This window comes from Rhinopithecus roxellana, chromosome 4, assembly GCF_007565055.1.
Source record: "Rhinopithecus roxellana isolate Shanxi Qingling chromosome 4, ASM756505v1, whole genome shotgun sequence".
Taxonomy (NCBI): domain Eukaryota; kingdom Metazoa; phylum Chordata; class Mammalia; order Primates; family Cercopithecidae; genus Rhinopithecus; species Rhinopithecus roxellana.
The window spans coordinates 1,684,159-1,956,255 of NC_044552.1; the positions used below are offsets into that span (position 1 = coordinate 1,684,159).

The 272,097-nt window shown below is 41.8% G+C and overlaps 1 protein-coding gene across 8 annotated transcripts; it reads left to right on the plus strand.

The window, feature by feature from the left end:
* Positions 1-1,826: 1,826 nt before the first annotated feature.
* On the plus strand, positions 1,827-236,513 carry KIF13A (kinesin family member 13A). Of its 8 annotated transcripts, XM_030928767.1 has the most exons (40): positions 1,999-2,053; positions 2,310-2,400; positions 91,604-91,616; positions 116,534-116,594; positions 135,944-136,036; positions 136,449-136,629; positions 140,335-140,422; positions 141,907-142,041; positions 142,863-142,975; positions 155,425-155,536; positions 155,918-156,130; positions 159,037-159,147; positions 161,859-161,993; positions 164,749-164,879; positions 166,975-167,061; positions 167,165-167,331; positions 175,296-175,509; positions 182,811-182,973; positions 186,118-186,258; positions 187,181-187,330; positions 191,235-191,396; positions 192,046-192,219; positions 194,633-194,784; positions 196,698-196,830; positions 197,007-197,153; positions 202,310-202,348; positions 204,344-204,443; positions 206,577-206,703; positions 208,801-208,856; positions 211,819-211,943; positions 212,216-212,392; positions 213,132-213,224; positions 214,024-214,176; positions 216,714-216,791; positions 218,896-218,943; positions 220,703-220,814; positions 222,508-222,659; positions 223,349-223,453; positions 229,381-230,172; positions 234,085-236,513. In XM_030928767.1, the coding sequence occupies exons 1-40, from the start codon at positions 1,999-2,001 to the stop codon at positions 234,103-234,105; spliced, it is 5,400 nt and encodes a 1,799-aa protein (XP_030784627.1). In that variant the 3' UTR covers positions 234,106-236,513. The 8 variants fall into 8 exon arrangements, with proteins under 8 accessions (XP_010351022.1, XP_010351017.1, XP_010351025.1 ...); XM_010352715.2 differs by lacking the exon at positions 234,085-236,513 and having other exon boundaries at positions 1,907-2,053; positions 229,381-230,635; XM_030928768.1 differs by lacking the exon at positions 223,349-223,453.
* The last annotated feature ends 35,584 nt before the right edge of the window (positions 236,514-272,097 follow it).

Below are 272,097 nucleotides of genomic sequence, written 5' to 3' on the forward strand. Positions count from 1 at the left end.
GTGTTTGTAACATAGTAGGGCGCTCAGAACACATTTGTTGAACAAGTGAATGGACAGGCAAAGTGAGATTGCAGCAGTAGGAATGGAGAGGAGGAAAGATGAAACAGGCCCTTCAGAGGTGGACTGAGATGGCTGGCTCTACAATAAGGTGGGGCTGAAGTAGTTATCCTCCAGTGTACACAGGGGACTGGTTCCAGGATCATCCAAAACCATTCACACTCAAATCTGACGATCAGCTCTGCAGAACCCACAAATAGGAAAAGTTGGATCTCCCATTTGTAACCTGCCAAATACTGTCTTTTCTTGTTTCTTTTTCTTTTTTTTTTTTTTGAGACAGGGTCTTGCTTTCTTGCCTAGGCTGGAGTGCAGTGGTGTGAATATGGCTCACGGCAGCCTCAAACTTCCAGGCTCAAGTGATCCTCCCACCTCAGCCGCTCCAGTAACTGAGACTACAGGCACGTGCCGCCATGCCCGGCTATTTTATAAAAATTTTTTTTGGCGAGATGGGGTTTCTTTACATTGCCCAGGCTGGTCTTGAACTCCTGGCCTCAAGCTGGCCTCAAGTGATCCTCCCGCCTCAGCCTCCCAAAGTGTTGGGATTACAGGTGTAAGCCACTGTGCCAGAGCACGAATATTGTATTTTCAATTAGACTTTGGTTGAAAAAAAGCCACGTGTAAATGGACTCGTGCAGTTCAAACCCGTGTTGTTTGAGAGTCAAGGGTAGCGTCTTAACATCAGGCCCATAGCTTGGCACCTGGTGGAGGCGGACGAGGCCTCTCCTAGCACTTGCCCCACACTTTCTAGCATAATAGGTCTCCACGCCCTCTCTTCCACCTTAACGTGTGCTTCTGCATCATGCTATGCATGTTTCTGTGTGTCCTCAACAGCACCCTGCACACAGTAAAACCTCAGTACATCTTCCAGTAAGTGGATTTCTAGATTTAAGCAAAATCGAAAGATTCCTGGATCTAAACTCTGGATTTTTGACTTCTGTACGCTTCAAAATGCCTGGCACTCGGTGAGTGCATCTTAAGCACTTGTTGAACCAAACAGAATAAATCAGATTCGCCCAGTTCCGCCCTGGCAGCGCGGTCTGCATTTGGCAGGATGACAGAAACCATTGCTATTAAATTCTTATGTAAGAGTTAATGACCCTTCCAGCCCACTTGACATCCCTCCCACGACAAGAGAGGCCGGGAAGGGAAAAGAGCACTATTTACAAACATACAGTTTCGGTGGTGGATTCACAGATTCATTTCTAGTCTCGGTTCACCACAGAGATCTTAAAATACCGCTGCAGGCTCCGTGTGGGACAGAGGGGGCGGCGTGCCGGGGCTCGTAGGGGAAGGCCTGCCCACCCAGCGCGGCGGGCCGTGGTCCTGGCTGCCGTCCTGGGGCTCCGGGTGGCAGCGGCCCCAGAAGGCGGCTCGAGTTCACGGTGTCCGGGGGGGCCCCGCGGGCGCCGGTGCAGGCTTGGCCTGGGAGGTCCCCTGGGGAAACAATGCGTTCCGCCCCGGACTGCAGCCTCCCCTAAGCGCCGCGCCGCTCGCCGCTCCCCTCACTGCCGTCCCGCCGCTCCAGGGGGCGCCGCGCGTGGCCGTGTCCGGCCTCTCCCGAGCCCCGGCGGGTGGCGGGAGCGGAACATGGCGGCGCGGGGCCCCGTGCAGCCGCGAGGGGCCGCGGCACTGCGGTCTGCGCCGGGGCGGCGCGGCTAGAGCTGCGCCTGGGCCCGGCGGTGAGGCCTCCTCCCCGCCCGCCGCCGCCGCCGCCGCGCCCCGCCCCGCCCCGCGCGCCTGCCCCTCCCCGGGCCGCGGCCGTGCCCCGCGTCGCGCTCCCCCGGGATGGCCCGCGCGCCTCGGCGCTGCCTCTCGGAGCTCAAGGCGGAGCGGCGGCAGCCGCGCTCGGGGGGCGCGCGGCTGCAGCGGCGGCGGCGCCGCGCGTGAGGGGCCTCCTCAGGCCGAGCGGGCGCGGCTAGCGGCCGGGCTAGCACAGCCAACATGTCGGATACCAAGGTAAAAGTTGCCGTCCGGGTCCGGCCCATGAACCGACGAGGTGAGGAGCTTTTCGCTGTTTTTTATTTCTGCTCGGGCTGAGGGCGGGGGCAACTTTGGAAACTGCGGGGCCGGGACTGCGAGAGCGCGGCCGGGGCGGAGGCGGCGTCCGCGCTGGCGGTGGTGCCCGGGGCGCCGTCTTCAGGCTCGGCAGCCTCCAGGGACCGAGCCCCGCGCGGCGCGGCTGGAGGGCGGGCGGGCGGGCTGGAGGCGCGGATGCTGGACTTTGCAACGTCCCTTTCTCTCTGTGCTTTCAGAACTGGAACTGAACACCAAGTGCGTGGTGGAGATGGAAGGGAATCAAACGGTCCTGCACCCTCCTCCTGCTAACACCAAACAGGGAGAAAGGTAAAGCGGGTTCCGAGAGGGCGGCTGGGAGGATCCAGCCTCGCGGGGTCCTGCAAGTTTGAGCCAGGAAAATGGGAGTGCTCTTTCCTATTGTTAGGAGGACGGCTTCAAGTTTGTCGCCCGCTCCTGTTTGAAGCTGTTGCAAGTCCAAGTTCCTCTCCTCCCTCGCCCCCCTTCCCCTCCATCTAGAGCGGCGGCAGGCAGGGCACCCTGGCCACAGCCAGCACCAGTCAGCTGAGTCCGGGAGGGCTGCGAGGCACCCGGGAGGGAGAGGGCCGGATGGGACCCTATAGGTGAATCGCCCAGCCGCCACATTTTACAGACAGGAAAACTGAGGCCCGAGGCCGGCAGGTGACCAGCCCACGTCCTCATTGTTCGTGGAACCCAGTGCCCGGGATTCTTTTCGTCACTGCAGCGTTTGTTTCCTTTGGCAGAATTGTTTAGGGATAGTGTGTGTAAAATGGGAGGAAAAAATAGAGCAAGAGTCTTGTACGATGCAGACTCAGGCTGGGCTAGTTAACACCTATTTTAGTAGTTGTTGCTGAGTTGAGATAATCCCTCAATGTAATGCGCGAATTTTGATTTTCAAAGAAACAAAAGTAGGGCCCTGAACTGTATAGACACTGAGGGATGTTTAAAAAGGGGCTGTATTTACTAGATGGCAACATATTTGCATTTGAAAAGTGGTAACTGTTGGATCCTTATTATGTTCCATGCAGCAGTATGGGATAATGCCCCAAAATAATTTGAATATTTGGCATTTTTCTAGTAAGCCTCTGAGAAGAAATCGGTTGGAATTCATTCAATATAATAATGCAGTAGGTTGTGAATATATACGTGTGAAAAAACGGGATAGTTTACAAAATTAATTTTCATTGGAAATGAATATGAGTTTTTGTTTCCAAGAATCACCTGTTGATCAATGGAATACAATTTAGTGAATTTCGTTCTTCAGAGATTTTCACTGAAGAGAGACTCTGAAGCAGGGTTTGTTACATTATTGCTTAGAGAAGCGATGCCTCCATTCTATAATGTGTGGTGTTCAAGCTCAGTTTTGCCGAATTTGGGGAAAGAAATCATGAGGAGATAAGATTGGAGCTTCTTTGCTTTTCGTGTTGAGCATAGCAGTTTTTACTCAGTTTGCAAACATTCTGCTACCTTTAGCAGATTCTGGTGGTGATACTAAATAGCTAAGCTATATTTAAAATGTTGTGTTTAACACTGGATGTAGTGTTTATTGTACATTGTACTGAATGTTGTTTAGTAATGGATGTATTTTTAGATGCATTTATAGCAGTGTAGAGAGTATAGTATATTTCATGGTGATAGTAAGTCAACTCATTGAGTACATTAAATATTTACGGATTAAATTAGATGCCCAAATCACCAACGAATGTACCGTCCCAGCCCCCCGCAAACTGGATATCGTTATATTGTTTTGGGAAAAAATTCTATTGGGTCAGATTCCTGAAAGCAGTCTGGGGGAACAGGTAGAATATTTTTTAGCTCCTGTTGTGTAGCTGCTGCTTGTTTTCCTTGCTGGCTTGGCACCTGCTCCTTGTCACTCTTAACCATAAGGAGTGCGACTGTTAGCTACTGTTTAATGACATGAAGTGTTGTCATTTGTGAAGAGAAACAGATTTGATTTTGTGGAATTTGGATACAATCTGTAACTGTGGACAGTTGGTTCCAAATGCTAAGTAATCAGTTGATCATTTTTCGGGCTGAACCACGTTAGTTACTAATCAGGATCTTTTAGGTAAAGATTTGAGGGGTGATTTTGGGATCTATTCATCTGCTTACTTACTGTGATAGTCCCTTATCTGGAGTTATAAAAATAGCATTGAAATATGGGTACTCTCGTGTTTTGTCCTTCTGACAGATCTAATTCTTTGAGTAGCAGATGAGCTTTCCATGGGATTCTGTCTGAGTACCGGTCATTTTGTTTACAGACAAACTGAGGAGTCAACACAACAGTGCTCCTTGTACATTAGGATTACTGTCTTTGCACAGATGAAGACACCAAATGCATTTTTATTTTCATTATGCAGCTTGGTTTCATATTTCTCCACAGACTTTTCCCTTAAATTAACAGTGCATTTAAAAATAGAAACAGTTCCTCCCTTGGGTTCTGCGTTGATTAATTGCAGCAATGCTTCATGCTATGTTTGCAATTCATTTCTGTCATTGGTTTTTAGATAGTGCTCAGGGCCGGGCAAAGGTGAAGAGTAGAATACTGAGAATGTTATTATTTTTCATACCTATAAGTCCAAGGTTTGAAGTGTAAGAGGTCTTTAAATGCATATTGGCAAACCTGTGTGAAATTGAGAAGTACTGTTTTTCTGAAAGTTGCAAGAAATTACCAATGAATTAACCATGGATAGAAATTCAAGGTTAGTGGGTGAAAGTTTTCAGTCTTACCAGTAAAAGCAAGTGAGAGTGCACTGATGTCCAGGGAAAACAAACAAACAAACAAACAAACAGGTGGGGTCAACTTTCATGATTTCCCCATTTACAGAACCAAAGCCAACACTGTGTAGCTAGGACTAAAAGATCAGAGGATCTCTGAGGTTAAAGATGTTTGTTTTGTTGCTGAAATTCTAGTATTGTAATACATTGCATAGGTCCAGGTTAGTAGTTGCTATGTATACTGATCACCATTCTGAAACATTAAGACATACGGATTTGTTTCTTAAAATACCATTGCATTGCTCTCCAGGAGACATGAAGTTCAGATCATTTCAATACCATGCTCAGCGTAGGGGATTCTAAGATACTTGTGGATCTAGTACCTACACCAGAGTCACTCACCTTGGCAAGATAGGTGAGAGAGAGGAAAAAAATAGTTAAAATACAACGTGGTAAATTACACTGGTGTATACTTTTGCCATTTCCTGAACCACATAATTTCGAAATTCTCTGTTTCCTCTTCTTTCTCTCCCTTGAGGCTGTGAACTCCCTGAAGGCAGGTACCTTGCCCTACTTCTCTTTATGCCTCATGCTCTCGCATACTTAGCAAGGGCTTAGCAAATGTGGTGGGAACATTGAAGAGGGGCTGTGGATGCTACCCAAGGTCCTGGCAACTTGCCAAGACAGGTGGTGTTTGTGTGGTCTTAATGGATGCTGAGAGTACAGGTTCACTTTTACAAGATGAAGAGAGAGTCCTTTGCCAAGGAAAGTGAAAGCATACAGCATACCTGCCACACGTTGCTTCTGGGTGATTGTACGTGTGTGAGTGAGGGTGTGGAGTACGATTCAGAAGCAAGGCAGTTCTGGACTGGGTGAGGTGGCTCACACCTGTAATCCCAGCACTTTGGGAGGCTAGGGTGGGTGGATCACTTGAGGCCAGGAGTTTGAGACGACCCTGGCCAACATGGTGAAACCCCGTCTCTCCTAAAAATATGAAAATTAGCCGAGTGTGATGGAGCATACCTGTAATCCCAGCTGCCTGGGAGCCTAAGGCGGGAGAATTGCCTGAACCTTGGAGGTGGAGGTTGCCATGAGCCGAGATCGTGCTACTGCACTCTCACCTGGGCAACTGAGTGAGACTGCATCTCAAAAAACAAAACAAAACAAAATAGCAAGACAGTTCTGGGGGTGGGGTGGGTGTGGGTGAAGGGATGGAGTAGGATGAAGGGAACAATGGAATGAGAATCCCTAACTTGCTATAAAGGGTGACATACACAGTGAAACTTCTTCCTCTTCACCCCTGCTGTCATCCCTACTTTGCCCATTTCTTCACCTCTCTGAAAATGGGTAGCCACTGTCATTTAGTTCTCATGCCTTTTTTCCAGATATATATGTGCCTTTTTAATACACACAACTATGTACACAAATAAGTATCTTATTTATATATATTTTAAGCAGTATCTTTGGTATCTTTCTTTTTTTTTTTTTAAGACGGAGTCTTGCACTGTTGTCTGGACTGGAGTGCAGTGGTGCAATCTCAGCTCACTGCAACCTCTGCCTCCCAGGTTCAAGCGATTCTCCTGCCTCAGCCTCCCAAGCAGCTGGGATTACAGGTGTGTACCACCAGACCCAGCCAATTTTTTTTGTATTTTTAGTAGAGACGGGGTTTCACTATGTTGGCCAGGTTGGTCTCAAACTCCTGACCTCGTGATCCGCCTGCCTGGGCCTCCCAAAGTGCTGGGATTATAGGCGTGAACCACTGCACCTGGCCCCCTTTGGAATCTTTCAATACCGGCATATTAAGACTTACTCATTCTTTTTTACATTCAGTGTGAATGGTAGTGGTGGTTTTTTAAAATATAGGTGGTTGGCTTATGGGTCTGATCCCCGTGACTTTTAGGAAGTGATGCTATGCTGTGAAAAGAATATAGTGGAACTTGCTTTCTACAGAAGTTTTGTTCTTAATTATTTTATGTAAGTGAATTGTAAGGTGAGACTCCAAAATAAAGTATGTAATAACCTACTGCGTAAAAATAAAATATTGGGCTAAATATGGGCTCTCAGTAGAAGAGCATGAAAGTTTTTAGCTTCCTGTTCATATTTTCTGTATGGCAGGATGAACAATACACCTTGCAGATCGTGTGAGGGAGGGTCAGTGGAAGAAAGCTTCCTCTTAATCAACTTTGTATGTATTTTCTAGTTTATTCACCAGTGGTATCCCTATCTGAACATCTGAAATCCAAAATGCTCCAGATACCTGGGGGCCAGGCGCAGTGGCTCACACCTGTAATCCCAGCACTTTGGGAGGCCAAGGCAGGCAGATCCCCTGAGGTCAGGAGTTTGAGACCAGCCTGGCCAACATGGTGAAACCCTGTCTCTACTAAAAAAACAGAAAAGTTAGCTGGGTGTGGTGGTACACACCTGTAATCCCAGCTACTTGGGAGGCTAAGGCAGGAGAACTGCTTGAACCCGGGAGGTGGAGGTTGCGGTGAGCCGAGATCGAGCTGTTGCACTCCAGCCTGAGCAGCAACAGGAGCAAAACTCTGTCTCAAAAAAAAGAAAAAAAAGAAAAAAAGAAAAAAAAAAAGCTCAATTGGTAGGTATATAATGCATATATTCCAATTTCAAGAAAAATTCAAAATCCAAAACACTTCTGGTCCCAAGCATTTTGGATAAGGGCTATTCAGTCTGTAAATGTTGCAAGTTTTTATTTCTAAGCTGGCTTTCTCTGCCATTCTGAAGGCTTCTAGGGTGGTTCCTTGGCTCCTGTGTCTTTGTAGACCAGAAATTTAAATATTAGTGAAAGTCATACATAATTAGAAAGATAAGTCACCTAAGAAGCAGTAATACTCCACATTATCAAATCACCTGTGGTACTTCGAATTATGTTTTCTGTGTTGTTATTCTTATCTCTGTCCATATTACAGAGTTAATTGTAAGAAAGCAAAGAATAAGGCCGGTGCGATGACTCACCACTGTAATCCCAGCACTTTGGGGGGCTGAGGAAGGCAGATCACAAGGTCAGGAGATGGAGATCATCCTGGCCAACATAGTGAAACCCCATCTCTACTAAAATACAAAAAATTAGCCTGGTGTGTTGGCATGTGCCTGTAGTCCCAGCTACTTGGGAGGCTGAAGCAGGGGAATGCTTGAACCTGGGAGGCGGAGGTTGCAGTGAGCCAAGATTGCGCCAGTGCACTCCAGCCTGGTGACAGAGCAAGACTCCGTATCAAAAAAAATAAAAATTAAAAAAAATTTAGGTTTCACTAATATAGGAGTGACCATTCTTCAGGCATGACATGAGTGGGAGTTTAAGGAGTGTTATAATGGACTATTTTCGTTAGCTATTAACATTTTCAATTTGTTTTAAAATAAAGGTACATGAAATCTTACTTTAAAAAACAAGACATTAGAGCTGGGCATAGTGGCTCATGCCTATAATCCCAGCACTTTGGGAGTCCAAAGTGGGCAAGTTGTCTGAGCTCAGGAGTCCAAGACCAGCCTGGGCAACATGGTGAAGCCCTGTCTGTACAAAAAAAATACAAAAAGTAGCTGGGCATGCACCTGTAGTCCCAGCTACTTGGGAGGCTGACGTGGGAGTATCGCTTGAGCCTGTGAGGTCGAGGCTGCAGGGAGCTGAGATCACACCACTGCGCTCTAGCCTGGGTTACAAAGTAAGACCCTGACTCAAAAAAACAAAAACAGAAACCAAAACAAAACAAAAATGAAAGTGTTGGGAATGATAGTAAGAAGTGTTAAGAAAAATAAACAGGCCAGGTGCGGTGGTGGCTCACGCCTGTAATCCCAGCACCTTGGGAGGCCGAAGCGGGTGGATCACTAGGTCAAGAGATTGAGACCATCCTGGCCAACATGGTGAAACCTTGTCTCTACTGAAAATACAAAAGTTAACGGGGCGTGGTGGTGGGCGCCTGTAGTCCCAGCTATTCCGGAGGCTGAGGCAGGAGTATCACTTGAACCCGGGAGGCATAGGTGGCAGTGAGCCGAGATCATGTCACTGCACTCCAGCCTGGCGACATAGGGAGACTCCGTCTCAAAAAAATAAAAAAAAAAAAGAAAAAGAAAAGAAAAAAGAAAAAGAAACAAAACTAAAAGTAATTATAATGCAGTATAGTTTAGAGTTGTTAGTTAATATTATTTTGTTGACAGTCAATAGTTAAAAATACATTTTAAATTATGAACCTGTATATATTTCAAAGTTTCATGAAAAAATACTCTTAACTGTATGTTATGTTTTTCCGTCCCCTTCTGTTAGAATTCATTAAAAAAATGATGGCTATGTCTTACTGAATTATTTCTCAACTAACTAATGAGTCACAAACTTATATTTTGAAAACCATAGGTTTAGTGAGTAAGAACTTGGGCCCTGGGTTTTGGTTTTTTTTTTTTAAACCTGTGTACACAGGTTTAAAGTGTGAAGTAGTTATATAATTTATAAAGGCTGTGTTTAAACAAAAAAAAGGTCCCCCTCTTCATTTCTTTCCCCAGAGGCAACCGCTTTTAGTGGTTTTAGTTCATTGTTTTGGAATTTCCCGCCATATTTCTGAATAACATTCTGGTAGTGCTAGTTTTTTATTTGCTCTCTTTGTTCTCTTTCTCTGCTTTATTCTCACCTCACCCCCAAATTCTTCCCACCTGCTCCCTGTTTTCCCAAAATAGTAATTTTGGTTGGATCAATATTTAGTGTTGACATTATTTATATGACTATACCGAACATTGCTGACATTGAGCTATGAGTTGTTCAATGAACTCTTGTTCATTGAACTCTTGTTATACAAAACTTTTTGTTTTGCCTGGCGTTAATAATTGTTGCTTTTTTCCCTCTTTTTTTCTTTATTTTGCTTCTTTTTCTATGTACTTATTACGTCAACATCAAAACGCTCTGCTGCTTGCCTAAATCTTTTTTCAAGACTTTCAAATATATCAGGTACTCTTGGGAGTTCCTCCTCTTAGAGACATTTCTCCTTGGCCCTTCTTATGTGTTCTATTATGATCTGGTAGCCTTCTCAGCTTGGAGCAGTTGCCTCCCTGGGGTTTCCCGCACCATCGTTCAGGGGATTCCCTTGACCTTTCTTCTGTGTGGAATCTCCTATTTTTCTATTTTCTTTCCCTTCTTGGTTTCCTGCTTCCATTTTGTAGAGCACATTCTTCAGTAGTTTCCTAAGAAAGCATGATTGGAAGGTGAAGTTTTTTGAAACTGAAAAGTATCTTAATTCCACCTACTCACCTTATTGATAGTGTGGCTGTGTATCATATTCTACTTTAAAGACATTATTCCACTGTCTTTTTATCTTTCATTGCTTCTGTTGAGAAGTTATTTGGGTTTCTAATCCTTTGGGTGTGACCTAGTTTGTTCCCCTCTGGAATCTGTTAGAATTTTTTTTCCCTGTTTTTGTTAAATCACAATAGTGGGCCTTTTTGACCTGGAAACTCATATCTTTCAGTTCTGAAAAAAATATTATTGAATTAGTTCATTAATAAGACTTTCTCTTTGTATTCTCTGTTTTTTTCTGGAACACCTAATAGGACATGGGGTTTCCTGAACTGGTCTTCTGATGGTTTTATTTTTTCTTTTTACTTTTCACCTCTTGTCTTTTTGTCCTACCTTTTGAGAGATTTCCTACACTATATCTTACAAGCCTTATGTTAAATCCTTATGATTAATTTTTCTTTTCTGCTATCACATTTTTAATTTTCAAGAGCTCTTTTTTTGGCCTCCTTTTTTTTTTTAAGCATTTTATTCTTGTTTCTTTTGTGGTGTCTTCTCTGTCTATCTGAGGATGTTAATGATAATTTTCTCCATATAGTTTGCTTTTTCTTTTCTCCCTAAAGCACATGGTTTTGTTTGTTTGTTTTCGTGTATTTTATGTTAAGGACATTTCTCAGATATAACTGTATCTCAGCTAAACTCTGGGGTTTCTCCAGAGCAAGAACTAGACATGATTTATCGTTGTGTTCTCAGTGCTTAGATTCAAGAATGCCCCACACCGAAAGCATTTTGTAAATTCTCTTTGCAGTTACTATTATTATTAAAAGTTTTTGTCAAATCCCTTTTCTGTTGAACTTCTTTTTTTTTTTTTTTTTTCTTTGAGACGGAGTCTCGCTCTGTCACCCAAGCTGGAGTGCACTGGCCAGATCTCAGCTCACTGCAAGCTCCGCCTCCCGGGTTCACGCCATTCTCCTGCCTCAGCCTCCCGAGTAGCTGGGACTACAGGCGCCCGCCACCTCGCCCGGCTAGTTTTTTGTATTTTTTAGTAGAGACGGGGTTTCACCGTGTTAGCCAGGATGGTCTCGATCTCCTGACCTTGTGATCTGCCCGCCTCGGCCTCCCAAAGTGCTGGGATTACAGGCTTGAGCCACCGCGCCCGGCCGAACTTCTAACAATAAAAGCAATAATTTTCTTTTTCTTAAGAACTTCGATAAATGCTAGAATTGAAGGTAGTAGCTACTGTAGACAACTCAGTTACCCACATTCATAAAGATAGTTTGTTAGTACAAAAAGCTGGAATTTTTTTTTTTTTAGATGGAGTCTCGTTCTATCACCTAGGCTGGAGTCCAGTGGCACAATCTTGGCTCACTACAACCTCTGCCCCTCAGGTTCAATCGATTCTTGTGCCTCAGCCTCCCGAGTAGGTGGGACTATAGGTGTACACCACCATGCCTGGCTGAAGTTTTGTATTTTTAGTAGATGTGGGGTTTCGCTGCATTGGTCAGGCTGTTTTCGAACTCCTGGCCTCAAGTGGCCTCCTGGTCCGCCCTCCTTGGCCTCCCAAAGTGCTGGGATTACAGGCGTGAGCCACCATACCCGGCTGGAAAATTTTTAAAAATCATACTTTTTGCATCACTGTTGCAAAAATTTTAGTTAAGAAATTGTTTTGTCCTTTTAAAAAAGGTGTATGCCTATTGGGCTGGAGAAAAATGCCATATTATATCTTTTGTCTTACATCTTTTCAGAATAGTACCAAAATGGCTAGTTTATCATCCCACTACTTAACTCAGCTTCCTGTGGTGAAATCCAGCTAGAAATAGTGGAAAACTTGAACTGTCTTCAATTTTCAATAAAATTGCACATGCCATGTACTCATATTTTTAAGAAAATTTACAGGAATAAGTTTCCCTCAAATAGTAAACATTCTCCAGATATCAGTTTATTGGAGTAATCCAACTAAAGTTACCCTTTCTCAAATCTTCCCTGGAACAAGAGCAGAGAAGATGTTTATATGTTTAGAATTTAAAGAAATTTTCAGAATATTACCTGCAAAGGAAACAGAATAGCAGAGAAATAAGACATTCAGAAGCACTTAGTGAGATTACTTTGTGCCTTGGCATATGAGAAATTTTTATTAATGTCAGAGCTATCAACAAAGGATGTAATGGAAATGCTAAAATTTAGATGAAAACATGTATTAAAACAACAATTGATTTCTGTGAGATCCAGTAGCTATTTTTTCAAAAAAGACCACTCTACAAAATATTTCTGGATATTTAGACATGCAAATGTAAGAAGAAATTCCTCCTTGGAAATTAGTTTATTTGATATTTTACCACTGAGCAACTAGGTGAAAACTAAATAAAAACAAAATAAAGTTTTCACAGCTCTCTGTAAAATTTTATTTGCGAAAAATGTGTAATTCTTATATTCGATTATAGATCTAAGGTTAAACTCTGTAAAATTTTATTTGTGAAAAATGTGTAATTCTTATATTCAATTGTAGATCTAAGGTTAAAAAGGAAAAGTAGGGAGGAGAATCCTCCTAGACTCACAGGACTAGAAAGACATGATAGTTCACCAGTCCAAGCCCCCTCATTTGATTGAATCCAGTGTTAATTTCATGTTACTGTGAGATTAACAATTCGGTGAGTCATTGATCAGGTAGGACTATTTTATCAAATTATCCTTGCAATGTACTTTTCATGTCAAAGCACAATCGTATCTTTTTTAAAAGTTGCATTGTTAGACACTCTAAAATGTTTCTGCATAGGTGACTTTATAAGAAGCATGACAGAAACAAAAAAGGGATATGAGAATCGTTGTCCTACCAAGCTTAACAAATCAGTTATTTTTCCTCAACCTTTATTTTGTCCTTGCCCATGTAATACAAATATGTGCTGTTATAATTTTGTGTTTTGCTTTTCTTCCGCTTATATTTTGTCATGCTACATATAGTCATAGTCATAGTTTTCGCATTTATAATTTTAATAATCGAATATATTCTCTTGAATTTTTAACCATTTCTATATTTTTAGGCCTTACAATTGTTTCTATTAGAGATTACAAATAAGGGCATCTTCATGAAACATTTTAGTGTCCTTTGCTTGCTAGTTGAAAGGCATTTCTTCTCATGATTGCCAGCACAAAAATACATCTTTGCAATTGTGTGATAACATGAACTATTCTTTTACATTATAGTGAAGCTAAAAGTTGATAATTTCCATATTTAAGTACGAGAGACGACATGGCAAAAATGATTTTGTATGGGCAGTAGTAACAAGATAGGTGGTATTCAAACCTGAATGTACATCGGAATCACCTGGAGGGCCCCACCCTGACAGGTTCTGATTTGGTAGGTCTAGGGTGGAGCCTGGGAATGGTCATTTCTTTTTTTTTTTTTTTGAGGTGGAGTCTCACTCTGTTGCCCAGGCTGGAGTGCAGTGGCACCATCTCAGCTCACTGCAAGCTCTGCCTCCTGGGTTCACGCCATTCTCCTGCCTCAGCCTCCCGAGTAGCTGGGACTACAGGTGCCTGCTACCGCGCCCGGCTAATTTTTTTTATTTTTAGTAGAGACAGAGTTTCACCATGTTAGCCAGGATGATCTCTATCTCCTGACCTCATGATCCACCCACCTTAGCCTCCCAAAGTGCTGGGATTACAGGTGTGAGCCACTGCACCTGGCCTTTTTTTTTTTTTTTTTTTTTTTTTTTTTGCTGTTTTTTGAGCTGGAGTCTTGCTCTGTTGCCAAGGCTGAAGTGCAGCTCACTGCAACCTCCACCTCCCAGATTCAAGCAATTCTTCTGCCTCAGCCTCCTGAGTAGCTGGGATTACAGGTACCCGCCACCACACCTGCTAATTTTTTTTTTTTTTTTTTTTTTTTTGTATTTTTAGTAGAGACAGGGTTTCACCGTGTTGGCCAGGCTGGTCTCAAACTCCTGACCTCAAGTGATCTGCCCACCTCTTCCTCCCAAAGTGCTGGGATTACAGGTGTGAACCACTGCGCCCAGCTGGGAATGTGCTTTCTAACAAGTTCCCACGTGATGGCTGATGCTGGTAGCTCAGGACCAAGCTTTGAGAACTGCTAGTCTAGACCAGCACTGTCCGGTAGAATTTTCTGAGATGATGGAAATGTTCTATACCTTCACTGTCCAGTATGACAACCACTAGCCATATATGATCACTGAATGCTTGAAATGTAACTATGATCAAGGAATTTAAACTTAAATTTTATTTTCATTAATTTAAATTTAAGCAGCTACATGTGGCCAGTGTATTGAACAGCATGGATCTGGACTTTGGTTCTCAACCTTGGCTGTACCACAGAATTTCCTGGGATGCTTTAAAAATAGATGCCTGGGTCCCAGCCCCAGAGAGTCTCACTTAATTGGGCTATAGTGCACCTTGGACACTAGGATTTTTTTTTTTTTTAAAAGCTGGGAGGGTGTCTCGGTTACTATTGTTGCTTAACAAACTACTCTAAAACTTAGTGGTCTAAAAAAACCCCAATTTGCTATACTCATGAATTCTGTAGGTTAGGAATCTGAACAGGGCAAAGTAGATATGACTTGTCTTTGCTGCACAGTTCCTGGGGATATAGTCATGCAAAAGTTTGACCTGGTTGAATGCCCAAGACTGTTAACGCACATGGTTGGCTGTTGATTCTCGAGAATGTGTGGCCAAGGTTGAAAACCATTGGTCTAGTATAATAAATTAGGTTCCCGCCAGGTGCAGTGACTCAACCTGTAATCCTAGCACTTTGGGAGGCTGAGGTGGGCAGATCATGAGGTCAGGAGTTTGAGACCAGCCTGGCCAACATGGTGAAACCCCATCTATACTAAAAATACAAAAAAATTAGCCGGACGTGTTGGCGCGTGCCTGTAATCCCAGCTACTTAGGAGGCTGAGGCAGGAGAATCGCTTGAACCCAGGAGGTGGAGGTTGCAGTGAGCTGAGATCACGCCACTGCACTCCAGCCTGGGTGACAGAGCGAGACTCCATCTCAAAAAATAAAAATAAAAAACCAGGTTCCTAACATAAGGACTGTCTAAACAGACGTATTTAATTAAAGTGCATCTTGCTATTTGTTTTTACTTGAATTACAGTAGAGGGGAAAGAATTACCTGTTATCTAATTGCAGAGTACTTGCCTGTCCTTCACCTGATACTGACTTGTTAGAAGACACAGGTTGCTTCTCAGCTTTCTGGTTGGAGAGTTGTGGGCTCCAGTTCTCGGTTTCCAGTCCTGTAATGATGTGGCAATTCCAGCAAAGCCATGGGGACCCCATCCATGCAGAGGCTCTGTTCTGGGCTATGGAGAAGCAGCATGGCACAGTGAACTGTGAGAAGTCTGGGTGCCATCTGGTTCTGCCACCGACTTGGTCTGCTTCTTTGAGATAGCTGTTGATCCTTTTGCAGCTAAGTTTCTGCATCTGTAAAATTGAGGGCTGGACTAGATAGTCTGTAAGGGTTTATTTTCTTTAAGTTGTAATGTTCGCATTGATCCCAACTGTACTTAAATACAGAGTTGAGTTAAATAGAGTAAGTAGGTAACATTTATAGGAGCTGAAATACATTGCATTTTAATTTACTTCTTGGCCAGGGTGTTAGGTAAACTGAAGAGGACAGGGTCACCATTCTTGGGAGGCTTGGTTTGCACGCAGTAGCTGATAGAGAATGGAAGGTGTCAAATGAAATAAAGCAGCAGCATGAAGTCGTTATCAGCTAGCTGAGAATCCTGGATTCCTTACAGACATTCTACATGCCTCCTTCATTGGCTTGGGTAGTAAGTAGCCTTTGCCTGTGTCTACAGAGCATTATAAGAATATCATCTGATTTGAATCTTTTAATTAGTCTTCATCTTATACAGTTGTGTTATTTGTGGGACCCAGTGATTTTTAAGCTGTTCTTAAAGGTATACAGCTGTTTTATGCAACAAGTTTATATGTGTGGGAGTGGAGAAATGACATTTATTGTTGGTTTAGAACTTCCTTGGGCATTGTGTTTTGTTTCTGAGGATTCTGTTGCAACCCTACCAAACTCCAGTTCATCTCCAATATTTCCTGTCTTCCACTGTGGGATAAACTCAGGTTAGTGTGTCTGTGTCTCTGGTTTATGCCCGTTTCCCCTTTCTTTCAAAAGCAGAGTGGTTATTGATTCTGTGGGGCTCTTCAGGATCTGGTCTGTAGGTTTGTTGAACTGGCTGCTGTTGGAAGAGGCTTGAGGGAAACCTCTGTTTGTAGTTCCCTTAGGGGAAAAAGTTTGGAGCCTTGTTTTTTTCTCTCTCTCTCTCAAAGACAAGGAACAGGAAGGAAGCCTTTGAGGAAAGGGAAGCTTTGCTCTTTGCTGTTGGCCCTTTGTATTGTCTTAGGGAGACACTCCCTAGACTGCACACCCACCACAAATGACCATAAATATTTCTGTATCTCAAGCTGGAGCCTCAGGAAAACCAGAAAGTGTAAACGATGAACTGCATAGGCATCCGTTGCGAGTGCTGAAAAGATCTGTCCCGGATTTTGGAAGGGCCACATACAATAAACCGACATGTAGTTTGTTGGACAGATTAACAAGCCTTTAAACATGCTTACGTTCTGTTCTAGGGTTTAATAAAACAAGTCCTCAGAATTGATGCCTTTGGTGCCCACCTATTTTCCCAGCTAAAGAGAGAATGTGTAAAGATTTATAGCTGAACTTGCAGTTGTAATTGGACCTTTGTAATTGTAAGGTTTTTAAATGAAATACCGTTTTTGGTTTTGTTTTGCCTTTTTGCTCTCTACTTCTAATCATACAGTTAATTAAAGTCTAGTATTCACTATACAAATTGTAACAGGGAATGGTTACATTATGACATTGAGAGAGATCCTTAAAATTACTTATTTCAAGGATAATGTGTTGAGTAAAGAGGAAGGAGGATAGTAGTGGGGAAGGTTTATCAAGATAACGGTATTAAATTTGAGCAGCCTTATCCACTTTTAAGCATCTGCTTTTTGAATCTAGACTTACAAAGAGTTACAGTACAGATAGGTAACATTAGCATGGTAATGTCATTTTAAGTTTTTTGGAGCCTTGAAGTATTGTTGGCTTTGATGGAATAGTATTCCTCTTTCTAGGATTACAGCCTAGTCTACATTTTTATGATGAATTATGCATTGGAAATAGTTTTCAAAAATTGCTGGTCTACTGTAATCCTAAAGGACTTTTTTAAAAGTTCTATAGCTAGATTATTATCTAACTAGTTTTTTTCTTTTTTTCCCCCAAGAGTGAATGTTAACTACCCTTGCTCATTGGTTCTCAGACTTAAGGATTTTTTAAAAAACAGTAGAAATAAAAATGTGGATAAACAGAGAGTTCCCAACCTCTTTTAAATATGCCAAGTAATCACACTGAAACAAGAGCAAGCCAGGCATGGTGACTCACTCCTGTAGTCCCAACTCTTTGGGAGGCAGAGGTGGGAGAATCGCTTGGGCCCAGGAGCTTGAGACCAGCCTGGGCAACGTGACAAAACCCCATCTCTACAAAAAATAAAAACATTAGCTGGGTGTGGTAGTGCACACCTGTAGTCCCAGCTACTTGCAGGGCTGAAATGGGAGGATCACTTGAACGCAGAAGGTCTAGGCTGCAGTGAGCCATGATTATGCCATTGCACTTTAGCCTGGGCCACAGAGTGAGACCCTGTCTCAAAAAAAGAAAAAAGAAAAAGAAAAGCACTACTAAATCTTAATATTTTATTGTAAAATAAAGGTCAGCTTAACACCAGAATAGGAGAAGGGACATAATTAAACCTTGGATACATTTAATTTTGTGAAGTCATCACATTCATTATCTCTTTTCCTGGAAATTGATAGAAATACCACCATAGCTTCGTGACCCCTGAACTGTGAAGTGCAGTTAAATGTCCCTGGTGCATGCGATGTCTAACAGAACGTCAGCTACTGGAGTTCTCAGAATCTTGGGTCCTTCAGGCCAGATCATACTATGAATCATTAAAGGATATTTTCCTTTAAAAATTGACCAGTCTCTGTTATTTGTATGTAGACTGAATTTTTTTAGTGGTAGGCTACATCTTTGCTTTTGTATTTTGATGTATTGAAATAACCTCACCAATCTTTTTCAAAGTTAGCCAAAATAAAATTGAAATTTGTAAAAGTGTTGTAAATTATTTTGTCTCTGAGCTGCAACTTTTCCCCTGGGAATCTCTTATTTGCCTTTTGCACTGTTTTGATAGATCCCTGTTGAGTATAAATAAGTAGTTTTGTAAAGCACTATCAAGTGTTGTGGCCAAGAGTGTGCTCTTTGGAGACAAACTGCTCAGGTAAATAGATACAAGGCTTTTAAGTGATTATAACCTATGTCTGTTCAGTACTCCTATCTGAGCCTATCACTAACATCCTTAGAAAGAATTCAGTAAGAGGATTAGGGAAAAGGAGGTGCCTGTCATTAACACTCATGGCCAGGCCTTTCCAGGATGCAGATATTTAAGTCAAATATTGCATTAAGATTAATAAAGAAAGAAGGGGGTGGGGGAGAAGAGAAAAGGAAAGATAAAAGAAAACTACCTGGTAATTGAAGCAGGCAAAGTGCTGGAAGCATGTAACCGATCTGAAATCTATTTACTTTCACACTGTCATTGGATCTCCTCTCTCAGCATACTGATATATATATAATTTTTGTATTTTTAGTAGAGACAGGGTTTCACCACGTTGACCAGGCTAGTCTCAAACTCCTGGCCTCAAGTAATCTGCCACCTTGGCCTCCCAAAGTGTTGGGATTATAGGTTTGAGTCACCATGCTCGGCCTGCTTTTATGTATTTCTATACCAGAAACTTAAATTGAATAAATGGATCGAAAACTGTTCTAAGAAAGCATGCATCAATCCCTTATTTAAGAAAACACAAATACATATACAGGCGTTCAGGTTTGTATGGCATATTTTAAAACTTTTTAAAAGAAAATAATAAATTCAAAGGAAATTAGAATGTTTCTGTTAAATATCCTAAATATAGTCTCTAAATTTTAGTGGATCCGTAAATGAATGCCAAAAACCAAAAGATTTCCAAAGTACACATTTCTGGGGTAAAATATATTCATGTAAGGGATGCCAGGGGACCAGATATGCAAGTAAAAATATATCTCTATTCTGAATTTTAACAGAGAGGCCCTCAAGTTCATCCTTTCCAGGATGGTAAACCCTGAAACAAGAGTCCTCAGCATCAGTATGGGGATAATAAAGTCAGTTGCCTCAGGAAGAAAAATAAAAGTATAGAAACCTAATATTATTGAACACAGTATGTCACTTTCCTCAGAAATCATTTATGACTAAGTAGTATTGGCAGTCTATAAATCCCCTATGCTAACTACAGCCTAGTAACCTTATATCCAATTAATATAAATATAGTTACGTAGTACAACAAACATTTGGTGAGTATATACTGGGTCTAAGATGGCAAAGGACCAGCCCCCAATAACTAGAGTACAAAGCAGAAGATATCACGATTGAAGGTACAGCCTCCAGCCATGTGGTCAAAACCTATTGCTCTGAATAAAGACAGTGACCAATTCCATGTCCACGAATAATCTATACAAATGGCTTATCATACCCTGTAGACTATCAACTCCTTGTGAGCAGAGCCCCTTGTCTTATTTGTCTTTTGTTTCTTCCCTCTTTCTTGGAGCAGCTAGCATATGCCTTGTGCATAGTAAGTGCGTTGTAGATATTTTATAGTTGAATACAATGAAAGATGTGGATATAGACTTTATAAGAGCTGTGCCTAGGTAGATGAGTCTGTGGGTGGAGAGTCCTCACGTTGTGTCTGTCACATCACTGGTGGTTATAGTGCTTCTAGTCTGGTCCCTCTGAGACCTCTAATTTCTGCATTAAATTGTTACATAATGATAGCCTTTGTGCTGTCATGTGGCTTCTGGGGGTAATGGGAGTACAAATGTAGCTCTGGACCCTTCCAACTTTGGCTGCCACTGCCTTTGGCTGACAGGCAGAGGCTGTAGCTGCTTAGGACTGCATGAGATAAATAACGGTTGATCCAGCCAGGAGGTCACCAGTCTTTGACAAAGTTCACATTTTTAACATTCACTGCACAACCTATATAGCAGCATTAGCTGCAGATTCTATGCAGGTAACTAGTGGAAGAGAATTCCATCCTAGGCAAAGTTGTGAGGTCAGAATGTTTCATTTCCTATACTGCCAGAGCTGTACACCCAAAGGTGGTGTGTGGTCCCAGACTAGATAGGTGGACCCTACACCAACCTGATGTAGTTGGCATTCCTGTGAGTCAGCATGAGAAGTTGTTCCTCCTGTTGTCATAGGGAGAGAGGGCTGGAGTGAAATAATTGAGAGAAAGGAGAGATACTGGTAGATTGCCAGCGTACCTTCCTCCAGCTCCACCTGGAGTCCATTGCCTGTGAATCTGGGAGTGGCAGGGGCTGCTGGCCTGCTTACTCTTCTTTCTCCCGGTGAGTAAGGAGGGATCTCTGGTTGCTTCTCAGTCTCTGGTTCCTAATTGGCCATTGGGTTGGTGCTGCATCTTCCACTTACCCTTGTGGCAGTTTTCAACATTTTTTTGTTCCCCACTGCAGCACACGTGTCAAATAATACGCCTAAGTTTGCCAGTCCCCTAGGGTTTCTCAGCATTGTGGGCAACTCTCAGCATGCTGTCCAAAAATGTACATTGGAATGGAGGTCATGTGAAAATGGCAGTCTACAGGGGATAGCTTTGAACCTGTTTTTATTTATATTTTTAAATAAGCCATTTGCAGTCTTTGTTAAGCATTTATCAAGACCTTTACAGACTTTATTAAGCTTTTACCGACTTATTTAATGAGCACCTTATTAACAAGTTACTTGTGATACGTCTCACAGTGATTGTCAGACATCAGCGGGTCCTGGTCCCATGGTTGAGGTTTCTTGGTTCAGAAATAAGAGCAGGAAGGCAGACGGCTCAGTGGCTGGGCAGCTGAGAGCAGGAGGAAACCTAACACTGCAGGTCTTTCCTTTGGGGAGTAAAAGATGGGGAGCAGCTTATACAAAGTTGTTGCTGATAGCAGTCTGTGTATGGGGGCAACTCATGGCTATGGAGATGAATAACCAAGCATCTCTGCTCCTGACACCTGCAGTCTTCCAGAAAGGCTTCAGATAGTTTTCTCTGCCTTAGAGGAGTTTAGTTTTCCATCCTTGAGTGATTGAGCATAAGATGAGTTCTCTCTTTCTTTATTCATATCATAAGAACTTTGTTTTTAATATAACTTTTTTTCTAATTATAAATGTGATGCCCATTCACTGTTGAACACTTTGAAAATATAAGATATTAGAGATAAAATACAGTTTACTCATTCTTTTAACATCGTGATGCATTTTGCTTTTTCTGTGCTTGGTAGTTTATACCATAGTGAATAACTACTGAGTTTTTACGATTATGAAAACACAGCAATTGCATATTGCCTCGAGGCACTAGCACTATCTAAAAATTTACAGCACTAGGTTCAGCTGAGTGTTTAGTCCAAGTCAAAGTTCTGTCCGGTTGAAATTTTCTGTTTTGCTTTATCTTTAACATTTTCCTTCACCAAAGTTTTTCTCTCCTCAAATTACTTTTCCCCTGAGAAAGTGCTTAATACCAAAAGGGAACAGAGTGTCTACTAAATCAAGTTAGGTGTTGCTGGAATATTTGGAATTTTCTTTCCTTAATTAAGGAAGCAGCATTAGGAGCATGAGCTCTGGAGTCCAGACTCCCTCAGCCAGTCTTGGCACCTGCACTTCCCAGCTGGGTGATTTTGGGCGTGCTGCTTAACCTCACTGTGCTTTAATTTCCAACTTCAGGTAAAATAGGTAATGCACTTGGAGTATTTATAGCAAATACTCAAAAAGTGTTAGATATTTTTCTTAGTGTGTGTTATTATTGTTCATGCAGTGGTAAGAATCATAAGACAGAAGGATGAAGCTGAAGTAGTGAGACACATAATGATGTTAAGAATAAAAACACTTTTTGATACATTTCTCAAAATTATCTGATGGGAAGGATGTGGTCAAGTGAATCCATACTGATCCATGTTGAAACCATCAAGCACTGTATTGTGTTGGGATTAGATCTGGGAGACGCTCTATATTTATTCACCCCTCCTTTCTTGTTAATGCTCAGATTGTCATACTTGACCAGTAAAAGTTTTCTGAATAGTGGGTTTTTTTTTTTTTTTCATTATTCTTCAGAACTTTTGAAAGAATCCTGCCTACTCACTGTCAAAAAAAAAAAAGGCCAGAATCTTGAAAACTTACTGTTTCAAGATATGAAATCCCTTTAGGGGAAAAGGACATTAGAGACAAATTCTAATGGGTATACTAGGGTATTCTCATGGGTACTAAGGTTGCTATGTTAAACCACTTTAGAGATGAAAATAAAAAATGACACATACATACATATGCACATACTTTTTATGAGTTGACTTTGACAGTTTTCATTTTAGCCTTACTTTTGGTTTGTTTGTTTTGAGACAGAGTCTCTGTCACTGAGGCTGGAGTGCAGTGGCACAATCTTTGCTCACTGCAACCTTTGCCTCCTGGGTTCGAGCAATTCTCATGCCTCAACCTCCCCAGTAGCTGGAATTACAGGCACAGACCATCACGCCCAGCTAATTTTTGTATTTTTAGTAGAGATGGGATTTGGCCATGTTGGCCAGGCTGGTCTCAAATTCCTGACCTCAAGTGAACTTCTGTCCTCAAGTGATCCGCCTGCCTCAGCCTCCCAGAGTGCTGGGATTACAGGCGTGAACCACCGCGCTCGACCCCATTTTAGCCTTACTGTTATCCAACCACCTACCTATTTGAGAAATAAGATTGTACATCTTTTTAATTTTACAAGCAAATAATTTGATGAGCTTGTGGTTATTCCTTAATCTAAAATTATGTCTAAAGGTAATATGTTATCTATCATCAAGAAGACAAACATAAAATAACAAAGTCAAGATCAACCCTGTTAATAAAGCTACTGGATAAGTAATGAGATTTAACATGACACATATCTTTATTGCTATGCTCTGGAAACATCTCACTAATGAAGCACAGTTAAATTGCTGTGTTTTGAGTCACTTGTAATAATTTATTTTCCTTCCTGCTGCTAAAAAGAGAATGGAACTTTTGACTCATTAAAAGCTATGTGAAATTTTGTAAGGATTAGAGAACCATTTCTGTGTGTGAACTCTGACTTTCTCTCAATCATTTTTGAAATATTTTTTATTAAAATGGTCTGTAGAGGATTTGAATCATATACAACAAAAGCCTTATTCATCTCTACCTATGATATTTCATATTTGAATACTATTCTTAGTAAAGTTTTAGATGGTTTGTATGGCTAGTCTTGGTGGAAACAACCCTTATTTATCACCTAAGTAAATTTGCAGACAGAACATAGCTAAAGATTACACATGATTAGAATAGCTAAACATGATACCAAGAACAGTTAGAGAAAATTAATCCAGACTTCTTGGAAAGCTTGTAACCTTTTCATTTGGGACACATGTGTTTCCTTTGATTTTTAAAATCCTGGCCTGGCGCAGTCACTCATGCCTTAATCTCAGCATTTTGGGAGGCCAAGGTAGGCAGATCACTTGAGGCCAGGAGTTTGAGACTACCCTGGCCAACATGGTGAAACCCCATCTCTACTTTAAAAAAATAAAATAAAAAAGGCCGGGCACGGTGGCTCACGCCTGTAATCGCAGCACTTTGGGAGGCTGAGGCGGGCGGATCATGACGTCAGGAGTTCGAAACCATCCTGGGTAACACGGTGAAACCCCGTCTCTACTAAAGATACAAAAAAATTAGCCAGGCATGGAGAATGGCAGGAACCTGGGAGGCGGAGCTTGCAGTGAGCCGAGATCACGCCAGTGCACTCCAATCTGGGCAATAGAGCGAGACTCCGTCTAAAAAAAAAAAAAGCTGGGTGGCAGGTGCCTGTAATCCTGCTACTTGGGAGGCTGAGGCAGGAGAATCACTTGAACCCAGGAGGCAGAGGTTGCAGTGAGCCGAGATCACATCACTACGCTCCAACCTGGCGACAGAGCAAGACTCAGTCTCAAAAAAAGCAAGCCAAAACAACAAAAAACCCACAAAACTTTTAGAATTCTAACACCATTGACCTGAGTTTTCTGGGATAAAATCAAGACAACTGTGAAGCTCTACTGACCTAAGCCCATGAAAACTTTGCCAGACTAGTATCATTTCTGTCCAATTTTATCTGTTATTTAAAAAAAAAAAACCCTTTAAGCTTCTGTCTTTCTGTTCGAGAAAGCAGCATTGGTACATGCTCATTTTGATAGGATTCCACCTACACTTTCTTCCTCACTGACATTTTCTGCTGTTTTTATAAAGTAGATAACACTGACTTTTCTACTGATTTTGATAAATTTGATTTACTTACATTTTATCCAATGATTGGGTTTAGTATTTAGTTTTTGCTTTTTTAATATATATATTTGAAGGCAGTAGAGAATAAAGAACAGTTACTTGATGTCAACCTTTGAGAACCACAGACAAGATTTATTACAACATCCTTTTAGGCCAGTGAATGTTCACAGCTTGTAAAAAGTAGAAACTTGGGCTTTTCTGATTATCATTTGCATTTTTCAAGGGTGTTTTATAAGAATTAGGGCAATAGCTATGATATGAGCTGCTAAAAAAGAAGGAAGAGAGTTAATGGAGCTGATTTACTCTAAACTGAAGAATTAGTTCTTGGATAATATACTTTAAAATTAACCTTATAGAAGGGTGTGGGTGTATATGGGTGTGGATGTTCAGAGACAGGGTCTCACTTTGTCACCCAGGCTGGAGTGCAGTGGCGTGATCACAGCTCACTGTAACCATGAACCTCCTGCAATCAAGCTGTCCTCCTGCCTGAGACTTCCAAAGTGCTGGGATTACAAGCATGAGACACTGTGCCTGGCTGAGGTATACATTTATCTACATTAAAATGCACCCATTTTAAGGGTATACTTTCTTGAGTTTTTACAATTGCATATGCCTGATCCACCATCACCATTAAGATATAGAACGTATTGGCCAGGCATGGTGGCTCACGTCTATAATCCCAACACTTTGGGAGGCTGAGGCGGGCAGATCACGAGGTCAGGAGTTTGAAACCAGGTTGGCCAACGTGGTGAAACCCCGTCTCTACTAAAAATGCAAAAATTAGCCGGGCGTGATGGCTCGTGCCTGTAATCCCAGCTACTCGGTAGCCTGAGGCAGGTGAATCGTTGGAACCTGGGAGGCGGAGGTTGTAAGTGAGCTGAGATCACACATTGCACTCTAGCCTGGGCAACAGAGCAAGACTCTGTCTCAAAAAGAAAACAAAAGATATAGAACATATCTATCCTACAAATCTCTTGGGGCCCTTTTGTGGTCATCAGTAATGTATTTTTTCATATTGTAAGACCTTATCTATCCATGTTACTTCACATGACACTCTTTTTTTTTTGAGATGGAGTTTTGCTCTTGTTGCCCAGGCTAGAGTGCAGTGGCATGGTCTTGGCTCACTGTAGCCTCTCCCTCCCGGGTTCAAACGATTCTCCTGCCTCAGCCTCCCGAATAGCTGGAATTATAGGTGCCCACCACCATGCCCAGCTAATTTTTATATTTTTAGTAAAGACGGAGCTTCGCCATGTTGGCCAGGCGGTCTCGAACTCCTGATTTCAGGTGATCCGCCCACCTCGGCCTCCCAAAGTGCTGGGATTACAGGCATGAGCCACCGCACCCAGCCTTTCACGTGACATCTTGCTCCCTCACCTCACTTCCATTGGTCACAACATTTAAAGGGAGGCAAAATTATTTGATGACTAGAGCTGCTGGTTATGTAATTATAATCATATGGGATAAACAGTTATTTTTATGCACTTTGAGTTTACAGTGTAGTGGGAGAGGGGACAGACAGATCTGCAGTCTGAAGGGCTGAATCAGATGCATCTGAGTAAGAAACTTTAGGGCTGGAGTCAAGCATGAGGAAGATTCCAATTAAATGGAAAGGTGTAGATTGGCTGTGTTACACTTCCAGTGTATGGAAGCTCAGAGGAAAGAGAGAGAGAGAGAGGACCGCAGGAATTTGTCTGGCCGGAGTAGATATAACAGAAGTACTCTGTGGCTGAGCTGCCTCTGGGTGCCTGTAGATGTTGTCCAGACTCAGCCCTACTTGCACACAGCCCCCACACCAGCATCAGCTGTTCCTGAGGGCAGGGCCGGTACAGAGGGTTGTATCCTGCCCCACCCTCTTTCTAGTGGAGCCTCTCTGGCTGCTGCCTCTTCCTGGCTGTGCTCATCTCTGTGGTCCGTGTCCTCTGCTCCCTCCGTTGCCACTTGCCTGCACAAATTTTCTCCTCACTTTACTTTTTTAACAGTCTCCCTTATGACTTATTGCTGCTTCTCCTCAGCCTTTGCAGCAAAAGCTTGACCTTTTATGGACGTTTCAAGCCTGTTCTTTAATTTATTACCATATATTTTTTTTCTTTATATTTTGAGACGGAGTCTCTGTTGTCCAGGCTGGAGTGCAGTGGCACAATCTCAGCTCACTGCAACCTCCACCTCCTGGGTTCAAGTAGTTCTCTTGCCTCAGCCTCCAGAGTAGCTGGGATTACAGGCACATCCCACCACACCCATCTAATTTTTGTATTTTTAGTAGAGATGGGGTTTCACCATGTTGGCCAGATTGGTCTCAAACTCCTGACCTCACGTGATCCACCCGCCTTGGCCTCCTGAAGTACTGGGATTACAGGCATGAACCACCACTCCCAGCCTATTACCATATTTTCAATGCACCTAAAGTACCCTCAATTATAAGACACATTGGTATGTAGGTGCCACATAAAAGAAAGAAAAACCATTGCCAGTTGAACTGTTAAACCTTGATTGTCAAATGTATCCCAATTCTGAAATATTAAGATGTGGAAAATAGACAATATTGCCAACCAGACACGAAGCACCCCAGAACAGAGGAACACGGGGCTTAGAGGAGAATAAGAGAAGAATTTGAAACTAGAGATAAGACCTCTAGTGTGCGCTGTAGTCTATGTAGTTGCTGGAGGGGGACGTCGTATTTGGCTGGAGGATCCTGGAAGCCCATGCAAACAGGAAAATAACTGTTGTACAATTGTATATAAGAAGAAAGCAAGCTAGTTGCTCAAAAAGAACATAACTATTCTATTTACTAAGCCCTGGGTGAAGTATCTTTCTGTCCTTTTAGTGTTATTTAGAGAACAGTATCTTCTCTACCAGTCACTGAGCTGTTTTGTTTAATGCCGAATTTATGGTGGTCAGTTGGTAAAATATTAAAAGTGCAGTTTGACTCTACGTGGTTCAGCCTAATTCGGGGAGAATATAAAGGGCTTAAAATATGCTTGGTGCCTGTTGGGCCAATTTTTTGGTGGTTTCAGGTCCCTTTCATGCTGGGACATGATTTATCGCATATCTTAATAACTTACTTATTATATTATCCCACATCAGTTGCTACCTTCCACCTTTGTAATCCCAGCTTGTTTCCAGATCCCCTTACCAACCCACACTAGCGAAGTCCACCTCCTTGCCAAGTTCAGATCTCATTAAGCTGCGCATCCCAGTTTCCACTTCCATATTTTTTCCAGTCCGAAATGCTCTTTTAGCCTCCTCTCTGCAAACTCATGTTCATTGGTTCATTTTGGATGTTTCAGCATACATCTTCCTTTAAGAATCTTTCTCTGACCCTTGGCTTAACATTAAGCCCCTGTAACATTATGTAGATAATTTTAACCGTATTTTTATGAACTTGTTAATCTGCTGTTTAATACTTTTTTAAACTGAAAGATGCTACGCTTCTTGAAAGGAGGCTTAGTTTCTCCTGCTTTGGATCTTGAAAGGTGTCTAGTGCAGTGTTCGGTACTCAATTCATACTGAAAAACAGTGAAAGAATGAATGATATGTTATACTGTGAATTCACTCCTTGATGATGAAGTCAGTAGGGGCTTCTTCCCAGCTCATTTCACTTTTACTTTGCTGTTTCTCCTGCACTACTGTATGATAGACACTACAATTCTTTACATTCCTTTATTCTGCTGGGAATACACCTCTGAGGAATGACATACAAAAGTATTTCTCAAACATTTAAAACCCATGGTCCCTTTGGATCACCTTAAAAATCTCCCCTCCTCCTGAAAGATGATGCTCTCGATATATTCCCTGGGTAAAGGAAGGAGCTGCCCTGTACCCCCACCCCAACTATAATTGATATAAGATGATTCTCTTTGGGCAGTAGTATTGAAGGTTATTACTCCAAAATGGTCGATTTGTTAGCCAGGCTGATCACATTCATAAATGCATAGTTAACATATAGAAAGAAATACCTATTTGTGGGGAGAGTTTACTTAGCAAAAACATCTTGGTTTTAAAGTTTAGCACTGTTATTTTTAGTTAAAGTTCATTTGTTAAGTTCAGTCAACAAACATTGGTGCCCAGAGGCTGGTCCATTAGTGTTTCCAGTTAAAGCAAAATCCAAAATTATTTTTTATACTCTCTCTCTTTTTCCTGCTCTTAAAGAATGTTTACTTTTTTTTAGTTACTAAAGACTGATTTTCCCATTGACTCATACCCTTTTTTTATGACTTTACCTTGTTGGCAGGTTTTAACTCCTAAAATTTCTCCATGGGTTGAGGAATCACAAATGCCATTCAAAATGAATGCATGTTAAACCTTTTCTAGACTTCAGCCACCGTTTGGGAGGACATGTTAATTGGTGAGAACTGAGATTTTTTTTTTTTTTTTTTGAGATGGCGTTTCACTCTTGTTGCCCAGGCTGGAGTGGAATGGCCCGATCTCGGCTCACTGCAGACTTTGCCTCCTGGGTTCAAGCGATTCTACTGCCAGCCTCCTGAGTAGCTAGCATTACAGGCATGCGCCAGCATGCCTGGCTAATTTTGTATTTTTAGTAAAGACAGGGTTTCTCCATGTGGGTCAGTCTGGTCTCAAACTCTTGACTTCAGGTGATCCGCCGGCCTTGGCCTCCCAAAGTGCTGGGATTACAGGTGTGAGCCACCACGCCCAGCCAAACTAAGAGCTTTTAATTGAATAAGGAAAACTACCATTAGATGTCCCTGACTTTCATGTTTATTTTGGGTTAATGTGGAGGTTTAAGAAATATAATTAAATAATCCTGCCTCAAGAGGAGTACTCTCTACTTGTTGATACAGAAGGTGTTGAGATCATTTTATTTTAGAGCTGTTTACACTGACTGACTGTTTCTATCCAGTTTATTTTTCTAAGAATACATTCTTTCCTCTGCTGCTTTCCAGCCCTTGACTCTTATGTGTTCCTACAGAGAAACATCTGGTATTCTGAGAACTTTATTTTTGGTGGCAATGGAATATTTTATAAAACTCTTTTTTTTGTTGTTTTTTGCATTGCATCTCCGAAACATAATGTGGTATAAGTAATAAAGAGTAATTTGCAAATGTACTTAAAATACATGGCTTTGTATGGGCGTGGCTGTTTTTCATGCAGGCTCTATAACATAGCTGAGGCTGTCTCTAGAAGCTCTTATGAAACTTCAGGCATGATGTCAGTTTTGCTTGTCGTTGTATACCTAGCACTGAGTAAACAATGAATGAATGATAAGATGTGTGTAGCTCCTTAAACAGTGACCTGTATATGACTTACAGTAATTTTTTTTTTATTTAGAGATAAACAACACAGCCTGGGCAAGATAGTGAGACCCCATCTCTACAAAATATAAATTAAAAAAAAAAATTAGCCTGGCATGGTGGCTACTTGGGAGGCTACTTGGGAGACTGAGGCAGGAGGATTGCTTGAGCCTGGGAGATAGAGGTGGCAGTGAGCTGTGATTGTACTACTGCACTCTAGCCTGGGCACAGAGTGAGACCCTGTCTCAAAAAAAAAAAGATAAAAAAAAGAAAAAGACATACAAATGTTAGCATTGTCAACATGGTTTTATAATTGGATTTTTATGTGTTGAATAAGTAGTAGATGAAAATCAGTTTTGCATTTAGATGAATAAAACACCTTGACAATGGATTAGATGGAGTAAATGGAATTAAAGTATAAGAATAAATCATATAGTTGAAATATCACATTGTATATTCAAGGTGAAGATGAAGAAATGGAATAAAACTGTCAAATTTGAAACATGAGGATCGTTGATAAAAGAAGTAAACTGCTGTTAGAATACCTATCGTTGTAGTCTTTGCGCCTCAAAATTCAAATAACAGCTGTACTACATCTATAGAGAACAGTTTTTACTATATATAGCTTCTAACGAATGTTATAAACCACAGACTGTGTATTTGCCTATTTATAGATATTTTACTTAGCAATTTCAGTTACTCAGAAGTTTGATGTATCTAACTAGATGTAGTCAGATGTGTGCTGTCCAGAACACCATATGCAAATACAAGTATTCTTAAAAAGCAATTGGGAGGAACGTTTCTGCTGGGAGGAATGGAGAGCCAGAGAATATTTTTTAGGGAAGAGTTTTTGCAAACCCCTTCAGTATCTTTTGGGGAATGTAGGTTGATTTGATGATCATCTAGAGATAGTAGATGAAATTAATGCCACCAAAGACAAATTGCAGTTGATTAGAATGGCTGGTGAGTATTCTTTGGTTAAATCCCTCATTGTGCCTGAGGTGTAATTGTAACTGTGAGTGGCAGCTTAGCAGCTTGTAGAGGCAGGTGTCTATTATATAATAAGCTTTTTATTTCTGTGTCAGGTTATCAGACTGAAGCTACTTCAAAAGCAGGGTTTGGTGAGAGGTTTTAGAGACGTTTCACCATTGAGAATGTTTCCTGTGACTGTTTCCTAGAGGAAGGCTGGTCTAAGACCTCAGGCTGTTCTTTTAAAGTGTTTTGAAAAAGTGTGTGAAGTCATTGTCATGTTAAGCTTCATGACAATTTGAAGAGGAAAAACACCAAACAACTCTATCTGGCTATTAGACACATCATGTCTTTAAATATTGTAATAAGCCTGTGTTTTGGAAAAAACTCAAATTGTGTTTTCCCTCTGCTCTCACACCACAACAATCAACATAGAAGACTTCTGTGGCCAAATGTTTGGGGGTTTCCCCACCAACAAGCAGTGAACACCAGCTGGGTGTCCTCTGATTCAGTTCTGACAGTGTCTACTCAGAGATAGTGTCGGATCCCACAGGTTGAGGGCTCAGTCCCACAAGACTGCCACCCCTATTTTAAACATCAGTCACAAGTCTGGGCTTCTGGAACTTCTGACCGACCAGCTTCAAGTTGGGGTTTCTAGGACCCCCTCTTTGTGTTTGATTAATTTGCTGGAGGGGCTTACAGAACTCAGGGGAGCACTTATATTTACCAGTTTATTATGAAGCTTATCTTAAAGGATACAAATAAACAGCCAGATGAAGAGATACATAGGGCGAGGTCTGCAAGGGTCCCTAGCACAGGAGCTTCTGTCCCTGTGGAGATGGGGTACACCACCCTCCCAGCATGTGGATGAGTTCTTTTTCACTGTCCTGTCTGCTGCCTCCACGTGCTTAGTGATCTGGAAACTCTCCAAACCTTGTCCTTGTGGGTTTTTATGGAGGCCTTGTTATATAGGCATGATTGAATATGGATGGTATAAAAAAGTGATTGAGGCCTGGTGCGATGGCTCACACCTGTAATGCCTGCACTTTGGGAGGCCAGGGCGGGCAGATCACTTGAGGTCAGGAGTTTGAGACCAGCGTGGCCAACATGGTGAATGAATTGGTAGAATAGAGTTTGTTACTGTTATGTTTAAATCAAACAGGTAGAAACCCAGGTTCTTGGTTCTAGTCCTGGCTTTGCTACTAACAGAAGGATCTGGAGTAACTTTAACACCTGTGGAAACTAGTCTCGGTTTGTACATCAAGGGGATTAGACCGGATCAGCTCTCATATTCAGTGATTCTGAATGTAAAGACTTGTATAATAATACTTGTAGGTCAGGTGCCGTGGCTCACATCTGTAATCTCAGCACTTCAGGAGGCGGAGGCAGGAGGATCACTTGAACCCGTGAATTCAAGACCAGCCTGCGCACCAGCATTTTTTGTAGAGAGATATTCCATCTCTACAAAAAAAAATTTTTTTAAATGAGCCTGGTGTGGTGGCACACACCTGTAATGCCACTGCTTTAGGAGGCCAAGGTGGACGAGTTACTTGAGGCCAGGAGTTTGAGACCAGCTTGGACAACATAGCAAGACCCCGTCTCTTAAAAAACGTTTTTTAAAAATTAGCCAGGTGTGATGCTGTGTGCCTGTGGTCCCAGTTACTCAGGAGTCTAAGGAGGGAGAATCCCTTGAGTCCATGAGTTTGAGGCTGCAGTGAGCTATGGTCGCACCACTGTACTCCAGCCTGGGCAAGAAGAGTGAGAGCCTGTCTCTAGTAACAATATAAACAATAACAAAAAATCCTCGTAAAAATGCATGTAATAGACAATTTAGCTTTGGTTTGTGAAAATTTCTTATAAAGGTAGATATAATATTGAAAAGAATGTAAAATCAGGTTATTAATATGAAAACTAAGAAAAATTTTTCCAGAGAAACCTAATATTATATTTTAAATTACGGTGTGTATTATACTTAAAATGTAACACTGCTAGCTTAGTCAGCTGTATTTATTGAGCAGCTATTCTAAGGGTTGAGGGGATTTGTGAAAACCTTCAATCATCTACCCCCTAAAAAGGGGAAGATGTGGTCCTTGAGCTATACGAGTTTAGATGCTGGAAAAATGCTGATCTGATTTTTTTTTTTTTTTGAGACAGAGTCTCGCTCTGTCGCCCGGGCTGGAGTGCAGTGGCGTGATCTCGGCTCACCGCAAGCTCCGCTTCCTGGGTTCACGCCATTCTCCTGCCTCAGCCTCTGGAGTAGCTGGGACTACAGGTGCCTGCCACCACGCCCGGCTAATTTTTTTTTTTTATTTTTAGTAGAGACGGGGCTTCACCATGTTAGCCAGGATGGTCTCGACCTCCTGACCTCGTGATCCGCCCTCCTCAGCCTCTCAAAGTGAGCCACTGTGCCCAGCCGATTTGGTTGTTTTAAATCCATTTCCAAGAAAAAAAAATTTTTTTTGAGGAATGTGAGCTAAATTTTTTATTTGTTCATTTCTTGCGTTTGAAGTACTCTTCAGTGACATCCGTGGCCTGAGATTCTTTGCCATAGTCCTACTGTACAACTGCACAATTGCAACTAGCCACTTTACGGGGTTTTTCCTTTGTCAGTTTTACAGAAGCCTACCTATTTCCCCTAGTCTCCTGTTGTCATCAGCCTTAATTAGGTTGATTTGGTATTCTGCACGAAGGGCCTGCACCAACTTGATATACACAGGCTCATCATAGTTGGGTGCAAACACACAAAGATGGGCTTGGCGCTTGTCTAAAGCTTTGCCAGCTTTGTGAATTCCAAGTGCTAGGCCATCCTCATGTAAAGCAGTGTTAACATCCATGACACCAGCAGTAGCAGTGCCTTCTTCGGCCATGCCGGTGGTTTACTGGTGATAGAGAATCTTCAACACACCCAAGCCTCTGCCTCTGAATTTGATGGAGGCAGAGAAGGAACCCAAGGAATTTTTGTAATTTCCATTACGTGACATCTAAGGCTTCAAAGATATTTTTTTTTCCCCTGCTTTTCTCCCTGGTTAAGAGAGGAGAAATAATAAATGGAAAATCTCCTTTCTTCCCTTTTACTGTCTAAGTAATCATTTCTAAAAGTTTGGAGTGTATTCTTTGAGAAAGAGAGAATATGGTGTGTGTTCAGGCTCTCGTGTATATGTATGGATGCATATGTTTTACATAAATAATATCTATATGAACTGTTCTCTAACCTGCTTTTTTAACTTAAGAGAATAACGCCTTCCTTTCCATGTGAATAGATATGTGTCTACCTCATTCTTTTTAATTGCTATATTGTATTTTATTATATGGATGAATGATAATTTCTTTGCTTAATCCCCTATTGATGGACATTTAGACAGTTTCCAGTTTTTCACTATAAACAGTGCTCCAGAAAGCATCATTGATATATTCTTGTCATATCCCTCTTAACCAACTCTCCCCTCCCCTCGTCTTCTCTTCTTCTCCTCTTCCCCTCTTCTCTTCTCTTCTCTTTTCTTTTCTTTTTTTTCTGGAGACGGAGTCTCGCTCTGTCACCCAGGCTGGAGTGCAGTGGCAGGATCTCTGCTCACTGCAAGCTCCGCCTCCCAGGTTCATGACATTCTCCTGCCTCAGCCTCCTGAGTAGCTGGGACTATAGGCGCCTGCCACCGTGCCTGGCTAATTTTCACCAGGGTTTCACCATGTTGGCCAGGATAGTCTCGATCTCCTGACTTTGTGATCCACCCGCCTTGGCCTCCCAAAGTGCTGGGATTACAGGCAGGCATGAGCCCCCATGCCCAGCTTTTCTTTTCTTACAGAGTCTCTCCCTGTCACTCAGACTGGAGTGCAGTGAGTGGTGTGGTCATAGCTCACTGTAGCCTCAAACTCCTGGGCCCAAGGGATCCTCTGACCTCAGCCTCCTGAATAGCTAAGACTACAGGTGCAAGCACACCGCTAAGCCTTGCTAATTTTTAAATTTTTTATAGTGGCAGAATCTTGCCATGTTGCCCAGCCTGGTCTCAAACTCCTGGCCTCAAGCGATCCCCCGGCCTTGACCACCCACAGTGTTCGGTTTACAGGCATGAGCCATCACGCTTGGCCAGTTATTTTCTTAATATAAATTAGTTGAAGTGGAAACCTAGGAAAAGACTATGAGCATTTAAATTATAAATATAAATTGCCAAATTGCTTCTACAAAAGTTGTAAATAAAGATATTTTTGGAAGGCTAAAAAAATTCTTTTAAGAAAAAAGATTTTTGTAATGAGGTACCAAATGTCCATCAACTGATGAATGGATAAAGAATATGTGATATATTCATACAGTGGAATTTGTAAAATGGAATAAAGTGGTGACATGCCATGTATAACATTGATGAACTTTTTGTAAACATAATACTAAATGAAAGAAGCCAGTCATAAAGACCATGTATTGTATGATTCCATTGATGTGAAATGTCCAGAGCAGGCATATTCGTGGAGACAGAAAGTAGATTGATGGTTGCCTAGGCTTGGGGGAATTGAGGGAAATGGAGAGTGACTGCTAAGGGGTATGGCATTTTTGGGGGGCGTATTGAAAATGTTCTAAAATTAATTGTGGTGGTGGCCACATAACTCTGTGAATATGCTAAAAATCACTGAATTGTACGCTTTAAGTGAGTAAATTGTATGGTATATAAATTATATCTTAAAGCTGTTTTTAAAAAATTGAGGCTGGTCACAGTGGCTCACATCTTTAATGCCAACACTTTGGGAAGCCAAGGCAAGAGGATCACTTGAGCCCAGGATTTCAAGACCAGCCTTTGCAACATGGCAAAACCCCATCTCTACAAAAAAATTTGTTTACAATTAGCTGGGCGTGGTGGCGCATACCTGTGGTCCCCAGCTACTCAGGAGACTGAGGCAGGAGGCTCCAGTGAGCTGTTTGAGCTACTGCACGCCAGCCTGGGTGACAGAGCCAGACCCTGTCTCCAAAAAAATAAAAAATAAAAGTGGCGTGAGGTGAGTTGCATCAGACCCCACATATGAATAAATGGATGGTTGGCAAAGTGTTATAAGTACAATTCCTTAGGTGTCCTTAGGTGTACTACTAAAGTGGGTTTGTGATAGCCCATATATTTAGTCATTTATGTTCAATAGCGTTATATTCATTTGAGAAATTATTTTAAGAAATTTAAAATTAAGAAAGGTTTAAAAGTCCTTTAGTAATTAGAGATTTTTCTAGGTGGGTGGATACGGTTGTTTCTAAGTATCCCACATATTTAGTCATTTATGTTCAATAGTGTTGTATTCTTTTGAGAAATTATTTTAAGACATTTAAAATAAAGAAAGATTTAAAAAGTTCTTTAGTATTTAGAGATTTTTCTAGTTGGGTGGATAAGGGTTATTTCTAAGTGTCTGAGTATTTTTTGTCATATATTTCATTTTTTAGGCATGATTAAAAGTGTATTTGAGGACTCTTAGACACATAAAGATGAATTCCTCAGATTGAGAGATAGTTACTGCTTTTTAATTTTAAGATGCTCAGCTGTTGGATAAATAATGCTTTTGTTAAAATCCTGTGGGGCATTCATCTAACAAATGGGGTATAAGAAAGGAATGTGTGTTTGTGTACATGTTCTTCTCTCTGTTGGTCCTAAAAAGTGTAAGAAGGTAAATTTGACCAGTGAAATTCATAATTACAGAGTTTTATTTGGTAATCCATTAATAAATCATTTTCTGAAAGCACATGTCTGTGAGTCATTATATTTTTAATCTTCTGTTCCTCTAACCAAATATATAAAGTTTGCGCTTAGATTTGTGTAAATCCCTTCTGGTTTGTTTGAACTGAATCAGCTTGTTCTCAGCTCTTCTTTTACTTATATATGAGGAAGCAGAGATTTGTAATTTTGTATTTATGGAGATCAACAGGAAAAATCAGATACACTCTGAGACTCTGCCAGATGTAATTTACATTTGAACAAGGATTTACAAAAGAACATGGATTAAATTAAACAATTAGAGCAGTATGCCACAGACTATATCCTAGGAAAACTATTTGGGTCAGTAGTTTTTGTTTTCAACAGACTCTTGCATTGTGAGTGCCCAGTAAATTGGTTGTAATTAATAATTGTCTCAGTACAAGTCTTTGTTCAGGAATAAGGGAGCTAGCTAAAGTAAGTTTGTGACTGCATTTTGTAGGAAAGATATGTTAGTTAATCAGTGTGTTTTATGAATGTAAAAATCTTTATAATTATTACTTTTAAAACCACCAGTAGTGCATATGTTATCTCTTAACTCTGTTTAGATGACCTATTATTAGTTTGTCATTCTTTAGGCGTAAAAACTCTAGTTGGCGTTCGTTTTCTTATTACTGTATATGCAGTATAATGACTGTGTAGTGCAGGACATTTAAACTGAAGGCAGTGAACCCCCGACATTAAAAGTAAAATCGTGTGTTTGTGTGTGCATATACAGTTTCTAAGAGTGAGACTTCATGTCTTTGATCAAAATTTCAAAGGCTTCTGAAACTCTAGAAAATTAAGAACTGGTGACAGGTGTATTTTGTGATGGTGTTTAGAAGTTTGTTTTTCTTTTCCTTTCCTGTCTCCTCCCCTTTACCCTTAAGAGACCTGCACTAACAACTAAATACATTTAGAGACCCCATATGCAGTTAAGGTCTCCAGACAGTCACAGTTGTTTATATTAAAGTGCTGAAATATATCAGCAGCTACTTATTATTTCTCTAATCACTCAGTAGCCAGAATTAAAATGTTGATGGTGGCTTTAAATCATAGCAGGAAGGCCTTTGTGGTTACTGTAATAAATATTAAACAGAGCCTTCTCCAAAGCCATTGGTCACATGCTTTGTCCCACTAGTAATTAACTTATCAATGAGCTATGGTACACTCTGGTGACTTTTTCCTAAAAGATTTATACTTATGACAAACCAGGGCACGATAAATTTTTCTATGAAAAGTGCCTTTTTGACCCAGAGGAGACTAATGCAAATTCATAATGAGCTATGATGTATAGTGGTTGGTGAGATGGTGTACATTCCCCTCTCATCTGGTCTTATTTTTCTTTAGGTCATGTTGTATACTGTACATTTGACATGTGTATTCATATTGAATATAATGTACGAAAGGCAAAAGGCTGTTTAGTGTTAGTTGAAGAGTATTTATTAGAGTGTGGATTTTGCTTTCAGAGGGCTTATGCTCACTCGCTATTGCATAACGTATTTATACTATTAATATAAACGAGGAAAAAAGATATTTAGGCCAGGTGCTGTGGCACACGCCTGTAATCTTAGAACTTTGGGAGGCCGAGACGGGTGGATCATTTGAGGTTAGGAGTTTGAGACCAGCCCAGCCAACATAGTGAAACCTGTTTCTACAAAAAAGAGAAAAACTAGCCAGCCATGGTGGTGGGCACCTGTAATTCCAGCTACTCACGAGGCTGACTCACGAGGATCTCTGCCTCCAGGTTCAAGAGTATCGCTTGAACCTGGAGGCAGAGATCCCAGTGAGCCGAGATCACGCTGCTGCAGTCCAGCCTAGTCAACAGAGTGTGACTTGTCTTAAAAAAAAAAAAAAAAAAAAGGTAAATGGATGATATATGGTGGATACTGTGTCAAGTTTGGGAGCCAAAATGTTTCTTTTCAATGTTCATGCAGCCTAACTTACTCTGCTTTAGAAAAGCTACAGTGTTAAGAGAGTGAGTTGAATTCTTTCATTTTTTCTGAAGTTGGGAGTAATTTGACTGTGTATTTTATTTTCCAAAGAGAACTATACTCTCTTAGAATAGAAATTTGCTAACCTACAGGGTCTTCTCCCAGAATGCCACCACTTTTGGTGCCATATAAAACCCTTGACTACTTAGTGACAGTTAACTTTAGCCTAGGACACTTTGGTAATGAATCTCTTCAAATGAAGCCTGTTCTGGCTATTTCAGCATCTTTTAGCCTGAGACCAGTCGAGGGAGAGCAAGTAACTCGGTTATGTGATTCATTAAAATAAAAACAAAATAGAATAGAAAAAAGTAGGATAGAGACATTAAAAGTATATTCTCAGTATCAAATGATGTTTCCTGTGCTGAGTTTTTAGTGTCTCCTTGGACAACACAGTTTTAATTTTGAAAGAATGACAAGTTGCAAGAATAGCAGACTTGCACATTTTAAAGCTTTGCTGCATTTGCCTTATATTTTTGTGGAAAAATACATAATTTATTTTTTGAACTCTTTGAGAGTAGGTTAAATACACCATATACCCCTTTAGCCCTTAATACTTGGTGTACTTTTTTTTTTTTTCTTTGAGACGGAGTTTTGCTCTTGTCACACAGGCTGGAGTGCAATGACGCAATCTCGGCTCACTGCAACCTCCACTTCTCAGGTTCAAGTGATTCTCCTGCCTCAGCTTCCTGAGTAGCTGGGATTACAGGCACCCACCACCATGCCTGGCTAATTTTTTTTTTGTATTTTTAGTAGAGACAGGGTTTCACCGTGTTGGCCAGGCTGGTCTCGAACTCCTGACCTCAGGTGATCCACCCACCTCAGCCTCCCAGAGTGCTGGGATTATAGGAGTGATCTACTGTGCCCAGCTCTTGGTGTATTTTCTAAGACTATTACCAAATTCAGAAAATTTGACAGGCAATGAAGTTTTGAACTTTTGAAGTTAAGAAGGAATCTGAAAGAAAAACAAAGTAGCTATCCTTAATTATTATGTATTATCTAATTTTGCTAAAATAAGTTTATTCTCCTTAAGTTGATATTTTTAAAATAGAACTATTTAGATTTGCTTTATTTAAAAAATTCAAAGCATTGCATGTATAATAAAGAAGTATATAACTTATATATTAGGTTTCAACAGTTAAGAAAAAAATGTAAGTACCTTGTATCACCACCCAGCTTGTACTTTTTTGTCTCTTATATCACATTCCCATTTCCACTCCTTCCCATTGTACCTGTGAAAGGTAATGACTATCCTGAATTTTATATTTATTTTCCTTAATTTTCTTTATAATTTAACAACTTTAATATTATATTTGCTTGGTTTTGATCTTTTTGTAAATGGAATGATACTTTTTGAACTTTTCTTCCCACTATATTTGTTCATCTGTTTTTGGAATAGCTTTATTGAGGTATAATTTATATATAATAAAAATTTACCCATTTTAAGTGTACAGTTTTGATGAGCTTTGATAAATGTATATCGAGTTGTGCAACCACCTGCACAGTCAACTTTGTTCTTGAGATTCATTTGTCCATGTTGATGCACGTAGCTGAATTCACTTTTGCTGTTGCATGGTATTCCATTGTATGAATATACTACAGTTTATCCTTTCATTGTTGATGGACATTTGGGTAGTTTCCAATTTGGGGCTTTTATGAACAGTGCTGCTATGAACATTTGGATTGCTGGATCATAGCATATGTGCATGTTAAACTTTACTATGTGCATGTAAAACTGATTTCCTAAGTAGTTAATATCATCAGTAGTATATGATAATGACAGTACTTAATATTATCAGAGTTAAAAATTTTTACTGATGTGAAGCATGTGAAATGATATTGTGGTTTTAATTTGCATTTCCTGCATAACAATGCAATGGAACATCTTTTCATATATTTATCGGCCATTCATTTGTTTTCTTTTGAAAAGTACCTGCTCTGTTTTTACTCATGTTCTCAATTTTTTTTGGCCTTTCAAAATTGATTCATTGGAGTTATTTATATATTGTGTATATTAATCTTCTGTTATATGCAAAATCTTTTTCCAGTTTGTGGATTCTCTTTTTGCTTGGTTTTATTTATTTTCTGATTATTAGAAGTTCTGATTTTTTAAATAGTGAAGTTTACCCTGTTAAGATGAATGCTTTATCGGCCAGATGTGGTGGCTCATACCTATAATCCCAGCATTTGGGGAGGCTGAGGTAGGAGGATCGCTTTGAGCCCGAGGGTTCAAGATCAGCCTTGGCAACATAGCAAGCCTTCATCTCTGTTTTTTTTTTTTTTTTATGCCGTATGTGTCATGTTTTAAAAAGTTCTTCTCTAAGCTCATACAAATACTCTCTTATACCTTCTAAAAGTCTTAAACTTTACAGTTCACATTTAAATCCTTGAAATTGATTTTTTTTAGATGGTATGAAGTAGAGATTAATTTCACCCCATCAAGATAACCTATTATCCTAGCACTATTTGTTGAATAGTCTAGCCTTTCTCACTGATCTGTGATACTGGTTCTATCAGACCAGGTTTCCAGATAACTGAGGATCATTTTCAGGGCTGTCTCTTCAGTTTCGATGTTCTGTTTGTCTGTCTCTGAGGCAGTACCACACTGCAGTACTGATAACTGTAGGACCAGTTTCTTCATTGTGTTCTGCTATAGGGGTGGCTTGGTCATTCTTTCAGATGCCATGAAAAACTATTTTGGGATTGCACTGGACACATAGTTCAATGTGAAAAGAACTGGCATCTTTACAGTGTTGGATTTTCTAATTTGAAAACATAGTATATCCATTTATTTTGTTCTTTAGCAATAAAAATTTTATATAAAAAAGTCCTTATAAGGTTTTTGCATCTTTTTTGTTAGATTTGTATCTGGATACTTAAATTTTTTTTTCTATCGCAAGTGGTATTTTTATTTTTTTGATTGAAGTATAATATGATACATGCTTTTTTTCTGTATGAATACTGAATTTTCAAGTTAAACTCCGGACCTAGATCAAAAAATAACATTAGCAGCTCCCTAGAAACCCTCCTCTTGTTTCTTTGCTGTTACTAACATCCCCAAGGGCTGCCACTGTCCTGACTTTTAAAATCATGAGTCAGTTTAGCCTATTTTGGCACCTTACATAAACAGAATCATACAGTATATGCCCTTCTGTATCTAGCTGCTTTTGCTCAGTGTTATTTTTGTGATCATCTAGTTGTAGTTCTAGATTGTTCATTTTTATTGCTGTAAGGTATTCAATTGCATAAATATACCAAAAGTTGTCATTTTTAAGAATTTTTAAAATTTTTGGTTTTTTAAATAGAGACAGGATCTTGCCATGTTGCCCAGACTGGTCTCAAACTGCTGGGCTCAGATGATCCTTCTACCTTGGCCTCCCAAAGTGCTGGAATTATGGATGTGAACCACCGTACCCAACCTACAAGTGGTCATTTTAAGTTGCATTCTCTTTTTTCTTGTAGCTTAGAAACGCTGTTGACTTTAGTATATACTTATAGGCAGTAACTTTGCTAGATTCTCATTAATTCTGGTATCTTTTTTTGTCTTGGCTTTTCTTTATAGATTATAGACAATAATTTTGTTTGCTAATGATAGTTTTTTTCCCCCAATTGATGTTTATATCTTTCATTTCTTTTGATCAAGAAGAGAAGCAAGCATAGAATAATCAGATGCAAAAATCATGGGTTATATATTTTATAAATAAATAGAAAGATTTTCTTTAGATTTCGGAAGTGAAATTGAGCTGGAATTTCTGCGTGTTTTGTGTTTCTGTTTTGTTTTACACCCTGGGCTTCTGCTGCCTCTCAGTGCCTGTGTGGTTTAGACAGGGGAGTTAATTTGGGAGGAGTGGGACAAGATGGGCCAACTACTTTGTCTTTGGCCTCCTGTTCATGTGTGTGCAATTGGAGGTGAATCTTTTTCTTGAGGTCTTGATAAGCTGTCACATTCTTGGTTTATTAGTGCAGCTAGATAACCAAGAGACGGGGAGTGGTAACTTGTGTTCTACCATATATGCTTGTTATTTACTGGAGTGAAAATGGATTCGGGGCATACTGAACTCAGGAGGGCACTCAGAAATATGTTCCACTGTCCTGAGTTTTCATCTATAAGAACTTGTGTGTGTATGGATCAGTCAATTAACCAGAACTCCTCAGAAAACAGAGTGAAGTTTTGAAAGAAAGTTAAAGTTACATAAAGCATTGAATCACAAATTACTTTATGATTTCTCAGAGGACGTCAGTGGTAAAGGCGGTAAGGCTAACATGTTAAGTCTCCACGGGGAAGTTTTATACCTAGAAATTAAAGTCAAATTGATTACCCTGTATAGATAGTAACGTAGAGTTGGAGATGCCAAATAAAGAGAAAAATCTTCAACAAGTGTATAATTATTAGAAAACCATATATTTCTAGCTCATGATTATTTTCTGCTTTGTGTTGGGTGGATGCAGAAAAGTTATAAGCATCAACTTAATGTGGTTGAGGCTTTTTGAACTGATCTGCATTTAACCAGTTCGCTGCATTGACTGGTGCTCTAAATTCCTTCTGTGACATAAGTCGATTGATGCTCATGCTATGTAGGTTCGCTGGCCATGGGCATCCCAGTTGCGTGCCACGCACTTCCACACCTCTGTGTTGAGTTGTAAATTACCAAAACCAGTAGTATTTGGCTTTAAATTATAGAGTTTAATTAAGTATTATGTAAATTGATATAATATGAACAGAAAAAATGTGCTTTCTGTGGAAGACAAAATAAGTGAAGGTGAGTTCTCAAAATGTGCTTCCTGGATCAGCAGCATAAGAGTCCTCTGGAAACCTGTTAAAAATGCAAATTCTCGGTCTCCATTCCAGACCTATTATATCTGAAACTTGGCTGGGTGCAGTGGTTCACACCTATAATCCAAGCACTTTGGGAGGCCAAGGCAAGTGGATCACCTGAGGTCAGGAGTTCGAGACCAGGCTGGCCAACATAGTGAAACCCTATCTCTACTAAAAATACGAAAAACAAAAAAAAAAAAAAAAGAAAAAAGAAAGAAACCCTGGAGTTGGGGGTAAGGCTAAAAAAATCTGTGTTTTACCCAACTTTCCAGGTGATTCTGAAGCTTACTAACATTGGAGAATCACTTTCTAAAAAATACTGCCTTCGAATTAAATACAGGAGAGAGGGGGATTATAAAAATAGAAGAGGTTTCTGTACTCACATTGTTTTTCAGTGACCAGTTCTTTATTCTCCTTAAAGAAACAGACATGGAAAATCCATAATGCATCATGGTGTAGTTTACATAGAAGAACAACCAGAACTCCATTTAGCAGACCATTCTTAAGGAAATGTACTTTGTGTCAGTCTAAAGATTGCTGAAAGAATGAACTTTTAAATACTTTAAGTTAATGTAAAAACGTTTAAAGGTATAAGTACCTGTTTTTATGATTCTCTGCTTTAATCTACTCTTCTTTTTTTTTTTTTTTTTTAAACAGAGTCTCACTCTGTTGGCCAGGCTGGAGTATAGTGTCACAATCTTGGCTCACTGCAACCTCCATCTCCCAGGCTCAAGGAGTTCTCCTGCCTCAGCCTCCCGAGTAGCTGGGGTTACAGGCATGTGCCACCATGCCCAGCTAATTTTTGTATTTTTACTAGAGACGAAGTTTCACCATATTGGCCAGGCTGGTCTCAAAATCCTGACCTCAGGTGATCCACCTGCCTCGGCCTCCTAAAGTGCACGGATAACAGGCATGAGCCACTGTGCCTGGCCTAATCTATTCTTTAAACTTACTGTCCAGCTAGCCAAGCCTCTTTATAGGAGAGGAGGACTTTGACTATATTTGATAAATATGATAGCCAAGACTGATAGGCACCCAGATATGCTGGAAGAGCTGTCAGCCAATGTCTGTTATGAAATGTATTATCTCATTTAATACTTGCCACAACTTCACGAGGTAGGTACCCATTTTACAGATGGGAGGGGGTAAAATTTGGAGCTTATACAGCTAATTCAATGACAACACCAGAATTTAAACCTAGATGGGCTTCAGATTGTTCTGATGTGGCAGTCTAAATTGCAATGGACAGAAATATATATGTGTATGTGTGTGTGTATATATATATAGAGAGAGAGTTGTTTTTCTTGTTGTGTTTTGTTTCTTCAAGACAGGGTCTCACTGTGTTTCCCAGGTTAGAGTGCAGTGGCATGATCATGGTTCATTGCAATCTGGACCTCCTGAGTTCAAGTAATCCTCCTACCTCAGCCTCTGAGTAGCTGGGACTATAGGTGTATGCCACCACGCCCAGCTAATTTTTCTGTTTTTTTATAGAGATGAGATTTTGCCATGTTGTCCAGGCTGGTCTTGAACTCTTGGGGCTGAAGCAGTCCCTCCACCTCAGCCTCCCAACATGCTGGGATTAGAGGTGTGAGCCACCACACCCAGCAGAAATACATGTGTTGATATAGAATATCTTGCATTGGGTATTCAGAGAACAAGTTAATTTGACAGCTAGGGTGAGGCCTTCTAACACTCACCGTAAACTTTCCCATGTCCCAAAGTATCTCTAATAATAACATTAATGATTAATAGTATATACAACCCATCCTTTTCTGAAGGAAAGTTCAGAACTTTCTTTAGAACATCTATGAATTGGGAACCCCCCCCCCCAAAAAAAAAGAGCAAATGTATTGGTATTGCTAGGGTTACCATAGCATAGTACCACAGAATGCCTTCAACATGGGCTCCCATGGTGAAGGGTTGAGTATTTTCTCACTACCCTGGAGGCTGGAAGTCCGAGATCAAGGCGTGGGCAGGGTTGGTTTCCTCTGAGACTTCTCTCCTTGGCTTGTAGATGACCATCTTCTCCCTGTGTCTTCCCACTGTCTTCCTTCTCTGTGTGTCTCTGTCCGGATTTCCTTGCTTGTAAAGACAGCAGTCGTAACGGATTAGGTCCCACTGTAATCACATCATTTTAACTTTAACCTTTTTCAGGCTCCTGTCTCCAAATGTCACATTCTGAGGTACTGAGGGTTAGGACTTCAATATGGAAATTTAGGGTGTGGGGACATGATTCCATTCATAACAATAGCTAGGATGCTTTTAGATATTTAGAGCTTCTCCCAAAGGTTGAGATCTTTGATTTTGATTTGAGGTTTGAAAGACCTTGACTTTACTCTTTGATATAATTAGGCCAGAGTTCATAGCACCAGGCTATTTTAAATCCAGGTGACAGCAGCTTCTCAGTGGGTTTTAGGAGGGTGCCCAGGAGGCACAGGTTGTGGTGAGCCGAGATCGAGCCATTGCACTCCAGCCTGGGCAACAAGAGTGAAACTCTGTCTCAAAAAAAAAAAAAAAAAAAATTACGTATGTTAAGTCCTAACTAATTAAAAAGTCTGTCATAAAAAATGCTAACTACAGGAATTCTTGTTATGGGGGAAAATGTGTAACACTTGAAATGCAAATAATCTTCTTTTATATCAAGCTAATTATGCAGCCATTAGTTCAAGCCCTGCCTTCTGCTGTCTTTTACATATAGCTCTCTTGTGAGGTCTCTTCCTGAAAACCCTTCACTGGTCTGGTGGGGGAACAGGGAATTCTCTCTTAACTCTGCTGCTGCCTCTTGAAAGAAGGAAACAATGACTGGAAAGATAAAATATGCTGTATCTATGGTTGATTTTTGACCCCTAATTAGATTTCATCTGTAGGTTCAATAACAGCGTTTTCCTGCCATATGTAAGATTAAACAGTAATGCTTTCTCCATAACTTAATTTGCATGCTCGAATCCCTTGTGGATCAGCAGCATCAGCACACCCTGGGAGCTCATTGGAAATGCAGAAGCTCAGGACCCACCCCGAAGTTACAGAATCGAAAAATCTGCTTTTAACAATGATCCTGAAGCATCTGTATACATATTGAAGTTTAAGAAGCATTTTGCTGATGTACCTTCAAAATAGTGTTCCCAAAGAAGAAGAAGAGGAAGAGGAGGAAGAAGAGGAAGGAGGAGAAGGAGGATGACAAGAGAGGAGGAGAAGGAGGAGGAGAAGAAGAAGGAGGAGAAGGAGGAAGAGAAGGAGAAGAAACAACAGCATTACTCTGGATGGTGATAGTAGCAGGACATTAATTGATCTTTTTATGAAAAATATTCTACAATGGATTTTAACTATGTTTTCTGTTGTAGTGTTATATTTCATTGTCCTAGGGAGGACTTTCTTTGACACTAGTTTCCATGAGGAAACTGAAAGAAATACCTTACTGTTGAGAGAGTAAAGGAGAAATATATACAGTTGTTAGAACAGTGATAGGCATAGTACATATTCAGTCATGTTGTTTGTTATTATTATTACCACCACCATCGCTGCTACTACTACTGTAACCAAACTAAAGCACAGGTAGACTAAGAAAATGCCTACTATATAAGTAAGTATTAAATGTAGCAAATGCTTTATGATGAGCCGTTTTCACCATGAATACAGATAGCATACCAACGCACCAGATAATTCATCCAAACTTTTCAACTCCTCTCTGAAACAAAAAACTGTAACAAAAATATTTAGAAATGTGGTGTACGGACCGTGTTTTTTCCCAGTGAACACACTCAAGATCATTGTTGTAGTCAGAACTTCTTTGTTTAACAGAGATCATTGCAGCCTTACCAGGAGATCTCTGGTAATACCAACTGTGAACATGGTTACATGTGTTAGTTACAACTGGCAATCCAGAAACCTGGACTCTGCCCCTGTCTGCCAGTGTCTAGCTCTGCTCACTTGGGTATGTTACATATATATGAAGTGAGATTTGTTTCATGCGCATCCGTGTGAAGAGACCACCAAACAGCCTTTGTGTGAGCAACAAGCCTGTTTATTTCACCTGCGTGCAGGTGGGCTGAGTCTGAAAAGACAGCAAAGGGAGATAGGGGTGGGGCCGTTTTACAAGATTTGGGTAGGTAAAGGAAAATTACAGTCTAAGGGGGTTGTTTTCTGGTGGGCAGGGGTGGGGGGGGCGGTCACAAGGTGCTCAGTGGGGGAGCTTTTGAGCCAGGATGAGCGAGGAAAAGGAATTTCACAAGGTAATGTCATCAGTTAAGGCAGGAACAGGCCATTTTAACCTCTTTTGTGGTAGAATGTCATCTGTTAAGGTAGGAACCGGCCGTCTGGATGTGTACGTGCAGGTCACAGGGGATATGATAGCTTAGCTTTGGCTCAGAGGCCTGACAATTTGACTTGATAATTGATGGTATTCTCTGATCCTCTGAGTATATGTAGCATTCCAATACAGCCATGATGAGACTTCATTTCCATGTTAAGATGTTACTGGAAAGGGGTCCTGATCCGGACCCTAAACGAGAGTTCTTGGATCTCACACAAGAAAGAATTTGGGCAAGTCCATAAAACGAAGGCAAATTTAGTAAGAAGGTAAAAGAGGCTGGGCGTGGTAGCTCACACCTGTAATTCCAGGACTTTGGGAGGCCGAGGGAGGCAGATTACTTGAGGTCAGGAGTTCAAGACCAGCCTGGCCAACATGGTGAAACCCTGTTGCTACTAAAAATACAAAAATTAGCCTGGCATGTTAGTGCGCACCTGTAGTCCCAGTGACTGAGGAGGCTGAGGCAGGAGAATCGCCTGAACCTGGGAGATGGAGGTTGCAGTGAGCTGAGATCTACCCCTGTACTCTAGCCTGGGCGACAGTGCCAGACCCTGTCTCAACAGAAAGTAATGGAATAAAGAGAATGGCTACCCCCTAGGCAGAGCAGCCCCAGGGCTGCTTGTTCCCCATTTTTATGGTTATTTCTTGATTATATGTTAAACAAGGATGGATCGTTCATGAGTTTTCCCACAAAGGGACAATTCCCAGAACTGAGGGTTCCTCCCTTTTTAGACCATATAAACTGTCATGGTGGGTGAGAGTATCTTTTAACATGCTACTGCATTATAATTAGCATATAATGAGCAGTGAAGATGACCAGGGGTCACTTTCCTTGCCATCTTGGTTTTGGTAGGTTTTAGCCAGCTTCTTCACCTCATGCTGTTTTACCAGCAAGGTATGTATGATCTGTACCTTGTGCAGACCTCCTACCTCCTCCTGTGACTTAGAATGCCTAACCTCCTGGGAATGCAGACCAGTAGGTCTCAGTCTTATTTTACCCAGCCCTTGGCTACATTCAAGAAGGAATCACTCTGGTTCTAACGCCTCCGACAAAATGGTTAGATTCTCAGACTCTAAAGCAAAGAAGACTATGTTCAGTGACAGCAAAACTGTTGAAGAAGAATAAACTCGAATGGCCTTGAGGAGCTATTATAAATAAAAACAAAGTATAACTTATAATTCTCTGTTGTGTTACAACGAAGTGTATCATCACTGCTTTATTGAATATTGGATTTCAGATGTAGCACTGAAACATCTGTTACTGAGATATGCAACAGAACGTCTTAGATATTCCTTGCAGGCACTGTTGTTTATAGAGGTCTTCTGTTGTTTTAGTGTTGTTAACATGTAGCAGATGCACAGGGCAGGGGGGAGGAAAGAGGACTGGGAAAGCACCCTAAAGCACCTTAGAGTTTTCTTAGATTTAAATTTCTTTCTCTTTATACTTTTACTCAATTGGAGAAAATAATGGAGGTCTTAAAGAAGGAATTTGTGCCAATTTGCTTACATAACTATTGCATATGTATTAGAATTCAGTGACTCTCTGCTCATGGCAACTTCCACCTCCCAGGCTCAAGTGATCGATCCTCTCACCTCAGCCTCCGGAGTAGTTGGAACTACAGACATGCACCACCACGCCCGGCTAATTCTGTAATTTTAGTGGACACAGGGTTTCACCATGTTGCCCAGGCTGGCCTCGAACTCCTGAGCTCAAGGGATTTGCCCGCCTCAGCCTCCAAATCCGGTAGGGATTACATATGTGTAATCCCAGCTACTCGGGAGGCTGAGGTGGGAGGATCACTTGAATCTGGGAGGTGGAGGTTGCGGTGAACCAAGATCCCATCATTGTACTCCCAGCTTGGGTGAAAGAGTAAGACTCTGTCTCAAAAAATAAAGATAAAAATAAAGTTATGGGCAATGAAGAGAGGCTCAGTCCTCTCCCTGGATGAATTGTTCTGATAGTGTCAAATGAACACGGGCTTTGACCTAAGGAATATGAAGTTACTTTTAATCATTCATATGTGTTTGAGTTGGTGGTCAGTGTGGGCTTTTTTCTGATTAGCAAAAATGTCCATCTTTTCATTAAGAAAAAAAACCTCTGTGCACGGTCAGCATAAGATGAAAGGAGCTATAGTTTAAAGAGAGGAAATATGACTTTAAGCTCTCTTTAAAGCCAATCAAACCGTCAGATTTTATCTTAACTCAAGAATCTGGTTGGAAATGAATAATTTATCTTTTTAAGAGCTTCATTTGTACTAATCAATGTAGTATACGTCAGCTTTTGAATTTTGAAAGTAACGAGCTTTTTGTTATATACTTGTAAAAATTGAAGTGGATAAACATTTTTGTTTACAAGGTACAGTTTTATGAGACTGTCAAGGGTAGTTCCTCCTTTTCAGATATGGAGAGAGAGCTACATTTTGAGGGAATTAAAATTCCCCCTCCTTTTTATGGGAAATTGGTGCTTAGAGGTTCATGAATCTGTTGGGGCAGTGGTTTTCAACACTGGCTACATGTTAGAGTCGCTTGGTTGCTTGTAGAAAAATACTTTGCACAGTCCCAGCCCCAGAGCTGAGCTTCTGATCACTTGGCACAGACAGGAGAGCGCAGGATGTGTCATTTTTCTCTGAACTGAGCCACTCCAACAGGTGGGGGCCAGGTAGGGACCATAGTGAGGACCCAGCTGCCTGCTGAGCTGAGCTAGGCCTCTATGGTGCTGAATTTCCCTCTCTGACCCCATGGGGGCTCAGCAGAAATGGCTCAGGGATTGAGCCTTAAACTGACTATCCTTAGTAGGAATTATTCTTTGCCAAGGACAGTGTTTCTTCCAAGTCTGATTGTGACATTTATTCAGGACAGCTATAGAAAGCACAGATAAGAAAAGAAAAAAATATTTCCAATTCCACTCACGAGAGAAAGAAAGAAGCATTTTGGCCTTTTAGTACTCCTCCCCCTCCCCAGGTAAATGGTGAAAATAACACAACTAGCCAAAAATAAGCTTTTGTTATTAAATATTTATTTTGGGCCAACAAGTGAAGTTGCTGTTGCCCTTAGAATGGTGGGAAGCCTGGAGCACAGGTGTAAAGGAACTTGCTTCAGGTATTGCAGTAATAAGTCAATACAGGATCTGCCTCACTGCTGGGTAAGGGCCCTTGTGAAACTGATATGTTTGGTTATTACTAATGAAAATTGAGTCACTTTTTTTTTTTTTTTTTTGAGATGGAGTCTCGCTCTGTTGCCCAGGCTGGAGTGCAGTGCCGCAGTCTTGGCTCACTGCAAGCTCTGCCTCCCGGGTTCACACCGTTCTCCTGCCTCAGCCTCCCGAGTAGCTGGGACTACAGGCACCTGCCACCACGCCCAGCTAATTTTTTGTATTTTTAGTAGAGATGGGGTTTCACCGTGTTAGCCAGGATGGTCTTGATCTCCTGACCTCGTGATCTGCCTGCCTCGGCCTCCCAAAGTGCTGGGATTACAGGCATGAGCCACTGCGCCTGGCCTGAAAATTGAGTCACATTTTACATTAGACAGTGGCCATATATATGACAAACAGCACAAGAGTATTATTTTTAAATGTCTTTTTTTTTTTTTTGGAGACAGGGTATTGCTTGCTTGCCCAGGCTGGAGTCAGTGGCTCAGTCATGGCTCACCACAGCCTCTACCTCCTGGGCTCAAGCGATCCTCCCACCTCAGCCTCCCAAGTAGCTGAGACCACAGGGATGTGCCACCATGCCCTGCTAATTTTTAATATTTTTGTAGAGACAGGGTTTCGCTATGTTGCCCAGGCTGGTCTCGAATTTCTGGGCTCAAGTGATATGCCTGCCTCTGTCTCCCAAAGTTTTGGGATTACAGGCATGACCCATGGTGCCTGGCCTTGGGTGTCTTTTTATTATTATATTATTGGGGATTCTGTGTTTATGATTTTAGAATACTACCTGCTGGAATATTGCATTTGGCTTTTTAGCTTTGGGAGCATGTAGCATAGGGAGAATTGAAAGTTCCTAATTAGGAATGGGATGGTGTTCAGCCGCTCTTGTCTGCACTTAAGCAACTGGTGTAGGTTTCTTTCTTGCCTACCTGCAAGTGCATGCTACAAGCCTAGGCCCTCTGCTCTGACCTCACAAAGGTCACTTCAGAATTTGAAGAAGGCCAGTGTCCTCTGGCCATTAGACAGTAGTGTGAGAGATGGAAAGATGGTGCCTTTTGTAATTACGAAGAAACTGTGTCCTGGATTTTATAAAATGCTTGTCTTCTTTTTATTCTTTTCAACTTAAATGTTTACTTTTTCCCATTCTTCAAAAAAAAAAAAAAAGTTGACCCTAATGACACAATTTAGATTGAATTGAGTTACAAAAGGCAGCTCTCTTTATTTGTAAGAGAAAATATAACTCGAAATCCTATGTTTCCATAGTTACATTGCATTATAATAAGATAAAAGCAGGACTAAGGGATATGTTTGAAAGGCGCTCTAGGAGCTGGCTGAGATAAATGTGATTATTAAGCCACTGTGCCAGGCTTTGGTGGGGAGCTAGGCAGGCAGGTCCAACTAGTTGAAATTTCCCATTAGAAGAAAGGCATTTCTAATGCTTTGTGTTGAAGGTAAAAGTGAACCACAGAAACACACTATTGCTTCTGCATTGGAGTTTATATTTCACTCACACTTAGAATCAGAACTTGTTAAAGTAGTTGCTTTCGGAACTGTACACAGTATTTTTCCCCTATGTCAGGAAATCAATAAACTTAAAATCTAAACTGTTGGTTTGATCATTCTGATTTCTACTCCTTCTTGCGTCCCATTTAGTTAATTATTTTCTTTATTCAAAGAATACTGGAAGGCCAAAAGATTGTGGCCCACACCTGTACTCCCAGCACTTTGGGAGGCCAAGGCAGAAGATCGCTTGAGTCCAGGAGTTTGAGACCAGCCTGGACTAGTGAGACCTCATCTGTACAAAAAAAAAAAAAAAATTAGCTGGGTGTGGTGGTGTGTGTCAGCTACTTGGGAGGCTGAGGCGGGAGTATCACTTGAGCTCAGGAGGTTGAGGCTACAGTGAGCTGTGATCGGGCCACTGCACTCCAGCCTGGATGACAGAGTGAGACCCTGTCTCAAAAAAAAAAAAAAAAAAAAGAATACTGGAGACTTTAGACCGAATATGTATTTCACTTGGTCTAAACACTTGGTTCGAGTAAAAGTACTTAAATAAGTGTCCTTAAATTGCGTTAGTTGTTTTTTAAAAAATGAACATCAGGCTGGGTGCAGTGGCTTACACCTGTAATCCCAGCACTTTGGAGGCTGAGGCAGGCAAATCCCTTGAGCTCAGGAGTTCGAGGCCAGCCTGGGCAACATGGTGAAACCCTGTGTCCACTAAAATTACAGAATTAGCCGGGCATGGTGGTGCATGTCTGTAGCTCCAACTACTCCGGAGGCTGAGGTGAGAGGATCGATCACTTGAGCCTGGGAGGTGGAAGTTGCCATGAGCAGAGATGACGCCACTGTACTCCAGCCTGGGTGACAGAGTGAGACCTGGTCTCAAAAAAGAAGATCCATTTTTAAAAATATGCTTTTTTTTTTTTTTTTGAGACGGAGTCTCGCTCTGTCGCCCAGGCTGGAGTGCAGTGGCCGGATCTCAGCTCACTGCAAGCTCCGCCGCCCGGGTTCACGCCATTCTCCTGCCTCAGCCTCCCGAGTAGCTGGGACTACAGGCGCTCGCCACCTCGCCCGGCTAGTTTTTTGTATTTTTTTTAGTAGAGACGGGGTTTCACCATGTTAGCCAGGATGGTCTCGATCTCCTGACCTCGTGATCCGCCCGTCTCGGCCTCCCAAAGTGCTGGGATTACAGGCTTGAGCCACCGCGCCCGGCCTAAAAAATATGCTTTTTTGATTATTTGAAATATGAAAACCAAAGTGGGGAGAGGGAGAGGGAAGTAATATATGATGGAAAATATCCAGCAGTGTTTTCTGTTTGAAGAGTTTATTGTTGGTTTTTGGAAATGGTGTCTCACTCTGTCACCCAGGCTGGAGTGCAGTGGTGTGATCATGGCTCCTTGAAGGCTCAAACTCCTAGGCTCAAGTGATCCTCCCACCTTAGCCTCCTGAGTAGCTGGAATTACAGATCTGTGCCACCATGCCTGGACTTTTTTGGTGAAGATGAGATCTCTCTATTTTGCCCAGGCTGGTTTCAAACCCCTGGCCTCAAGTGATCCTCCCACCTTGTCCTCCCAAAGTGCTGGGATGACAGGCGTGAGCCACCACACCCAGCCTGTTGTGCTTAGCTGTAAAACCAGATGGTCTATGTGAGGCTGTCCAAATTGTGTGGTTTTTTTTTTTCTTTCTAAATTTAATCTGGATAAAAGAGGGCAGAATCAAGATTTGGTATAAAAACTTCAAATCGTGATTAAAAGTCTCTGGTGTTGCAAATAAGAGGATATCAACTAGTGTTTATTACCTTCCACCCGCACCTTATTGAAATAGTGTAGATGTTCAACTCTTTCAGCTGGCAAATGACGCTTGTTTGTGTGGCTCTCAATGAAGTTGGGAGATGAGTTTATGTTGCTTTCTCGGGATGGACTGAAAGCTTCATAGCCTCTTCCTTTTAGACTGCATCACAATTCCTCCTGCTGTGCCTTATATGTGATATATGAGAGCAATACTAAAGACATTTATTGAACTTGAAGCAGGATTTTTGGCAGGCTATTCGTGAGGTTTTACTATTCTTGAAATTATTGATCTCACTGATTATGCTTTCCTTAAAAATCTGCTTTACAGGAGAATAGTTATTCTAATTCACAAGAAAGCTGAAAGTGCTTTCTGTTGTTTTTATTTTTTACCCCCCATTACCCACAGGGACAGGATACCATTTGTTATCTATGTCATCAAATTAAAAGGGCATATTAATAAGATAAAATGTCAAAGTAAAAAAGGAAGTTGGAAAACCAGACTTAATTTTTTTTTTTTTTTTTTTGAGACGGAGTCTTGCTCTGTCGCCCACGCTGGAGCACAGGGGCATGATCTCGGCTCACTGCAACCTCCGCCTCCCAGGTTCAGGTGATTCTCCTGCCTCAGCCTTCTGAGGCTTATTACAGATGCCCACCAACACGCCCTGCTAATTTTTGCGTTTTTAGCAGAGATGGTGTTTCACCATGTTGGCCAGGCTGATCTTGAACTCATGGCCTCAAGTGATCTACCCACCTTGGCCTCCCAAAGTGCTGGGATTACAGGCGTGAGCTACCGTAGCTGGCTACCTGATAAAATTTTAAGAAAAGTAAAACTTTTCTTCTATTCCCTTATTTTTGTAAGTAATTCCAGGAAGTATCTGCACTGAGTCAAAACCAAAACTCTTCATCTTTTTCACATAAAATATATTATAAACATGGTTTTCTTTTCAGAGCAGTGGCCTAATTAATATAGTTTCATTCCCTCTTTCAACTTACTTTCGTTTTTTTGAAAAAGGCCTCTCTGGCCAGTCCTCATTGGTTTGCCCATATTGTGCTCATATTACCAGGGTTTCCTATTGGAGGTTGTTTTCAGGAGTCCTCCTCCTCTTAATTGTAAGTAATTGCGTATGTGTCTGTACAGGAAAAACAGCCATAATAAATGAGATTTTTTTTTTTTACAGAATCAAATAACATGACAATCTATGAGTGAAACTCTTAATTATGTCACATTACTTCATAGTAAGAAGGGCGACTAAATTGTGTGTGGGGAAAGCCTTCATGAGAAAAGGTAGATTCTGTATTATATTTTCTAGTTGTTAAAGGTAGGGATAGCTTCATTAATTTTGATCTCTGCGTATGGATTCTGGTATTATTAAATTGCTATTATTAATACAGGTGAATGGTCACTTTAAAAGGAACAGACAGGCCTGACTGTGTATAGTGCCTTCAGGTATTCAGAGGGCTGAGGCTGGAGGGTCCCTTGAGGCAAGGAGTTAGAGGCCACAGTGCACTACGATCATGCCTGTGTATAGCCACTGCACTCCAGTCTTGGCAACATAATAAAACCCCATATTAAAAAAAAAGTCTGTAATTAGAAAAAAACCCTCCAACTTTAAAACAGAATAAACAAAGCAATTTTTGCAACCCAAAGACAAAAAATATTTCATTGCACAGCTTTTGTTTAGAAGGAGGATAGCGCCGGAGCAAAGCCATGAATTCTGTGTTTTGACCTTGGTTCAGTCAGTACCTCTAGCCATCGTGTGGGTCATTTCTCCCTAAAATAGGCTGCTCTTTCCCTCCAGGTACCTCTCCATCTGTACATGACCTCCCCTTCTTGTAACAAAATAGAAAAAGGTTAGATGATGGGCTATTTGTCCTCTTTTTTAGCAGCCATTGCACTTTAACTGGAACTCTTTTATTTGAAATGTTACCTTCCCTTTAAGACTGATCTGTTATAATGCACATTTATGGATTGTTTGTTCTCGTGCCAGGTTTGTAAGTCTTGTAGGGTAGGGGAGAGTGTTTTATGAAATCCAGGCCATAAATCTCAGAGAGTTTAAGTAACTGACAGAAGTCACATAGCTCAGACGCAGAGGTGCTAGGATTTGAATCCAGGTCCTCTTCTGACATTTAAACCTTGAGTCTTTCCTCTGAGCTACTTTGACTTTGATGTCTGGTTGAGAGTTGAAAGGTCGCGCTTTGAAGGATACATCTGTAATACACAGCATGGTTGGTAGTCTCTGCTTGGATTTGGGAGTAGCATGCTTACTTAACTCTGACTCTATTGTCTGCCCTTTTGATGGTCCCATGTCATGTTTTATAGGTACAGATTTCTTGTTTTCTGGCACATACGTTACATTTCAATTATGTTTCCAAACCTTCACCACCTCTCACTTTCTATCTTTTGAGTAGGATCTTCAGTATTCCTAATAATGTTATTGATAATAACAATAGCTAATACTTATACAGATGAGAAATTATTTTAAGTGCTTTATATAATCATTTAATCCTTACAAAGCCCGATTAAGCCCATTGCCTTAATGAGGAAACCAAGGCCCAGTGGGGTTAAGTGATTTGCTCAAGTCACCTCGCTAGTAAATAGTGAAACTGGTATTCAGGCCCAGGCATTCTGGCTCCAGTCTGTGGGTAAACCGCTCCTCTGCAGTGCCCTTCGTGTGCCCGGTATGCTGTGTCTACCTCTGCTCAGGAGGTTTCTAATAAAGAAAGATGCAGTTGGAATGCACTCTTCATTGGTTGAGAGGAGAGACTGCCAACCAGTACATCTTTTATAGGTGCTGTAAAATCATATTATACTTGCACTTTCTTGGCTTTCCTTTGTTCCCATCACTTGACAACTCTTAAATTCATGTTCTCCAGCCATTCTTGTCATTCTTAATAGAAGAGAAACTGGGGCCCCGGAAGGTTCAAGGACATGGTCAAGGTCACAGGGCCTTTCTTTTCTTGTGAAGAAACAATGATACACTTTAGATATTCTTATCTTACTGTGAATTAAATTTTTTTTTTTCTAATTAAGCTTTTTGGGTGACCTTGAGCAAATGAAAAGCTTGACTTTTTCCTCCGCTTTACTCTATTGTGATTTCCTTGGGGTTGGCAAAGATTTGGAAAGGGATGTATTCCAGAACTGGAAAAATAATTTGGCCAAATTAAGCAAAGTCTCTATGGGATGTTGGTGCCACTTACCCAGTTTTTTAGTTTTTTTTTTTCTTTCCTTTCTCACAGACTTCCTCCTTGCTTCAACCCTCTCTCTGCTATCTGAGTTAAGGCCTCTGGCCTGCATACAAGCTGCGTGAGCTTGCATTAGCTTTTCTGGAATCTGTGCAGTAGTGCTCTGCTGTGGTGGGGTGGAGAAGACAAATACAAGGGTGTTGAGGTGACAGTTCCGGTGTGTCAGATTGGTGGGTCAGGGAACTGTTTGCTCAGTGCCAGAAAGTTGGAAAACAAAAGCGAGTTTCTAAGTAACCCCAAAATAGATTCACAGACAGGATCAAGAAGCTAATGCAGATGTTCCTTATTTTTTAAAAAGAAGATCTAAAAACCTTATGCAACTATGCAGAATTTTAAAAATGGATTTCATAAGGTCGCAACATTACTAAATGACTTATTTATTCAGCCAGCAGTGTTTTAGTCTGGCTGACTCTTGGTGTTTAATTGCATTTGTTCTATGAAGCATTTTGTGATGTTGTTCACCCATGTACAAGGCATTCAGGCATACAATACAGTATTTATGCAATATTTAGGTGATTTTCAAAATATAAGCCTGGTGTCGAATATGGATGTAAAATTTTAAACAGTAGGTCTACCATAACCCCATTGGGGAGGGGAAAAGTGATGTGTGTATATCTGTGTGTGTCTAGCATGTGTCGGTGGTTCTCAAACGTCGACATACATCGGAGTCACCTTGAGGGCTTATTAAAACACAAATTGCTATGTCTTCCCCTAGAGTTTCTTATTCAGTACGTCTGCAGTGGGGCTCAAGCATTTGCTTTTCCAATGAGTTTCCAGGTGATGCTGATGCTGTTAGTCTGGTCACTGTAGTTTGGGAACCATTGTGGGGAACAAAGCATAGAAACAAGTCTAGAAGGAAAATTTACCATTATTGCTTCACAATAGTTATCTTGTCTCTGGATAATGGGATTACTGGGGCTCTTTATTTTTCTTTTATACTTTCTACATTTTTTTTCCCATTATCATCAGAAGAAATAGCATTTAAAAGTTTTTCTGAGGCTCTAGTACCTACGCTGTCATGAACACACAGTTTTTACTGTCTTCTGTTATTCAGTCTTACAATATTGTCATTTATGACAACAGTGTTTCATGGAACCAGGTGAGGTGGTACATGCCTGGAGTCCCGCTTACCAGGCAGGCTGAGGTAGGAAGATCACTTGAGTCCAGGAGTTTGAGACCAGCCTAGGCAACATAGCAGGATCCTGTTTCTAAAAAAAAGTTTAAAAATAAGTAAGAACAAAGCATCAAGAATGCAATATTTTGTGTCCCTGCTTTTTATTTTGCCTTCCCAAGATGTGAGCTTTTAGGGTACATTTGTCACTTCTTATTTTAGTACATGGTGCTAAACACATGGTAAGTGTTCAGTAGGTACTCAATAGCCCCGTTAGTTAGAATTGATTTTTTTTATGCCACATCACTTCTCTTAAGACTTAATGGAATACTATTTCATGAGTCCAAATTGTATTTGATAGCCATTTGAAAGAGGAAGATCTTATCAAAATCTGAAAGAACAGTAAAGAATTTGTGTAAGGTAGCGAAATAAGACAAGGCTAAAATGATAATCCAGCTCTTGTGACCTTAGAATAAACTGGTCAACCAACAATAAAACTGTGGCGCTAGAAACAGCACTTTATTATGTGAAAGCTCTCACAGTTGGGCCTTTAACATTTTAGGAATAATAAGTGTGTAACATCACACATGAAAAACAAAGCCTTAAGAATGTGGTGTTTTCCCATGAAAGAACAGCAAGGATATTATGCATATATGTGTGTTTCATTGATATTTTAGGAAGGCCCTTTGTTAATCAAAAATGAGCCTGCTGGATATTGATTAGTGGAGAAAACACTTAGAATCCAGAGAATAATTTTTAAGCCTGAGTCTATCAAATTCTAGGCAAGCTCCTTAACCCCTTGGGTAAAGCCTGTTCTGTAAATGGGAACGTTGGTTCTGTAAACACTTTGGATTATCACAATGATCAAGTGAACTAATGCTCGAGAAAGCCTGTTAGAAGCGTGTTAAAACCCTCTGAACTCCGGGGCAGTGGTAGTGAGATGACCACTGTCCCTTTTCTTTTCCCAGCCCTGTAGTCTGCTGTGGAAACTTACTTAACTCCCTGGATTTTCTGTCCCAGGGGAGGTTATGGCAACGTTTGGCAAATCCAGGTTCTTCTAGTCTACCTTCCATCCTGCCCAGCTAATTTGGCAGTACCACTCAGCCTGTGTATGAACTCTGAGGTCAGGCAACTTCAGCAAATGCAAGATAGCTCCTGAACGGTGTTTTTCCTGATAACGTAAGTTCCTTTCCTATTACCCTGTTTCCAGGAAATTAAAATAATTATTGTCTCTATGGAAATGCATGAATCCGTTATTTTAAAAAATGATTTATCACCTGAGGAATTTGTTTGTTACTTCTTGTTCACTGCCTGTATTAGGAAGCTGAGGAATTAGGCATTTGTGAACTGTCCCTTATACATTCTCATGGTACTTCACAGTGCCAGCTAAGCTGATACTTCTTTCATTTCCTTCCTAAGTAAATACTCCCAAATGGTTTAATGTCTAGTGATGAAAGTTTCAAAATAAATTGTGCTTTTTTTTTTTCCAGGAAAGAGGTAATTTTGTTCTCCTTTCTAGTTTCCGTAGCACTTGGCCAAGTTTTGTCACCTGTTAAGTCCTTTTATCCTTCAGAGACCAAAAGGATAGTACACTTCACAGATGATATATTTGTAAGCATTGCAGGCAGACTGTAGCCCCATTTTTAGTCCTGTTTGTTTGACTTAAGGTTCGGTGAGTCTTGTGTAACAGTTGCCCTTCTTGTCAGCTGTCTCTCAACTGTGCCGTTGACTGTTGTCTGGTTGTGGGCTTAGTGCCATCATGGAGGCTGGCTAATGTATTTGCCTGTAGTGCCCCATTCCTGCTAGAGGAGGAGGTCAACAAGGTAAAACTAGGCCAGGTGTGGTGGCTCATGCCTATAACCCCAACACTTTGGGAGGCTGAGGCAGGAGAATCACTTGAGGTCGGGTTTGAGATCAGCCTGGGCAACATAGTGAGACCTTGTCTTTCCCCACCCTGCAAAAATAGTCGAGAGTGGTGCACACACCTGTAGTCCTAGGTGCTTGGGAGACCGAGGCTAGAGCATCGTTTGAGCCCAGGAATTCAAAGCTGCAGTGAGCTATGAAGGCGCCACTGCATTCTAGCCTAGCCTGGGTGACAGAGTGAGACCCTGTCTTCCCTCACGCCCCCCACCCTGTCCCTCTGTCTCTCTCTTATACACACACACACAAATAGGTAAAACCAGGTGATAAGAATTTCGTTTTTAGCCTAAAATATGCTTTACAAAGCAGGTAATGATTTCACAAATTGTGAGAATCCTGTACCTTTTTCTTAAAGAGCTCCTTCGTTTTTTTTTTTTTTTTTTTTTTTTTTTGAGAAATTCTTTTCTTTTGAGTTATTGCTGTGACATGAGCTCATTCTGGAATGCTCACACGATCAAATTGTTTGTAATCTTGTGTTCAGCTTTTAGGTTATTTATAGTGTCTGTGATCCTACATTAAATTCTTTCCATTATATAATGGAAATATACATTTCCATTGTGTACTAGTCTTTCTAAGTTCACGTGTAAATGATTCACGTGACCCAAGGTATTCTGAAGTTGAAGTTTAGGACTTGATGTGACCTCTGTTATGTGTTTTTTGTGAACATCATTTTAACCATCATAATTTTTTGGATGGTTATATTCTGATGACATTTAACACGTGACCTTACTTGAAGCAGGGAAATAGTTTCTTACTTTGTGGTGTTCTAATGGTAAGCTATCTTGGACAGCATGATACAGAGCAGCAAAGTGAAGGTATTTATAGTGAGGCATTTGACTGCTTTGTAGTCTCCTTGTAGCATAGTAGATACAGCAGAATAAAGTGAACTCCGGATTTCCTTTTCCCTTGATCCCTAAGTAGCACTTTGGTCCATGAAGTAGAACCCGTTGTGGCTCCTCTGCCCTTTGGTGGTGGCCTCTGATGTGGCTAGCAGCTGGTGTTCCCAGGTTCTGTAGCTGTCTGGATCCACTGACACCACCACCTTAGGGCTCTGAGAGTGTCTTGATTCTCTCATGTTACTGATTCCAACTGATGTGGAAAGATTTCCTTGAACTTTATCTGAGACAGGTTTGGAGTATTTTGAACATTTTAGAAAATAAACCCCAAAAATATGTTCATACAAAATACCTTCACGATAGAGAAGCATGTACATGAGGGGTAGTCATTTTGGTTCATGAAACTGTACTGTGCAAAGTCTGGTGAAGATGAGATGAGTTGACCCAGATGACTAGCTCACAGACGTCAGTTTATGTTTCCAGACCTAAACCAGCCTGAGAAATAGATACCTAAACTTCTGCAGGAGGTCTTCAGCTTTCATATATTGTATTTTCTCACAGCCTGTGTGATTTTGCGCAGTATACAGGACAGAAAGATTCTAGACTACCTTTCTCTTGCTGAAGCCTGTCTTTCACGTATCAGCTGGCTGATGACTGTGAGTGGTCAGGATGTTGTCACTGTCTGCTGGTGTCAGCCTCTGGAGCGTAGGGGGTGCTGCTCTGGTGCTGCAGGGGCTCACACCAAGAGGCCTGCCAGGTGGAAGTTGCTTGTTTATTCTAAGAGTCTTCTTGCCTGGACCAGCTTCCCATATCCTCACCATCCTTTGCCTCTGAGAGAAATCTCACTCTCTTACTCTTTCTCAGTACCTAGCAATTATGGAGGTGGGAAATTAATTGTACTCTGATTCATATTTCTATTGTGGCAAAATATACATAATATAAAATTGATCATTTCAGCCGTTTAAAAGTGTACAATTCAGTGGTATCAAATACATTCACAGTGTTATACAGCCATCACCACTATTCATTTTCAGAACTTCTTCATCATCCCAAACAGAAAGTCTATACCCATTAAATAACTCCTTATTAACCACCCCCCACCCCCTTCTACTTTCTGTCTCTATGAATTTAAGTACTCTGGGTACCTCATGTAAGGATAAACACTCATACAGTGTTTATCCTTTTGTGTCTGCCTTTTTTCACTTAGCATGATGTTCATCCATGTTGTAGCATGTATCAGACTTCCCTTCCTATTTATGGCTGAGTAATATTCCATTGTAGTATATACCCATGTTGTTTATTCATTGTCCACTGATGGACACTTGGGTTGTTTCTACCTTTTGACTGTTGTCAGTAATCCTGCTATGAACGTTGGTATGCAAGTATCTGTTCAAGTTCCTGCATTCAATTTTTTTTTTTTTTTTTTTTTTTTTTTGAGACAGATCTTGCTCTGTTGCCCAGGCTGGAGGGCATGGCGTGATCTCAGCTCGCTGCAACCCCTGCCTCCTGGGTTCAAGCAATTCTTGCACCTCAGCCTCCCTAGTAGCTGGGACTACAGTCACATGTGCCATCACACCTGGCTAATTTTTGTATTTTTAGTAGAGATGAGGTTTCACCATGTTGGCCTGGCTGGTCTCGAACTCCTGACCTACAGTGATCCACCTGCCTTGGCCTTCCAAAGTGCCGAGATTACAGGTGTGAACCACCATACCCAGTCCCTGCTTTCACTTCTTTTGGGTATATTCCCAGAAGTGAAATTGTTGGATTCTGATTACATTTTAAGGAACTACTTTCAAATACTATCTACAAGTTGTTTATCATCTGAATATATCCTAATATACTTAAACATTCTCCGCTTATTACACTCTGAGATTATAAGTAATTTTTACTTCAAAGAAAATTTCAATCTCCTTATTAGTCCAGTGCTTTTCCAGTGAGTGTATAATTGGGGATGCCTTCTAGCCGAGAAGCAGCTAGTGAAACTTTGTTCTAAATATCAGAAAAACCTCCTACATGTGTTTTAAAGAAATGTACCAGGGGCCAGGCGTGGTGGCTCACACCTGTAATCCCAGCACTTTGGGAGGCCGAGGCAGGCAGATCACTTGAGGCCAGGAGTTGAAGACCAGCCTGGCCAACATGGCGAAACCCCATCTCTACTAAAAATACAAAAATTAGCTAGGCGTGGTGGTGCAAGCCTGTTATCCCAGCTACTCGGGAGGCTGAGGCATGGGAATCACTTGAGCCCCGGAAGCAGAAGGTTGCAGTGAGCCAAGATTGTGCCACTGCATTCCAGCCTGGGTATCAGAGTGAGACTCTGTCTCAAAAAGTCACCAGGAGATAGGTAAATTTAGGAATTCATGGAAGTTTACAAGAAATGAATGTTGGTCACTCTATATATTAACACAAGATAAGCAATGCATTTCTTTTCAGAATTAGTAGGACCGTGGACATGATGACTACTTTAATTATATGTCTGGTTCTGACATCTTCATTATAAGATGACCATTTTACATAAGAGTATCATAGGCCAGGCGCGGTGGCTCAAGCCTGTAATCCCAGCACTTTGGGAGGCCGAGATGGGCGGATCACAAGGTCAGGAGATCGAGACCATTCTGGCTAACACGGTGAAACCCCGTCTCTACTAAAAATACAAAAAACTAGCCAGGCGAGGTGGCGGGCGCCTGTAGTCCCAGCTACTCGGGAGGCTGAGGCAGGAGAATGGCGTAAACCCGGGAGGCGGAGCTTGCAGTGAGCTGAGATCCGGCCACTGCACTCCAGCCTGGGTGACAGAGCGAGACTCCATCTCAACAACAACAAAAAAAGAGTATCATAAATACAGCTGCCTCTTCTGGTGCTGTGGGCACAGCAGGTTCTCTTAAGAGTTGGGTTGGGGGAGGTCAGTAGTGACTGACATATTTAGTAATTGTAGCTATTTGTACTGCTAACGAAATTTTCCTTCTAATTTGCTGCTCCCCTAGCCAAGTATCCTCTTCATTAATGACTAATTTCCAGAGCTAACTACATTTTAGTGTCCTTACTCCTGAAAAACCCTTCCAACAGATAACACGGTTGGCCTTCGTCATTACTCTGGTAGCCCCCCAGTTCTCACGGGATGACTGCTGCTAATTAGACATATTTCTTATGAAGTGTTGACGTGATGAACTTTGTTTAAATGCAGTGCACATACACTGAAGCACATACTGTCGATTATCAGCTCCTACCCACGGACTGTTGTTTATGTTCTCTCCTAGTAAAGTGTCCAGGAAATTTTTTGCTTTCTCTTGTGAGTTGTCTACTAGATTTGTGCCTTCAAAGTGATAATGGAGAAACCATGTGTATTTACTCCACACAAGACAGTGAATAATCTCACTCAGGTCCATAGCTTGAAGTGTCATCTTTATTTTGACCTCATGTTGCCTTCCTCGCTTAGATGTCTAATTAGCATCTCAAAGTTAGCATGTTTGAAACCAAATTCCTCATTTCTTCCACCAAATCAGCTCTTCCCACAGCCTCTCATTTCAGTAAAAGGCAACCCTATTCTTCCTCCTGCTCAAGTGAAAAACTTTGTTCTCAGTGATTCCTCTGTGACCTGCACACCTCGAATCAACTCATCAGCAAATCTCTTCACTCTAACTTCAGAATACATCCCAAAGAAGACTGCTTCCTAACATCTTCGCCTCCAAGCATGCGCTTGCCTCAGTGTTTCTGCACTTGTCTGCCCCTCCGCTTGGATATTATTCTCCCAGATATCTGATGGATACATCGGAAGCATTTGTTGATTTTTTTTTTCTTTTTGGGGGGAGCGTGTTTAGAGGAAGGAGGGAATTTAATTTGATTCAGATATGAAGCTTGTATATAAAGACACTAAATTTTCTTAGGACTATATCCATCTATTTCCTGTCTTTTTAGATATTACCCATCATATGGTGTGGGGAAATCAGTTAACCTAAGTGTTGTAGAAATTTGTTGCTGTCACTTCTGAATCAGCTAAGTTTTCATTCCAGACCCAGCTATGATCACTAATAAAAGAAAATGTTGTACATGGAATGTAAAAATAATTATCTCAGTATGTTCCCCATCCACATCTGGAAGACTTTGCTTCTTAGCAGCCACGTTTTAAGTTTTTGTTTTTCTCTGTCTTGCTCCTTCTCATCCACTTCTCGGCTTATCATGCCGTCCTTCCTATAACTCTTTGTCCTTGTTCTCTTGCATTTGTAAGGAAGAATTGGGCAAAAACAAGAATATTTAGTGTAACATAAATGTAAGCTTTAAGAGGTGCTTCCCCCCGTAGAAGTTTTGGTTTTTGCTTATAGACATTTCATTTCTCCTGCGAGTCCATTTAGTTGAGTGACTAAAAAAATCTGCAATTTACTTATGGAAGTATTTTTATTGATTAATTCAAAGAGAAGCTTTTAAATCAGAGAAAAAGGGACATTAAACACACTAATCCATTGAACTTTTAATTAACAACATTGAAAGTATCATTGGGCCCATAACAATTTAACTTATTTCAAGTCCATGACTAGAGATTGTTCGGAAAATCCCCAAAATGTCTATTGTCACCAGCTCTAACTAGTATTGTAATTAGTGTTAGGAAAATGTTCCAGATCAAGTATGGGTCCTGCTGGAACCTGTGTAAGTGGCTTTTCTGAGCACGTGAGCAAATAGTTTCTGAAATACATGCTTAGAAATATCATCTCTGCTCAGATATCTCACGGTTTTAACATACATTTATTCAGTGATCCTGATAATTTTTTTAAAGTTTTAAAAATAGTTTTAAAATTCTGGAGTCATGTACATATGTATTTTTAACCAGTGAACATGTTATATGAGAGTCGTATCTTAAAGTAAAAGATTTTTCAGCTCTTCCGTGTGTCGGATATTGAAGTGGGTGCTGAAGATACAACAGGATTGAGGACTGGGCCTGACCTGAGAGGGCTTATCGTGTAAATACTGGCTGTCATTCTCCTGGGCTGCTAAGCTGATTGAATCTTAGGGAAAGGTTTTTGAGAGTTGTGCCCTCACTGACATCAGAGATAAGAAATGAAGATGTCTAGTGTATTCTTAACTCAGACATTGGTGAAAAGGTGATTGAAGACTTAGAGGAAATTGAGAAAGGGCTAAAAAGCTTTTATGTGATTCTTGATGCAGCTTGTGAAAGATTTTGGTCTGCTCCCTTTTTACTGGCCCTTTTCATTTATCTTAAGTGCCATTTGAAAATTTGTGTTTCTTAGTGCAGTAATTGTGAAGAGGGTCACCCCAATAACCATATATTATCTTCCCACAAACATGAAAAAACCTAAACTACCGACCAGCAAAAAAGAAAAAAAAAACCAAACCCAGGGATTCATGCCTGGCAGCCTCCAGGTCTTTGGAACAGGGAAGATGTAATGGAATTTCCTGTTTTAATTGTGAAGACTTACTGAATTCCAGGGGCATTCTTGACCTTCCCGTAGTTGATTAATCTCTCCTAACTGAAGTCTCCTGAGTCATCTACTTTATTTTTAAATTTTAAATTTTTATATTTGGAGAGAATCACTGCTTACTTTTTATTTTTATTGTTATTTATTTATTTAGAGACAGTGTTTCAATCCCATCGCCTAGGCTGGAGTACAGTGGTGCAATCTTGGCTCACTGCAGTCTCCACCTCTGTGACTCAAGCAATTCTGCTGCCTCAGCCTCCTGAGTAACTGGGATTACAGGCACCTGCGACCATGCCTGGCTAATTTTTGTAATTTTTTATAGAGACAGGATTTCACTATGTTGCCCAGGCTGGTCTTGAACTTCTGAGCTCAAGTGATCCACCTGCCTCAGCCTCCCAAAGTGCTGTGATCACAGGCGTGAACCACCATACCTGGCCTTGCTTACTTCTTAAAATTGTGAAATATATACGAAGGTGATAAAACGTATGTGCAGCCGGGCGCGGTGGCTCAAGCCTGTAATCCCAGCACTTTGGGAGGCCGAGATGGGCGGATCACGAGGTCAGGAGATCGAGACCATCCTGGCTAACACGGTGAAACCCCGTCTCTACTAAAAAATAAAAAAACTAGCTGGGCGAGGTGGTGGGCGCCTGTAGTCCCAGCTACTCGGGAGGCTGAGGCAGGAGAATGGCGTAAACCCGGGAGGCGGAGCTTGCAATGAGCCGAGATCCGGCCACTGCACTCCAGCCCAGCCTGGGCGACAGAGCGAGACTCCGTCTCAAAAAAAAAAAAAAAAAAAAAAAGGATGTGCAGGCTGGGTGTGGTGGCTCACGCCTATAATCCCAGCACTTTGGGAGGCTGAGGCAGGAGGATTGCTTGAGCTCAGGAGTCTGAGACCAGCCTGGGCAACATAGTGAGACCCATCTCTATTTTTTTAATTTAAGAAAAGAAGAAGTATGTGCAATTAAAGAATAATAATAGAAATGAATACTCACGTACCCTCCATCTTGCTGAAAAAACAGATAACCCATGCTTTAGAAGAGTGGACCCAAAGGAGTGTCCTTCTAAATAACCTCACTTTCCTGATTTTTTTGGTTATCATTTCTTTTTTTTTTTTTAAGTTTTGCATTTAACGGTATATCCCCAAGCAATATATTTTAGTTTTGCCCTTTTGGGTGAATTTATGTAATAGAATCATGTTGAATATATTATTCACGGATTTGCTTTCTTCTTTCAACATTATTTTTTTGAGATTCATCCACATTGATGTGTGGAACTGTGGTTAATGTCCTTACATTGCTGTAAACTATTGCATTGTATGGAGTACCATGGTTTATTTTTCCATCCTCCAGGTTTGTTTCTTCACTGGTATTTGGAAAACAACATGGACTCCAAACTCTGCAGGTCACCTTGCTGCAGATCCCTTGAGTTGGGGGTTAGGAATTTCCAAATGGTTTGCTTTTCTTAGTGGAAATACTGGATGTTCTCATTTCTGGAGACCTTCTAGAGAGTGAAATGTGATGGACTTTTGCAGGGACCATTAGCTGTTGAGCTGAGTCTCCTAGGTCTGGAGTTAAAGCCCTGTGTCTGCAGGATCTTGTGGACGGCCCTTGCCTGGGGTCACTCCTGTGACTTGAAATAAGTTAAATTGGACTTGAAGTGAGTTAAATTGCTGTGGGCCCAATGATGCTTCCAGTGTTGTTAATTAAAAGTTCAGTGTATTGTGTTTGATGCCCCTTTTTTCCTGATTTAAAAGCTTAAGTTTCTCTTCGGATTAATCAATAAAAGTACTTCTATAAGTAAACTTGGCAGATTTTTTAGTCACTCAACTAATAGGACTTGCAGGAAAAGTGAAATGTCTATAAGCAAAGAACCAAAACTTCTACTGGGGAGGCTTTAGAGCTTTAGGTAGATTGGGGCCAGCCAGGAGCCCAAATGGTTTAAGCAGAAGCAGGCTAGTCTTCAGAGCACAGGAGACACCAAGAGTTTTTGTTCTTCCCGCACTTGGCTTTCCAAGGGCATTCTTCTCCCTTCCTCTCCCCACCTTGATTCTCATCAGTTACTGGCAGATGTTCTGTTCCATTGTGTCCTCACTGAGCGAGTCAGTGAAGGGGCACACCCATTGTCTCATTTTAAAATACCCCAGTGGAAATGACCAAAGTGCAAATAAAAAAACTCAGCTGTTTGCATTTATTTCAAATTTAGAAAAACTTTCTGGAAAGATTGTACTAAGGGGCTACTGGCATCATTGTTACGGTCCTCTGACATTTTTAAAAGTAGATCTCTGAGTATGTTTTTCCTCCTTCATAAAGTGGAGACTGTGAGTGTATTTTTCTGTATTAACTGGTTATTGTTACTTGAGATTTGTTCAGCTTTCCTTGAAGTGTGGTCCCTTGAACTGGATGCTAATGTTTGCCATTCAGGGAAGAATGTCTCTGCAGTAAAACAAAGTTAAATCAGTTTATTTACTGCACAGCTTCTCGGTGCACTCGATATGCTATCATGCTTTGAGAATTTTTAAGTTGGGGGCTTATAGAGGCAGGAGTTAAAAAAAATGTTTGATTATGGGACCCCCTACTCTGAACTACCATTAATATTAGTGTGCCTTGCTGCAGTAATCTTTCTCTGAATACTGTTTGGGAAGGTGTCATTTATGTATTTTTCATTGTTTACATTGGTTCCATTTACCTAGGCCTCAGGATTGCAGTGGAGTTTTTCCAGTACCTTAGGACAGCAGTTATCTTGAAGGAGGATGTAACCCTGTAAGGGCAAACTTATTTACAGTTCACTTTCAATTTACAACATTTATTCTAAGCAATACATATTACTGGTTTGATAGAGTCCTGCCCTGTCGCCCAGGCTGGTGTTGCAGTGGTGCGATCTTGGCTCACTGAAGGCTCTGCTTCCCTGGTTCCAATGATTCTCCTACCTCAGCCTCCTGGGTAGCTGGGATTACAGGTGCACGCCCCCATGCCCAGCTAATTTTTGTATTTTTAGTAGTGATGGGGTTTCACCATGTTGGCCAGGCTGGTCTCGAACTCCTGACCTCAGGTGATCCACCCACCTCAGCCTCCCAAAGTGCTGGGATTGCAGGCATGAACCACCGCACCCAGCCACATATTACTTTTACATGAAAATAGAGTGAATAAGTAATTTTGTAAATGGATGAAAAGAATAACGTCTCAGCTTTGAAAGGATAGTCATTGTCCTTGGAATGGTATTCCAGAAAAGTAGGAAGCTAACCAAAAGGGCCCAGACCAAAATTTTCTTTTTAATATCTCAAGCAGAGAAAGATTTTGTGTATAAAAACACTAATGAAAATGATTGTTCTCCTTGATGATTGTAAAAGAAAAAAGTGTTCTTCCTATCCTCTCTTCTTCCCTTCTTTCTTTTTTGGTAAGTGGGGGAGAAGTGAAGGTAAAGATGCTATGGATGCTAGTTTATCTTTTATTTTTTTTAGACATGTTTCATGACAGGTTTGAGGCCTGCTGATTTGGCCATACCCAGTTGCACCTTTTCATTTCGTGCCTCGTTGGAGTATGTTTTCTTCTGTTGGTCACTCCTGTTTTCTTGACCTTGACCACGTAATAGAGACTGGAACGAAAACTACATGTAATTACACCCTTTTGATCAAAATACTAAAACAGAAACCAAGCAAGCTGAATCCTAAATCATTGAAATTGTCTAGAATCTTTATCTAAAATCCTCATCCAACAAAAAAATTTTTTCTAACTCAATCTGCTGCTTATGTCTTCCCTCCCATGAGTATTTTAATCAAAGTTAATTTTTCAGATCACTGGAGCTTATTCCTTCAAGCACTAGCCCTTCACTGTTTTACTGTATTTCTCCACTGTCGTAGCAGAGCCAGAGGCTGCTGGATGTCATCATGAGCATCCATACTTTCCACATGGTGAAAGGGACTTGGGTTGCCCTCAGCTTTCATCTCTTGTCACAGCATTGGGCTGCCAGGAGACACCGTTTGGCTGCCACCCTCTCTCACAGCCCTGCTTGTTAGCTGTCGTATCTGCTGTGTGTGCTGGAAAACTAGATAATAGAACAGGTCAAATCAGGGTGGGTAAAGCAGCCACTGAGTGTATTAGGAGTGGAGACATGGCTGACCCCTTGGGGCTGTAGAACATCTATTTTTGGTACTCTTAGCTTTCTTACTTCTGGATACGGGAGGGTTGAAATCTCTGGGAAAAGAAATGATTACTATTCTCAGCACCATGTGAAACTTAGAGGAGCCCTTTGGAAATTTATAATCTGCTAGTTTGTTTCCCTGAATTGAATATGAATCCACCTTGGATCGTACATTAATATAACTTCTGAAATTCTCTTAATGGTCTTATTTCAGCAGCATTGAGTACATAGTACTTTACCTGCACAAGACTGGCCATGTGTTGGTAATTGTTTTTTTGTTTGTTTGTTTGTTTGTTTGTTTGTTTGTTTGTTTTTTGAGACAGAGTCTCGCTCCGTCACCCTGGCTGGAGTGCAGTGGCAGGATCTCGGCTCACTGCAAGCTCCACCTCCTGGGTTCAGGCCATTCTCCTGCCTCAGCCTCCTGAGTAGCTGGTACTACAGGCACCCACCACCATGCTTAGCTCATTTCCTGTATTTTTAGTAGAGATAGGGTTTCACCAAGTTAGCCAGGATGGTCTCGATCTCCTGACCTCGTGATCTGCCTGCCTTGGCCTCCCAAAGTGCTGGGAGTACAGGTGTGAGCCACCGTGCCGGCCTGGTAATTGTTGAAGAGGGATACTTTCTACTGTTATGTGATGTGGTGTGATGTTTTGTGATGTTATGTGATGCTGTTCACATTCCATTCGTATGTGTTCACAATTTTCACTATTAAAGCATTTGTAAAAACACAGCACTATATGTATGTTTGCTTGGTCTTCAATCCAAAGAATGGAGTTATTCAGGGAAACATCACCACTGTCTCAAATGTTACTAGTGATCCGCTGATGTGAGCCAAGGACTGCATCCGTCTGTTCATTTAAGAGATACTTACTGAGTGACTATTTCATGCCTGACAATGCTGTAGGCACTGGGAATGTATCAGGGAACAAGATAGACAAAGCTTCTCTTTCCATGGATCTTATAACTATCAGATCCAGGGGGAGATCTGTGGATAATAAGCAAATAAATAATGAAATGGTTTAACGTGGTGAAAGGTGCTGAGAATAAAACAAAGCCGAGTAATAGGAGACTGAGGGACAGAGCCAAGCAGGATGGAGGTGGGATGGAGGTGGGATGCAGGTGGGATGGAGGTGGGATGGAGGTGGTGCAGGCAGCGGCAGCACCACCCTGGGGAGGGTATTTCAGGCAGAGGGAGCTTCTTGTGCAGATGCCTGGGGATGGGAGTGCTTTCAACTCCAAGTGATACCTCTCTTACCTGTAGGAAGGCAGCCCCAAGAAAATACAAGGTCCATTTAGATAACTCGGCACACATACCTGCTGAGACCCAGAAGTGGGAATTAGCTTCCCCACTTGATACCTGCCACTTTAAGAGCTACTGAGTAATCCAGTAAATAAGCCAGCAACACATTCCTGTGAGAAGGACTCCAAATTAGTAGTTAACAGACATAAAATAATCACTTTTCTGTAGTAGTAAAATAAATGTAACTGTTATTTATATAAAAATAGGCTGCCATTTAAGTACAGCTTGACATAAACGGCAGTGTGGGACATTTACATTCTTTTGGTCTACAGTTCTGAGACTATTCTTATGCATGTATGTATTTATTCAATAAACATTTGTCCTCTACTGCATGTCAAGCACTATGCCAGACCTGATAGGAGAGAACCCAGGGTGAGTGTGACCCGGCCTCTGCCTGGAAGGAGATGGGTGTGTCTAGCCAGGCTGGGTGCTTACCATGTGCCTGATGTGGGGTCCATGACACCAAGCATGGCAGACCTAGGCATCCCATTGGTGCAACTTTGTAAAGGGGACAAGACAGACAATAAACCATGACTCAAAGAAAGTGCGACAGGTGCCACGAGGAAATGGAAGTCCAAGACAGGAAGGTCAGGGAAGGCCTCTCCGGACCAAGGGGGAAAAAGAACCAGCAGGGGAGGGTATTCCTGGCAGAGGGGGCAGGAGCATGAAGCCTTCAAAGTGGAAGTGTTATGAATTCTTGGAGGGTGGAAAGGATGGGAGCTGGGAAGGGTGGGCAGCATTTACCATATCCTACAGACGACAATCAGGAACTTGGTATTTGTTTATTCCAAGTGTATTAAGGCATTGTTGCAGGATTTTAGGCCAGGGGAATGATAGGAAATGTATTTGGAAAAGATAATTCTGGTTGCAAAGTTAGCTGTGGTGTTAAGGGGATATATTAAAGGTCCTGAACTTGGTTTTAATCCTGGTTTGCCATTTACTTAGTCTTGTGAGCAGTTTACTCATCTGAGAAATGGGGCTAATGAGTCCACCTCAGTAGTGGTAAGGATTGATGAATAAGATAAGGTGTCAAGAACCATGTGTAAGGCCAGGTGCGGTGGCTCACGCCTGTGATCCCAATACTTTGGGGCCGAGTCGGGTGGATCACCTGAGGCCCGGGGTTTGAAACCAGCCTGGACAACATAGCGAAACCCCGTCTCTACTAAAAATACAAAAATTAGCCGGGCGTGATGGCGGGTGCCTGTAATCCCAGCTTCTCGAGAGGCTGAGGCAGGAGAATCACTTGAACTCAGGAGGCAGAGGTTGCAGTGAGCCGAGGTCGTGCCACTCTACTCCAGCCTGGGCAACAGAGCGAGACTCTGTCTCCAAAAAAAAAAAAAAAAAAAAAAAAAAGAATCATATGTAAAATGTAGAATATGCTCAATAATGTTAGTTCCCCCTCCGTTTTCCTCCTTCCCATGGAGTGGAGTATGTGAGTAAAGTGTTCTGGCGTCACGGAGATGCAGCACAGTCTCTATTGACCTTGGGGACAGCAACACCAAGCCCAGTGGCAGCTCCGTGAGGGTTATGGGCACAGTGTCTAGTGGGGAACTTTTTTTTTTCCCCCTAAAGTTGACCTGGTCCATTCAAGTATTGCAGTAGTAATGGTGGCTTTATTTATAGCTTTTGTAATTGAGATTTTGAGTTTAGAATATTTGACAGATTCTTCCCTTCTTCTTCATGCCTTTTGCAAGAGAGAACGAAGTTGCTAATGCAGTATTACACGACTGTTAACCTTCACAAATGATACTCAGGGTTACATTAATAGGAGGAGAATCTGCAAAGTTCATACCTGGGGCTCTCCTCTAAACTAAATAAATTTTCTTTACCTGTCCATTCATTTGTATTTTCCTGTTGTTGTGAATCTCTAAATATCTTGCACAAATAATGAGTTTCCTATACAATTTGAGGAGACTGTGTTATTCTGAAGAATTCCATCATCATAATGGTATTGGGTCTAGGTTGTGAGTTTGTCTAATGGATAAAAGATTTGTTTCTTTTTAACTACATAAATAGTACATTCAAATAAAATGCTCTTAGTGGAATGGGGGTAATAAAAACCGATTCAGAGATGGCAGCTAGCCTGATGGGGTTTGTAGCATAACAGGGAAACTTGCATCCTTATTTTAGCAATCCTTAGATTGGTCTCAGGTTTGCCTCATAGTGAATTCTGCTCTGGGAAGGTAACAGACATTATAGGGAGGTCATATACACAGTGAGGTTTCACATGAGGGCAAGCTCCTTATTACCTACCCATTTATTTATTCTGTAGTGTGGTTGGATGTAATTTAAAATGGGTCCATGGATCCCCCTTTGACTGCTTTTAGGTTTATGTAGGTCTAGAATCAAAATCCTTGTATTCCTAGTTTGCTGTCAACAATGAAGATTTTTAATCTCATATTTCCTAACCTAGAGAATAATACTGCCATGAACGCTTGCCACTAGTGTGACTTTTGTCACAGACATGTCATTGGCAGAGACTCATTTGTAGCTCCCAGGTCTGTATTGGGAATGAGGATGAGAAATGCCATCCTGCCCAGTTAGCATGCCTCCTAAAATCTCATTCGTAATAGACATGGGATTCATTTGAACTGTAATATTTTATTTTATTTTTTGAGACAGGCTCTCACTCTGTCACCCAGGCTGGAGTGCAGTGGTGCCATCTTGGCTTACTGCAATGATCCTACCACCTCAGCCTCTTGGGTAGCTGGGACTATAGGCTCTTGCCACCACGCCTGGCTAATTTTTGTCTTTTTAGTAGAGACGGTGTTTTGTCATGTTGCCCAGGCTGGTCTCAAGCTCCTGGACTCAAGCGGTCCACCTGCCTCAGCCTCCCAGAGTTCTGGGATTACAGGCGTGAGCCACTGTGGCTGGCCTGAACTGTAATTTTCCTGTCCTGGTGATTCAACTCTATGTGACATTGAAACTACATGGTTCTGCACAGATGTCCTACAGAATCAGTAGGCTGCTGAGTCAGGGGTTCTCTTGCTCCCAGAGTCCTCAAGGTGGCAGGTCCTGCATGCTGTCAAACTGTAAGCATCTGGCATCAGCAATGATAGGTGCTTCTGTGGAAGATGGACAAAAGAAGTTTATAGGTAAAATAAATGGCCAAAAATGAGAGGGCTTTGCATCATGTGTGTTACTCTGCCGCCTTTAAAAGCTTTATAATATGTTAATTCACTTAACCCCACAACAGCTCTATTTGACAGGTGAGGTAACTGAGGCACTGAGAGCTTAAGCACCAGGTCCAAGGTCCCTACAAAGTGGTAGAGGCAAGAATGGAACCTGGGCAGTCTGGCTTCTGCATCCCTGCTCACAGCCACCATCCTGGACTGACTCTCATAAAAGACCATTTGTGTGGCTCAGCTATAACCCGAGGAATTATTCAGCTAATAACTCTGAAGCTGTTACATGGAGCATGAAGTTTGGTTGTGACTCCCCCTAAAGTAGAAAAGTCAAATATATTATCTCTTATTCTACCATAGATAGATGCTCTCAAGGTACAAGCTCTCACATAAATGGAAAACCAATCTTGGAAATAAAACCAAAATCAGGTAATTAAATGTTTGAGTCCATCAAAGGATGTATTAATTGAAGTCAAGTCTTTAATAGTGGCAGATAGGCCAGTGTGTGTTTTATCCTGAGAATGACCTCGCAGGGGTGCTTAATTCTTGATTTTTAAATCAAGAATTGGTGCTTCATGCTGCATTTTTGGAAAGCCTCACTGTGTGATACCTTTGAAGACATGACAAGAGAATTGCACAAGAGCCATGTTTTCTCTGCTTAATTTTGTTTTGGTTAACGCAGGGTGAGTTTCTTACTAGGCTTGCCCAAACTGGGAATTGCAGCCATGGTCATTAGCAGCAGAAGCTCTGTGAGGTGGCCTGGAGAACCCTTTACAGAGACCCTGCCACACGCTTTACCTGATGTCTGTGACCCGTGGCTGGAGTCGTCTGTGTGTTGTCTTTCAGAAGGATATTTCAGGTGTTACTTTCCTTGACAACATTTGCAAAAATGGCTGAGGATCCGTTATTAGTGGATAGTGATTACATAAAATAACATCATATTTCTTATAAAATTTCCCATTTGCATGTGTATGATTTAAAATTTGGAAATACACATATAGACCATGTAAGCATTATTGTTTTAAATTAATAGTTATTGTGGATATACTCGTATTCATCTCAAGTTTTGCATTTTATTATAATCTTTTTTATTATATTAACTGGTTGATTGCATAGAAATGAAAATCTATTCTAAATTAATTATACTCAACTTCCAGGCAGCATATTTTAAAAACTTTCAGAAGGGACAGCATCACTTTTTTAGTGAAAAACAAAGGTCACTATAAATAATGTAGTTTAAAAGCAATAAAAATTTAAAATGTTTCACTTATTCTGGCATTTAGTACTTGAGATTTGCCTTCTAACCTGAACATTCTTTAGACTAAGAAATGGCCTTGGACTATGTGCTTCTGGAAATATCTGTGATAAAGGACCATTTCTTTTTCCTTTTTAATTCCATCAGGGACTGATACTTTTGTAAGTGTTGAGGGGAGGGAGGTATCATGGCATCTGACCTCTAAAGGAAGGTGAGACTGTGGCCCATACCTTGGAAGACATTGTTATCTCTCCTCTGGGGCCCAGCAAGTTTACAAACAGGCTGGCACTGAGCCTCAGCCTGTGCTTTGATGAGCTCAGGGATGGGTGGTGTTTCCAGATTTCAACCAGGTAATAACCACTTTCCTGAAAGTTGGTTTCCTCTGCTCTCCTTTCTGTCCCATTTTGTGTCTCCATCAATCCCGGTCCCTTTGGATTTTCCTTCAGTTTCAGGAGATTGTCAATGAATGACTTACTTAGTCAGTCTCCCCTCATTGGATTGACACCAGATCCTTTCTTCCTTGATGTTCCTGACAAACACCCTGCATCTTCCAGGGCTCAGCTGAGTTGACCATCCCCTCCTTATGCATCCTTTGAGTTGAAAACATGGATGAAATAAACACAGGCAGCTCTTTGTCCTCACCTGCCTCTCGGTGTAACATTTCTTCTAAATCTAGTTTCTCCTGCTGGAACAGCAGAGGTGGAACTTTTTAATAATGGTGAAGTTTTTCCATTTTGCACTTTTCAGAACAGGCTCCAGCTCCATGTGGCTAAATCGCTGTAAGAGCAAGGAATGTTTGAAGTACCCATGCAAGATTATTTTAAGAATAAGAAGTTGATTCATTGAAAAGAAAAATACTCGACTAATTATTGAGTGCCCACTGTGTATAAAATATTAGTATACACTAATTCTGAAAATTCTATGAGTTTTCCAAACTCATAGAATGTTTCAGAATCTGTCCTGGGAACAGCTGCATTCTAGCTCCCTGCTCCTCTGCTGATCCTGTCCTGCCTGCCCTTTGCTGTTCTGAGTTCAGAGTATTCTCTTAGTAAAAGGGACCAGTCTCAGTTTATTCAGAAGCTACAAGATGCTTAAAAATATATATATGTGGCCGGGCGCGGTGGCTCAAGCCTGTAATCCCAGCACTTTGGGAGGCCGAGGTGGGTGGATCACGAGGTCAGGAGATCGAGACCCTCCTGGCTAACACGGTGAAACCCCGTCTCTACTAAAAATACAAAAAACTAGCCGGGCGCGGTGGCGGGCGCCTGTAGTCCCAGCTACTCGGAGGCTGAGGCGAGAGAATGGCGGGAACCCGGGAGGCGGAGCTTGCAGTGAGCCGAGATCGCGCCACTGCACTCCAGCCTGGGCAACACAGCGAGACTCCGTCTCAAAAAAAAAAAAAAAAAAAATATATATATATATATATATATGTATGTATTTGGCTGAGCACTGTGGCTCACACCTGTAACCCTAGCACTGTGGGAGGCCAAGGCAGGAGGATCACTTGAACCCAGGAGTTCAAGACCAGGCTGAGCAATATAGTGAGACCCTATCTCATGTAAAAAGTAAAAATAATTTAAAAATAAAAAAGATTAGTTATAAGGAAGTCTGAAGTTTCAGAAGAGTTCTGAAAAGGAGAAATTATAGAAATGTGTTCTCAACAAATTCTCCTTTTACCATCAGTGTCTGTTTGGAGTTTCTCTGTTCAGACGCCAGTACCTGGACAGGGAGGATACCATGAGAAACAAGTAACCTTTTCTCAGTGTTTCCAAACCATTACTGGGAGGATGTTTATTTTCATGTGATCCCTTCTTCCAGCCGTCAATAGACTTACTGTAAGATAGTTTTAAAAACAAACATGAAGTTAGAGACTGAAAAAAAGAGTTGAAGATGCATGATAAAACTCAACAAGGGTGGCATGTCCCAGATAAAGAAATAGGAAGTGGGGGTTCCATTGGTTTATTCAGTACAATTTAATAAGCATCATCTATGTGCTAATAAGTGCTTAGGATGAGAACAGTCGCCAGCCAGGGAAGTCCAGGCTCCAAGTGCAGGGAGCTTGAAGTATAGGTGTCTGATTCAAATCTGCATCCTCTGGAATGTCGGGCAGGCTGATGCTGTTGTCAAGATCACTCCCAGTTTGGGTGATAGAACTGAACCTGGCTTTCTTTTTCAGAAGGGGAAATTTTGGTTTCTGAATGTTCTCCTGTCACTCTATCAAGTGATGGTACCTCAGTTGCAAAAGAAAGCTTGCATTTTTTTTAGCTTTTAATTTTTCTGGGTATGTTGTAGGTGTATATATTTATAGGGTACATGAGATATTTTGATGCAGGCATGCAATGCATAATAATCACATCATGGAGTATGGGGTATCCATCCCCTCAAGCATTTATCCTTTATATTACAAACAATCCAATTATACTTTTTTAGTTATTTTTAAATGTATAGTTAAATTACTATTGCTGGCGAGGCACGGTGCCTCATGCCTGTAATCCCAGCACTTTGGGAGCCCAAGGTGGGCTGATCATCCGAGCTCAGGAGTTCGAGACCACCTGGGCAACATGGTGAAACCCTATCTCTACTAAAATACAAAAAATTAGCTGGGCATGGTGGCGCATTCCTGTAGCCCCAGGTACTTGGGATGCTGACTCACGAGAATCGCTTAAGCCTGGGAGGTGGAGATTGGAGTGAGTCAAGATCACGTTACTGCACTCCAGCTTGGACTACAGAGTGAGGATCTGTCTCAAAAAAAAAATTATTATTGACTATAATCACCTTGCTGTGCTATGAAATAGTAGGTCTTATTAATTTTTTTTTTAACCCTTTAACCTCCCCCCCCCGCTCCCCTCCAACCCCAGCTCATGACCCTTCCCAGCCTCTGGTAACCATCCTTCTACACTCTGAGTCTATGAGTTTAATTGTTTTGATTTTTAGATCCCACAAATAAGTGAGAACATGTGATGTTTGTAAAGAAAGCTTGTATTTTAGATTTTAAGCTCAACCTGAGTAACATTAAATTTCTTTTATTTAAAAAAAATATTTTTATCCAACAAAGTTTTTATTAGAAGTGTGTTTATAGTTACTCTTGTCATAGTGGAGAGGAACCTGATATCAGGAGAGGTTGGTAACTCACTGATAGGTTGACTGAGTCCTTTCACAAGAATTGTTTGAATACAAATTATTTGCAAGGCATTTGATGCATACCCAAAGGGCTGCGGTCAGTGGTGGAGGGTCACTACTCTGGGTTTCACCCCTCAGTCAGTGGACGTGGATGGCCTATATGTCAAAACTTGAGTCTTGCTGAGTGCCAGATAGTGTGCACAGTACAGAAAGAAAAATACTGATTGAAAACATTAGAATTTCATTGTATTATATTTATGAACTATTATACCTCTAAAAGAGTTTTTGGGATCATCAGAGTTTTAAAATAATGAAATTAACTTATAAAACTTGAATTTAGGCCGGGCGTGGTGGGTCAAGCCTGTAATCCCAGCACTTTGGCAGGCCAAGACAGGCGGATCACAAGGTCAGGAGATCGAGACCATCCTGGCTAACACAGTGAAACCCCGTCTCTACTAAAAATACAAAAAAATTAGCTGGGCGTGGTGGCAGGCACCTGTAGTCCCAGCTACTTGGGAGGCTGAGGCAGGAGAATGGCGTGAACCCGGGAGGCAGAGCTTACAGTGAGCTGAGATCCGGCCACTGCACTCCAGCCTGGGCGACATAGCGAAACTCCGTCTCAAAACAACAACAACGACAACCAAAAAAAACCTTTGAATTTATTAGAAACCCCGTGGTGAGAATTTTAAGACTTTGCTGTTACTGACTTTATTTCAGAAGTTTATTGCTTCTCTTATACAGTTGACACGTCTTTATTGCAGGAAACATTTTTGACAAAAACCAACAGTTAATTAAAAAAAAAAATCTTGTCTCCCTATTCATTTCAGAAGTCAAACTATTAAACTATAAATGCTTGATTCTGGCCTGTAGGATACCTCTTACATTGGTAATAATATCCTACTTTTTGGTACTCAGTTGAAAATTCAAGTTGTTTTGGGAAAGGAAACTGAAAGCTGTTTGCTCCCTTGGTTTCTGTTTCTAATTTTGGAAATACACATATAGACCATGTGTTTGCTTCACCTTTTATTGCCAGCTTTTCAGGTCATGAGACAGTGCTTGTAGGTTCTCTAGCTTTTCAGGTCATGAGACAGTACTGCCAGGTTCTCTAGCTAGCGATATGGGTAATACCCACTACTTACCAAATTGGGAAGTAAATGCAAATTTTATAATATTGGATCTATTTTTAAATACGGACTATTGTTAAATTTTAGACTATTATTCCTATGTCCATTTTGTCAGCTACCTTGGCCTCAGTTTCACTGTCATGGAGCTGTATTGTACCTTACATGTAGGTGTGGCTGTATGTGAGACCAGATGTCAGGGGTGGTTGTCCTGAAGTGTTTGTAGCATACTGCTCTTGGCTCTTTTCTAAAGAAATTCATATCATAATTTACTTCTTATAAATATGTCCAACTTTATACATATTTATGTAATTCTTTCCAGAGTTTTTTTTTTCCCCACTCTCACTTTCTCTTTTTTTCTTTTGAGACAGAGTCTCACTCTGTCACCCAGGCTAGAGTGCAGTGGTGCAATCTCGGCTTACTGTGACCTCCGCCTCCCAGATTCAAGCAATTCTTCTGCCTCAAGACCTCCCAAGTAGCTGGAACTACAGGCACACACCACCACACCTGGCTAATTTTTGTATTTTTAATAGAGACGGGATTTCGCCATGTTGGCCAGGCTGGTCTCAAACTCCTCACCTCAGGTGGTCCACCCACCTCGGCCTCCCAAGGTGCTGGAATTATAGGCGTGAGCCACCGCGCCCAGCCAAAAGCCTTTTTTTCTTAAGGGAAAGAACCCTGTTTTAGAAATTCTGTCATTCTTCAGCTCCCAGTACCCTTTTCCTAGATGAAATTTCGTTTGAGCGACGGTGACATTTTGCATGTATGATTCAGGAGGAATATTTGTTGTAACAACAGCAATGGCATCTAACATTTATTGAGCAGTAACTCTGCATGCTAATGGTGTACAGCATTACCCACGTCACCTCATGCCATCCCTCAACAGTGCTGTAGGAGTGCTCTTCTACTCCCATTTTAGAGGCTGAGACTCAGGGGTTGAGTAAACTCGTCCAAGGTCAACATGGCTAGATCATGGCAGAGCTAGGATTGTTTGACCCCCAGTCCTGAATTCCTCATCACTGTGCTTCATTATAGCTTGAAGAACTTTAAGCCAAATATAGTTATGCCAGAAGGAAGTAGTTCAAATATACCAAAGTAGTCCAAAAACAAACCACAAGTCTATCTACTTCAGTACAAAATTAGTTGTTTTTCTTTTTGAGTTTTATTGAAAATGAAAATAGATTAACTGGTAATTTTTTAAAAGGAAGCAGGTTTTTTTTTTTTTTTAAAGAAGGCATATCAGCATTAGCATTTTAAAAAATTGCAAGTGTATTTTGAGTTCATTTTAATTTTATTTCTTTAAGACAGAGTCTCGCTGTGTCGCCTAGGCTGGAGTGCGGTGGCATAACCATGGCTCATTGCAGCCTCAATCTCCCGGGCTCAAGCGATCCTCCCACCTCAGCCTCCTGAATAGCTGGGACTACAGGCACGCACCATCACACCTGGCTGATTTTTAAAAACAATTTTAGTAGAGACAAGGTCTTACTGTGTTGCTCAGGCTGGTCTTGAACTCCTGGGCTCAAGCAGTCCTCCCATCGTGACCTCCCAAAGTGCTGGTATTATAGTCATGAGCCACCGTGCCCGGCCTCAATTAATTTTTAAAACTGTCAACAATATAATAAGTATCAAACGAATTGAAACCATTTTTTCTTCATCCATTCCATCAGGTCTGCTTCGAGGTCTGCTACTGAAGTCCCATGCGGAAAGTCCCTTCATGCTGTGGGGCAGTGGTTCAATCTTTGTAGACGTGGTGGACTGGCTAGGTGGAGGGGGGACAGCACTCAACACGTCTTACAGATTTTTCCTTCAAGTTGTCTTTGTGTTCTGTCTTTCCGCCCTACTTTGTGTCTTGTCCTTGCGGTAGTGTCTTAACTTAACACACCGTGAGGGCTGCAGTTGGTACCAGGCAGAGGCTCACCAGTGCGTGCCTCACTGCTGACTCTAGATGGTGTGGCCTCTTAATTCACGCTTGAGTCTCACCCTCCTAAAACAGATCTAGCCATGTCATTCCCATTGCGCAAACCATCTGTGGCAATTTCTTCTGAGAAAAGGCTGAGTCATCATGGCAGTCAGTGCTGTCTGCGATTTGGTTCTTGTCTATTCTTCCAGCTGTATGGCTCTCAATTACATTCTGTCTACCTGCTGTTCTCTGAACATATCCTGTGCACTCTGGCTTTGTTCCAGCTGTCCTTCTGCCTAGGATTTGCTCCCAACACATCTGCGTCTACATTTTTGTGGCTTTTTTTATACCCCTCTTCAGTGGCCCTCAGTTTCCTACTACCTCAGCAGGAAGTAGTCGTTTGCAGCCTTCTAACTCCATGTTGTCATACCAGTTCCTTTTTTTTTCCATAAATGCCTTTCCTTCTTGGAGGTTCACTCTGTGTAGGTTTCTCCTACACATTCATGAAGGACACAGAAGTGCTAATTCATGCTATTAACCACATGGATAACCCTTGTAAGCATGGATGATCCACATCATTGAACATCCACATGGATTGCTATCCAATCAATACCTAGCCTAAGCTGAAAGAGCTCTCAACCAAATTCTTTGATGCCAGAGAGACAATATACAATAGCAGTTACGTGTACAGTGTGCTCCAGCCAGAGACTGCCTGGATTTGAATCATGGTGATGCCATTAACTGTGATCTTGTGAAAGTCATATAATCTCTATACCTTGTACCTCAGTATTTTTTATTTGAAAAATGATAATAAAGAGAGTTTTTATGTATAGGGTCATTAAATATGTTAAGTGAGTTGAAGCAAATAGTAACAGAAACCTATCTGGCACATAATTAGAACTCAGTAAGTGTTAGCTATTAATTAAAGTAATGATCATCCATTCCAATTCACAGATATACTATATGACCAGGTTAGAGTTTACTACCCTGAAATGTGCTACCTCGGAAATGTTAGGTTCCACTTATCGACTGTAGCATCTTATCTCACCCAGCACCTCTGCATCTTTACTCTTAAATTATATCCAGACCATGAGTTTCTTACCTCTGCTGTTTTCTCCCAGTCTGTCATCCTCCTGACTTGACTTCCTTCTCTACTCAATTCTTGCCCTACCAGGTCTTCTCATGGAACCATAGCTTCCCCTTGCCAGCTGCAAGAATTGTGTTCTTGAAAAGCACTGCAGCACCCAGGAATAGTAACTAATGCCTGTAATCTAAGCCTTACTTTGAGAGGCTGAGGCAGGAGGATTGCTTGAGCCCAGAAGTTCAAGACCAGCCTGGACAATATGCCAAGACCCTGTCTTGACAAAAAAATACAAAAATTAGCTGGGTGTGGTAGTGCACACCTGTAGACCCAGCTACTCAGGAGGCTGAGATGGGAGGCTCTCTTGAGCCCAGGAGGCTGAGGCTACAATGAGCTGATACCACATCATTGCACTCCAGCCTAGGCAGCAGAGCGAGGCCTCCTCCAAAAAAAAAAAAAAAAAAAAAAAAAAGGAAGAAAGGGAAGGAAGGAAGGAGAAAGCGAAACAAAGCATCACAGGCAGTGAGATCAAAGTCTTAGAGGAAATAAGGGGTTAGGAGAAAAAAAATTAGAAAATGACATTAAGCGTATATCCTGAATTTAGTAGATTCTGAATGATCTATCCAGTATTCTTCCAAAACAAACTTGGTGGCATGTCTCTTGAATGAATCAGCCTCTTCACATATTCAGAAAATGTTGCTGTAGTGATTGTAGGTTTGATCATCTGATGGCTCTCTTTTTTAAAATTTTCAAACCAGCCTTTGTCTTGGAACTTAAAGTTTTTGACATTTGCATTCTTCTTGTGATAGGTTTCAAAGGCTCTTCCAGATGCATATGTAACCCCTTCTACTTATTATAATTCATAGAAGCTTTTGTTATATGTTTTCAATGTAGGTAATGTTTGATTATTGATACACAAGTATATAAACTTATCTCCAAACTACACTTAATAAATCTTGATTGAAAATGGTACCTACTGTCCTACAAAACCTCATCCCTATACCATCATCCCAGGTCTCACCTTCTCTGCTAACTGTAGTCTAACTGCTGAGCTTGGCAACAGAACAATCTGTGGCCCTCAAATGAGCTGTGTTCTCTGGTGCTTTTTGCACAGATGATTCTCCCTATTGAGATAACATTTCTTTGGCTTGTCAGCTTGGTGAATTCCTATTAAGTCCTCCTAAATTCTGCTCCAGGCGTTTCTCCTCCAAGAAAATTCCCCCTTTGCCCAGTGAATCCCCTGCTTTTTTGGAGAGCTGCTATGCACTTTATATTGTATTGTGATATGTGTATAAAAAAATCAGTTTCTTGTTTGAAAGGCAAAAAGACTAATTTATTTTTGTATCCCAATAGAGTGGCAGAAAGTGCGTGAGAAATATTTGTTGACTGAACATAGCTCTTCATTCCTGTCTCTGTTGTCACACTTATTACTGTCCACTTAATATTAGTTATACATGTATATGTCAGTCTCTCTTGCATGGTTTTAAGCTTCCGGATGTCAGAGACCATGCCTAATTCCCCTAAATATTCCCTCAAAGCACTCATAATATGCATTGTGGGAGCTGGTATTCAATAAATACTTGCTGATTAGGAGAATACTTAGAACAGGGTTGTCTCATCTTTTGACTTCCCTGGGCCACATTGGAAGAAGAAGAATTGTCTTGGGCCACACACAAAATACACTAATACTAATGATAGCTAATGAGCTAAAAAATAAAAAATAAACCACAAAAGAATCTCATAATGTTTTAATAAAGTTTGCAAATTTGTGTTGGGCTGCATTGAAAGCCGTCCTGGGCCCCTTGAGGCCCGTGGGCCATGGGTTGGGCAAGTTTGACTTAGAAGATTTTGATGACCTGTTTAGTTCTCCAAGTTGGAATTGACAGTCACAGACTTCATAATAAAGAATATGTCCTTAAACTAATTTCCAGGAGGCAAATGCCATGTAACTGTGTATCTTTCAGATCTAGGTTGCAGCCATTTCCAACAATTAATAAAATATTTTAATACATGAAAGAGAAATTTCTGGTTCAGAAGATACTTCTCTGATCACACACATCTCTCAAAGTACTGACTGGTGTAGGCCATTGTACATCAGAGCCTTTGGCTGCCAAACTTCTAAGTAGCTAATTATAGTCAATAAGCTGTAAACAGTGGTCAGAGGACTCCTTGACCCAGTCATCTTTCAGAATGAAGTGTGGGGAAAGAACTTAAGCTGTTTAGGATTTTTACTGTTGTTGTTGCGATAGGCTATTCTCCTTTATTTTAGTCCTCCTTATTGAACTTTCCAGGTCTGTACTACCTACTAAATTAAATACAGACTTCTCCTTTCAAGATCTGTCCCACTATAGGTCCAATTTATCTTTACCATTTTCTTTTTTCTTTTTAAGTCATAGTCTCACTCTCACCCAGGCTGGAATACAGTGGTGCAGTCTCGGCTCACTGCAGCCTCTGCCTCCCAGGTTCAAGTGATTCTCCTGCCTCAGCCTCCTGAGTAGATGGAATTACAGGCATGTACCGCAACACCCGGCTAATTTTTGTATTTTTAGCAGAGATGGGGTTTCACCATCTTGGCCAGGCGGGTCTTGAACTCCTGACCTCAAGTGATCCACCCACCTCAGCCTTCCAAAATGCTGGGATTATAGGCATGAGCCACCACACCTACTACTTTTTTTTTATTTTTAGTAAAGATGGGGGTCTTAGTGTGTTGCCTAGGGTGGTCTTGAACTCCTGGACTCAAGTGATCCTCCCACCTTGGCCTCCCAAATTACTGGGATTACAGGCGTGAGCCACGCCGCCTGGCAACTGTACTGTTTTCTAGTGTTCTCCCTACCCATCCCCGCCAATATACTCTCTGTTCTCATCAAACTGAACCCTTGCCAAGACACCTAGAATATTTTCATTCAAGTACTTTTGCTAACACAATCACTTCTATTAGAAGTAGCCCACATCCCTGTTAGAGTCTTCCCTGTCTTTGAAGACCCTTTCCAGATCCTCTCTCTTCTTGACCACCACATCCTCATGCCTGCATTCAGCTTTGATCCCTCTGTTCTGTGAGTTCTTGTGCCATTTTGTTTATACCTCTTAAAGCACTTACATAAGTATACATTTCAAAAGTCATTTAAAATTTACTTTTCTCTGATAATTGTGTATATTTTTAATAGCAATTTTTTTGTTCATCTCAAATTTTAGCCATACTATGTCAATACCTGAGATTATTGAGCTGCTAGATTTGTTGCAATATGGAAATCCCATTGCATCCTTCAAAATACTTTTTTGTTTATCAAAATCATTGATATGTTTTCCCCAAAATATGTTCCTCCAAGAAAATTCTATGATCAAATAAGTTTGGGGAATGCTGCTGTTGAAATGTTGCATTGAATATGCAAAGAGAGTAACAACATATATTAGCATGTCAAAGTCTCTAAAAAGTACTGCCTTAAAGAAACCCGTATTTAACTGTGTTCAGCAGCATTTCTCAATTTAGTTGATGTCAGAAGCTTTTTAAGGGCTTGACCTTTGTTAACATCCCATTCAATTTCTATGCTTGTGAAATGCTGGTCTAGAGAAATAATTATTTTTAAGTAAGTCATCACAAATATTCTGCATTTTCTGACAGTCTCTGAAGTCTTCACTGCTGTTAAATGCAGGTAGTCTTGCCCCAAAATTGCAGGATTGTGGTGGTGATTTAAGTAAATCCTCACAACTGGATTATATTTAACTCACTAATGTAAAAGAATTATTTCTGAGTTCTTATACTGTACTCAGCCCTACATGAATAGATGGGATTGGGGACAGGGATTATATACCATGTGACCTGGCTTCTGTTTTCAAGGGGTTTAAATCTTAAAGATATATGAGACTCAAATGCAGACAAAGTTACTGAAGGCAACAGAACTTTATGTGTGCCAATAAGTGCTAAGCTGTTTTGTCGACCCTAGGAGTCTTGGGATATTAGAAGTAGTGAAGGCCAAGGTAGTCTCCAAGGCTGGTGAGGAATTGAGAGAGCTGAGCCTTGAACTGTGTCTTCAAGAGTGGGCAGGTATGATCAGGCAGAGTGGAAAGACAAAGTGGGATAAAGGCATGTAAACTGCATGAGTTGTGTGGTAAAATCTCATGGTGTGGGTGACCTGAAAGAGATCAACCTGCTTGTCCTGGGAGAGAAGAGGAGCTTCAGTGTTTTGCAAAAATAGAACTACTATCAATGTAGAAAATAAGAACTGCCCCTCCTTATTTTCTCTCCAAATCCTGGAACCTAGAATGTCTTCTAAAATGTCAAATTGTATTTAGTTTATTTCTTTGGAATATACAAAAGTACTAATACTTGACTACTTAGAGAAGTTCACATGATGAAAAACAAGGATGTTTTGGAGAATGAAGGGGAGGATGGGCATTGGAGAGTAGTCAGAAATAAACACACCTTTAGGCAAGTGTCAATGAAATGCTGTTTTCTAAGGAGTCAGCAACCAAACCTATGTGTCGGGGTCAGTTAGGTCTGTTTCAAGGGATGTTCTTTTTTTAGTTCACTAGATATTTACTGAGCAAAATGATTGCCTCTTTCTGTAATGAAGCCACATAGGTATCTCAACAGTAGTCTGTACTTGACTAACAGTCATGGCTTTGACTGATACAGTCAACAAAAGGCCTTTTTTTTTTTTTTTTTTTTTTGAGACGGAGTCTTGCTCTGTCACCCAGGCAGGAGTGCAGTGTGACCTGATCTTGGCTAACTGCAACCTCTGCCTCCTGGGTTCAAGCAGTTCTCATGCCTCAGCCTCCCTAGTGGCTGGGATTACAGGTGCATGCCACTGTGCCCAGCCCATAATTTTTAAAATACGTGTTTGTATAGTTTGTGTTGAATCTGATAGATGTTTATATTATTCATTCTCATTTCATTTGTTTTTCAACTTGTTAACAGATGAACTTGGTGCATTAAAATGTTAAAGAATTTATTTGTGCGGATAGTGATTCATGAATTGGGCAGCTCCAAACTGGAAGGGGTTTGGGGCTCCACTGAAGGGTCATGAAGGGAAAACTTTTGTAGGGTGAGCTCAGAAGGAAAGCAAAGAAATTATTTGATTGGTTAAAGTTGGAGCAGTTGTTTCATTTGTATTGTCCCAGTGGAAAATTCTTGATTATGTGCCTAATGCTCAGTTGGCTGCTGGTGATTGGAGGTGATTGGCTGAATTTAAGTTTTGTTTTGTTTATATAGAAACCCAGGACCTTGAAGCCATCTCAGCCTGTTAAGTTTATTTTAGTACTTTATATATATGAAAGGGATGAAGATTAAGATTTCATATGTATATGAAATTTTTTATTTTTACATTGTAATATCACATGAGTTTTTTTTTTCCCCTAAAGGATAGCATACTGTATTCGATTATAGTGTCAGTATTACTGATACTGAAAACATTTTTTTTCACAACTGCCCAAGAAGGACATATAGCCTCTAGAGTTTGGGGCAGTAACCTTGAATCTGAATTAGGATGAGTGAGCAGCCCATCACCTCATTCAAACCTTAATAAGGTGTATCAGTGAATGAAGTAGAGGGTGTATCAGTGAATGAAGTACAGTGTATATCAATGAATGAAGTACAGGGTGTATCAATGAATGAAGTACAGTGTATATCAATGAATGAAGTACAGGGTGTATCAATGAATGAAGTACAGTTATGATGTGCTACAGGGTTTACTTTTCCTTCTTTAGCAAGGATCCTTATTCTAAACTGAATATTGAGTAAGTCTGGGTAGCAGCAGATGAGCTTTGTGGCTTCCCTTTTTTCTTTTCTGCCCAGTCTCCATTTATTCTTAACAAGCAGTCTTTACTCAGAAACACAAAAGAAGGTAGCAGAATTATGTTGGTATTCCCATGTTATGGGCTATCTTCTAAGTGATAAAGACTTTTAAAGTGCTTAAAATGCTGAAATAGAATTGGTTTTCTAAGAAGAATGAAGAAAACCTTCTTGGAATGTCAGTGAAGAAAGGATAATTTTGTTGCTGACGGCTAAGAAGGTGAATGCACTACTGGCTACAAACCAGCACTGGTTCATTGCTGCTGGTGGTGGTTATGATTGTGCTGTGGCTGTGGCATAAAGGGCACATATGAGAATTCCAGAGAGCTCACTGGGATTCCCTAGTCTGTCGCAGCCCCGTTGGTTACTGGGTTCATCATAACGTAAATGGGAAACCTACATTTAATTACCTTTGGTCCGTGCTGTTTCATATAATGGCCTTATTGTAACCCAAGTGACTTTTCTTTCCTTTGTTAAATAAAGCAGTGATTTACATGGCTTTTAAAGAATAAAGCAAGCAAAATGAGAAGGTGTAGTCAAAAATGTGGTTCATAAAGTTTTATTATTGTTCTACCTACTTAGAACTGAGGCCTTTCTGAATAGTCTTCCACTTAAGGACATTTTCATGGCAGAAATCTCAAGTTTTTTAACAGTATGGAAATCCATGACTTGCTTAGAATTAAAAACACTTGTGCATTTTTATGTATAACCTCTATAAATATTTATCTTGTTTTAAAGGGTAGACATACAAATATGTTGAGACTTGCTTAATGGCAGCCAGAGATACCAGTTATTCTAGTTCCCCTCTAAAACCTGAAGACAAACATCACATTCCCATTGTGTCTGTCTGAGGGAATGACATAAGGCAATAAGGGGTCATTCTCTTTCAGCTAATTTGTGGAATTTCAAGAAAATGATGTTTCAACTTCATCATTATAGGAATGGGATGATTTTTCTTCCCTGCACTCGGAAGTATAGAATTATGCATGTGATTGGACATTTTTTTCCCCTGCTACTGAGCTCTCAGTTTTGTTCGAGTCCCTCAGAGCTCTGTAAGGAGTGTCACACCCAGTGATGGAGAAAAGGCATCCTGCTGTTTTTGCGTGTACCTTTCTGTGTCCTCTGCCCTGGAAAATCTATTTTCTGAGCCCCATGATTCTATTTCCTAAGAAGGATTAAAGCCATAGGATAAATGCCCCCATTTCTTTTTCATAGTAATTTTACAGTTTATGAATTGAGGATATCAGAGGTTGATCAAGAGTGACTATCAGGAAGGCCAATTCTTGTCTTAGGGTTGCATAACTTAGAAATCATAATTGAGCTCCTTAATTTTGTACATGAAGAAAATATTTACAAAGCAAGTCAACCTAACATTTTACTGCCTTGAAAACTGTTTCCTAGCCAAATGCAGTGGTTCACACCTGTAATCCCAGCACTTTGGGAGGCTGAGGTGGGGGGATTGCTTGAGGTCCGGAGTTTGAGACCAGCCTGGGCAACATAGTGTCTCTTAAGAAAGTAAAAAATTACCCAGGTGTGGTGGCACACACTTGTAGTCCTAGTTATTTGGGAGGCTGAGGTAGGAGGATCAGTTGAGCCCAGGAGTTCAAGGTTGCAGTGAGCCATGATCGCATCACTGCACTCCATCCTGAACAACAAAGTGAGACCCCATCTCTGGAGAAGAAAAGAAAGAAAACTATTTCCTTTTCAGAGTTTTTTCCAGGTGCAGTTTCAGTCATTTCTGAGTTATTAACGTGTAAAAACAGACCTTTTAGCAAGTGCATGTGTGGCTGATGGTGGGGAAAACATGGAAACTTGCTTTTAAATGTCTATTCAGTGTTAAAGTATATGAGTTATTTAAAACCATGGTTTTTAAATGAGAAAAACTCCCACATATATTATGTTAGAGTATATGTATTTATCAAAGGAAAATATGCATATATTTTAACAAAAATATAAGAAAAATTTAAATATAAAAATTGATTTAAAAATATTTAATCACATGCAGTAAGGATTGTGGCATCTTTCTTTATCTTGATGCTCTGCCATTGGCATTTCTTAAAAATCGTTAAAAATATCTGAATGATTGTCTGATTTCATTCTGTGGAACCAAGAGAGAAATCATTATGTCCATGCCATGTTTTTGAGCAAATATTAAGAGTTTATCGCTTCAGTCAGTAATGTGTTTGAATTTGGCTTCTGATCTTCATGAAGAAGAATATCTTTCAGATCATGTTATCAAGGTGCTGAATTTACCTTATGTTTTTTCTCTTTCATTGTTTCCCTCTGATGTGACTGCTGTGTTGACAACCCTCTGTATCCCTGCTGCTGAATTTTTTTTTCCATCATTAAGGAAACCTCCCAAGGTAAGCACTAATATGAAATTTGGCATGTATACTGCTTTAGTTTGCAAAAATCCAGGATTTAATTTATCACTGTAACCCATGTAGAAAATCTGTCTCACTGAGAACTAAAAACAGCATCCTAATTTAAAACTCACACCATGAACAAACAATTAATGTCAGTATTAACGTAAAGTTAGAATGTCAGTCTACATTGACAGAGCACTTTCACACATTATTTCATTCTCGGAATGAATGCTGTAATCTTCAAAGCAAACCTGTCAGATTATTGTTTCTGTTTTCTTGATGATGAAATGAGACTCAGAGAGATGAAATAGCATGTCCAAACTCACAGATTGAGTGAATGGAAGAACTGGAACTGCACAGTATCAACACCCTAGAATATGGAGGAACAACTATGGTAATATCATAGGATGGTAGTTGGTAACCATGATTACTGATTGGACAAACTATCTTTTCCTGGCCCCACTGAGATTAGTTGTTATCATTGGAAAAGTTCTTCACACTTTTAAATAGAGATTCAACGTTCTACCAACTTTATATGCCTCATTGGAGTTCCTAGCCCATCACAATGGCCACTAGTTAGTTTTTTCCCCACCTGCTCTGGCCAACCTTTGATGGCATCTTTACCAGTGAGAAGCCTAGAAGTTAGAGAATAGTTAGAGGAGGGAAGTGGGGGAATATGAGAAGTAAGGAATCTGAATGACCAGCCCCTGAATAACTGAAGATTGATTTTGTTACCAGTGGGCATTTTGTTGAGTATCAGAGGGACACTTAGCACCAAAAGGAATGAGAAATTTGACCAGCCCCTGGCCAGTAATGCTGATTATAGCTGTGTTTCTTGAGATAGGATTAGAACAGGCTTACCTACACAAACTATATGGTTGGAATCTAAGACAAGTTGGGTGATGGTATGGAATCCAGAAAAGACAAAGCTTACTTTCCCCTGGGGTTATGAAGAACAAACCATCTCGGATTATGGAAACCCACTAAAATGCTGCTGTATGCCTTCTCCTCATTTAAGACATTGTCCTTGGCACTAAGAGTTTCAGCTTTAGCAAGGAAGGCATGCATTGAACAAATGATAATGAGATCTGTTAAGAAAGTAGAAATATATAACATATTAGAAAAGTATTGGCAGTGGCATTCTGGCCAAATCTAGGGAATCAGGAGATTCTCCCCGAGCAATTGTCAGTGTAGACATAATCCCTAAAATTGGTCTCTACTAGAATGTGTAAGTGCTGTTTATCTAGTTTTTATATCCCTTGCTGTTGGTTCCCCAAAGTTTCAGAACAGTCAGTCCTGTAGTACAAAGTATTCCCCCACAGCAAAATATCAATGAAATACTGCACAACTCCACATATGCCTGCTTAGTGAAGGAAAAGCACTGAAATGAAAAAGAGACACAAAAACATTTTTAAAAATCACTATTGCTTTGTACACAGGAATGTTCTTGTCACTTTCTAGTGAGCATATATAGCCTAGTGGTTCCCAGCCTTATTTTTGCTGGATATCCTGTTGATTGTTCCTAAGAAGTGTCATGAAATTTTCAAAATAAAATTAAAGCTGAATCACGATGTTAAACAATGCCTATATGCGTGCCATAAGGCACATCTGGAAAGCATAAAGATCATCTTGAAATCAAATAAATGACTCAATAGAATCAAATAAAGATGGACACAAAGTAGATACAGGCCTTGCCTCCTAGAAACCATGTAAATGTTGAAAGAAGGTGGGAAAGAGCAAGGTGCTTTTAATGATGATTATGTAAGAATAAAATTTTATTTAAGACGATGAGATTTGGGCATAAGTAATCAAAAGCATCAGAGAAGCCTGGTTGTTTCGATTTAACAAATAATTATTCTGGGCAGGGGACAGCTGCTGCATGAGTCAGACAGAGTCCTAGCATTCTAATGGGCGTGGGGGGAGGGGAATACTGTTGAACCCTGAACGACACAGGTTTGAACTGCCTAGGTCCACTTATATGCAAATTTTTTTCAACTAAACGCAGATAGAAAATACAGTATTCGTGGGACATGAAACCCATGTATACAGAGGGCCAACTTTTCCTATAGGTGGGTTCCAGGGGACCAACAGAGTAGGACTGGAGTCTGTGTGGACTTCGGTATACATGGGAGTTCCCGAACCAATTTCCCACATATACCAAAAGATGATTGGTATGTGTACAATATAATGTAAAATTGATTATATTAAAGACGAGGTAAAATATTTGTGAAATTCATAGAAAGTTCCTGTTCAGACTTCTGCTGTCAGAAATGACAAACTAAGTAGTTAGCATTACCTTTTCCACTGAGGACAACTAGGACTGGACAAAATATTAAACACTTATGCCTGAAGGCACTGGAGATAAGCCAGGTTAGTGAGGAATTACTAGACCAAGATCTAGAAAGAGGTAAAAATTTAGAGAGATGAACCTAGCGTTTAGATATATGCCATTCAGGAAGGAGCGGCTTAAAGATGGAGCAAATACATATTGCTGACCGCTTTGTGGGGCTGAGGAGGACAAAGTATTAGAGTTCAGGTCCTTCCAGAGGTGGAGTCCTTGCTAATCTCCTTATACTTTGGGTTGGTAAAGTTGATTGAGATGCTGCCAAGGGTAGGGTATGAAGGTGAAACAGAGGTAAACCAGCCATCACATGGATTCTTGTGTGGTTCCAAGTCATTTGTATGATCCAGGAAATCTCAAGCACAAAAATTGGAACAAAGTGATACCAGAATGCAGGTGCCCATAGGCACCTGGCAGAAGTGAATGAAATCCTAAGTCTTTAGTGATTCCACAAACTGTTTTAAAAATACAATGTCCAATACACCGTCAAAGTTAAGGAGGTACATGACAAGATGTGACATGAACAAGAGCCAGCAGAAATAATAAAAATTAGAAATAGACCCATAGATGCTTCAGATGGTCAAATTATTAGACACGAACTCCAAAATAAATATATTTGTTATCTTCAAAGACATAAAATATAAGATTGAAAATGTTGGAGAGAACTAGAAATTATAGAAAGTGGCATAACTGATTTGGAAAATAACCCAATAGAAATAAATCCTCAATCTGAAAAACCCAAAACCGAAATTAATAATTTAGTACAAGGGGTTAGCAGCAGATAGATCCAGCTGCTTTGAATCCATTCTTAAGAAGATCCAAATGCCTAGCTGGTCCAGTTGAGTTAATGATAACTCAGCCATGGTTGAGTTACCATTATTCTTACCCAACTGCTATGCAGGAAAGGTCTCACATCCTTTCTATCAATCCCTGGGACGGTACTCTTTGAATACTATTATTAGTAGTAACAGCTTTCTTTAATTGAGAGGGAGTTGGGATAGGGATGAATAAGTAAAGCATAGGGGAAGCTGTACTGTGTGATACTGTAATGGCAGATATATGACATTATGCATTTGTCAAAATTCATAGAACCATACGGCTCAAAGAGTGGACCCTAATATAAACTGTGGAGTTTAGTTACGAATAATGTATCAATATTGGTTCATCAGTTATAACAAATGTACCACACTAATAAAGATGTTAATAATTGGGGAAACAATTCTTAACAGTAGGGAGTGGGGACAAGCAAGACTATATAGGAACTCTGTACTATCTGCCCAATTTTTCTGTAATCCTAAAACTGCTGTAAAAAACAAAAAGTCGTGATTGTGAAAAAATCACTATAATTCTTATTAACAGAATGAAAAAGAAAAACTATGTGATCATATCCGTAAGATGCAGAAAAAGACCAGGTGCAGTGACTCATGCCTGTAATCTCAGACCTTTGGAAGCCAAGGCAGGAGAATTGTTTGAGACTAGCCTGAGCAACATAGCAAGACCTTGTCTCTACTAAATATAGAAAACAAAAAAAGTTAGCAGGGCATGATGACGTGTGCTTGTAGTCCCAGCTACTTAGGAGGCTGACGTGGGATGATCACTTGGTTACAGTAAGTTGAGGCTGTAGTGAGCTTGATCATGGAACTGCACTCCAGCCTGGGCGACAGACCCCCCAGTCTCAAAAAAAAAAAAAAAAAGGGATGGGACGTGGTGGCTCATGCCTGTAATCCCAGCACTTTGGGAAGCTGAGGTGGGCGGATCACGAGGTCAGGTGATCAAGACCAGCCTGGCTAACACAGTGAAACCCCAACTCAAAAATAGAAAAATTAGCTGGGCATGGTGGCGCGCACCTATAGTCCCAGCTACTTGGGAGGCTGAGGCAGGAGAATCACTTGAACCTGGGAAGCAGAGGTTGCAGTGAGCTGAGATTGCACCACTGCACTCCAGGCTGGGCAACAGAGCAAGACTCCATCTCAAAAAAAAAAAAAGATGCAGGGAAAAAAGCATTTGACAGAATTCATTATTTATTTATGAATTTATGATACAAACTTGCAGCAAGCTAACAGTAGACAGAAACCTCAATATGATAAAAGACCCATGAGAAATCTACATCTGACATCCTATGTAGTAGTAAAAGGCTGAATACTTTCTGCCTAAAATGGGGAATAAGGCAAGGATATTGACCTAACAACTTATATTGTGCATTGACAGGAGGTCCTAGGCAGTGCAGTTAAGCAAGAAAAATAAGTAAAAGAAATTCAAGATGGAAAGGAAGTAGCAAAAGTATATTTACAATAAGGTACCATAAGGTTGTATACTTGGAAAACCTTAAGAAATCTGCAAACAAGCTCCTGCAAGGTGGCAGAAGAAAGGTCAAAATACATTTCTTTATACTGTCAATATACAATACAAAAATAAAATTTTTAACCATCAAAACATCAAAAACATTAAATACTTGGGATACATTGAATGAAAAACATGCAGAGCTTCTGAAAGCCCACATTGGTTATTTGATTGTAGACAGATGTGCCAAGAGATTGAACTAGGAGAGTGTCAACTGTGCTCAGGTAAGGGCAAGGTGTAGAGTTGGACTAAAGGTACATGAAGAGGAATCCTGGGTGACTGAACTGTATTTACCCAGAACACTCCAGACACCAAATATATGGTGTTTTCCCCAGCACCAGTAAACTCTCCAGTTCTCCAAAATCAGCTGAGTGCCTTACTATCTGGTTCAATTCTGGCATGTTACCTGGAGTTAGCACAGACCTACAGGTTAAGGGCTCAGTCCCACAAGGCTGCCTCCACTTTAGATGCCATTCACAAGTCTCAGGTTGCCACCTATACTTCTGACCTACTGGCTATAAATCAAGAGTTCCCATGTCCCCCTCCTCAGGTTCCATAATTTGCTAGAATGACTCACAGAATTCAGGAATGCCCTTTACATAATATCACCAGCTTATGATAAAGGATAAGACTCAGAAAGAGTCAGATGGCAGCAATGCATAGGGCAAGGTATATAGGGCAGCATGAAGCTTCTTTGCCCTTTCTGTGTGTTCTGCCATTCCAGCATCTTCTTGTGTTCAGCAACCCAGATGCTCTCCTATCCTTGTAGTTTAGGGATGTTTATGGAGGCTCCATCACATAGGGCTTAACTGATTGAATCCATTGAACTCAGTCTCTAGCATCTCTCCCCTCCCGGAAGTCAGGAATGGGGCTAAATGTCCCAACCCTCTAATCCTGCCTTGGTCTTCCTGGTAACCCACCCTATCTTGAAGCCACCTAGGGACCCCAGCCACCAGTCATCTCATTAGCATACAAAAGACATTCTTACCACTGCAAAGTATCACCCAGCTGTGACAGGTCTTGATGTCAGGGTTGGACCTTGATACGTTCAATGTCTCTATTGCCTGTTTTGAACAAAGCTTGATCAGTAGGGAAGCTAGCAGTGGTATTCAGTAAAATACATCAGAAAAAAAAGGTAATAAGAGTTTGCACAGGAGTAGTGCCCGTGAGAGTAGGAAAGAGGAAGGGAAGAGTTATGAAAACATTACAGAAATAAAGTAACCAGGACTTTGATGCTAACAGCATATAGGAAAAGACAGTACAGCAAGAGTCAGAGATGTGTCTGGGGTTTGAAACTGAGTGAATGAAAAATCAGCAGAAACTAAAGAAGGAAGAGCTAGTTTGGTTCAGTGGGAAGTTGATGGGTTCCAACTCAGATGGCTGAGTTGGAAATGATGGCAGCCGTCTGATAGAATGCTTAGCAGGTGATACGAATTTGCAGACCCTGCCTTACAAAGATCAGGTAAATTATTGGGGTGAAGAGAGTAGGAAGTGGCGGAAGAGGGATGTCTTGAAAACAGGATTAAGTGGAATAGAAGATATGAGAGAATAGAGGATAGCACCTTGGGACTCCGCTTTGGAGAATGAAAAGAGGAGGAAGAACCAATGAAAATTAAGAAAAGCCGCAGATTTATAAATGGTGCTGCTGGTGGTGGTGGGGTTGAGAATTCATACACTTGTTCTCCCTAAATTGGGTTTCTTTCTTTTTTTAAGAGACAGGGTCTCACCCAGCTTGGAATACAGTGGCACAATCATAGCCCACTGCATCTTTGAACTGCAGCCTCAAACTCCTGGGCTTAAGCGATCCTCCTGCCTCAGCCTCCCAAGTAGCTGAGACTAAAGACATGAGCCACCACACTTGGCTAAGTTTTTAATTCTTTGTAAAGATGAGGTCTCACTCTGTTGCTCAGTCTGGTCTCAAATTCCTGGCTTCAAGCTATCCTCCTTCCTCGGCCTCCCGAATTGGGTTTCTTTTGTTCCTAACTCCTAAAAGTTATTTTTTCTAAGTGTTGTGTTAGGGCAAGGAGAAGATGAAGATAACTCTTCCAGCTGAGTTTTAAAAGTTAGATTTAAAATTCTTTTATATAGCATGTGTAATGTAGCATGTCAGAATACAAGGGAAATGTATATAAGTTTCTGTCTTTATAAATTGCTTTGTACCGTGTCTTTGGATTTTTCTCTTTGATAAATGTTACATTTTCTAAATTTGCACTCTTGAGTGGAGAAACATTTATTTCAGCATAAGCCTCATGCATACCCTTTAGTTGTGTATTATGGTGTAGTATTTATGGAAGTGTGTTTTGTTTCTTTTAGACAGAAAAGCAGAAAAGCAAGCTTTTGGGCACACATGAGACATCTGCTTCTTACCTCTCCGTAGTTTACAGGGGAAAAGAGAGGCTTTGTCTTATAATTTGTAGGGTTGGAGTATCTTTCCTTCTCAGTGTGGCTGTAGTTTTGAGTCTGAAGTTTTTGTCTGAGAAGTATTGCAGATAGATGTAAATGAGGGAAATTCGACTGGGTGTGGTAGCTCATGCCTGTAATCACAGCACTTTCGGAGGCTGAGGCAGGAGTATTGCTTGAGGCCAGGAGTCTGAGGCCAGCCTGGGCAACATAAGGAGACCTTGTCTTTAAAATAACAATAATAACATTATTATTATTATTATTATTATTATTATTATTATTATCACTAGCTGGGCATAGTAGCATGTCCTTGTAGTCCCAGCTGCTTGGGAGGCTGAGGTGGGAAGATCGCTTGAGCCCAGGAGTCTGAGGCTTCAGTGAGATATGATCATGCCACTGCACTCTAGCCTGGGTGACAGCAAGACCTTGTCTCTTTGAAAACAAAAAAAGAAGAAGAAAGGGGAAAGTGCTTGTTTGTTTAGCCACCTTCTGATTAACTTTGGATTTTGGCAAGAGGTGGTGCAGAGGAAGAAGACACTTGTGTGGAGAATCACTACCTAATTATGCCATTACACGTACTCTATTGTTAGGTACAGGGAAGTGTCCTCAGTCAAAGCAGCTCTGCCTGCAGAAGCCCAGTTTCTGCATTCCCAGGTGGCCCCCAGAATGTCTGGCATGTTCCAAGACCCCTCGCTTGTCATGGTTTTGTCTTATCTAGGACAAGTATCTTTCCTTCCTGAGGAGCCACACTGAAACACACAGGAATAAAAAAAGAATTCTTCCTCCTTTTTTTCATGTTCTTCTTCTATCCCTCAATATTTATTGAGCACCATCTATGTCTCAAGTTAGCACTACAGAGCTAGAAGAGATTTTTTTTTTCCCCTGAGACGGAGTTTCGCTCTTGTTGCCCAGACTGGAATGCAATGTGCGATCTCGGCTCACTGCAGCCTTCACCTCCCAGGTTCAAACAGTTCTCCTGCCTCAGCCTCCCAAGTAGCTGGGATTACAGGCATGTGTCACCACGCCTGTAGTTTTGTGTTTTTAGTAAAGACAGTTTTTCCATGTTGGTCAGGCTGGTCTCAAACTCTTGACCTCAGGTGATCTGCCTGCCTCGGTCTCCCAAAGTGCTGGGATTACAGGCGTGAGCCACCACGCCCGGCTAGAAGAGATTTTTAAACTCTGACCATTCAAACCTTTTTATTCAAGACCAAAGAGACTGATGCTTAATTGGCTAAAACCATTCAGGGGGAGAGCTTGGCTCCAGTCTAGGCCTCCTGATTGCCAGTCAGGTACAGTCCAGGGTGATTTCAGCATCTGCGGATTTTGTTATCCTCGGGAGCTCCTGGAACCAGTCTCCAAGGATACAGAGGGACAACTGTATTTTCTATGACACCACATGATTGTAAATGAGTTTTTCTATGTGTTGGATTTTATGTGCCAAGATACAAGGGAAAGCGTAAGAAGGAAGAATCTGGGGGGGAAACGTATAAATCACTGAAAAATCAGTTTGTGTAGGATCATATTCTTTTTTACTCCGTTTGCTCATTTTAAACTCACGATTGTTTTGTTGAGTATCTTATAATTTCATGTGTGATTTATTTGAGTAGCTAGAGCTTGCGAATTAAATTCACTTTCAATGTTTTTTGTTTTATTTATGAGTTAGGTTAGGCTACTGAACTTCAAGGTGTTTGATTTCACTTCTATGTTTATAAATTTTTGGCAAAATTTTAAGCTGAAGACATTGACTACATTATAACAAAACAAAATTGTTGTTTTTTGAAACTGAATCATTTGAAGAAGCACACAGATACATACCAAACACCTGCCCTTATAAAAGTTGCTCAGAAAAAGTGAGGGGGAAACCTTATTAGGTACAGTTTATGCCATCTGAAATGCAACTTTATTTAGTCTGGCTTCACAATCTGTGATTGCCTTCATTTTCTCTTGCCTCTGCTGTTTTGCTACTAAAGCATTTGGCCTCAATGGGGTAAGTTCTAGACCTGTACTATTCAGTACAGTAGCCATTTAGCCACAAGTGGTTTATGAACGTGTGATATGTGGCTAGTGTTCCTTGAGATGTAAGTGCAAAATATATGCTAGATTTAGAAGACTTGGTACAAGAAAGAAAAAGAATGTAGGATTTTTTTTATATATTTGGTTAAATATATTATTTTTATATTAAATTATTTCATCTCTTTTTACTTTTTTTGTCTTTGTTTTTTTGAGACAGACTCTCACTCTGTCACCCAGGCTGGAGTGCAGTGGCACAATCTCAGCTCACTGCACCCCCTATCTCCTGGGTTCAAGCAATTCTCTCACCTCAGCCTTCCAGGTAACTGGGACTACAGGCATGTGCCACCACGCCCAGGTCATTTTTGTATTTTTCGGTAGAGACAGGGTTTCACCATGTTGACCAAGCTGGTCTCGAACTCCTGGCCTCAAGTATCTGCCCACTTTGGTCTCCCAAAGTGCTGGGATTACAGGCATAAGCCACCATGGCTGGCCTCTTTTTACTTTTCAGCGTGCCTACAAAAACATTTTAAATTATTTATATGGCTAGCATTATATTTCTATTGGACAGCTCTGTTTCAGGTCAAACACATGGCTTACTACTGAACACCAGTATGCTTCCTAAGGCTTTTGCTTGTTTCATTACACAATCAAATGCAGCAGACCTACCTTGATCTTTTACATTTTTACTTTTATATCTGGGTCCAAGAGTGTTGCAGCTGCATGAACTCAATGACAGCATAACCTTCTCGCTACGCATTTTTCCTAGGAATTGTTTTTATCCATTCAAAATGTATTAATTCAGCAAACATTAAATGAAAACTTTCTGTGAAAAGTATTGTGCAAGGAGTTTGTGGGGCTCAAGAGTGATTAAACTAGTAGTTCTTGTTTTCTAGAATTCGTAACATGATGAGGAAGATTAGATATACTGTAATCTAAGTAATGGAAAATAGATGATGGTAACATCATCATTCACTACCTCAGTACTTTGTGTCTTATGTCTTCTGAGGAAGGCGGCTCCACAGCTCAACATGGAGTTTCAGTAGGCCTTCCAAGTATGGATAAGATGTCAAGATGCAGAAATTTAGGATAAGAATCAAGATGTAGGGACCAGTCCCAGTGGCTCACAACTGTAATCCCAACACTTTGGGAGGCTGAGGCGGATGGATCACCTGAGATCAGGAGTTCGAGACCAGCCTGGCCAACACGGCAAAACCCCGTCTCTACTAAAAATACAAAAAAAAAAAAAAAAAAAAAAAATAGCCAGGCATGGTGGTGGATGCCTGTAATCCCGGCTACTCGGGAGGCTGAGGCAGGAGAATAGCTTGACCCGGGAGGCAGAGGTTGCAGTGAGCCGAGATCCTTCCATCGCACTCTAGCCTGGGCAACAAGAGTAAGACTCTGTCTCAACGAAAAAAAAAAAAAAAGAATCAAGTGGTTTGTAAAAGAAGACAAGAAAGTAATTGATGTATTAGGAAATAAGTTGCACACTCAGGTTAAAGTGTAGAGTACGTGAAAGGAAGATCGTATTTTTAAAAAAAACTGGGAGAGGGTAGTTTATAGAGCTTTGGGAGTCTGGACTTAATCTGGTAGGCTATGAAGATCATTTAGGATCTTTATATAGAAAAGCTACATGATCAGAACTGTACTTGCAAGAAATTCATACGGCTGCAAGACAGAAGATAATTGATAAGTATAGAATGTAGGGTGGATAATGATCTAGGTTCACTTTAAAGGAACTGCTTTGTGTGTGAGTCTGCTTATGCTCCGTGATGCAGCAGTAACAACCTTAAATGTTCAGTGCCTAGAAACAACAAAAATATTTTTCTCTGATGTTACATGTCAGCCGAGGTTCCCTGTGGCCATGTACCATATGACTTCAATCTGGGCTCCAGATTGAAGGAACAACCGCTACCTGGGACTTGCTAATACTGTGACAGAGGGGAACAAAAGAAAGAGAACTGTGCACTGGCTTCTTAAAGCTGTTGGCCAGACTGGCATATGTCACTTTGTTCATACTTAATTGGCCAAAGCAAGTCACACAGCCAAGCCTGATGTCAGTAGGGTCAGGAATTATATTCTTTCCTACTACAGGCACTGCATGGCATGTAGCAATAGGCAAGGTTGTGTAATTCCCTTACCAGGAGGGCCAGGAGTCATTTGGAACAGTAATACAATATACCACACTTTGTCATTATAAATCATATTTCTAAATGCTTTTTTTTTCTCTTTTTAACAACAACAACAAAACAATCCTCGGAAACATAGGGTGGTCGTGGTGGTGGTGGTGGTTGTTAGGTGGTGGTGTTGTTTTTGTTGTTTTGAGATGGAGTTGCGCCCTTGTTGCCCAGGCTGGAGTGCAATGGCATGATCTTGGCTCACTGCAACCTCCACCTCCCGGGTTCAAGTGAAGTGCTGTGTGTTTCTGTCTTGAAATTCCTACAGGTTCTACTCTTCCCTTTCTTTCTTCCTGGCTTCGTTCAGAACCAGATGTTCTCACTGTAACTCTGTGCCTTTAGATGTCTACAGTGCCACGGACAGAGTAGCAGGTCACATGGAGTATAGGCCCCAGGAAGAAAAGATATCCATCTCCGTTGTCTCTTTGTTGATCCATCTCCCTGTCTAGAACAGTGAAAGCCTTCTGGACGAGGGAGTCTCTTGGCTCCCACTTGGCCCGAGTCAGCCCCAGCAGCGTGAACTCTTCATCAGTCCTTTCCAGCGTGACTTAACTGGGAGTAAATGTTTGCAATCCCTGGACTGCCTCGGGTCCTTTAGCTTTGGTCACCTGGGGCCATAGAGTCAGCCTAGCATTCTCCTCTGTGGCTGGATGCACCTGGCATGGTGCAGTGAGGCAGAGGGGACTAGAGAGATATGCACATGAAATGAGGTCTTGGTCCAGAAGTTCTGAGCCAGACCCAGAGATTGCTCATGGTGGTGATGTTAGCATGACTCAGAGTTAATCTATGTTTTATTTTTCGTCTCATTTTTATGAGTAAGAATAATCATTTATCAGAGATAGCAGATAAGATCTGATAGCAGATGCTTAGACATTTGCAACTTATCTTCTGGACTGTTTTTATTGAAGAAGAAGTATTCTGTGTTTGAAAATATCCACATCACCTTTGAGTGTGCTGTTGGAGAAGTTATTTGGGTGGCTAGGTTTTTTGAGAAATGATCAGGATATGAAAGAACTGGAGATACCACAGATTGTGCCTTTGTGACACTCCCACCCCCACCCCTCAGCAACCAGTAAAGCGGATTTTGAAAATGAACGATAAAGGATTAGATATGAAATGAGTAGAGTATTTGAAAGAGTTAGAATTGAATTAGTGCTTCACTGCTTATGCACCACTAGTTTATGTGTACAGTGTTAAATGGGAGCTCTGTGCTGTTAAAATATTGGTCTGGGTTTTGAGAGGATGATTTCCTGTTTTCAGATTTATTCATTAAATGAATGAAAGCATGAATTAGGTCTTTGTAGAGATACCGTCTCCATGCATCCACAGAAATTTGAACTGCAATGCAGAGTAGTATTTTCCAAAGATAGTAGTTTCCTAGAACAGACTGTGCATTCCCTGAGATCAGGGACAATGCCTTGTAGATGTGCAGCAAATGCTGCTGGCTTTGAATCTTTAAGAGGCTTTCACATCTTCACAATCAGTCAGTGCCAACTGTGTAATGTAAGACATTATTTGGTATGTATATATAGGCATATGTAAAGGAAATGATTAATTACATTACCAAAAAGCAGCAGTTACTTGACAGATGTTTAAATGGGAAGGTAGGTCTGTCAGTAAAACTCACCAGTAATAAGGGTGATGACTCTAGTGTTCCTTAGGAGATATGTTGAGATACAGGCTGGAGTTCCTGCTGGCAGAGCTGCTTTTAGAAAAGCAGTAGTGAAGGCAGTTTTGTGATCACACAGACTCTCGGTGCTGGGTTTTCCTTTCAATTTCAGTCCAGTTCCTCTGAGATGAATGAAGTTTAACTCTTCCTTTTTTTTTTTTTTTTAATGAATCTTCACATCTTTGATATTAGGAGAAAGATGAAAAAGAGAAAAGCGTTGAAACTTGGCATTCAAAGAAAAATTTGAACGTGAAACTAGAACTTTACTTGGTATGACTCAGTATTCATAACATGGTGTGGTGAAATGTGAACAAATTCGAAGTGTCACTTTCATATTAATTGTAGTCTTTCAAATTGACAAAGTTGAAACGTAATCACAAAACAGGACATTGGCAAGCTAGTGTTCCTACAACTGGAGAAATGGGGCTTTTCAGAGAGCTCTGAGGCTCAGTTTTCAAAGTAGGTAGTGGCAGAACAGGCTGTTAATGGCAGCTGGGTCTGCAGATGTGAACAGCGGATTAATTGTACAAAGAGAGGAAGAAGGCAGTGTAAAGGAGAGGACACACTCCTTCATACAAAGCAAAGCAAATCCACAGAGAGCAGACTTTCTTCCCGAAGGGAAGCCGTTTTGATTTTAGATTTGGGTGCTAGGAAGTAGTGTGTTTTGCATTGAAATTTTTGACACAGAACCAAATAGTCTGTAGCAACTCCCACACACATGGCCTTTTTTTGCCTTTTCACGTCTCTTTCTATTTAATTCAGCAAATACTGAGTACCTATCTACACTATCCTATACCTAGAGGGAATAAAGATAAGTTAGCACAGTCCCTTGCTCAGAAAACCTCCCTGCTTGGTGAGAATATAAAGTATTTAGGTTGGTGCCTGGTACACAACAAATGCTCTACAGCAGTAGCGGTGCTATTAATGGGGGAGAAAAGTCCATCAGTACGTAATGATAATATTGATAACAGTAGCTGCCATAAACTGAGTTACACTGTGTGCCAAGTATTACCTTAGTAGGTATTCCGTTTATGTTACCACAATCCTAAATTAATGTAAAATGTGCAGTTATTTAGGTAGATGAGCGTGTGTTAGAGAGGGAGAGCTGCTGGCTAAGACAGCACAGAGGAGGCAAAAATTACAGGGAGGAAGTTGAGAAAACATTGGAGGAGGGGACATTTGAACAGGTCTTCAGTAGTGTGAGTTGTACTTCACTAGGCAGGGAAGCAAGGTGAGGAAAGGGAGAGAATTACAGGAAGGAGAAATTCCCTTATAGTTCTACATTCTCTTCTCTTTTTTTGTTATTATTATTATTTCCTTTTAGCAATGGAATCTCACTAGGTTGCCCAGGCTGGAGTGCAGTGGCTGTTCACAGGTGTGATCATAGTTTGCAACCTCAAACTCCCGGGCTCAAGTGATCCTCCCACCTCAGCCTCCCAAGCAGCTGGGACTGCAGGTGCATACGACTGTACCTAGCTCTCCCCTTCTTTCTTTTTTTCCCTAGACATCTTACTGTGTTCAGTATACCCAAAGGATTTCTTAGTCATTGGTGGAATCTCTCAGAGCTGAGAAGGTGACTGACCATTGACATAATATACAGATGTATAGGGTCATTGCTTGTGTCTTTTTGGGAAAGGAGTGCACAAACACAAACACAAAAATAATGCCTGTAAGGTGACAGCAGTCTGTTACTGTGGCAGTTGAAGTAAAAATGGAGACTTTGGCAAAGTACTGTTGGGGTGCTGCTATCCTGGCTATGCCACTGAAGGATTTACACTGACTCGGTTGTGCTATTTTAAGCAGACGTCACATGTGAAAACAAAGATTTACATGATTGTTTAAGAGGTAATTCACCAGGAAGTTGCCTTAATTTTTGTAAATTATTTTTATTTTATTTTTTAGAGACAGCCTTGCTCTGTTATACAAACTGGAGTGCAGTGACATGATCACAGCTCATTGCATCCTTAAACTTCTGGGCTCAAGCAGTCCTCTTGCTTCAGCCTCCTGAGTATCTGGGACTACAGGCACATGCCACTGCACCTGGCTGATGTTATTTTTTGTAGAGACTCTGTTGCCCAGGCTGGTCTTGAACTCTTGGCTTCAAGTGATCCTTCAGTCTCAGCCTCTCAAAACACTAGTATTATAGCCACTATGCCCAGCAAAAGTTGCTTTAAAATGTAAATTCGCAGAGTATTTTTGTTTGGTAATGAAAAGATTAGGGAAACCAAGGCTTTATCCACTAAGAATTAATATTGCAGCAGAACAAAGGGAATTGTATATAAATAGATATATACATATATACACACATACAGAATCTGATTAGACAGATATGGAAATTCAGGATAATGAGAAATAGTATCCTTAAAAGTTTTATAAGGAGGCTGGGTGAGGTAACCCATGCCTTTAATCCCAGCGCTTTGGGAGGCTGAGGCGGGCAGATCACTTGAGGTCAGAAGTTCAAGACCAGCATGGCCAACATGATGAAACCCCATCTCTACTAAAAATGCAAAAATTAGCCAGGCGTGGTAGTGGGCGCCTGTAGTCCCAGCTACTCAGGAGGCTGAGGCAAGGGAATAGCTCAAACCTGGGAGGCAGAGGTTGCACTGAGCTGATACCATGCCACTATACTCCAGCCTGGGCGACAGAGCAAGACTCCATCTAAAAAAAAAAAAAAAAAAAAAAAAAAAAAAAAAAAAAAAATTATAAAGGAGTGACATTTGAGATGACATTAAAAGGAAACAAAAGGTAGGTTTTGGCTCACCTTGCAAAAATCTGATGTATATGTCCAGAAATATTTCTTTATGTAAAATTAAATTATCTTGACATAGTAAGTATTAGATTAATCACTTTGTGTCTGAGGAGGGTTTCTGAGAGGTATTAAAATGATTTTAGGGAAAAAATTACTTTTCTTAGAAAAAGAATACTTGTTTTATGTTTTACCTTTTTAACTAGATTGTAAGCAAGAGGATACAAACAGGCCTAGTACATACTTGAGTTCCCTACAGCCCCTAAAAGTGAAAAAGGTAACAAGTGGGTGTTAGTTTATTGCTTTCTAAATTGACCGTTTTGCAGTCGGAGAACGTATTAGTGAAAGCACACAACTCGAAAGCACAAATGAAAGGATACAGAGGTAATGAGGTAATGCAGTTGAAAGCGCCTTCACATCTCATTTTCATGGATCAGAAAAATGGTTACAGATTACATATCTTAAAACGCGAATGCCTTCTGGTTCTCCAAGGAACATAGAAGATCTTGCTTCTTTATTTTTTTGAGACGGAGTCTTGCTCTGTTGCCCAGGCTGGAATGCAGTGGCACAATCTCGGCTCGCTGCAACCTCCGTCTCCCAGGTTCAAGCAGTTCTCATGCCTCAGCCTCCCTAGTAGCTGGGATTACAGGTGCATGCCACCATGCCAGGCTAATTTTTGTATTTTTAGTAGAAACAAGGTTTCACCATGTTGGCCAGGCTGGTCTCAAACTCCTGACCTCAAGTAATCCGCCTGCCTCCACCTCCCAAAGTGCTAGGATTACAACCGTGAGCCACTGCGCCTGGCCATTGCTGCTGCTTTTTTTTTTTTTTTTTGAGACGCAGTCTAGCTCTGTTTCTGGGCTGGAGTGAAGTGGCGCGATCTCAACTCACTGCAACCTTCTCCTCCCGAGTTCAAGCGATTCTTCTGCCTCAGCTTCCCGAGTAGCTGGGATTACAGGCATGTGCTGCCACGCCCAGCTAATTTTTGTTTCGATCTCCTGACCTTGTGAGCCACTGTGCCCGGCCTTTTTTTTTTTTTTTTTTTTAACTGTAAATTGAATTTTGCTGAAATGCCATCAGAGATGACTTTTAGATAAGAGTGGAGTTTAACTGTGCTACATCCTATTCGTAAGTCATGGAACTTCATTACCTCAGATTATATATATCATTCAACACATTTGCCTTATTAAAAACAGCTTTAGTAACTTTATTAGATATTCAGTGGTTGACAAAAATGCAAAGCTAACATTTTTAAGAGCCTGATAAAGGTGGAGCAGATGTATCGCAAGCTGCAGGGAATTAAATGCTGGTATGAGTTTTATAAGTTGCAAACTAAGAAGAAGGAGTGGGATTTTGAGAAGGTGGAGTCAAATGTTGAAAACAGTGAAGGCAATAGCTTTCAGATTTCAAAAACAACTAGAAAACCTCTGTGCTTTTGGCTCTTTTTTTAGTTGAAAAGGTATGAATGCCTTTACAAAAAAAATGTTTTCACAATGTTGGTTCTTATTAATAAAATGTAAAATTTATACTTGGTTTGAATTTTGTTGTTTTACTCAGCTGTATGCATTAAGAAGTCTGCTGGGCCAGGCACAGTGGCTCAGCACTTAGGGAGGTCGAGGTGGGAGAATTGCTTGGGGTCAGGAGTTCGATACTAACTTGGGCAACATTGCAAGACCCCATCTTTGCAACAGCAACAGCAAAATTAGACAAGTATGGTGGCTCGTGCCCGTAGTCCTAGTAGTCCTAGCTACTTGGGAGGCTGCTTGATCCCAGGAATATGATTGCCCCAAGCCCCACTGAACTCTGGCCTGGACAACAGAGCCTTTTTTTTTTTTTTTTTTTTTGAGACAGAGTCCTGCCCTGTCGCCTAGGCTGGAGTGCAATGGTGCAATCTTGGCTCACTGCAACCTCTGCCTCCTGGGTTCAAACTATTCTCCTGCCTCAGCCTCCTGAGTAGCTGGGATTACAGGTGCGTGCCACCACGCCTGGCTAATTTTTTGTATCTTTAGTAGAGATGGGGTTTCACCATGTTGGTCAGACTGGTCTTTAACTCCTAACCTCAGGTGATCCGCCCACCTTGGCCTCCCAAAGTGCTGGGATTACAGGTATGAGCCATCGAGCCTGGCCCGATTAGAAGTCCTTTTTTTTTTTTTTTTTTTAATTTATTTATTTATTTATTTTTATTTTTTTTTTTTTTGAGACGGAGTCTCACTCTGTCGCCCGGGCTGGAGTGCAGTGGCGCGATCTCGGCTCACTGCAAGCTCCGCCTCCCGGGTTCACACCATTCTCCTGCCCCAGCCTCCCGAGTAGCTGGGACTACAGGCGCCCGCCACCAAGCCCAGCTAATTTTTTTGTATTTTAATAGAGACGGGTTTCACCGTGTTAGCCAGGATGGTCTTGATCTCCTGACCTCGTGATCGCCCGTCTCGGCCTCCCAAAGTGCTGGGATTACAGGCGTGAGCCACCGCGCCCAGCCTAGAAGTCTTAAATAACATTTTTCTAGTATAATATGGTGGGTTTGCAAAAAATAAGACTTTATTTTTCTTCAGAGTCATCAGTTTCTGGCCAGCCATGGTGGTTCATAACTGTAATCCCAACACTTTGGGAAGCCAAAGCAGGAAGATCACTTGAGGCCAGGGGAATTCGAGACTAGCTTGGGGCAACACAGCGAGCCCCCATCCCTACAAAAAAAAAAAATAACAATTAGCTGGGCATGGTGGCATGCACCCGTAGTCCCAGCTACTTTTGGGAGGATTGCTTGAGCTGGAAGGTTGAGGCTGCAGTGAGCTATGACCATGCCACTGCATTCCAGCCTGGGTGACAGAACAAGACCCTCTCTCTAAAATAAAGTTTTTTAAAAATTAGAAAAAAACAAAGTCGTCAATTTCCAAGAAATAAGTCTTGAGAAATTGGTTTTCTCCCTTTTGAAATGTCAATGTAGTTTGTATGGGAAAATCAAAACTACTGTAAAGTCCTAAGAAAAGCATGTCTCGTTTTGTAACAAACGTTGTGTTATTCAATTATAATTACATTTTGGCATGAAAAGAAGGGTAATAGTTTGTAAATAGTTCATGGAACTAACAAGAGATTGCAAGGGAAATGTCAAGGACATGACAAAGGAATTATTTTAAACATCTTTAAAACTGTGTTAGTGACGGCCATAATTTTTCTAGTGACAGTCAAACAAATAAATGTTCTAATTTCTGTGCAGACTACAAATTGTGCATGATATACCCTTGCTTGTTTATCCACCTGTACCATGGAATAGTGATGCTGAAGGGGACCCCAGCGCTCATCTAGTGACCGAATCCTTATTTGACCATTGCAGGAACCAAGTTCCCCCAAACCATGCATGTGAAAGTAATGAAACATCTAAAAATATATCCTCCAGCTTGAACCTCTGCTTATTCATAATAGTTCTTACATCCACTCCATGCTCTTGTCTGTGTTCCAACTCCTTCTGGTAATATGTTTATTAATTGAAAAAATATTACATACAGTTGCTGCCCTGTATGAGATGCTGAAACAGGCACTATGGGGTGCATGGAACATAGTCCCTGCTGTCATGGAGCTCACCATTTAGATTTGGAAGTAAGATCCACACAGAAGAACCAAGGCATAAAACAGGACTGTATGTGAATCAGTGTCTTGGGAGCTACAAACTGCTGTAAAATTTTATAGGAGGGAAAGGGGATGGGGAGATCACTTCCAGCTGAGAAAAAAAAAAATAACAAGAATTTTTCTATTCACTTGCTTTGAGTTTTAGGGAAATCATGTAGATTTCTGGACTTCGGCTTTCTTCCTAGTAAATGTTTAGTAAAATAACAACGTATACTCCATGACTGGTTTGAGGTATCATCATTCTAAAATGCCTGTGATCAAAGATTTTGAAATTCAAGGCATAATGTAGTTCAAAGGGCGCTGCTATTTGGCAACAGTTGTATCTATCAGTATCATCAGGACTCTTTTTTCATCTGCAGGGTTTTAATATTTGTCTGAATTCTAGGGGGCAAATGCTTAAAATGAAAATTTTGTCATGTGCCCTTTTATTAGCAAAAACAACTTTAAATGATTAACTTTGTTAGAAATTTTCACAGACTTTGGAATAATTCTTACTGACAGGTAGACCCTCAAAATTTGGGGTAGCTCTCATTTTATTTTAAGTAGTATTACTATGAATGTCAATCTCTAGCTTGCTGACCTTATTTGAAGAATAGCAAATCGTTAAATTAAGTTTGACCTGGGTGCAGTGGCTCATGCCTGTGGGAAGCCAAGACAGGAGGATCGCTTGAGCCCAGAAGTTAAGACCAGCCTGGGCAACACAACATGACCCTGTCTCTATAAAGAAAAAAAAAAAAGAAAATAAATTATTATTCCACTACATGTAGCAATAACTGAAGAAGTGAAAAAATGATGATTCCACTATATATAACAATAACTGTGTTCAAAACACAGCCCTTGAACACACAGGTGCTCTCTGCCCCAGTGCCTTTGCACCTGCTGTTCCCTCTGGCTATCTGTACTTTTCCACAAGCTTTCATAGGACCTGCTCCAGTTTTCTCCAGTACCCCCATGCTGTTACATTTTTGTGTCACTGATTACCTCCTGGCGCCATATGTGTTTATTGTTTGCTTGCATATTGCTTCTCTCCCTTCACCCCACTGGGAGCTTCATAAGGGACATGAATAATGTAAGTATTACTACAGATAATGCAAGTAATAGGATACTCATGAGCTCCACGAGTCTTTGCATGTTTATTCACTGCTATAATTCTAGCGCTTAGCACACAATAGGTACTCAATAAATATTTGTGAATGGATAAGTGAATTAATGAATTAGATGACTACTGCTAGGCCTGGTTTGTAGGTCATGCTCAATAAATACTGACTGCAAATTTTTTTAGTACAGAAACCAGAAGTTATTGAAAGCAGCACAGAATGAGGTTCTTGGTGAGCGGATTTTTTTTTTCTTAATATTTAGGGTGATACATGTCACTGAAATTCACCATGGATCAAGCTTGGGCACAGTGCCTGGGATATAAGAAGGAGAGCAGTAAATATACTTAAAAAAAAAAAAAAAAAAAAAAAAAGGAAAGGAAAATAGCCTCTATTGGCTGTTTAAAGTAAGGAGAGTTGACTTAGGTCAAAAGAAAAGCAAAATGTCCTGGGAATAAAAGTTAAGTATTATAAGATGCCATTAAAGGGAGTTTGTGGAATCTCCTTTTCTGGAAATGTTTAAAAACAAGATAGATCTTCATTTCTTAGAAGTGTTGAAGTTCAGTCCTGCCCAGAGGCAGGAAGATTAACTGGATTACGCCTGTGTGGTTGGTCTCTAGAGTCATTGGAAGAGCCCTTGAATGCAGTAAATATTCCACATTCTCTTGGCTGAAACTATTGTTTCATAACTGTTCATTTGAAACTTGGTTGTTATAAAACCAGAGTGAATGTTTAACAAAATTGAATTTGGATCTGGGGTTGATGATGTAAGTTGAGTACCTAAATCAATTTTAAAAGCATTAAAATAAAGTATATATAGTGCCAAAACTATTCAGAACATAACCTAGTCTTTTTTTTTTTTTTTGGCAAGAGAGAGCATTGCGTACAACTTATTAGTCTTTTATAATATAAAAAAGTGCCTGCTTCCCTGCAAGATCTTAATGCCATTAATCATTCAGTAAGTCATTATAAAGTGACTACTATAAACATTGCAGGCTTCAAAGCTGAATTCAATATGGATGCTGCTTTCAGGGAACTTAGTCTATAAGTGGACATAAAACATATATACAGGCCGGGCACAGTGGCTCATGCCTGTAATCCCAGCACTTTGGGAAGCCAAGGTGGGAGGATTGCCTGAACCCAGGAGTTTGATACCAGCCAGGGCAACATGGCGAAGCCCCATCTCTACAAAAAACACAAAAATTAGTTGGGCGTGGTGGCATGTGCCTGTAGTCCCAGCTACTCAGGAGGCTGAGGTGGTAGGATCAATCGAGCTGATTGAGGCTACAGTGAGCCATGATAGTGCCAGTGCACTCCAGTCTGGGCAACAGAGGGAGACCCTGTCTCTGAATGAGTGAATGAATGAATGAATGAATGAATGCTGTCTCTCACACACAGAGATCATATACATGATAAATGAAAAATAAAATAATTGAGATAGGAGCCATAAAAAAGAACTAAACAGTGTTGTAAGGTTTCAGAGAAAAAAAGATAATTCCTTTGGATTTAAACAAGAATGCTTCTGGGAGGAAAAAATGTATCGAACTGGGCCTTAAAGGGTATGATGTATTTTGAAGGGTGGAAAAGAAGGAGAGAACAAGGACAGAGATGAAATTATAGTTAGTAATTCTGAGGTAAAGACAGGTTCCACTGGAGCAAGAGGAAGCTGGGGTTAATAGGCTGGGAGGGCCTTTTGTGGCTAGTCTCAAATGCCAGGCCAGAGACCGTGGGTTCTGTATGCTCAGTGCTTAAGATCTCTTGGAAGTGATTAAGCATTAAAGGATCCGGCCCATGGGAGGTTTGTAATTTACTATTTGCACTGCAAGAGATAAAAGGCAATAGCAGGGAGCCCAGGAAGGCAGCTACTGAGTCACCTGGGCTGCGTTTGCTAAGGGATGTGCTGAGAAATAGTAGTTTCAAGGCATGTTAATAGATGTTACTCCAAAAAGAGTCTCCTCACCAAAATGAATTGGGGAAATAAAACGTTAAACAATCAAATAGACTTCTTTACCAGACTTCTTTTCTGAAAAGTCTCTGAAAGACTTTTCAGAGCCTTGAGAATTAGCATTGAGAATCTCAAATAGGATAAAACATGCACCGCTTCCAACATGATTTGATCTTTTTTCATGGATTAGCTCATGAACCTCTGGTTCCTTAGAACACACTTTGGGGAACATTGCTCTACACATTTGATAATAACAGCTGGAACACAAGTGATGGTAATGGGCATGAAAAACAGCAGTTAGGGCCGGGCACGGTGGCTCGCGCCTGTCATCTCAGCACTTTGGGAGACTGAGGCAGGCAGATCATTTGAAATCAGGAGTTTGAGACCACCCTGGCCAACATGGAAGACCCTGTCTCTACTAAAAATACAAAAAGTAGCTGGGCATAGTGGCGCATGCCTGTAGTTCCAGCTACTTGGGAGGCTGAGGCAGGAGAATCACTTGAACCCAGGAGGCGGAGGTTGCAGTGAGCTGAGATTGTGCCGCTGCACTGCAGCCTGGACAATAGAGTGAGACTCTGTCTCAAAAAAAAAAAAAAAGAAAAGAAAAAACAGCAGTTCAATGGGAGTCCTTACAGAGGAAGCACCAAGAAGCACCAGCCATTCCTGGTATATAGGAGACATTCAGTAGCTATACAGAAAGTTAATTCACGTAAGAGTGAATTGATGATTTAATACCAGTAGATGTTGGTGTGGATGCGGTGAACAGGGAACACTTTTACATTGCCGGTGGAAATGTAAACTAGTACAACCACTATGGAAAACAGTGTAGAGATTCCTTAAAGAACTAAAAGGAGAACTACCATTTGATCCAGCAATCCCACTCTTGGGTATCTACCCAGAGGAAAATAAGTATCTTATATGAAAAAGATACTTGCACATGCATGTTTATAGTGGCACAATTCACAATTGTAAAATCGTGCAACCAACCCAAATGGCCATCAGTCAACAAGTCGATAAAGGAACTGTGGTGTGTGTGGGGGGTGTGTGTGTGTGTGATGGAATACTACTTAGCCATAAAAAGGAATGAATTAACAGCATTTGCAGCGACCTGGATGAGACTGGAGACTATTGTTCTAAGTGAAGTAACTCAGGAATGGAAAAATCAAACATCGTATGTTCTCACTGATAAGTGGGAGCTAAGCTATGAGGATGGAAAGGCATAAGAATGATACAGTGGACTTTGGAGATTTGAGGGGAAGAGTGGGAGAGGGGTGAGGGATAAAAGACTACAAATATGGTACAGTGTATACTGCTTAGGTGATGGGTGCACCAAAGTCTCACAAATCACCACTAAAGAACTAATTCATGTAACCAAATACCACCTGTACCCCAATAACTTATGGAAAAAGAAAAAAAGAAAAAACATGAAATTAGCCAGGCATGGTGGCAAGCACCTGTAGTCCCAGCTATCCAGGAGGCTGAAGCAGGAGAATTACTTGAGCCCGGGAGACGGAGGTTGCAGTGAGCCAAGATTGCACCACTGCACTCCAACCTGGGCGACAAAGCGAGACTCCAACTCAAAAAAAATTAAAAATTTAAAAAATATGAAGAGATACTTTTACATATAAAAGACATACCAAATACTAAACATGTAAAATTGTTTCACATCTTTACTTTTCTAGGCAATGCATATTAAAAATACAGTAAGAACCTCCCCACACACACACCAAAAAAAAACAAACAAACCATGCTTTGCTGGAGATTGCATGCTGAGACAGAAGGGGAAAGGAGTGCAGGATGGGAATATGGAGAGTTTTGAGCTCCAGTATGCATGGAAGGCTAGGAGAAGGAACTGCTTTATATGAAAGTTGAGTATTACTTGAGAAGCTGAGGGAGATGGACCTGGAAGGGTCAGTGGATGCTGAAACCATGGATCTGCGAGAGAAGACGTTGTTTTTGCTTTTTGTTTTTTCTCATCAGATGTATTGTGGAAAAAAATATCTGGTTAAAGTGTCTGGTTATTTGAATTCTAGATAAATAGTAATTTTTATATACAACTTATTCTAATACAGAAAGCTAACCATATATTTAGTCTAAAAGAAGTATCATAGGGCCAGGCGCGATGGCTCACACCTGTAATCCCAGTACATTTTGGGAGGCAGAAGAGAGAGGATCAGTTCAGGCCAGGAGTTTGAGACCAGCCTGAGCAATAGGGCAAGACCTCCTGTCTGCAACAATTTTTTTTTTAATTGCTCGGTATGGTGGCGTGCACCAGTCGTCCTAGCTACTCAGGAGGCTGAGGCAGGAGGATCCCTTGAGCCCAGGAGTTTGAGGCTGCAGTGAGCTGTGATAGTTGCAGCTGCACTCCAGCCTGGGTGACCCTGTCCCCCAAAAAGGAGGAAAATATGAAATTTTATGGTTAACGAAAGCACCAAACCTGTAGTGATTTTTTTCAATCAGGCAATAGTGGCCATCCTTCTCATCTTCACCAGTAATTTTTTTTTTTTCAGTCTGATTTACTCATAAGAAGTTAATTAATCTTTAAGCTTAATATTTTGTTCTTTCATTCAGGTATTTGCCTTTGATTATTGCTTTTGGTCCATGGATGAATCTAACACTACAAAATATGCTGGTAAGTTTTCTCCCTCCACACCTGACAGTTGGGCTTCTGGCCTCTTCTTGCATTGAGTTGATTGTCTTTAATTCCTCTGAAGTTTTACTTTTTGTATGTAATTCACACCTGTGCTTTCCAATTATAGCACATGGGTTTTGAAGTCAATAAGCTTTAGTTTCACAATCTGTGTCTGCCACTTACTTGCAAAATCCTTGAACAGATTTTTATTAAGCTTCAAATTATTCACTTGTAATGGGGGGTATTGGTGTCTTCAAAGATTTTCTAAAGATTTGAGATAATGGGGGAACCACCTCAAGCCATAAATGGTAGCTGTTGTGAGGGTCATGTAAAAAAAGGTTTCATTTGCCATGCCTTTCCTTATCACTAACTTTTAGGGCATCACCTGCTCTGTTTTTGTGTGTGTGTGTGTGTGTGTGTTTGTTTTTGTTTTTGTTTTGAGCTGGAGTTTCACTCTTGTTGCCCAGGCTGGAGTGCAATGGCACAATCTTGGTGCACTGAAACCTCCGCCTCCTGGGTTCAAGCAGTTCTCCTGCCTCAGATTCCCAAGTAGCTGAGTTTACAGGCATGTGCCACCATGTCCGTCTAATTTTTTGTATATTTATTAGAGACATGGTTTCACCATATTACCCAGGATGGTCTCGATCTCCCGACCTCAGGTGATCTGCCCGCCTAGGCCTCCCACAGTGCTGGGATTACAGGTGTGAGTCACTGCGCCTCGCCCCCTGCTCTGTTTATATAAGGAGAGCACAGGTGATGTGGTTTCCAAACCTTACTCAGGTCCTGAGCGTCCTCAGCTATCAGTGGTCCTATGAATGAATACTACATGCTCCTCGGGGAAGTGCTGCCTCTCAGCCCCACATTTTGCTAGGGTTCTCTCCTTGTGGGTTTGTTTGTTTGTTTGTTTTTCAAAAAAGATGGAGTCTTGCTCTTGTTGCCCGGGCTAGAGTCAGTGGCACGATCCCGGCTCCCTGCAACCTCTGCCTCCTGGGTTCAAGCAATTCTCCTGCCTCAGCCTCCCAAATAGCTGGGATTACAGGCACATGCCTCCACACCCAGCTAATTTTTGTATTTTTAGTAGAAACGGGGTTTCACCATGTTGGCCAGGGTGGTCTCGAACTCCTGACCTCAGGTGATCCACCCGCCTCGGCCTCCCAAAGTGCTGGGATTACAGGCATGAGCCACCGCACCCAGCCTCCTTGTGGTATTTTATCCTCATTCCATCCAACATAAACGACTGCTGTTTTGTTATTTATGACCATAGGCTTTCCTAGGAGTTAGTCACAATTGCTTTAGTTCCAGAGGGAAGCATTTGGTTTGGTGGAGGAAGTTGTTGATTCTTTTGCTTCTGATTATGCCCCCTTTTTCTTAGATGTTTCATCTTTTTAAAAATTTATTTTTCGGCCAGGCATGGTGGCTCACATCTGTAATCCCAGCACTTTGGGAGGCCAAGGTGGGCAGATCACTTGAGGTCAGGAGTTCAAGACCAGCTTGAATAACATAGCAAAACCCCATCTCTACTAAACATACAAAACTTATCCAGGTGTGGTGCAGGGTGCCTGTAATCCCAGCCACTTGGGAGGCTGAGGCAGGAGAATGGCTTGAGCCCGGGAGGCAGAGGTTGCAGTGTGCTGTCTCACCATAGCCTAGGTGACAGAGTGAGACTCTGTCTCCAAAAAAAAAAAAAAAAAATTACTTTTGTAACTGGCAAATGAAAGTTGCATATATTTATCATATACAGCGTGATGTTTTGAAATATGTATATATTGTGGAATGGCTAAATTGAGCTAATGAACACGTGCTTTACGTCATGAACTTACCCTTTTTTGTGGTGAGAACACTTAAAGTCTACTCTGTTAGCAATTTTCAGGAATACAATACGTTGTTATTAACTATAGTCACCATGTTGTACAATAGATCTCGTGCACTAAATATTTCATCCTAATGACGGTTTTCTCCTTATTTCTACTTATAAGAGCATCAGCTGAATGACATTCTCGTTTAGTTAAAAACAAAAAAATGAAGGGAGGGTATTGGCCTTAAAAGATTTGGAGGTAAAAGCACGTGACTGATTTAAAGAGAATTAATGTTTTGTTTGTTGATAGGTTTTTCCTTGCCATAAAAAGCAAACTTGAGAAATTATTTGATGACATAATTTTTTCAAGAGTTCACAATTTTGAACTAGGAAAATTCCTTCAGTTGCTCACACTGGGTAAATTAGCCTTTCCAAATACCATTCCTGCAACTTGAGCAATATATTTTATTAAAGTGAATAAGTAGTTCATAATGTTGGTTGTAATTAATTTGTCTTTTTGTCAGTCCTTTGGTACTTTATGTGGTAAGTTTTGCAGAGTCTGGAACAGTCTTGACTTGTTAGCACTCTGTATTTTTCTGCCGGGCGTGTACTTTTAGATTTAAATCAACAACAAAAGTAAAACATTTCCTACAGATGCAGAGACAAATGGGGATAAAAGCTATGGTTTTACAAACCCGTCATTAACCGTGTTCAGTTTATATTATTCAAGATGCAGCCATATATATCTTCCTGAACTGGAGGTCTTCTCATGTACTTCTCAGATACTTTCCAGGACTCGTCATCACAGGCTAGAAAAAAATCTGTACCCCTTCTACTACATTTGAGGTCCTTTATCATATAGCCCCATTCTACCTTCTCCACCGTCTCTTCTGGGACTCCTCTCACCACTCATTCGGTACCTCAGCTCAGTGTCTAGTGTTGGTTCCTCTCATGTAACTCAGGAATCCAGAAAGTCTCACAATAATTTTTTAAGTATTCGTGACCCCCCCCCCACTACTATGTGTGTGCAGCCCAGGAAGCCCTTGAGAAATCCAAAAATGAGTTAGAAAGCAAAAGAAGTGCATACCAAATAATATTTTGAGATAATATTTAAACTCTAAATTTTATAGATTTTAAGTGTTACATAAAATCCAAGGAGAGAGAAAATCTGGAAAGGCACCAGATTTTAAAGAGAGAGAAAAGAGACACCAGATTTCAAAGAGATAAAATCTGGAAAGGCACCAGTTGTCTGGGAAGGCACCGTAGAGGAGATGGAACATAGAGGAGATAAATATTTGAGAAAACACACATATTAAATAGCCTGATTCAGCCATTCCACAAGGGATACATGTATCAGAACATCATGTTGCATACCATAAATACATATGATTATTACTTGTCAACATATGAGTTGTTTAGAGTTTAGTCAAAGGAAAGCCTAGAAGACATCCAGACAAGAGGAAGCGACATGTATCAAGGAGAACACATGGACTTTGATGTGAGACCTGGGTTTGAATCTCAGGACCTCTGTCTTGGTTCTCTTGGACAATTTATTTAATTTCTCTGAGATACAATTTGTTTTCTATGGAAGAAAGTAAAAATGGCAATACCTATGCTATGTGGTTGCTATAAGGGTTAAATAGGTCACTTTATGTGGTGATTAATGGAAGATTCCCGTAAATGATACTTTCATTTAACCTTTCCATAAAGGAAGATGCAGTACCATGGTGGTAATGCTGGTGTGAGCAGTAGGTATATCTTGGCGGGGGGGTGGGGGTGGGTGGGGGAGCAGGGGAAACAGCTGCGAAGTTAAGATTAAAAAAGAAAGAAAGAAAAATAAGAAGGTGCATCTTGTGGGGGATGGGGGATGCTATGGGAGACCTGTTTGTACATGTTGAGTGAGGCCAGATAATAGGAAATTCTAAGAACTTTAGACTAATATGGTGAAAAGTAGGGGCTATTGGAGTGATGTGGTTAAAATAATGCTTAAGGAAGATTGTTTTTCTCTTTCTTTTCCATATCTTCTGGAATCGCATCCTCTATTACTGCCTACAGAGAACACTATAGCCTTCTGCAATATACCACTCATGTGCCTGGATATACAACAAACTTTTTTTTTTCCCAAACCAGAAATGACTTTATTACATACAGATGATAAAATTTAGTTGTGAAACTCAAGATTTCTGTAGCTCTTCATTACAAATAGTTCAGATATATTTTAAAAGATCAAAATGATTTTTAAACATATTGATATTTTGCATGATCACATTGAGTACCATGTTCCAGTTAGCCCTGAAATTGGGTTCTGCCAGCTCATAGAGCACTGTCTACTTACAAAGTTTGGGAGGATATTTTCGTATTCTTCAGATATTCCCATTATCATACAAATACTATGACATTCCTCCTCCTTAGCAAAAGGTAAAATTCATGCTTACTATTCTCTCAAGTTTATATCCATTGTAAATAATCTGCCTAGTAAATACGTTACATGTAGATTAGTTGATGGTTTCCATACTAATTTATTTTCTCTTCATTAAAAAATAACAATTCCTTCTTAATTGTGAATAAAAACATTAAGATAGAAGCATTCATTGTCTGGTGGAAAACAGGGGAAGTGGAGAAGGGGAAGCACATATTTCCTGAAACCGACCTATTTGTCAGGCTCGATAAATAATGGCATCATTGATACTGAATCAGGACTCTCAAAGCTGCTCTCAAAACTGGGGAGTAGCAAGGACAGAGAGAGAGAGAGAGAAAGATAAGTGCATGGATTGAGAAGGCAAAGAGAAGCAAGGGCTCTTAAGTTCTGTGTGGTGTGTCAAAATGGTAAATTCTCAATCATGTCTTGCTATTTATAAAGCTATAGGAAGAGCTTCCATGCTCCCACTTTCTGATTTAGAAACATGTAATTCTCTAGTAGGTATAATGGCATTGCAGTGGGTTGGTTGGAACAGTTGAAGAATATGAGCTCTTAGGCCGGGCGCGGTGGCTTAAGCCTGTAATCCCAGCACTTTGGGAGGCCGAGTCGGGCGGATCACGAGGTCAGGAGATCGAGACCATCCTGGCTAACCCAGTGAAACCCCGTCTCTACTAAAAAATACAAAAAAAAAAAACTAGCCAGGCGAGGTGGCGGGTGCCTGTAGTCCCAGCTACTTGGGAGTCTGAGGCAGGAGAATGGCGTAAACCCGGGAGACGGAGCTTGCAGTGAGCTGAGATCCAGCCACTGCACTCCAGCCTGGGCGACAGAGCCAGACTCCATCTCAAAAAAAAAAAAAAAAAAAGAATATGAGCTCTTAAGTCAGACTTGGTTCAAATCCTGGCTGTAACACCTTCTATCTCTGTAAGGCCGGGTGAGTTACTGAATCTCACGATCCTTCTGTTTCCTCATATGGTAAATAAGGATACTAATAGTTCTGATCTCATAGGGTTGATTTGAGAACTAAATGATGTATTCATTTAAAGTGCTTAATCCAGTAAGTACCTGGCTACTTAGGGAGTAGGAAGCACTCCCTTAATATTTGTCGTCGTCTTTATTATTGTCTCATTGTGACAGGAGTCAGTATTGGAAAGAAAATGCAATGTACTGAGATTTGTGACAACTGGTTTTGCCACAAACTGCTAGACCTTGGGCAGGATAATTTCTGTGGGTCTCTGTTCATCTGTGAAAGGAGGAGATACAGCCTGGAATGATCTCAGATCCCCTCCAGCTCTCTGATAAAACATGAATCAGCCATTTTATGTTGGCCACACAGCTGTTCCAGTGGACTTTTCAAAGGCAAATTAAAGGCTTATTTGTTAAGCCATTCACATTGCATTGAATCATGCTTTGAGGTATTTTACATTTTATTTATTTATTTATTTATTTATTTATTGAGAGGGAGTCTCGCTGTGTCACCCAGGCTGGAGTGCAGTGGCACAATCTCGGCTCATTGCAACGTCCCGCCTCCTGGGTTCAAGTGATTCTCCTGCCTCAACCTCCAGAGTAGCTGGGATTACAGGCATGTGCCACCACATCTGGCTAATTTTTGTATTTTTTGGTAGAGACAGGGTTTCTCCATGTTGGCCAAGCTGGCCTTGAACCCCTGACCTCAGGTGATCTACCCGCCAAGTGATCAGCCTCCCAAAGTGCTGGGATTACAGGCGTGAGCCACTGCGCCCAACCAGGAATTATTTTACATTTGAAATATATTGTCTCTTCCTCCTATTACCTTTTGGCTAGGTAGTTGTAATAATGTTTGTCTGGCAGTTAACTCTAAGTTTGAAGCAAAAACCCTGTGTAAGGGCTAATGAAGAAAACAGAAATAACCTGCAGAATTAGATACCTGGAGCATGGCATTTCTGCATAAACTCATGTGTTCTCCCAAACTTCATATATACATGCGGATATACACAGATCCACATTTAAGATTATAAAGTTAGTATATTATAGTCAATACTGATAAACTTGAAAGCAGTCTTTGTAAATGTTTGAGTCACTGCTGATTGCAATTAAAGCATTCTTGACAATGAATCAATGCATATTTTAACATTTCTAAAATGTGCCATGTTACTAGATAACAGTGACTTCCAGTAACTTTGGTTTTTATTTTCTTCCCAGATCTATAGAAATCTTCATACCCCCCCCCCCAAAAAAAAACAAAAAACAGACTGGTAGTGACATATCTGGGGTCAGTGTGGATGTGAACATTCCCTGGCCTGAGAGATTCTAAACTGTTGACTCAGAAATTATATAACAGTTCTTGCCATATGGCATGTTGCTCAAATGTGCTGAAGCCATGTGTTTTCGAGCATTGTTGATGCTGTGCAACTCAGGAGAAAGGTCGTACATCTGCCTCTTATTCTGCTAGCATTGCTTTATACTGTGAGGGGAGAGAAGAGCACCTCCAATCTGTGGACTGATGCTGTGGGAACAGCAGCCATGTTTGATTCTGTTCCCATGATGGGGGATTTTCTGTGCTTAGAGCCAGAAATGATTTCTGCTTCATATTGCTTAACCAAAGCAGAATCGTAATGAGACACAACATTTGTGCAGCAAAATTTACATTCTAAAAGCCAACAGTAGCCAAAATAGAACCAATTTCTTAGCAGAGTTCTACAATATTAATTTATTCTAGCATATTGTATTGGTTCGTTATTTTACTATTCAGTTGGTCTGTTTGAATGAAGGCTTTTTTCTAGTAGTTAAAAGCACAAGGTCTGGAGTCACACTTCTTGGGCTCAAATTCTGCCTCTGCCACTTCCCAACTATGTGGCTGTAGGCAATAATAACAGCACCTCCTTATTATAAATCTTGTGGGTTGAAATGAGATTATGTATATGAAGCACTCAGTAAGTGCCTTGCATGGAGGAAGCACTCAATAATTGTTAGCTATTGGGTTTAAACCATAAAAGTTTTCCCTATAGTTGGCCGGGGGCGGTGGCTCATACCTGTAATCCCAGCACTTTGGGAGGCCGAGGTGGGCGGATCACGAGGTCAGGAGATTGGGACCATCCTGGCTAACACGGTGAAACCCCGTCTCTACTAAAAATAGAAAAAATTAACCGGGCGTGGTAGCGGGCGCCTGTAGTCCCAGCTACTCGGGAGGCTGAGGCAGGAGAATGGCATGAACCTGGGAAGTGGAGTTTGCAGTGAGCCAAGATCGCGCCACTGCACTACAGCCTGGGCGACAGAGCAAAATTACGTCTCAGAAAAAAAAAAAGTTTTCCCTATAGTTATGAGCAGCACTAGTAGTTCCTACTTGAATAGTTTGTTAAGGTAGGGATTCATTATAAATGATACATGCCATTTTAAAAGACATTTATGAAAAAATCTAAATGCCAAATCCTCGTAGATTTTTGTTTTTCTTTTGTGGTCTTTTATAAATTATCTCACCTCATACTTGATTTGTCATTTCTTTTGGTGACTCACCTTTATCAAGTTGTTCCTAAGCATTGCATTTAGAGTTTTCTTAGAATCAGCAACCCTCTTTTTTGCATTTGTTAATTAAATTATGTAATTACAGAGAAGTACAACTGACATAGAACAGTTTAGGAGCAAATACAACTGACCCTTTGTACAAGCATAACTCAGCTGGTGAGAGTCCAGAGAGTTGCCTCCCAGCTGGAGTGATTTAGCATGCAGGGGGCATTTCATAGATGGAAGAGAGAATGTTGCTTAATCCAGATAACTGGACAAGAAGATCAGTTAAGAAAAATTTTTCTTGTAAAGGATGTTAAAAAATAAATGAGCTTTGCTAATCTTGTTAATTTTTTTAAAGTGTATATATATGTGTAAATAAATAAATATATATATATAATATATATGCTGCTTTTTTGTTCTCCCCTTTACTCGCCTATTTTTTATCCTATCAAATCCCCATTTCTTCAATACCTGCCTTTCTTTGTCCACATTTATTCCTTAGGGTACTTGTTGGCACCCAGAAAGATCCTTTAACTTGTGTTTAGAGGGGTGAATAACAATAGCAATAGACAGTACAACCCTGAGCATTGAATCGCAAGCACTGTGCCGATCCCTCTACATGCACTAGGTGATAAAATTGTCAAAGCACCCAATCAGATAGAAACTATTACTGCCCCCATTTTACAGATAACAAAACTGAGGTTTAGCAAGACCCTGCTCCCTGTGAGAGCACTGAAAGCATTGGTAAATGTGGACGTTAGTTAATGACATGTATGCTGGTGAAAATTTTATGGATTCTACTCCAGCCTGTGGTGCTCCTCTCCTCTCTCATCCTGAAGAGTCATTCAGTGACTCCTAAGGAAGTCATATTGAAGTGCTCTGGCTTAGAACCTAGCCAGGAATACTACTAAGCGTACCCTCACTCCTGTCAGAAGTTCTCTAGGATCCTTATATTTGGTTTGGGCTTTGTTTTAACCTCCCCTCAAATACTATAAATATTGTGCAGCCCACAATCCAGAAGAGATGTTGAGTTGGGTCTGCTTCTTTATCAGAGAGAGCGGGTGTAAAACACCATCAAATCAGATAGAAATGAAGGTTTACTTTGTTAGCAATTGTTTTGTGGGAACCACCCTCCTGTATGACTCCAACACACATTCTCTGTAAGACATTCTTCACAGGTGAGTGGCTTTATATTCTTTCTTCATTCTCGGGACCAGTGCCGAGGGCAGTGGTTGCATGACCTCCTCCTTGGTGAATCACCCACTTTGTCCAGCAACAAAAAAAGACCATGCTCATGGCCAGCCCCAGTGCTGTTGCTGTGGTGGAAACATCCATCTGGGTGAGTCACCCATGCCAAGCTGCAAGCCAGACTTCCAAGGACTGTAACACTGATAGCTCTTGGATGCTACCAAGGAAAATGTCTGTGGTCTACCTTTACCCTCATGGCCTGGTTTCTTGGGATCCTCTTACCAGGCACCTCAATGGCAAACATTTCTGTAGTTGATTAAAACTTAAATCTAGCAATACCAAGTCAAGCCTTACAGCTTCAGTTTCTTTATCTGACCTCTGTAGTTTTTGGTTATTTAACTTAAACCAGGTTTGAAGTAACTACATATGAGAATTTTTGAAGGCTGCACTTCCATACACCAAAGATTTTTGAGAAGGGGATTTATTTAAAACTCATCCAAGCTGGGCATTCTTCACCCCTTCAGGTATGTGAGAAGAACCTGTCTGGTCTTGTGCTGTCCAGGTGCTCTGATTTGGAGCTGGGCCACCTGCCAAGTCCAGACTCATCAAAATCGCTGTGCCTGTCAGCCCTGTTTAGAAGTGGAAAAACACCGTCACAAATGAGTAGGCCCAGGAATTCCAAGTCATAAATCGTGAGCCCAGCCTTTATTTTTATTTTTTCTCTCCCTACTTTGATTCCAAAGAGAAGAGATAGGGAAAAGAAAGAAAACTGGGGATTCAGTTTAAACTGGTGAAATTATTGATCGTGTTCAAATCTTGGATGCTTTTCTGTTTAGTCACTTTAGAAAAACAATAAATACTCTGTGCATATGCCAGGTCTGATCTGTGCATCACCATGCTTAGTGTTTTATTCAGCCATGGGCCATAGGTGTCTGCCTTGTTTAATGCAGATTTTAAACAAGACAGGGCTTATATCCTCCCATTTCATTCTCTCACTTTCTAGAACACAGCCCACTGTGACTCTTTTATCCTATGCCTCTTCAGTCATCAGATGTTGGGCATAGGAATGATAGCTGCATTTTTCCTTCCATCCCTGGTTTCTTTCATGCTTTGCTATCAGGATATTGCCATAAAAAGAGATTTCCTTGGTTACCCATCTCCCAGTACACACACATGGTAGCTTTGAGCCTATTGCTGCTGTTCTAAGTAGGGACAGATTATGCACAAGTGTGGATACCCAAGGGTGTTAGCTTTTCAAAGATCTGTATCAGGCTGGGTACAAATGACTCTAATTTCAGCACTTTGTGAGGCCAAGGTGGGAGGCTCACTTGAGGCTAGGAGCTCAAGATCAGCTCAGACAACATAGCAAGATCTTATCTCTACTAAAAAAATAAGAATAAAAAATTAGCCATGTATGGTGGGACACGTCTATAGTCCCAGCTACTCAGGAGGCTGAAACAGGAGGATTCCTTGGATCTCGAGGAGTTAGAGACTGTAGTGAGCTATGATCATACCACTACACTCTAGCCTGGTGGAAGAGCAAGACCCTGTCTCTTTCAAAAAAGAAAAAGATTCGTATTGTATGTGACTCAGGTTTGGGTGACTCAGGTCTGTGACTTTGCTTGCAGAAATTCCATGTAGCAGCTCTCTTTGCTGTTCTGACATTGTGTTATGGGTTACTTTGGGCATGCCTGTGTTTTAAGACTTGTTCACATGATTATAGAAGGTCTAATCATAAACCCCAGAGGAAATTGGCATTGTGGTCATGGTTATTAACAAGTGAGGTCAGGCTTGCCCTGTGAATTTGCCGCACCAGGCATGTGGAGCTAACATCTGCAGAGTGGCCGCCGCCTTTTTGGCATTGGTTCCGCTGAAAAGTCACAGGCCTCTTGGATTTGACAATGTTACGGCTTTGCTCGGATTGTCTGTGATAGAAACAAATACTCATAGATCCTCCTGCTTCCCACGGGACTTACGAACCTTCCCTTATGAGCTGGTGTGCTTTCCCCTAGACAAATAGCACTTCATTCTATTTGAGTGTAAACTGTAGTTGGAAAACGTTTAGGGTGGAGATATTGCGTCTTTTATGGGATCCACCCATGCACTGTTTGAATTCCCTGATTCCCACCACTCAGCATAAATGGTTCCTTTTTTTATGAACTGAGGTTCAAAAAGCAGTTGGCAAGTCATTTTTTCCTATGTTGAGAAAAGGGACCGTTGTGTTTAAAAAATAGAAGTGAACAAAGCAAAAACAAACCAAACCAAAACAAAACAAAAAAAAAAACAAAAACCCTTCAGTCTTTTGGATAAATTAGGGTCTCTTTAAGAGACCGTATGAGGGTTCTTCATACAATATTTCATATTTTGTATTGCAGAGTGAAGTGTAGCCGTCATCTGTTTTTCACCAAGAGCTGATTGCTAGAGAGGACAGAGACTATATCAAGAGTCATGGTGCCTTTTAGGCTTTGGTTGACAGTTTGGCCTTTTTTGTAGTTGTTTTTACTATACCAGTGGTGCCCTGAAGGTCACCGAACCAAAGAATTGGTTAAGTATAACTCCAAGGCCGGGTGCGGTGGCTCAAGCCTGTAATCCCAGCACTTTGGGAGGCCGAGACGGGCGGATCACGAGGTCAGGAGATCGAGACCATCCTGGCTAACACTGTGAAACCCCATCTCTACTAAAAAAATACAAAAAACTAGCCGGGCGAGGTGGCGGGCGCCTGTAGTCCCAGCTACTGGGGAGGCTGAGGCAGGAGAATGGCGTAAACCCGGGAGGCGGAGCTTGCAGTGAGCTGAGATCCAGCCACTGCACTCCAGCCCGGGCGACAGAGCGAGACTCCGTCTCAAAAAAAAAAAAAAAAAAGTATAACTCCAGCCAGGGGTTCACACAGCTGAAAAGGCACCAGAAGGGCAGAATAAGGGGAACTCCAGAACCTGTCCCACTTACAGCTTTGCTGATACAGTTTATTATATATTTTTCCCCCTGTACCCTTCTCTCCCAATGTTAAAAAAAAAAAAAGGAAGAATTTTTCTTATCATAGACAATATGGGTTAGCATACCCTGGCCCAAATAATGATACTGTTCCTTCTTCTCATCATGTCCGTGCACACATGAACACACACTCCACCCTTTCTGTTCCCCCCACCCTTGCAGGTGAGAGTCACCACCATTATATCTGGTCAGTAATATGTTTTAAATGGGACCTCTGTGGGAGCTAGAAAAATACCAATGATTGGTTCCTTTCAGAAATCTTTCTAAGAACAAGTATCTTTTCTTTTTAATGTCTTAAGAGATAGGGTCTTACTCTGTCGTTCAGGCTGGAGTGCAGTGGCACGATCATGGCTCACTCTAGCCTCAACCTCTGAGGCTCAAACAATCCTCCACCACCATGCCTGGCTAATTTTTTATTTTTTTATTTTTTTTTTGAGACTGGGTCTTGCTTTCGCCCAGGCTGGAGTGCAGTGGCTCACTGCAGCCTCCACCTCCTGGGTTCACGCCATTCTCCTGCCTCAGCCTCCCGAGTAGCTGGGACTACAGGCACCTGCCACCATGCCTGGCTAATTTTTTATATTTTTAGTAGAGACGGGGTTTCACCGTGTTAGCCAGGATGGTCTCAATCTCCTGACCTCGTGATCCGCCCACCTCGGCCTCCCAAAGTGCTGGGATTACAGACGTGAGCCACCGCGCCCAGCCCATCCATGCCTGGCTAGTTTTTTATTTTTTGTAGAAATGGGAGTCTCTCTGTTTTGCTCAGACTGGTCTTGAGCTCCTGTCCTCAAGAGGTCCTCCCACCTCAGCCTCCCAAAGAGTTGGGATTACAGGCATGAGCCACCACACCTGACCTTTTTTCTTTTATCTTTGAAATTGGATTATGCCACAAAATTGTTGCAAAAATGAAGGAGCCATCTGAAGGAAAAATAACTAGATAATTACGTTTTATTTGCAGTAAAATGAATTATAATTGATTAAAGACTTAAGAGATAATAATAACTAAAATATATTCTAGATTTTTACTGGCCACATACTGTGGTAAGTGCTTTATCTATATTGGTTTATTAAACCATCCCAGTAGCCACTTAGGTAGCAACTATTAGTCTTATTTTATCGATAAACTGGGAACCTTCCCAGTGTCACATAGCTGATAAAGAGTAAAACTCAGGTTTGAAAGTCAAATTGTAAAAAGCTAGTGGTGCGCATCTATGATCCCAGTTGCTTGGGAGGCTGATGCAGGAGGATTACCTGAGCCCAGTCATTTGAGGCTGCCATGAGCTATGATCCTGCACCACACTCCAGCCTGGACACAAAGCGAGATCCTGTCTCCAAAATAAATCAAATAAATAATAACAAAAATAAAACTAGAAGAAAATATGGGTGAGTTCTATATAATTTGGGGGTGGAAAAGGATTTGTGAAGCATAACACATATCATAGGCAAAAATCATGAAGGAAAAGAGAAAAGATGTGAATATGAAAGACCAGAAGACTTTGTATGACCAAGAATAACGTAAGACCAATAGACAAATGACAGACTGGGAAAAAATACTTGTAACCTATAAGATAGACCAATGATTAATATCCTCAATATATAATGAGGATTTTAAAATTAATGAGAAGAAAAGCAATGGCTAGCCCAAGGACTTAAATAGTCAACTTACTAAAGTGTTAGTACAAATGAACAATAAATAGAAGAAAAATTATCCAAACAAGAGGCTTTTTTTTCCTACTGACTTCGTCAGAACTAAGAAGAATAATCATAGGGATTGTTGTTGAGGGTGTTGAAAGTAGAGACTCATGCATTTTTAGAGAACTTGGACATTTGATTTTTTGAAGTTTTGCCTAGTAAAGTCAATAGGAAACTGCACAGAGGTAGACATATGAGAATAAATATTGCAGAAAAATAAAAGGAAATAATCTAAATATCCATAGTAGGGAACTGGTTGCATCCGTTATTCATACAATGGAAAGCTGAGCTCCTATTTAAAATGCTAATATTGATGTATATTTGTAGAGATGGGAAAATGTTCATTGTTTCTTGTCTTAAAAGAGAATGCATTGTCTTTGAGACACAAAGCCATAGTAATAAAATGTATTCCAGTGTCTCTAGACTCCAATCTTGTGTAAATTTGTAAAAATACATGGAGAATGAAAAATTTTTTCAGAAACGTAGTGTAATTGTTTTCAATTTTTTATGTTGTTTTTCTCAGATTTTTTTCTTTTCCAATTATGAATAAAGCTTTACTAAATATGACAAATTTGAATTATATTCTATCTGCCAGACATAACTGTAACTAAAAGAAGCTGACTATATTTGAAATCACATGTATATATTTAGTGGAAATCAGAGAGACTAGTTTTTATTTTTTGTCATATATTTTGTTGTCATGTCCAGGAGGTACTGTGTGTATTAGTAAAAATGTGATCGGTAATTTTATCAAAATTACCTCATCAGTACCTACATAGTATGTTGACACATCTATTCATACCTCATTGGCTTATTTAACAAAGACCTACTGTAGTCTTATGGGATTCATTAGAATTTCAAAAACAGTCATACTTTGACCAAAGTGTAAAGTAATTAAACATTTATTTTTAAGTTCAAAGAACAATTTTTTTTTTTTTTTGAGACAGAGTCTCACTCTGTCACCCAGGCTAGAGTACAAAAGTACAGTCTTCTGATAACTTTTTGTCACTGATGAGGGAAGAGGCTCCCACCCAATTAAAAATACATTTTTCTGAGAACAACAATATCAACACAGGAATAATTCAGTGAATACAAATGCCTATTGCGTGCCAGGCACTCTACTAAGATGCAGCAACTACTGTTTTCACAATCTGGCAGTAAAGGTGAACACGAAAAAAAAATTGTGCCAGCCAGGGGCAGTGGCTCACGCCTGTAATCCCAGCACTTTGGGAAGCCAAGACAGGCAGATCACCTCAGGTCACAACATGGTGAAACCCCGTCTCTACTAAAAATACGAAAATTAGCCAGGCTTGGTGGCGGGTCCCTATAATCCCAGCTACTTAGGAGGCTGAGGCAGGAGAATCGCTTGAACCCAGATGGCAGAGGTTGCAGTGAGCCGAGATTGCACTGCACTCCAGCCTGGGCGACAGAATGAGACTCCATCTCAGAAAGAAAGAAAAAAAAAGTTGTGCAGTGTGATGAGGTCTGAGAGTCTGTTAAAATTATCCTGGAGACTAGAGGTGAGAGCAACTGATTCCCAGTGTCATGCAGCATGAGTTACTGATGATGAATGAAATCAGCCTTGACAGTAGGGAGTCACTATAAGCTGACCCAAACCCTGCCATTCACTGATAATGAGATCTTGGGCAAATGACTTAACCATTTCAAGCCCCAGTCACCTTATCAGTCATAATTCCTACCTACTCTACTTGAGTATTGTGAGGATTCAATGATATAGAACATGTAATCCCAGCACTTTGGGAGGCCAAGGCGGGTGGATCAGGAGTTTGAGACTAGCCTGGCCAATATGGTGAAACCTCATCTCTACTAAAGATAGTAAAAATTAACCAGGCGTAGTGGTGCATGCCTGTAATCCCAGCTACTCAGGAGGCAGAGGCAGGAGAATCACTTGAACATGGGAGGCGGAGGTTGCTGTGAGCCGAGATCGCGCCATTGCATTCCAACCTGGGTGACAGGGCAAGACTCGTCTCAAAAAAACAAAAACAGGCCGGGCGCGGTGGCTCAAGCCTGTAATCCCAGCACTTTGGGAGGCCGAGACGGGCGGATCACGAGGTCAGGAGATCGAGACCATCCTGGCTAACACGGTGAAACCCAGTCTCTACTAAAAAATACAAAAAACTAGCCGGGCGAGGTGGCGGGCGCCTGTAGTCCCAGCTACTCGGGAGGCTGAGGCAGGAGAATGGCGCAAACCCGGGAGGCGGAGCTTGCAGTGAGCTGAGATCCGGCCACTGCACTCCAGCCCCGGCGACAGAGCGAGACGCCGTCTCAAAAAACAAAAACAAAAACAAAAACAAAAAACAAAACACAAAAACAAATAAAATATATAAAGTACATTGCCAACAGGGCAGTTGATAAAAATTATCTTTGCTTTTCCTTAGTAGCGTAAATAGTAAATTTAGAATACAAGTTTAATAGGTTAAATCATGTCCTGTTTAGTATTTGCAACAATTTGGTCATACACTAAACTGAAATTTACTCTTGTAATTTTTTTTTTACAATTTTTGTAGAGACAGGGTCTCACTTTGTTGGCCAGGCTGGTCTTGAACTCCTCTCCTCAAGCCACCCTCCCACCTCGGCCTCCCAGAGTGCTGAGATTACAAGCATGAGCCACCATGCTCAGCCTACTCTTGTGTTTTTATATGCTGGGGAGTTCTTCGATCATTTCATTTATTTTTCATGCAATTTTAGTATACACATCCTGGTGGTTTGTTTCATTTACATCATAAACCTATTTCATACAGCTATATAGCAGTCATCCTTGTTTTTCCAACTAACAATCTTCAGTTTAAAAGGCCATTCCTACCAAGGAAAAAGACACATTGTTACTTATTCTTAAAAGAACCTAGGAAAATAATTCCTCCTAATTCCAGCATATTCAGCATCAGAAGCAGAAACCAGAAGTACCACATTTCACTACTTAATATAGGAATAGATATAATAGATATTAACTTTAGGCTGTAAAACGCCATAATAAAATCTCTTTGACCACAGTGCTTCTCTGCAATTGAGTCCTTTCACCAACTCAAGCTGTGGGTTTTTTTTTTTTTTTCTCAAGTTACTGAATATGAATTGAAATCATGAATTATGGTCAGGATGCTTGACTTAGCCAACTCTTGAAGTCTCTTGTCCCCACCCTCACCCCACTCCCTTCCTGGGGGCTGGTTAACCAGTGTGGAAAATCAAACAGGATTGCTCCATTCAGCTGCTTGTGCCAAGAATGTATTGCTTTTAGAATGCCTTCAAATGGCACTTGGGTCTGGCTGAGGACCACAAGCAATTCTAATAAGCCTGGGTAGAGGCTGAATTTAATTCTGGGTCTTCTCTGATATAGGGCTTGGCTCCAGATTTAAGGCCTGCCTTTTAGCACGGGGCTTGGGAACATCTGTGGAATAAGGAAGGTCCTTTGAGAAAACATATGAGAAATAAATATTAATGTATATGAAAGATCACACACCAGAGTGGTCAGGTATTTTCTTCGTGAGCACAAGGCTATCATACTTGACTATAACATAAAAGCAATTTGTGAAGCCGATAATAATTTTGATTATACCTTATTCTTCTCTGAATATATACGTATTTGCATACGGATCTTAAGGTACTCTTCACAACAGACCTGGGTGTTTAGACAAGATTCTTCTGATTACACCCATTTTAAAAAATCCGCATATTCCATCAACGAAGTTACCAAACATCTATGCTAGATGGTAGAAGTTAGCAATAGAGAAATAAAGTTATATAAATTTGGTATATTTTTTCAATCGATTTTTTACACTTTAGCATTCGTAGATCTCTCTCTTGCACACACACCAGCGTGCGCACACACCCACTATTTGACATAAGGTTTTACATTTTACGTAGAGTTCTGAACATGGCTTTTTTTTCACTCAACAGTGTTCTTTAATTCGAGCATTATTTACACATAGATGTGAATGTTGGGGATTTATTGTTTTTAAAAAAATGTTATGTAGTATATTCCATCATATAAAACAGTCACACTTTACTTACTTTCATACTTACGGGCATTTAACTTGATTCCCATTTACAGTATTATGAATAACACCGCCATGAACATCCTTCACAGGGCCCTTTTCAGGAATGTATCTCTAGAATAGACGCTTCACAGTGGGTCAGACAGTGTAGGCATATTCCCTTTTACAGATGCTGTCAAGTTTTCCTTCAGAATGTCTGTATTCATTCATTCTCCCACCATATGCAGCAATATCTCATGTTGTCAGAATTTTATTTTTTGCCAGCCTAATGGTTGCAAATTGTATTAGTCTGTTTTCACACTGCTACAAAGAACTACATAGGCAGGGTAACTTGTAAAGAAAGGAGGTTTAATTGACTCACAGTTCCACATGACTGGGGAGGCCTCGGGAAACTTAGAATCATGGTGGAAGGTGAAGGGGAAGCAAGGCACATCAAGGAAGGCGTGTCTTAAATGGCAGCGAGAGACAGAGAGAGAGAAAAGAACTCAGAGGAAGCCACACACTTTTAAACCATCAGATCTTGTGAGAACTCATTATCATGAGAACAGCATAGGAGAAACCGCCCCCATGATCCAATCACCTCCCACCAGGTCCCAACCTTGACACGTGGGGATTACAATTCGAGATGAGATTTGGGTGGGGACACTGAACTAAACCATATCACAAATACTATCTCGTTTTGTGTCGAAACACTTTTAAGAGTCTCATCCTGCAATCATCATATATCATAGTATAGTAACAGACTCCTAAAATCAGATCTGAATTTCCATAAAAGAAAAACATAAAACCAAAAGCTTATGTTGTGTTACATTATTTTCAAATGTAAAAGGAACTATCATGTAAGATAAAAACGTTAAATTGACTCATTATTTCAACATTTATTAAGCATTTTGTACTAGGCTCTAGGATTATGAAGATAAGCAGGTTACAGTTTTGGGCATCAGGGAGCTCTCATTCCAGTGGAGGAAACAGGTGCTTAAACTAGTAGTTTTTGCAAATGCTACAGAGTGAGTATTCTAAGGACTGTAAGAGGACAGGAAGGAGAATATAAGTCTCATTGTCTTAGTGATGCAGAATGAATATTAGAAAATCATCAAATTCAAAGGGTAGCAAATGCTGTCCTTTTATGTGTTTAAAACAGATTGTCACACATTTACTCTTCAGCCCCGCTCTGCCATAATGTAGTACATGACACAGTCCCCCCAGGAGATACAGAGAGATTCACGAAAGAGATCTTGTCCCCCACTCCCCCTGTGAGGACACAGGTGACGGGTGCTGTGAATCTACAAACAGCAGCTGAACCTGTCAATCCATCCTCAGCAACTAACGGTTTTTCAGCACTTGGCATTTACAAAACACTAAGCTAGGTGTTGAGGGGGATACTGAGGTGAGTATAACATGGTCTTGTTCAGTGGCAGTTCAGAATCTAGCTGGGGAGATAAGGCAATTCATATTTAATGACATTGTAGATGCTCAGTCATAAGAAAAAACCACCAAATTTGAATGATGCTTCCATATGGTCCACTCACAATGGAAAGAAAACTTTAATATTTAGAGAAATGTCTTAGAGGGAAACAGTGTATCCAGGGTACTGGCCTGTAGTTTAGAAGTGTGGATGAAATTGCATGTATCAAACTTTAATACACAGCCCTGTACTTAGTAGGCATTCTGTACACTTTTAACATTTTTTTGAATTGACATAATATTGTTATTAATACAAATAGGTCAAGAAAAATTATTCTTTTTATTAGTTTTTAATTTTTGGCTTGTTTTTTAGGTCAAGAAGTGGTTTTCAAGTGCCTTGGGGAAGGAATTCTTGAAAAAGCCTTTCAGGGGTATAATGCGTGTATTTTTGCATATGGACAGACAGGTAAGAAGTTGCTTTTATAGTCCAGATGTGATGGATCATGCCTAGAATCCCAGCACTTGGTGAGGCTGGGGTGGGAGGATTTCTTGAGCCCAGGAGTTTGAGACCAGCCTGCGCATCTTAGTAAGACCCGTCTTTACAAAAACTAACAACATTAGCCCAGCATGGTGGCACACCTTTAGCCCCAGGTTCTCGGGAGACTGAAGTGGAAGGATGGCTTGAGCCCAGGAGTTTGAGACTGTAGTGAGCCATGATCACACCACTGCACTCCAGCCTGAGCAACAGGGTTTGAGGCTAAGTTGGCCACTTTTCTGCTCTGTTACCTTGGCCAGTATATGGGGAAACCTTTTATGGCTGAAGCATTGCATTTTGCTTACTCCTTTATCTGTTCTCTTTTTGCTTGCTTCTTCTTCAGGTTCGGGAAAATCCTTTTCCATGATGGGCCATGCTGAGCAGCTGGGCCTTATTCCAAGGCTCTGCTGTGCTTTATTTAAAAGGATCTCTTTGGAGCAAAATGAGTCACAGACCTTTAAAGTCGAAGTGTCCTATATGGAAATTTATAATGAGAAAGTTCGAGATCTTTTAGACCCCAAAGGGTAAGTTAGTGGTCAAGATTAAGTGTGTTAATAGGGGGAGATAATTTTAAATGATTCTAAAGTTAAAACTGGAAGTGAATATACATATTTAAGCTCTTGGTGACTACACTGGTTTTCATTCATTTACAGAGAAATCATCAGCTTCTCAAAGCCTGTTGGTATACCCAGTGTTTATCCTACATTAATGTACTAAGTTGCCTATGTATGCCCTTTGAAAAGATATTTTTACTATTGGTATTATTTTTTTGCCACCATGAACCATTCATAAAAATTGAGTTAGGAATAACTCATTAGTTCTTCCATTTACATTGGAAAGCAGCACTTCTGTGTTAAAGGTAAAAGGGTTGAAGGATTGAAACATTCCAGCCAAGGCAAGCAATTCCTTTACCTGGCTGGGCGTTGGAATCATGTGGGGAACGTTTTAAGCATCCACTTACCTGATTCCCACCCATAGAGACTAGATTCAGTAAACCTAGGGTGAAACCCAGGGATCTGAATTTTTTTAACTAGGTGATTAAAAAATGTATTTATTTGGCCGGGCGCGGTGGCTCAAGCCTGTAATCCCAGCACTTTGGGAGGCCGAGACGGGCGGATCACGAGGTCAGGAGATCGAGACCATCCTGGCTAACCCGGTGAAACCCCGTCTCTACTAAAAAATAAAAAAAATTAGCCGGGCGAGGTGGCGGGCGCCTGTAGTCCCAGCTACTCTGGAGGCTGAGGCAGGAGAATGGTGTAAACCTGGGAGGCGGAGCTTGCAGTGAGCTGAGATCCGGCCACTGCACTCCAGCCTGGGCTACAGAGCGAGACTCCGTCTCAAAAAAAAAAAAAATAATAATAATAATAATGTATTTATTTGATTCATAGAGTCAGGGGGACCATTTACTTTTTTTCAATTAAAAAATTTAGAGCCGGGTACAGTGGCTTATGCCTGTAATCCCAGCACTTTGGGAGGCCAAGGTAGGCGGATCATGTGAGGTCAGGAGATTGAGACCAGTCTGACCAACAGAAACCGCATCTCCACTAAAAATACAAAAATTACCTGGGTGTGGTGATGGACGTCTGTAATCCCAGCTTCTTGGGAGGCTGAGGCGGGAGAATCACTTGAACCCAGGAGGCGGAGGTTGCAATGATTTAAGATCATGCCACCGCACTCTGGCCTGGAGAACAGAGGGAGACTCAATCTCAAAAAAAATTTTTTTTAAAAACTGTACTGATTTAAAAATAGTGTCTATTTATGGAAAATTTCAAAAATAGGTAAAGTGTAAGAAGTAAAAATGACCTATAATCTCACCATTCAAAAATAATCACTAAGGCCAGGCGTGGTGGCTCATGCCTGTAATCCCAACATTTTGGGAGGCTGAGATGGGTGGATCACTTGAGGTCAGGAGTTCGAGACCAGCCTGGTCAACATGGTGAAACACTGTCTCTACTAAAAGTACAAAAATGAGCTGGGCGTGGTGCTGGGCACCTGTAATCCCAGCTACTCAGGTGGCTGAAGCAGGAGAATTGCTTGAACCCAGGAGATAGAGGTTGCAGTGAGCCAAGATCGTACCATTGCATTCCAGCCTGGGCAATAGAGTGAGACTGCATCTCAAAAAAATAATAATATTAATAACCACTATTACTACTTTGGTGCATTTTGACCAAAATTATGAGTGACGAGGAAGTGACCTAATCAAAGAAAATGTTTATATTTAATCTTAAGAAGCTGTTAACTATTTAATGCATACAAAAGAACATTTATAATACCTGTAAGGCGTAAAGAGTAATAAAAACAACTGCCTATCTACATTGACTTAATAAATGGAACATCTGACTTAGCCAAAAGTACTCTAGCTAAAATAAAATAAATAAATAAATGGAACATGACCAATAATTGTGAAGCTCACTATATGTTCCTCTTGGATCCATTTTCTGTCCCTCCCCAAGGTAACTACTATTGTGAATTTTGTGTTTAGCATTCTCTTCCTCTTCTTTAGCATTTGGAAATAATTTGGCACAATTTTTAACTTTGTATGACATCACAATATGTGTTCTTTGGTGATTTTTCCTTCCACCATGATTCATTTATTCTTATATATGAAGTGCTAATGCGTTTTTACTGTTGTCTAGCATTTCATTGTGTGATTATATCAATAATTCATCACTTTCTCTGTCTTTTGTATGGTTCCTGCTTTTATCAATACAGTGCTGTTCTGAAAACATTGTTTTGCAGGTCTCCTGGTGTATGGGGTGCAGGAGTTTCTACGTAACACATCTAGGGGTGGAATTGTAACTCACAAAACATTGAATCTCCAATTTTATTCAGTAGCACAAACTGTTATCCAAAGTGGTTGTACCAATTTCCATTCCCACCAGCAGTGTACAAGAATTTCCGATATTGGACACCATCACAGGCACTTGATACAATGCTGGGTTTGCTTTTTCTTGCTGCTGAATAGCATTATAGAATCTCTGGCAAGCAGAGTAAGCTGTGTACTGGATCGTGTGCATCTAAGTAGCTCATTGTCACATTGAATTCGTCATCTTTAAAATAAAGGTGGTAAAGCCTACTTTGTAGGGATATTATGAAATTAAGCGGTATAACTGAAAAGCGCTTCAGAGAACAATGCCAGGACTTTGGGATGCATTCAGTGATGCTTCTTAGCTTCTTCTTCCCATATATTGCTGATGCTAAGCAATGACTCTTAATTTGAAAGATGATGAATATGCGATGCCCTGAATAAGATGGCATACACAATATGGTCAGTATATACATAGCTTTGCTTTTAATCTCCATTGTCTTTTGATAAACTGTTCAAATGGGTTCCAAATCAGGTTTATCATTTAAAAATTCAAAAGAGCTTTAAAACTGTCATTAGCAGAACCAATTCTAAATATAGGACAACATCAATAATTACAAACAAACTCTGTACTATAATCTCACTTTCTGTGTAAAAAAGTGTAAGCATAGAAGTAGCATAAACCAATGCAGACTTGAAGTAAACTTTAAACATTTTAATATTGCTTACTACTAATTCGAAAATTTTGACCAGGCTGTGGTGGCTCACATCTGCAATCCCAGCATTTTGGGAGGCTGGGGGTGGAGGATTGCTTGAGCCTAGAAGTTTAGGACCAGCTTGGGCAGAATAGTGAAGCTCACATCTCTACAAAAAATATAAAAATTAGCCAAGCATAGTGGCATGGGCCTGTAGTCCCAGCTGCATGGTTGGCTGAGGTGGGAGAATCACCTGGGTGGGAGGTTGAGGCTATAGTAAGCCCGGGTCATACTACTGCACTCTAGCCTGGGCGACAGAGTGAGACCCTGTCTCAAAAACTAAATATAATTTTAAGACATTATCCACTGAGAAGATGCTTATTTATGAAATAGCCTAAAGGTTAATTTGATCTGGCATGTTTTTTGGTTCACTTTTCCCCCAACCCTCCCTAAAGTATAACTGACAGCCTGACCCAGTAAGGTTTGTGACTAGAGATAGAATGTTTAAAATAGTAACATACTTTAAATAGAAATCAGAGCATAATACACATTTCTCATGTGAAACATTGTTTTGCTAATCCAAATAAAGTAGCTTTTAGATTTGTTGGGGGGAGGAGTCCTTAAAAAATTATTTTGAAATTGTTATCTTAGTTACTGTGTACTTAAAAAGAAAGAAAAGCTTCCAGCTTTGGTCTGATTCATTTATTCCTTTTTCCTCCCTCCCACAGGAATAGACAGTCTCTTAAAGTTCGAGAACATAAAGTTTTGGGACCATATGTAGATGGTTTATCTCAACTAGCTGTCACTAGTTTTGAGGTAAGTCATTTTTTAAAAAATGTGATTAAAAGCTGACTATAAATCCAAGTATGTAAGTGATACTGAGTATATTTTATGTGGATGCTTTATAGCCCAATGATACTACTCAGGGCCTCAGAAACTCAGTATCAGCACACTGCAAACAGAGAGGAAAAAGGCTTTTAATCACACTCTTCAAGCTGCTTTGTTGTGAAGGTTTTACAGTATGGCCAGAAAGCCCAATGTTTTCAGGTTGCTGCATATTTTCACTAATACTACTCTGTTAAAACTGTGCTCCCAATGATGCCAGTGACATCCTTCTAGGCATGTGATAGTCTGAACAGTATTTGGCAGTTAGTACAGCCCTTTCTTTTTGGCAGGGTCTCCTGCCTTGGTTTCTGTCACTTCTTGCTCTCCTGTTTTTCTGAATCACTCCTCTTGCCATTGACTTTACTTTATTTACTCTTTGACTTACATGCCTTGTTAAGATCTAACTCAGGATTCTGCTTCTATTTCTATAGTGATTGCTTTGGAAATCTCGTAACGCAAACTGCTGTCTCTGTTGCTAAAGAATGTGAATGAATGTGTGAATGCATGAAGGAACAAGCAAATCCCTGCACTTACTTTGTGCTGTTTGTGGGATGTGGCTGGCCCATTATCACCCCAGATTTAGTACGGCTAAAACTAATCTGTGCAGTGACTCTCCAGCCATTTAAATCAAGATATATATAGAATTGCTCTAATCAGAAATAAGAGCACAGTGATCATTTTAAAAACATTTAGATTCTGACATGAATGGATACCTTTTTGGTCTAAAGGTGCTAACTCAGCCCCTCCGCTGAGGTCCCTGGTTCTTAGGTCAGTGTGGTTGAGGTATGTGTTGATGTTATCCTGTCACTTACTAGTAGGAGCCAGGGTGCTCTTGATTTGCATCCCAGTTCTACCGCTTACTGGATGTGGGGAAAGTTGCTTCACCTCCATGAACTTCAGTGTCCTTGTATGCAAAACCAAGAAAATAAAGTTCATTCAGCAAATATTTCATAAGATCCCGTAGGCTCTAGGCATTCTAGAAGCAAGTGTACAAAGTGGAATAAGGAAAAAACCCTGCCATCAGGGAGCCACAGTGTTGGAGGAGGGAGGCAGACAGGCAGGCATCAGCGGGTTGGTAAGCACAGGAGAGTTAAATCAAGTCACTGCTATTATTGATTATCGGAGTGCTCAGTAAATATTAGCTACCCCAGGAACCCAAAAAGGAGAAAATAGGGACTCAACTGAGAAAGAAGACAGTTGGGAAATGGAAAGAATAAGGGGAAACGTTTCATACATTAGAAAGCCCTGGGTGAGGTAGAAGCTCAAACCAGGCTCAGTGTAGGAGCAGCAGGGAGGTTTTTATGGAAGGGTGGTGACAAAGGCATCAGAGGAATCATCATTAATACATATACCTGGTGTGCAGGACTGCATTCTTGTGTTTTTGCTTATGGTCTTTCCTTATGCTTTGCCCCTAGGATATTGAGTCATTGATGTCTGAGGGAAATAAGTCTCGAACGGTAGCTGCTACCAACATGAACGAAGAAAGCAGCCGCTCCCATGCTGTGTTCAACATCATAATCACACAGACACTTTATGACCTGCAGTCTGGGGTGAGGGATTAGGCAGAACCTTTGAAGGGGGTGGAAGAACTGAAAGTGTCCATATAGGTAAAGCCTTTCACGGTTGGGTTCAGTGGCTGAGAATTTTATGTTGGCTCTTCTGCTTACTAGGTGAGCTACTTTGCTTACATCATTTAATTTGTTAGGTCTTCCTTTATATTTGACTTTTTAAAAAATTGGATTTTGGCCTGGTGCGGTGGCTCATGCCTGTCATTCCAGCATTTTGGGAGGCTGAGGCGGGAGGATTGCTTGAGGCCAGAAATTCAAGACCATCTGATACAATATAGCAACACCCGGACTCTACAAAAACAAAAAAGAAAAATAATTGTATTTCTTGTGCAAAGTCCCTAACAAGTGTGATGGCATCACCGTACAGCTTTTAATATATATCCTTCCATGCTGAAATTCCCATGGAAACAAGTCAGCTTCATAGTCCTTGAGGGATATTAAAGAGGACACCACAACCTTTAGCCTAAACTTTTTTTCAAAAGAAGAAGGATTTGACCTGAATGTGCAGAAATCATCATGTCCTTCTATTTCCTCATAGGCATTTAAAATCTCCAGCTTTCTGACTGTATTCCAGAAAGCTGGGTGTACTTTCTGCAAAACAAAAATGCTACATTTCCATGCCAACTTAAATTTTAACTATGAAATTAGTTGCTAGTGCAAATAACTCTTCTGACCGTTTAAAAACTTAAGAAATTTGCCATGTGAGTGGGATAGATTGCTCAATTATAGTGCTAACGTGTATGTAGATATCCATGTGGTTTTTATTGATAAGTTTTTTTCTCTCTCTTGTTTCCTGTAACTAGAACTCCGGGGAGAAAGTCAGTAAGGTCAGCTTGGTAGACCTGGCGGGTAGCGAAAGAGTATCTAAAACAGGAGCTGCAGGAGAGCGACTGAAAGAAGGCAGCAACATTAACAAGTAAGGTGGTCCCGGAACAGCCTGGGTGATTTCCTTCTGGGGGGATTTCTTGCATTATGAGGGTCAGATGGTTCTGATGCACAGGTTGTTTAAAGTCTGTATCGCTTTAGTAAACTGGTTTGAAGAACAACAACAACAACCTGTGTCTATTAAGATGTATGAGGTTTTTGGCCAGGCATGGTGGCTCATGCCTATAATCCCAGCACTTTGGGAAGCCAAGGCGGGAAGATCATCTGAGGTCAGGAGTTTGAGACCAGCCTGGCCAGCATGGCAAAACGCCATCTCTACTAAAAAGGCACAGTCATGCACACCTGTAACCCCAGCTACTCAGGAGACTAATGTAGGAGAATTGCTTGAATCTGGGAGGTGGAGGTTGCAGTGAGCCAAGATTGCACCACTGCACTCCAGCCTGGGCAACAGAGTGAGACTTTATCTCAAAGAAAAAAAAAAAGATGTATAAGGTTTGTGTTTGGATATGGTGGCTCACGACTGTAATCCCAGCATTTTGGGAAGTCAACATGGGTGGATCAGTTGAGGCTAGGAGTTAAAGACTAGCCTAGGCAACGTGATGAAACCCCTTCTCGGCCGGGCGCGGTGGCTCAAGCCTGTAATCCCAGCACTTTGGGAGGCCGAGACGGGCGGATCACGAGGTCAGGAGATCGAGACCATCCTGGCTAACACGGTGAAACCCCATCTCTACTAAAAATACAAAAACTAGCCGGGCGAAGTGGCGGGCGCCTATAGTCCCAGCTACTCAGGAGGCTGAGGCAGGAGAATGGCGTAAACCCGGGAGGCGGAGCTTGCAGTGAGCTGAGATCCGGCCACTGCACTCCAGTCCAGGCGACAGAGCGAGACTCCGCCTCAAAAAAAAAAAAAAAAAAAGAAACCCCTTCTCTACTCAGTCTCTACCCTGTTTCTACCCATCTCTACCCTGTCTCTACTAAAAAACAAAAATTAGCTGGTAATGGTGGCACACCTCTGTAATCCCAGCTGCTTGGGAGGCCGAGGGATGAGAATTACTTGAATCTGGGAGGCAAAGTTTGCAGTGAGCCAAGATTGCTCCACACTGCACTCCAGCCTGGGCAACAGAGCAAGACTCTGTCTCAAAAAACAAAAAAAATGACAAGGTTTAATTAAATAAAACTACAGAGTGCTCAAAAATGGCACAAATACCATATTCTGACGTATGTGGAAGCTAAAAAATGTTGATATCATAGAAGTAGAAAGTAGAATGGTGGTTACTAGGGCCTGGAAAGGGGAGGACAGGGGGAATAACGAGAGGTTGATTAGTGGATACAAAATTACAGCTAAATTGGAGAAATAAGTTCTAGTGTTCCCTAGCACTGTACGTTGACTATAATTGACAATTTGTTGTGTATTTTCAAATAGCTAGGAAAGTGGATTTTCAGTGTTCCCAACACACACAAAAAATAAGTGTTTAAGGTGATGGATACACTAATTACCCTAAATTGATCATTATACATTGTATACATGTATCAAAATATCACACTGTTCCTCATAAATATGCACAATTGTGTGTCAATTAAAAATAAAAGCAGGTTGGGGGCAGTGGCTCACGCCTGTAATCCTAACATTTTGGGAGGCCGAGGTGGGTGGATCACCTGAGGTCAGGAATTCAAGACCAGCCTGGATAATATGATGAAACCCCTTCTGTACTAAAAATGTAAAAAATTAGCTGGGCATGGTGGCAGGCACCTGTAATCCCAGCTACTCGGGAGGCTGAGGCAGGAGAATCACTTGAACCCTGAGACAGGTTGCAGTGAGCCAAGATCGCGCCACTGCATTCCAGCCTGGGCAACACGAGTGAAACTCCATCTCAAAATAATAATAATAATAATAATAGTACCTACTTCACAGATTTGTTAGGGATAAAATGACCATAATGTGCTTAGAGAAATGCCTGGCACTTAGTATGCAGTGAATAAATATTAATTGTTATAGCTGTTGTTTTTTATAATCAGGATAACCATTATCATGATTCCAAGTTTGCAGAAAGTAGTGTATACTTGTAATCTTTTTCTGTTGAGCTGTAATAACTTAGGGTTTCGTTTAGGACAGAACGTGACAAGAGGAAATATAGTCAGGAATGTGTTTGCACAGCTTGCATTTAAGATGATGTTAACACGTTATTATTTTAGTATACAAAAGTTTAAAAATTAGAAGTAAAATAGTGGCCCCTCTATCAGATGGACACAGCCGTACTCACTGGGAAAGACCGCTACTATAGGAAGTTAATCATCCAGTCATTCTGTCTCCTGCTCTGATAACAAAGGATTTTGCTGTATTAACTGACAAGGCATTGCAAGATTCCAGACTGGCCCTGCAGCCCTGCATTCCAAAATGAGTTCAGAAACCAGGATGGGGAGGCAGAAATGGGAGTGTGAAGGAGCAGGTATCAAAGAAAAGATTGCCATACCTCCTGGAGATTCATTTGCAAGTGCTGGGCCATGCCTGCCGGTGGGGCTTGTGGGATCACACTGGAAAGTCTGTAGACTGATTGGAATTTAGAGAGAGAGAGAGAGAGAGTGTGTGTGTGTGTGTGTGTGTGTGTGTGTGTGTGTGTGTGTGTGTATGTGTATGACTGGCCTAGATGTGGAATGACCACTAACTTTATTGAGCTCTTGCTACTGCCAGGCACGATTCTGAATGTTCCATACGCAATGTCACATCAACATCAAGGCATGGGTCCGTTATCCCCATTTTACAGATGAGAAAACCAAGACAGAGCGCAGTTTAATGATGTCTCCCAGGTCACCAAGTTCTAAGTGTGGATTTTGGGAATGGTTGCAGTCAGCTGGTCTCTGAGCCCAGGCTCAGCCACTGTGGCTACACTTGTGGGGGTGGCTGTGCATTCTGTTTGCCAGGCAGCATCTGGATGATACTTTTGTCCCAGAGTAAATGTAAATAATGCCCCCTTAATTTTGGACATGAATTTATGTAGTGGCCCTTACTGGATTACCCCAAGCCTTGGTGATTACGTGATTTAGATCATTTAGTAACTGGCTCTTTTTTCATAATGACTTGTTGAATTGAATAGAATTCTCTCAACATCTTACTCTCTTTTCTTTTCTTCCTTTTTTTTTTTTTTAAGAGATGGGGTCTCACTATGTTGGCCAGGCTGGTCTTAAACTCTTGGCCTCAAGCGATTTTCCCATCTTGGCCTCCCAAAGTGCTAGGGTTATAGGTGTGAGCCAGCGATTCTGGCCTCATCTTATTTATATATGGTCTCTTTCACAAATTGATTTGTATATTCCTTACTAGTTTATGAGATATGATCTTCCTTTTTAAGGGTTCTTTATACTTTTCAGAGCATTTTCATACACTCTGGGAGGCTCATAACATGTATTTTTAATCTTATTTTAAAGATGAGGAAACTGATGCTTAGAGACATTGAGTAACATAAGTAAAATCCCAGCAAACATTTTGTATGCCTTGGCTGGGTGCAGTGGCTCACCCCTGTAGTCCCAGCATTTTGGGAGGCTGAGGCAGGTGGATCGCTGGAGGTCAGGAGTTGAAGACCAGCCTGACTAACACGGTGAAACCTTGTCTCTACTAAAAATACAAAAATCAGCTGGGCGTGGTAGTGGGTGACTGTAATCCCGGCTACTCAGGAGGCTGTCTCAGAAAAAAAAAAAGTTGAGTTCCAAAACTAAAGAAATCTCTGACATGTTCTTACGCTTTCCTCTCGGCCTCCCACTTACGTTTCTTTGGATGGAGCATTAATAATCCTCTTAAGCAGTCCTGTCAGGGACTTCACACAAACATCAGTGTCTGTTTAATGGGCTGTGGATTTAGGAACTTCGTGTCTCCTGAAGCTCTAAGACCTTTAAGCACATGTTACTCCTTTCATTAAAGCATTAAGACACTATGTGGCCTGCTGCCAGGGAGTGTTCGGAGCTTAGGAGGTATAGGTCATCTGTGGACCATCTTTGCAGGGGGATACATTTGAAAAGCCAGTCTACTGTTCCACCTGTCTGGTGAAGGTGGAATGAGGAAGCCTTTTCCTTGTCACTGCAGTCTGCTGAGAACACAGTTAGATCATAGAGCCCTCTCTAATCCCCCCAGACACTGAACATGGGATGGTTCCATTTTATTCAGTAATGGCCAGTCACTAAATGCAAACAATGTTTATCTAGTTCCCAGTCTCATTTCTATTTCAGTTCCTGTGGTTAATAAGCTAACATCTTATCAATAAGCTAACATCTCCAAAAGTGGGTTCTCTTGAGCACTTGTTCTAGAGAAATTCATATATGTTACTTCTAGGATTGTATCAGTATAATTTGTTATAATAGAATAACTTATAAGCATGATATTTCTAGTATTTCACCTGACTCGGTGATATGGTATGGCTGTATCCCCACCAAAATCTCATCTTGAATTGTAGCTCTCATAAATACCACGTGTTGTGGGAGGGACCCAGTGGAAGTTAATTGAATCATGGGAGCGGTTTCCCTCATACTGTTCTCGTGGTCATGAATAAGTCTCACAAGATCCGATGGTTTTTTTGTTGTTGTTGTTGTTGTTTTTGAGATGGAGTCTCACTCTGTCGCCCAGGCTGGAGTGCAGTGGCCGGATCTCAAGCTCACTGCAAGCTCCGCCTCCTGGGTTTACGCCATTCTCCTGCCTCAGCCTCCCAAGTAGCTGGGACCACAGGCGCCCGCCACCTCGCCCGGCTAGTTTTTTTTTTTTTGTATTTTTTAGTAGAGACGGGGTTTCACCGTGTTAGCCAGGGTGGTCTCGATCTCCTGACCTCGTGATCCGCCCGTCTCGGCCTCCCAAAGTGCTGGGATTACAGGCTTGAGCCACCACGCCCGGCCTATAAGGGGAAATCCCTTTTCCTTGGTTCCCATTCTCTCTCTTGCCTGCCGCCGACGTGCCTTTTGCCTTCTGCCATGATTGTGAGGCTTCCTCAGCCACATGGAACTGTGAGTCCATTAAACCTCTTTTACTTTAAAAATTACCCAGTCTTGGGTATGTCTTTATCAGCAGCATGAAAATGGACTAATACACTCAGTCTTCCTTTTTTTCTTCTTGAGTACTTTCCATGATTCTTGTTCATTTTCTTACAGAAGCCCCACCCTAAAGAGGTATTGCCTGAATAACAAAACATGAATTTGTATCGAGGGAGAAAAATAAAATGGCTTACTTCTGTCCGTTACTCAAGGGTGGGTGTCCTTCTTAATTTATGACTTTTATATTACAGAGTCCATACATGTGAATTAAAAACCTGGATAGACATATTTGCATTTAAAATGAGAGACCCATAAAGGACAGCAAAACTCTTACTCCTTGGGACACAGTAGCCGCATCGTTGGAAGAATTTGATAGGGTTACCCAAGGTTTCCTAAAGCATTTTTGTCAAACACTAGTTCCTCAGATGGCTTGGAAAGAAACGAATCCTTGGACAAGTTATTTTGAGAAAGAATAATTATAAAACCTTTCTTTGGAGATTCACAGTGCTAAAAGCTCAGAGACATCCTGCAATAATAAATTGGATAGAACTTTGGCTTGTCATTCCCCAAACTTATTTGATGACAGAATTCTAGGTTTAACATATATTAAGATCTTTAGAACAATAAAGTATGCAGTAACATTTTAAAGTATACACTAACATTTTCAGAAATGTCAGGGTGTACTCTATTGTTCTACCACAATGGTTGAAATGGAAATGAGATTGGGAATGATATGCGTTAGATGAACATTGAGTTTAATGATTGGCATTAACCACTGGAAAACAATTTGAAAGGGAATGAGGCTGATACTGTGGCTATCACCATTTTCTCTGCTCACCTGTCATGTGATGGCATTGTCCTTTCCTCATAATTTGCCATCCATATTCTTTTCCATTTCTCCTTTACTGTTACGAGTGAGGACTTACTGGGGAGAACGCTAAACTCAAATCCACTTATTTCATCAATCTTTCAACTAATTATTTCCTTTTTTTTTTTTTTTTTTTTTTTGAGGTGGAGTCTCACTCTGTCACCCAGGCTGTAGTGTAGTGGCACGATCTCGGCTCACTTCCAACCTCTATCTCCTGGGTTCAAAGTGATTCTCCTGCCTCAGCCTCCCAAGTAGCTGGGATTATAGGTGTGCACCACCACGCTCAGCTAATTTTTGTGTTTTTAGTAGAGACAGGGTTTTACCATGTTGGTCAGGCTGGTCTCAAACTCCTGACCTCAGGTGATCTGCCTACCTCAACCTCCAAAGGTGCTGGGATTACAGGTGTGAGCCACTGCGCCCAGCCTCAACTAATTATTTCAAAGCCAGGGATTGCATTCTGCTCTAGGCAACAGAAACCAGCTACAGTGACAATGACGTGAGTTAATTTTTCTCATTTAACAAGAAGTCCAGAGGCTGGTACAGCACCTTAGAAATGCACACAGCTGTACTAACTTTAATGTGTGTTCATGTCATCCTCATGATCTCAAGATGGCTATACCATTCCAAACATTGTATCCGTATCTGTGGTACAAACTGGAAGAGGGAAAAAGGAGGAAGGGCAAAAAACCACAGGCTTCTGTCAGCTGAATTTGTACCTTCTTTTATCAGGAGAACAACAGTTTTCTTGGAAGCCCCACCCAGTAATGTTTACCTACATCTCCTTGGCCAGAACTGTGTTTAATGGCTACCCAAAGCAGCAGAGGCATTTGGAAAATAGAGTTTTTAGCCCAGCACATTGCTTCCAGGAAAACCAGTGTTCTGTTAGCAAATAGCACTCGATGTGTTTTCCAAAACCATCATTGAATTAGTCCTTTTTAAACAGAGGTCCATGTTTTGGTCTTCACTGGATCTAGATTCAGATTAACTCTGCAGATAGTTACTGAGTGCTTTTAGTCATAAACCAAGCACAGTAATTGCATGGAGGAATGTGTATGGCAAATTACACTGTCTGCCTTCAAGGTAATCATAATCTAAATAGAAAGGCAGAGAAATAGCTACACAAATAACTCCAGTAAAGTTTAATAAGTATTATATGTATGATCTTAGACCTGGTTATTGGACTAATAAGTAAAATAATATTTGAAATCCGTGCTATACAATACAGATAACACATACATCATATCCACTCCCAAGGAAAGAAATCTAATGGTCAGAGTTTCAGGGGAAATGGTGCAGGTTAGGGGAAGGTGCAGAAAAGAAAAAAAAAAAAAGTTGAATTATAACTCAGTTTTTTCTCACTGATTATATTTATTGGAGTGGCTTTTATTTTGCTTTTGACCCTCCCAACTTTCTTTTACTTTTTCTATCCTGAGTTCTTCATTATGTTAGTTTTTTTTTTTTAATTCTATCTTAAAACATGACTGTCCTTTTATAAATGTCATCTCCTAGCTTAAGACTTACTTCCTCTCCAGTCAGGCCCTTCTCACCCCTGCCTAAGAACTTTTGGTGAGAGATTTAAAGATTGGAATCTTCCTTATTATATCCAACTTCAGGAGCTGTGCTTTAGTAGAATCAGAAAGATTCCTGGAATAACTTATTTTTCCACTAAAATTGGCAAACAACTGTTCCCTTGGTCTGTATATCTGTGAGGCCAACAGGCTGCCTGCTGGCCTCCAGCTTGAGAAGACAGTATTAGCAGGACCAATTCTTAGTGGTTTTATTATATTTTTAAGTTCCCTGAGAATAAAATAATTCATAAAAATATGTAACCCTGGCCAGGCTCAGTGGCTCATGCCTATAATCCCAACACTTTGGGAGGCTGAGGTGGGAGGATCACTTAAGCCCAGGTGTTTGAGATCAGCCTGGGCAACATAGCCAGACCCCATCTCTACAAAAAATTTAAAAAATTATCCAGGTGTGGTGGCGCACACCTGTGGTCTCGGCTACTTGAGGGGGCTGAGGTGGGAGGATCACTTGATCGTGGGAGGTCAAGGCTTCAGTGAGGCAGGATTGTACCACTGCTCTCCAGCCTGGGTGACAGAGCAAGACCCTATCTCAAAGAAAAAAAAATTATATATGTATAAGTGTATATATATACACACACACATATGCTTACCTGTGTGTATATATATATAAACACACATACATGTACTTACACACACATACATGTACTTACATATATGTGTGTGTATAGACACAAACAGACATATAAGCCTGTGATTCACCTTTCAGACGTTGAACTTTCTAACAGGTTTTGGGATTCCAGAAGCCCCTGCATCATTGCTTCTGAGTAGAACATAGATGACAAGGATAGCATGGGCTCCTCATCCCCGAGTGACCTGATTATCTCTCACTTGCTATTGAGTCCCACTCACCCTGCAGTTATTTTCTTTCTGTTCCAAGGGGACGGTAATAGATTTATATAGAGTTCTTGTTTTGAATGTGTGCATACTGTTAGATAAAAGGGGCAGCTTCTACTAATGATATACTTCTCTAACTGGATGAGTTACAGAGCAAAATATACATGGGAATTGGAGTCATATAACCCCTTCCATACAGCTCCACCCCTCTGATGCTGCTGCTTACATGCTATACTGATGTAGGGGAGAAAAAATACTTTTTCTCTATTTGCCGTGTAAATTAGACTGGCCAAAGACAGATTCACAAGAGAAAAGCAACTAGATTTTTATTAGCATATGTGTCTTGCTTACACCTGGGAGCACCCAGAGATGAATAACCCAAAGTGGTGATTATAACTTGGGCATATGACTGGGCATGGTGGCTCACACCTGTAATCCCAGCACTTTGGGAGGCCAAGGCAGGAGGATCCCTTGAGCCCAGTAGTTCAAGACCAGCCTGGGCAACAAAGTGAGGCTCCATCTCTACAAAACGTTAGCCAGGTGTGGTGGCATGCGCCTGTAGTTCCAGCTACTCAGGAGAATGAGGTGGGAGGATCGCTTGAGCCTGGGAGGTTGAGGCTGCAGTGAGCCATGATCATGCCAGTGCCTGGGCAACAAAGTGAGACTTGTGTTTAAAAAAAAAAAAAAAAAAAAAAAAGGAAAAGGGGTTTTGGGCCTCTGGATGGGGGAGGCAGATTATGGGAAGGTGACCAGGAAAAGTATGGTGAACAAGAGTTGTCTAGAGAGGTTTGTTACACAGGTTTCTGTCACTTCCCCACCTTGAAGAGTTGTTAACAGTACTCCCCTTCTTGGTGCTAGAGAGGGAGACACCTCTACAAATGGAAATGTCCTTTACAAAAGGAAAATTAATGCCCTGATTTTAGAGCTTTTCCTGAGTCTGCTGGTTCTCAATGGCCTCTAGCTTAAAATAATCCATATTCTGGCTCCCTTCAGTCAGCTTGCAGACAAGACGTACGATGGACGTTGATGACACTGTATCATTTCCTTTTTTCTCTAAAAGTGCTATTCAGATTTCATGTTTCTACATTTAGGAGTACCAGAAACTTTCTGTGTTTCCCCCTTACACTGTCAAAGTAGAAATTGTAAGTAGTTGCGACAAGGCAGAGGAAAGTCTTCTCTCGGTGATGGATAAGTCCATGTCATCTCCAAAATGTATTTTCACGTGAAAGGCCACTGTCAACCATAAAGTTACCAATATTGACGTTTAAGTCACTGAACTCTTTAGAGCTTGTGTAAATTAAAATAATATCTGCCATACATAGATAGTAAAATATCTGGGATAGTTGAAAGAATTGTTTCCAATCAAAAATAACAGTAGTTGCAAAATGCCCTATATTCTATATTAAAGCAGAAATGTGTTTTTACCTTATATTGAACTCCTACTTGACTCTAGTATCACATAATTTTTTTCAAAAAATTGTTCCTTTGGAGGAGTGATTGAACGTATTTGATTTTTTAAAACAGCTGTATTAAGAAGTAACTCACATACAGTATAGTTCGCCATTTTAAAGTGTTCAATTCAGTAGCGTTAATATATTCAGAGTTGTACTGCCATCACTACAATCTCATTTTAAAACATTTTCATCATACCCAAAAGAAACCTTGTACCGAAATCATTCCCTTTTACCCCCACCCACAGCCCTAGTCAACCACTACATCCATCTCTATAGATTTGCCTATTCTAGATATTTCATATAAATGGAATCATACAGTGTATGGCTGTGTTAGCTTCCTATTGCTACTGTAACAGATTACCACAAACTGAGTAGCTTAAAACAACAGAAATTTATTTCTCACAGTTCTGCAGGCCAGAAGTCTGAAATCAAGGGGTCAGCTGGGTTTGTTCCTTCTTCGGGGGTCAGAGGGAGAATCTGTCCCGTGCCTCTCCCCTTGTTTCTGTAGGGCCAGCAATCCTCGGCGTTCCCTGGCTTATAGGTGCATCACTCCAGTCTCTGCCTGCATCTTCACGTGACCATCTCCCCTGGGTATCTTTATATGACCTTCTTATAAGGACATCACTCATTAGATTAGGGCCTTCCCTAATCCCGTATGATCTCATCTTCACTGATTACATCTGCAAGGACCCTTTTTCCAAATAGGGTCCCATTCTGAGGGTCTGCTGGACATGAATACCGTTTAACCCAGGACAATGGCCTTTTGTGTTTGGCTTCTTTCACGTAAAATAATTTGCCAAGGTTCATCCGTGTTGTAGTTGTTGTAATACATGTATCTGAACTTAATTCTCTTTTATGGTCAAATAATATTCCATTGTGTGTGTATACCAGATTTTATTCATCACTTCAGCATTCAATGGGCGTGGGGTCATTTCCACATTTTGACTTTTGTGGATAAAGCTGCTTTGAATATTCATGTACAAGTTTTTGTGTAGACTTATGTTTTCATTTCTCTCGGGTTAAATTTGTTTAACCTTTAAATCTGTCAAATATGATACACTTTTTTGTATAAATGTATGGGGTACAAGTGCAATTTTGTTACATGCACAGATTGTGCAGTGGTCAAGTCAAGGCTTTTAAGGTATCCATCACCTGAATAACATACATTGTACTCATTAAGTATTAATTAAGCTTCTTGGCTGTGCACAGTGGCTCACACCTGTAATCCTGACACTTTGGGACTCCACGGTCACCTGAGATCAGGAGTTCAAGACCAGCCTGGGCAACATTGTGAAACTCCATCTCTACTAAAAATACAAAAATCAGCCAGATGTGGTGGTAGGTGCCTGTAATCCCAGCTACTCGGGAGGCTGAGGCAGGAGAATCACTTGAACCCGGGAGGTGTAGGTTGCATTGAGCCAAAATCATGCCTCTGAACTCTAGCCTGGGTGAGAGAGAGAGACTCTGTCTCAAAAAAAAAAAAAAATTAAGGTTCTTGTCATCCTCTCCCCTTCCACTCCCTCACCCTCCAGGTCCCCATTGTCCATTTCAGTCTCTGTGTCCATGAGTACACATTATTTAGCTTCCACTTACGAGTAAGAACATGCAGCATTTGTTTTTCTGCGTCTGACTTGTTCCTTTAATTTTAATTTTATTTTTAATTTTTTTGACTTATTTCACTTAAGAAGATGTACGTATTTATGCCACTCTGTGGTAATGGCTGTTATTAAAATTCTAACAGCCATTCTGATCAAATGAATTCTTGCTCATTTTCTGAATCTTGAGTTAGCCTTGTATTTCGGGGACTTTTCAGTGACTTGTCTTTGGGGAATTATGTTTTGTGGGAAATAGGCTTCTTTCCTTTCAGCTTGTTTGATGGAAATCTATTGTTAACAGTAAAGAAAGCTGTCTAGTCTTTCACTTGCTATTTTGTGTCCTTCTTTGTTATTTGCAGTAGCATTTAACTATTTTTTTGAGATAGAGTCTTGCTCTGTCGCCCAGGCTGGAATACAGTGGCGCAATCTTGACTCACTGCAGCCTCCGCCTCCCGGGTTCAAGCAATTTTCCTGCCTAAGCCTCCCAAATAGCTGGGACTATAGGCGCACGCCACCGTGCCTGGCTAACTTTTGTATTTTTAGTAGAGATGGGGTTTCACCATGTTGGCTGGGATGGTCTTGATCTCCTGACCCCTGACCTCATGATCCGCCTGCCTCGGCCTCCCAAAGTGCTGGGATTACAGGCGTGAGCCACCATGCCTGGCTGCATTTAACTTTTTAAACCATTTACAAAGCACTTTCTCTTTGTGATATTTTGGTTTTTGTGGGGTTTCTTTGTTTTTGTTTTTTTGAAAGTGTCTCACTCTGTCGCCCAGACTGCAGTGCAGTGGTGTAATCTCGGCTCACTAAAACCTCTAACTCCTGGGTTCAAGCGATTCTCCTGTCTCAGCCTCCCAAGTAGCTGGGATTGCAGGCACCTGCCACCACACCCAGCTAGTTTTTGTATTTTTAGTAGAGATAGAGTTTCACCATGTTGGCCAGGCTGGTGTCAAACCCCTGGCCTCCCAAAGTGCTGGGATTACGGGTGTGAACCACCAACACCTGGCCTCCTCCCCCAGCTTCTTGACAGATTAGTAGAGACTTGATTATATTAACTCTGTAGCTTTATTGTTCTGCATATTTTATACTTAAACCAAATAAACATTCCATAAAACCAATTTTTCATTTTTTCTTGACAGATCTCTTACAACCTTGGGGTTGGTTATATCATCACTGGCTGACCAGGCAGCTGGCAAGGGTAAAAACAAATTTGTGCCTTACCGAGATTCAGTCCTCACTTGGCTGCTTAAGGTAATACATTGCTCTGGTGTTCTTTTCCAACTAAAAGTTGGCTATTCCAGATGTGACAGAGTAAAGGTGTGTACAAAGCTTACCAAATACCTAAAGAACTCTCCTGATGACAGTTATTCTAATTCCTAGGAACACAGAATGAAAACTATTTTCTACTCCTTTTTATTCCATTTGAATGCCGTTTGACAGGCATTATTCATTGCTTGAATATGGAGAGGACACATTTCATCTTGTCTTGACATTATTTGTGAAATGCAAGTCCATTTCCACATAATGTTTCCTTCATAGAGAATAATGTCATACATAACACATTTAGTGCTTTTATCGTATGTGTTGTCCATGGAATGGGCTTCCTAAGATGCTGTTTGAAATACTTGGCAGGACAATTTGGGGGGCAACAGCCAAACCTCTATGATAGCCACAATCAGCCCAGCCGCAGACAACTATGAAGAGACCCTCTCCACATTAAGATATGCAGACCGAGCAAAAAGGATTGTGAACCATGCTGTTGTGAATGAGGACCCCAACGCAAAAGTGATCCGAGAACTGCGGGAGGAAGTCGAGAAACTGAGAGAGCAGCTCTCTCAGGCAGAGGTAAAAGCAGCCTGGTGCTCCCTGCTGGTAAAGTTCCCTGGCTTGCGGGATTGACTGGCAAAGGTGTGCTCATTTGCAGTTGTAGGTCATCTGATACGGTTTGGATTTGTGTCCCCACCCGAATCTCATGTCGAATTGTAATCACCAGTGTTGGAAGAGGGGCCTGGTAGGAGGTGATTGGATCATGGGGGTGAACTTCCCCCGTGCTGTTCTCGTGATAGTGAGTTCTCACCAGATCTGGCTGTTTAAAAGTGTGTGCCACCTCCTCTTTCACTCCCTTCCTCCTGCTCGTCATGTAGGATGTGCCTGCTTCCCCTTCCACCATGACTGTAAGTTTCCTGAGGCCTCTTCCCAGCCATGCTTTTCATACAGCCTGTGGAACCATGAGCCAATTAAACCCCTTTTCTTTATAAATTACCCAGTCTCAGGTATTTCTTTATAGCAATGTGAGAACGGACTAATATATCATCTCAATGTGGTTCAGCACTTCATTGTTTGTTGGCATCTGCCAAATGCTAAGCATTGTGAAGACCAGCATGAGTAATACAAGACTTCTGTCCTAGGAACTTATAGTCATGGAAACAAACAAATAAGAGATAATTCCTGCTACTACCTGATCATTTACTTCAGTAAATCAGTTGGCCTTTGAACTTTCAGTGGGAAAGTATGTTGTTTATATTAACATTATAAAGTATTATTTCCACAGGGCCTTGCAGTTTTCAGAGAATTTAGTTAGGTATCATCTCCTTGTTAAGCCATGGAAACAGCGTGATCAAAGATAATTAAACATTAGGAATAATTCAGAAATCTTTGACTTTTCCATTTATATCAGGCCCTGACAAGAAACAAAATCTTTTTACATTGTTATCTTCTTTCTTTGGCTTTACTCAAACTTTAATAATGATATTCTTCCAAATAGGTGTTGCTTTTTACAAATTATTGGGCAAGGCAGTGTCTTATTTGAAATATGTAAGAGGACAGCTTTGGAGGCCAAGTGCCTTAGTTTAAGTCACAGGGTTCCACATGCCAGGACTTGGGAGTGTATCTGACACTTCTAAGTTCACATTCCTTCACCACTCTCTTCTGACCCCACTGTAGTTGGGAGGGTATTAAGTTGTAAGAAAAAAAGAAAGAAAAACACAGTTAATGGCCATTATTTATGGAACATTTACATGTCAAGCACTATGTAAATACTTTTATCCATCAGCATATTTCATCAAAAAGTATTCAATAGAAGACTGAAAAAACAAACAAAAAGGTGAAGCCAGGAGTCTGAATACTCTATTAATTGGTGATCTTGGCATTGCTTTGTAATTGTTTGTTTATATATCTTTCTCTTCTTCCAGGCTGTGGCTCTTAAAGTACAAGATGCTGCGTTTTATTAATTTTTTTATCCCCAATCCCTAGCCTAACATTGATACTAGAAAGCACTTACCACAATACCTTGCACATAGTAATGCTCAATAAATGTTGCTGATTTTTATTATTATTTATAATCATTCAGTACATTAAGTATAAATTTTAGATAGATGGCAAGAAGGGTAGCAAAACATCAGAAAAATAAAAATGCTGATAAATCTTGAAAATAGTCATGACGCTAGGGGGAAAGTATAATGGTTCTGCAATGTATTTATAGGTGGATTATCTACTTATTTGCATTTCTACTGTGACCATATAATCTCGGCCAGATGGCTCAAGCAATACCTGGCCAAAGGAAACAAAAGAAGAGCCACATAGCTCCACCTAGAATTTTCTTTTTCTGTTTCTTTATTTTTCTGGGCAGGGGATGGGTGTGGACAGAGTCTCACTCTGTTGCTCAGGCCGGAGTGCAGCGGTGCCATCTTGGCTCACTGCAACCTCCACCTCCTGGGTTCAAGTGATTCTTTTGCCCCAGCCTCCCAGGTAGCTAGGATTATAGACAGGTATGCGCCATTACACCCAACAAATTTTTTTTGTATTTTTAATAGAGACAGTGTTTCGCCATGTTAGCCAGGCTGGTCTCAAGTGATCCACCCACCTCAGCCTCCCAAAGCGTTGGGGTTACAGGCAGGAGCCATTGGCCTGGCCTATAATTTTCATATATGTCCAACTGTACTCAGCACTAAATGCCACTGTCAGGCTCTGTTAATACCATGAGCCTCAGGCATACTCAGCTAGCTTTCACATCATCACATCCCAGCTTCTTGTCCAAGCTCTGCCATCTTTCTTGTTCATAGAATTTTACTCTTTAGAGGCTCATGTTACTTTAAGGTGTCAAAGCACATTATTGACAAGTAAAGGCCTCTCCCCTCAAAATTTTGTTAAGCTGCAAATATCTGTATTGAAACCTCTTAGTTACTCTCCCTGAACAAACTAGAAGGGAAACCACTGCCCTTTTAGCCAGCTGTGCTGCTTCTGTGTGAATGATAATGATAAATAAGCAAAACGTATGACCATCAGTGGAGAAAGGTAGTCTAAAGGCCCAGATTCAAAATTTAAAATACACGAGAAGTCTTTACCTTTTCTTGCAGATTAATTTAACTGGAATTCATTTATTGATGATGAGTATTAACCTCTGTCTTACTGAAAAAGAAATCTGCTTAAGTAATATTTTTCCTGCTTATCTATTTCAAAGTTGAACGTTAGCATCTTTTAGGGCTTTAAATGTGAAATTTAAGTATGATGGATAAAATGACTCTAATGATTTGTTTCATTTTCATTCAGAACACTGGTGTTTCTTTTTCAGGGAGCCAGCCATGTTCTCTTACATTTGTTTGATTAATAAAGGTTAAAAACCCACCCCAACAGCATATAACTTAATTTTTTCCAACAGACTATTGATAACTGCTTAAGAGGGACAGTAACTGATTGTCTTGTACATAATGGAAAAATTTTGAACATCAGATATCTCTGGTTTCACTTTAAAGGCCATGAAGGCCCCAGAACTGAAGGAGAAGCTCGAAGAGTCTGAAAAGCTGATAAAAGAACTAACAGTGACTTGGGAAGAGAAGCTGAGGAAAACAGAGGAGATCGCACAGGTAGCTTGATAATTTAGCCCTAAAATATTGGGATTCTTTTTCATTTATTGTCTTTTCTGTGTAGTTTCCTGTCATCTTCAGAAAGTCTTTTTTTTTTTTTGGCAGAGTCTCACTCTGTCGCCCAGGCTGGGGTGCAGTGGCATGATCTTGACTCACTGCAACCTTCGCCTCCTGGGCTCAAGCAGTTCACATGCCTTAGCCTCCCCAGTAGCTGGGATTACAGGTGCCTACTACCATGCCCGGCTCATTTTTATATTTTTAGTAGAGATGCGGTTTCACCATGTTGGCCAGGCTGGTCTCAAACTCCTGACCTCAGGTGATCTGCCCACCTCAGCCTCCCAAAGTGCTGGGATTACAGGCATGAGCCACTGCGCCCGGCCTCGGAAGGTCTTCTAAGGGCCCTTTTCTGCTGAACCAGAGATTGCAAAGATCACTTTTTGTTGTTGTTGTTGTTGAGACAGGGTCTCCGTCTGTCACCCAGGCTGGAGTACAGCAGCTCAATCACAGCTCTTTTGCAGCCTCAACATCCTGGGCTCAAGTGATTCTCCTGCCTCAGCCCCCAAAGTAGCTGGGACCACAGGCATGTGCTACCATGCCCAGCTAATTTTATCTATTTTTTTGTAGAGCTGGGGTCTTATTTTGTTGCCTGGTCTGGTCTCAAACTCCTGAGCTCAACTGGTCTCATACACTCTGGTCTCAGCCTCCCAGAGTGGTGGGGTTACAGGCGTGAGCCACTGTGCCTGGCCCAGCAAAGATCACTTTGAGACACTGACGTCATGTCTTTTTATCAGCGTACAATTTGGCCCATGTGTTTGCTAGACGTGTTAGATAGCACTAAAATTGAACAAGCATGGTTACAGAAAATGTCATTCATATTTCCTGCTCGTCACATTTAAGCGAAAGTCTGTTTTGTGAATTTTTTTTTTTTTTCTGCAGACAGAGTCTCACTCTGTCACCCAGGCTGGAGTGCAGTGGCGCAATCTCGGTTCACTGCAACCTCCACCTCCTGGGTACAAGTAATTCTTCTGCCTCAGCCTCCTGAGTAACTGTGACTAGAGGCTTGCACCACCACTCCTGGCTAATTATTTTTGTACTTGAGTAGAGATGGGGTTTCACTGTGTTGCCCAGGCTGACCTCAAACCCCTGAGCTCACCTTGGCCTCCCAAAGTGCTAGGATTACAGGTGTGAGCCACTGTGCCCAACCTTGTTTTGTGATTTTTAGATCACCTGGCAAAGCATGAGGCTACCTGATTTTTATTTTATTTTATTTTATTTTGTTTTATTTATTTATTGAGATGGAGCCTTGCTTTGTCACCCAGGCTGGAATGTAGTGGCGCAATCTTGGCTCACTGCAACCTCCGCCTCTCAGGTTCAAGCTATTCTCCTGCCTCAGCCTCCCAAGTAGCTAGGACTATAGGTGTGTGCTACCACACCTGGCTAATTTTTGTATTTTTTTAGTAGAGACAGGGATTCGCCACATTGGCCAGGCTGGTCTTGAACTCCTGACCTCGGGATCCACCCGCCTTGGCTTCCCAAGAGGCTACCTAATTGACAGAGAATTTGTAACATATAGCATATCATAATTTTTTCAATATATTTGATTATTTGGGCTTGTTAGAAAATGCTGTATGTTTATATTTTAACCTTTACTTAAGTTAAAATATAAAGGAAGTACTATTTCTCGGAGTTGTGTGCATTATGAATTTCTCTACATTATGTATTTCACGAACATTTTTAATCTTATTGATCATTTGGAAATATTGGACCGTCCCGATCACGTAGCTTAACAGCAGTTACTGGAACCCAGTCCAGCCTTCTGCTAATATATTTCTTATAGATATCATTCACACCCACACATACCCCTACTCCTCACTCACTACCTCACTACCCCGCTTAACATTGCTTTATGTTTCTCCATAGTACTTAACACCACTGGAAATTCTGTGTACTATATTGACTTAACTGTTTTCTTATGGCCTGTCTCCTCCCACCAGAATATAACTTGTCATGAAAGATGGGACTTTATTGGGTTCAGTGCTGTACTCCCAGCCCAAGATCAATACCTACTACGTTGTAGACTCTAATAAATATATCTTGAATGAATGAATGAATGAATGAATGAATGAATACAAGGCTTTCCGCAGTAGAGACCCAACCTTCTCTTCCAGCCTCAACTCCCACTGCTTTCCCATATTTGCCAGGGGTTCTTGGCCCCTGAAATCGTCTAGTATGTCCAGAACCTTTCATTACTGTGCTTCCGTATGCCCTGCCCCAAGAACACCCTATCCTTATATTTCTGTTGAAATTCTTCTTATGCTTCAAGAACTATCTCAAATATATTCTCTTTCTCCAGCCTTTCTTGGTCTCTTAACCCATCATGATCTCTCTTCTTGGAAGCCCCTGGCATTTTGTACCCTTCCAGTAGCACAACACTCTCCTCTTTTGTGCTCTAGTTATGTGGTCTTGTCTCCTCTACTAGACTCTAAGCTCCTTAAGAGCCAAAATGGTGTCTGGTTCATCCTTGGTGCCCCTATCATGCCTGCCACAAGATGTCGTGCACTGTAGGCTCTCTGTTAATGTGGTTGAGCAGAGCAGCATGTGTAATCCCATTGGCACTGTCCCCAGAAACAGTGACTTACTCTTTCCGTGGATACATCTTATGAATAGAACAACAAATAGAGTTTCCTTCTTTTGTCTGTTCTTGTGCACAGGAAAGACAACGACAACTTGAAAGCATGGGGATTTCCCTGGAGATGTCTGGTATCAAGGTGGGGGATGACAAATGCTACTTAGTCAATCTGAATGCAGACCCTGCTCTTAATGAACTTCTGGTTTATTATCTAAAGGTAGGAGAACATATAAATACATAGTTGCAATCAAGATTCATTCCTGTATAGTTCCTAGTTGAATCTGGAAGCCTGTCTCTGTGATGTTGCTTTTTGTATCCAGCTTAGCCCTCAATAAAACTAAGATGGATAGTACCCTCAGATCCCCACTAAGAAGGAAAAACAGCTATTTTGTATCATCTGGGGCTGTGCAGTTGGGGCTGATCTCCTGTGAGTCCAGTCTCAGAGGGGCACAAGTGGGCAACACTAGGTGTGGAGGTGATGCCTAGCTATATGAGAAGGCTCTAGGTGTGAGATGGTGAGGATTCTGGGAATATCTGTGTTCTTCCACAAAGCTCCCGAGAAGCTCTAGAGGTTCTTAGTTATGCTTCTGAGTAATTCCAAGATCTCAAGATCAACACAAGCCTAAAGCAGACCCTCGTCCTAGATTAAATGGACAACAGTGTTCTTCTAGGTCTATCCCTTGTAAACCTACATCCTCAGGAAATAACTTTTGGTCCCATAATCACCCTTCAAGTGTAGAGGTGGGATGGGGCCGCCCTGTTGCCACTGTGGTTGCAGGACATGCTATGTTGGATAGCTTTTACTGTAGCAGTTCTCAAATTTTCTGACTTCAGAACCCATTTACACTCTTAAAAACTATTAAGGACTCCAAAGAACTTTCATATATCTGGGTTATATCTGTGTTTACTGTATTGGATGCTAAGACTGAGAACATTTTAAACTACAAACATAAAGGTACAACCCTTAGCCCTCAAGGCTGTAACATCATTACATGTCTCAGAGACTCTGGAAAACCCCACCAATTACATGCATGATAAAATGAGAGAGCAAAGGCAAACAACATGTTCATGTTTCTATTAAAGTAGTTTTGACCTCATAGACCTCCTGAAAGGTTCTCAGAGACCCCAGGGGTTCTCAGATCACATTTTTAGAACTGCTTGCTTACTCTGCAAAGTGAGAAATTAAGATATCTGATTGACATGGATTTAGGACACCGTGACTGACATAAGGCATTCAGCCAACCATCAGGGCATTTTTAATCTCACACATACATACACTTTCTGAGTTATAGAAACAAACTTTCAAGGACTGGGGACCTGGGGACTTGAAGGCAGCTTACATATGCAGTCCACACACCTAAATCTCTAAATGCAGAGGTATTGCCCACTCGTGAACAGTGAGGCACCTTGTTAAGGATTCTGATCTGCCTAGTAAATATATAAAATGCAATGGAGAATAAGCCAAAACTGAAGCAAGGAGCCTCAGTCTTCTGTGATCCTTTCCCTTCTACTTTTCCTAGAGACATAAATATGGTACAAATAGCCCCTGAGTTATTGAGAATCCCCCAACAAACTTAGGATTTGTTCATTTAGACAATGAGTAGGGGTAAGGAATTGTCTCTGAAATCTTAATTTTGAAAGACCAATCCTTATACTTTCTCTGTCAAATAGGGAAGTAGTATTATAGTTATTAAACTATTTTAAGAGCAATAGTAAAAAAAAAATGGGACAAGCAGTGACTGAATCACCAATAGTCACAGTCCTCATATGTCTGAGGTTCGGGTACTTAAAATCACATGAGGCCAGGTGTGGTGTATTTACTGTATTGGATGCTATCCGTGTCAATCAGATGTCCTGTTTCTCACTTTGCAGTGTAAGCAAGCGGTTCTAAAAGTGTGATCTGGGGTCTCTGAGAACCTTTCAGGAGGCCTATGAAGTCAAAACCACTTTAATAGAAACGTGAACACGTCGTTTGCCTTTGCTCTCTCATTTTATCACACATGTATTGGTCGAGTTTTCCGGAGTCTATGAGACATGTAATGATATCATAGCCCTGAGGGCTAAGGGTTTATGTTTATATTTGTAGTTTAAAATGTTGTCAGTCTCACGCCAGTAATCCCAGAACTTTGGGAGGCCAAGGTGGGAGGATCACTTGAAGTCAGGAGTTCAAGACCAGGCTGGCAAACGTGGTGAAACCCCTGTCTGTACTAAAAATAAAAATTAGCCGGACCTGGTGGCGCATACCTGTAATCCCAGCTACTCGGGAGGCTGAGGCAAGAGAATCACTTGAACCCAGGAGGCGGAGGTTGCAATGAGCTGAGATCGCACCACTGCTCTCCAGCCTGGGTGACAGAGTGAGACAGCATGTCAAAACAAAACAAAACAAAACAAAAAAAACCACAAGTTTATTCATGGTGTGCCCCACAGGCAGCCATGCTGTATGTCATATCAGTATTAGAAATCCAACATTTTTAGCATTTTCAAAGTTGGATATTTTAAAATATGACTCTCAATGAAATGCTTTTTAATGGTTCTTAAATTTATGTAACTGTTTTCAAAACACTTTCACTGTTAACTCAGATGATCCTAAAAGAAATGTAAGTAGGTGAAATGGATAATATTATCCTGGTTTTGCCAACAAAGAAATTGAGGCTCAGAGAGTGAAATGGCTTGCCCGTGGTCAAGTCAAAACTGAAACTCAAAGTATTCTACTGTCAAGTCCAATTTCCTATGTTAAAAACAACAACTAATCATTGTCAATTGGGGATTTTTTTTTGGTAGTGTTTAAACATTTTTTAATTTGGCATATTAAGGGTAAGCTTTTTACTTTTAATGCTTAAGATATTTAACATCTCTGGCAGGATTCGTTTAATATTTTTGTGCATAAGTTGATGAGTTATTCAAACTGACTGTGATAAATTTTTGCTGAGTTACTCATAAGTGTGAGTTTTTCTTTAATAATCTTTTACTAGGATCACACCAGAGTGGGTGCAGATACTTCTCAAGATATCCAGCTTTTTGGCATAGGAATTCAGCCTGAGCACTGTGAGATTGACATTGCGTCTGATGGAGATGTCACTCTTACTCCAAAAGAAAATGCAAGGTAAGAAAAGTAACTTCACGTGTCTTGTGTGCCTTATTTTCAGAAGGAGAAGGCTGCGTCTTTCTGTTTGCTTTCAGCTATATTAAAGTTAAGGATACACTGGGTCCTCCACGGGTCCTGGCCTTCTGATTGTAGAGAGTGATTACTGTGAAGGAGTGACTATTTTTGTATGGGAGTTCTAGTTCCACGTATTCCATAACAGAGCTTTAGAATCCTGTAAAGATCAGGAGTCCAATAATGAGAGTAAGTGAAAAGAGTAACTTATTGGAAAATTAAAACTCAAAATGACACTTCTTTTCTTTCATCAAACTTTACCTGACAGTCCTTTGGCAAATTAACCTTCAATTAACTAGTTATCTCGTCCACCTCCAATGTTTTGCTTTGTTTTTAAATACCAGAAAATTGGCTAGGCAGGGTGACTCACACCTGTAATCCCAGCACTTTCAGAGGCTGAAGCAGGAGTATTGCTTGAGCCCAGGAGTTCAAGACCAACCTGGGCATTATAGTGAGACACCATCGCTACAGAAAATAAATTAAAAAATTAGCCGAGCATGGTGTTCAATTCCTGTAGTCCCAGCTACTTACAAGGCTGAGGTGGGAGGATCACTCAAGCTCAGGATGTCGAGGCTACAGTGAGCCATGGTCATGGCACTGCACTCTAGCCTAACCTAGGTTACAGATCGAGACCCTGTCTCAAAAAAAAAAAATTGAGAGAATAATATAATGAACCCCCATGGACCCATCCTCCAGTTTTAAAAATGAGCACCTCATAGATGATTTTGTTACTTATATGCCTTTCTTATCTCCTCCCCCTTCCTAAAGCAGGCCAGGAAGAGTGGCTCACACCTGTAATCCCAGCACTTTGGGAGGCCGAGGTGGGCATATTGCCTGAGTCCAGGAGTTCAAGATCAGCCTGAGCAACATGGCAAAACCCCCTACTCTACAAAAAAATACAAAAAATTAACTGGTGTAGTGGTACACACCTGTAGTCTCTGCTACTCGGGAGGCTGAGGTGGGAGGATCACTTGAGCCCAGGAGGTTGAGGCTGCAGTGAGTCATAATTGCGCCATTGCACTCCATCCTGGACAACTAGAGTGAGACCGTGTCTCAAAAAGAAAACAAAATTATTTATTTGTTTGTTTGTTTGTTTGTTTGTTTGTTTATTTCGAGACAGAGTCTCACTCTGTTGCCCAGGCTGGAGTGCAGTGGCAAGATCTTGGCTTACTGCAACCTCCGCCTTCTGGGTTCAAGCAAACCTCCTGCCTCAGCCTCCCGAGTAGTTGGGATTATAGGTGCCCACCACCACGCCCAGAAAAAAAAATTATTTTAAAGTAGATTCCAGATTTTATAACATTATATCCATAAATATCTCAGTATGTCTCTCTAAAAGATGAAGATTCTTATAGTTTCAATATCATCATACCTAAAATAATTAATAATATTTCCTTACTAATCATATAGCCAGTCAGTGCTGAGATTTCCCCAGTTCTTTCATCAGTGTTCTTTTTCAGATGTTTCTTGAAATTAAGATCCAGATAAGATCCTACCATTGTTTTATAGTATTCCTCTTAGATCTCTTTTAACAAATGGGTTTCCTCTTCCTCTCTTCTCTCTGTGTGTGTGTCTGTTTATCCCTGTCCCTCTCTGCCTTTCTCTCTTCTTCCTTGCATTTTATTTGTTGAAGTCACCTCATTGTTGATCCTAGAGGTTCCCACAGTCAGGATTTTGCTCACTGCATCCCGTGGCATCATTTCACATCCTTCATTGTTCTCTGTATTTCCTAAATTGGCATTTAAATGTGGAAGCTTGATCAGGTTCAGCTCAAATTTTGACAAGAATAGCCATGGGTGGTGCTTTCTGTCTCCAGGAGTGCATCATGTCAGGTTGTCATTCTCTGAGGGGTGTTGGCAGCCCTTGGTCCTCATGGCTTAGATCATGTGTTTTCATAGTGGTTACACATTCTGCTCTTCCTTCTTTAAGCATTAGTTGGAATGCATTTATTAAGAGAAAGCTCCCCTAGTTATCTCTTTAGCTACCAGGGCAGGGTCTTGTGCTCCTTCCCATTCACCTGGTATTTTCCCTCGTGTTCTCCCAGGTCCTGTGTGAACGGCACCCTTGTGTGCAGTACCACCCAGCTGTGGCATGGTGACCGAATCCTATGGGGAAATAATCACTTTTTTAGGTAACATCTTTGTGTTCTGTAATATATTTTCGTGTACGTTTTTTCTGTTATCTATTTAAGTGTAAAGCAAGTTGATTTTCTCTAATGGTGAAAAACCCCACAGAATAAACTTACCTAAGAGGAAACGTCGAGATTGGTTGAAAGACTTTGAAAAAGAAACGGGTCCGCCGGAGCATGACGTGGATGCAGCCAGTGAGGCTTCCTCTGAACCAGACTATAACTATGAATTTGCACAGATGGAAGTTATCATGAAAACTCTGAATAGTAATGGTAAGACCCTCACGCTGTATTCCAGCGCCTTGGACATTTCCTCACCTCACACCACTGAGTGAGGGATAAGCATGCATCAAGTGTCATTCCGCATTCCACATTTTAAACACATAACACTGCTCATTTCTTTAAAAGGCCATCAGTGAATAACTGATGACAAGATATGGGGGAGATGGTCTTCTCCCTCAGTTACAACCAGGATATGGATGGTCCTGTTATTGAGACCTCTTATTCTCAAGACAATGATGGTAACATTTCCACGGGCCTGGAATACTGAATGATTTTGACAGAATTCCTTACCAAATTTCTCATCATCGAGCCTGTCATATCTGAATCCTTGAGAATGTAAAAACCCCCAAGAGAATATCAATTCAGGAATTTCAAATATAATCTAATGGAAAGATAAAAGTCACAGCATTTTAGTATAAACTCAATTGGAAATTTTACCCCAAAGATACTTATTTAATAAGCCCAGATCACTTTTACAAAAATGATAGTGAAAATGAAATGCTTTATAGCCTCTTTGTTTGACTTATACTCCAAGTTTCACATCTAAAAGTCTGTGTTCCTTCACCTTTTCTTTCTTCTTCTGTGCCTATACACACCTGCCTGCATTAAATAAAATAGACACCAAATTCTTTCCTTTTTTGCTGTTTTATAAATGTGCCCTTTCTTATCCCATCACCCAGTCTCTAATTACTAGACTTGATGACTGGGACTTAGAAGCCAGACAGCAGTTTTCTCCTGTTACCAACCAGAAGATGACATTTCTGGGACTAGAACGATTTTATGAGGATAAAACTGAGGCTGTTTAGGGGCACCCGAGAAAGGTAGTTTGTAGGCTCAGTCCAACCTCCCCTTCCCATTCACTTGATTTGGGGCACCTGAGGTTCCCTAACTTGAACCAGGGTGGACCTCCAGGGTCCTGATGGCCACAGGCCGCCTCTACCTGACAGGGGGCTTGAAGAGCATTTTGTTTTTCACAGTTGAGCTCTTCCCTTAAACAGTGGCTTTCTCACTTTACTCTTTGAGCCTATCTGGGAAGAATTTGAGCATAGAGAATTTTGGCGTATGTGCTGCCAAGGCAAGCATATGGTGAGAGAATTATCAGTCAGATCTCTGGCATATCAAATTGGGGATTCTGTTGCAGGAATAAAGTTTTTGGCCTTTTCATTGATTTCTGATTATGAAGTTTTTGCCTAGGGGGCCTCTTTTTTTTAATTATAAAAATGAAATAAGGGGCCGGGCGTGGTGACTCACACCTGTAATCTCAGCACTTTGGGAGGCCAAGGTGGGCGGATCACCTGAGGTCAGGAGTTCGAGACAAGCCTGACCAACATGGCAAAACCTAGTATCTACAAAAAATACAAAAGTTAGCCAGGCATGGTGGCACATGGCTGTAATCACAGCTACTTGGAAGGCTGAGGCAGGAGAACTGCTTGAATCCAAGAGGCAGAGGTTGAGCCAAGATCGCATCACTGCACTCCAGCCTGGGTGACAAAATGAGACTCCTTATCAAAAAAAAAAAAAAAAAAAGAAAGAAATATAAGTTAAAGGCCAGGCATGGTGGCTCACATCTGTAATCCCACCACTTTAAGAGGCCAAGACAGGCAGATCGCTTGAGGCCAGGACTTGGAGACCAGTCTGGGCAACATAGTGAAACCCCATCTCAACTAAAAATAAAGAAATTTGCCAGACATGGTGGTGCGAACCTGTAATCCCAGTGCTTTGGGAGGCTGAGGCAGGCAGATTACTTGAGGCCAGGAGTTCAAGACCAGCCTGGCTAACATGGAGAAACCCTGTCTCTACTAAAAACACACAAATTAGTCAGGCGTGGTGGTGCATGCCTGAAATCCTAGCTACTCGGGAGACTGAAGCACGAGAACCACTTGAACCTGAGAGGCGGAGGTTGCAGTGAGCCGAGTTCACACCACTACTCTCCAGCCTGAGCAACAGAGCACGAGTCTGTTTCAAAAAAAGAAAGGAAAGAAAGGAAGGGAGGAAAAAGGGAGGGAGGAAGGGGGCAGGGGTGGGGGTGGAGAGAGAGACAGAGAAAAAGCCAGACTGTGAAAAACAAGTATAATGTATTTATATAGAGTATAGAGGCCAGGTGCAGTGGCTCATGCCGGTAATCCCAGCACTTTGGGAGGTTGAGGCAAGTGGCTTACCTGAGGTCAGGAGTTCAAGACCAGCCTGGCCAACATGGTGAAACCCCATCTCTACTAAAAATACAAAAAAAAAAAAAAAAAATTTGCTAGGCATGGTGGCAGGTGCCCATAATCCTTGCTATCCAGGAGGCTGTGGCAGGAGAATCGCTTGAACCTGGGAGGCAGAGGTTGCAGCAAACCGAGATTGCACCATTGCACTCCAGCCTGGGCCACAAGAGCAAAATTCTGTCTGCCAAGGAAAAAAAAAAAAAAGGATAGAGCCACAAAGAAAAAAGTGGGAAATAAACAACTTTATGAGAAAAGTTTGGCAATTTCTGTATTTAAACAGAGTAGAGTGTTAAGATTAGCCACTGGGGCTTTGGGCCCTGCAGTGCAGGGTGGACCATAGCTAGAAATCAAGCTTCATTCCACTCTGCCACTTCCCCACCAATTGGGAGGAATCCCAAAGACGTTCCAAAGTGCTATTCAGACATCAGAATCACATTAATGGGTCATGTGACTACCTGCCTGAGCAACAAGTCTCCTGTGAGTGATCTTTTGGACGCCTGAGTGAACACAGGGTGTCCAGGAGGATGTAGACTCTAAACTCCAGGTGGAAGAACTCGCATTGGAGAGAGCTCATGGCTTCAGCTAACTTTACAGAATCTAGACATCTCTAGTCGCTAACTGCAGAGTTTACGGGTGGTATTGGTTTCACCATTTAGCCATCCCAGATCATAGATTTCTTATTTTAATCAATTACTACCTTCTTATATATAAATTAACTCCTTCAATAACCAGTGAGTATTTAGTAAGCATTTGTTAATTCCTCTGATCCTCTCAGCCAAACCAATTAGAGTCATCAGTGGCCTGGTGCACAGTGGTAACGTGAGTTATTCTTTTGTATCCCACATCAGGCCTTGCTCTCCAGTGTTGATTTTGTCCATGTAGAAGTTATATTTATGGCCAGGCACAGTGGCTCACACTTATAATCTTAGCACTTTGGGAGGCTGAGGTGGATGGATCACTTGAGGTCAGGAGTTCGAGACCAGCCTAGCCAACATGGTGAATCCCAGTCTGTCTTAAAAATACAAAAATTTAGCCAGGCGTGGTGATGTGTGCCTGCAGTCTCAGCTATTCAGGAGGCTGAGACAGGAGCATCACTTGAACCTGGGAGGTGGAGGCTGCAGTTAGAGGTGAGATTGCGCCATTGCACTTCAGCCTGGGTGACAGAGCAAGACTTCATCTCAAAAAAAAAAAAAAAAGAAAGTCATGTTTCCCCTTACCCCATCCTTTACCCAGTTCCAGTGGAGCTTCCCTTTGGGGCATACACACAGTCTCTGATGCAAGTGCTGCCATGCTGGTGGCTGGACGGTGTTCACTGTGATTCTCCTCTACTGCTAGGTGGCTTCCCGATAATAAGCCTGTCTGCCTGGTGGTCATCCCCTTGGTGGTCTTATTTGAAGATCCTCTTCCCTCTCATGTGGTTTCAGACGAAGGTCCTCCACAAACACTGGGATAAAGGTTTTTAACTGATTGGCATTGGCATGAGGGAGCTTGGCTGGTTTTTAGCAGTGCTGTTGATTGATGCTCATGCTCCATGCTTTGGCAAAAATCTAACTAACATGATTGGGAAGAAGCTGGAGTTTTCTGGCTGATGAAGGTGCCCTGTATTCTTCATTGAGGAATGTTCCTTTTCAATTATGAATACCCCCACCCCAACACATAGATACACACACACCATGTCCCAACTCCATTTGCCTCCCAGATTTTGGTTCAACTTTAACAGCAGCTGTTCTTCTCTATGCTTGCAACAGCACTGAAAAGTATTATTGGTGTTATTACTGCTGTTATTGATGGCTTTATTGCTGTTGACAGCAAAGCAATTCAGGTCAGTAGTACTTGCAGATATATATTCACCGACATCCCAGTAATAGGTAAGAATAATGTATTTTTTAGTTTCTAGAGTAAATACTTATCTAAAACCCAATTCATTTGAATTAAAAATAAAAAGAAACCTAGTATTTGTGGACAATAATGCCTTCTTCACAAGGGTTTGAAATTGGAATCAGACAAAATAAGAATCATCTCTTTTTTCAATGTCAATGGCAGCTCTAAAGAAAGAGCAACTTTGCCAAGCGCAATGGCTGTCTCCTGTAATCCCAGCACTTTGGGAAGCCAACATGGGAGGATTGCTTGAGGCCAGGAGTTTGAGACCAGCCTGGGCAACATAGTGAGACTTCATCTCTATAAAACATTTAAAAAAAAAAAGAACAATTAAGGGGCTGACAAAGGGTCATACATAGTGCCAGTTTGTTCCATCTGGAATCAGATAGTTCTTTTTTTCTCCAAAGATCTATTTCCCCTCAGTTCAGTTTTTTAGACATTTTGTTTGTGGATTAATTCTAATTCTGTTTCTCATATAAATACCCCGCTACTGGCACCACTACCACTGCCGTTTACTCCTTTCCATCCTTGGAATGATGGGTCGGTTTGAGCTCATTGCATAGTTACCTACTAAGTAAAGACAAAACTAATGAGGACGAGAAAGTGCTATGCCCAAACTAAATGTGGTCCTTTCTTTTTTCCTAAAATACTTACCTCTTTGAGATCTTGGCTTTGGGCACCTGGCTCAGTATTTAAAACAGTTTGTTCAAGAGAAGGAAAGTGATAGGAAAAATAACCTGTGGACCATCTCTCAATATTTGGTTGGTATTTTGAGAAAGGGCCAAATAATCTTTGGCTTCTGTCCTGAGCCACAACATAGGGTCAGATCGACTTGCTCATCTGGATGGTCTGTTTTAAAATATGCTGCTTGTAGGAGTAAAGACTTGAAACTGGTTAATTGATTTGAAAAGAAAATGTCATCAAACATGTCCATGAGAAAGGTGTTTCCAGACTAATGTTAGGGATCAGAGGCGAAACAAAAACCCAGCCCCTAGACCTCCACCATAGCTGTGTGTGATGAGGGCAGATCTGGGAGTTCCGGGAACGGGGCTTGCAAGACTCTACTGTGGGAGTCTCAGAGGAAGAACGCGTTGAGTTGCTCTCTCTTCTGTATTTGCACTTCGATCTGTGGCCACTCGTCACGCCTGGTGAGTAGTGGTAGTGCTGTGTCATGACAGCTGCTGGTGCAGTTTTCAACAGCCTCACTCACGTGGCCTGTGTCAGCATGGAACCTTGGGGTGAGATCCCCTCTGCCTCAGTCATTTGGGATCATGTGTGTTTCTGCACTACTGACTAACAATGGAAATGTGGATTATGTATCTTATTCAGAATCTCGTAGCAAAAACCCTATAATGCAATTTTATAAAATGGTGTGTTTTCCAGTTTCTCTGAAAAAGATTTATAAACGCTGTTAGGACAGTTGGGCTCTATCTAAATATAAATGGACAGCAAGTACTATAGCACCCTGTCCTTTCTTTTTTAAGCCCAGAGCCTATATACTGTTTGAGAAATATGTGTATATATATTTTTTAATTCTGAGAGAATTTTTCTTCTCTAGAGCTTACATTTAAAATGTCTTCAGATGCCCTCAAAAAATTTTACCATATTTCTCATATTTTTTTTAGAAGTTATAGGACTTTGTCAGAAGTTCTGATGCTTAGGAATACATAGGTTATTATTATATAGATAATGTTTTACCCACCCAGGATCTACCTTTGCATAAGATTTTTTGCTTTTTGGTTTGGGTTTTTTTCACCCAGTTTATTTATTTTTTATTATATTTATTTATTTATTTTTAATTTTTTATTTTTTTGGGTGGGGGATGGAGTCTCACTCTGTCGCCCAGGCTGGAGTGCAATGGCACGATCTCAGCTCACTGCAACCTCCACCTCTGGGTTCAAGCAATTCTCCTGCCTCAGCCTCCCAAGTAGCTGGGACTATAGGCACATGCCACCATGCCCAGCTAGTTTTTAGTAGAGACAGGGTTTCACCATGTTGGCCAGGCAAATCTTGAACTCCTGACCTCAAGTGATCGGCCACCGCAGCCTCTCGAAGTGCTGGGATTACAGGCGTGAGCCAACACGCCCGTCCCCCGGTTTGTTTTCCATCAGCTTTTTAAGTGATATATTTTAGGGACTCATTTCAGGACTCTGCAAAGAAAACTATTTTGCTTTGAAAAAAATGCTGAATTTTAGAATTTTATATCAATAAAACTATCTTTTTAAAAAGTATCACTCCTTTGCAAAATACTAATTGTAAGCAAAACATTGGAGGTAAGAATACATCATCAGTTTATTACCAAGTGAATGTCCTACCCCAGCCAATTAGTTACCTGAGTTCAATACCTGACCCTGTCACTTTGTAGCTACGTGATGTAAATCAGCTATTTAGCCTTTATGAGCCCCAGTTTCCTTATTTTTAAAATCAGGATGTATCCACACTTAGGCTTGTTGCAAAGCTTTCATGAGGTGATGCATGCAATGCAGATAGAGCCTCTACCTGAGATGTAGCCAGGAGCTAGTAGGGTTATTGTTGCCATTGTGGTTGTCATTTGTATTAAAACAACTCACCTATACTGAGCTTTTCTTGTGATTTTTAAAAAATTGGTTATTTTTGTTTTGAATTATTTAACTTTATTTTTTGAAGCTAACGTGTTATCTTTTTCTCTTGCTACTAATATAGAAAATTAGTACAATTTACATGTGTATTTTACAAGTTGATAGGGTATCTTGGAAAAATCAGTCAATAGCAATCAGGTGATATAAAAATTCCTCCTGAGTCACTTTAATTTTCAGCTTCTTTTCTGGAAATTAAACCGAGTGCCAGTGTGTGGGGATACAGCATAAATGGCACTGAATAGCAGGCAAATGTGTGAATGTACAAGGAGGAAATCATGTCCCAGGCTGGTCTGAGAATGCATTTCTCAGTCTAATATAGTTCTGGGAAATATTAACTGTGGTGATGATTTTCTTGTTCTACTATTGAGATTGTCTAACATTCTCCTTCCCTACACTGTCCTCACTTAGCGATGTTGGTAACTTTCTCCTCTTGTGCATGTGACCAGAGCCTTGGTCTTTCTCCACAGTATCCAGCTCACTGGTCATTACCAAGTCGATGTCCTGCCCAGCCCATTAGGATTTACCTACACCACAGCCATCAGGGTAGCTCATTGGAGCAGGGTCTGTTAGTACATCTATACCTATTCACCCACGTGCATGGTGGTGAGCTCTGTATCTGTACACGTGAGATGTTAGAAACAGGTTTTTATTATTTTTGCAAGTGAATTGTCCTTTTAGATACTAGTCTGAGAAATTGCCAGACCATATCCTTAACCAATATTTCCAAACATATGCTGTGATCTGTAAGTTTCCTCCCACCTTAGAGAAATTCAAGAGTAATAAGATTTGTGGTGAACGTCATAAATCTTTGTCATATACCAAAACTGATATTAAATGGACATAGAAATGAATTACCATAAAGAAAGATCAAATCTTATGTGCTTCTGTGTTTGGAGTGGTCCTAGATTTCATGAAGTTTTTCTTCCCAGTGGATAAGATCACATTCCCCTCTCGTCCTCCATCTCTTGGTAGTAGATTAATGATTTATCTAAACGTTAGGATGAGCTCATCAAATTGAAGAAAGTAACATAGAGGATGTGGAGAATGTATGCACATAAAGGCATTTATCTGCAATGTCAGTAACAAAGAATTTGAGAGGATTTCCCTGATGTGGCCCCTCAGGCCTCTCACATAAAGTGTATTAACTGGCTAGGCTCCTTGCTAGAGGAAGCCCCCATGGGCTGCAGTGCTTGGGATGAATGCTTGTTTTAGCCGCCACTAAGACACCTTGCCTTGTCTCTTGGCTCACTAGACCCAGTTCAAAACGTGGTTCAGGTCCTGGAGAAACAATACCTAGAAGAAAAGAGAAGTGCCCTGGAGGAGCAGCGGCTCATGTATGAGCGGGAACTGGAGCAACTCCGCCAGCAGCTCTCCCCCGACAGGCAGCCACAGAGCAGCGGCCCTGACCGCCTGGCCTACAGCAGCCAGACAGCACAGCAGAAGGTGACCCAGTGGGCAGAAGAGAGGTAAGAACTGCAATGCAGGCAGCCCAGAGTCAAGGCCCCAAGGCCGTGGGCTTTGAGGGAGGGGTTTGTGAGACATGTCAGGGACAAACCTAGCAATGAGAGAACTCTTAATCCCACATCTGACTTATTGCCTATTAGCTTTTCCTTTCACAAATATTGCCCACCCTAAGTATGTTTACTATAATGTTAGCTGTTAAAGACCCCTCCTACCCTCACAACCCTTTACCCTTCAGTAAAAATGGTGCCAGGTTGCAAGGGTTATACAGGTATGTATTGAAATTTAGAAAGTTTGAATAATTTCTTTAACACAAAAGCATTTTTTTCTTATTTCCTATGCTTTTGAATCTATTTAAATACAACTTCAGTGCTGATTAATCTACTAAATGTGAAAGTTTAAGATTTATGGCTGGGTGCAATGGCTCACACCTGTAATCCTAGCACTTTGGGGAGGCTGAGGCAGGAGGATCACTTGAGCCCAGGAGTTTGAAACCAGCCTAGGCAACATAGTGAAACCTTGTCTCTACAAAAAATAAAAATTAGCCAGGTGTGGTGGTGCATGCCTGTAAGGTCACTGGGAGAATTGCTTGAGCCCAGGAGTTTAAGACCAGCCTGGACAACATAGCGAGACCTTGTCTCTACAAAAAAATAAAAAATTAGCCAGGCATGGTGGCTCGTGCCTATAATCCCAGCTCCTTGGGAGGCTGAGGTAGGAGGGTCACTTGAGCCCCAGAGATCAAGGCTTCAGTGAGCTGCGATCGTGCCACCACACTCCAGCCTGGGTGACAGAGAAAGAACCTGACCTGACTCAGGCTGGGCGCGGTGGCTCACGCCCGTAATCCCAACACTTTGGGAGGCCACGGCGGGTGGATCGCCTGAGGTCAGGAGTTCAAGACCAACCTGGCCAACATGGTGAAACCCTGTCTCTACTAAAAATATAAAAATTAGCTGGGCATGCTGGCAGGCGCCTGTAATCCCAGCTACTCGGGAGGCTGAGGCAGGAGAATCACTTGAACCCAGGAAGGGAAGGTTACAGTGAGCCAAGATTACACCATTGCACTCCAGCCTGGATGACAAGAGTGAGACTTTGTCTCAAAAACAAAAACAAAAAAGAACCTGACTAAAAATAAAAGATTTATGACTTTAAAATATTTATATCAGAACTCTCAAAGGAGAGAGTTGTGGAGTGTGGGCGGCAAGTCACCCAGGTGCCAAGGCAAGAGACTGAGGGCACAAGCTGTTCCAGTGTAATAAAATATATTGAATAAGTATAGTTACACTAGAAATAGATTATAGATATGATTATATATGTGTCATTAATCATTAGTTTGTAGCATTACTCTTTATTCCGATATTATAATAATCTTTGTTCTACAATTGTAACCTAGGAAAAACGAGGCCATACAGAGATAGGAGCTGCAGGGACAAGGTGAGAAGTGACCAGAAGACAAGAGCGTGAGCCCTCTGTTATGCCCGGACAGGGCCACTAGAGGGCTCCCTGGTCTAGCAGTAATGCCAGTGCCTGGGAAGGCGCCCGTTACCTAGCGGGCCTTGGTCTAGCGGTAGTGTCAGTGCCTGGGGAAGGCACTCGTTACTTAGCAGACCGGGAAAAGGAGTCTCCCTTTCCCCAGGAGAGTTAGAGAAGACTCTGCTCCACCACCTCTTGTAGAAGGCCTGACATCAGTCAGACCCGCCCGCAGCCATCCGGAGGCCTAACCGTCTCCCTGTGATGCTGTGCTTCAGTGGTCACGCTCCTGGTCTACTTTCATGTTCCACCCTGTACACCTGCTCTGCCTTCTAGATAGTAGTAACACAATTAGTGAAAGTACTAAAAGTATTTGAAATACATAGAAGAAATAATGGCGTAACCTGTCCTCTCTCTCTCTCTGCCTCGGCCTCCAAACAGGGAAGGACCCCCGTCCAGTGGACATATGACTTGCGTGAACTTGCCTATCATTGGAGATGGCTCACACTCCTTACCCTGCCCCCTTGTCTTGTATCCAAATCCAATAAGTAACAGCACAGCCAGGCATTCGGGGCCTCTACCGGTCTCTGTGTCTAGGTGGTAGTGGCCCCCCGGGCCCAGCTGTCTTTTCTTCTGTCTCTTTGTCTTGTGTCTTTATTTCTACGATCTCTCATCTCCACACATGAGGAGAAAAATCCACAGACCCCAGTAGGGCTGGACGCTACAGTAGAGGAAATGGTAATAATAATAATCATGACTGCCATAATAAGGACAATAGGTTATTGAAGACTTCTGTTGTGTTCTTGCCGTAGTCCAGGCATTTTATTAACATCCCAGCAGCAGTATGCCACAGGAACTATTATCCCTGTCTTAGAGGTCAGGCAGTCAGTTTAAATATCCTGCCTTAATCAACCATCTAGTAAGTGAAAAAACCAGAGTTTGAACCCAGGTCTGTCTGCAGTCTCCTAATAACACCTGTGTTATGATGATAACTAATAGTAGTAATAAAAGCAGCACCTGGCCAGGCACAGTGGCTCACGCCTGTGATCCCAGCAGTTTGGGAGGCTGAGGCGGGTGGATCATGACATCAGGAGTTCAAGACCAGCCTGGCCAAGATGGTGAAACCCTGTCTCTACTAAAAATACAAAAATTAGCTGGATGTAGTGGCAGGCGCCTATAATCCCAGCTACTCGGGAGGTTGAGGCAGAAGAATTGCTTGAATCCAGGAGGCGGAGGTTGCAGTGATCTGAGATCGCACCACTGCACTCTAGCCTGGGTGACAAAGCAAGACTGTGTCTCCAAAAATAAAAAGCAACACAGCAACACCTTATATCTATAGACCATTTTATACCATGTGCCAGGTACTAATTGCTGTTCCTGTATTCCTCTAACCTCTAATCCTCACAACTGCTACTGCCTTTACACATAAGGAAACTGAGGCTGAGAGGTTAAATGATTTACCCAGATGGTCAGTTTGCTGGTAAGTTGGGCGATGGGATCAGAGCCGTGGCAGTCTGACTCAAGAGCTCTTCCTGTAACTCACACACACACACTGCATCTCTCACTAGCAATGAGCTACAGAACACAGGCCACACCCGGGGAAGGTGACTCCCAAGAGGAGAAAAGGGAACCCTGCCCTGCAGTGAAAGGCTTGCAGCAGTCATGCACTTGTTAATGTTAAATAAAGAGAAGGGAGTCAATTATATTTTCCCCAGGAGCTACCCACTCATCTGTCTGTGTACTGAAATAGGAAGATTTATCATATTTATGTTACTCTTTTTTCTGAGATGGAGTTTCGCTCTTGTCACCCAGGCTTGAGTGCAATGGCATGATCTCTGCTCAGTACAACCTCCGCCTCCCAGGTTCAAGCTATTCTCCTGCCTCAGCCTCCTGAGTAGCTGGGATTACAGGTGTTCACCACCACACCTGGCTAATTTTGTATTTTTGGTAGAGACAGGGTTTCACCAAGTTGGCCAGGCTGGTCTCGAACCCCTGACCTCAGGTGATCCACCCGCCTCAGCCTCCCAAAGTGCTGGGATTATAGGCATGAGCCACGGCACCAGGTATTACATTACTTGTTATACTTTATTGTGCCTGGAAGAAACAGAAAAAGGTTATCAGATGGTCCTTTTTCTGAAGAGCTACCTTTTACACATTTACTATGAGCTAGTGGCTTTACGCCAAGCAACAGCTAGCTGTTTAAGGGTAACTGGTATAATTGTACCCATTGATATCCTTTCTGTTTACTAAACAATATAAAAGATAAAAACAAAAGTATCTGATAGTATAAAAGTGTCGTCGTGTTTTTCAGTTAAATAGTTTAAAATATTTTTTTCATTTCCCTTAATTCCAGATTGCTTTTCTTTGGGGCTTAAATTCAAAAAAAAAGAAAAAGAAAAGAAAAGTGTAGAGGCCGGGTACAGTGGCCCAAGCCTATAGTCTCAGCTACTCCAGAGGCTGAGGCAGCAGGATCACTTGAGCCCAGGAGTTTGAAGCTGTAGTGCACTGTGATCACGCCTCTGAATAGCCACTGCACTCCAGCCTGGGCAACATAGGGAGACCCTATCTCCAAGAAAAAGAGAGAGAGAGAGAAGGAAAGAAAGGAAAAGGGAGGGAGAGAAAGAAGGAAGGAAGGAAGAAAAAAAAAGAGGATAAAGATCTATTTTGGGAATGTCATTCAAAGACATAAGAATAGTTGCATTATTGATTTTTGTCAGGTTTCACTGGATAAAATTAAGATGTCATTAATTGTATGTGATTATATAAGAAGCTAGAACTCTTACCTAAGTAAATGTTGATGGGTTGTGAAATAATGAAGGACTCTTACCTACATTAATATTGATGGGTTTAGAATCAAGTATATTTAATTTTGGTGAGAATTACAAAGAAAGCCGCAGATGTCATTTATTCTTTTTGTACACTTAGAATGTAGTATGAAACAAGATATAAACTTGTGGAAACATTAAATCGTAATAGTAAATTAAAGAACAGTTTCATTCAACAATAGGAAACATTAGGATTATGTAGTAATAGTTATTTGTTTGTTTTCTATCTCCTACCCTGGAAAATGAGTTGCAAGCGACAGGGAATCCTTTGAAGTATCCCTAGTGCCTAGAATGATGTGGTCACTTGGTAGGTATTTAGTAAATATTGTATGCATTGATTGTGTGAATATATTGAAATGACAAGCAAGCATGTAATCGCCAAGTGGGCAGACTGCACAGCAAGCTTGTTACTTGTTCAGTGGAAGATGAGACCTCAGTGAAGCTGAGTCTTCTACAGAGATTTTCAGGGAGAAGGAAGGATTTCAAGCGCATTTGAGAGGTAGAGTTTGACCAGAGAGAAAGTAGAGGACATTTTGGATGGGCAGATTGGCATGAACAGATGAAAAGCAATGGAAGAGAATAAGATGTATTCGGGAGACTGCAAAATAACTGTTTTGTGTAGTCTAGAACAGGGGTCTCCAGTCCCCGGACCACAAACTGGTACAGGTCCGTGGCCTGTTAGGAGCCAGGCTGCACAACAGGAGGTGAATAGTGGGCCAGCAAGCAAAGCTTCATCTGTGTCTACAGCTGCTCCCCATCACTTGCAGTACTGCCTGAGCTCCACCTCCTGTCAGATCAGCAGTGGCATCAGATTCTCATAGAAACACAAACCCTATTATGAACTGTACATGCAAGAGATCTAGGTTGCATGTTCCTTATAAGAGTCTTAAGCCTGATGATCTCTCACTGTCTACCATGACCCCCAGATAGAACTGTCTAGTTACAGGAAAACAAACTTGGGGCTCCCACTGATTCTACATTATGGTGAGCTGTATAATTATTTCATTATCTATTACAATATAATAGTAGAAATAAAGTGTACAATAAATATAATGCACTTGAGTCATCCCAAAACTCTCCCTTTCCCCAACCTCGGTCCATGGAAAAGTTGTGTTCCATGAAACTAGTCCCTGGTGCCAAAAAGGTTGGGGACCACTGGTGTAGAAGGTGAGTTAGTGAAAGAGCAGGGAAAATTAAATTCAAAAGTAACAGATAGGGGTTGTGGGAGGCTACAGACTCAGAGTTTGGGATTTATTTTATGGGAGAAGAGGAGCCCTGCAAGGCCTTGAGCCGAGGAATGGCCTGGGGAAAGTAGGGCTTGATAAGGACTGCCTTGCAATGGAGCAAGAAGAGCCTGGGTGCCGTGAGATTATTGGGAAGGTGTAAGGGCCCTGAGACAGGGATGTGGTAAAACACAGAGAGACTTAGGAGATGCTTCAAAGGAAGAGTCAATAGGCTTATTTTTCGGACGTTGTAGAAAAGAGAAGAGACTGAGCTGACTGAACAAATCTAAGCGTGGGTGACCAGAAAAATGGTATCACCATTTTTCTTTGTTTTTTTTTTTTTTTAATAGAGATGAGGTCTTGCTATGTTGCCCAGACTGGGCTTGAACTCCTGGCCTCAAGTGATCCTCCCACCTCGGCTTCCCAAAGTATTGGGATTATAGCCGTGAGCCACTGCCCCCAGCTGGTAATATGGTTTTAAGAAACTGTTTGCTTTACATTAGCATCCTCGCAGCATGTATCCTCTGTCATTTCTAAGGTGACGAGTGAGGAGTAGAGATTTAGATGCTTTGAGCTCATTATTTTTCTATGATATAAGAGTTTCCGGCCGGGCGCGGTGGCTCAAGCCTGTAATCCCAGCGCTTTGGGAGGCCGAGACGGGCGGATCACGAGGTCAGAAGATCGAGACCATCCTGGCTAACATGGTGAAACCCCGTCTCTACTAAAAAATACAAAAAACTAGCCGGGTGAGGTGGCGGGCGCCTGTAGTCCCAGCTACTCGGGAGGCTGAGGCAGGAGAATGGCGTAAACCCGGGAGGCGGAGCTTGCAGTGAGCTGAGATCCGGCCACTGCACTCCAGCCCGGGCGACAGAGCGAGACTCCGTCTCAAAAAAAAAAAAAAAAAAAAAAAAAAAGAGTTTCCTCCGGTATATAAATGGTGGAAAAGAGAAGTTATATATGGCACAGAGCAATTGCTAGATGGAGTGACTTTTGAACCCAGATTCAAATGTGAAATCCAGAAGCACTCTTTTCTTTATTCAGTGGGCCTTTTTTGAATATCCTACAATGGGTCATGCACTTGGCCAGGAGCTAGTATAGTGCAACCAAAAAAAGACATGGTCCCTGCCCCGGGGCACTTAACAGCCTAGTAGGAGACAGGTATTAAATAATTACACTAGTAAAAATGAAAAGTTCTAACTATGGCAAATGCTATGAATGCTAAAGGCATGGGGCTGAGAGAACATATAAGAGGGTTTTGACCAATTTGGGATATTAGAGAAACTTTTTATCAGCAAGTAATGTTGTGCAGAGAGTTGAAAAAAAGAATTCCTGCTACGGCAGAACTACCTTACCACGGCATGACTTTTGCCAACTGCAGAAGTCATGAAAAATACTTTGTTCTTCTAACTCCAGGTTTCTCTCATCTGCCAGCCCCTCCCTGCCCCACCACCCTCCCTCAGCACACACAAGTCATAATCGTCGTTTGTTTTTCCTGAAGATTCCTGTACTGGTTTTTTGCATCCTCATATCACAATCTGATCATTTTCACATGTTAAATAATTTAAAATGTGGTTTTCAGTTAAGTCGCTCAACAATTTGCTCCCCATCAGTAGTTCTCAACAGATAGCCCATCTATGGGCAGGCAGGAAGGATGAGAGGTAGTCTGGTAAAATAATTTGAAAAATACTGCCCGAGAGGAGTTTTCTACCATTTTCTAATAAGATGCTCACTTAGAAACGGGATTGCAGTTTTCTTTTAGATTTTCTCATTCCCTTTTCTGTGACACTGCAGGGACGAACTCTTCCGACAAAGCCTGGCAAAACTGCGAGAGCAGCTGGTTAAAGCTAACACCTTGGTGAGGGAAGCAAACTTCCTGGCTGAGGAAATGACCAAACTCACTGATTACCAAGTGACCCTTCAGATCCCTGCTGCAAACCTCAGTGCCAATAGGAAGGTAAGAATGTCCTTCAAGTGAGAGGGCAAGATGTACAGTAGTAAATACTGTAAAACAGGATCTAAAACTGAAATCCCAGAAACATTCCTGAGGAGATCCTGATATCAGCCAGAGGTATTTATTTTTTTCAAGACATTCTTTATACACCTCATTGGGTAAGAATGCTATTTAAATGATGTTTTTAGATAATGTAATAAGAAGAATACACAGAATTTTAGTGGCTGAAGGACTTCCTAATTTATATGCCTTCTTTAAAACAATAAGACTAGAAACATATTTTACCTGGCTTTTTTTTTTTTGCATGTAAATACCCCTTTCTGAATTGGGGGAATATGTGTAGGCTATAGTACCTGGTTTTTGTTTGTTTGGTTTTTTTTTTTTTTAGACTAAGTCTCACTCTGTCACCCAGGCTGGAGTACAATGGCATGATCTCAGCTCACTGCAGTCTTCGCCTCCCGGGTTCAAGCAATTCTCCTACCCCAAACTCCCGAGTAGCTGGGATTACAGGTGCATGCCACCACACCCGGCTAATTTTTGTGTTTTTAGTAGAGACAGGGTTTTGCCATATTGGCCAGGCTGGTCTTGAACTCCTGGGTTCAAATGTTCCACCTGCTTGGCCTCCCAGAGTGCTAGGATTACAGGCGTGAGCCACCGTGCCTGGCCTGCTATGGTACCTTTTTAAGAGTGAATTCTACAAGAAAGGAAGACTTTTTATGATACCTGACTTCAAACACACAGAACTCTTTGCAAGTGTTTGAGAGCTTCCTGTCATTTCACCTTCAAGAATTTTTCCTGTAGAGAGAAACTTTGAAGAAAATTGTTTTTTGTTTTTGTTGTTGTTTATCAAGGGAATCCACCCCCAGTATTTCAACCTAGGTTCTCTATTTTCCGTAAGTGTCAGCCAGCTGAGAATTAAAGAGAAAGAATACAAAGAGAGGAATTTTACAGGTGGGTCACCAGGGGTGACATCACATATCGGTAGGACTGTGAAGCCCACCTGAGCCTCAAAACCAGCAAGTTTTTATTAAGGGTTTCAAAAGGGTAGGGGGTGTAAGAACAGGGAGTAGGTACAAAGATCACATGCTTCAAAGGGAACAGGACAAAAGGCAAAAGCAGAGCTACTGATAAGGGTCCAACAAAGATCACAAGGCAAAGAGCAAAAGCAGAACTACTGATAAGGGTCTATGTTCAGCAGTGCACGTATTGTCTTGATTAACATCTTAAACAACAGAAAACAGGGTTCGAGGGCAGAGAACTGGTCTGACCACAAATTTACCAGGGCGAAGTTTTTCCCCACCCTAGTAAGCCTGAGGGTACTGTAGGAGACCAGGGCATATGTCAGTCCTTACCTCAACCGGGTAAGACAGACATTCCCAGGGCGGCCATTTATAGACCTCCCCCCAGGAATGCATTCCTTTCCCAGGGTGTTAATATTAATATTTCTTGCTAGGAAAAGAATTTAGCAATCTCTCTCCTACTTGCATGTCCATTTATAGGCTCTCTGCAAGAAGAAAAATATGGCTCTTTTTGCCCGGCCCCGCAGGCAGTCAGACCTTATCGTTGTCTTCCCTTGTTCCCTAAAAATCACTGTTATTTTGTTCTTTTTCAAGGTGCACTGATTTCATATTGTTCAAACACACATGTTTTACAATAAATTTGTGCAGTTAACACAGTTATTACAGTGGTCCTGAGGTGACATACATCCTCAGCTTACGAAGATAACAGGATTAAGATATTAAAGACAGGCATAAGAAATTATAAAAGTATTATTTGGGAACTGATAAATGTCCATGAAATCTTCACAATTCATGTTCCTCTGCCACAGTTCCAGCTGGTCCCTCCATTCAGGGTTCCTGACTTCCTGCAGCAGTTGTTGTTTTTTGAGGTGGAGTTTCACTCTTTGCCCAGGCTGGAGTGCAGTGACATGATATTGGCTCACTACAACCTCCTCCTCCTGGGTTCAAGTGATTCTCTTACCTCAGCCTCCCAAGTGGCTGGGATTACAGGCATGTGCCACCACACCCAGCTAATTTTGTATTTTTAGTAGAGGTGGGGTTTCACGGTGTTGGTCAGGCTGGTCTCAAACTCCTGACCTCAGGTGATCCACCAAACTTGGTCGCCCAAAGTGCTCGGATTATAGGCATGAGCCACCATGCCCAGCCAGAAAATTGTTTTTCTATGACTCAGAAAAAAAGAAAAACTAAATTTAAAAAAAGTAAGAAAATTGTTTTTCATCCATTCATTTTTTCTTCCAGCAAGCAAGCTAGAAAATGAGTCAGGGAGTATCTTATCAGTCTTGCTGGGTTTTACTCTTTTGACCTAGTAGTTCCCCTTTGGGAAATTTATTCTAAGCCCATAGTCATTGAAGTGTCCAGGATGCTTATCATAGTGGACTTCATAATAGCGAAAACTTGAAACAGACATGATGTCAAACAATAGAATAATTAGTCATATGTATAGTAGATCCAAATGCTATGGATACTGCTATGTTGCCATTAAAAAATCATGTTTATGGCTGGGTCTGGTGGCTCACGCCTATAATCCTAGCACTTTGGCAGGCCAAGGTGGGCAGATCACTTGAGTACAGGAGTTTGAGACCAGCCTGGGCAATGTAACAAAACCCCATCTATACAAAAAAATGCAAAAAAAAAAAAAAAACAAAAAAACAACAAAAAAAAGTCAGTCATGGTGTCATGTGCCTGTAGTCCCAGCTACTTGGGAGACTGAGGTGGGAGGATTGCTTGAGCCCAGGAGGTCAAGGTTGTAGTGAGCTAAGATCATACCACTTCACTCCAGCTTGGGTGATAGAGCAAGACCCTATCTTTAAAAAAAAAAAAAAAAAAAACATGTTTATGAAGAATGTTTAACAATACAAGAAAAATGATCACAATATCAAAACTGGAGAGAGGATTGGGGTGTGAAGTTACACTTTTGTTTGGTCTTGATTGTGATAAAAGTTAAGTGTGCATGAGTGTACATAGAAGAGAGAAAATAAATCAGACTATCCCCCTAGGTGGTAGAATTTTATCTTCTTTTGTATACATGTATGTGTTTTGCAAACTTACTGTGTTACTATTGTATATATATTACTTTAGCAATCGAAAAAGGAGTTATAACAGAGTTTGTTTTTTCTTCCTTATGCAGAGAGGTGCAATAGTGAGTGAGCCAGCTATCCAAGTGAGGAGGAAAGGAAAGAGCACCCAAGTGTGGACCATCGAGAAGCTGGAGAATAAATTAATTGATATGAGAGACCTTTACCAAGAATGGAAGGAAAAAGTTCCTGAGGTAAAAGAGAGAAAATGTAAAGGAGATTTTGTTATGTTAAAAACAGAGAATATAAGCGATTTAGCATCTCACACACACACACACACACAGATGTGCTGATGATACTTGAGACGTTTGTATCAGGAAAATAAATCACAAGTGATTTTGAAAGAAGTGCTAAGTCAAATCAGTAATATAACACGTGATCCCCACACAGATGGGAACTAAATGAAGAAAACGTATAGTAGATTCTTATTTGGCTTCATGTTTACTACATTTCAAGTGAAAAGAAGTAGAAGGAAGTAAATTTATGCCATTTTATCGGTGCTGTGAAAAATCAGCTTGGCTGGAGCCAGTGTGGATTTCACATTCATTAATGTGTGTTCACACACCCCTAGCTGTGATCGTGGCTGGGTAGATTACTAAGAGTAATTTTAGCTTGCATAATCCATTTTTTGGACATTAGCAGTGGAAAAGAAGACTTGGCAAAGGAGATGAGGCAAAGCAAAGGGGATGAAATGAAAAAGCTGCAGGTGAGGTGGGTAGGGGGACGACAAGACAGAGACTGAAGAGGAATCCTCTGCACAGGCATCACTTAGCTCCCCAGCAAACAGGCCCCTCCTATGGGCTAATTTTTGTTTTTGTTTTTTTTTAATGGAGGCAGTCTCACCCTGGCTGGAGTGGTGTGATCTCGGCTCACTGAAACCTCCGTCTCCTGGGTTCAAGCGATTCTCGTGCCTCAGCCTCCTGAGTAGCTGGGACCACAGGCATGCGCCACCACACCCGGCTAATTTCGTTTTTATTTATGTGCATTCTAATTTTACTTCCTGTTCAAATGGATAGATTCTTTAAATTTGTTTTCAAACTCTAGTTTTAAATAATATTATTTAAATTGATGTTGTGTTTCTTATTCGTCCATTCACTGGCTTCTCCTACTGCTCAGGCAAAGAGACTCTGCGGGAAACGAGGTGACCCTTTCTATGAAGCCCAAGAGAATCACAACCTCATCGGGGTGGCGAATGTGTTCTTGGAATGCCTCTTCTGCGATGTGAAACTCCAGTATGCAGTCCCTATCATCAGCCAGCAGGGGGAGGTAAGCACAGGCCAGCCTTGGAGAACGATGGTGGTTCAAGTTTTTCGTTTTATTTTGTTTTTCATTCTATTTAAGCTATGTTCTTGAGGTGGATCAAGAAACTAAGGCAAAGAGTCAAGATCTGCATTCTTCTTTCTCTACTAATAATCGATATTAGAAGCTTTGAGGATTAAGTCATGGTCTTAAAGGATTATTATAACACATTTAATGTTTGGAGGTCACAAGTTTTTTCTTTGTTTTAATCAAATTGGAAATATTTTGGAAACCATATTCAGCTCTGTGCCCCATATTGCTCTCTCTTTTTAAAGGTAATCTCATACTTTTGCAATATACTCTAGTTCCTTCCTGGACCCCAAATGGTCTTTATAAGATACAGCTTAGGAGGATTATTTTGCAGTCCAGAGTACTCAGACAAAACAGGCTTCAATGACTCCTTGTTACTCTCCTTTTAAACTCTGGTGTTTCAGCTATTTAGATATAGTGGCCTAGGTAGGCGTAAGATATTTCAGAAAATGTACCTTGAACTACCAAGTTATTTCTTGTGATTCTTAGAGCAGGCGAAGAATGAGATGCCATTCTGCCCAAAGTGAAGCTGCGATATAGACCCAGGTTCCCAGTTGTTGGGTGTAAGTGCACAGCCCACCATCCACTATGGAAACACGCCATGAACATTCTGTTCCAGAGGAGCAGTGCCTAACAGTGCTTTTTCCCATGAGAAAAATGGGCACAGTTAGGTGTCTGAAACCAGCCTGGTCAACATTGTGAGATGCCATCTCTAAAAAAGAAATTTAAAAATTGACCAAGCATGGACAGGGCGCAATCGCTCACGCCTGTAATCCCTGCACTTTGGGAGACTGAAGCGGGTGGATCACAAGGTCAGGAGTTCGAGACCAGCCTGGCCAATATGGTGAAACCCCGTCTCTACTAAAAATACAAAAAAATCAGCCAGGCATGGTGGCGGGCACCTGTAGTCCCAGCTACTCGGAAGGCTGAGGCAGGAGAATTGCTTGAACCCGGGAGGCGGAGGTTGCAGTGAGCCAAGATCACACCACTACATTCCAACCTGGGTGACAGAGCGAGATTCTGTCTCAAAAAAATAATAATAATAATTAACCAGGCATGGTGATGAGCACGTATAGTCCTAGCTACTCAGGAGGCTGAGGTGGGAGGATCACCAAAGCCCAGGTAGGTCTAAGCTGCAGTGAGCCATGATCATACCAATGCAGCCCAGCCTGGACAACAGAGCGAGACCCTGTCTCAGAAAGAAAAAGTGAGCACAGTTAACATGGCAGACTGATTCAGTGGCTGAGTCCCTAGTTCAGGACTTCTTAATTTGTAGTCTGTGGTGTGCTTTGAGTATTCCATGAATCCCCCTGAAATTATATTAAAATGAATTAGATTATCGAAAAGTATTAAAAAAAAAAAACGTAAGAACAACTATCTTCTGATGTCTTTTATTTCCTTTCTTCCCTCATCTTACTACTTCCTCCGTATTTGTCTTACTTCTCAGATATCATCATGTGATTTCTCTTAGGTCCTTGGTGCCAGTGCCAATTGCTGTGTGGAAGTTGGATCTGATCTACCTTTAAAAATAATCTTCCCAGGCCGGGCGCGGTGGCTCAAGCCTGTAATCCCAGCACTTTGGGAGGCCGAGACGGGCGGATCACGAGGTCAGGAGATCGAGACCATCCTGGCTAATACGGTGAAACCCCGTCTCTACTAAAAAATACAAAAAAATTAGCCGGGCGAGGTGGCAGGCGCCTGTAGTCCCAGCTACTCGGGAGGCTGAGGCAGGAGAATGGCGTGAACCCGGGAGGCGGAGCTTGCAGTGAGCTGAGATCCGGCCACAGCACTCCAGCCTGGGCAGCAGAGCGAGACTCCGTCTCAAAAAAAAAAAAAAAGAAAAAAAAAATAATCTTCCCTATTTAGGATGACAGCGCGCTACCAGAACATGTGTCACCTTGTACACATGTGTAATGACAGCCACAGTTATTACAATCTGAAACTGTGTGACGAGAGATAATTAAGACAATTAAAGCACTCCAAGAATGCAAATTTCAGAATAATCCTTTTCCTCTAATTTGATTCTGTGCAGCCAGCTTTAAGAGAAACATGGTTAAACTGACTCCTATCCAGAGAGCCACCATGATAGAAAATTTAAAACCTTTTAATGAAAAAGTTTTAAAATAACTCTCCTCATGTTTGTGTGGCTTTCAATATGCTGTTCCTCCTGGATTAGCTCTAATGGCACTGCTTTATGGAACCCTCCTTCATCCTGCTCTCAGCCCCAGTCTGAGTTACACACCCATTCTCTACTCTCAAGAGAATAAAAGCTGCCCGAGCCCAGGAACCTTGTCAATTTGGTTTGCTGTTGGATGCACAGCACTTAGCACAGTTCCTGGCACAGTTAGTTCTGGGTAAATATTTGCTGGTGGGTAAGTTTATCCTATAACAACTCACACATATATCTATTATAGCAACTGATCTATGCTGTTATTGGTGAGTTTTGTTGCTGTTGTTGTTTGAGACCGAGTCTCACTCTTTTGCCCAGGTTAGAGTGCAGTGGTGCGATTTCGGCTCACTGCAACCTCTGCCCTCCCTTGTTCAAGCAGTTCTCCTGCCACAGCCTCCCAAGTAGCTGGGACTACAGGTGTGACCCACCATGCCTGGCTAATTTATTTTTTTATGATTTTGTATTTTTAGTAGAGACAAGGTTTCATCATGTTGGCCAGGCTGGTCTTGAACTCCTAACCTAAGGTGATTCACCCACTTCGGCCTCCCAAAATGCTGGGATTACAGGCTTGAGCCACCACACCTGGCCTGTTAGTGAGTTACTTCTGTGTCTTGCCTCCCTTGACTGTTCCCTGATGACAGAACCTGTGTTTTTATTTTGGTATTTCATGAGCTAGCTCTTTGGTCAAATGAATAAGTGAATTAAGCATTTTATATTCACTCACATGAATATTTAAAAAAACATGGATTGCCAGGCGCGGTGGCTCACTCCTGTAGTCCCAGCACTTTGGGAGGCCGGTGGAGGCAGATCACCAGGTCAGGAGTTCGAGACCAGCCTGGCCAATACGGTGAAAGTCTGTCTCTACTAAAAATACAAAAATTGGCTGGACACAGTGGCTTGCGCTTGTAATCCCAGCACTTTGGAAGGCCGAGGCGTGCGGATCATGAGGTCGGGAGTTCGAGACCAGCCTGGCCAACACAGTGAAACCCTGTCTCTACTAAAAATAGAAAAATTTGCTGGGCATGATGGCAGGCATCTGTAATTCTAGCTACTTGGGAGGCTAAGGCGGGAGAATCACTTGAACCCAGGAGGCAGAGGTTGCAGTGAGCCAAGATTGTGCCACTGCACTCCAGCCTGGGTGACAGAGCTAGACATCGTCTCAAAAAAAAAAAAAATTACCTGGGCTTGGTGGCACGCACCTGTAATCCCATCCACTCAGAAGGCTGAGGCAGGAGAATCGCTTGAACCTAGGAGGCGGAGGTTACAGTGAGCTGAGATGGTGCCACTGCACTCCAGCCTGGATTATAGAGCAAGACTCCGTCTTGGAAAAAAAAAAAAAAAAAACACATGGATACTAGATGACTCCAAGTAGAATGTGAGAGCTGCCTTTAGGCTATTCATGGGCTATCCTGTGGAAGGATACGTTTGAGGATGACTCCAGAAGGCAAGTTGCAGGGAGGCAAATTTGGCTCACACTAAGGCAGGACGATTACAGGGGCAAGTGGTGGAATGGACTGCTCCGGTAGTAGCAGGACTCCCGTTACCGAAGATGACCAAGCAGCAGCTGCAGAGCCCCCTGTCCAGTTTCACTGTAGAAGGCATGTCTGTCTTGGGTCGAGGTTGCCCACAAGATGTCTGTTAACTCTGAGGTGCGCGGATTCCTTGACCCAGGTTGCAGGACGTCTCCACGTGGAAGTGATGCGTGTTACAGGAGCTGTTCCGGAGCGTGTGGTGGAGGATGACTCTTCGGAGAATTCCAGTGAAAGTGGGAGCCTTGAAGTCGTAGACAGCAGCGGGGAAATCATTCACCGAGTCAAAAAACTGACATGTCGGGTGAGAGGACAGTGATGGGAGGCTCATATGAATGACTTTCATGCAAAACCATTTTATAAAAAATCTTATGAGAGTTTTTCATCCAGGGTAGTAAAAGTTGAATTTTGTAATAGCAGGTACAATGGTGGACAGTACTTTGCTTTCAGAAATATAGCACACTTTCTGTTGACAATTGCATCAAATTTCAAAAGTATCTATGTATTTGACATGCAAGAAGTGTATGTTGCTTAGTGAATTATGTTTTTCTATTAAAGGTTGCCTCAGTCATTAGGAAGTGTGGGGGAAAAGAAAGAGATCAGACTGTTACTGTTTTCTTTCTTTATACTTTGTCTCTGTGTCTCTTTCTTTTCTCAAGTCTCTCGTTCCACCTGAGGAGAAATGCCCACAGGTGTGGAGGGGCAGGCCACCCCTTCAGGAAGCTTTTGCAGAGATGTGTGTATTTGTTGCCAAGTTTGTATACTATAGTTACAGAACTGTGGTACAGATTTCATTATCGATACAATTCCTAGTGTCACAGTCAGATATAATATTTTCAGATGTCAAATGGATGACCGATTTATTTAATTGCTTACTGTTAAATTTGAGGTAGCTGAAATAAAAGAATGTTTAATGTTTATTGGAGTTTTATTTGTATTGTTTATCTCTTCAGGTAAAAATTAAAGAAGCAACGGGACTGCCCTTGAACCTCTCAAATTTCGTCTTCTGTCAATACACATTCTGGGACCAGTGTGAGTCTACGGTGGCTGCCCCAGTGGTGGACCCCGAAGTGCCTTCACCACAGTCCAAGGATGCCCAGTACACAGTGACCTTCTCCCATTGTAAGGTATAGATGCCGTTACCAGATGAGCTGTGCAGGAAGCAGCAGAAACGGGTGCAGTTTAATAATCGATTGTCCCCATGAGTATTTGTTTTAAGTAAAATATGTTTATTAGATGTTTTAACCTCAAAAATGTACCTTATTACACATGCAAATAGTTTAGAAATATTTAAAATAAAATCTAAAAGATCTCTACCAACAGTCTTGTTCCCCAAAGATATAATAAACCACCAATGACAGGTTGCTACATATTTCATTAAACTACTTTCTATGCTCTACATCTTTTATATGTGTATGATAACATATATACAAACACCCTTTTACATCATGCACACATAAGTTCTTTAAAAATGCTATACAAAAGTGGGATCACATTATACATATTTCAAAATTTGTGCATCTTAACATGGAAGTTGCTGCATATCATTCTTAAGAAGACAGCATTACATTCTAATGTATCATATGAGTGATATGTTTCATATAGATTTTCTCATAAGTCATATGAGAAACTAGAAAAAGGGAAAGGTGAATTTGTGGTAAATGTGGTTGGATCTCCTTTGAGACATCATATACTGTTCCTGGCTTTCACAAGGGACTGCTGAGAAGTCATTTCTGAAAGACCAGCTCCATCCTCTCTATAGTTTTGTTTTTCCTTAGACAACCCTTCATAGATACTCAAGACCCCTTCTTTTGCAAATCATGCTTATTCTTTCTGGTTCTACACTTGGAAAACTAATCCATATCACCACCTATAAAATTTCACATACATAAAGGCTGTCAAGTTTTTCTTTTTCTGAAAACAAATAGCCTACATTTATCTGTATTCACCAAGTCTGTTCCTCAAAATCTTTATTAATCATTTTTATCGTTGTTCTCTGAATATTCTTTTAAATATTCCGCATCTTTCTTTGAATCCACAAAGCTGCTTGTTTAGAAAGATGAAATCTGAATTTCAAGTGTGTTCTGGTTAACAGCTGTTTTAATAAATGCTAGTCCCAGAGCTTCTGGGTTCTTGTGATCTTGGAGTTTTTTGGATCTCTTGTGATCTTGGAGTTTTTTCATCTCTAAAATGTATAGATTGTCATGAAGTTTGTTTTTCTTCTTAAATTCTGGGTCTATCTTCAAATAAAATAGACTGAAAAGTAGATACTATATGGTTAAATAAATATAGCACAACTGTTTCTGCAAATTAGCATCACAAGAGATGTCTTCACCTGAGATTCCACTGAGAGACTAATGGAAAGAAAATTAGCTTGGCTTCTTGCCTACTGCGTTTCTCTGGGTGATTTGCCACCCATCTCGGTCAGTTCAGTATTCATTTCCTCACAATCATCTGTTTGGGTTTGTTTCTGTTTTTAAAGACGATGTCTCACTCTGTTGCCCAGGCTGGAGTGCAGTGGCATAATCATGGCTCACTGTAGCCTCGAACTCCTGGGCTCGAGTAATCCTCCTGCCTCAGCCTCCTGAGTAGCTGGGACTACAGGCATGCACCACCACACCTGGCTAATTTTTACTTTATAGAGACAGGATCTCATTTTGTTGCCCAGGCTGATCACTATCTCCTGGGCTCCAGCTATCCTCCTGCCTCGGCCTCCCGAAGTGCTGGGATTACAGACGCGAGTCACCGTGCCCAGTCTGTCTGTGTTTTAGAAAGAGGAGATAGGGTAGGAAAGCTTAAAAGCAAGAGCATAAAGTCATGAAGATAACCATATAAAATTTAATTCTGTTATTATTCTCTTAAGCCATGGCAAGGAACAGTTCATGCAGTTAGTCTGTGCCAGCTGAAAATCAGACTGGTCCTGTGGAACTGAGAATGAACCAAGTGTAAGACAATGTAGATTCAGCTCTGTAACTAACAAACCATATGACTTTGGACAATTTGCTTTCTTCATTTTCTTTATTGATACAAGAAACAGGTTGAGGCTGGGCGTGGTGGCTCACGCCTGTAATCCCAGCACTTTGGGAGGCTGAGGTGGGTGGATCACGAGGTCAAGAGATCGAGACCATCCTGGCTAACACGGTGAAACCCCGTCTCTACTAAAAATTTAAAAATTAGCCTGGCATAGTGACGTTTGCCTGTAGTCCCAGCTACTAGGGAGGCTGAGGCAGGAGAATGGCGTGAACCTGGGAGGCGGAGCTTGCAGTGAGTGGAGATCGTGCTACTGCACTCCAACCTGGGCAATGACGCGAGACTCCATCTCAAAAAGAAAGAAACAGGTTGAATTAAATTGCCTCCCAATTTTCCTTTCAGATCTAATATTCTGTGGTTCTTCATGGTTTTCTGTAAAACAGAAGAGATGGATTTAAGGTCAAGATCAGGCTAACATACTCTAAAATAAATATAACAGTTGAAAGATCAAAAGGAAATTTCACAGACTCCTTTAAGCATAATTCTTGTGCTTTCGCCCACTTACCCCAGGACTATGTGGTGAATGTAACAGAAGAATTTCTGGAGTTCATTTCAGATGGAGCACTGGCCATTGAAGTGTGGGGCCACCGGTGTGCTGGAAATGGCACCTCCATCTGGGAGGTTGATTCTCTTCATGCTAAGACAAGAACACTGCATGACAGGTTTGTACTTGGCTGTGAGTTTTAGATACAAGGTCAAGACTAGGACTTGAGCAGTCTCTGAACCTACTCTGGCCTAGGAGGCTGCTCATAAAAAAAAAATAAAATCATTTAATTAAAAAAAAGAATGGCCGGGCACGGTGGCTTACGCCTGTAATCCAGCACTTTGGGAGGCCGAGGCGGGCGGATCACGAGGTCAGGAGTTAGAGACCAGCCTGGCCAACATGGTGAAACCCTGTCTCTACTAAAAATACAAATATTAGCCAGGCATGGTGGCATGTGCCCATAATCCCAGCTACTCAGGAGGCTGAGGCAGGAGAATCTCTTGAACCCGGTAGGTGGAGGTTTCAGTGAGCCGAGATCGTGCCACTGCACTCCAGCCTGGGTGACAGAGTAAGACTCCGTCTCAAAAAAAAGAAGGAAGGGAGGGAGGGAGGGAGGAAGGGAGGGAGGGAGGGAGGGAGGGAGGAAGGGAGGGAGAGAGGGAGGGAAGCCAGCCTTCTCTGATCCTATTTCCTCCTTTGTAAAATGAAAATGATGAAAGAAACTACCAGGCACCAGAGAAATTCAATGGGGAATTGTATGTCCTATCAACAAATGAGACTGAAACAACTACATCTCTATGTGGAGAAAAATCACCCTTGTTCTTGACTTCACACCATATACAAAAATTAATTTGAGATGAATCATATGTAACCTTAAATATGAAAGCTTAAACTATAACGCTTACAGAAGAACACAGGATTTTGAGATAGTCACATATTCTCAGGCCACAGAAAATGCTAACCATAGAAGAAAAAAATTGTTTAAGTTGGACTTAATCAAAATTGAAAGCATGTGCTCATCAAAAGACCACTACGAAAATGAATACACAAGCCACAATCTGGGGGAAAACTGGCATTTTCTTGTCAAGTTGATCACTCGGCTCTTTTATGACCCGAGAATCCCACTCATAGGTATTTACCCAAGATAAATGAAAATGTCAGTTTGCAATAGAATTGTACACAACGTTCTTTTTTTTTTTTTTTTTTTTTTGAGTTGGAGTCTTACTCTGTCTCCTAGGCTGGAGTGTGCAGTGGTGCGATCTTAGCTCACTGCAGTCTCCACCTCCTGGAGTGAGTCTCCTGCCTCAGCCTCCTGAGTAGCTGGGCTTACAGGTGTGTGCCACCATGCCTGGCTAATTTTTTTTTTTTTTTTTTTTTTTGGTAGAGACAGGGTTTCACCATATTGGCCAGGCTAGCTAGTCTCGAACTCCTGACCTCAGGTGATCCACCCGCCTTGGCCTCCCAAAGTGCTGGAATTACAAGTGTGAGCCACCACACCCGACCTAGATGATGTTCATGTCATTGTTATTCATGGTATCCCCAAATTGCAAATAGCCCAAATATCCTTCAGTGAGTGAATGGGGATAAATTGGTATTATTCATAAATAAAGTATTACTCTGCATTAAAAAAGAAAAAAAACTTTTATCCATTTGGATGAATCTCAGAAACATTATGCTGAATGAAAGAAGCCAGACGCAAGAATACGTAATGTGCAATTCCATTTATCTGGAGTTCTAGAACAGGCAAAACTAATCTCTGAGTTACACAGTTGCTACGGGAGTGTGGGGATTGAATGGGAACGGGTATGAGCAAACTTTCTGAGGTGATAGGGCAGGTTGCACTCATATATGCATTTCTCAAAACTCATCGAACTCTATACTCAAGATGTGGACATTTCAGTCTACCTCAATAAAATAAATAGAAACAATATGACAGGGTGGTTTTGAGAGTTAAATAAGGAAGTAACTTATACGAGATACATGGCAGAGTGCCTAGCACATAGTAAGTGCTCAGTGAATGGTGGCTTATTACTGTTACTAACAGTGTGGCTGGACAGTGACGCTCTTGCTTGTTGGAATGTGTTTCTGCAGGTGGAATGAAGTAACACGAAGAATAGAAATGTGGATCTCCATATTAGAATTGAATGAGTTAGGGGAGTATGCTGCCGTGGAGCTTCATCAGGCAAAAGATGTCAACACAGGAGGCATCTTTCAACTTAGACAGGTACTGGGTTTGTTTTGGGTTTTTTTTGAATGTTTTCTCCCTATTCCACTCTTACACATAGTTTCTGGGGATTTTCTAACTTTTTGTATCTTTGTTCTCTAATCCGTTTCCCCTTCTTTATCCTCTTCCTCTTCATTATCATTCCTGGCACCCATACCTCTGCCCACCCTCTTCAGGGTCATTCCCGTCGAGTGCAAGTCACGGTGAAACCTGTGCAGCATTCAGGGACACTGCCACTTATGGTTGAAGCCATCCTGTCAGTATCCATCGGTTGTGTGACCGCCAGGTCCACCAAACTCCAGAGAGGGCTGGACAGTTACCAGGTAAGACAAGCAGACTTGAAATAGTATTTAACAAAGCTTGGTTAATGCAGAAATAAGGCATTTAATGATCTCCGATGGGGACCTTTTTGCGAATATAACAGAACTCCTTGCCTTAACCGTAGATCTTCCCCCAGTTCACATTTCCATCCGTTGCCTTTTTTCTAGCTTTAAAATCTGTTTGCTTAGTGTCGGTTAATAATGATTTTATTTATAAACACACACATCCTAATGCTATAGTAGTCATTTACTTTAGGCAGATTTTATATCTGGCCCAAAATATGTTGTATCTTTGGCATTACTGCTTGACCTGATCTACCTTTTGGGGTTTTTTTTTGTGTGTTATTTTTTTTTTAAAGATAAGGTTTTGCTTTGTTGCCCAGGTTGGAGTACAGCGGTGTGATCATGGCTTACTGCATCCTTGACCTCCTGGGCTCAAACAGTCCTCCTACCTCAGCTTCCTAAGTAGCTGGGACTACAGGCACACATCACCACGCTCAGCTGATTCTTTTATTTTTTGTAGAGTAGGGTGTGTCATTCTGTTGCCGACGCTGGTCTCAAGTTCCTGGACTCAAGTGATCCTCCTGCCTCAGCCTCCCAAAGTGCAGGGATTGCAGGCATCAGCCACCATGCCTGACTACTTTTACTTATAGTGTAAAATTATTTTCATACATTGTCATAATAAACCAGCTCTTTGAAAGCTTTACTTCTTTTGTTAAAATTTGTCCTTATGATAATTTTTGTTCATTAAATATTGATTTCCTAAACATTATATTCTCATTTTAAAAATAAAAAGATGAAAACCTCTAAGAACTGATCTAAGAATTGATCATATTATCAGTCAGAACTATTCAGTACTCCATGAAAAGAATCTCTAAAATTAGGAACTTGGCCAGGCATGTTTGCTCATGGCTATAATCCCAGCACTTTGGGAGGCTGAGGTGGGAGGATCACTTGAGCCCAGGAGTTCGAGACCAGCCTGACCAACATGGCAAAATGCTGTCCCTACTAAAAATGCAAAAAATTAGCTAGGTGTGGTGGCACATGACTGTTGTCTCAGCTATTCAGGAGGCTGAGGCATGAGAATCATTTGAACCTGGGAGGCAGAGGCTGCAAGTGAGCCAAGATCACGCCACTGCACTCCGGCCTGGGTGACAAAGGAAGACTCTGTCTCAAAAAAAATAAATAAAATTAGGAACTTGTCCCCCAGTAGCCTAAAAAAAATGTGTATACTTCATTGAGTCCCCAGTTTACTACCAGATATGAATTAGGAACTGGGAAGAATCACTGTTAAATCTGCCTCCCTCACCACCATATGTGTTTGGGAGTACTATCCCTATCGTGCCAAGGAGAAAACATTTCTCCTCTGTGGAGTCTTTGAGTCTAAGCCCAGCCAATCTTGAGGATGTTTTCCCTTCTATCTCGGTTTCCTTTTGGCTTCATGGCTTTTAGGCAAAGACTTTTCTGAAAGCTAAAAGTCAGTGCACAGACTATTGGACTTCAAGGCAGTAATAGCTTTGTCAGACGCTGCCTTCCCTCTTCAAGCATCAGAATTCCCTCTAGCTTGGAACATCTGTCCACACGTCATTCAGAGTATGAGTGTGGATGCAAGGACAGGGCTGTTGTGGTTTGGCAGTCTTCTCCACCAGACTTTTCCTTGTGTGTGTGCAGCCTGTGGAGCAGGAAATGGGATTGTAGGTATTCTCATAGCAGTTCAGTCCTTCACTTAGCCATCAGCTTCTACGTGGCTGCACAGTTGAAAGAGAACACTAGACTTGGAGTCAGGAGACCTGGGTTCTTAAGTCTAGTTGAGCTTTACTAAATGGTTATCTTGGCTGTATAATTTAAACTTTGAGTTCTCTTTTTCTCCAAAATGATGAGGTAGACTTAATAATCCTGAGGTCCTTATCCACATAATCCTGAGGTCCTTGTGGCTTAATAAATCTCTGATGCTCAATAAAACATTGACTTTGTTTGCTTCAAACTGTGACCTGCAATATATGGATGATCAACTAACTAAATGTTCTCATTTGAGGAACATTCCAAAGATCAACTATTTGCTTCTTTTTTTGGGGGGGGTGGGTCTCACTCTGTCGCCCAGACTGGAGTACAATGGTGCGATCTCAGATCATGGTAACCTCCGCCTCCTAGGTTCAAGCGATTCTCCTGCCTCAGCCTCCAGAGTAGCTGGGATTACAGGCGCCTGCCAATGCGCCTGGCTAATTTTTGTATTGTTAGTAGAGATGGTGGTTTCACCATGTTGGCCAGGCTGGTCTTGAACTCCTGACCTTGTGATCCTTCCACTTCGACCTCCCAAAGTGCTAGGATTACAGGCGTGAGCCACTGTGCCCGGTGTTTTTTTGGTTTTTTGGTTTTTTTTGGAGACGGAGTTTCTCTCTGTCACCCAGGCTGGAGTGCAGTGGCACGATCTCAGCTCACTGCAAGCTCCATCTCCCTGGTTCAAGCGATTCTCCTGCTTCAGCCTCCCGAGTACCTGGTATTACAGGCACGAACCACCACGCCCAGCTAATTTTTGTATTTTTAGTAGAGACGGAGTTTCACCGTGTTGGCCAGGCTGGTCTCGAACTCCTCACCTCAAATGATCCGCCTGCCTGGTCCTCCCAAAGTGCTGGTATTACACGTGTGAGCCACCACGCCCAGCAACTGTTTGCATTTTTTTAAAAACAGCTCTACCTCTGAGTTAAAACTGATTTTTGTCAAATTATAAACTTTAAAATATTAGCCTTTCCCCAGTGCTATATGCTCTTTAAGAGCATAGTGCTCTTGGCCAGGCGCAGTGGCTCACGCCTGTAATCCCAGCACTTTGGGAGGCCGAAGCAGGTGAATCACCGGGTCAGGAGATCGAGACCATCCTGGCTAACATAGTGAAACCCTGTCTCTACTAAAAATACAAAAAATTAGCCGGGCATGGTGGTGGGCACCTGTAGTCCCAGCTACTCGGGGGGCCGTGACCTGCAGTATATGGATCATCAACTAAGTAAATGTTCTCATTTGAGGAACATTCCAAAGATCAACTCTTTGCTTCTTTTTTTTTTTTTTGTGAGTCTCACTCTGTCACCCAGGCTGGGGTCCAAGAGAATGGCATGAACCTGGGAGGTGGAGCTTGCAGTGAGCCGAGATCGCGCCACTGCTCTCCAACCTGGGCGACAGAGCGAAACTCCATCTCAAAAAATAAATAAATAAACAAAAATAAAAATAAATTTAAAGAAAAAAGAGCATAGTGTTCTTAAAATTTGAACTGTAACTATTTTAAAGGCGTTTTTTTTCTTTGCTGCCATGTTCCAGGTTATGTCTGTTAAGTGTTTTTGTTGTTGACACAGTGCTTTAGAATTATTCTGATGCAAAAAAAAAAAAAAAAAAAAAAAAAAAAACAATTATTCTGATGCAGTAGCTGAAACCAATGCAGAATATGCTGATTTTGCAACAATTTTACATCATGAATGCTTAGGCCAGTTTTCAGTTAATAGAACTACCTCCGTGGTTTAAAATTATGATAAATTAGGCCGGGCATGGTGGCTCACGCCTGTAATCCCAGTACTTTGGGAGGCTGAGGCGGGCGGATCACGAAGTCAGGAGATCGAGACCATACTGGCGAACACGGTGAAACCCCGTCTCTACTAAAAATACAAAAAAATTAGCCGGGTGTGGTGGCGGGCGCCTGTAGTCCCAGCTTCTCGGGAGGCTGAGGCAGGAGAATGGCGTGAACCCGGGAGGCGACGGAGCTTGCAGTGAGCAGAGATCACGCCACTGCACTCCAGCCTGGGAGACAGAACGAGACTCTGTCTCAAAAAAAAAGAAAAAAAAATTATGATAAATTAGAGCTATTTGTTCTTTTATGTTAATAGGAAGCATTAGTTCAAGATGAATTGCTTCGAGATTAGGATTGCATTTAATGAGTTAGTCACATAACTGATAATGATGGTTACCAAAATAAAAAAAAAAAAGCAGTTCATTTTGAAGTATATATGAAAATAATTTTGACTATATTCTTAAAGCACTTTTGTAATCATAAATCTAAAGGGATTCTAGATTCTTATTCCTAAGGAAACTTTTTTCAACCAAGACCCTTTTGTTTTCAACATGATTACTTTGTTTTGCCAAATGTTTTTGCCAAAATTTTTGCTTTATTTAGTTATTTTACAATGTTTCCCTGTGTTTGGGACAGTTGTGATTCTTTCAAGTGATTGTTATGGTCAGTAGAGAGTACTGACCGATCCTTATATTCCAAATAGTATGCTGTTGCTTTTATTTCAACAGTGTAGTACAGACCCTTGTATGTATATAGCCTGAGGTTGCCCCAGCTTTCCCCTGGGATGATTGCATCAGGGAAGACGGCTGAGGTTGGAGACCTCAGACCTGGCTTACAGTTCTGACCTGCCATTATCTGTGTGATCGTAAGGTTAAATCATTTCATCCTTTAAGGCTTAGTTGCCTCATTGCTCAAACTGAGATTGGGCAAGAGAATCTTCCTTGTAGTTTTGCCATTCTGTCTTCCTAAGCCTATCTCAAATCTCAGTCAAATAGTCTACCCCAAAATACGTATCAGCTGTCTATATGACAGTGGTGTAAGGCCTGGCCCAATGATGTTGGTTCCTATCCCCAGCTAAGAGATTTCTTATTTTATTTAATTTTTTGTTTGTTTTTTGGAGACAAGGTCTTGCTCTGCTGCCCAGGCTGAGGTGGAGTGGTATAACCAGAGCTCACTGCAGCCTGCATCTCCTCCTCTCAAGTGATCGTCCCGCTTTAGTCTCCCAAGTAGCTGGGACTACAGGTGCACACTATCAAATCCAGCTAATTTTAAAAGATTTTTTGTACAGATGGGGTCTTGCTATGTTGCCCAGGCGGGTCTCGAACTTCTAGCTTCAAGAGATCCTCCTGCCTCAGCCTTCCAGAATGTTGGGATTACAGGCATGAGCCCAGCCAAATTTTTATGTTTCAATGATTCTTTATGTGAAAAATTCTTTATAGACAAGTGAATTAAATCTAGTATACCTTTTTTGAGATTCAATTTAGTGTTTTATTATGCTTATGTATGTGAGCTGTCCATTTTAATGTGTGTTAAGCTTAAATAATTATTTTCCCTGTATGCTGTTAAAAAAACAAAATGCTTGTCCTTTGTGTTTATTTTTTCCTACCAGAGAGATGATGAGGATGGTGATGATATGGATAGTTATCAGGTATTACTACTGCTGTCAATCCTGTGGCATGGGGCACAGCTACTGCTAATTGCCAGCATTCGCAAAGCAGAGGCCAGGGAGGAGGAAGGAGGGCCCTAGAGCAAGAATATGCAGTTTCTCACTTGCTTTTGATTTGCTTCATATGTATTCAAACACAATACTATTTCTACAGATTGCCTTGTCAGCTCAAAATTTGTAGCCAAATACTGCCTTTTTGCTATGCCATCTCGATTTACTGTCTTATTGCTAAGCAATATCATTATCACTGTATTAAAATGGATGATCTGGAAACTGATTTGAGTAATAATAAAACTCCAGTCTCCTGCCAATTAATTAATTAATTAATTAAAAAACGGATGATCTTAAAATATTGTAGTTATCCATCCATAATCTTTTAGATAGACTCTTACCTTTCCTATGCTAAAGTGCATTCTGCTCCTTACATCCAAGAGCTAATATTGTTGTAATATGCCATTTTACTTTACAAGACTTTCGCTGAATAGGAAAATTGGAGACATTTTATGCACGTAATTGTGTTTTGTTTAGCCAGCTTTCTTCTCTCATTTGGGTCAGACTTAGTTCTCCATAACCTATAGAATTTAAATCTCAGCTTTTTCTGGTTGGAAATCTAGAAAAAATATATAGATGTGCAAATTGAGATTATACCTAGTCAGCACTGACTGGCCTAATATCATGGAGTGTGGGGTTATGTATAAATTGTCAAAGCAGCAAACCAAGATGAAGCTATCTGGGTTTGGTGCCCAGTCTTTGTATGGATTCTCCACACACATCGTCAAATGATGTTTTCCCAGTGTGCCTTCCTACATGTAAAATGTGGGTACAGTGGCTGGGCGCAGTGGCTCACGCCTGTAATCCCAGCACTTTGGGAGGCCGAGGCAGGCAGATCACAAGGTCAGGAGTTCGAGACCAGCCTGGCCAACATGGTGAAACCCCATCTCTAGTAAAAATACAAAAATTAGCTGGGCGTGGTGGCGCACGCCTGTAATCCCAGCTACTCGGGAGGCTGAGGCAGGAGAATTGCTTAAACCTGGGAGGCAGAGGTTGCAGTGAGCCGAGATTATGCCACTGTACTCCAGCCTGGGCAACAAGAGCAAAACTCTGTCTTAGGGGGAAAAAAATGTGGGTACACTGTTGGTAAAGTTTCAGAGGTAAAGGTATCTATTCTTAATATAACGTCTTAAGTGTTACACTAGAATTAGGCAAGTCAAAGAGCATTTTTAATAGAATTGATGGATTTTCTTTCCGTACTCATAATTCCACTAAGAAGAACCTTTAAGGGAAATATCAGTATCCCCTTGAATCTCAGCAATGCCATTGACTAACGTCCTGCGGCTGTTTGTGCGCTTCCTGGCAGGTTTTTCACAGTGCAGTCCAATGACTGCCTAGGGGATTTCTTAAAGCATGGCTGACTGCATGTTGGGGTTTGCATGGGAGATTTTTGGTTAGCCTCATGGTGGTGGTTGGAAGTAAAATGTTTGTGGCAAGTTTGAAAAGTTCTCTGCTGACCTACTCTTTACATTTCAGAAAATCTGTGTTATCAGACCCCTGAACTATGAGCTATGAAAATGCCTGTCATTTTCCATTCCATTTGTTATTACTTGGTTTGGGCTGTGTTCATGCTGTCCTTCTGTTTGGGATCACAAATCCTGCAATGAATAGCTACGATTTAAATATACATACACCCATTGTAAAAAAAAATTCTGACAGCTGGTATAGTTTGAGCTTGTCTTGCTTTTAAGTATAATTATCCTTTTGGAGATCCAGGGGCTCTGATTTCTGGGTAACAGCATCCTTGATCAACATGTAATGTTACTGAGGCCTCTCTGCTTTCTTGCATATTAATCACACAGCAGTGTTCAATAGCTTTTCCTAATGAAAAATTTCCTAGTCAATTTAAACATCTTTGTAAAAAAGAAAGAAAGAAGTCGTTGTCTGTACAGTCTACAGGAAAGTATTTTCCCTCCCTGATGTTAGGAAGAAGACTTAAACTGCGTAAGGGAGAGGTGGTCAGATGCACTCATTAAACGACGAGAATACTTGGATGAACAGATAAAAAAAGTCAGCAATAAAACAGGTATGTGAGATCAAACTCTCTTTTGGGGAGTAGCTTTTTCACTTTTACACAATGGCAGTAGGTTGTTTTCTTCCCCTAACTGGACAGTAGTATCTTATTTTTGTTGTTGTCGTTGTTGTTTTAAGACAGGGTCTCACTCTGTCACCCAAGCTGGAGTGCAGTGGCAGGATCATATCTCACTGCAGCCTCTAACTCCTGACCTCAAGAGATCCTCCTGCCTCAGCCTCCTGACTAGCTGAGACTACAGGCACAAGCTACCACACCCGGCTAATTTTTAAATGTTTTGTAGATGGGGGTCTCACTTTGTTGCCCAGACTGGTCTCAAACTCCTGGACTCAAGTGATCCTCCTACTTCAGCCTCCCAAACTGCTAGAATTGCAGGTGTTAGCCACTGCACCCAGCCTGTTTAGTTTTGTGAACTTGTAACATTATAGACATTAGTCAATCATATTATACATTGTTGGTTTAAGAAGCCTCCAAATTTGAAAATAATACGTTTTCATAAAACTCTGAGTTATCTCATAAAACTGTGACATTAAATGTCAAATTCAAATTTCATTTTGATGAACACAATGTGATAAATACCACTATGTCAATACAAAGTACTTTAGGCACCAGGACCTAGGACATACAGCAACTGAACGAGGAGGTCAGCACCTATCCACTGTTGGGCCATTGCCATGCACTCTGCTGGTTCAGGGTGGCCTCTGCAGCTCCATTCGCTGCCACCCAGCTCCAAGGGTGCAGCTTGCTTATGCTAGCAGTAACCACTTGGATTCTGTAGTAAGAAATATGCACTTAAAATCCTTAGTCTGTCATCCAGATATCATGGTCCACTCACGTGGTTGGTTCTGCAGCAAAGAACACATACATCATGCATGTTAATCCATTTCATGTAGAAGCTAGCAGAAAGTCTCCCTCAGGAAAACACCTTGGCTTGACATGTGGTGTTGCCTTGTGTATGTGCTCAGGCTGCTAATGAAAACTCACTTTGACTGTACCCAGGGAGCCCCAGAGTTGAATTATGAATAAGAGGATTTCAAAGTGTATCAAATAAAATCCCTTTCATGATAAGCCTCAAGGAAAATAAAGGTGATTTTACAGAGCAAGGAATATGGTGGGTTTTTTATTATTTACTTACTTATTTATTTATTTATTGAGACAGAGTCTCGCTCTGTCACCCAGGCTAGAGTGCAGTGGCACGACCTTGGCTCACTGCAACCTCCTCCTCCTGGGTTCAAGTGATTCTCCTGTCTCAGCCTCCTGAGTAGCTGGGACTACAGGTGCCCACCACCACACCCGGCTAATTTTTGTATTTTTAGTGGAGACAGGGTTTTACCATATCAGTCAGGCTGGTTTCGAACTCCTGACCTCAAGACATCTGCCCACCTCGGCTACCCAAAGTACTGGGGTTACAGCCATGAGCCACTGTGCCCGGCCTATGGTGTTTTTTAATCCTCTGTCTTTGTAACATCATGTATAGTTCTGTAAAGCAGTGTCACATCCATATTTCATTTTATCCTTCTAGCAAGTACATGAAGTAGACATGACTTCTTTTATCCCTGTTTGACAGGTTAGGGAGACTCATCTGTTGGATAACTTCCCCAAATTACAGAACCAGCAAAATAACCTAAGTCTCGTAATTGCTTTTCCAATGCTCTTTCTGCTATTTCTGGCTTATGGCTCCTTAAATTGGTGTCGCAGCCCCTCTCAGCTCCCTATACATGCTCTTGCTTGAACTTCAAAGGCTCAAATCCATTTTAGGGACATAGTGGATGTTTAAGCCACTTATAGATAGCACTGAATGAAATCTGTTTATTGTTTTTGTTTGCTTGTTTTTTGAGACAGGGTCTCTTGTCTGTTTTCCAGGCTTTAGTACAGTGATGTGAATGATAGCTCACTGTAGCCTTGAACTCCCAGGCTCAAGTGATCTTCCCACCTCAGCTGCCCGAGTATCTGGGACTATAGGCATGCGTGCCACCACCCTGCCCAACTATTGTTTTTTTTTGTTTTTTTTTTTTTTTGGTAGAGATAGGGTCTCACTATGTTGCCCAGGCCAAAATCTGTTCCTTGTAAATTGAGAAGTCATACTTTCTCTCTTGTTGGCATTGATCCCCTCATTTTTTTCTGCAGAGAAAACAGAGGACGATGTGGAGCGGGAAGCCCAGCTTGTGGAGCAGTGGGTAGGGCTGACCGAGGAAAGGAACGCTGTACTGGTGCCAGCCCCAGGCAGTGGGATCCCTGGGGCACCTGCCGACTGGTAAGGCTGCCCTCCCTTCTGTGCAGACCGAGGGAGATGAGATGGTACAGGTCGCCTGTGGCAAGAGCCATGCAAGAGACTTTCCAGGATTGTCACAGAAAATGCCAACCAGCTGAACTGCTTAGGGAATGTCCACTCATCTCTAGTGCTTCCATCCCTTTTTCCCTTCCCCACTGAAGCCAACTTTCTCCCACAGGAAGCCAGAGAGCATTGATTACCTGGCCAGGAATCACATATCACACTCCTCTATTCCTCTGCATAAGCAACTTGGACATTGTTCCCTGATCTCCAGAAACTCTTTTATCTTGGCTGGAAAGTATTTGAAGAGAGCAGAAAATACATTAATGGAGCTATCTTTTTGGTAGTGCTGTGAGAATTAGAGATAATGTATATAAAATACCTTATATATGATAATATTATCTTGTATGTTATAATGTGTATAAAATACTTTTCATACCCGTTCGTTAAATCCTAGCTGATGCTGCTATTCTCATTCTCGTTTTTATTATTATATATCCAGGGCATTTAAGAGAAATCAGATTCCTTTTGAACACAGAATGTACATGCCCAGATAGTCTTTTTTGAACAGGCATAGAAACATTAGTGACAATACCCGCATCTCTAATGATAAACAGAAATGTAATCAATTTCGTGGTCTGTTTTCTGAAACTAGAAACTCTGAATCTGCAGGCACATAATTTATAACCTGATGTTTCTCCCTGCAGTTCCTGCTGTTGTGCTGGAATCCTGTAGGTCTCTTGCAGTAATTCTGCCAGCCACTTCTTTTGGACAGTCTGCTCACCCCAATCTTGTTCTGGCCCTCAAAACCTTCTCTAGATAGTTCTTCTCCCTACTTCAGTCTCTCCGGTGTAAAGTGTTTTGAAACTTCAGATCATCTTGAGTGTTTGTAAGATGTAGGCCTGGGTGTCATCCCTAGTTATTTTGATTCAGAAGAGAAAGGAAGGAAGGACCTGCGACTCTTCTTTTTTTATTTTTTTAAGTAAGAATTTCCTTTTTTTTTTTTGAGACGGAGTCTCACTCTGTCGCTGAGATCTCCACTCCCTGCAAGCTCCGCCTCCCGGGTTCACGCCATTCTCCTGCCTCAGCCTCCCAAGTAGCTGGGACTACAGGCGCCTGCCACCGTGCTCGGCTGATTTTTGTATTTTTAGTAGAGATGGGGTTTCACCGTGTTAGCCAGGATGGTCTCAATCTCCTGACCTCATGATCCGCCCATCTCGTCCTCCCAAAGTGCTGGGATTACAGGCGTGAGCCACCGCGCCCGGCCAGGAATTTGCATTTCTAAAGGGACTCTTCACTCTAAGAGGCCTCTGAGGCGGTTCTATTGCAGCTGGGCAAGTTGGGGTTTTTTGTTTGTTTTTTATTTTTTTGAGGCAGGGTCTGTTTCCCAGGCTGGAGTACAGTGGCACGATCTCAGTGCACTACAACCTCCATCTCCCAGGTTCAAGCCATCCTCCCACCTCCCAAGTAGCTGGGACCACAGGCTTGTACCACCGCACCCAGCTAGCGTTTTTTGTTGTTGTTTTTTTATAGAGACAAGGTCTCCGTGTGTTGCCCAGACTGGCCTTGAACTCCTGTCCTCAAACCATCCTCCTGCCTTGGCCTCCCAAAGTGCTGGGATTACAGGCATGAGCCACCGCGCCCATCCCTGGTCCAGTTTTTGATAAAACACTGCTTGGTCTCTTCTGCACGCAACCCTACCTCCTTTCACACATCTTTCATTCTGTCCTCCTTTCAGCTTTTGTTTACTTCTTCTAGGCTCTGATCCTGTCCCGTTACCACCCTCATAACATCCCCCTTCCCTTTCCCTCTCACGGGAATTATTTTTAGAAAGGCTTAAAATAATCTTTGTTTCAATTAATTACATGTAACTCATATAACTGGAAGTTCTTTTATGTAAGTCATATAATTCCCATGATTTATGTCTACAGGGAAGTCAAGAAATATGAAAGTATTTCATTAGTGGAAACTGCATCTCCACCATGGTTCTCTTTGCTTCCACGGCTCTGCGGTGTTTTATCAGCTAACAAGATGTAAAATACATATTTTGTTATGATTAAATGTTGTTATTAAATTTAGGATCCCACCTGCTGGAATGGAAACCCACATACCAGTTCTTTTCCTCGATTTGAATGGTAAGTAGACACTTAAAGTCACAGGGATTATTGTATTTAATTAAGGTTTGTAATCTATTCAGACTCACCTTATTTTGATCCTTAAATCACTCTTCTAATCATTCATGTGCCAAATTAGGTGACATTTTTGTTCTAATTAAATGTATGTAAGCATGATTATGTGGATAATTAAAAAGAGCATGTAGGGTGATGGAGAACTGCATACAAGAGCTTTAACACAGTTGCTCTGAAACAGTGGACATAGAAATTACCCTGGAAAGTAATCACCCCCCGAGATTCTGAGTCTTTAGGCTTGGCAAGGGCCTATTAATCTGCATTTCTGACTTGTGCTCTTAAGTGTCCTCAAACAGTTTTGATGGCAGAAATGATCACACTATAACCCTGCCTTCAGGGTTGTCCTTCATACTGCAATTAGATGGAACCTGGGCAAGTCTAGAACAATGGTTTCCAATGTGCTTTAGCAGAACAATCCTTTTCTAGACAAAATATTAACTGGAACCCCATGTGTAGAAAACAACAGCAGAGCTGCTGAGTTTGCGGTGGGCAGGCTCCTGGTAGATCCTTTGGCAGGGCCCTAGGGCTCCTCAAAACACAGCCTGAAAACCTCTGTTCTAGAAGGAAGCCCAATAATCGATGGAAGACACAGGGAGGGTGGCTTTGGCTCTTCATGTGAAGAATTTTTTCTTTTTAAAGCCTAGATGTTGAATGTATGCCTCGTAAGATACTGAGTTCTCTGTCATGGGAGGTATATAAACAAAGACTAGTTGGCCATTTACAGAGATTTGTGAAGGGTGAACCCCATATTGGATAGGACGTTGGAAGAAGATAATCTTCATATTTCTCCCAAGTGCTCAGAACTTTGATTTAAATAGGTAATTTAACTGCTAAAATCTCTAATTTATAGTAAGTTATTAAGTAGGATAACAAACCTAACTGTTTACAGGAGGAATTGACATCAGAAAGCAGCAAAATTCTAAGATTTGTTTTGTTTAGTTTTTTTTTGTTTTTTTTTTTTTTTTTTTTTTTTGAGACGGAGTCTCGCTCTGTCGCCCAGGCTGGAGTGCAGTGGCCGGATCTCAGCTCACTGCAAGCTCCGCCTCCCGGGTTTACGCCATTCTCCTGGCTCAGCCTCCCGAGTAGCTGGGACTACAGGCGCCCGCCACCTCGCCTGGCTAGATTTTTGTATTTTTTAGTGGAGACGGGGTTTCACCGTGTTAGCCAGGATGGTCTCGATCTCCTGACCTCGTGATCCGCCCGTCTCGGCCTCCCAAAGTGCTGGGATTACAGGCTTGAGCCACCGCGCCCGGCCTTGTTTAGGTTTTTTTGAGACAGAGTCTCACTCTGTCACCCAGGTTGGAGTACAGTGCATGATCTCAGCTCACTGCAACCTCCGCCTCCCGTATTCAAGCAATTTTCTGCTTCAGCCTCCCAAGTAGCTGGGATTACAGGCACCCACGACCACGCCTAGCCAATTTTTGTATTTTTAATAGAGACGGGGTTTCACCATCTTGGCCAGGCTTGTCTTACACTCCTGACCTTGTGATCCACCCACCTTGGCCTCTCAAAGTTCTGGGATTACAGGCATGAGCCACTGCGCCCAGCCTCCAAGGTGTGTTTAATGAATACATTTATACCCAGGACAACAATAGAATATAGTCATTCCGTCTTATAGGAGACTCACAAGGCAACTTTTTGGCTCCTATTGTATTTTTAAAGAATAAAAGCGGCCAGGCGCGTTGGCTTATGCCTGTAATCCCAGCACTTTGGGAGGCTGAGACGGGTGGATCACGAGTTCAAGAGATGGAGAACATCCTGGCCAACGTGGTGAAACCCCATCTCTACTAAAAATACAAAAATTAGCTGGGCGTGGTGGTGCACACCTGTAGTCCCAGCTACTCGGGAAGCTGAGGCAGGAGAATCGCTTGAACTTGGGAGGCGGAGGTTGCAGTGAACCGAGATTGCGCCACTGCACTCCAGCCTGGGCGACAGAGTGAGACTCTGTCTCAAAGTAAAAAAGAATAAAAGCTGTGGGGCACGGTGAGCTCGTGCCTGTAATCCCAGGGCTTTGGGAGGCCAAGGCAGGAGGACTGCTTGAGTCCAGGAGTCGGAGACCAGCCTGGGCAACAAAGCTGGACTCGATCCCTACAAAAAATTTTGCAGAGTAGCCAGGCATAGTGGTGTGTACCTGCAGTACTAGCTACTCAGGAGGCTGAGGCGGGAGGATCTCCTGAGCCCAGAATTTCAAGGCTGCAGTGAGCTATGATCAGGCCATGCACTCAAGCATCAGCAACAGAGCAAGACCTTGTCTCAAAAAAAAGCCAAGTACAGTGGCTCACAACTGTAATCCCAGCACGTCAGGAAGCCAAGGCAGGAAGATGCATTGAGCCTAGGAGTTCAAGACCAGACTGGACAACATAGTAAGACCTCATCTCTATTAAACATAATAATTTTTAAAAAAGAAAAAAAGCTGTTGTGAGTCTTGGAGTCTCTATTTCAGCTGCAGGATAAGGAATGAAAGAAAAAGTAAAGATGTGTTATGTGTAAACATCAACTGTAGGCCAGGCGCAGTGGCTCAGGCCTATAATCCCAGCACTTTGGGAGGCTGAGGCGGGCGGATCATGAGGTCAGGAGATCGAGACCATCCTGGCTAACACGGTGAAACCTTGTCTCTACTAAAAAAATACAAAAGAAAAAAATTAGCCGGGCATGGTAGTGGGCACCTGTAGTCCCAGCTACTCGGGAGGCTGAGGCAAGAGAATGGTGTGAACCCGGGAGGTAAAGCTTGCAGTGAGCTGAGATCATACCACCGCACTCCAGCCTGGGCGACACAGCAAGACTCTGTCTCAAAAACAAAACAAAACAAAAAAAACATCAACTGTAAAAAGCATATATTTAAATTTTTGGTGTTTGCTGAAAAACTGACTTTCCGCTACTGTTTTTTCTGTGCCCCTGATGTGGTTAGCGGATGACCTCAGTGCCAATGAGCAGCTTGTCGGCCCACACGCATCCGGCGTGAACTCCATTCTGCCCAAGGAGCATGGCAGCCAGTTTTTCTACCTGCCCATCATAAAGCACAGTGATGATGAGGTAATTAACCTCCATGTTTCTCTTAAAAGGCTTCAGATTAGCACACAAGCCTGTGGGCCTGCTTTCCCACTCAACTGCTATAGTTTGCTTTGGGGAGAAAGACTGGGGCCTTTAAAAAACAGGATGTTTGTGTTGCTGTTTAAAAAGGTGAGGAAAGAAATCTATTTGATTACAGTGATTTGAATTTATTTTCTTTCTCTTGTATGTCCTGTAAAACTGCTACAGCTGACCTGTGTCTTGTTTCCATCTCCTCATCATTCTCTCACTCCTAGGTTTCAGCCACAGCCTCTTGGGATTCCTCGGTGCATGATTCTGTTCACTTGAATAGGGTCACACCACAGAATGAAAGGATTTACCTAATTGTGAAAACCACAGTTCAACTCAGCCACCCTGCTGCTATGGAGTTAGTATTACGAAAACGGATTGCAGCCAATATTTACAACAAACAGGTAATAACAGGGCCTGATTCTGCCATTCTGGCTCTGAGCTCAAAGTGTTTTCCCCCTAGCTATCACAAAGCAGTGTTTTTTGGTGCTAATGTAGGGGATGTGCAAAACATGACAATCCTGGCCGAGTTAGAGTCTGATTCTCATTTATCCAAGATAGTGGGCATTAGGATAGCAGAGGTCAATGTCATCCAGTAAGGGCATTTTCAGCTTGACTGATTGGAAAGGTATAATCCTACCAGGCAGTGGAGCTGTGATATTTCACTGTTTGAAAAGTAGAAAAACTGAGACTGAGAGATTAAGTGCCAGGTCCAGGCACGTGAGTGACAAAACCAGGACAAAAGGCAGACTCCAAACAACTCCCTATCCTACTGCTTTGACGGATGCCATCTCAGAGGTGCTGTCAGTGAAACTGATCCTCTCCAGTGTTGTTCGAGCCATCTCAGGAAAGACTGATTAAACCCTGGAGAGATCACAGGAAGGCAGCAGAGGGGAGAGAGAAGCAACCACAGAAATCCTGAACATGCTACAGATTCTGTAGTCGAGTTCCCAACTGACAGCTGGACATTAGTGTCCCTTGGGGTTGGAGATGGGGATTCTTAGCTTCAGTTTTTTTCTGTAAGCTGAGTATTGTGCATATCAAAAACATATTAACTAGTAATGCTTTTACAATTTGTAAAATATGAAATAACTTACATTTGTCACATAGCTTAATCCGGCTTTTTTTTTTTTTTTCTACCAGAGTTTCACGCAGAGTTTGAAGAGGAGAATATCCCTGAAAAATATTTTTTATTCCTGTGGTGTAACCTATGAAATAGTATCCAATATACCAAAGGTAAAATATATGCTGCTTTAGGCTGGGTGCGGTGGCTCATGCCTGTAATCCCAGCACTTTGAGAGGCCGAGGCGGGTGGATCACCTGAGGTCGGGAGTTCAAAACCAGCCTGACCAACATGGAGAAACCCTGTCTCTACTAAACATACAAAATTAGCCAGGCGTGGTGGCACATGCCTGTAATCCCAGCTACTCAGGAAGGCTGAGACAGGAGAATCGCTTGAACTTGGGAGGCAGAGGTTGTGGTGAGCTGAGATCGCGCCTTTGCACTTCAGTCTGGGCAACAAGAGCGAAACTCTGTCTCAAAAAAAATTACATATATATAGTATATATATAATTTAAAGTAGTGTGTATATATATACTACTTTAAAAAATATCAATATCTGGCCGGGCGCGGTGGCTCAAGCCTGTAATCCCAGCACTTTGGGAGGCCGAGACGGGCGGATCACGAGGTCAGGAGATCGAGACTATCCTGGCTAACACGGTGAAACCCCGTCTCTACTAAAAAAATACAAAAAACTAGCCGGGCGCGGTGGCGGGCGCCTGTAGTCCCAGCTACTCGGGAGGCTGAGGCAGGAGAATGGCGTGAACCTGGGAGGCGGAGCTTGCAGTGAGCTGAGATCTGGCCACTGCACTCCAGCCTGGGCGACAGAGCAAGACTCCGTCTCAAAAAAAAAAATCAATATCTAAATAATGGAGAATGTGTTCATTCTCCAGACTTCTAAAACATTTTCTCACCACGCTTTGGATGAAAACATTGTTCACATCAAAGTATTGTCATTTCCTTCCTGTCCTTTTAGGCAACTGAGGAGATAGAAGACCGGGAAACGCTGGCTCTCCTGGCAGCAAGGAGTGAAAACGAAGGCACGTCAGATGGGGAGACGTACATTGAGAAGTACACTCGAGGCGTGCTGCAGGTGGAAAACATTCTGAGTCTTGAACGGCTCCGGCAGGCAAGTAACTGAATATCTGGACCGAGAATGAAATCACCAGCCTTCACCCCCAGTGGACAGATATGAATTTACTTACCAAACACCTCACTAAATCTGTCAGAGAAGGAGCACTTGAGCCATCTCTATTGAAAGGACTCTGGCAAAATAGTAACCAAAATAAAAATAGTGACTAACTTTTATTGAATACTCTCTACTTGCCAAGCACTGAACCCGAGCAATTTAGATATATTATTTCATTTAATCTTCAAGATAACCCCCTGAGGTAAGTACTGTTGAAATCCCCATTTTCAAATGACAAAATTGAGGCTGACAGAAGTTAGCTAGCTCACCCATGGTTACACAGCTAGGAAGTGGTACAAAGTCAGATGTAAAGCCAAATAGCTTGACTCCAAAGGGTATATGCTTAACCACAGACTATTACTATCTCCCTGATTCTTAGACCTGAGTTAACTTTTGAGGTGACAACAGGACATTCAAGAGAAAATAATCAACTAAGTAAGGGAACTGTAAGACAAGATATGTCATTTCATAGGAGCAGTAGCTGACATTATGGGGGGTGGGTGTTGATTAATAGGAGGAATGTGGCCAGGCGCGGTGGCTCAAGCCTGTAATCCCAGCACTTTGGGAGGCCGAGACGGGCGGATCACGAGGTCAGGAGTTCGAGACCATCCTGGCTAACACGGTGAAACCCCGTCTCTACTAAAAAAAATACAAAAAGCTAGCTGGGCGAGGTGGCTGGTGCCTGTAGTCCCAGCTACTCGGGAGGCTGAGGCAGGAGAATGGCGTAAACCCGGGAGGCGGAGCTTGCAGTGAGCTGAGATCCGGCCACTGCACTCCAGCCTGGGCGACAGAGCGAGACTCCGTCTCAAAAAAAAAAAAAAAAAAAAAAAAAAAAAAAAATAGGAGGAATGTAATTGGCATCTGTCAGAAAAATCTTCCCTTAGTGGAAATCCCACCTGAATTGCTGCATGAGCAAAATACAAACAGCATCACACTTCATTGTCATTTTGCAAATTAGATATATAGTTAGAGGTACCTCTTCTACATTTCTCTGTCCACCTGTATAAAAATTTCACAACATAAATATCTTTCATTCTGCTATCTTCCTGGTTTTATTTACTTGTTTGTTTATTTTTGAGACAGAATCTTGCTCTGTCGCACAGGCTGGAGTGCAGTGGTGCGATCTCAGCTCACTGCAACCTCTGCCTCCCAGGTTCAAGCAATTGTAGTGCCTCAGCCTTCCAGAAAGATGGGACCACAGGCACCCACCACCACGCCCAGCTAATTTTTGTATTTTTTAGTAGAGACGGGGTTTTACCATGTTGGCCAGCTGGTCTCGAACTCCTGTCTGTGATCCACCTGCCTCAGTGATCCACCTGCCTTAGCCTCCCAACGTGCTGGAATTACAGACATGAACCACCACACCCTGCAGTTTTATTTATCTTAAAAAAATGTTTTTGAGGCCAGGCGTGATAGCTCACGCCTGTAATCCCAGCACTTTGGGAGGCTGAGGCAGGTGGATCACGAGGTCAGGAGTTTGAGACCAGCTTGACCAACATGGTGAAACCCTGTCTCTACTAAAAATACAAAAATTAGCCGGGCGTGGTGGCGTGCACCTGTAATCCCTACTCAGGAGGTTGAGGCAGGAGAATTGCTTGAATCTGGGAGGCAGAGGTTGCAGTGAGCCAAGACTGCGCCACTGCACTCTAGCCTGAGCAACAGAGCGAGACTCTATCTCAAAAAAAAAAGTTTTTGATAAATTGCTAAGCAAATAATAATAAATGGGTAAAATAATATTTCAGTTTTATAAATGTGTGTGTATGTAGAACTGATGTAGTCTATATTTAAATCTATAAATAAACATATGTTACCTTTTTTTTTTTTCTTTTTTGAGACGGAGTCTCGCTCTGTCGCCCGGGCTGGAGTGCAGTGGCCGGATCTCAGCTCACTGCAAGCTCCGCCTCCTGGGTTCCCGCCATTCTCCTGCCTCAGCCTCCCGAGTAGCTGGGACTACAGGCGCCCGCCACCTCGCCCGGCTAGTTTTTTGTATTTTTTTAGTAGAGACGGGGTTTCACCGTGTTAGCCAGGATAGTCTCGATCTCCTGACCTCGTGATCCGCCCGTCTCGGCCTCCCAAAGTGCTGGGATTACAGGCTTGAGCCACCCCGCCCAGCCACATATGTTACTTTTATAATTAGAATAAAGCATAAAGTAATGACCGGGTGCGGTGGCTCACTTTGGGAGGCCGATGCAGGCAGATTGCCTGAGCTCAGGAGTTTGAGACCAGCCTGGGCAACACAGTGAAACCTCGTCTCTACTAAAATACCAAAAAGAAAAAAATTAGCCGAATGTGGTGGTGTGCGCCTGTAGTCCCAGCTACTCGGGAGGCTGAGGCAGGAGAATTGCTCGAACCTGGGAGGCGGAGGTTTCAGTGAGCTGAGACCGCGTCACTGCACTCCAGCCTGGGCAACAGAGTGAGACTCCATCTCTGGAAGAAAAAAAAAAAAAAATGTTATTTTCAAATTATTATGTTTACAGGCCGTCACAGTCAAAGAAGCACTTTCCACCAAAGCCCGGCACATTCGGAGGAGCCTCAGTACACCAAATGTTCATAATGTAAGTGCATCCTGCCAAGGATCTGCTCCTATGTGACATATCTCAGGCTCTGGGGTGGGGGAAGGTGGGGTTCAGACAGTGACAATAGAGCTTATGGCCCGAAGTGTAGCCTGCTTCTCTGTACCAGGGATGCACACCAGGGAGCACAGTTGTCTAAGACTGAGCCATTTGTTTAATCTTGTGAATTCCTGTTCAGCAAGTTATCTCCTTGAAAGAAGTTCCTTAAGATATAAATTGAGTTTAGTTGGTTAGAGATGGTAGAGTCAGCTATGAATCCTGGCAGCTGAGTCCCTGGATGCTGGCTGCGCCAGGGTCAGTTGCATGTAGGCACTCTTGGAGTGCCTAGTTGTTCCTTTGACCATTTTGATTATTTTTCTCAACCAGTTCATCTAGAAAATCCAACTGACAGAAACTGTAGCAGGGAGGACACTGTCACAGAGACAGATTAGTGCATGGACCACTTCAAAGCAGCCGCTTCCCAGAAGCAGGTCTTTCCAAGGAAAACCACAGGCTTATTTGCCTTCCTGTTCTCCAGAATTGCCAGAAAATTATTTAAAACATGATGACCACTTACAAAAATTGTCCTCCAGTGGGCTACAGAGCAAATCCCAGTAATCTTTATCACACAGATTACTTCTTCTGACCACAATGCGTTTATTAGAAATAGATAAGAGAGACTCATGTAGTTGTAAATTGAAAAACGCTTTTCATGAACTCATCTCTCAAAGAAGAAATTATGATGGAAATTAGGATGTATTTACAACTAAATGAGAATAAAAATGGTACATAGATCAATGTTTGTGAGATGCAGTTAAAGTGGTACTTAGTTAGACATTATTAGCCCTAAATTCCCTATAATTCTGTATAAAGCAGAATACTAGACAGTAGAAAAAAATGAGAGAATGAGGGCTACTATTAGGAAATTTATAGCTCTTATATTTAAAAAATAGAGTAAAAAGAATTAGGTAAACATCTAGCTTAAAAAGGAAAGAAGACCGGGTGCGGTGGCTCACGCTTGTAATCCTAGCACTTCAGGAGGCTGAGATGGGCAGATCACCTGAGGTCGGGAGTTCGAGACCAGCCTGACCAACATGGAGAAACCCCATCCCTACTAAAAATACAAAATTAGCCGGGCATGGTGGCACCTGCCTGTAATTCCAGCTACTCAGGAGGCTGAGGCAGGAGAATCACTTGAACGTGGGAGGCGGAGGTTGCGGTGAACTGAGATTGCATCATTGCACTCCAGCCTGGGTAACAAGAGCGAAACTCTGTCTCAAAAAAAAAATAAAGAAAAACTGCTTATGAAGTAATCTAAAAAAACAAGTTTTTTTCAACCTCAATCTGATCAAGACTTTAGATTTCTTTGGGAAGCCAAGGTGAGAGGATTGCTTGAGGCCAGGAATTTGAGACCAGCCTGGGCAACATAGCGAGACCTCATAACCTAATGTTATGCCAATAAATATAAAAAATGAAATAAAGTAGAATGTCCTGTAAAAACTGAATCAAGAATAAATAGAAAACCTGAATACAGCTGTCACCAAAAACAAGGACTATACTAAAATAGTGACTATGACTATGCTCATATCAAAAAATTGGCGTGTCCTTAAGCTAATCATTCTCAACAGAATTTTTTGTAAGATTTGATAAGCTGATTCTAAAACCTGTATGGAAAATCAGTCAAAATATACTCATACTTTATGTACAACCCCGAGATTTCATCCCTTAGATATATACTCTAGAGATTCTCATAAATATATAGGTTGTATTTAGAACTAAATGATACTAAAAATAGTACACATATCAATATTTGTCTAGACTATTGAATAAGACTGTATATAGTAAGATACCACTTATGTGAAGTATAAAATATGCAAAATAATATTAACTATTGGTTATGAGTATATACACATACAATTATATAAAACTTGTATGGGAAAAATAAACCCCAAATTGAGAGTAGTCACTACTCCTGGAGAGGGAAGAAAGAGAGGGAAAGAATGAAGACTACAGGCTTCAACTGTGACATTCTTTTTCTTTATATAAAAAAAAAAAAAACCATATTAAATATATAAACCACATTGCTAAAAGCATTCTTCTCTTATAGGTCTCTTCCAGCCGACCAGACCTTTCTGGCTTTGATGAAGATGATAAGGTATGCACCTATGGGCATGGCTGGGTTTTCAGCAGAATCTCAGTCTGGAAAGTTGTGGGATTTTGGTGTGTTTAAAATCTCTGGGCCTTACGTGGTTGATCCTGTCATTTTAAAAAAGAAACAAGAAAGAAAAAGAAAAATCTCTGGGCTTCCCATCTTAATTGTAAGCAAATAACTCTCTCCACAACTCCATTTCCAGGTTCAAATACTTGATGTGATATTGCTATGCACTTTTTTTTTTCTTTTTTATGAGGCAGAGTTCGCTCTTGTTGCCTAGGCTGGAGTGCAGTGGCACGATTTTGGCTCACTGTAACCTCCGCCTCCCTGGTTCAAGTGGTTCTCCTGCCTCAGCCTCCCAAGTAGCTGGGATTATAGTGGTTTGCCACCACACCTGGCTAATTTCGTGTTTTTAGTAGAGACGGGGTTTTGCCATGTTGGCCAGGCTGGTCTCGAACTTCTGACCTCAGGTGATTGATGTGCCTTGGCCTCCCAAAGTGTTGGGATTACAGGCATGAGCCACCATGCCCTGCTAATTGCTATGCACTTTCAGTATTACATTGTTACTTACCATGATAGGTTCCATACCAGGACAATACCACACATAATTGAATAAATATCTGTGTGTTTATGGGTTTAACTCTAAATGATTGGAGAAGGTGTTACATCCACCATAGCATAATCAAAATTATTTCAAATGGGTAAAACGAGATTTAAAATTAAGGACAGATTGCAACATTATCTTATTCAACAAATATTTCTTGAATGCATATTATATATGAGTTACTGTGCTAGAGACTAGATCCAAAAGGTATAAGCACAGATTTATGTCCTTAAGAAGTTTAAAATTTAGTCCTCAGAGGCAATCAACTTCTGAGAAGTTGAAATAAGATTAGGTAAGCTCGTATGATATGCCAGAGTTTTCTCTGTTTTGTATATCAATACCTTATGCCTATTTGAAACGTCTAAATCTCAAATATAGGTAGAGTAACCACACTGCCAAATTTGCCTTGGACAGTCCCAGCTGTGCCTGCTACCTAGGCAGAATTACTAATGGAACAGTTGTCCTCTGAGAGTGTTTCAGTTTGGTCATTAAATTACCAAGTCACTCTGGATATATGCCACATTGCTCAAAGTGACTACCTTTGGGGAGGAAGGAAGATGAATGGAACCAAAGATTACACTACATTTGTAATAATTTTATTAATCCTTTGAGCAAATATAATAAAATGTTAACATTTATTCACTCTGGGTATACCTTGGGTATGACAGTATTTTTTACAATATTCAGCCCTTTTCTGTATATTTGACATATTTCTTTTTTTTTTTTTTTTTTTTTTTTTTTTTTTTTTTGAGACGGAGTCTTGCTCTGCCACCAAGGCTAGAGTGCAGTGGCCGGCTCTCAGCTCACTGCAAGCTCCGCCTCCCGGGTTCACGCCATTCTCCTGTCTCAGCCTCCCGAGTAGTTGGGACTACAGGCGCCCGCCTCGTCGCCCGGCTAGTTTTTTGTATTTTTTAGTAGAGACGGGGTTTCACCGTGTTAGCCAGGATGGTCTCGATCTCCTGACCTTGTGATCCGCCCGTCTCGGCCTCCCAAAGTGCTGGGATTACAGGCTTGAGCCACCGCGCCCGGCCGACATATTTCATAATAAAAATAAGAGCATATACTGCCCTTAAAAAAAATAGAAGAAACTGCACCCTGGGCTTTGTTTCTCATTTTAGAGTGACTCAATTACAGTTAACTCGTATTTTTACCTTGTAGGGTTGGCCAGAGAACCAGTTGGACATGTCTGACTACAGCTCCAGTTACCAAGATGTAGCATGTTATGGAACTTTACCCAGGGATTCTCCTCGAAGGAATAAAGAAGGCAGTGGTGAGATTATTTTGCAGTGATATTTCTTTGTAATTACTTAGAAAAAGCATGAAAAAATGTCTTTCATTAATGGCATATAATAAGATATGAAGCTGATATTCTAGTTAACTAAATGATTCAAAACTGTCTTATTGAATGGAACATATCACGTTCACTTATTTTTGTTTTGTATCCAACATATCACTCAAATAGGCTTTTTGTATATCACTTTAGAACTTCCAAATCATTTTTCATATATCATTTCCTGACTCTGAAGTCCAGTTGTGAGACACACACAAATCCTATTATTTTCTACCAGAAGAATATCCAGCTCTGTCATGTTTGTGTACTGAAAGGAATTTTTAAAAGAACATGACTTTGATTCATAAAGCAGTTTTCAAAAATGATACCCAAAATGAGTTTAATTCATGGTAACATTATTACCTAAATTATGTAGTCTACCAATGCCTTAATGGGAACAGTATTCTTTGGCCATATATATCGGTTCTGTTACCTTATACCTTATATTAGTAGGTAAAATATAAGGTATATTCGCCATTATACTAGCAAATTGGAAAGGGAGGAAAGAGGCCAAAGAGGTAAGAAATGATACAAGCAAGAAAGAATTATCCTCTCTTAGTCATATAGAGCAGGGTGGCCTGAGGGGGGAAGAAAAGAGGCTCATAAGAAAATTTACACAGTATGGCCGGGCGTGGTGGCTCAAGCCTGTAATCCCAGCACTTTGGGAGGCCGAGACGGGCGGATCACGAGGTCAGGAGATCGAGACCATCCTGGCTAACATGGTGAAACCCCGTCTCTACTAAAAATACAAAAAACTAGCCGGGCGACCTGGCGGGCACCTGTAGTCCCAGCTACTCGGGAGGCTGAGGCAGGAGAATGGCGTGAACCCGGGAGGCGGAGCTTGCAGTGAGCTGAGATCCGGCCACTGCACTCCAGCCTGGGCGACAGAGCGAGACTCCGTCTCAAAAAAAAAAAAAAAGAAAATTTACACAGTATTAATTCATTGAGTACTTATTGAGCCTCTACTTTCTGTCTTAAAATATAATTATGGAAATAAGATACACAGAATATAAGATGTTAAATGATAAGGTGCCAAAATGAACATGCAGATAGTAAGGGCTGTGAGAATTCAGAGAAATGGAAAATCAGCATGAGCCAAAATTGGTCTGGTTAGTGGTGCTTAAGCTGGATCTTGAAAAGAGTGGAGAGATTTCGTATCTCACTTTGTTCACACACACTAGCACTTTAGTAACTCTTTGTAACTTCACAGATTTATCTCTATGCTTGCCTACATCTGTTCCATGGTTTTTTGGGTTTTTTTGTTTGTTTTTTGTTTTTGTTTTTAGACAGGGTCTCTCTCCTCTTGCCCAGGCTGGAGTGCAGTGGCACCGCTATAACTCACTGCAGCCTCAACCCCTGGGGCTCAAGCGATCTTCTCGCCTCAGGCTCCTGAGTAGCAAGTCCAACAGGTGCACGCCACCATGCCTGGCTATCTGTTTGTTTATTTTTTTACGGACTGGTCTCCCTATGTTGCACAGGGTGGGCGTACATCTGTTTTAATGTTTAGCCGAATATTAGCCTATGAATTTCATTGTTCTCCTAGATATTCCCATGGCTGGGTCATTGCCTCATTTCCTATGTTTTGCTTCAAGTGTTCAGTATCTGTAACCTCATAACTTCTCATCTTCTCCAGGTTGTACATCAGAGACTCCTCATGCCTTAACCGTCAGCCCTTTTAAAGCATTCTCTCCGCAGCCGCCAAAGTTTTTCAAGCCCCTGATGCCTGTAAAAGAGGAGCATAAGAAAAGGATAGCCCTTGAAGCACGGCCTCTTCTAAGCCAGGAGGTAAATGCTTGACTTGTCTGTACTATGCAGAATAGAGCAGAGTTGTGTCGCCTGTGAAGCAGCAGTGTGCATTAACAAGCTGAGTGCTGCATGTAGACATGCATGGTCATCACTCCATGGATCCCGTTCTGGAATTCCTCTTTCTCAAGCATGCAGAGTCATGGTAGAATCTCTTGTTTGTTGTTGCTGCTATGGTTTTATTTTTTTGTGTTTATGCCTTTTCAAAGTATTTTTTTATATTTCAAGTGAGAAAGATGTTTTCTAGGTGTTTTGAAAAGATTAAAGGCCTTTTTTAAAAGTATTTTTCTTTTTTGTCTTTTTGGGATTACTAATTTTGTTTTTTATAGAGATAGGGTCTTGCTATGTTGCCCAGGCTGGTCTTAAACTCCTGGCCTCAAGTGATCCTTTTGCCCCAGTCTCCCAAGGCACTGGGATTACAGGCGTGAGCCATTGTACCTGGTCAAAAGGCTGTTTTTTTAAATAAGACTAATTATGCTTTTTGCCACAGAATCTGTTTATTCCTGTCGTATTTCTCCAGTAGTTTAACTCTGGCCTGCAGAATTGGCTGCTGCATTACTCACATGTAATAAGAGTGTTAGCACTGCTTTTCTAACTTGCATGTACTTAATATGTATTTTGGCCGTTGTCGTCTTTGTGTGTGATGCATCTGTGTGTCTTAACCTTTGCAGAGCATGCCTCCACCTCAGGCACATAACCCTGGCTGCATTGTACCCTCAGGAAGCAATGGCAGCAGCATGCCAGTAGAACACAATAGCAAACGTGAGAAGAAGATTGTAAGTTCCGGAACCATTTCTGTCATATTGCCTGGTGGTGGGTTTAAGGCCCTTTCACAGACAATCATCCAAGTGCTAGAAAAAATTAAGTCTTTGTCTTAAAGAAAATAAAAGGTCTTTGTCTTAAAGAAAATTAAAAGGTCTTTGTCTTGAAGAAAATAAAAATGTGACCATTGGTAAGGATATTTTGCATGGATGTGGCCATGACCTACAATTTTATTTTATTTATTTATTTTTTGCTTAAGTTTATTTAGAAAAAGGGAGAAAGGCACTTTTATTGCTTCTGCTCTTTATAAAAAGTGTAACAAAGAGATCTCTTTAATACCGAAATCTTTCTAATGTGCCTATACATATTGCCCAGATTCTGAAGTTAATCTACCTAGAGGAATTGCACTTACGGGGAGTAAGTAATCATGCATTTAGCTGTGGATATGTTTGGAAGCTTTTTTATGTTGCCTGATGCTATTGCCAAGATAATTCTGTAGTTAGAGCTGCACTAAAGTCTATCATAATCACCCTTCATCATCTCACTGTCTAGGGTAGCCTCTGCTAATTAGCTGGCAAAATATATTCCAATACCTTGGTGCCAGCCTTGCATTCAGGATGGCTTATGTATATTTTGCCACAGATAGGTTGAAACTCTACCTGCAAAACCTCATTCCTTAGCACTTGGTTTTAAAATTATAAATTTGAGATGTAGTTTTAAAAACACTGCATACCAGACACCTTAGGTTATAAATTATACCTCAATTTACAAAAAAAAAAAAAAAAACCTGTTTATTCTCAAGCTTGGAAAGAATTCTCTAATTTTTTTTGTCTCAGCTTTCACCCTCCTGTGGCTTCCTAGGCTTTGAAAAAGTAAAACCACCTCAGGGAGACAGGAGACTGCTTGATGTTTATGTCACATCTGATCATCTCTATTGGGAAGAGTGTAGAGAGTCTCATTTCCCAGTGACACCCTGTCACACCCATTCCCAGTGCTCATTAATGTGAGATCCTTTAACAGTTCCTAATGCACACTGTGTGAGAACTAACTAACTGCAGCTGAATCCGGATGTGCAGTTGGCCACCCACCTGCATGCTTGGGGTGCGGGTGGATCTTCAGAAACAACCTTCTCATTCCTAACGTGAAGAAAGAAGAAAAGCACCATTTTCCCTCCATTTCTTCATCTCTCTTCCCCTCCTCTGCCTTTGGTTTCTCCCTGTCCCTCTATCCCAATGCCCCATCCTAGTTCTTCATGGAGAAGAGTCCGCACATTAATAGCTGCTCCTTCATCTCTCCAAATCTTACTGAGCTGTTCCCTCACTTACCTGACCACCCCCTGCTCAATTAATAAGGGCTGCAGTGTGGGCTAAAAAGGCCAAATGACTAGTTTGTTCCCCTGCCAATTCTCTGGCTCTGTGTCTGATTGGATCTGGTTATTGGCATGCCACTTACCCCTGTGGTGCATAGCCACTCCATTTAAACCTATTGCAACAATACATTTTGGTACAACACCATCAAGAGACTGCTGGATGACCCTTCTGGACTGTTCAGCAGATAGTTTCACAGTTCACAGAGCTAGGTTCATGTTTTCTTCAATTTCCCTTTGATATTTTAAAATAAAACCCATCTTGGGGCTTTCAGCTAGCAGAGGGAAGGATGAAACCAGATTCCCTTGACCCAGGAAGTCTCGAGCAGCAGTTAGACTCTGTGACTGAATGCACCGTGGAGTACAGTAGGGAGGATTTGATAGTGTTATTGTTCTTGCTGGAGACTTACTTGAAAAAGCTGTCTCGACTCTCCATAGGAAACTGGCTTGCTGAGCACCCTGCACCCAAGAGGCATTTGGGCTCTTTAACTCATTCCAGATAGCAGTTTTTCAGGGTGTTTTGGTAGAGTTTAAGTGCATTGTTCGTTTGACCTGAGGTTCTTGTTTCTCTTTGGGAAACTTTAATTTTATTTTTTCTCTTATAAATGGGTATAAACTGTTTTCTTCCTTTGTGACTAATTCACGTTCTTTTCTCTTCCACTCTTGCACAGTCAGAGTGACTCAGTTCAGACTGATCAAGAGAGTTTGAAATCATTCTTGAGAAGGACAGTATCAAGGCATTGTTCCTGTTATTGTTTAACCCACCTAATTACCATAGTAACTTAGATGTACTTCATGTCTCGTATGATTAAGACAGAAGCAACAATATGCTTTTGGAGTCTTTTTAAGTCATAAAGCATAGAGAATAGCAGAAAGTCAGTGATTTTTTTCCCAGTATCCACACAACCCTTCTATTAGGTCTTGCATAGATAGCGTGTGATTTATTCCTCTCGTTTACAGAAGAAGAAACAAAGGGTTATAATTCTTCAGTAACTTCCTTAAGGTCTCACAGTTTATGAGAGCGTAAGACCAAAGAGCCCCATTCCTCAGCATAATTGAGGGGACGCCAGTGACTCCAGGTGCTTCCAAAAATAGTGCAGTTCCAGTATGCCCTGCAGCTGCTCTTCAAAGGGCTCGCTCCTCAGTACCATGGACAGAAGTACTGGAGCCCTTGGCTGGTACAGTTCTGCAAACAGAGACCTCTGGTGAACAACACGATGTGATTGTAATAGGAGTGAAAATTGCATTAATCAAGGAAACTCCTTACAAACAGTCACTGCTTTAATGTGGATTTCAATCCCTTTTTAAAATCAAGGTGTTTTCTCTATAGGTAAACATCAGCTGCATAAGTTAAATTGCAAAACTGAAATGAAGACTGTAGATATAGAGAAGCTTGAGAACTTGACTCCATGTACCACTTTAGATAGGCTTTTAATTATCTTTGTCCTTAAGACATTGTAGGAAGGTGCTTAGTTTATTCTTCTTTAAGATATAATGAGAAATGATGTTTCTGGTATAAAAAGTCTAAACCAAACTCCCTCAAAATACAAGTTCAAGCCAATTAAATCCTCCCTTAATTGGCAATAACTCTTTCAATCTCCTTTTAAGTATTGGAAAATGTTTAATCTCTACTAAGTTTTCCTTTTTCTGGAATAAGCTGTCCCTACTGTTGTAGTCTTTCCCTTTGGGCTTTTGGGTTATTTTCCCCACTGTGAACTGCTCCCTATTTGAACTTTATCTCTTGGGGCTTTGTAGATTCTTAGTTTTATTAATGTCATTCTAATCCTTTAGGAATAATTTATTATCTTTGATAAATGTACAACTATTTCCACTCAAATTCATGATTACATATTTCATTCAGCAAAATTGTATTTTAGGATAACAGGCCTTTCCTTGGTCTCAAGAAGAAATAACTTCAAGTGTATAAAGGACTCCAGATTACTAATTCTCATTTTTAAATTTGATTTTCCTTGCAGTAAATAACTTTTTAGTAATTAATTATAGTAAATAGTAATTTAGTAATTAATTGTATCAGGTATGCTTGGACTTGGAGAATTGTGTTTCTTTGCCAGCTTAAATCAAAAGGAAATAGAAGAGATACAAACACTTGAAATTTAATTTTGTGCCAGGTGCAGTGGCTCACACCTGTAATCCCCGCACTTTGGAAGGCCAAGGCGGGCAGATCGCCTGAGGTCAGGAGTTTGAGACCAGCCTGGCCAACATGGTGAAATTCGTCTCTACTAAAAATACAAAACTTAGCTAGGCGTGGTGGCGGGCGCCTGTAATCCCAGCTACTCTGGAGGCTGAGGCAGGAGAATCTAGAAAATATAGGCAAAGGCTACTGGTTCAGACAATTCTGTTTAATCTTTGTTCCTTCACCAACATTCTCCCCAACCCTAGGAAAGAATTTTCCACCCCACTTTTTTGATAATACTACTTAATTTAGAATGCAGATAAAGATAAGATGGGAAGAGATTAGTGTTGCCAAAAATTTTGTTTTGCCAGTTTCAAGAACTTTATCACTGATATTTGATATTCACCTTTGATTAACAGCTAAGGAATTAAGATCGCCAATTCCTTTACACATTTATTTTCAGTCACATTTTTACAACTAAGTTATAAAAACTAAATTATTTTAAAAGCTGAGAAGCATTTAAAAGAGTATTAAACTTTTTTTGAGGTATGTAGAATCTTGAGATGCAAAAGAAAATATTACTACTAATCTAAACAGATGAAATTTATGTTCATTTGTGAACACATATTTACCACGCCTTGAAGATATCGCCCTCCTCCCACACACCTTGATTAAAATGCAAATTTATGGGCCAGATACAATGGCTCACACTTGTAATCCCAGCTACTCAGGAGGCAGAGATTGGAGGATTGCTTGAGCCCAGGAGTTTGAGGCTGCAGTGAGCTACAGTTGCATCACTGCACACTAACCTGAGTGACAGAGCGGGACCCCTGTCTGTAAATAAATAAATAAAAAAAAAATAAATCCTAGCCGGGCACTGTGGCTCATGCTTATAATCCCAGCACTTTGGGAGGCTGAGGCAGGTGGATCACCTGAGGTTGGGAATTCGAGACCAGCCTGACCAACATGGAGAAACCTCGTCTCTACTAAAAATACAAAATTAGCCTAGTGTGGTGGTGCACAGCTACTTGGGAGGCTGAGGCAGGAGAATCACTTGAACCTGGGAGGTGGAGGTTGCGGTGAGCCAAGATCACACCATTGCACTCCAGCCTGGGCAATAAGAGTGAAACTCCATCTCTAAATAAATAAATAAATGAATAAATAAATAAGTAAATCTTAAATATAAAATAGGTAAATTAACAAAATGCAAACATAATGAGTAAAGTTGATGTTTTGGTTCCAGGTCTTTACCTGCACCTAGTAATTATAATTGTACAGATGCTTTAAACCGGATGACCAATGAAAGAAAGCTGTTTTTGAGGTGCTTAAGTTTACCTGTGAATGAAATTTTTATCCATCCATGCAGAGTCCAGGATTGTTCTAAGAGCAAGGATGCAAAGTTGTAATTCTCTGGGGAGGGACCATGCCTTCTTTTGCTCACCATTGCTATTCCCAAGTCCTTAGGACAATGGCTGCCATGTAGTGGATGTTCAGTGTGTATTTGTTGAATGAAAGACACATTTCAAAAGCAATATTTGCGATTTCATTAGGTGCTTCAGAGATTAATTAGAAATGGCTAGAGAGTTTATCACTTACTTTATTTCGACTTAAAATGCCCACATTTTTTCTACCAAATATAAAAGAATCATTCATTTGAAGAGAAACTGGGGAATTGGTGACACCCACTTTTGCATGTATTTACCAATTTTTATGAACAGGGTTTGAAAACTGTTTTACAAAGGAGATTTTCATTTAAACTTTACTATGCCTTTTTCACCTTCTAGCCAAACCCTCTACTCATACTTCTCAAAAATCCTAGAAGACGGTAATTGTCAGATTGTTAGTATTTTATAGCCTTACAATATTTAGCATAATATAAGAATGAGTGTTGAAATTGTGTTTTTTGCCCTTTTGCAGTTGGGTTCTTTGTTTTACTCCCTTTTCCCCCATAAAATAGCTGAGAAACTTTTTACAAATTACCTTAACCACCTGCACTTTGCTTCCCAAGGTGAAGATTCTAAAGACAAATGGAGTGGCTCTTCTCTGCTTCTGCCTGTTTCTCTGCTCATTTAATGAGAAAGAGAAAACATCACAACTAAAAACTAATTTTGAATAACTAATAAAATGTCCACTGCATTTCAGTTCCATTCTTTCTCTTAAACCAGGGAAGGAATGATTTCTAACTAGCACTGAGTGAGCCTAAAAGAACTAAATCCCCTTCATATTAGATGATAATGGGGTTATACTCACAGGTCTCTGAGAATACTGATACACCTATATCTGCAATAGGTAACAAGATCTGGCCAAATTTGGAAAGACAAAAAGAAAACACTGAACACCATGTGAATGTGAATGCCTTTAACAGCCAAGTATTTAAAACTTATCTCAACAGTACAGTTGCTACAAGGAGCTAATGACTGACTTTTGCTTCACTTCTGTAGGACTCTGAAGAGGAAGAAAATGAGCTGGAAGCTATTAATAGGAAGCTAATAAGTTCACAGCCTTATGTACCTGTGGAGTTTGCTGACTTCAGTGTTTACAATGCCAGCTTGGAGAACAGGGAATGGTTTTCCTCTAAAGTAGATCTGTCAAACTCACGGGTCTTGGAGAAAGAAGTGTCCCGTAGCCCTACCACCAGCAGTATTACCAGTGGCTACTTTTCCCACAGTGCCTCCAATGCCACCCTGTCTGACATGGTGGTCCCTTCTAGTGACAGCTCAGACCAGCTGGCCATTCAGACAAAGGATGCAGACTCCACCGAGCACTCCACACCATCGCTTGTGCATGATTTCAGGCCATCCTCAAAGAAAGAGTTGATAGAAGTCGAAAAAGGCTTGGTAAAGGACAAGATAATTATGGTGCCACTCAAGGAAAACAGTGCCTTAGCCAAAGGGAGCCCATCATCCCAGAGCATCCCTGAGAAAAACTCCAAATCACTGTGCAGGACTGGCTCATGTTCAGAACTAGATGCCTGCCCCAGCAAAATTAGCCAGCCAGCCAGGGGATTCTGCCCCAGGGAGGTGACGGTAGAACACACCACCAACATCCTTGAAGACCATTCTTTCACAGAATTTATGGGAGTGTCAGAGGGAAAAGATTTTGATGGTTTGACAGATTCTTCTGCTGGAGAGCTTTCCAGTAGGAGGAACCTACCAAATAAAACAGGCAGCAAGACTGTCTCCGATGGGCTACACCACCCCAGCCAGCTGCATTCCAAGTTAGAGAATGACCAGGTAATAATTTCAGAGGCAGCCCTTTGGGTTATGTGCTGTCAGTGAGTATGTCTAACTGTATGCCAACCTCAGAGGCCCTTCACCGCAACAACTTGGTAGGAAAGATTCATCCAGATGTTTCTGACAGCAAAGATGAGCCCACAAAAAAGCAGGCTCACGTCCTGCACAGCTGTCTCTGTCGGAGAGCAAGTCTGTTTTGGGAACTAGAATGCAACTGTGAAATTATAGGACCAGTGGATTTTCTTTACCTGGTATATGGGTTGGTATTGAATTAAGTGTTAAGATGGATAAGGATCAATCTCATATTCATTCCCTGAGATGTTTAGTCACCAGCTTTCCCAAAGTATGCTGGTAGCATCTACCATATTTCATCAGATCTGTGATTCCTTTGATTATTATATGATCCATTGTTTTTTGTATCATTAACAAAAAATACTGCCAGGTAAACTTTATCATATCAACAGTTGTAAGACATCCCAATTTCAGAGATGGTAAAATGTGGAAAGAAAAACATATATATCGTAGAATTGGAAAAAGACAGTCATTTGGTTCCCGTAGGTGAAAAAGTGCTTTGGGGTGGTATAGGCAAATTCCACCAGCAGTTGAAGTTTGGATTTTGGAAGTAACTCAGGTTAGTTTATAATATTGGTTAATTTTCTCTCTCTCTTTTTTTTTTTTTTTTGAGATGGAGTATCGCTCTCACTCTGTCACCCAGGCTGCAGTGCGGTGACACGATCTTGGCTCATTGCAACCTCCACCTCCCAGGCTCAAGTGATCCTCCTGCCTCAGCCTCCTATGTAGCTGGGACTACAGGCACGTGCCAGCACACCTGGCTAATTTTTTTGTATTTTCACCATGTTGGCCAGGCTAGTCTCAAACTTCTGACCTCAGGTGATCCATCTGCCTTGGCCTCCCAAAGTGCTGGGATTACAGGTGTGAGCCACTGTGCCTAACCAATATTGGTTAATTTTCATATGAGAACAAAATGAGCTTTTGCCACTATTCCGAAGGAAAATCACAAATTACATAAATAAGAGATATTCTGCTTCTGAGCATTCTGCTGTGAAGTGCCACCATTGATTCCCCTTCACATTCATTTGTTTGGTCCCCCAACTGTAAAAGGTATGGGAGAGTCATGGTTTAGCAAAATAAAGAACTGACAGAGCTAGAAAGAGGCTTGGTAAAAGTAAGATAATCATGCTGCTACTCTAAACCTTTGTTTTGCTGAGCAAGTTATTCCATTGATGTGGCTTTTTGTCCCAACGCTTTTGCCCCTGCTTTCCATACCAGCCCTTAAAATTTCAGTGTATGGTCATTTATACAGCATACTCATTACTGAACTGCCAAAACCTAAACAGTCATCTCTGACAAGAAGAAAAAGACTTCCTTTCCTGACATAAGAATAATAATAGAGTCACTCACCACTGTTCTTGCAAGCAATACATGCATTTGTTTAGGTCTTCAACTTTCTTTACCTGGACTAAAGCAGAAGCTACACGGCTGGTATACATCAGCTTTTCAACCCTTGTTTGTCAAGAAGCCCAGTGTCAAAGACTCTTTAATTCTTTAGTGTAAGATTAAGTTTGCTTCGGCCGGGCACAGTGGCTCACACCTGTAATCCCAGCACTTTGAGAGGCCAAGGCGGGTGGATCATGAGGTCAGGAGATCGAGACCATCCTGGCTAATACGATGAAACCCCATCTCTACTACAAATACAAAAAATTAGCCAGGCATGGTGGCAGGGGTCTGTAGTCCCAGCTACTCGGGAGGCTGAGGCAGGAGAGTGGCGTGAACCCAGGAGGTGGAGCTTGCAGTGAGCCGAGATCACACCACTGCACTCCAGCCTGGGCGAGAGTGCAAGACTCCATCTCAAAAAAAAAAAAAAAAAAAAAAAAGATTAGGTTTGCTTTTCAAACCTAAAGGTGCTACAAACTCTAGGGGCAAGGAGGGTGTGGCAGGCCTCTTAAAAATTGATATTCATGGCCGGGCATGGTGGCTTATGCCTGTAATCCCAGCATTTTGGAAGGATGAAGCAGATGGATTGCCAGAGGTCAGGAGTTCGAGACCAGCCTGGCTAAATGGTGAAACCCCGTCTCTACTAAAAATACAAAAATTAGCCGGGCATGGTGGCACACGCTTGTAGTCCCAGCTACTTGGGAAGCTGAGGCAGGAGAATCACTTGAACCCAGGAGGTGGAGGTTGCAGTGAGCCAAGATTGCACCACTGCACTCCAGCCTGGACAACAGAGCAAGACTCTGTCTCCAAAAAAAAAAATTCAAATTCACCTGGGCTTGGTGGTTTGCACCTGTAGTTGCAGCTATTCTGGAGGCTGAGGCGGGAAGATCAGTTGAGCCCAAGAGCTCAAGACCAGTCTGGACAACAGAGCGAGATCCTCTCTCTGTTTAAATAATTTTAAAAATTAAAATTTAAAAAAAACTCAAATTCCCAGGAGTCACTGCCCTCCAGCCCTAAGATTTTGCTTTATACAGTGCGCAATAGGGGAAATAAGGTATTCAGAAACCCTTCCTTCCTCCCCATCCCTTTGCACCCCCATAGAGTAATAGGAGACGGGGTATCTGAGGGCCATACTGTGGGAAGTACTGCCCATGGAAGAGGGAGAAGGAGCAACAACCCCCTTTTTTTTCATTGCCTAGATTCTTTAGAACCCAACAGGAAAAGATAAGGATTGGAAAGTTTCCAGAATAATGCGTTCCTCCCAGAGATCATGGTTTAAAGTGAAGTTTACAAACATTATATCAAGATGATGGGATTATAGAGATTTTTCTCCTTTAAAGAGATTTTAGCCGAGCGCAGTGGCTCACGCCTGTAATCCCAGCACTTTGGGAGGCTGAGGCGGGTGGATCACCTGAGGTTGCAAGTTTGAGACCAGCCTGACCAGCATGGAGAAACCCTGTCTCTACTGAAAACACAAAATTAGCGGAAGTGGTGGCACATGCCTATAATCCCAGCTACTCAGGAGGCTGAGGCAGGAGAATCTCTTGAACCCGGGAGGCGGAAGTTGCAGTGAGCTGAGATCGCGCCATTGCACTCCAGCCTGGGCAACAAGAGCGAAACTCTGTCTCAAAAAAAAAAAATTTTTTCTTGGAGGCCGGGCACAGTGGCTCATGCCTGTAGTCCTAACACTTCTGGGAGTGCACGGCAGGAGAATTGCATGAGCCCAGGAGTTTGACACCATCCTGGGCAACATAGCAAGATCCTGTCTCTACAAAAATTTAAGATTTTTTTGATTTATAATGTTTTTACCACATTGGTTTTAATAAGTTGTTTCGACAATTTAAAATTTTTTCTGAGAGGCCAGGTGTGGTGGCTCACGCCTGTAATCCCAGCACTTTGGGAGGCTGAGGCCAGCGGATCACAAGGTCAGGAGATCGAGACCACAGTGAAACCCCGTCTCTACTAAAAATAGCAAAAATTAGCCGGGCGAGGTGGCGGGCGCCTGTAGTCCCAGCTACTTGGGAGGCTGAAGCAGGAGAATGGCGTGAACCCGGGAGGCGGAGCTTGCAGTGAGCTGAGATCGCACCACTGCACTCCAGCCTGGGTGACAGAGCAAGACTCTGTCTCAAAAAAAGAAAAAAAAAATTTTCTGAGAACCATAGTTTGACTTTTGTTCAAACCCCTGATATAACTTAGACTGCACATCCAGAAGTTACTATTTTTTTTTTTTAACTTTTACTTTGGGTGTTACTGTCATTACGTTTCCTAGAAACATCACCTCAGGGTTTCTATAGTGTGAATTCCAGCCCTGGATTCCATAATAAAACCAATCCTGTGGGTCCCTTTAGGAAGAGCCCCATGTGGTGGTTGTGGGTGGGCTGGGCTGAGAGTGGGTGCTGTGGGTGGGATGGGCAGATGGGGATGAGAAGCATCAACTCACCAGCCTCTGCATTCCAGGGAGGCACAACCTCACGGTGAGAGCAGCAAGCACCCCTTCCTCAGGCCACAGCTTGGCGTCTTTGTTCACCTGGTTACCTTGGGCAAGAACCAGCCCTATCTTTAAAACATGTTGCCGCCTGGCTGGACCTCAGACCAGAAGCTGGAGAATCTACGCCGTGCACTTCCTGGGCCACCTCCTTTCCCCTCCCCAGCGGGAGAAGCGGCACTTTGTCACTTGGGTGAATCAACAGCCTCTGCTTTTTCCAGAAAGCGAGAGAACTGAAAATCCTGGATTAACTAAGTGACAGTATTTTTGTTTGCACTTACTACACACCTCCACTGTATAGAAACCTCTGCAGATTCCAAGAGACTTTATTCTTGTACAATTTTAATCAGTTCTTACTGTAGAATCTGGAGTCAATGCTCTAATCTGTTTTTTATAAATAATATATATTATGTATATGAAATGTGTATCTATAGTATGTCTGGAGACAGACAAGGCTGCACACTAAAATGCAGATAAAGGTGATTTGTAGAAAATCATAAGGTACTGGACTTTGTTACAAAGCAACTTGGGCAATCTCTTATAACATGAGCAGATGAAAAATATTTTATTGCCTAAGAATGAGCTTGCAAATCCCTCTTTGCAGAAAAGGTTATAGAATGCTGTTCTTTATAACCAAAGAACTTACATAAGACAACATTTTTGCTGTCCACTCTTTTGTATGAACATGTATGTTTGACTGCAAGTTTGGTGCCATAATTCCCTTGGCTACCAAGCCACGTGCTGCCGTGCTCTGTCCTTTGTTTCATAAGCACACTGAGAAATCTCACAGCTATATTCTTTGGTCTTCCACCTGCCCCACCACCTGCTGACTTGACATTGTATTATAACTGTTGACAATGACTGGGGCTCTGACTCCATAGTTGCCTGGACCATGGCTCAGCCCAGCTGGGCAGGTGGAATGAAAACAGCAGTATTACTGTAAGAAAACACAAGGACAGCCAGGAGTTGTGGTGGGGTTGGTGGGGTGGGTGGGGTGGGAGGTGTTGATTTTTGTGTGTTTTTGTGTGTGTGGTTTTGTTTTGGATTGGTAGGTTTCACTGTGGTGTGGTTTTGCTGTTGTTATTTTGCTTGATTCTGGAAAATGCTGAGGAGATAGACTGAGCTATGAAGTGCAACGGTTCACACTTTACCATGTTTGCAGGAGATGATCGAATACAGATGACCCTGCTGTCATGTCTTCATTTGTAAAATTCTCCTACGAATGGAGACATTGAAGGATTATGTGTATGGAAATTTTTACAAAAGTCCTTTCTATCCCTATTCTGTAGATGCCTGTATAATCGGTCTGGATGTACAGCTATAAATGTGTTGTGAGAGCAAGAGAGAGAGAATGCGTACACAGCCTGCTGTACCTTTTTTCTTTTAAGTTCTTCGAGTTGGTAAATGAGTAAGATATTGGAAACCTTAATGAAAAGCTGCTGTTCATGATTTGTGTGTATAGTGAGCTGACTGTAGTATTTTACTATTGTCTGTTAAAAAAACTGTAATTTATATCCCCTTTCAACTTTATTGTGTTTAATTGGTACAGATTTCTGTGTGTGTGTGTGTGTGTTTTAGAATACAAACCGTGTAATTCAGATTTTAAAACATCAATTGTTTGTCTTTAATAATCCTGCCTTTAGTTTCAAATCTACCTTACCATATTTCTATGTGTGCATGTCTCTGTAGTGTTAAACAATAATAATATCAGCTAGCATTTATTAGGGGTCAACTGTGTATTAGGCACTGTTCTAAACATTTGATATTCATTATCTCATTTAATCCTCACAGCAACAGACCCATAGGTACTATGGTCATTAAGTGTTTGACAGGTGGAAAACTGAGGCAGAGAAGTTACTGATGGAGCTGTAGCAAAGCCAGGATGCAGGCCACACTTTGCTTGTCAGTCTCTGTGTTCAGCCTGGTGACATGTCATGGACGGACAGGCCTCTTGAAAACTGGGCACCTTCAGAGGACAGAAGGGTGGGTGAGTGTCACAAGTTCCAGACAGACCGGTCCCATCGTGGTGGAGGGGGGCTATCTGGAGCAGCTAGGACATGGTGTGTTACACCTGTTCACGATGCTTAAATCTTTGCAGCAAGCAGCAGTGCCCTGCCACCTGTGAAATAGTGGCTAAAAGTGGCTTATCATAAAAATCTTATCTAAAAACAGAATTATTACAGCATCTTTTCAGAAAAATGTCAGCTGTTCAAAATACCCGTTCTGAAGTTACAAGGAATTAGATCTAGCCTGTTCTGGACAGAAGCGTGCCCTGTATAGACTTCCATGGGAAAGGAGAGAAGGGACCCAAAAAAATCCCAAAACTTACTCGAATTTTAAAGAATGGGTTTGGAAAGAGGAAAGCAGCTATTTAATATTTAAATAAAAGATAACAACTAAATGTATAGTTCAAGAGAAAATGAACAAATATCATTTGCTTTGCTAGTGTGAGACCAGTGGTATTCAGGTCGGTGACATTGTCATCTGTCATTATGACTAAGAACAAACTGGGTTTAGGACATATTTTATTGGCTAGTTAGAGGCATGTGTTTAACGGTTATTTCCAAGATACAGTAGTACCAGTGTCAGCACATTTGTTGATAGTTTTTTGGACACACATTTTATCATAACAGAAATACAACCTTGTGTTTCTATGGCACCGACTTACGGGGAGAATAGCTGTTTATAAAAAGACCTTTGGGACTATGGCTCGAACTGTCCTCTAGCACAGGAGTAGGAGTCGTGGGGACCAGCTGCAGGGTCCTCATTGTGTCTTCCTGGGGAGAGGAAAGGGTCACTTGGAGCTGCCAGTTTCCCTTCCTGGGGGTCTTTGGCGGTTTGGTGAGAAATGGAAAGAATTTGCTCAAAGGGAAACCAGAAAAGAAGCAACTTCTTACCTAAAAAGTTCATTTTGCCTTGCTTGTGAGTTCTTTCATTAAGGAAGATAAACTCTGGCCAGGCGCAGTGGCTCACGTCTGTAATCCCAGAACTTTGGGAGGCCAAGGCGGGTGGATCCCCTGAGGTCAGGAGTTCAAGACCCGCCTGGCCAACATGGTGAAATCCCGTCTCTACTAAAAATACAAAAATTACCTGGGCATGGTAGCGCATGCCTATAGTCCCAGCTACTCAGGAGGCTGAGGCAGAAGTATCATTCAAACCAGGGAAGTGGAGGTTGCAGTGAGCCAAGATCACGCCACTGCACTCCAGCCTGGGCGACAGAGTAAGACTCTGTCTCAAAAAAAGAGAAAAAAAAAAATATATATATATATATATATATATATATATATATATATGCCACATGATTCAAAACTAAAGAATGTAGAGCCTGAAAAAAACCAACAGTTGGGAGTAGCTTCCTTGGGAATAATGTCCTTTGCTAGACCAGCTTTTGTAGGCACTATGTTCTTTTTTTTGTTGTTTCTGAGACAGAGTCTCACTCTGTCACCCAGGCTGGAGTGCAGTGGCGCAATCTCAGCTCACTGGAAACTCTGCCCCCTGGATTCAAGTGATTTTCCTGCCTCAGCCTCCCGAGTAGCTGGGATTACAGGCGCCCGCCACCGCACCCAGCTAATTTTTGTCTTTTCAGTAGAGACAGGGGATCCACCTGCCTTGGCCTCTCAAAGTGTTGGGATTACAGGCGTGAGCCACCACGCCTGGCTGACACTACGTTCTTTAAGGAACAAGGCTATGATCCATTTAAAGATTTGTACCATCTAATAAAATACAAAGGAAATCATTGCTAGGTGACCGTGAAGATTCTTTGATTTTTTTTAAAAAAAAAAAAAGACAAAAATAAGATCTGGTTAGAGAATGAAAAATATCTCCATCTCAGAACAACTCTAATCTAAAAAGCTCCCTACGATTGCCAGCCTATTTGTAGTCTCTTAATACGTCCACTACCCTTTCAGCCAGTACATGAGAAAATGTTTTTGGTTCCGCAGGATACAGAAGATAAGAAGATTTTTTTTAATTTTTTTTTTTTGGAATCTATCACTGAATTATATTTCAGACGCAGACACTGTGGTATTTCCGTGTTTGTGGTATTTACCGTGCAGTTTGTCATTAACAACTTGCATGGAGCAGGGCGCCGTAGAATTTGCCTTAGTGTTTCCGTTCAAATAGAGATCCTGATTCAGATGTCATAATTCGAATTCAAACACAGTATGCTTGTTGTAGAATGTATCAGGTTTGGTGATGTTTCGTTTTTTATTAAAATTTTTGCAGGGATAATGTATTGTGACAGTCTTTGCAGCTACAGAGAACAGGACAGGCCATCAGGGTATCTGACTGAAAACCTAAGCAAGAGAAGTGAGACAAACCATCTCGTCTGTATCCTCCCACTAACAGGCTGTGTCATTTTGGATCTCTGAGGTCCGTATCCTTCTACGTAAAATGAGGAAAGGAAATGAGCAGCGGTTCTCAGAGGATGGCTGAGGAGGGGGCGGTCCTCAAGAGACTTCCACGGATAGTCAAAGTCAAAGCCATTTTTATATTACTAATACATGATTTGTCTTTTTCACTCTATTTCTTTCATAAGTGTGGAGAGGAGTTTTCCAGAGGCTACCTCACGTGTGATATTGTAACAGACTGAATGCAAAGCAGCTTTGGGAATCCAGCTTTCATCTATTAAGTCAGACATTAGAGAGATTTACAAAATGTAAAATAATGCCACTCTTCTCACTAAAAAAATAAAAAAAGCTTTAGGGTTAGGTAAGGACAAGATACTGTGTTCTACTAAATTATGCTGCCCCAGCCAATAATTATTTTTTAAATTATAATATTTTAGAAGCTTGAGAATAATGTTGAAAAACTAATTACGTGACTATGCTTTATTATAAAGTAACACTTTCTGGTCATGTAATTAAAAAGTATTGAAAGAAAATGTAATTGAGGCCTGCAATCCCAGCACTTTGGGAGGCCCAGGTGGGCAAATCACCTGAGGTCAGGAGCTCGAGACCAGCCTGACCAACATAGTGAAACCCCGTCTTACTGAAGATACAATGGTGGCACAGCCCTGTAGTCCCAGCTATTCGGGAGGCTGAGGCAGGAGAATCGTTTGAACCAAGGAGGCAGAGGTTGCAGTGAGCCAAGATCACGCCATTGCACTCCAGCCTGGGCGACAGAGCGAGACTCTGTCTCAAGAAATAAACATTAAAAATATAAAAATTTCCTGGGCATGGTGGCAGGCGCCTGTAATCCCAGCTACTTGGGAGGCTGAGGCAGGAGAATCGCTTTTACCTGGGAGGTGGAGGTTGCAGTGAGCTGAGACTATGCCATTGCACTCCAGCCTGGGTGACGAAGCAAGACTTCATCTCAAAAAAAAAAAAAAATGTAATTGAGTAAGAGTTGTTGCTCTCCTTTTCTGCTCCAAGAGCTAAAAAGAAAAAGTATGCGTGTGTGTGTATAAATAGGAAAAATATATAAAGATGTCAGCTAGAGTTACAGTTATGAGTTACCTAAAAGCTCAACTGGGACTCAGAGAATCCACTTTTAGAGTGGATCCACTTCCTCGCTCTGTAGACCCCTCCATACTGCTTGAATGTCCCCACGATGTGGCAGTTGGCATCCCCAGAGCAAGTGGTCCAAGACAGCAAGCAGAAGCCACAGTGCCTCTTTCATGACGTGGTCTCAAGTCACACTTCACTTCCACCATAATCTATTCATTAGCAGTGAGATACCAAGTCCAGCCCCCACTGAACGGGAGGGGAACTGGGCTCTTCATTTTGTGAAGAAGACTGTCAAAGGATTTGTAGACATATTTTAAAACCACTGTAACTATTATGAAGTTATATACCTGAAGCCATGGGGCAAAGCAAAGCTAACTGAAACCTCTCAGTGAATTGGGAATCCAACTCCTTTATTCATAAAGAGCACAGTCAAAAGGAAAGGCACATCCCATGGAAGACAAAGGAGATATTAATAAAGAAAAAAAATACTAGGATTATCTGAATGTGTGACTTATAGTCAGTAATCAAACTGTACTACTATTCCTGGTAGAGGCAAGTGCACTCTGTCACCCAGGCTGCAGTGCAGTGGTGTGATCAGGCTCACTGCAGCCTCAGCCTCCTGGACTTTGATCCTCCTGCCTCAGCCTCTTTAGTAGCTAGAACCACAGGCATGGGCCACCACAACCAGCTAATTTTCTCATTTTTTTTAGAGACGTCGTCTTGCCATTTCAGGACCTCTTGAGCTGTCAGGAGTCTCTGGCTTTGAAATCCAGAGCTCAAAGAGATCCTCCCGCCCTGGCCTCCCAAAATGCTGGGATTACCGGCATGAGCCACCACATTCGGCCCGCCTCTATTTTTAGTTGGATTGTTCTCATTTGATGCTCTGCAGATCTGCTTCATTAAAGACACAAGCGTACCAATATATTTTATGGCTTTGGTCAAAATAGGAAATTCAGATACATCTTTACTTATTAAGGCACATGATATTCACAATTAGATTTAGGAAGAAAACTGCCAACAAAAGGAGTTTATGAAGATAGGCTTTTTTTTGCTGAAGATATTGAAAGATCAGATTTTTTATTAAGATGTGTTACACATCCAAATGTTTCAGAATAAGCAAGGATTCAAGGCTCTTGAAGCTCGTAAAATGAAACTTTAAAGCTGGCTAACTGGAAAAAGAAACATAAAGGAATTTATGAAGTTTAAAAGTTTTCTTTAAAAAATAAAACTTTTTAATGAAAGTTAAACATTTTATTTAAAAAATAATTTTTTTTTTCTTTTTTTGGAGATGGAGTCTTGCTCAGTCGCCCAGGCTGGAGTGTGGTGGCGCGATCTCGGCTCACTGCAAGCTCCGCCTCCCGGGTTTACGCCATTCTCCTGCCTCAGCCTCCCGAGTAACTGGGACTACAGGCGCCTGCCACTACGCCCAGCTAGTTTTTTCGTATTTTTAGTAGAGAGGGGGTTTCACCATGTTAGCCAGGATGGTCTCAATCTCCTGACCTCGTGATCCACCCGCCTCGGCCTCCCAAACTGCTGGGATTACAGGCATGAGCCACTGCGCCCGGCTGGTTAAAAAATAAATTTTAAAAAATTTAATGAAACTTAGAAGTTTTCTCTTAAAAAATAAAAAGGATTTAACAGAGAATAGTTTTAAAAGGAAAATAAGCTAACAAAAAATAAAATGTAAAAATAAACAAACTATCAAAAATTGGTACAGATATGTAGAAAAGTATTCCTGATCAGCTTCTTCCTGTTTAAGCTCTTGCAGGTAAATATTCAATATGAACTCAGCCTCAGAGTTCCTTTTCTCTTGAAGTCTGTCCCCTGAGCCCCATGCTTCTAAGGATGGGTCTGGAAGGTTCCTTTTTTTATCCTATTGGCCAGGGTAGCACCTGTAATCTGTTGTCTTCCGCTAGTTTCTGCTGACCCTGGTTGAGGAGTAGTTTTCTCATCTATTTTTGGTCATAGATTTCTGTCCTGGCCTCACTGACCACTGATGTCAATAATGGTCTGTCCTCCAGGAAACTTTCTGCAGGACAATTGCCTGGCAAACTCTGCTCAAAGCTTTTCCCGCTGGTCTTGCACTGGTACTTATGAGGCTCAGCTGCCCTTGCCTCTGGCTCCAGCTCTGGGCTGTCTAGCACATAGCCCCTGCCATGGCACCCCTGTACCATACCTGTGCTGTGGTGAACCTGGACAGTCATAGTGACTCTTAATTTTCAGCTTTCTTGGCCAGGTACGGTGGCTCATGCCCAGCACTTTGGGAGGCTGAAGTGGGCAGATCAGGGCCAGGAGTCAAGACCAGCCTGGCCAACATGGTGGAACCCCGTCTCCACAAAAAATACAAAAAAATCAACCAAGCATGATGGTAGGCACCTGTAATTCCAGCTACTCAGGAGGCTGAGGCAGGAGAATCGTTTGAACCCGGGAGGCGGAGGTTGCAGTGAGCCAAGATCGCGCTATTGCACTCCAGCCTGGGCGACAAGACCAAGACTCTATCTCGAAACCATTTCAGCTTTCTTCTTGCATTACTCATGGGATCTCTCAGGAACTCATCCATGCCTCAAAGAGGACCAACTGAATGTTTTTTGGAGCCTGTCGATCTATTCCTTCCATTCTATCCAAGCAAGGCTGGGAGGGTGCCAACAGAAAGAAGCAAAGCACCAGCCGATGCTCGCTCAAGTTCTCTCTCAAACTATCTGAGCCTCGAAAAGTGTTGCTCATATCCATCTCCTCACCTCAGCCCAAGGTGTAGAGCGCTGGGTCTCCTCTTATGGACTAAGATGCATCCTCACCCCAATCTCAACCTCCTGATTCCCTCTGCCTCATTTTTCTCTTCCCCGTCCCTGATTTCTCGTTTCTCCTTCCCTTCTTGTCTCAGAGGAGCTACCCTTAGATCACAGAGCCTACACTCTGGCTTATAACAAAGTGCTGACTTCAAAGCTTTTTTTTTCTTCGTAATAGAGATAAGGTCTCGCTATGTTCCTCAGGATGGTCTTGAATTCCTGGGCTCAAGCAGTATTCCTGCCACAGCCTCACAAAGTGCTGGGATCACAAGTGTCACCATGCCTAGCCCTTTTTTTTTTTTTTTTTTTTTTTTTTTCCCTAAGAGATGAAGTCTCAGGCCGAGCGCGGTGCCTTACACCTGTAATCCCAGCACTTTGGAGGCCCGGGTGGGCGGATCACTTGAGGTCAGGAGTTCGAGACCAGCCTGGCCAACATAGTAAAACCCCATCTCTACTAAAAATACAAAAATTAGCCGGATGGGGTGACATGTACCTATAATCCCAGCTACTCGGGAGGCTGAGGTGAGAAAATCACTCGAACCCGGGAGGCAGAAGTTGCAGTGAACCAAGATGGTGCCACGGCACTCCAGCCTGGGCGACAGAGCGAGAGTCCATCTCAAAAAAATATATAAAAATATCCCAGGCCAGGCGCGGTGGCTCAAGCCCGTAATCCCAGCACTTTGGGAGGCCGAGACGGGCGGATCACAAGGTCATGAGATCGAGACCATCCTGGCTAACACAGTGAAACCCCGTCTCTACTAAAAAAAATACAGAAAAACTAGCCGGGCAAGGTGGCGGGCGCCTGTAGTTCCAGCTACTTGGGAGGCTGAGGCAGGAGAATGGCGTAAACCTGGGAGGCGGAGCTTGCAATGAGCTGAGATCCAGCCACTGCACTCCACACTCCAGCCTGGGCGACAGAGCGAGACTCTGTCTCAAAAAAAAAAAAAAAAAAAAAAAAATCTCCACTGCATTGCTATTTATTAAATGTAAGGGATTTAACATGCATTGCTTCCATAATCATTCCAACAGCCCCATGAGGTAGATACTGTCATTAACCCCATTTTATAGATGCAGAAATTGTGTCTCAAAGGGGTTAAGGATCTGTCAGGATTACAGAGTATCACTTAATATGAGCTTACAAAAAAACAAGGCCGGGCGCCCTGGCTCACGCCTGTAATCCCAGCACTTTGGGAGGCTGAGGCGGGCGAATTGCGAGGTCAGGAGATCAAGACCATCCTGGCTCACACGGTGAAACCCCGTCTCTACTAAAAAATACAAAAAATTAGCCAGGCGTGGTGGCGGGCACCTGTAGTCCCAGCTACTCGGAAGGCTGAGGCAGGAGAATGGCGTGAATCCCAGAGGCGTGGTTCACCGCACCACTGCACTCCAGCCTGGGTGACAGAGCAAGACTCTGTCTCAAAAAAACAACAGCAACAGAAGGTCACAAAGGGTCAGGGGCAGTGGCTCACACCTGTAATCCCAGCACTTTGGAAGGCCGAGGCAGGCAGATCACGAGGTCAGGAGTTCATAACCAGCCTGGCCAACATGGTGGAACCCCATCTCTATGAAAAATACAAAAATTAGCTGGGTGTAGTGGCACACGCCTGTAATCCCAGCTACTTGGGAGGCAGAGGCAGGAGAATCACTTGAACCCAGGAGGTGGAGGTTGCAGTAAACCTAGATTGTGCCACTGCACTCCAGCCTGGGCAGCAGAGTGAGACTGTCAAAAAAAAAAAAAAAAAAAAAAAATCACAAAGGCCAGAAAGGGAAGGAGCTAGTCTTCAAATCCAGGAAAATTGTTTGCATCAGAATCTGTCAGTCTCAGCCGGGCATGGTGGCTAATGCCTGTAATCCCAGCGCTTTGGGAGGCCGAGGTGGGTGGATCATTGAGGTCAGGAGTTCAAGAGAAGCCTGGCTAACATGCTGAAATCCCATCTCTACTAAAGATACAAAAATTAGGTGGGGCGCGTGGCTCACACCTGTAATCCCAGCACTTTGAGAGGCCAAGGTGGGCAGATAATGAGGTTAGGAGATCGAGACCATCCTGACCAACATGGTAAAACCCCATCTCTACTAAAAATACAAAAAAATTAGCTGGGCATGGTGGCGCATGCCTGTAGTCCCAGCTACTCAGGAGGCTGAGGCAGGAGAATGGCTTGAACCCAGGAGGCGAGGGTTGCAGCGAACCAGGATTGCACCACTGCACTCCAGCCTGATGACAGAGTGACACTCTGTCTCAAAAAAATAAATAAATAAATAAAATTTTAAAAAGTAGCCGGGCGTGGTGATGGGTGCCTGTAGTCCCAGCTTCTTGGGAGGCAGAAGCAGAAGAATCACTTGAACTAGGAGGTGGAGGTTGCAGTGAGCCAGGATCACGCCACTGCACTCCAGCCTGGGTGACAGAGCAAGACTCTGTCTCAAAAAAAAAAAAAAAAATCTGTCAGTCAAAATCTTGTTCAGAAGAACTGTATAGAACTGTATAGTAGCTGCCACAGTTATACTTGACTTAGTTTTGAATTTTCAGCAGAAAAGGAAAAACTGCAGGCTGCATTCCTCCTTTCTGGGCAACTCTGATACTTTGCTGTTTGTTTCCCCTTTACCTGGCGATCTCCAGCCTTTAAGGTGATAAAATGTAGCTCTTGACTAAAGATTGGGGCACCCCTGACACAAATTCAGTATATAGACAGGAAAGATCTTTCTTTTTTTCAAGACACAGTTTCACTCTGTTGCCCAGGCTGGATGGCGTGCAGTGGTATGATCTTGGCTCACTACAACCTCCACCTCTTGAGTTCAAGCAATTCTCACGCCTCAGCCTCCCAAGTAGCTGGGATTACAGACGTATGCTGCCATGCCAGGCTAATTTTTGTGTGTTTTGTTTTGTTTTGTCTTTTTGCCCAGGCTGGAGTGCCATGGTGCAATCTCGGCTCACTGCAGCCTCCACCTCCTGGGTTCAAGCAATTCTCCTGCCTCAGCCTCCCAAGTAACTGGGATTACAGCCATGTGCCACCACCTGGCTAATTTTGTATTTTTAGTAGAGACAGGGTTTCTCCACACTGGTCAGGCTGGTCTTGAACTCCCGACCTCATATGATCCATTCGCCTTGGCCTCCCAAAGTGCTAGGATTACAGGCATGAACCACTGTGCCCGGCCAATTTTTTGTATTTTTAGTAGACACAGGGTTTCACCATTTTGGCCAGGTTAGTCTTGAACCCCTGGGCTCAAGTGATCCACCCACCTCAGCCTCCCAAAATGCTGGGATTACAGGTGTTAACCACTGCGCCCAGCTGGGTAAGATCATTATTTACACAACAAAAACAAAAACATACAAACAAACAAACTTGAGAAAATAAGCTTATTCTAAAATGTAGTAAAGGCCGGGCGCAGTGGATCATGCCTGTAATCCCAGCACTTTGGGAGGGCAAGGCAGGCGAATCACCTGAGGTCAGGAGTTTGAGACCAGCCTGGCCAACATGGTAAAACCCTGTCTCTACTAAAAATACAAAAATTAGCCAGGCATGGTGGCACACGTCTGTAATCCCAGCTACTCGGGAAACTGAGGCAGGAGAATGACTTGAACCCAGGAGGCGGAGGTTGCAGTGAACCAAGATTGCACCATGGCACTCCAGCCTGAACAAGAGTGAGACTCCGTCTAAAGAAAAAAATAGTAAAAATACACTTTATAGTAAAAATATAATATGAAAGGGAGCATCACTCCGCACTCATCAAGCGTGAGGTGTGCCACACAGTGACTTCCTTCCAAAGAGAATGGAAAGGTGAAAATGTAACTTGGTAGTAGAGAAACGACAAACATGACTTCAGGTGGTCAAAGTCAACATCAACAGTGATAAGTCATGTGGATAGTATGTACCATGTGATACAAATGGCACTTCACCAATGTGATTTTCCTCCCCAAACCCGTAACTCCAGTCTAATTATGAGAAAAACATCAGGCCTACAATACACCTTAGCATACTCCTCAAACATGTCAAAGACATCAAAATCAGTCTGAATGCTGTCTCCCTCCTAAGCCAAGATCCTCCTCATCCTTCAAGGTCTAGCTAAAAGCCAACTACTCAAAATAGCTTTCCCTCTTCATGCTTCTTCAGGATCTGGATTTTCTATCAAAAGTTTTTATTTTATTTTCCATTGCAATTGTTTTCATGTTTAGCTTACCAATTAAACTCTCAGTTCCTTTTCCATACTTCACTAGCCTTTCTTTACCCCAAATTAAGTACAGGGTTTTGCATATGAAAAATTCTTAGATGTATGTCAAATTTTAATGTTTTCAAGTTAAAAAATAGCTGGTGTGGGTTTTTTATGCTACTAGTTTGCTCATTTTAATTAAAGAGTGAATTAATTAATAGAAGGAAAGATCCCAAAAATGCAACGACACAATGTCTTCTCATCAGTCAATCAATGAAAGCATAAAATCAAGATAGAAGCGAATATGTGCACTCTCAAATTAGGCATCGTTCTGAAACAGTTGTAAATCAGTTGATAGGAACTGAGGCAATTTTTTCTCTCTGTGCCATAGATCAGTGACCCCAAGGAAAGTTGCCTAATCCAGGGGATATATAAGATCATTCATTGGGATTTGGAAAGAAAATATTAGGTTTTCTCACTCTATGTTTTGCCTCAATGATTTGTTTATATTCTTTACATGTACCATAATGTATAATTATAGTAGCTTTACAGCGTATTTTAAAAGTTGTTAAGGTAAGCCTCCCCTTCACTTTTTTTTTTTTTTTGAGACAGGGTGTCACTCTGTCACCCAGACTGGCACGAGGCTTACTGCATCCTCAACCTCTTAGGCTCAAGCAATCCTCCCACCTCAGCCTCCCAGGTAGCTGGGACTACAGGTGCATACCACCACGCCAAGCTAATTTTTGTATTTTTGTAGAGACAGTTTCTCACTATGTTGCCCAGGCTGATCTCAAACTCCTGTGCTCAGGTGATCCTCCTGCCTTAGCCTCCCAAAGTGCTGGGATTACAAGCTCAAGCCCACCACACCTGGCCTTCACTATTCTTTTTTTAAAATGTCTTTTAACAGTTTTCATACGTCATACTTTTTTTTTTTTTTTTTTTTTTTGAGATGAGCATCTTCCTACGTTGCCCAGGATGGACTCAAACTCCTGGCCTGAAACAATTCTCCTGCCTCAGCCTTCTGAATAGCTGGGACTATAGGTGTGTACCAACCTGCCCAGCTTCATATGGTCACATTTTAAAATTAAATTTAAAGTCACTTGTTTGGTGTAGACGGTAGTGAGGGGAATATTGTCTCTGCTCAGAAACATGTTTTAATGAGCTAGTTGAGATGGAAAGATGGGAAGCTCACCCGGGTTCACTGAGGCAAGCCAGTTTTTAGACATTATAAGATGACCACGTGGAAAGTGACATTAGCAAGATGGCCCCTAGTGCTTGTTCCTCCTACAAAGATAGCCAAAACAACAAATAAACAATGCCTTCCCCCTCCCCCACCCCCGAGACAGAGTCTTGCTCTGTCGCCAGGCTGGATCCAGTGCAGTGGCATGATCTTGGCTCACTGCAACCTCCACCTCCCGGGTTCATGATGGGGTTTCGGCCAGGCTGGTCTCAAACTCCTGACCTCAGGTGATCCGCCTGCCTCAGCCTCAGAGTGCTGGGATTACAGGAGTAAGCCACTGCGCCTGGCCAACAACGACATTTTAATGAAAATAACTGAGAGTGCTGGAGTGCACCAGAGGAGTAACAGAATCTCGGGATGACCACAGAGAATGGAAGGAAATGCCAGGCCTCCATTATTCTGTCCCCCAGTTGGGATCAGCTGAGAACTAGCTTCTTCCTTCAGCAGAGGTAAACAAGGGGATCCTAGCAACTCCCATCAACTTTGGACACCTACAAACCTCACTACTGTCCCCTGCAGTCCTCGTAGGCACTAAGCCCAGCTGAGGAAGCTGCCTGGAGTCCACACAGCTGTGCTGCCCGGAGAGAAGGAGCCAGCACTGGCCACTCCCCCGCCCTGATCCACATGCTGCTGAATTGGAACTATGGCTGGAGTGTGACTGGCTCTGTAGGCAAGTAGTTACAGATCCCCATTCATCCCTGAAGCTAAATTGCCTTTGAACCACCCAGCCTGGTGTCCCAACATCCCCAAGCTGAAATGTGAGCAGCAGTTACACCCTTCTCCATGGGGCCAGGCAGAGTTGAAGCCACTCCACTGACCCCTCCTCAGGCAGGAGCTAAAGCAGTTTCCCGTTTCTGGTGGGGCGTGGTGGCTCATACCTGCAGTCCCAGCACTTTGGGAGGCCGAGGCAGGCGGATCGCCTTACCTCAGAAGTTTGAGACCACCCTGGGCAACATGGTGAAATCCCTTCTCTACTAAAATACAAAAAATTAGCCGGGCGTGGTAGCACACATCTGTAATCCCAGCAACTCGGGAGGCTGAGGCATGAGAATTGCTTGAACCCAGGAGGCAGAGGTTGCAGGGAGCCGAGATTGTGCCTCTGCACTCCAGCTTGGGCTACAGAGTGAGACTCAGTCTCAAAATAAAATAAAAATAAAGCAGTATCGCCTGGGCACGGTGGCTCACACCTGTAATCTCAGCACTTCAGAAGGCCGAGGCGGGCGGATCACGAGGTCAGGAGATCAAGACCATCCTGGCTAACACGGTGAAACCCCGTCTCTCCTAAAAATATACAAAAAAATAGCAGGGCGTGGTGGTGGGCGCCTGTAGTCCCAGCTACTTGTGAGGCTGAGGCAGCAGAATGGTGTGAACCCGGGAGGCGGAGCTTGCAGTGAGTGGAGATGCGCCACTGCACTCCAGCCTGGGCGACAGAGTGAGACTCCATCTCAAAAAAAAAAAAAAAAAAAAAAAAAAATTAAAAAATAAATAAATAAATAAAGCAGTATCCTGTTTCATGGGAAAACAGCATCTTGACTGCTCGGAGCAGTCATGTCTCCCCAGTGCCTAAGTCTATGGCAGCACCCAGCATCCCAGGTAATGAATGGTGTATTGGCCACCCAGAACCATCATGCACCCCAGTACCTAAGCTGAAGCAATTGTCTGCATTCCAGGGAAATAGTACCTAGGCTGCCCAGAACAGCCGCGCTCCCAGGCCTGAGCTGAACTGGCACATTGCCCCCACGAGGGAATCCGTGTCCTGGTCAATCTCAGCAGCTGTGCATCTCTGGGCTGAGATGAGGTAGGACCCTACATCCCAGGGAAACAGAACAGTGGCTGAGCTGAGACACCCTACCCTACAAGCCAAACAACTCCAGCACTCTGTTTCCCTGGGGTTGGAATATCCCCCTGAAGCCTGAGCTGCTGAGATACCCTCTCCCTGGAGAATAAAATCATTGCTATGCTGTTCCCTGCTCCAACCCAGGTCCCAGATGACAGCTGTCCGCCATTATTATTGGGTACTTGCTACCACTGCACCTGGTCTCACAGAGGCTGGGATACTGCCAAGCCCCACCATCCCAGGGTCTAGAGTCACTACTACACAGTGCCTCATCCCCTGGGACCTCAGTTCCCATTGAGCTCTATTGGCTCAGGTTCCTGGATTGCAGCTATACCCTGATTCCCAGAACCAAACCTCTAGAGCACCCCTTCATTGCCAGAGTCAGGTTAGGGCTCTGCCCTGTCCCCCATGCCCACTAGAGTTAGAATCACAGTTATAAAATGCAGTCCTTTGGGCCCAAGCTCCCAGGGGGTGCCTCAGGGTCGCAGATCCTAGCTCTAGGTAACCTACATCCAAACTTCCCACAGAGAGCAAAGCTGCATCCCAAGACCTGGATGCTGTAATAGGCTTGAGAGACCCTGAGACTAGGACCCTCACCCCACAGCCACTCCAAGCACCTGAACATTGCACTCCAGCCTGGGTGACAGAGCAAGACTCCGTCTCAAATAAATAAATAAATATATATATAAATAAATAAGCCAGGTGTGGTGGCACATGCCTGCAGTCCCAGCTACTTGAGAAGCTGAGGCACAACAATCCCTTGAACCTGGGAGGCTGGGCAACAGAGTGAGATTTTGTCTCAAAAAAAAAAAGAAAGTTTGGAAGAGGCAATTGTCTTACCAAGTGCATAGACATCAACACAGATGCACAAGAAACATGATAAAGCAAAAGGAAATATGACACCACCAAAGCAACATAACTGTCCAGTAACAGACTCCAGTAAAAACGAAATCAAAAAATTGCTGGAAAAAGAGTTGAAAATAATGATCTGAAGGAAACTCAGTGAAATACAAAAACATACAGCTAGATAATTTAACAAAATCAGGAAAACAATTCACAATGTGACTGAGAAATTCAACAAAAATAGAAATAATTTTTAAAAAAACAAACATTTAAAACACACGCACACACAATTCTGAGTTTATTTGCTTGCCTGCCAGACAAATGAACAAACAATAGAGACAACAATGTATTAAATAGTTAACTGGAAGGTCAGGGTGAAAGATCAAGGGGCTCTATCCATTAGAAAGGGGGCTTCAAGGCGGTTACACTAATGACTGAAAACTCCCTTTGCAAATAAAACAGAATGAGTCCATAAGTCTAAACGTGGTTGGCTAAATCCAGTCCATTGGTCAGAAAGTAGGCTGTAGTTTGGTCCAATAATGTTCTGTACATACCAGATTACTCAAAATTCTAATTGTGGGATGTGAATTTGCTGAAAGTTTAAGGTTGTTTAATGACTTCACCTGGTTGAAAACAGCTTTGATGAAACCCAGCACTCAGTTTTGACCTGTCCTAGGTATATGTAGCTGTAAGTGGAAATCGTTCCTTTTATATGTATGATAATGTGATTTATGCCATGTGGAATTTGTGTGTATGTGTGTGGGACACACATGATTTAGCTTGGAGAAGGGTATATATTGGTAAGAGAAAATTAATGACGTTACAAATATAGTACGCTCAACAAACAGAATTTATCAAATGTTAAAGAAAAGAACTGGGCTTTAGAGTAGGGAAGACATTGTTTTGCCTTATAATTTAGCCACCAATTACCTGGACATATTCATGTAAATCTGTTTTTTCACATAAAGCAGGGACAGTATCAGTCTTACCCGTTAATGGGAATATTAAATGAGATGATGTATATAAACCAACTCCTTCAGTGGCCTAACTCTCTTTATAGAATGAGCATCAAATAGCTAATTGTTTTCCTCTGCTGCAAACTGCCTCCCACATGTACCCCATATATGAGTGCCTCCACTGTCCCTCCATACTCTTCTGTACTCTTTGCCTCTTTCTGAGAATGTTCCCTTCACACCTGCACCACCTCCACTTTTCATGTATATTCCTTTTTATTTCTCCTTTCTCCCCTCAATATTTAACATACTACTTGCAGGTCCAAAAGTGGACTTTATTCATATTCTTCATAATAAATTAGATTATATTATAACTTTTTTTTTTTTTAAAAAAAGAACCAAACAAATCCTGCAGCTGAAGAATTTAAAAAGGATCTCTCTGAGGCACATTATAGTTGAATTGTCAAAAGTCAAAGAAAAAGAGAATTCTAAGTGTCAAGTCACATATAAGGGGACTCCCATTAGACTAACATCAAATTTTTCCACTGAAACCTTACAGGCCATGAAAGAAAGGGATGATATATTCAAAGTGCTGAATGAAAAATCTGTCGGTCAAGAATACTATACCTAGTAAACCTATCTTTGAGAAATGAAGGAGAAATAAAGTCTTCCCAGGCAAGCAAAAACTGAGGAAACTTGTCACCAATAGACCAGCCTTATAAGAAATGCCCAAGGGATTGCAACATCTGAAAGTGAAAAGATGATAATCACTATCATGAAAACACACAAGTATAAAACTCACTGCTAGGCAGATACACAAAAAAGAAAAGCAAAGAATCAAACGTTATTACTACAGAAAACAAACAAATCACAATGATATACAATAAGAAAGGAAGAAAGGAACAATGTACATACAAAAATAATCAGAAAACAACAAAATGACAGAAGTAAGTCCTAACCTATCAATAATAACCCTCAATCCTTGACGGTAAATGGATTAAACTCCTCCTTAAAAGACAAAAGCCTGAGGGTCTGAGTGCAGTGGTGTTTACAACTTATTGAACACAACCAGTTACAGATTTCTTTGTTCCTTCTCCACTCCCACTATTTCCTTGACTTGCCTTAAAAAATACATATAAGGCCGGGCTCAGTGGCTCATGCCTGTAATCCCAGCACTTTGGGAGGCCAAGACGGGCAGATCACGAGGTCAGAAGATCCAGATCATCCTGGCTAACACGGTGAAACCCCATCTCTACTAAAAATACAAAAAAAAAATTAGCCGTGCACTGTGGTGGGCGCCTGTAGTCCCAGCTACTGGGGAGGCTGAGGCAGGAGAATGGCGTGAACCCGGGAGGCGGAGCTTGCAGTTAGCTGCGATCCGGCCACTGCACTCCAGCCTGGGCGACAGACTGACGGTACGTCTCAAAAAAAAAAAGAAAAAAAAAAGGCCGGGCGCGGTGGCTCAAGCCTGTAATCCCAGCACTTTGGGAGGCTGAGACGGGCGGATCACGAGGTCAGGAGATCGAGACCATCCTGGCTAACACGGTGAAACCCCATCTCTACTAAAAAATACAAAAAAATTAGCCGGGCGAGGTGGCGGGCACCTGTAGTCCCAGCTACTCGGGAGGCTGAGGCAGGAGAATGGCGTGAACCCGGGAGGCGGAGCTTGCAGTGAGCTGAGATCTGGCCACAGCACTCCAGCCTGGGCGGCAGAGCGAGACTCCGTCTCAAAAAAAACAAAACAAAACAAAAAATTTAAATGTTTCAAAAAGATACGAACTGGCTGAACAGAGGCGCAGTGGCTCTCACCTGTAATCCTAGCATTTTGGGAGGCCAAGGCAGGTGAATCACTTGAGGTCAGGAGTTTGAGACCAGCCTGGTCAACATGGTAAAACCCCGTCTGTACCAAAAATACAAAAAAATTAGCTGAGTGTGGTGGCGGGCGCCTGTAGTCCTAGCTAGTCAGGATGCTGAGGCAGGAGAATAGCTTGAACCTGGGAGGCCAAGGTTGCAGTGACCCAAGACGGCGCCACTGGGAGATAGAGCAAGACTGTAAAAAAAAAAAAAAAACACACATGAACCAATTATATACTGCCTGTAAGAAGCTCACTTCACTGTAAAAACACATATTAAACTAAAAGTGAATGGGTGGAAAAGATGTTTCATGCAGTCTTGGCACAGTGGCTCATGCCTATAATCCCAGCACTTTGGGAGGCTGAAGTGAGAGGATCACCTGAGCCCAGGAGTTTGAGACCAGCCTGGGTAATAGAGCAAGACCCTGCCTCAGTGAAAAATTTAAAAATTAACTGGACATGATGGTGCACACCTGTAGTCCCAGTTATGTGGGAGGCTGAGGCAGGAGGATCATTTGAGCCCGGAAGCTCAAAGATGCAGTAAGTCACGATCACACCACAGCACTCCAGCCTGGATGACAGAGTGAAACCCCATCTCAGAAAATAAAAAATAAAAAATATATTCTATGCAAACAAAACCAAAAGTGAGCAGGAGTACCTGTACTTACATGAAATAAAACAGACTTTAATTCAAAAATGATAAAAAGAGACAAAGTGATTATATGATAATAAAAGGATCAATTTAGTAAGAGGATATAACAATTATAAATACATAGGCACCCAACACCGGAACACTAAGATACATAAAGCAAATACTAGATCTAAAGAGAGAGAGAGGCGGCCGGGCACAGTAGCTCATGCTTGCAATCCCAGCACTTTCGGAGGCCGAGGCAGGTGGATCGCCTGAAGTCGGGAGTTCTAGACCAGCCTGGCCAACATGGTAAAACCCCATCTCCACTAAAAATACAAAAATTAGCCAGGCGTGGTGGCAGGTGCCTGTAATCCCAGCTACTTGGAGGGGCTGAGGCAGGAGAATCGCTTGAACCCAGGAGGCACAGGTTGCAGTGAGCAGAGATCGCACCATTGCACTCCAGCCTGGAGGACAAGAGTGAGACTTTGTCTCAGAAAAAAAAAAAATCAAGAAAGAGTAGTGAGCAAAGGAATTGGTCAATATGTGGGTAAATCGAAACAAGCATCAACAAAATAACAAAACAAAAGGTGTGATAGTGTGAAAACAAAGTAGAACGAAAATATGGTCAATGGTAAGAGGAGTGATTAGCGTGAAAAGCATTCTCAAGCTCTTGTACAGTAGTCTCCCTTCATCCATGCGGGATATGTTCCAAGCCCCACGGTGGATGCCTGAAACCACAGACAGTAGTAAACCCTATGTACACAGTATGCCAGTTGATCTGATAACTGAGATGGCTACTAAGTGACTAACAGGCACTGCATGAAGGAGGGGGAAGTAGGTGTGGGAAGTTGCAGTGTTCTAGGCATGCAGTGAGGGAAAAGGCTGGATCCCATTCCACGTTTAATTAGAAGGTATTCACTTATTTTTGTACATTTATTCACTGTACTAAGTGAATACTCTGAACCAGGCCTCATGGGTTCAGTGCTCTGGAGAATAAACCTCTGGGCTCCTGTGAAGATGAGAAGAGAGAGGTACACACCTACTGATCCCCAGTTCTCCTCTCCCACCTCAGGGTGGGGATCAGTAGGTGTGTACCCAGACTCTGAACTCATCTCCTTGTTTTCAGCCATGGGCCTCTCTGCAGCTTCCCATGGTACCCAAGAGCCTCCTCAAGGTTCTCTTTACATCTCCTCATAAATACCTTCTCCTGGTCCTTAGGCTGTAATGTTCTCTGCCCTGCTAAATGAGGTATCTCTTATCTATTTGCTTTCCCTCTCCCAAAATTGTAATAAAATATTTTGTTGGCTGGGCGTGGTGACTCATGCCTGTAATCCCAGCACTTTGGGAGGCCGAGGTGGGTGGCTCACAAGGTCAGGAGATTGAGATCATCCTGGCTAACACGGTGAAACCCCGTCTCTACTAAAAATACAAAAAATTAGCCAAGTGTGGTGGTGCGCACCTGTTAAGTCCTAGCTACTCGGGAGGCTGAGGCAGGAGAATGGTGTGAACCCGGGAGGCAGAGCTTGCAGTGAGCCGAGATCTCACCACTGCACTCCAGCCTGGGCGACAGAGCAAGACTCCATCTCAAAAAAACCCAGCTCTAATACTTGACACCTAGGTGAACTTGGGCAGGTTATTTAATCTTTTTTAAACATGTATTTTAACTTAATTTTTAAATTTTTTATTTTTTGTAGAGATGACATGGTCTCACTCTCTTGCCCAGGCTGATCTTGAACTCCAGCCTCACACAATCCTCCCACCTTCACCTCCCAAAGTGCTGGAATTACGAGCATGAGCCACTGTACCTGGCCTGTTTAACGTTTCTAAGCCTTAATTTACTTATCCGTAAAATGGGAGCAAAAAAATGAAAACAAAAAAAGAAAAAAAAGTGGGAGCAATGGTGCATGCTATTTTATAGGATGATTGTGAAAATTAAATGAGATGCTACATATAAAGTGTCTGGTATTGAACCTGGTGTATTACAAAATTTCAGTGTATGTCAGTTCTCTTTTGTCCTTTCTGCACCTCTGTCATCCTAGTGCTGTCAATGAAGGAGAAATAGGAGATGTACTTTATTATAATCATTATTTTTTGAGATGGAGCACTCTGTTGCCCAGGCTGGAGTGCAATGGTGCGATCTTGGCTCACTACAACTTCTGCCTCCTGGGTTCAAGTGATTCTTCTGCCTTAGCCTCCTGAATAGCTGGGATTACAGGTGCGCGCCATCACACTCAGCTAATTTTTGTATTTTTGTAAAGATGGGGTTTCACCATGTTGGCCAGGCTGGTCTCTAACCCCGACCTCGTTCCACCCACCTTAGCCTCCCAAAGTACTGAGATTACAGGTGTGAGCCACTGCGCCTGGCCAGAGATGTACTTTAATAAACAAGATTAAGCTTTTTAAAAACTACTCAATGAAAATAATGTAATACCACACCCAAAATCGTATAAAACACACTGGAATTTGAATCAGGAGATGTCCATTCTGTCACTTAGTCACAAAATTGTGACTTTGAGTATTTAACCTAAGTTCTCTGAGCCTTGGTTGCCTTTGTGTGTGTGTGTGTGTGTGTGTGTGTGTGATACGGAGTCTCACTCTGTCAGCCAGGCTGGAGTGCAGCGGTGTGATCTTGGCTCACTGCAGCCTCCACCTGCCAGGTTCGAGCAATTCTCCTACCTCAGCCTCCCGAGTAGCTGGGATTACAGGTTCCCACCACCACATCCCACTAATTTTTGTATTTGGTAGAGACAGGGTTTCACCATGTTGGCCAGGCTGGTCTCAAGCTCCTGACATCGGGTGATCTGCCCGCCTCAGCCTCCCAGAGTGCTGGGATCACAGGCGTGAGCCCCCGCTGTCTGCCCAACCCTCGGTTGCCTTTAATGAAACAGGAGTAACTCAGGAAAATGTATTAAGTGAATGAATGAATGAATGAATGAATGAATGAATGAATGAATGAATGAAAAATGAAAAAAAAAAAAGATTCCCACTTGGACAAAGCACCACAAAGAACAAGGTCTTTTGTCTAAAGTAGAAATACCTAAAACAATGCAAATAGTATGAGAAATCAGCTTTTTAGCCAAGGGAGCACTTGTTGGCAAGACTTGCTGATAACATCTCCCTAAGGTTCAAGTCCATCCAGGCCAAGTCCCTAGGGCAGGCCCCCAGAGCTCAGCCAGGAGCACCAAGCAGCCTAAGGCAAGCTGTTCCCATTGGGCCCTCCCCTCCTGCCGACTCCCACTCAGACACAGCTGTTACCAGCCAGGACTGCTCTCCACCCCTCAGGAAGCACAGATCTGCATTTCCGGAGCCATAAGGCCCAAGTCCAGTGGGCGCTTAAAGGGGAAGCAGAAGAAATAACTCACCCATTACTTGTGGGACTGGCCTAAGAGAACATTATAGTTCCTTTCAACCTGTGAAGTCTGTGATTTCTTTGGTCTCTAACGCCAACTCTGTACCAACCTTTTACGAAAAAAGGACATTCTGTGCAGGAAAACTTGTTTTCTTTATTTACAGCATCTAGCAGAGTCCTCCGCAGACAGCTGGCATCTGTTATAATATTTTCAGCTTGGAAGAGATACTGCTGCTTAATCAACTTGAAAGGAAAAGATGTACTTCTCGATAATTTGAGCCTGGAATGAGATATTCAGTTCTTACAATAAAAGAGGTAATTACTGGAACCTGCTTAGGCTACAGTTCACTTCTCTGCCTCCTGCTCAGCCTGCCCCTCTTCTTTGTTCATCATTTGCTCTGATTATTATTATTATTTTTAATTTGAGGTGAGGTTTCACTGTGTTGCCCAGGCTGGTCTTGAACTCCTGAGCCCAAGTGATCCTCTCACCTCAGCCTCCCAAAGTGCTAAGATTTCTAGTGCGAGCCATCACGCCCAGCTGTAACATTCTTTGCTTTGTTATTCCACATGGAGTAGTATTTTAGTATTCTGATGTCATAATAACAATGCATGACTTTTTGTTGAGTCAAGTCAAGAAATACTGCTGACTTTTATAAATATCAACAACCATCCCAGCAGGTGAGTCTTCCCAATCATTGCTCATGAATGACTTTCAGTTAATGCATCTTTAGTCTCTAGGACGTAACCCTTAAGGGCACCAGTTTAGCTCAGCACTCCTAACCTCATTTTGGAATAAAATAGGCCGATGATATTGGCAGTCAAACATGGCCTACCTAGGCATATTCACTTAAAAGGGAGAGAACTCTTCTCTCCAGATATACTAAAATGTAATTTATCTACTTTGGGGATATATAAATAGATTAGTCTCTTCCCTCTGCAAGTATCCCAAACCTTGAAAAACTGGGAAGTTTATATATGCTGATGATTCTCCTTAAGAATCAAGCAGCACTTAGGTCTCTTGGAAGTTTTTGGTTTTTTTCTGAAGCTCAATGGCAAGAATTTAAAAACAAACAAACAAAAAACCTTTTTTTTAAAAAAAAACCTTTTTTTTTTTTTTTTTTGAGACGGAGTCTCGCTATCACCCAGGCTGGAGTGCAGTGGCCAGATCTCAGCTCACTGCAAGCTCCGCCTCCCAGGTTCACGCCATTCTCCTGCCTCAGCCTCCCAAGTAGCTGGGACTACAGGCGCCCGTCACGTCGCCCGGCTAGTTTTTTGTATTTTTTAGTAGAGACGGGGTTTCACGGTGTTAGCCAGGATGGTCTCGATCTCCTGACCTCGTGATCCGCCCGTCTCGGCCTCCCAAAGTGCTGGGATTACAGGCTTGAGCCACCGCGCCCGGCCCCTAAAAAAACCTTTTTTAAAAGAAACGATGCATCGCTACATTGCCCAGGCTGGAGTGCAGTGACTGTTATAGGAGTGATCACAGCGCACTACAGCCTCAAATTCCTGGGCTCAAGGAATCCTCCTGCCTCAGTCTCTCAAGTAGCTGGGATTACAGGTGCATGCCACCACTTCTGGCTGCTGCAAAATATTTTTGCATCTGACACAGGTTGAGATACACTCTTCAGATGGGCTTGTTTGGTGGATTAGATTACGATTTTCAACTTGGAACACGGACAGGATAACAATGGGCTAAAAGGCTGGGCACGGTGGCTCACGTCTGTAATCCCAGCATGTTGGGAGGCTGAGGCAGGCGGATCACCTGAGGTTGGGAGTTCGTGACCAGCCTGACCAGCCCGACCAGCCCGACCAGCCTGGCCAACATAGAGAAACCCTGTCTCTACTAAAAACACAAAATTAGCCAGGTGTGGTGGCACATGCCTGTAATCTCAGCTACTTGGGAGGCTGAGGCAGGAGAATCACCTGAACCCAGGAGGCGGTAGTGAGCCGAGACCGCGCCATAGAACTCCAGCCTGGGCAACAAGAGTGAAACTCTGTCTCAAATAAAAAAAAAAAAAGGCTAAAAAACAGGTAAGAGTAGACAAGACACATGAACATCCTCTTGCCCTCCACCTTATCTTCCCTTTGAGAAATGGATACAGAACTCCACACCAGATTTTGGTTCTGTGGAAGGAACTCTAACTGGATGTTACCACTACAGGGGTAAGAAAGAAAGGGAAAAAAGACAGAGGATGTAGGAAAGAAAGTGACTTTCAGGGAGTTTTAGCCAAAACCAAGTCAGAGGACCAGTGCAACTGAATACATAAGTAAAATACTGGGAGTTTGTTAAAAGACAGATTTCTTTTTTTTTTTTTTTTTTTTTTTGAGACGGAGTCTCACTCTGTCGCCCAGGCTGGAGTGCAGTGGCCGGATCTCAGCTCACTGCAAGCTCCGCCTCCCGGGTTTATGCCATTCTCCTGCCTCAGCCTCCTGAGTAGCTGGGACTACAGGCGCCCGCCACCTCACCCAGCTAGTTTTTTTTTTTTTTTTTTTTTTGTATTTTTTAGTAGAGACGGGGTTTTACCATGTTAGCCAGGATGGTCTCGATCTCCTGACCTCGTGATCCGCCCGCCTCGGCCTCCCAAAGTGCTGGGATTACAGGCTTGAGCCACTGCGCCCGGCCTTTAAAAGACAGATTTCTAAGTTCCACTGCAGAGTGTCTGTAGGTCTGGAGTGTAGCCTGAGAACCCATGCTTTAAATATTTCTCATCTAGGACAGGTGCAGTGGCTCACGCTTGTAATCCTAACATTTTGGGAGGCTGAGGTGGACAGATCAGTTGAAGCCAGGAGTTTGAGACCAACTTTGGCAACATAGTGAAACCTTGTGTCTGCTAACAAAAAAAGCTGGGTGTGTTTGCACACACTTGCAGTCCCTCCTACTCAGGAGGCTGAGGCAGGAGGATCACTTAAGCACAAGAGGTCAAGGCTGCAGAGAGCTGTGATGGCACTGCTGTCTTCCAGCCTGGGCAACAGAGCGAGACCCTGTCTCGAATCAATCAATCAATCAATTATTCTTATCTAATGCAGATGCCAGATTAGTGGACTACTATGGAAAGGTAAAAGTCAAACAAGTCAGGACCTAATTTTTAGTTCTGGCCTTGAAAAGAAGGCCTGAGACAGCCAGGCGTGGTGGCTCACGCCTGTAATCCCAGCATTTTGGAAGGCCAAGGCGGGCAGATCACCTGAGGTCAGGAGTTCAAGACCAGGCTGGCTAACATGGTGAAACCCGTCTCTACTAAAAATACAAAAATTAGCTGGGTATGGTGGCACACACCTGTAATCCCAACTACTGGGGAGGCTGAGGCAGGAGGATCCTTTGAACCTTGGAGGTGGAGGTTGCAGTGAGCCAAGGTTGTGCCAATGCACTCCAGCCTGGGTGACAGAGCAAGATTCTGTCAAAAAAAAAAGGACCCCAGGATGTTTAAAGCTGGTTAGGGTACATTCCTCTTTAGTGCTCCTTATCTTCTTTCCCCCTGCTTGCAAGCGGCTAAATTCTTTTGTGTTCATTGCCTTGGGGGAAGAAGCAGCCAGGGGGAAAAGGAAATAAATGTCCAGTATCTTCCAAAAACTTAAGCTCTTTAGGGGAATGGATACACAGGAAAAATGTTTGAGAGCTGGACAGTGGGGATGCTCAGGAAGGTGGGCCTCCCTCCAGTCATCCTTAGGAAAAACATTATCTAGGCAGAGAGAAAAATATAGAGAAGGGAAGGGGAAAGCCAGAGGACACAGGTGCCCTCGTGTCCTCTAGAGGGACTGTGTGCCTTTCCGTGGGAGAAGAGCCCTGGAGAGATAGTTTGTAGGATTCAATGGCAGAACAGACCCTGCTTCACTCCCCAACAACTCCAGTAGAGCAGTAAGACCCTAGAGAGGTACAGGGCACGCCACCTTGGATGTGCCTGATCTCATTTGATCTTGGAGGCTAAGCAGGGGTGGGCCTGGTTAGTGCTTGGATGGGAGATCTCCTGGGAATACTGGGTGCTGTAGACTTAAAAACAAAAATCTGGAGACAGTTGGCTACACTGTGCAAAAAGGGTTTGAAGGCTTAGCATGGAACAGAAACTGCCGGATGATGCTTGCGCCTGAGTAGAATAGGGAAGAATAGAAAGCACCTGGATTGAAGGGGCCACATGGACAGGAATGAGAGGGGCTCAGTAATAATTTGCACAGACAGAGGACATCAAAGAACAGAAGCTCCCCCGCCCCCCTCCAGTCCCCGGCCCCACCCGCCACACACACACACAGTACTATGTGAGCTCTGGGAACAATTCTGGGAAAAGAGACAGGGACAGTGAGCCTTGACTTGACTGAGGTTATGTTCTGCCAATTCTTAAAAACAATGGGGTTTTAGGCCAGGTACGGTGGCTCACGCCTGTAATCCCAACACTTTGGGAGGCCAGGGCAGGTGGATCACGAGGTCAGGAGATCGAGACAATCCTGGCTAACATGGTGAAACCCCGTCTCTACAAAAATACAAAAAATTAGCCGGGCATGGTGGTGGGCGCCTGTAATCCCAGCTACTGGGGAGGCTGAGGGAGGAGAATCGCTTGAACCTGGCAGGTGGAGGTTGCAGTGAGTCGAGATCGCGCCACTGCACTCTAGCCTGGGCGACAGAGCCAGACTCTGTCTCAATAATAATAATAATAATTATTATTATTATTATTCAATTATTATTATTATTATTATAGGGTTTTGAAACGAAATTTTGTTGAGTTAAAGAATATCAATTCCAGCCTAGGCAACATGGCAAAACCCCGTCTCTACAAAAATGCAAAATTAGCTGGGCATGGTGGTGAGTGTCTGTAGTCCCAGCTACCTGGGAGGCTGAGGTGGGAGGACTGATTGAGCCCGGCAGGCGGGGTTGCAGTGAGCTGAGATTGCACCATTGCGCTTCAGCCTGGAAGACCCTGTCGCCAGAAAAAACAAAAAGAATATCAATTTACATTTATGGCATACCACGTAAGTTGTGGACATAAGATTTATGTTTGCTGCACTGGAAGCTAATACAATGAATAAGAGTGACATCCCTTGAGAAACCATTTAACAGCTTGGTGGGTTGGGGCTGGAAGAAGCGATGTGCTTGTGGTTCAGTTTCTTGCAATTCCAGTAACTCCAAGCCAAAGAGCATGTGTAGAGAGCAAGTCACTCCAGTGTACACAACTACTTGCTAATTCTAATTTAAGGCCAGGCATGGTGGCTCAAGCCTATAACCCCAGCACTTTGGGAGTCTGAGGTGAGTGGATCACTTGAGGTCAGGAGTTCAAGACTAGCCTGGCCAAGAACCCCGTATCTACAAAAAAAAAAAAAAAAAATTGGACCAGGCGCGGTGGCTCAAGCCTGTAATCCCAGCACTTTGGGAGGCCGAGGCGGGCAGATCACAAGGTCATGAGATCGAGACCATCCTGGCTAACACAGTGAAACCCCATCTCTACTAAAAATACAAAAAAAATGAGCCGGGCGAGGTGGCGGGCGCCTGTAGTCCCAGCTGCTTGGGAGGCTGAGGCAGGAGAATGGCGTGAACCCAGGAGGCGGAACTTGCAGTGAGCAGAGATGGCGCCACTGCACTCCAGCCTGGGCAACAATGTGAGACTCCGTCTCAAAAAAAAAAAAAAAAATTAGCCAGGTGTTGTGGTGCACACCTGTAATCCCAGCTACTAGGGAGGCTGAGGCAGAAGAATTGCTTGAAACCAGAGAGCAGAGGTTGCAGTGAGCCAAGATCTGAGATCGCACCACTGCACTCCAGCCTGGGCGGCAGATGAGACTCCATCTCTTAAAAAAAAAAAAAAAAAAATATATATATATATATATATATATATATATATATATATATATATATATAATTTAAGGCATTTTGAAATAGGGCAAAGAAGTAGCATTGCCAGGTTTAGCAAATTAATTGCTTCATGCAATATTTGCAATATTGAGGACATACTTATACAAAAAATTATTCATTGTTCATTTGAAATTCAAACTTAATTGACAGTCCTGACTCCAAACCCACCAAGTTGAGGAGGGAAAACCATGACAGCTGATCTGAAGCTTTTATTCTGCAAATCGTTTAAAATCCTATGCAACAAATATTTCCAAAAGGAAATTTATCTGCATGTATTTACTCAAAATACTTATAAGTACGAACACTTCTGGCTGGGCGCGGTGGCTCACACCTGTAATCCCAGCATTTTGGGAGCCTGAGGCACGCAGATTACCTGAGGTCGGGTGTTGGAGACCAGCCTGGCAACATGGCGAACCCCATCTCTATTAAAAGTACAAAAATTAGCCAGGCATGATGGTGGGCACCTGTAATCGCAGCTACTCGGGAGGCTGAGGCAGGAGAATGGCGCGAACCCAGGAGGCGGAACTTGCAGTGAGCAGAGATGGCGCCACTGCACTCCAGCCTGGGCAACAATGTGAGACTCCGTCTCAAAAAAAAAAAAAAAAAATTAGCCAGGTGTTGTGGTGCACACCTGTAATCCCAGCTACTAGGGAGGCTGAGGCAGAAGAATTGCTTGAAACCAGAGAGCAGAGGTTGCAGTGAGCCAAGATCCGAGATCGCACCACTGCACTCCAGCCTGGGCGGCAGATGAGACTCCATCTCTTAAAAAAAAAAAAAAATAAAATAAAATAAAATAAAAAAAATATATATATATATAATTTAAGGCATTTTGAAATAGGGCAAAGAAGTAGCATTGCCAGGTTTAGCAAATTAATTGCTTCATGCAATATTTGCAATATTGAGGACATACTTATACAAAAAATTATTCATTGTTCATTTGAAATTCAAACTTAATTGACAGTCCTGACTCCAAACCCACCAAGTTGAGGAGGGAAAACCATGACAGCTGATCTGAAGCTTTTATTCTGCAAATCGTTTAAAATCCTATGCAACAAATATTTCCAAAAGGAAATTTATCTGCATGTATTTACTCAAAATACTTATAAGTACGAACACTTCTGGCTGGGCGCCGTGGCTCACACCTGTAATCCCAGCATTTTGGGAGCCTGAGGCAGGCAGATTATCTGAGGTCGGGTGTTGGAGACCAGCCTGGCAACATGGCGAAACCCATCTCTATTAAAAGTACAAAAATTAGCCAGGCATGATGGTGGGCACCTGTAATCGCAGCTACTCGGGAGGCTGAGGCAGGAGAATGGCGTGAACCCGGGAGGCGGAGCTTGCAGTGAGCTGAGATCCGGCCACTGCACTCCAGCCTGGGCGACAGAGCGAGACTCCGTCTCAAAAAAAAAAAAAGATTGTTTTAACAAGTTACATTTTGAAGTATTTTTTTTTTCAAACACAGAAAGCATTTGCATAACATGAAAGTTGTTGAGGGAAGTAAGGAATTGTGAAACCTCCTATAAATATCCATTCATCCTTTCAATAAATATTCATTCAATTTGTGCCTGGCCTTATGGATACAAAATGTGAGGAAAACATGAAGTGACAATGACAAGGGTCTTTTCTTTCCCATGTATTATTTATTAGTTCTTCATTATTTACGACACCAGTAAGTGACACTCTGGGCTTCGGTAACACCATTTCTGCAAGGTATCACTCATCCTTCGTTCATTTTTTTACAGCTTTTGGATTTTGGTCAACAAGAAGCCAATCTGCACCCAAAAGACTGCCTTATGGAGGGAAAACATACCAAGGGTGAGTTCAGGTTGGCCGTGAACCTAGCAGAATTTTTGATGGCATTTTCAGACATGTCTATTAGTGATTATTTGCCAGAATTTAAAATTTGCCCTCCCTCCTTGCTCATCTCAGCCTCCATCTCTTCTGTCTGACATCACTCCTTAAACATTTCCCCTTTCCTTTTTCTATATTCCTTCTATATATAGGAAGTTTTCAGTGAAAAATTGCTGGAGAAATTTAAACAAGTGATCTGACCTGTTTTGTCCGGATCTGATGTAAAACTAACCACTGTACTTTTCTTGTTCTTTTCTTTAACTTAAAATTAGGATATCCCAATCTCTGCTAAAAAATATAAAAATTAGCTGGGTTCGGTGGCAGGTGCCTGTAGTCCCAGCTACTTGGGAAGCTGAGGCAGGAGAATGGCTTGAACTTTGGAGGCAGAGGTTGCAATGAGCGGAGATCTCACCACTGCACTCTAGCCTGGGCAACACAGCAAGACACGATCTCAAAGAAAGAAAAGAAAGAAAGAGAAAGAGAGAAAAGGAAAGAAAGGAAGAAATTAAGGCAGAAAGCTTCTCGGAACTGTTGTATTTTTTTCCCCTCCATCTGTTTTGGATTTTTTTTTTTTTTTTTTTTTTTTTTTTTTTGAGGCGGAGTCTCGCTGTCTCCCGGGCTGGAGTCCAGTGACCGGATCTCGGCTCACTGCAAGCTCCGCCTCCCGGGTTTAGGCCATTCTCCTGCCTCAGCCTCCACAGTAGCTGGGACTACAGGTGCCGCCACCACGCCCGGCTAGTTTTTTGTATTTTTTAGTAGAGACGGGGTTTCACCGTGTTAGCCAGGATGGTCTCGATCTCCTGACCTCGTGATCCGCCCGTCTCGGCCTCCCAAAGTGCTGGGATTACAGGCTTGAGCCACCGCGCCCGGCCTTTTTTTTTTTTTTTTTTTTTTTGAGACAGTTTTGCTCTTTTTCCCAGGCTGGAGTGCAGTGGTATGATCTCGGCTCACCACAACATCTGCCTCCTGGGTTCAAGCAATTCTCCTGCCTCAGCCTCCTGAGTAGCTGGGATTACAGGCATGAGCCACCACACCCGGCTAATTTGGTATTTTTAGTAGATACAGGGTTTCTCCATGTTGGTCAGGCTGGTCTTGAACTCCCGACCTCAGTTTTGGAAACTTTTCAAAGGACCCTGTTCTAAAGTTAGTGATGCAGGGGAAAAGTCAGCTCCTCTTTGTTTGTAAACCAAAACCAAATCTTGAGAGGAGACTCTGCCGGTATGGGAGGAGGCATAGTTGTAAAGGCTGGGCCCTTATGATGAGGAGTCGAAGAGGCAGAGCTATAGTGGACAAGAGTGAAGAGAGAAAAATGGCATTTGCTTCCCAGTTGTCTACTCCTGGTGCCCCTTTGTGGATTTGCCTTCTCACTGCACAGCAGCAGACCACTACTTTGCAGAGTAAGTGCCAGCCAACATGGATATCCAGTATGAGAGAGACAAGTGATTAAACTCAAGCATCAGCAAAGATGAAGCTAAAATCAATCCTGGGTCTCAGCACTTCGGCTGGAAGGGATGGGCCTAAAAGCAGGTGCTTCTTGTAGGAAGTGCTTATGAGTCACTGCTGACTCATTGCAGGGGCAAGATTTTATGACCAAACAAGTGAAAAAGAAAATTTAACTGTTACTAATTGAAAGCATTGAAGTTATGGCTTGGGTTTAACTGCGGCTAGTAGATGCTCTTTGTTCCTTGGTTGTGGCCTCTTTGGAGACCTATGGTCTGCTTTGATGCTTTTATTCTACACATTGTGTGGTACACAGTGGAAGCTACACCTTCATGGGGAGAGGGGGAGAGTTGGGGGTGGTTTTTTAAGTAGGTTTTGCTCAACGTCTGCAAAGTTGCCTTCAATTTGTTTGGTGACACTGCCTTTTTAATACTGAACGTAGAATGATATAACCTCACTCATCTTTGCTTTGGAGAATATTTGAAGAGTTCTTTTTATTGTTTTTTTTTTTTTTTTTTTTTTTGAGACGGAGTCTCGCTCTGTTGCCCAGCCTGGAGTGCAGTGGCCAGATCTCAGCTCACTGCAAGCTCCGCCTCCCGGGTTCATGCTATTCTCCTGCCTCAGCCTCCTGAGTAGCTGGGACTACAGGCGCCCGCCACCTCGCCCGGCTAGTTTTTTGTATTTTTAGTAGAGACGGGGTTTCACCGCGTTAGCCAGGATAGTCTTGATCTCCTGGCCTCGTGATCCACCCGTCTCGGCCTCCCAAAGTGCTGGGATTACAGGCTTGAGCCACCGTGCCTGGCCTTTTTTTTGGTTTTAAAGAAGTCTATTTTTGGTAGCTCATGATATCCTACTGTCGTTATAATGGATTCAAACAAGGTAAGCTATGTTGAGGCCACTGGCCATGGATTATAGGCATTGGCTTAAAATCATCTTAACTAACCATTATGCTTGTGTAATTGCTCTGTTCAATCAACTCTGCTACCTGTGATGATACAGAATAAGAATGTGCTAAATCCAATTTTTAATTCAGCTAGTAGCCTAGCTTCCTTTGGAAATAAATAGAAGCTAATGAAAATAACAGTTAAAAATGGTTCATTTCATTTCTGCTCACTTTGTGGTAAAAGTGAAAGTTACTGAATGGTAAATAAGAGGAAAAAAATCTACATGATCAATAAGCTGTTGGCTCATCAATTCTTACTTAAATTGTTGGTTGGTGTAGATTAGTAAGGAACAGAAATTCCTAAGCCCGCTCTTTATAGGAACGTCAGTTACCTCATTGTCTTGCCTTGATGTTTAACTGTTCACATGAGCAAACATGCTTCTATTTGGCCTATACGAGGGGTGATATATGTGAGTTTTTTAAATATGATTTTTCACCTTTTGTATTGCACAGCTTTTTAGGCCTTCTCTATTGCAGGAGTTAAGAACAATAGGCATGTTGTGGAAAGAATAGTGTTGAAGACTCGCTTCTGGAAACTTTTAGACTAACATATCCATTATTGTTATCAAATTGAACTTTTCCAGAAGTAATGTTTGGAGAAAACACTGTGTCCAATTACTGTCTTAGCTTCATAGCAGCTATTTAAGAGGTCAAGCTACCAGAGGTAGGTAATCTAATTGTTTTTATGATTTGTCAAGTAGAAAGCTGCTACCATTCCTGCCTTTACAGTTTAGAAAAATTAGTTTATTCCAAGTTGCCTGAATTCTCATCTAGCATCAGATATTAGATGCTAATCTGAGTCCAAGAATATTCCCTCCTAGAGTGGCTGCTTGCTTTTCTACCTTAAAAATGATTTTGTGACTACAACAGAAAGAGAAAAGTCATTGTAATTCTAAGAAAGTAGCCTGATATCTCTTTTAGGAATTTATCTCTGCTCATAGCTTCTTGGATTAGGGTTTACTTTACATCCATGTTTTTTGTTTTTCATGAATTAATTCTAAAATAAAATTTTTCTTTTCTTTTTTTCTTTTTACAACCAACCAAACAACCAGCCGTGACTAAAAGAAAATTTGTATAAGAAAAGGATACATGGGAATTAGCAAGGGGTTCTTGAAATATCTATGCTTAAGTATGTTTCATAACTAATGCTCAGTTTTAGACCCTTAACATTTCAGATGTTAATAACTTCTGCTAGATTGTCTTTTTCCTTGGGAAAAAAAAGTTAATGAAAATAATAATTAAAAAATGGTTCATTTCATTTCTGCTCACTTTGTGGTAAAGGAGAAAGGTACAGAATGATAAATAAGAGGAAAAAAATCTACGTGTGTATAAGCTGTTGGTTCATCAATTCTTAAAATTGTTGATTGTTGTAGATTAGTAAGGAACAGAAATTCCTAAGCCTGCTCTTTATGGGAACTTCAGGTACCTCATTATCTTGCCTTCAAAGTTAATCTAACTTCAGATTAATAACTTCTGGTGGCATGGTTAATTTTTGAAACAATTCTCCTAGAATATAATACAGTTCCCCTGGTGATCTTGTTAACATGTAGATTCTGATTGTGTTGGCCTGGGATGGGCAGAGCTGCTTTATTCTAACAAGCTCCCAGGGGCTGCTGCTAGTGCTTGCCGGTCAGAGAGTAGCAGCAAGAGGTCAAAAGTTACTGTTTGTTTAAACTGGGTAGTTCATGCTTGTCTGGTGGTGGTGGGGTGATGTATATGTTAGGGTTGTTTGCATGTGAACTGGTTTGCATGCTTCTGAAAAGAAATGCCTTAATAAGTTAGGGTCTGATAAACTCGAGCATTCTCTTTTTTTTTTTTTTTTTTTGAGACGGAGTCTCGCTCTGTCGCCCAGGCTGGAGTGCAGTGGCCGGATCTCAGCTCACTGCAAGCTCCGCCTCCCGGGTTTACGCCATTCTCCTGCCTCAGCCTCCCGAGTAGCTGGGACTACAGGCTCCCGCCTCGTCGCCCGGCTAGTTTTTTGTATTTTTAAGTAGAGACAGGGTTTCACCGTATTAGCCAGGATGGTCTCGATCTCCTGACCTCGTGATCCGCCCGTCTCGGCCTCCCAAAGTGCTGGGATTACAGGCTTGAGCCACCGCGCCCAGCCAAACTCGAGCATTCTCTACAAATGCTTTTTAAAAAGAAAGAAGCTTAGTGCTAGCAAACTAAGGTTTGCAAATGTTACAGTTTTACAGACTGCAACCTTAATAAGTTCAATTTTGTAATGTAATTGATGAATTATATTAATAAACGAAACTAAACCAATTGATTTCTTTTTTTTTTTTTTTTTTTTTTTTTTTTGAGATGGAGTCTCACTCTGTTGCCCAGACTGGAGTGCAGTGGCACAATTTCGGCTCACTGAAAGCTCTGCCTCCTGGGTTCACACCATTCTTCTGCCTCAGCCTCCCGAGTAGCTGGGACTACAGGTGCCCACCACCATGCCCAGCTAATTTTTTGTATTTTTAATAGAGATGAGGTTTCACCGTGTTGGCCAGGATGGTCTCCATCTCCTGACCTCATGATCCGCCCACCTCGGCCTCCCAAAGTGTTGAGATTAAAGGCATGAGCCACCTGTCCGGCCTTGATTTCTTGTATGAGATAGATTCAACAGCATGTGTTTAGAATTTACAGTGTAGTTTTGTTGTTGTTGTTGTTGTTGAGACAGAGTCTCGCTTAGTTGCCCAGACTGGAATGCCGTGACGTGATATCGGCTCGCCACAACCTCTGCCTCCCAAGTTCAAGCGATTCTCCTGTCTCAGCCTCCCAAGTAGCTGGGATTACAGGCATGTGCCACCACACCCGGCTAATTTTTGTATTTTTTTAGTAGAGGCGGGGTTTCGCCATGTTGACCAGGCTGGTCTCAAACTCCTGACCTTGCATGATCTGACCGCCTTGGTCTCCCAAATTGTTGGATTACAGGCATGAGCCACCGCGCCCAGCCTAAGTGTAGCATTTTTAAGGTGAATTATCAGGGATAAGTGCTAATGATTAATAGATTATAAAATAGTAAACTTTAGTATAACTTAGTAAATGGTAAAGTGTAGGGTACTATGTAGACAGAGATTGTTTTACAGTTTTGTATACTGACATACTAAATGCCAAGACTAGAAACCAACACATAAATATCTCAATAAATATTTGTGTTTTAATGAATTAATCTCAGTTGATTCATTAACTGTCTTAAATGTTAGGATGGGATTGCCTTCCTACATTTGGTTATTATTTCATCCAATAAAACTGAATTTCCATTCAAGATTGAATTTAAAATATGTCTTAAACTATAATGTAATGTACATAAACACATATATACCAAAGCCTAGTATACACTGATACATGTAGTCAGGAAGAGGAAATATATGGCATTTTGGAATCAAGTGATATATGTAGTTAATCAAAATTTGCTCATATTAGTTAATTAATTTAGTCTTAAGTGTTTATTCCTAATAGAGAGAGAACACAGTAAGTTAATGGGAATATAATGATTGACATCCTTAAATATCTTCCCATTGTATGGCTCTTCTTTCCCTAAAGTACAAGCAAACAGGCAACAAATAAATAAATAAACCCAATAGCTTCATTTTCTTTATTTTTTTTCTTTAGAGATGGGGTCTCACTCTGTTACCCAGGCTGGACTGCAGTGGTGAGATCATAGCTCACTGCAGCCTTAGACTCCTGGGCTCAAGTGATCCTCCTGCCTCAGCCTCCCTAGTAGCTGGGACTACAGGTGCACACCACTATGCCCAACCAATTTTTTCATTTCTTTGTAGAGAAGGGGTCTCGTTATGTTACCCAGGCTGGTTTCAGTCTCCTGGCCTCAAGTGATCCTTCTGCCTTGGCCTCCCAAAGTGCTGGGATTACAGGTGTGAGCCACATGCCTGACCAGGAATATACTTAAAAATAATAAAGTAAGCCGGGCGCGGTGGCTCAAGCCTGTAATCCCAGCACTTTGGGAGGCTGAGACGGGCGGATCACGAGGTCAGGAGATCGAGACCATCCTGGCTAACACGGTGAAACCCCGTCTCTACTAAAAATACAAAAAAACTAGCCGGGCGAGGTGGCGGGCGCCTGTAGTCCCAGCTACTCAGGAGGCTGAGGCAGGAGAATGGCGTAAACCCGGGAGGCGGAGCTTGCAGTGAGCTGAGATCCGGCCACTGCACTCCAGCCCGGGCGACAGAGCAAGACTCCGTCTCAACAACAACAACAACAACAACAACAACAATAATAATAATAATAATAAAGTATAGTATCAACAGGAAATTGCAAGGCGTGCCTGTTTTAAAAAAAATACATGAACCAATAATAGCCACTTTTCATTATGAAGTATTCTGTACTGTATATAATTGTATGTGCTCCACTTTTACACAAATGGCAACACATTAGGTTTGTTTATACCAGCATCACCACAAACATGTGAGTAATGTGTTGCAATAAGACCTTAGGACAAAGACAGTATCACTAGGCAACAGGAATTTTTCAGCTCCTTACAAGACCACCATTGTATATTGGGCCCACTGTTGATTGAAACATTGTTATGCTATGCATGACTGTGATAATTTGTTTTAATAGACATCATAGTAGATACCTCATTTTGTTTTGGTAGAGTAAAATAACTACATAAAACTTCCTAACTTCTTGTACTTGTCATCTTTAAACATTCCTTTGGCCAGAATTGTATTATTACCTTCTGAAGAATGTATGATGGCTCTTTTTCTTTTTTTTTTTTTTTTTTGAGACGGAGTCTCGCTGTGTCGCCCAGGCTGAAGTGCAGTGGCACGATCTCGGCTCACTGCAAGCTCCGCCTCCCGGGTTCCCGCCATTCTCCCGCCTCAGCCTCCGAGT

What these genes read in the sequence shown, in the direction of transcription:
- KIF13A (XM_010352715.2), top strand. Translation starts at nt 1,999, where the DNA reads ATGTCGGATACCAAGGTAAAAGTTGCCGTCCGGGTCCGGCCCATGAAC. An exon ending in TCCTCACTTGGCTGCTTAAG is followed by an intron (nt 155,537 to 155,917) that starts GTAATACATTGC and finishes AATACTTGGCAG; the next exon opens with GACAATTTGGGGGGCAACAG. An exon ending in CCAATATTTACAACAAACAG is followed by an intron (nt 212,393 to 213,131) that starts GTAATAACAGGG and finishes TTTTTCTACCAG; the next exon opens with AGTTTCACGCAGAGTTTGAA.